We start from the raw sequence: 288,358 nt of genomic DNA, 5'->3' as shown, positions 1-288,358 counted from the left end.
CATTCCCACCCCTTGCAGACAAACCACTTCTGGTTCTACAGACATGGCTTACATTGCAATCCCCTTAGCAAGCGACATCCTTTGGCTCATTTGAACTGAGAATCTTGGAATCCGTCCAGTGCAGTAAGAGTCCATTCAACCCATCATGTATATCCACCCTCCAAAGAGCAACCCACCCCCACACCCTGTTCCCATATTTATCATGGCTATTCTGGACATTATGGGCAATTTAACATGGCCAATCATCTTATCTGCATATCTTTGGAGTGTGGGGGCAAACTCCCAAGTCTGGAATTGAGCCTGGATCCCTGGTGCTGTGACGCAGCAGGGCTAATCAGTGAGCCACCATGCCACTCAGTGGACCACTGATAGAAAAAAACATTTTGTGTTCATTTGGCAGTTGAAGAATTCAGAAGAAACAAATGAGCAAGATGAACGTTTTGCTGTTAATAATTCACTGCTTTCAATGATAGAACCCACACTCTACTCATCAATACGACAGAACACATTCTCTCTATCCACCTCTTAAACAGGGCCAGTTAGCATAAGGAATTTGACAATGTTTTCAACGGAATCCCTAAGTCAGAACATATTGATATACTTTGGAATTTCAACACAAGAGTGTGCATAGACCATGAGGCATAGGCCTTTTGCCTCAGACATCATAACCTGGGAAAGATAATTGAGAATGGATAGAGAGATGAATGTGGAAAGGATGTTTCTTTGTATGGTCAGTCTGGAACTAGGAGAGATATTAGGAACTGCACATGCTGGAGAATCGAGATAATACAGTGTAGAGCTGCATGAACACAGCAGGCCGAGCAGGAAAGCTGATGTTTCGGGCTTAGACCCTTCATCAGAAAAGTTATTTTTCTGACGAAGGGTCCCGATCTGAAACGTCAACTTCCCTGCTCCTCTAATGCTTCCTGGCCTGCTGTGTTCCTCCAGCTCTACACTGTGTTATCTTTAAGAAATTACAAACAGTTGTGAACGTAGTCAATTCCATCACACAAACCAGCCTTCCATCCATTGACTCCATGTATACTTCCTGCTGCCTCGAGAAAGCAACCAACATAATCAAAGACCCCTCCCACCCTGGTTATACTCACTTTGACCCTCATCCGTCATGCAGAAGATGTAAAATTTTGAATACATATACGAACAGATTCGAGCTTCTTTCCCGCTGTTGTCAGACTTTTGCGTGGACCTCTCAAATGTTAATGTTGATATCTCTCTCTGCACCTTCTCTGCAGCTGTCTCATTATATCTTACACTCTGTTCGTCTACCTGATGCACTTTTTAATGGTATGATCAGCCTGTAAAACAGGCAAAACCAAATATGTTGCTGTATTTTAGTACGTGACAACAATAACTGAAATCAAATCAATACAGAGGGAGCATGACAGTAAAATGCTGACTGGTAAAGACTAATATCACTTGATGGAACCTGCCATTGACACCAACTGATCACCCTCAATAGTTCTTATTAATCTGAACACATCTGATTGAGAAGACTGAATGCACTAATGAAATTAAAAGACACTGCTTATTGCTGTACCAAGAGCTGCTGGTTACAGCTTGACCAGAGCATATGGATGCCAGTCATCACAGGGGATACCAAATTTATAGAATGAGACCAAACACGTAAAAGGTCCAAAATGCACACTTTTAAAGTAATTCAAAGAAGAAGCAAAAGTATGATGAAGAAAAGCTCTAATGCCTAGCTGCTAAAGTTCTAGAATGTACTACCTGAGATTACGGTGGAGGCATCAATTGCCACATTCGAAAGGGAATTAGGCTGTTATCCGTAAAAGAAGAATGTCAGAGTTACGCACAGGAAGTAAGAGAATGGTAGTAAGTAAACTGTTCATTGAGAGCTGGACAGACATGGTGGGCCAAAAGGTGCCTTGGTGCTGTAACAATTCTGTGAAGTGCTGCAGTCTGATGATGGCGACACAGCAAGTATTTTTTTTCCTCTGTGATGCTGAGCATGAAGATGCCGTGATTGGTGATAATTGCTGTAATTACCATTGTTCAAGTTCAGGGTTACTTTGAGTTGATGAACAAGTTACTCAGGAAGCTCTCAACACCATAGAGATCCTGCCTTTCTTGAAAAACAGCCCACAAGAGGCCAAAACAAATCGCTTTTCCTGGAATCTGGCAATCCTGCAAAGTCTATGCAAACTTCTTTCTCTCTTTTGGGGATTGGAGTCTGTGTCTCAGGATTTTCATGATGGAAAAAGTTGTGGCGCTCCTTAACTTACTAACTCTTCATTACTTGCTAACTGTTTGAACTTATTTCCTGTTCACTACTTCCACCCCTAGATCATGGCTAGCTTGAGACTCACTAGCTGTCTTGACTGGCCATTTTCCTCCCTTATCCAAGACAACAAGGTGTAGAGCTGGATGAATACAGCAGGCCAAGCAGCATCAGAGGAGCAGGGAAGCTAAAGTTTTGGGCCTAGACCCTTCTTCAGAAATGGGGGAAGTGAAAGGGGTTCTGAAATAAATAGAGAGAGAGGCAGGCGGATAGATAATGCATAAAGGAGAAGATAGGTGGAGAGGAGACAGACAGGTCAAATAAGCGGGTATGGAGCCAGTAAAGGTGAGTGTAGGTGGGGAGTTAGGGAGGGAGACAGGTCAAGGGGTCGGGATGAGGCTAGCAGTAGGTGGGGGTGGGGCTTGAGGTGGAAACCCCCTGCCTCCATTATTCTCCTACTTGCCGCCTCAGTTCTACTGCTCATCGTCACTCTTAACTCATTACCTCCCTCTGTAGAACCCAACCCAGAGTGAGGTCTTAGGAGAGAGGCAGCAAGGCAACAGGAAGCAAGCAAGTGAGCAGGTGAGATGTGAAGGGAATTGTTGAACAAGAGGATCAGGGAGGGAAGTGGAGCTAAGGTAGTGAGCATGCTGATGAAAAGACAAGTGAGGTGAGAGCCAGGTATTGAATACTGATGGATTATATTCTCCAGCAGGAAAATGGAGGGAAGCTCCACCAGGTTTCATGATTACCAGCCACGTTTCATCAGAGAGTACGTCAGTTGTAATTCCATCAAAGTTGCCCAATGCAGTTGCTCCTCTAGGACGTAGTTTCATCTTCACGTTGACCAATGCTGCCTTGGAGGGGAGAGAGCTTGATGCCTTAATTGCTATCCAGACCCAGTTTGAAAAGAGAGCCTCAGGGACACACTGGAAGCACCCCTTAAATGTGCTTAGTCTGCCACCAATCACTCCTTGTTTCTTCCTTGAGACCTGTATTTGGCTGGAGAATAGACAAGAATATGCGCCACGTGTGTACTGCAGACAAGGTGTATGTGCACCATTATTGTGCTTCAGTACCAATTTGTGAGATGCTGTTACACATCACAGCATTGGCTACAAAGTACACTCTACCACAATGAGACAGTTATCAAGGAGCCTGGTCAATGTGGGACTCCGGCAGAGTGAGACAAAGGCCAAGAGAATTGCTGACTAAAGTTTCGGAAATTTGGTTCCAAGTAGAAATTTGACACAACAGTTACTTTAACTTGGGTTTACTGCAAGAAGTAAACCTTCCAAAGCAAGAGGTGAGTGGGATAAAAGGCATGGATCAAGAGGCTGAGACCAGTGGCAGAATGGCCTCATGAACCACAGCATGACATTTGTGCAGGGAAAGAAGCTGATTGGTGAATATATTTAAACTTAAACGTCTTTATTTTATGTTCAGGTCACCGATGTTTACTTCCCTGTTTAAAAAATGCCTGCTTAATTATTGAATTGATATGGGTGCTTTTTGTTTGATTTTATAAACAAGAAATATCATTACAGGAAATTGTAAAGAGCAGGGAATCTTGAGCCATTAACATATAAACTGAATTAAATATGATAGTGATGGTGGGATGAATGATGTATTGCTGCTGCAACAGAAGAAGCTGCTGCACATTAATGTGCTGCAGAGCAAACCCTTCTGTAGTAGGCATTTACAGCTTGAGGAACTTTGGATCTAGATTTAGGAGATAAAATTTGAGCTACAGACATTGCACCATGTCAGGGAAGAGGAAAGTTTCCTAGACACTTTATTCCAGAGGTCAGTCATGCTCCTCAGACCAGATAATTCAAAATTGGTCCGTGATTAGAGACAGGAGAGTGTGACTGCTGGTGAGCCAGCTTTGAGGACCTGGGAGTCATAATTGAGGAATCATATCTCATGCAAATCTGCAACAATTATGAGGGACTTCCAATCCATGCACATGAAAGTGGGGAACGCAGGGAGGATGAGCAAATTGACCTTGATATCTGGATCCAGGGAGCCATTCACATGAGGGGAGAGGAAATAGTTATAGTGGTAGGATACAGTGTAATTCAGGGGATAGAACCTGCAGCATGAACAGTCCCAAAGGCCCTGTTGTCTGCCAGCTGCCAGAGTCAAGGACATCTCTTTGGGGCTGGAGACGGAGGGAAGGATCCAGCAGCTGTCATCCACATTGGTATCAACAACATTGATGGGACCAAAGAAAAGTTCTGCTGCAAGATTTTGAACAGTTGTAAGCTAAATTAAAAAGCAGAGCTTCGAAAGTAGTAATTTCTGGACTACTATCTGGGCCACTGGAAAATTGGCATCGGGTAAATAAAGCCAAGGAGTTCAATGCATGCCTGAAACATTGATGTGGGAGAAATGGGTTTCACTTCATAGGGCACCAGTACTCAGAAAAATGTAGAGGGAACATTACTCTGTATCTAACCCCAAACTCTGCCTATCCTCTCAATATCTGATGAGGGCAGTATAGAGGAAGTTTCACTCTGTATCTAACCCTGTATAGAGCTTCTGTGTGAATTATCTGACTGATTTGTTTAAGGTGTCATTTTTAAAACTCGTGGGTTGTTTTCTTTGGCAACTGGAGAGTGATGCTGAATCCAGCAGATTCACAATCACTTTGGGAGGGTTAGCAACCCTAAAAACAAATGTTATGTATTAAGGATATTCCCATACTGCCACCTGTCAACAGTGACAAGTTGATACTGGAGGTTGTTAATGGTTTAACATGTCTAGTCACCAGCTATCTGTCATTTGAAGCTGAAATCAACATATACATTGCAAAAGCTGCAGCTGTTATGTCCAGACTGAATAAGAGAGTGTGACAAAAGTAGCAATTGAATAAGCTCAAACCTGACTGAGAACACATTCCTCTACCGTGCTCAGACATTGACAGCATACTCTAGGCAGAAGAAAAAGCTGAATAGTTTCCAGATGTACCCTCTATGTCTTGTGGTTATAATAGCATAAATGATGGAGAAGTCATGGAGCCACTGATTAACCATGACCTCTGGAAGTTTACAATTTAGAGGAACATTGGAAGAATTGAATAGTAATAGAATCCTTAGCTGGTTAAGAGGGTTCAGAGAAAACAGAAACCTGCACCTTCTCAGGTGTCTTCCTCTTCCACAAATGTTGCAGTGACTGCCAGGCTACAGTGGGGCTCCTGAGCCTCAGCAAACAATACCTTTATGCACAGTTGATCCCCATGATGCAAATCATTCTCCCATAAAATGAAAGAATGTGGTAACATTTGCTTCCTAGGAAAACTTAACAATTTCTGTGATGTTATAAAGCTATCTGCATCAAAACGACTAGATTTAATATTCTGTGCTGACTTTACTTCATATCCCATTATAGCAACCAGAAGGAATTCAATGCATTTTGATGGTAAGCCAGGCAATGAGATGCCATTTTCCAAAAGCTAATGATGGAGCAACTTAACTTAGACAGAAATATTTCAATTTCAGTGCTTAACTGATCTTCGTCCGAAGTTGCTGTACCCTTGACACATAAATAGCATGGCACAAAATTAGCTCCAGCATTAATTTGATTGTGAATCCTTGGCTATTTTTCCTGGTGAAAGAGGAAAAACAGATCAGAAAGAATTGGCACCAGTATGGAACTGAATCCTCCAAAGACTTGCTGTTTTGGTGAGATCATGTGTACCTTGCCTTTAAAAAAAGTTCACCTTTTCTCTCTGGTGAGCTAGTAAACAGTATTGTTGAACGTGTGCTTCTGTCCATTCCCCATGAAAGTTTTCCATAAATATTTGCTCGTCAAACCAAAGACCAAAGCATCAAAGATGTACTGAAGGATGTACCTGAGTACAAAGTGATTTTTGTAGGTTAACAAAGTTTATAGCTCTTAAGTACGTAGCCAATGTTTAATGTAATCACAAGACATTGACAAAAAAGTCAGTTGGTATAGGCTGTAGCAATGAGTAAAGGCTGGTGCAGCTACAAGGAGCTGTGCACCAAAACAAAAGACCTACCAGCTATGGTGAAGTCCTTCGAGTATCCTGTTAGAGGTGTATCCATGAAGTGATTGACATACCAAAATCTGGCCATGTATATGACAAGACAGAGTAGTGAACAAAGGTTTCACATTGTCAAATGCATAGAAAACATCAGTGTCATCACACTGTTTAAATTGTTCACAAAAAAATCAAATAATTTGTCTTCCAAAAACTGGTGAATGTTCATGATTCCCTAAGAATGACACTGCTAAGTGTACTCTGCCCCTACAAATTCTTTAAGAAAAAAGTATCCACACAGCTGAAAAACCATGATAAAACCTACATCTAGTAAACCCTTGAGCATACAATGGTTCATCAATTCCATGCACTGAATCAATAGTGTTGGAGGTTTTTATTCCTTTATGGCATGTGGGTATGGTTAGCTACACAAGTTTATTGCCCTAGTGAAGATGTTGATGAGATGCCTTCTTGAAATGTTGTACTTTGGTTGGTGGAACAACCACAGTATTATTTAAAAGAGAGTTCAGTGCAATCAATCATCAGGATGTCACAGAATGACTAGTTTGTAGAGACTGCAGAATCAGCCATTCATTGTATACCAACATGTTGTAACCTCACAATAGTCACAATCCATGGAAACAATCAGACAGCAGCAGAACTGAATATGAAAAAAAAATCAAAACTTCATTTGCTTTTGAATTAGTGAAACTAAAAGCTGAGCTCTCTGCTGTAAACAGGAAAATAAAAGGATTTTTGGAGGAAAAAGCTGAATTACTGGTTTAGGATACGCTGAAGCTTGGGAATACCAAGTCTGAGATGAAGAAGTCTCTGGGTGATACATCTCAGCTTGTTGAATAGTTGAAGGAGAATGAAAGGAAGTAGGATAAATTACAAGTTTTGTATCATCAATGCAATGAAAAGAGCACTGGTTTGCAGAACAATTTGGCATACATTATAGGTAGAACAGATCAAACTTAGCAAAGGCAACTAAAGAAACATTGGCATGAGCTTAAATCAACGCTTGAGAAAGTGGCAGATTTGCAAAAATTTTGGAGGTGTACAATGCACCCAACAAGGAACTGAATGGACTCAAGTAGGGCATGGATGAAATTAAACAATCAATCAGAGAAAATGAAAGGAGTCTAGGCCTCACAAAAAATTTTTAAGAAGTGAAGAAACAACTGGAGAGGCTGAACAATTATTAGAGCAGGTTGGAAAGGAAAAACATATACTGGACCAATAGAAGGCTATAACTTCATTAAAATTAGAAGAATCTACTAACTATAAAACCAGAAGCTCCAGAAGCTGGAAGCTCTTCAGGAACAAAACCTGGCGGTGGCTTCTGGAATTCTGGAGCAACAACTGCAGTCCAAACGTTCTTCATGCCTCGTTGCCATCTGCATTGGACGCACCATTGTAGCAGTCACCACTCTTAGGCATCATTTCTTCATCACTGGGCCCACCTTGTTGACACAGCCAACAAGTTCTGTGCTGAGCCCACACTCACCCTGCAATCAGGAGTCCTCAGCTCTGCTGTGGCCACCTCATCTATAATCATGAGTCTCTGCTCGGTGCATAGCAAAATCGCAACCAGGAGTCCCTGGCTCCACTGGTGCTTTGACATTAGGAGCTCCTGCTCTGGGCATACCATGCTGCCACTGCTGCGGCCAACACCAGGAGTCCTTGTTTAGGGCCTGCTGCTAAAAGGAGTCCATGGCTCCGTTGATAGGCCAGGGTGCCACTGCACCAAGAGTCCCGCTGTGGCCGCCTTCGTCCAATATGTCACCTTGCCAACGGCACCATCTTAAGGAGTCCACTGGTACCACCTCCAATCGCTGGAGGAGTTTTGTAGCCACTGCTGCTGGCCCCGAGCTGCGTCTACTGCTGCCTCCGATTGCCAGGAGGTGCTGTGTCCACCACTGCCATCTCTGACCACCAGGAGGCTGACACCACTCCACTCCATGGCACACACTCAACGCTACGCTGATGCTGCCAACTAACCCACCAAAGAAAAGAAAAATGAAAGAAAAGAAAGAAAGAAAAACAAGTGAAAAGGGGGAGAAAAAGCAGATGGGAGTGGTTGAGCCTTGGGCAAGAGCACTTACATGGCCCTGCTACTCTGCCACCATGTTAGAACAAATGTTGCAGCTACTGAATTCTTCTGAAGTATATTCACCATTGTAATGCAGTTTATCATTTGTAAATCAATCCCTTATCTCATACTGTCTTCAGGATATGTGGACAAATTTGCAAGGAATTTTGTTTGAGTTATTTTTTTCAATTTTCAAGAATTAATTTAAAGTTGAGCATTGTATTCTTTTCACTGATGGGACATGTGCATCACTATCCAGGCCAGCATTTATTGCCTATATCCAGTTGCCCATGAAAAGGTGGTGGTGAGCTGCCTCTTGAAACGCTGCAGACCATATCCTACTTATACATAAATACAAATAAAGCATGCTAAGTTAATTTTTACTTAGAGATATTGTTGAGGAAAATTGAAGTTAGGGTGGTTACAATAAAAGAAAATAAAACAACAGAATAATTTTTAAGTTTGTATATAGAGATGAACCAAAAAAATCTACCAGGAATTCTTGCGGCTGTTCCAATCTTTATATAAATGTCTCACTTATTTGTAATGAAAAACACATTTTCTAGAACAGTGAACACCATTCAGTCTATATTTAGAATAACGTGCCATGTGGTATTCCACAAAAAAAAATCTGTGGCTTTCTGAATGAGGTTGAGTGTCTGATATTGTAGTCTGACAAAAAAATTACTTAAGTCTATAAGAGTCCTCAAAACTATGAAGTGTGATCCATTGCCGTATACAATACTGTTTGCCAAGGTTGCTTGAGGATTTGAACATGAAATCACTAATTTTCAGTTGTTAATGCCACCTTTTATTGTCAGTGTTCATCAGAGATTTAGAAGTAATACTAAAACTCCAGTCTTGATTAGCTATAGCATTTTCTAAAAATCAGCTAATTAAGTGGCAAATATATTTTTTATTATATTAATGAGCATTAAAAATGCTTCCAAACCTATAAAATCAAGATTTCTTTTTCTCTTTGTACTTTAAAATATGTCAATGCAGTTAGAAAAATGAAACAAAAACAGGAAATCAAGCTAACTTTAAAAGACATTTTCCAATGAATTGCACAGGATTTTAAAACAAAATTGATTTTGAGGTGTGGCTATTGATCAATAGAATAACATTATTTGCTCATCTATAAATGTCTTTGAGATGGTAGTTGGGTCTGCATTGTTAGGAAGGGTGTCTGAAATAGCGCTATAATTCCAACTCAGGATAGTATGTGACTTCAAGGATAACTTACATCCAATGGTGATCCCATTCATCTGCTACCTTTGTTTTTGTAGGTGGTAGAGGTCGCTGGCTTGGAAAGTGCACTTGAAATAAGTTTGGTAAATTATTGCAGTCGATTTTGTTGATGGTGTACACTAGTACACTGTTGGTTGATAGCAAAGAGAGTACATGTTGAAGGCGGTGGTTGGGATGCCAGTCAAGCAGCAAACGTTGCCATGAATAGTGTCATTCTTCTTAAACGTTATTGAAGCTATACACATCCAGGGAATGCGAAGCCGAGAGCATTCAATCACACTCTTAACTTGTGCCTTGTAGATAGTAAACAGGCATAGGGGAGGCAGAAGGTGATTTACTGAGCTCAGAATATCTAGCCTCTAACCTACTGTAGTAGTCACAGTATTTATGTGGTCGGTCCAGCTCAGTTTGTGATCGTTTGTAATCCCTAAGATGTTGATAATGGGGGATTCAGTGATGGCACTTCCAGTCAACATCAAGAGACAAAGACTAGAATATCTCTTGTTGGATGTGGCTGTGTTGCCTGGCACATCTTTGGTGAGAATGTTACTTGCCACTTATCAGCACAATCTTGGATATTAGCCATGTCTTACTGCATGAGGATATGGATCATTTCAGTAACTGAGGAGTAACAAATAGTGCTGAATGCTGTGCAGTCATCAATGAACCTCCCTACTACTGATCTGCTGAGGAAGGCAAGGTATTGAATAATAGGCCGAAGATTACTAGGTTTAAGGTACTAGGGACTCTTGTGTTATAGTGGTAGTGTCCCTATGTCTGATCCAGAAGGCTCCCATTCAAGTATGTAATAATATCTTTGAACAGGTTGAATAGAAAGTATCTACTCTGAGAAACTCCTGCAGTGGTGTCCTCCAGCAACCACAACCATCTTCCTTTATGCTAGATTCAACTCCAACCAATGGACAGATTTCTTCTCAATTCCCATTGACTCCTGATTTTACACGGGCTCCTTGAAGTCACATTTGATGAAATGTTGCCTTGATGTCAAGCGCGGCCACTAACATCTCACCGCTGAAGTTCAGCTTATTTGTCCCTGTCTCAACCAAGGCTGTAGTAAATTCAGGAGCTGAGTGGCTCTGGCAGAACCCAAACTGAGCATCATTTAGCAGGTTATTCCTTTGTAGATGCCACTTGAGAACACTGCTAATGATCCTTTGAATCACTTTTTGGTTATTGAGAGTGAACTGAAAGTTTGCAATAGGTAAAACCTGATCTGTTCTGCTTTTTGTGGACAGGACATAACTGTGAAATTTTCCATATTGTTGGGTAGATACCAGTGTTGTAACTCTACAGGAATAGCTTGTCTAATGACATGGCTATTTCCAGAGCAAAGTTTCAGTTTTATTGGAGAAATATTATCAGAACCCATAGCCTGACAACAGGCTAAATTTAGCATTAATGCCAGTATTTGAATTTGTGGTCAGGCTATCTAATGAACATATTTCTGTTTGTTTGCAAAAGACCAATTTGTCCAGTCATTTATTAACCTTACTTTTGAAGATATTTCAATGAACTATTTAATTTTTATTTGATGCATTATTGTAATTGCATTCAGGTATCTTTGACCAGGTTCATTCACGGGATGAGAGCATCACTTGCTAGTCAAAAATTTATTACCCATCCCTAATTGTCCAGAGGATAATTAAGAGTCAACCACATTGCTCTGGATCTGGAGTCACATGTAGGCCAGACCAGGCAGTTTCCCTCCCTAAAGGACATTCATGAACGAGGCGCGTCTTTCCAACGATCAGCAATGGTTTCATTATCATCAGTAGATTCTTGATTCCAGATATTTTTTTAATACAGATTTTACCATCTGCCATGGTGGGATTCGAATCCAGCTGTCCGGAACATTATCGAGCCTCTGAGTTTACCATCCAGCAACAATATCACAAGGCCATCGCCTCCCCATTGCAGCAATTTAAAATTGGATGACTAAAATCCGAGATTTACTTTACATAGTAGGTGACGAGAGTTTTTAACAAAGAGGGCACAGACATTCTAGTGGCCATTCGGTTTGCATGCCTGCCTTTCCGTTCGTCTTGTCTGGTGCATTCTTTGCCAGGCGCTACATTGTCCTATTTTACTCTTGCTTAAAAACTTGTTGACATGTTCATTGCATGGTCATCTACAAAAAATGATGTAGCTCAAAAGGTTTGGAGGATACAGGCAAACAGTAAACTTACAGCAACACTGTGTCAGAGATAAGTGCAAGTCCTGGAATTCAAACAGGTATTGGTCCATTCATCTGTACCAAATCTCTGCAAGAGCAACACAACTTCTCCCACTCCCATGCCCTTTCTGAATAGTCCAGCAAATTGTTTTTCTTCTTCGGGCGACACATTGGTTAACACAGCTGCCTCATGGCACCAGGGGCCTGGGTTTAATTACAAACTCAAGTGACTGTCTGTGTGGAATTTGCACATTCTCCCCGTGTCTGCATGTGTTTCCTCCAGGTGCTCCAGTTTCCTCCCACAGTCAAAAGATGTGTAGATTAGATGGATTAGCCATGGGGGAAAGCGAGGTAATAGGATAGGGAGGTGGGTACAGGTGGGATTTTCTTAGGAGGGTCGGCGTGGACTCGATAGGCTGAATGGCCTGCCTGGCACTGTAGGGATTCTGTGATTCAAGCACTTATTAATCCTCTTTGAAAGCCTGATTGAATATGTCTCCACTACCAGCTCAAGCAGTGCATTTCAGATGAAAAATATTCACTGCAAATAAAATGGCTTTTCTACACCTCACCAAAGCCTCTTTGCCATCTTGTATCAATGGCATCTGGTTCTGGACAGTACCCTGAGAATCTCCTGTGAGAATGTCCTGGGACTGAGATGATTGACTTTGAACAACCAATTACTATCATTGACATTTACTGAGAGGCTTCTACTTTGATCTGAGTTGACTCTTAATTAGGTAAGATGAGCAATAAATGCTGGCCTAGCCAGCGGCGCCCTCATCTATGAATAAGTTTTTTAAAAAGTTCAAGATTGATCAGTTAATAGGGCAGTTTTTTTGCATTTAGCATTTTAGGTATTACTGCTTCATGTGACCCAATCAGTGCCATTTTTGAGCTATATCAGCTACTGACCTGCCCTTTCACAGACCCTCCCCCAGGTGACAGTGATCTTTCCCTCTTGCAGCCAACTTTCCCTGTCACCCTGATCTTCTTTCTTACAGTACTCCCAGTCAATGTTCCCTCTCATCATTTCTCCCTCTCACCACCTCTGTGGCTTACAACTGACCTCTGCAATCCTGCACCTTTAAGTGACACTTGCCCTGAAATGGTTCTTTCTGCATGTCACTGTTCATCTGGCAAGCCTTCACTCACGGCTAGGAATCAAGAGGGGAGCACCAAACAGCAATGCAGCGAGAGGAAACATCAATGAGGAGGATATATAGTAAGTAAAAAGTTGGCAAGCATGATTATCAGCTAGATAGTGAGGGCGCCGGCATTTGGAGGACCAGCGAGAGGGAGCTGCAGTAAGTGGATAGGGCATCAAGCCAGTGCTGAGTACAAGGAAATAGCAATTTTTTTAATGTTTACATTTATTTTGTTGCAGAAGTTTTATTTTGTAAGATGTTAATTTAACAGTGCAATACAAAGAGGGTCAGCGTTTATCATATTTATTGTGTTATTTTGGTTAAAAAAAGTACAGAACCTAATGATAGCTTGCACAATGGTTGCAATGGAAAAATCTTGTTCACTTAATTTTGTTTAATTTGAAGTCACACTTTTGATGAACACAACTATAACATTAAGTGATAACTTGGATTGTATGATTATACTTGACAGTTGGAATACAATGTGGGAAGATGTAAACTTGTTTATTGGCAGGAGGAATAGAAAAGCAGCATATTATTTAAATGGGGAGAGATTTCAGAACTCTGCATTACCGATAGATCTGGATGCCTTGGTACATAAATCACAAAAAATGAGCATGCAGGGTCAGCAAGTGATTAAGAAGGCAAATGGAATGTTGTCATTTATTGCATGTTGAATGGAATATGAAAATAGGAAAGTTTTCAACAGTTGTAAAAGATGTTGGTTAGACCACATCTGGAGTACTATGTACAGTTCTGGTCTCTATTGTAAGGAAGGGTGTAACTGCATTTGAAACAATTCAGAGAAGGTTCACTGAGCATGATTTCTAAGATGAAGGGGTTTCTTATATGGAAAAATTAGACAAGTTATTTATTGGAGTTTAAAAAGAGGAATATGTGATCTTATTGAAACATATGATCACCTACAGCATGGCTGTTTACAATAGCAGAGGTTAGATCTATGAGATGACAATGGTAAATATAAGGTGAAAATAATACAGAAGACAACAAAGGAAAGTATGCAAGTGTACAAACAAAATTTTAAAATAGAAATTGGGAAGGCTGAGGACACAGGCTAAAACAAATACAAAACCTGGTAAACTGATAAAGATTGCAGGAGGAAGATTACAAGCAATTGCATTGGATCAATAGTGAACCAATGGATGGTATATAATTCAAAACAAAGGAATAGCATGGAAGTTAAAACTGTCAAAAAGTCTAAGTGGCTTCTAGATTTAATATATGGAGCTATTTAATCTAAAAGTAATACATTACATTTGAAAATTCATTGGTTAAATCATATTTGAATTGGATTTGTATTTCTGAGCACCTAATTATGGGAACAATATTGGACCACTAAATGGGCACTGTTTATGTTCACCAGAAATGAGAGGTTTTAATTATGAAGAAAGATTGAAAAACTGGTTAAAAGAAGCCCAAGAGAGATGGTAAGAAACATGAAAGGTTTTGAGAGGATATCTTTCTATCCTTTATATCAATGATTTGGACATGATGGTGGATATGATTAAGAGATTTGATCGCGGGTCGATCTTAATGGACTAGTCAAATGGAAACAACAGTAGCAAATAGAGATAATGGGAACTGCAGATGCTGAAGAATCCAAGATAACAAAGTGTGAAGCTGGATGAACACAGCAGGCCAAGCAGCATCTCAGGAGCACAAAAGCTGACGTTTCGGGCCTAGACCCTTCATCAGAGAGGAAGTATCGTAGCAAATAGAGTTCAGTCTGGGGAAGTGTGGAATAATTATGTGTGAAAGGCTAACAAGGCAAGGAATTACGCAATAAATGGTAAGAAACTGAGAAGTACATAGGAATGGAGTGCATTTTCTGGATCCCTGAAAGTTGTTAAACAGTTAGATAAAGTGGCTAAGAAGGCAAGACTGGATTAATTTTCTTTTAGCCACGAGAGAGACTGTAAGAGCAAAAAAGTTATACTGGATCTGTATAAAATAGCAGATACGCTACAGCTGGACCACAGTGTACAATTCTCATCACTGCATTATAGGAAACATGAGTGTATTTAACTGGGAATAGAGGAAATTTTGAGGACATTGGAGAATTTTACTTATGAGAAAGGATAGGGTAAGCCTTTTTTTTGCAATAGAAGCGACTGAGGGGAGACTTAAAATACATAAAATTATGAGTGGTTTAGGTAGATTATATTGGAAAACACAATTTCCTTTGGTTGAGGAGTCAACAACTACAGACCTGGATCTGGGGTATAAGATAGTTGGAATTTGAGGTTTGCTGAATTAAAGTGGGTCAGAGGCAAACACCTTCATATCATTTCCAAAGTACTTTGATATTCACATGAAGTGTTTTGGTATACAGGATTGGGGAACAGGAGCTGGAAATGGGAATAGGCTTGGCTGCTTTTCAGCTGGCATGGACACAATAGGTCAAATGGCCTCCTTCCATGCTTGACATTTATATGATTTTATCATTAATGGAAGACAATGCAAACCTACAAAGTAGCAACAGGCCAGTTGGCCCCTCAAAGCAACTCCACCATTCAGTAAAATCATGACTAATCTGATTATAACATCAACTCCACATATCCACCTAAATCTGGTAGCCTTGCACCAGGTTGCTTATTAAAAATTAATTCAAAGACACTGTTTCCGTTGCCTTTTGAGGCAGTATTCTAAAGTTGCACAACTATAAGAAGAAATTTCTTCTCATCTGTCTCAAATGGGCAACAGTGACACCTAGTTCTTGATTCTCCCAGCAGAGGAAACATCCATTCTGCATCTATTTTGTCAAAACCCCTCAAGATTTTGTACATTTCACTCAAGTTGCCTCCTACTCTTCTAAAATCCAGCAAATACAAGCCTAGTTATCCAACATTTCCACATAAGACAAGCTGTTCTTTCTGGTGATAATGGGAACTGCAGATGCTGGAGAATCCAAGATAATAAAATGTGAGGCTGGATGAACACAGCAGGCCCAGCAGCATCTCAGGAGCACAAAAGCTGACGTTTCGGGCCTAGACCCTTCATCAGAGAGGGGGATGGGGTGAGGGTTCTGGAATAAATAGGGAGAGAGGGGGAGGCGGACCGAAGATGGAGAGAAAAGAAGATAGGTGGAGAGGAGAGTATAGGTGGGGAGGTAGGGAGGGGATAGGTCAGTCCAGGGAAGACGGACAGGTCAAGGAGGTGGGATGAAGTTAGTAGATAGGAGATGGAGATGCGGCTTGGGGTGCTTATTAGTCTAATAAGCCTTCTCTGAACTATTGCCAACATGTTTATAGCCGCTTTTAAATGAGGAGACCAATACTCAACACAGTACAAAAACAGAAAATGCTGCAGAAACTCTGCAGGCCCAGCTGCGTCCAGGGACAGAAACAGTGTTAACACTTCAAATCCAGTAACTCTTCCTCAGAACTGACACAATACTCCAGGTGTGGTGCCATATGGATATATTAATTAAGGGTTAATTGGGTGTGAATTTGTTGTATAAATTTAGAGAGCTGGAAATTAGTGGGCTGAGAGTTTTATGGAGTGTGGTTAGCTGAAATAAAGTTCTCAAAACAGTGGCAAGCTCTTATATCCCTGCTTAAGCCCGTATAAAATTTGGATTTTAAACAGTAATTTCTGTTAAATGGTAAATATAAACAAAATTAGATAGAGGTTTCTCTCTGATGAAGGGTCTAGGCCCGAAACGTCAGCTTTTGTGCTCCTGAGATGCTGCTTGGCCTGCTGTGTTCATCCAGCCTCACATTTTATTATCTTAGATAGAGGTTTCTTGCTCAATTCCCACTATACTGTTCACGTTTATATTCCGATTCATTCCACTGCTTGGTGATTCAGTAATGAGAAGCATAGGCAAAATGGAATAAAGGTAGAAGATTAGCATGTTGTAGATGAATGACAGAGCATGTTCAAAGTACCGACTGCCTTATTCCTGTTCCTGTGTTTCTATTATTGAGAGAGAACTGGAGGAATTAAAAGGACTTGTTTCACTCAGTTGCTGGTAGGACATGAGATACTTGATTATAATTGGCCATTGAGGCAGATAGTATGATACATCTAAAATATAATAGACCCAGTGTTTGCAGAAGAATAATATAAGTAATGCAAAGAAATGACATTAGTTATAGTTGAAGAATTAGCAACCAGTGCCACCGCAATGAGCCAGTTGGCTGCCTGTGCTTTAATTTATTTGCCTGTATGGTTTTTAGCTTCCCAATCATTTGATGGGTAAGAACAGCTTGTGCTGTGCTGTTCTCTAGATTTGAACTCTTTCTAAAATTCTAACCCCGTCATCTTCCCATTGCTGTATTTGGACTTTATTTTTAGGAATCCAATACTCAAGTTTCAGTCACATTTTCTGTCTATTGATGCTTCAGTTATTTTTGTCTACAAAAGTGTCTTGAGTTTAATTTCACTCATTAAATCACTTAGCATATTACTACTGCCTCTGCTAGTGATGCACATAACACATGCTTTCGACATAAAGTAAGACATCTGCCAAAACAGAAATATTGTTTAACTGGAAAATAACTCAGTACTAAGCAGGTCTGTTAAGAATATGTCCATCCTTTGTTAGTCAGGAAACCATACCTCAGTAGCAAGGTAAACTTATTTTGCCTCTGGTTTTCCCATCTTGTGGTGAATTGTGAGAAATCTAGAAGGGTCCCAGAGCTATTTACCATGTTTCTACATTGAGTAATGTCCCTCCTTTCATGAGGGTTTAAATTTGATGGTGCATTTTGGCACGTGTGCTCCAAACAGCCCTGAATATTTAAGTCAGTGATTTCTACCCTATAATTTGGCATTGTTTTGGTTTTCTTTGTGAGCAAAGAATGAATGAAGGAATGCTGGAAGTTGCCTCCATAGTGAAGGTCATTCACATAATTTTGAAGCAAACAAAAACAGAAAATGTTGGAGAAACTCAGCAGCATCTATGGAAAAAGAAACAGAGTTAACATTTGAAGTCTAGTTACCCTTCATCAGAATGTCCAGATGCTGTAGATCACAATTGTTTGAATAAATATCCAAATGCCATACTTTTTGAATCGGCCTCTACCACCCTTTCACTGAAATAACAGACCAAGCTCCTCAGACAGCACCATCTGCTGCATAGAAATATGAAGGCAGCAGATGAATGGCAACTGCATTTCCCTTAAAGCCAGGCGTGATCTTAATTTGGAGCTATATTGTTGTTTCTACATTGTCATTATGGATTAAAATCGTGAAACTTACTTCTAAAGGCACTGTAGGTGAACTTTCATTATATGGAGTGCAGCAGTTCATCCATTTATAACAGATATAAGGTTATGCATTCAGCCACACATCGCAACTACCAATAGTAGTCCTTCCATTGTAACTGATGACTATATTAGAATAAATTTGTTTGCACGTAATGCCTCCCAAAATTTACTGCTTATACTGTGTGTCTGGAAAAGAACTGTCTCCCATGCTATTCCTTCATCCAAAGGTTGCTACATTAACCTGATACTTTGCAATACTTGACAGTGATCTATTGGAGACATTGCTTCCCTTTTTCCTCCACCAGGTATTTATCTACCTCTCAGTCAGTGAATTCTTATCTGATTTTAGCTGGAGACTCTTTGATTCAATCACCCATGAAGTTATCCATGTACTACTTTACTAAGTCATTCAAAATGGTGACCACTAGAATTATGACTAGTGCATTGTGCTGTGTTAGTCAGAGGTTAGCTATCTGCCTCAAATAAGCTCATTTTACACAGGAGCTTATCTACCATCATGTACTATCAAATACATTTAGTAGATTCTTATTAGAGCTTTACACTGGCAGTTGTTGAGATTGAATTATAGAAAACTAACACCGTTGCACTAGTTCCTCATTTTTTTTGTTACTAGCTAGCTCCATGACGCTCATGAAAATCTTGAAGCTGCAGAAAGATAACACTGTTAACAATTTCAAAAATAGTACAAACTGCCGATGCTGGAGAATCTGAGGTAACAAGATGTGGAGCTGGATGAACGCAGCAGGCCAAGCAGCATCATAGAGAGTTGATGAAATTTTTTTAAACGGTGTATTTACACTCAGTTCTGATATAACACAATAGTTCCGTCTCTTCTGATTTTGCATTATAAGGAAATCGCAAAATAACTGCAACATTTAAAGTGATGGGGATGGAATCATGTTATAGCCAACACGGACAGAGAAAGTTTGCATTCTACAAATAGCGTTTTATAATTCCTCAATAGCATTAAAATCAATTTGGGTTGAAAAAAACGTACGTTAATCAGAACCGAATGTAAAAGTGTACTTCTGTAAGGGAGATGACAAGATGTGGAGCTGGATGAACACAACAGGCAAGGCAGCATCAGAGGAGCAGGAAAACTGACGTTTCGGGTCTGGACCCTTCTTCAGAAATGGATCGTTTTTCCGAAGAAGGGCCTAGACCCGAAACGTCAGCTTTCCTGCTCCTCTGATGCTGCCTGGCCTGCTGTGTTCATCCAGCTCCACACCTTGTTATCTCCCTTATAGAAGTACACTTTTACATTCGGTTCTGATATAATGTACATTTTTTTTTCAACCCAAATTGATTTTACTGCTATTGAGGAATTATAAAACACTATTTGTAGAATGCAAACTTTCTCTGTCTGTGTTGGCTATAACATGATTCCGTCCCCATCACTTTATATGTTGCGGTTGTTTTGCGATTTTCTTATAACGCAAAATCAGACGAGACGGAACTATCATGATATATCAGAACTGACTGTAAATGAACCGTGCTCCTGAGATGCTGCTTGGCCTGCTGTGTTCATCCAGCCTCACATTTTATTATCTCTGAACTAGGACTCCTGTGTTCCTTTGTGCTTCAGATTACTGAAAGCTTTCCCAATTTAGAAAATGGTCTATGCCTCTATTCTTCCTAAAAATATGCATAACTTCATACTTTCCCACATTGTGTTCCATCTGTCACTTCTGTGCCCACTTTCCTATCCTATCTAAGTCATTCTGCAGCCTTCCTGCTTCCTCAGTATTACCTTTCCCTCCTTTCATTGTGTCTTCTGCCAATCTAGCAACCATGCACTCAGTTCCTTCATCCAGTTTGTTAAAGTATAACATGAATAATTGTGGTCCTAACACTGACCCCAGTAGAACTCCACTAGTCACTGGCTGGCATCCACTCTGCCTTCTGCCAGTCAGCCAATCCTTTATACATGTCAGTCCTTTGCTCCTGACACCATAGGCTCTTAATTAGCAAGCTTTTGGGTGGCACCTTGTCAAAGACCTTCTGGAAATCCAAATAGATCATGTTGACTGGCTGTCCTTTGTCTAACTTGCTTGCTACCTCCTCAAAGCATTTGAACGGATTTGTCAGGCATGACCTCCCCTGGATGAAGCTGTGCTTTGTTGTATTCAGATGTTGTATTGAAATTTTTCAGTTCTCTGAGACCTACCCTGGCTCCAGAAATTCCTGAAAAATCATCATGAATGCCTCCACAATCCCCTCAGATATCCCCTTCCATCTGGTCTGTCTGGTCCAGAATATTTATCTACTTTCAGACCTTGCAGCTTCCCCAGTACCTTCTCCTTTCTAATGGCCACTACAGTCACCCCGGTCCCCAGATTCTGTTGAAGTTCTGGAATGCTGCTCATTTTTTCCACTGCGAAGATTAATGCAAAGTACCTATTCATTTCCTATGCCATTTCTTCGTGGCCCATTACTACATCCACTCCACTAGTGAAGACTAAGTCATCTAATTATTGGAAAGTCCCTTCCTGCAGTTATCCACCGCTATTGGATGTTCCTTAGAACTACAATTTAAGTTCAAATCTCAATAAGCATGACATTATCACTTCTAGGTTTCAGTATATCCACCTCATGGTAGTGGTAACAACCCAACCTTTAAAACAAACTGCTGTCAATGTGGTGTCTAGGAGAGACGAAACGGAGACTGGACAATGGCTTCATTTTCCAGTAGTTCAATTTCCACTCTTGCCTGTCTCTTAATTTTTATATATCTAAAAAACTTTTGCAATATTCTTTTATATCATTAGCTATCTTACCCTCATATTTCATCATCTCCCCTTAATGCTTTTTTACATATACTCGTTGGTTTTTAAAGGCTTCCCAATCCTCTGGTTTCCTACTAATCTTCAACACATTGTACACTTTTTCCTTTGCTTTTATGTTGTCCCTGGTTTCACTTGTCAGCCAGCACTGCAGCAAGCTAGAGCCAGTGATTTTGGCCAGGGAGCATGGTACTGTGTTGAAGTGGCAGGCAACCAGAAGCTCAGGGTCATTTTTGCAGACAAAATGAAGATGTTCTGCAAAGCTGTTGCCCAGTCGGTGTTTTGTCTCTTCGGTCTAGTGGAAGCACATTGAGAGCAGGTTTTATTTTAAGGTTGGGTTGCTACCTCTACCATGAGGTGGATATGCTGAAACCTAGAAGCGTGACAATGTCATGCTTAACTTTGAGATTTGAATTTAAATTGTAGTTCTTAGGAAAATGCAATAGTGGTGGATAAATGTAGGGAGGAACTTTCCAATAATGAAACAATTTAAACTTCCCTAGTGAAGTTATAATAAAACAAAGCTATTCCAACTTGTAAGTACCACTGATAATTTTTTTGGGACTGTGGAATAAAAATGGGTAAAACGGTTTTCGTTGACTTATCAATTAGCACCAGTTTTGGGGGTTCAGGAAAGCTTAGACTTGATTAGGAAGTTTAAGGTGAAGAAACCTTTGGGGTCAGTGACCAGAAGAGGATAGAAATCGCCCTACAGTTGAGCTGGAATCAGATATGGTATTACAATTGAGTAAAGGTAACTACAAAGAGATGAGGGAGGAGCTGGCCAGGGTTGATTGGATGGGGAACCTAGTAGTGAAGATGGTGGAGCAGAAATGGCAGGAGTTTCTGGAGGTAATTTGGAAGGCACAGCCTTCCAAATTCATCCCAATTCATCCCAACGTCAACGAAACATATAAAGAGGAAGTCGATGCAACAGCACATGCTGCCATGACTGTGCGAATCTGATCACTGCTTGTTACACTTGTGGAATCATCAAATGCAGGTTTCTATATGTTATGATGTAAACAAAACTTGGTGTGTCTTTTCAAAAGTTTTTCTAAGAGCTTCCCTCACCCTTTCTATTTCAACTGACACGCTACAATTTCATTTGATCACACCATGGTGCCTCTATACCACCTCTGTAATGGTGACCTCTGGGCTAACTCCACCAGGGCAGTCAGCTCTGGGGGTTAAAAAAACACCAGAACAATTCACTAGGGGAGCAAGACAGGTGGAGGAGGAGATTACAAACAAATATTTGAAAACTCAAGTAACAATGTAAATGTGACAGTGGAAGAAATACAAGTGCAGTGAAGTTAAGTTTAAAATATAAAATGAAAGCTAGCAATTCACCGACTCACTGAGGCTCTTTCAGTAGCACCTTTCAAAGCTGGAATATCTACTACCTGGAAGATCGTGGGCAGCACATGCAAATTATGACTTGGAACTATATCACCATTCTTTCAGTATTGCAGAGTCAAAATCCTGGAACTCCCTTTGTGATGGTCCTCATCTACTTGGCCACTGTTCTCAATTACCTGACTGCAAAGCATCCAAGGGCAATAAGAAGACCCATACCACCCCATATGCTGAAGTTTACCATTGGAACAAATAGGAGCTCAACACTGTTGCAAGAATCACCTCAGTCCAGGCCTGCTTTTGTCCAACATCCAGGCTCTGCTATTTCCCAAAGCAAAACAAATATCCAAGCAAGATATCTGTCTAAATGGGCAAGATAAGCAAAAGAGCCTTGGTGTGTCGGTGAATTGCGAGATTTCAGTTTATATTATAAACTTAATTTCATTGCACTTGTATTTCTCCCATTGTCATATTTACATTGTTACTTGAGTTATTGAATATTTACTTGTAATCTCCTCCTTCATCTCTCCTGCTCCTCTAGTGAATTGTTCCTTGCTTTTTAACCTCCAGAGTTGACCGCCCTGCTGGAGTTAGCCCAGACGTCACCCTTGCAGAGGTAGCATACAGTTATAAAAAAACTTAAAGAAAAACTTGATTATCCATTATGTGACTCTGAGTCACAATCATTCAGCATACACCACCCTTAGAATTCTCTACAAAACTCCCTTTCACTGCTGAGAGACAAGATCACTTCACTCTCAGGCTAGCCTCTTCAGGCCTGTGTGCTCCCTTCTAAAGTCCTGAGTCTCAGCACTACACTATCCTGCCATCCCACCCACCCACGCCCCCCCCCCCCAAAAGACTATCCACCTTGCCTCTCACTTCTCAGCTAGACACTCCCCCATCCCCTATTCTCCAGACTTCAGACTCTCCTTCAGACCCTCTCTCCCTTCTCCTTATCTGACTCATGATCACCCTCCCCCATGGCCTGACCTCAGGACTTTCCTTGTACCCCATCCGTCAGCTTTTCTCACTATCCACCATCGTGGCTTCCAAGCTAGAATGGACCAAAGAACACATTTACCATAACTTCTGTTTTAAGCTGGGACATTTCCTTAGTGGCAGCGTTGCGGAGTAGAGAAAAGTGGAGATGGGAGACACAGAGGAGGAAAGTGAAGGGAACAGCTGAAGGAGAACCACATGGGGTGGACAGGCAGGTGAAGAGAGAGGTAGAGTGCAGAAATTCAGGAAGAATGGAGAGTAAGCTGATAGTGAAGGAGAGCAAGAAAAGAGTTAATGTGGAGCAAGGGGAAAGAAAATGGAGGAGAGAACGGGAATGGAGGGTGAGAGGAGAATAAGGGAAGAGAGAGAGCAAAGGAGAAATGGGGAAGGTGAGGAGAGAATGGGGCAGAGTTAGAAATGATAGAGACAGTGAGGAAAAGAAGAAATAGAGGCATATGGGGAGATGGAGAGAATGGAGTGGAGAGAGATGAGGGCGAATGTTGGTGGGGAGAGAGGAGAGATTAGTATTGAGGTGGGAAGGAAGCAGACAGGGAGGCAAAGAGAGGGGAGTGTGTAAATTCTGTAGATGAGGGGGAGCAGAGGGGAGAATAAAATGATCATATATTAACAGTACTGTATCACCCTGTGATAAATAGTTAAAATCATAACTGATATTAATAACTCAATAATGTAGGGCTCCCAAAGTGGGGTTTGGGACCCCAAGTGGTTTGCCAGCTGAAATCTTATGCTTGCAAACTCATAGACGGCAATGGCCTGCATGTGGCACGGTGCCCCTCACTCGAATAGGTTTTTTATTCTCCCCTCCACCCTGTTCTCATTGGTTATCCTACCCACAGCCCTCACTCTTAAGGAGAAGTCAGACAATTTTAAAGCCTCAAAATGGGATCACAGTGGGAAAAGGTTTAGGAAACACTGCTATAATGATCACTGTAGTGATCTATCAACAATGAATAGTCACATACTTCAGACCACTTAGCTGGTACTCAGAAAAATGTCCAAGACACATTGTGATCTCTAGCTTAAAGAGTTTATTCCTTGATGGTTTCTAGGCTGACGAATTGCTTTGGTACTTTTATTTAAGTTTCATTCCTTGTTAATTGATTTCCAGTGATTTCAGTTGAACACTGCTGACTGCTTTAAAAGTAAACAAATGTTTACAACTGATGTGGTTTGAGAACTGTGATTTTATTTCAGGGTCATTAATTTCAAGATCACTATTATATGTATAATAATGACTGAATGACCACTTTGGATCACAGGTTATTGTGAATTGTGCAATCAATCACTGTTTAACAGAGAATGATCCCAAAATTTTCTGATTGGGAAGTTTGAACTTTGCATGTGTAACCCAATAAAGATTGAAGCAGTATGCCATTTAGTAACAAGGATGATTTTACCTATTTGAGCACTTTACTTTGGGAAGCAAATTCAGAAATTTTGAAATTTTAATGTCACACCAGGACCTTTTCGCTTTGTTTGTATTTTATATAGTATTTCTTAAAATCTAGGCCTTGTGATTGTGACACTATCAATGATTATACATGCAACCACTTTCTATCAATATGAATAAAAAAGTCAATTTGATTTGCAAAGGGTTGTCAATTTTGAAAGACTTATTTTTAAAAAAACATTATTGCATTTAGAATGACTAATTATTCAAACAACTGGGACTTTACAAAGGAATGACCAAAAACATTTCAAAGGAGCTTTCCATTGTAATTTGGTTAACCAAAATAACGTGCTTTTATGGCAACAATTCAACAACACATGAATACTTCTCCCAATTACAGTTCTCCCAATTCTCCAAAGCATTAATTGATCCAAATATATAGAGTTCAATTAAAACTAGCATTTTTTTATTTAATGCTTTTGTCATCTAGTTGTGATTACATGAATGGTTTTTAGGAATTGCTGTTAAGCTCTGGTCATTGTGGAATTATTCCTATGTACTGCTTTTTGTCTTTTTTTTATTTATAGCAGTAATCCACAGATTGTTAGGATCACAAAGAAAGAAAAGCAAACACAAATGTAAATTCCTCTAAATGAATTACATTTCATTTAAACCTAATGTAGCTTTTCGTTCAAGTACACAAACTAACAATAGAAATGCCACCAGTGATTTTATTATTTTTAAATCTAGCCCCTTTAACGATGCAAAGACTGACAGAAATTTCTCCCTAAGAGCATAAATTTTAATTTGACTTTTATTTTTTCTGTGAGTAATACCATTAGCATCTGTGACATCATGTGAATACAATTCACAAAGGACATGTAATTGTTTCATTTTCCTTGCTTTGAGTTTGATTACTCCTGAGAATGTGCACATTCTTTACTCGCAACAGAATCTGATTGCTCAATTCACAGGTGTCTTTAATTTTGCCATTCTTTCCTCTCATTGCTATATAGTGTACATCAGCAGTTTGAGGAAGACCTCTGTTTTTCATCCCTTTTTTCCAGATTGTCACTTCCTTCTGTCTCTTTGGTAACTTGGCTAACATTAGTAAAAATTGATAATTTTGCGAAAGTGAAGATTGTGAGTGCTATACATATGAGCATATGAATTAAGTGCTGGAACAGGGCATTCAGTCCCTTGAATTTGCGCTATCATTTAATAAGTTCTAATTGGAACCTCATATCTACATTCCCACCTTTCACCCCCTTGCTTAACTATCTACCTCCATCTTAACATATTAAAGGAATCCCTTACTCTTCTAAACTCCAGGGGATTCAAGTCCCGCCTGTCAAACCTTTCCTCATAAGATGGCATCTCTATTCCAGGTATTAGTCTGGTAAACCTTCTCTGACCTGTCTTCAAAGAATTTACATTCTCCCCTAAATAAGGCGATGAATGCTATGCAGTGTATTCCAGATGTGGTCTCACTTGTGCCCTGTATAACTGTACCATATTCTCCCTATTTTCGTACTCAGTTCCCTTTGCAATAACTAATAACATTTTATTAGCTTTCCAAATTACTTTCTGTACTTGCATACTAACCTTTTATAGTTCGTTCACAATGATATCTTTGCATTTAAGAGCTCTTGGATTTGTCACCATTAGTTAATGTGCTTCCTTTTTATTCTTCCTGACAAAACGGATAATTTCACATTTTCCCACAATGTGCTCCATCTTTGCCTATGCAGTTAACCTAACTATATCTTTTTGTGTCTGTTCTGAAGAAGAGTCCCTGAACCCAAAATGTTAACTCTGCTTTCCCTCTACAGACCTGCCAGATCTGCTGAGTTTCTCCAGCAATTTGTTTTTGTTCGTTTCGGATCTCCAGCACCTGCAGTTCTTGACTTTGTTTTAGTTTCCTAACTATGTTTGCATTATCAGCAAATTTGGCAATCATACTTTCTGTGCCTTCAACAGTAAACTATTGAGGTCCCAGCATGACTGCCACATCATGCCAATCTGATAAAGATCCATTCATTCTTTGCTTCCTGTTAGCAAGCCAATCTAGTATTGACACCATCATGCTAATCCCTATACCTTGAGCATTTATTTTCTGCAATAGCCTTTTATGCAGCACATTATCAAATGCCTTCTGGAAAGCTATGTGCAGTACATACATTAGTCCCCTTTATGTATTTCATGTGGTACCTCCTCAAAGAACTGTATTAGATTGGTGAAACATGAGTTCCCATTCATAAAACCATGTTGACTCTACCTGATTGTGTTAAACTAATCCAAGTGTCTTACTATTTTTTAATAAAAACTTATGATGTTTTCCTTAAGACAGCTATTGAGCTAATTATAGTTATTTGCTTCCTATCTCCCTCCCTTTTTGAATACCCTGAATCAAGCATATTTTATAAAATTCAATTAGTGCATCAACTAGCTCACTAGGAACTTCTTTTAAAACCTGAAATTGAAAGCAAACACTTGTCAGCCTGCAGTTCCAACAATTTACTCATACAAGTTCTTTGGTGATTGTAATTTTCCTGAGTTCCTGTCTCCCTTCTATTAACTGACTTACCACTGCTTTTTGGTGTTACCTGTGTCCTCTGTAGTGAGAACTGATGTAAAATGCCTGTCCAATTCATCTGCCATTTCCTTATTTTCCGTTATTAATTCTCCAGTCTCGCTTGAGATAGGACCAAGGTCCACTTTGTTAACACTTTTCTACTTGAAATATTTATCAATGTTCTTACTATCTGTTTCTTTATTTCTGGCTAGCTTTTACTTGTCATCTAATTTCCCTACTTTATTAACTTTCCTGTCATTCTTCACTTTTTTTCTAGTCTGTCTAATTTTCTTACCTGTCACCTGTCTTTGCACAGTTATATGCTTTGTACTTAGCTTTCTTTTAGCTAGACCTGCTTTCATGCCCTCATGACTCACCTGGGATTTTTTTTGTAAAAGTCTTGAACTAACTCCTCTTTCCTTTTAAATGAATGTAAAATTAAATCATGTTGTGGTTTCTGCCACTATTAATTAATCCTACTTCATTGCATAATGATAGTCATCATACCAGCTCTCTGGGTGGTATGTGCTGATTTACGAAATTATTCCAAAGAAATTCCATGAACTCCTCCACCTTGGCTTTTTTCGCCCATCTGATTTATCTAGGCTGTATGTAGATTGAAATCTCCCATGTTTATTGCCATGCCTTTCCAACAATCTCTTATTATTTCTTTGTTTATGCATTGTAGTGTGTGATTATTGTTAGGGATCTGTACACCACTCCCACTTGCCTTTATCATGTTTAAATTCCAGCCCAACAGTTTCGAAACCACAGTTTCCTGAACTCTGTTGAGCAATACCATCATTAACTAACAGAGTGCTCCCCCTGCCACCTTTTTCTAGTTTCCTATCATTCTTAAAAGTTCTGCACCCTTTTAGATTAAGATCCCAATCCATGTCATTATGCACTCATGTCTCTGTAATGGATACTAGATTATATTCAATAATTTCTTTTTGTGCTGTCAGTTCATATATATTATTTTGAATAGTATGTGCATTAGGATGCGGAGCCTTGACTTTTACACTTACTGTCTTCGTCACTTGTAATGCTATCTTAGGTTGACTCTAAGATTTGTACCTTCTATCACTTCCTATAATGGTATGTTTATTATTTCCTGTCTAGCACATATCCCAGTACTGATGCGAGTGCCAGTGGAACCAAATTCTCCCACACCAGTCTTTGAGTTGCACATTCATCTTTATATTCTAAGTTTCCCTATGGCTGATTTGCACTTAGCTCAAATAGTAGTGTAGAGATTATGATTCTTCAGATTCTGCTTCAGTTCCTCGTATTGACTATATAGAACATTATCTTGCTTATGTCACTGATACCCATATGGACCAGATGATTGGATTCACCCTTTGCTCTGAAAGTTCCTCTTTAGCCCCAAGCAGATGTCCTGAATCCAGGCATTGGGCAGGCAATGCAGATATCTGAACTTTGCTGCAGAGAATAATGTCAATGTCAATCTCACCCGCTGTACTGTTCCCTACGTTCCTCCTTTCGTCACTCATCTTGAATGGCAACCTGTACCATGGTGCCGTGGTCAATTAACTCATCACCTTTCAGCCCTCACTCTCAAAAGTTCTAGGGAACCTCAAACCTGTTGGACAATTGCACAAGCTGAGATTCCTGTGTTCCTTCTGAGTCCTCTTACTTGCTTCACTCGCAGTCATACTCTTCTGTCAGTGATTACAGATCAAATCAAGCAATCTAACCCTAACAGATATGACTGCTTTCTGGTATAAAGAACCCCAGTAAATTTGCCTTTCCCAATGCATCACAGTTCAGCTTCTGGCTCTCAAACTCTGAGGGAAAGCTGCTTGCACTTCAAACACCTACTGTAGATATATTTGCTTGAGATTAAATTATCATCCAGGAACTCCCAGTTGCAGTAACTGTTACAGATTGCATGTCCTGACATCCTTAATGTATTCTGAAGAATAACTTAGTTATTTTATTCAACTTTATATTTAGCTGTGTTTATATATAATTGTGCTAACTTTATCACCAGCTCTTATATGTTAAACCTTTTGGATCAGATTAGACCTTAGTCATTTACCAAATGCTGATCTAGTAGCTTGCTTTTCTCCTGTAGCACAGTAAGAATCACAAAAACTTAAAATGTTCAAGAAGAGCAAAAGTGAAGGAATGCCTCTCTACTTTCTTCTGTTTAATTCTCTTAATCACTTTGGGAGTTAAATCTATTGTAGGTTACACTCAAATGTTATTTTGCAATAAAATTGGCCAGTTTTCTATTCTCCCAAGACAGAAGGCATGTTTTACTCACTTAATAAGGATCCAGTTTCAGTGGGTGTTTAATTAAGCAGCTCTTTTATTGAAAGTCTTGTTAAAACCCTGCTTTAGGCTGGCAATTACAGAATTTATACTAGATTACAGTTTAATGCCAGCTAAATGGAATTAGATTTGTATAAAATAAACATTTAAATGTTCTGATCCACCAACTGCACACATTTGGTCCTACAAACTGTTTCTGCTGCTATATACTGTATTAATATTGAAAATTGCTTCCATTGAAAGTGGCTCAAGTTAGCATCGTGCTAAGCCTGCCCATATCTAATACTGGTGCATTAAGGGAGAAGCTCAGTAAGCACCTGAGGAAGAAAGATAAAGAAGGTTTTGTTGAAGAATGCGAAGAAGTTCACGTTTCTGAACTTTGTTACGGACATGTTGGCCTGTTTCTATTCTATGTCTACTATGGAGTAGAATGTAATCTATACCCCTTTCTGTGAAAACCACTTCTGACACTGTCTGTTGAGAGTTTCAATGTCTTCCTTGACTTCTTATCAGCTGACAATGCATAAATAACAGCCCTTAAGTGGCGTCATGACCCCAGTGGGGATGATGAGCTGGTAACCAAACCCCACTATTCTATATAAAAACTGAAAGAACTACAGATGCTGTAAATCAGGAATAAAAACAAAGTTGCTGGAAAAGCTCAGCAGGTCTTGATCAGCTCGGAGGAATGGTCACCAGACCTGAAATGTCACCTGAAACCAGATCCCACCAGAACTGCTAAGCTTTTCCAGCAATTTTGTTTTTGTTCCCACTATTCTGCAAGTTGTCACAGATGTCTGAATGGGCAATTGAATCACCGAGATGGTCAAATTGCCTGAATTTAATGCTTTTTAAGAGAAAATAAATTCACATCGGGTTTTGCATGGTAGACTGATAAGTAAAGTCAGGTCATGTGGGATTCAGGTTGAGCTTGCCAATTGGATACATAATTGGCTTACCGGCAGGAGGCAGATAGTAATGGTAGAGGGTTGCTTTTTGGACTGGAGGCCTGTAACCAGCATTGCTCCACAGGGTTCGGTTCTGGATCCTCTTTTGTTTGTCATTTATACAAATGATTTGGATGAGAATATAGAAGGCACGGTTAGTAAGTTTGCAGATGACTCCAAAATTGGTGGCAATGTAAACAGTGAAGAAAGTTTTCTAAGAATACAAAGGATCTTGATAAAATGGTCAATGGGCTGAAAAATGGCACATGGAGTTCAATCTGGATAAATGCGAGATACTGCATTTCGGTAAAACAAACAAGAGTTGGGCTTATGCAATTAATAGTAGGGCCTTAGGTAATGTTGTAGAACAGAGGGACCTGGGGTGCAGGTTCATAATTCTTTGAAGCTTGCGTCACACAGAGATAGATAATTAAAAGGGTGTTTGGCACACTTGCCTTCATCGCTCAGTCCTTTGAGTAGAGGAGTTGAGACATTATGTTGCGGTTGTACAGGACATTGGTGAGGCCTCTTCTGGAGTACTATGACCAGTTCTGCTCACTCAGTTATAGGAAGGATGTTATCAAGCTGCAGAGGGTTCAGAAGAGATTTGCCAAGATGTTAAGATAACAAAGTGTGGAGCTGGATGAACACAGCAAGCCAAGCAGCATCTCAGGAGCACAAAAGCTGATGTTTCGGGCCTAGACCCTTCTTCATCTCTCTGAAGAAGGGTCTAGGCCCGAAACGTCAGCTTTTGTGCTCCTAAGATGCTGCTTGGCCTGCTGTGTTCATCCAGCTCCACACTTTGTTATCTTGGATTCTCCAGCATCTGCAGTTCCCCTTATCACTTTGTCAAGATGTTGCTAGGTACAGAATACTGGATAGGCTAGGACTTATTTCACTGGAGCATAGGTGGTTGAGAGGTGACCTGATAGAAATTTTTAAAATAATTAAAGGTATAAATTGAGTTAATGGTGTCTTTTCCCTGAGATAGGGAATTTCAAGACTAGGGAGCATGTTTTTAAGGTGAGAGGAGAGATAATTTAAAAAAGACATGAGGCAGATTTTTTACGCACAGGATGGTTTGCATGCGGAATGAATTTCCTGATGAAGCGGTGGATGTGGGTACAATTACACCTTTTAAAGACATTTGGATGGATATATGAACAAGAATGGTTTGGAGGGATATAGGCCAGGAGCAGGCAAGTGGTACCAATTTATTTTAAGATTATGTTCAGCATGGACTGGTTGGACCAAAGAGTCTGTTTCCATGCTGTATGACTCTATGTTTCAATAAAAACAACCTTATTTTCTACATTTCTATGTAATATATAGGAATAACAGGCCAGTCAGCCCTACAGGCCTGAACCACCATTTAACATGATCATGGCTGATCATCCACCTGAGTGCCCTGATCCTGTTTTCTGCCCATTTCCTTTGGTCCCTTTAGCCTTGAGACCTATATGTAATTCCTTCTAACTGCTAACACCTTAGAAACAAACTTATCCAAGTACAACAAGACTGGATGGAACTGCTGGACCTAGTTCTCAGGAAAGAGGTGAGCCCAGTGGATGAAGTAGGGGAACATTTAGGATACAGCAATAGTATCATAAGGCTTTGGTTAGTTAGGGAACATTAAAGGAACAATCCAGGATAAAACTAATTAACTGGAGGGTTTGCCAACCTCTGTGGGGTCAGAATAAATTTGATCCAGATAAATTGGAATAAAACCTTAGCAAATAATATAGAGCTGAACAAAGGGGTTGCTTTAAAGAAGCAATTATTTAGAATCAGTCAATGAGTATTCCCCAAAAAAGGAAAAGGTAAGATAAACAAATTCAAAGCTCCTTGCGAGGTGACAAATAATGTAGGATTCAGGTGAAGAAGAAAAAGTGAATAATACAACTGAGAATCAAGCTGAATATAGAAGATTCAGAAGGGGATTTAAAAGCAAATAAGTATCGAAGAGAAAGTATGGAAAGAGATTGAAAACACAATAAAAGAGAATTCAAAAGTCTTTTCGCAGCATATAGTAAAAGGATGGTAAAAGAAGCATTGAGGCTGATTAAGGACCAATAGAGGAACTTTGTTTAGCAACAGGGGTAATGATAATGTGTTAAAAGAATACTTTAAATTTATCTTAACCAACAAAGAGGATATAATGCAGATTATAGTGAAACAAAAGATAATTCACATATTTGAAAGGTTTAATATTGACAAGGACAAAGTAAAAGATAAGCTCTCTACGCTCAAAGTTGATACGGTGCCAGGACCAGGTGAGATACTTCCAGAAATGCTGAGCAATGTAAGAGTGGACATTCCAAAAGCACAACCATGACTTTGCAATCTTCCTTAGACTTGGGGTGCCAAAGAATTGCAGATTTTAAACTCAGTTCAAAATAGGGCCTATAGATAAGGCCAGCAACTACATGCCAATTTGTTTCACCTTAACGGAGCGAAAGCTTCAAGAGGGAAGCTATCTGCAAAGCATAAGTTTTATTGAAAACTGTTTAAAAAATACAGTGGATGCATTTTTAATTGCAGACAATTATCGTGTTTAATGTATCTTAGTTGCTGTGGTAAGGGCCATTACCACTTGTAACAAATAAGTGTGTGTCACAAATCATGGCATGTAACAGGTCATAACTTGATTGTGAATATCCTGTTTTACTAAAGTCAAACTTTAGGAATATCAACATAGTTTGTTGCTATGGACAGTGCTGTCAGCAATTTTTTCATGGTTAAATTGTGTTGACAATCACATTTAGTATGCCAATAACAGCAGCTTGCACCATTCGCACAGGAAGCAAATTTACTCTTTGCCTTGAAAAATTTAAGGAATGGTAATTACTTTTAATGGATTTTCATGAAAGCAGTTCAAAAATGAAAAGCGATTAATTTACTGGTGGGAGGGAAAATTTTACTAATTGTTTTCCATTCTCCTTTACAATGCTTAACATTGTATCTATATCGTTTGGATATTTTCAGCATCACAAGTAATAGATTGGATAAATAGGAATTAAAGTAGCTATTTATTTTAAGCACAAAGAAAACCTTGACAAAGGCTTGACTGAAAGAAAATAGGTAGTGAGTTTTATTATCATATTTAATATGACAATTGTCATCTGTGTTTAGTGTGGCAAAGAACAAATGTTGGAGCATGGTTTGATTTTAAAATTGAAACATTTGTAATCATAATGATTGATATCATTTTCATATATGGTATTATATCTGCAGTCTTTCGTGGTTTACATCATCAGGAGTTTTGTGGCCATTGGTTGGATTTTATGGTTGCAAATCAGCTGGCTGCTTCCCAAAAACACATGTAAAATGTATGGTAACGATACAGCTTGGAAATTCAACAGCATCACACCAGTGTCCAGTATTACTGAAGGCAAGAAGACACCAAAATCAGTCACTTTTTAAAGAGCTAATCAACACACTATTGTTAGTCTCAACGGTTAGGATTTTTTGTTGCTAATTCCACTTTCTAAGTGCTAAAAAGGAAAATGTTTGGGACGACTTTATGCCTCGTATGAGGTATCACGTGTAAGAGGAAAGGTTCGCCAACAGACTATGGCTGAGTATAGCAATAGATTCTGCTGGTGAAGGTGATTGCATTTGGACGCTTTTTGATTTCGTTTCTCCGAGCCTGCCATGTGAAGTAAAGAGAGATTGAGAGGGCAAGGGAACTTTAAATTGGTGGTTGTGACTTCCTATTCCCAACCGATGACCCAGTCTATATGCGTTAATAGGTGTGGAGCCGCCCTTCCCAATTGTAATTAGTCACCTTTCTTCCAGGGTCAATTAATTGGCTGTCCAACACTTGATATGACAAGCTGAGGCAGGAGTGAGCCGGTCACTTACTTTCCAATCCAAGTCCCTTACCCTGCTGAAGACCATTACATCCAGCTCCACACTTGCAGTGATGAAATGAAGATTTGTGAGTTTATGTTGTTCTGTTGGACCGTTCAAATAAATGATGGTGAAATGAAATTGAATTCTGCAAATACTTATAAGATACAGTTGATCCATTTTAATATATTGAACAAAATTATTTAATAAATAAGCCTGTTGAACAGATTACCGAGTCAGCGTGGAAAAGTTTGGTGTTTACATAACTTACCTTTTTCATTTGGATGTACTTGGCTTAGTAATATGGCAGAAATATCTGGAAAGCTCATGTAATTACTGGCAAGTTACTGTTTACTGTTGGAATGATGACCCTGCAGGAAAAATTAAGAAACCAGTTGATCATAATCATTGTGGTTTTGTGAATAATGGGTTTGTTTTCAACTTGCATTATATAATTCAGCTGTTCTCCCTGGACACTCCTCTTCCCTACATCCTTACAGTGTGGAAATCAAGAATCATTAAGACACAAAATCTGGCTTGTCCTGTCCAACTGTAGACCTCCTTAGCCTTTTCAGATTTTTCTTTAACCCACAATCTTCACAATTCAAATCCAAAATTTAGCATAATCTCTTCCTATTGTAGCTTGTATTTCTAGTCTTTGCAGCCCCTGATAATGTTCTGCATTATGGGTTGCAACTTTTCGGCTTGATATCTCTATAAAACCTCTTACTTGACAGAATGTGTTCTAGAACATTATTATTATACTTCCAAAACAGAAATATCTGCATTTGTATAACATTTTTAATCATTACCAGATGGTTCAAAGTGCTTTACATCTAATGAAGTACTGCTGTGGTAATGTAGGAATTGTGCTGGTAATATGCACTCAACATATTCCCACAAAGGAAGGTATTGTGATGATGTTACCTTGAAGGCCAAAATATTGTTGCAGAATTTGCAGCTTTTCTGTGCTGTTATTTTAGATGGACCTCTATTGGAATGGGTACCTGCCAATCTGGAGTCTATTTAATGGCTTAATTCCATTTTGTAAGGAGGACGAAATTCCTGAGGTAGTCGATGCTACTGCACACTCCATTAGTAGGCTCTCATCTTAGCAGACTGACCATTACTTTGCAATTTACTCTCTTTAAGCTATGTCTATATGTATACATTGAATTAAATCTTACTTTGTTTCATTCCCAGGTCAGATGAATAAAAAGAAGTTAACAAAGCAGGTAAGTCATGTATACATATGACAATTCAAGTTTTAATTAATGCAATTGTCCATAAAAAATAAACTCTGAAGGTCCATTTCCTCAATCATCAGCAAATTCTTCAAGTTTAAAAGATTTTTTTTGCTGTGACTGGTATTTATTCTATGTGGGGCTTGGCCAAGTATTTGAATTACTTCTTATTTAATGGGAATTGGGTGCCACTTGTATGGCTAGCATTTGTAGCCAATCCAGTTTGCTCTTGAACTGAGTAGCTTGAGATATAATTTGAAATGGGTAATTCAAGGGCAGACTTGAATTAAAGATGGCAGATTTCCTTCCCTAAAAGATATTCATGAACCAGGAACTGAATATTGTTCAGCTCAAAATTGAAATTGGCAAATTATTGAACCATTTTCTATGCTGCTGTGACTTTAAAAAAGGTGATCTCATTGTACAGTAAATGTGGACATGATTCAATGCTTTCAGTAGTCACAAAACAGATCTTGAGCTGCCTGCAATGGCTCAATAGGTTGTAGATTAAGTTTTTTTTAGTCCAGAAACTTCCAATAGCCTGGTTATTGATCTGAGTTTAGATTGAAAGGGTAGCACCAACTACTATAGCGTTGATGTTCTCAGTACTGTATTTGATTATATTAGCTGGTGCATTGCTGGTCTGGAACCAAGTTAATACATTGTTTTACATCCTGCAGATGACTGAAACAAAAATTATTCGAGTACACTTATGCTTAGCATTAAGTAATTTTCATTGTGTTCACGGGAAAAGTCCCATCAGATTTGAAAATAATGAATGTAATCCTCTATTCAAGACAAAAAAAAAGTTACTATCCAATTAACCTCATACCTGTCACTTGGAAATCTTCAAATCTGTTGTAACAGACCACAATAATAAGGCATTTAGAAAATCTTAAGCAGGTGGAGTCAACATGGTTTTATGAAAAAAACTATATTTGACTAATTTATTCAAATTTGTTGAAGTAACAAAAAACATGGCCAGAAAGGAACTCTTAGAGGCTTGGATGTTCACAAGACATATGATAAGCAAAGATCACTACATAAAATAAAAGCTTAAATTGCAGGGAGTAATATATTAGCATGGGTAGCTAAGAGGGAACAGATTCTGGACAAGTGAGTCATAATGTGCTACCAACATGAAGTAAGTGCCACAAGGATGAGTGTTGTGGCCTATTTACAGTCCATATCAATGACTTAGAGGAAGGGATGAAATGTATGTTAGCTGAATTTCTTTTTAACACAGCAGAATAAGTTATGAAGAGAGCCGAAGGAGTTTATGAAGCAATATAGTCACGTTAAGTAAGTGGGCAAAAAATGGTGATTGGAGAAATTCAGATGACGTTAAATGTGGGAATATGTGAACTGTCCACATTGGCAGGAAGAATAGAAAAGCAGTATACTATTTAAATGGAGAGTGATTGCAGAATGCTGCAATACAGAGAAATCAAGGTGCCTCGGTTCATTCATTGTATAACATTAGTACACAGACAGAGCAAGTGTTTAGGAAGGCAGATATGATATTTCATGAAAAGGGAATGGGGCATAAAGATAGCAACATTTGCTACAGATTTTTTTCATAAATTCATTCACGGAAAGTGGGGATCGCAAGCTAGACTGGCATTTATTGCCTGTTCGTAATTGCCCTGGAAAAGTTCGCTGCCTTCTTGAAACATCTTAGCTTTAGGGTTTGTGAGCATCCACAGTGCCCTCAGGAACGGAACTCTGGGATTGTCACTCAGCAATAGTGACAACAACGTATTTCCAAGTCAGGATGGTGGAAGATATGGATGGAATCCTGCACATGGTATTGTTTGATTGTATCTGCTGTCTCTCGCCCTTGTCCTAAATGGTAGAAGTCATAGGTTTGGAAGATTCTGTTAAAGGAAGCTAGATGAGTTACTGCAGTGCATGTCTTTCCAGGTGTCAATAGGTTTAAGTGAATTGCACAGGAAGCCAACCATTTGAATCTGTTTGCATTTGTAATATTCCCTACCATTGAAATGAAAAGTGTTAATGGATGTGCTTCCTAGGCAGTGAGCTCATATTGATCAAAAAGTAATCAACTTATCATCCACATCGAATGTATTTCCCAATCTTACAATACCTTTTGTTGTTAAGTATGCTAGTTAATTTGTTGATTTATCCCTTGTAGGAGATGGACAAGTATATTCTGGCACCTGTGTCTTAATTGTTAATGTAACATGAAAAAAAACATGGAATATGGTGGGATAGAGTTTCCACGTTTAGAACTCACAATAACACTGGTCAGTTGACAAAACAAGATTCCAATTAATTAATTAACATAATCACGAAAGTAAAGTCTTCCATATAAAAGCGCATGCACAGTTCAACATAATTTTTTTAAATTAAGAAGTATTTCTTAATATATTTAAGAGTGGTAGCTTGGTGTAAGTGTATGAATACAGCTGAAAATGTTTCACAAAAATAGCATTTGGAACAATGTGTCCAATCCTCCACTCACATTAAAATTAAGCAAGAACTATGTTGAACTCATCTACAATCTGGTCTACTCTTATCTCAAAAGGACTGACTATTTTTGATATGAAAACAGACGGTCCAGTTCACCTACTACAATGTCAACACAAATGTTTTTGGCAAAAGCTGTCATTTTCAACTTATTTATGTGGCCAATTTTGAGGATGGCACCAGATTTGATTGAACTGATCTTGAACTAGCATAAAAGGTCTCATCAATGGCTTTGGGAATAACTTGCATTTTAAAATTTTCCGATATTAGCATTGATTCAGCCAACTCCAGCAAATCACACTGATTTCTCTTGGATTGTTTTGCAAAGCTGCTGGGAGATTGAGGCAGATATGGTCATCTCCCAGCTCTTCTGAGGAAGTTAGCAAACATGTGATGCCGTCAACATCAACTGTCGACAGATGCCCAGGAGTTGCCTTACACATGAACCCATCACCACCCATAACTGCTCCACTCCCTTCGTTTTATGAGAAATGCATGGAGTTCAGTGTATTTATTGCCCTTTTGCTATTTTCCAACAATTAAATGTAAAAACATTAGAAGTGTAATCTGCCAGATAATAAATATCTGACCCACTCCTAACAGGATTTTCTATTAACATTTCACGTCGACTGACTTCATTTGTAACAGACTTGGAAACACATCCATTAACACATTTCATTTCAGTGGTAGGAAGTATTACAAATTTAAATAGGTTGGAATGGTCACTGGACTCAAAATGTTAACTCTGTCTTCTCTGCATAGATGCTGCCAGATCTGCTGAGTTAATCCAATTTCTGTTTTTGTGTGCTTCAGATCTCCAGCATCCACAGTTCCTTGTTTTATTTTAGGATTTTCTATTTGTTTCTTTGACCAGTTTTTGTTGTTGTGAGCCCAAGGTCCCATAAAGCACAGGCCCAGTGTTTTCCGTCTCATGTAGCTCCATCTTCCAGATCTCGGTAGTAGAGACTGCCTTGTTGCTGTAGCCCAAAAGCTTCTGTTCCAGAGAAACCACCAGGAAGCTGCTTAAAAACGTAAAAAAGTGACTGAAAATTCAGACAGTAGCAAATGGGAATCAGTGGAGATGCAAGTATAAGACAACAGTACAGACAGGAATTGCTGCCTATTCCACAACGTCAAATTGTAATCCCATTGGGGCAGCACGGTGGCTCAGTGGTTAGCATTGCAGCCTCAGAGCACCAGGGACCCAGGTTCGATTCCTGCCTCGGGCAACTGTCTGTGTGGAGTTTGCACATTTTCCCCGTGTCTGCGTGGGTTTCCTCCGGGTGCTCCGGTTGGCCATGCTGAATTGCCCATAGTGTTCAGGGGTATGTGGGTTATAGAGGGATGGGTCTGGGTGGGACGCTTCAAGGGGCGGTGTGGACTTGTTGGGCCGAAGGGCCTGTTTCCACACTGTAGGGAATCTAATCTAACCAATTATGCTTTTAACATAATGAAAAGTGCACAGGCACTTTGTAAGAACATTATTAAGCTAGATTTGATACCAGTGCACATAAAGCAATATTCTGGCAGATGACTAAAGCTTGGTCATCACAAAATTTCTAGTCTCTGTTCTTTTTTTGTAGGTACTGTTTTATATGGCTAGTTCAGTTCACTTTCTGGTCAAAGGTAACCTCTGGGTTATTGACAGTGGGGAATTATTTAATGGTAAACGGCAATACCTGTCTCCCTTCTCAAAAGTGGATGTTACTTGCCACTTATCAGTCACACCTCAAAGTTATCCACCTCCTGCTGCATATAGACATAGACTACTTCAGTTTTTGAGAGTCACAAATGGAGCAAAATTTTTTCAATCATCAGCAAACATCCACATTTGTGACCTGGTGATGGAAGAAGATTAATGAAGCAGCTAAGGATGGTGAATCCCTGAGGAATTCCTGTGGTGATGTCTTGGAGCTGAGATGATTGACCTTTAACAGCTACAACCATCTTTCCCAAACAGAATGCATTGGGCATCCACCAAGTGATATTCAATATGCAGGAGTATTCATTCATCAGTTGAGAGGCGGTGGGATATGTAGCAATCAGTGGAAGGGCTTCCTTGCCCATGTTTGACCTGATGCCATAAGATTAATCGAAGTCAGGAGTCAATGTTGACGAATCCCAGGGCGAACTCCTGACTTTATACTACTCGTCTGCCTCCTCCGGTGGATCTGCCCAGCTACTGGTGTCTGAGACATTGTCTGAGTCTGACTATGTCAGGTTTTTGCTTGACAAGCCTGTGAGACACTCCCCAGTGTTTGGCACAGCTGCCAAATATTAGTAAGAGGGTATTTTGCTGGAATGTATGGGGTAATTGTGGATGATGATTCCTGGTGGATGATGATTCTTCCAGTTTCTTTCCTTTCCTTAGACTTCACTGTGGTTTGATGCAATTGAGTGGCTTGCTCAGAGGGCGTTTAAAAGTCAAGCACTCCAGTGTGACACTGGAGTTACATACAGGACAGATTTTCCTCTTAGTGAACCAGATAGGTTTCTATACAATGTCACTAGTTACATTAAGCTTGCTTTTAATTCCAGATTTTGTTGAATTCATCTGCCATTGTAAGATTTGTACCCATGTCCCCAGAATATTAACCTGGCATTTCGGATTGTCATTCAGTCATAATATTACAATGTCAGTGCCTCCTCAATTAAATGAGAAAAACTGAAAAAGCTTCTCCTTCTCTAATTGATAAATTCCGTAAGTAGTTGATGACACATTTCAATATAAAATTAAAATTAAATTTAGAGAACTATTAAATTATGCATACAATTCTTGTTAAAAATATCCTCACCAGACATGTCTTTCTTTTTCCAACAGGATATTGATACATTGGTGGCACAAGCAGCTACTGTGAAGCAGAGTACTAATCTTTTCAGAGACCTTGGAGATAACGGTATGTTTAAGTGTTTTTAAAATGCTTATCCTTTAACAATTCACACAGAGTTCTAAGCTCATAGACATACTATAAAACCATGTAAATTGTTTTCACTGATTGCTCTGAATATATGTTTAAAAGGTGATTATAGTTAAAGTGATTGCATTTGTTTCTTGAGCATTTACTCTAGATGTTGACATCTAAGTAGACCTTTGAAGTCTCAATACAATCCCTCGAAAAATAGAGCTCTGCTTATACTCCTAGTGTAAAATAGGAAGTCCCCAGTGTTGGTGACCACCATCTTTGTCGTTCACTGCCTGGACTCTTCTTTATGGGATGTCTTAAATTTTCACACATCTTTGCAGAGTGATCTATATCACTGCTTGCTCCTTTTGGGCTCAGCTTTAAGGCATCAGTAAGGAAAACATGCATTTGTGGACTGAAAAATTTAGGCTGATTTGTAATGTGAGTACAGCATGTCAAGGCTGGAGGTGACAGGTGGCGGGGTCAACTTCTATTACAAATTTACTCAGACATTTTACTTTTGGGCTAATAAAGTGGGCTCATCTTACAGGCCAGGTTGGCTTATATACCATGTACCTGCTGCAGGTCAGGTATTCCAAAGTATACACAATTAATCTCACATTTATATTGACAGATCAAAAGAACGGTCTAGGCCCGAAATGTCAGCTTTTGTGCTCCTGAGATGCTGCTTGGCCTGCTATGTTCATCCAGCTTCACACTTCCATTATCTTGGATTCTCCAGCATCTGCAGTTCCCATTATCTCTCAACCTGAGCACTGTTACCACACACATATATAGTAGAATGTAACTGAAATCAAATAGTTTGTCCTAAGGGACAGATCCTCAGGTTAAGGCTTTCAATTATACTGTAATGTACCAAGTCAGTAATTCTGAATTGATTTTTTATTTCAAAGAGCATTTAACTGGTTAGTATGCTTTTTTAAGGTTTGTAGCACTAGGCTAATATAGTCACATCATTGACTCTAACAGCTTTAATATAAAGGATCCTGTAGGTAAGAGTGATCATGAGATCATAGAAATTCATATTCTGTGAGAAACGAAGTTCTGGAACTTTGATAAGGCAGTTACAAAGGAATCGATGATCAGTGGCTGAAGGAGGCAAAGAAAGTAGATTAACAAGTAAGCAGTGACAAACATTTAAGGAGATGGCCCATAACCCCCTTGATTAATGTATTCCATTGGAAAAGAAAAACTACAAGTAGAATGTACCATCCATGTGATCCACTAAGAAGTATGTAGTAGTGTGGTAGTATAAAGGAAGAATAGGAAAAAAGGAAATGGAGGTGGGATGTTACTATTAATAAGAGATGTGATAAGTACAGTAGTGAAAGTAGATCTCCAACTGAAAGAATAAGTTGTGGAATATGTTTGGTTCGAGCTGAGAAACAGCAAGGAGCAGCAAACATTTAAGTGTTTGTTTATGGGCCACTAAGTAATAGAAATGCAGAGGACAATATAAATCAGCTATTTTGTGGTCCCTGTATCAAGGGTAATGCTGATTTCAATCTACATGTGAATTGGGTAATCTAATGAACACTTGTGCTGTGGGAGACAAATATCTGGAATGTACAAAGTATTTTTCATGGCAATGTGTTGAGGAGTCACCTGTGAGACCTAATCCAGGTGTGGTAATATGCAATAAGAAGGGCTAATAAATAATCTTGTTGCAAAACAGTACTTAAGGAAGTGACCATAACATGAGGAATGGTCTCTCTTTCAGAATGTGGGCATCACTAGCTGGGCCAACATTTAATGTCCATCCCAGTTGCCCGTGAGAAGGTGGTAGTCAGTTGCTTTCTTGAGCTGCTGCAATCCATTTGCAAATTTAATTCAGCAAAGGAAGACTGAGAAACCGATAAAAGGAGAATAAAATGTAAAAACAAGCAAGAAAATTTTTAAAAACTTCTATAGGTATGTAAAAAAGAAATAATTAGTAAAGATGAAAGTCCATTACAAGCAAAGACTTGGGGATCTTTTATTAGTCATTTTAGGGATGTGAGCTTCGCTGACTGATTCACCATTCAGTTTTCCTTTACCGGCTGAGGTCCATTTGGAGTAGGAAGACCAAAACTGCTTTAATGGGATAAAAACTTTGTTCCTTCAGTGTCACTGGATCAATGATATAATTCTAAAACAGGATGGTGAATGGCTTGGTGGTGGTGTTCCCATGTGTCTGCTGCCCTTGTTCTTCTGAATGATGGTGGTCATGAAATAGCTACTGCAGGTTCATAGCCTCTGACCTGTTCTTGCAACCACAGTATTTATATAGCTGGTCCAGTACACTTTGTGGTCAATGGTAACAATCAGGGTCTTAATAGTGAAAGATTCACTGATGGAAGTGCTATTGAATTTCAAGGGACAACGGCCATATTCTGTCTTGTTGGAAATGGCCATTGCCTGGCACTGTAATGGCAAGAATGTTATTAGCCACTTATCAGACCAGACTTGGGTACTCTCCAGGTCTTAGTGCACTTTGACGTGGAATGTTTCGGAGCAGGCCAGAGCTAAGAATCTAGCAGTGAGTACCTCACTTCCAGACTCCCCAAAATCTGTCTCCATCTATCATCTAGAAAAACAAGGGTAGCATTGTGGGTGTACATACACCAAATGGATTGCAGCAGCTCAAGAAAGCAACTCACCACCACCTTCTCATGGGCAACTGGGGATGGATGGTAAATGTTGACCCAGAGAGAATAAAATTAAGAATTTTTTTAAAACATTAAGCACAACCTCCCAAGCCCTTAAACAATATGGGCATTGGTGAGAAAATTTGAAAAAATGCTAATATCAGTGGTAATGGGCCTCTTGGCATTGACAGCAAGAAGTTCAACCCTCATTTCCCAAAACCCAGGTTTGAACAGAGGAAAGAGAATTTCACTGGTGAGTGGTGAGAAGGCAGTTTGCATCAGGGTGGTATCCAAGGCCCAACCATCTTCAGTTGTTTCATTAATAACCTTCCCTCCATTGTAAAGAAGTGGGCATGTTTACTGATGATTGCATAATACCGTTTGTAAGTCCTCAGATACTGAAACAGTTTGTGTTCAAATGCATCAGTATCTGGACTTGGGATGACATGTGGCAAGTAAACTTCACACTACACAAATGTCAGGCAATGACCACCTTCAATTACAGACAATCTAACCAACAATGTTATCATCACTGGATTCCCCATTATCAACATCCTATGGATTACCATTGACCAGAAACTCAACAGGACTTATGATATAAATGCAGTAGCAAAACAAGCAGGTCAGAAGCTAGGTCTACTGTAGCAAGTAATTCACTTTCTGACTCCACAAAGCCTGTCCACCATCTACAAGGCACCAATCAGGAGTGTGATGTAATACTCCCTATTTGTCTGAATGAGTGCAGCTCTAATAACTTTCAAGAAACTTAACACCATCTGGAACAAAGCAGCCTGCTTGATTGGCAACACACTGAAAACTATCCACTGTCTCTGCTACCAATGCTCAGTACCTGTAGTGTGTACTATCTATGTGATGTACTGCAGAAGATTGCCAAAGAGCCTTAGATAGCTCCTTCCAAACCCACAACCATTTCCATCTAGAAGGACAAGAGCAGCAAATATATGGGAACATCACCATTTGCGTTTCCCTTCAAGCCACTCACCGTCATGACGAAAGTATATCACTGTTTCCTCAGTGTCACTGTGTTAAAATCCTGGAACTCCCTGCCTAATAGTACAGTGGGTCTACCTACAGCACAAGGACTGCAGCAGTTCAAGAAGGCAACTCACCATCACCTTCTCAAGGGCACCTAGGGATGGGCAATAAATGCTGGCCAACAAGCAACACCCACTTCTCATGAGTGAATTTAAAAAATTACATATAATTGGCATGTGATTATTATTTCATTTATATGCAGTTTCCTGTTCTTCCAACGCCCAGACAGAAACTAGACTGTGACAATTCCCAACATGAAAGTTGGAGCTCATAGCTGTCTCCTCTAGCTCTTATCTTCAAGCTATCCAGGACTCAAATGCAGCAAAACCTGGATAATGTCCAGGTTTGGGCTGGCAAATGGCATGTGGTAAGAAGCACTCGGGCCAGATAATGACTAAACATCCATATAAATACAGTAGCCACAAGAGCAGGTCAGTCTAGAAATTCTGCAGTGCATAATTCACCTCCTGATTCCACCAGCTACAGAGCACAAGCCTGGAGTGTGATTCAGTATTCCCCACTTGCCTGGATGAGTACAGCTGCAGCAGCACTCAAGAATCTTGACAGTCTCAAGAATAAAGTAGCCTACACGAATGGCATCTCATCCACAAACATCCACACTCTCCACCACCAATACTCTGTAAGAGCTATGCATATCATAAGATATGCCCTGCAGAAATACACTAAGGGTCCTTAGACAGCACTTTTCAAATACACAGCCACTACCATCTTAAAGGACAAGGGCAGCAGATACATAGGAACACCATCATCTACAAGTTCCTCTCCAGGTCAATCACCATCCTGACTTGGAAATATATTGTCGTTCCTTCAGTGACACTGGATAAAAATTCTAGAAATCCCTCCCTTACAGTATTATGGATATCACCTGCACCAAATGGCCTGCAGCAGTTTGAGAATGCAGCTCACCACCACTTTCTCAAGGGAACCTGGGGATGGGCATCAAATGCTTGTCCAGCCACCAATGCCTGCAATCTAGAAATGAATAAAAAAAAGTCTTACACAGCATTTTCAGGCACACTCTACAATCAGTGACTACCCCTACCTCCCAGGTGTTGGTCTTCCAGCTTACGTTAGACAGAGGTTCACTTACACATCCGTCAATGTGGTTTATTGCATCTGCTGCTCCCAATGTGGCCTCCTATACATCGGTGAGGCCAAGCAGAGACTTGGAGACCGGTTTGTAGAGCATCTGCGCTCTGTTCATGACAAACAGCAACGCTTTCCCATCACAAACAAGTTCACCTCCCCCTCCCATTCCCTGGGCAACTTGTCCATCCTGGGCCTCCTCCAGTGTCACAAAAAAAGCCACCTGCAAACTGGAGGATCAGCACCTCATATTCTGCCTCAGGAGCCTACAGCCCAATGGCCTAAATGTGGATTTTACCAGTTTCAAAATCTCCCCACTCCAAGCCTCGTCCCATGAGCAACCCTCCCTCTCTTCCCTGCCTCCCTTACCTGACACAACCTGTCCATCTTCTCTCCCACTTATCTGCTCCTCCCAACTCACTGACCAATCCCCACCACTCCTGACCTGCACTCACCTATCATCATCCCACCTACCTTTTCCAGCCCCGCCCTCCTCTCCGTATTTATTTCTGAGCTCCCTTCCCCCTCCCCATTTTTGAAGAAGGTTCCTGACCCAAAACGTCAACTTTCCTGCTCCTCTGATGCTGCCGGGCCGACTACGTTCCTCCAGCTCCATACTATGTTGTCTCTGACTCCAGAATCTGCAGTTCTTACTATCTTTGAAGATATTTGAAGTTGTTGTCTTAGGTCTGGTTCATTGTTCCTTTCAGGCTAAGGTGTGAATAGGATTTCTAACTGAACCATGGTTCCAGACAGCTGTCCCTGTTAAAAATCGAAGGTTTTGGTCCAGTATTGTAAATGGCAGGGATTTTTGCTGTCTCCTACAAAGGGCAATTGGGGTGCTGTTCTTTAATCTATAATTGTACATCTAATGCAAAGTGATCACACCCCATTGACTCATTGACTATTATCAACAAATAGCCTTTTACCAAACTCAAATCCTACATTCTTCTGCTGCTTGCATCTTATTCAGTTGCAAAGAAAAATCTTTTGCACTGCCATCAGAAAACAATCAAAATTCTGCAAACACACAACAGAAGCAAAACATTAGAACATCTATTACAGTGTTTATCACTTCAAATTCAGTCACCCATCAAATGATCCCTCCCTTCAGTGATCATCTAAACACTAAGCACCTGAAGGCCAATCATAATTTGCATTTCTGTGATCTTTTACCCTAAGTTTAGAAATATAATAGTAGCAAGCCTGCTCACAGACAGGCCTGGTCACTGCCCATCTCCCCTTTCCTTGACCCAATGAACCATGGGTGAATTAATCACCGTTGTCAGTTCATGCTAAATGTATTCATATGCAGACCCTTCCAGGAACCTGCAAAAATTAATTAAGCTGGATCCTTTGGTGGCACAGGTTCAATAGGTACTCTGAATGTTTTGAATAAATTAATTCTAAATTTACTGAGAATGACATATTGACGTATCCCAATCTAAGCAGAAAATGCTTCTAGTTATTTTCCAAAAATCAGTTTCAGTTGCTTAAATTCAAGTTAGTTGCACATGGTGCATTGACACTGACTTAAAATGATTATTTTTGTCATAAATTCTATTTCAGCTTTTTTTATTTGAAGTTTATCAAGCCATCACTCTTAAAGTTGTCAGAATATTGTTTTAAACTTGCTTTTTGAAAATTATGTTCAAAAGTGCTGCCCAATAATACTTTTCCTGGCAAATCTTGTAATAGAAACTCGAGAGTTTCAGAAAAGCAGCCCCTGGTATTTAAACTGAATTTTGTTTTCTGAAATTTCAGATTCTTCCAAAATACATAAATATCTACTTTTTTGGACTCACCGCAGATGAGCCTAAAAGATAAGCCATGAGTTCCTATTTAAATCTGTACCAATTCGCTGCTATTGAAGCTTGTGAGCAGAAAATGTCATTAAGCACAACATGCAAATATTATTGAATATAAAAATATGTATTATCTGCCATCTTGTGAGAGCTTGTGGGTACTGCATATGGGAAGGATACAGCTAATTATATGTTTACTACATTGACTTCTTTGGAACCAATATAATTGATTAGGATATATTAAAATAAACTTATTTCAATCTGAAGGTTTTATGAAATAAAAACCAAATGAATTTGAAGTGGACAAAATAGTTGTTTGTAAATTTCTTTCATTAATAAACACTTATCAAGAATACTACAGGAATTACTCATTTCCTTGTTCAGAGGAGTTTGTGGTTCATTGGTTGTGTGTCTATGTGAATTTGTATAAAGAGCACCTCTATTATGTATGTCATGTGGAGTGATGCAGAATTACACAAACTGGAATAGTTCCAGCTTTGAATGCTGGTTTGCGGTGAGATAGCTGCATTGGCAGAGAGACATTGCATTATGTCTTTAGCATGAGACTGCAGATGGAAGATGCAAATGTATGGATGTCAGGAAGGATGAAAACCAGCTCAATTATGATGCCCCATGGGTTATTAGTTCATGAAAAGTCAATTTAGGCATATAAAAAGTCATTTACACCAAGTACTTTAGTTTTAACCATATTTGAGCAAATTAACAGGGTGCAACATGCTGACTTAAGAATGGAGTAAGAAAGAGAATGGTAAGAAAGATGTAATGTTTACTACTTGCATGTTTGGTTTCCAACTTCAGATATCCTTTACCTACTCTATCATTCAAAATAAATGGTTCAGACTGGAAAATATATTTCCTTAATTCACACTTGCTCAGTTGACTCCCACTAACTGCTTATGTTGACTTTTTTTTGATATTACCAAAACCTGTATTAAATTGCAACTGCAGGTCAGCATACCACTATGATCTTGACTAAGTGTGTTCCAGTTTCTATTTGCTTATACACAAGCATGGTTAAACAAGCATTATTTAATTTTAGTAATTATTTGTAATTGAACTTGTATGATTTATTGTTTATTAAATTAATACAAAATACAATGAATGTATTGTTGAAGACTGAATTAGAAGTATAGTTTAATGTGGACTAACACCTCGCAGTTAACTAGTTTAACTTAAAATAAATAATTCTGTGCCATGTCTTGTTAATTGGCTAAAGTGATTTCTGTGAAAACAGGATCTCGTCTGTCTGTGAAAACAATTAGCAAACGGTTAAAAAGAATAATTAGATTATTTCAAGATTATATGCAAAGAAAATTGCATTCACCTTGTGGAGAGGACAGGTTTCCTGAAAAAGCAATGGTACACCTTGGCACAGCGCCTAGGAGAACCATTGATTCAATCTAGCAGCTTGGCAGCTTTGCATGCTGCCAATTCTCAGGAGAATTATATGCAGACTATTCTGTGGAATTCAGGGCTGCCCAATTTGGCAAAGATATGAAATACTTGCATCATTGTAAGTAATATATTTTTTAATGATGGATGTTACATTTTGCAAATTAATTTCAAATATTCTGCGTTCAACTTAACTTTAGTAAATTGGTGTAACTCGGCATATCCTACATGCGCAAATATTTATAACTCATGCTAACATAATGATACATTGAATCAATATTTAACTATTGTCATATATTTGATGGTTTAGGTAATCATAATGCAGGAAATTGATTTTAACAATAGTTTCTTTGCAAATTACCTTTGAATGAAATCTAGTCATTTTTTATCTTTTCATCATATATGCAAGTACTAACCCTGTTATTTAGTACAATATTTTCTAAGCTTTGTCCAATATAATAATTATTTTTGGTAACTGTTCAGCTATTCATGAATGCAGTTCATCTTGTCCTAGTCTGGACTTTTATACACCATGTACCTTCAGGGATTTAAGCAATTTGTACAGAATTACAAAAGTCTTTCATTGGGGTGGGGAGATGGTGGGGGTGGGGACATGTGGCCATCATGGTTGCATTCACTGTTCAAAAGAGCATCATTACGTTTCCTGCTTAATCACCACACTCTTGCAAACTTTTTATTCAAATAACCATCCAATGTCCTTTGAAGGCCTTAACTGGACCTACCTTCACCACATTTCCAGGCAATGCTCTCTATACCCTAAATTCTCGCTGAGTGAAAAAGTTTGTCTCCTATCACTATTGCTTCTTTTGCAAACCACTTTAAACCTATGTTCTTTCGTTCTTGTTCCTTTTACAAGTAGGAACAATTTCTCCCTATGTACTCTAGTTAGCCCACTCATCATTTTGAAGGCATTTTATCGAATTTCCTCTTCAACACCCTCTTTCTAGGATGAACAATCTGAATTTCTTCAATCTATCTTCGTAACCGAAGTTTCATATCCTTGGAAACATTCTTATAAATCACTTCTGCACAAACCCTGATGCACTCGCATCCTTCTATGGTATGGCATCCAGAACTGTACACAATATTCCAGCTGAGGTCTAATGAGTTCAACATCACCTCTTTCTCCTGTATTCTGTGCCTCTGTCAATAAGACACAGCATGCTTTATGCTTTACTCTCCATTTTCTCTATCTGTCCTTTTACTTTTAATCATCTATGCACAAGTACATTCAGGTCCCTCATGTCCTGCACATCTTTTAGAATTACACCCTGTGTTTTATACTACCATTCAATGTTCTTACCATCAAAATGCACCACTTCAGATTTCTCTGCAAACTTCACTCAGTGTTGGTGTTGTTTTGGGATTCCAAACTGTCCAACCTCACAGTTCACAGTGCTTCCAAGTTTCAAGACATCTGTAAATTTGGAAATTGTACCCTGCACTCCAACGTCTGGATCATTACTATGTATCAGAAAAAGCAAGGATTCCAATATTGACCCCTGCAGAACCTGATTACAAATTTTCATTCAGCCTGAAAAATGTCCATTGACCATTGTTTAGCGTTTAGAGCCATAAAGCAAAGAAATAGACCCTTCGGTCCACTTGTCCATGCCAGCCAGATATCTCAAACTGATCTAGTCCCATTTTCCAGCATTTGGCTCATTTCCCTCTAAACCTTTCTTAATCATGTACACATCCAGATACCTTTTAAATGCTGTCATTGTACCAGGCTCCACCACGTTGTCTGGCAGTTCATTCCATACACACACTACCCTCTGTGTGGGAAAGTTGCCCCTCAGGTCCTTATTAAATCTTTTCCCTCTCACCTTAAACATATATCCTCTAGTTTTGGATTCCCTTACCCTGGAGAATAGACCTTGGTTATTCATCCTATCTATGCCCCACATGATTTTATAAACCTGTATAAAGTTACCCCTCAGCCTCAGACATTCCGGCGGTGGGGGGAAGTCTCGGCCTCTTTAGCCTCTCCCTAGAGCTTGAAACCTTTAATCCCAGCAACATCCTTGTAAATCTTTTCTAAATCCTTTCAAGTTTAAGAACATTTTTCCTATAGCAAGGAAACTGCAGGTTTCCAAAAGTACCCCAACCAAATGTCCTGTACAGCTGCAACACCAAGTCCTATACTCAACACACTGAACAATAAAGGCAAGCGTGCCAAATGTCATCTTCACGAACCTGTCTACCTGCAACTTCCCTTTCAAGGAGCTATGCGTCCGCACCCCTAGGTCTCTGTTTGGCAACAGTCCCCAGGCCCTACCATTAACTACACAAGTCCTGCCTTGATTTGCCTTACCAAAATGCAACACCTCATGTCTTGTGTAAATTGAACTCCAGCTGCCACTCCTCAGCCTATTGGCCCATCTGATCAAAGATTCGTACCGTGAGGTAACCTCCTTCACTGTCCACAGCACCACCAATTTTGATATCATCTGCAAACCATACCTCCTGCATTCACATCCAAATAATTTATATAATCCTGAAAAGTAGTCGATCCAGCACGGATCCTTGCAGCGCACCAGCGGTCAAACATCTCTAATCGAAAAATAAACCCTCCACCACAACCCTCCGTCTCCCACTTTTGAGCCAATTTTGTATCACTTGGCTAGCTCCCCCTTGATTCTATGTGATCTAACCTTGCTAACCAGTCCACCATGCAGAAACTTATCAAATACTTTGCTAAAGTCCATATAGACAACATCCACCACTCTGCCTTCATTAGCCTTCTTTCTCACTTCTTCAAAAAACTCAATCAAGAGACATGATTTCCCAAAGCTGTGTTAACTCTTCCTAATCAATCCTTGCCTTTCCAAATGCATGTAAATCCTGCCCCTCAGAGTCCCTGCCAACAACATACCTGCCACTGAAGGCATTGCCTCTCATTCTTCTTAACTCCAATGAGTACAGGACCAGCCTATAAGCCTCTGCACATATCAGTCCCTCCATACCTGATATGAGCTCAGAGAACTTCTCTGAACTGCCTCCAATGCTGGCATATCTTCCCTTCGATCAGGGCCTAAAACAGTATTCCAGCTTTGATCTGACTAGTGCCTTGCTTAGATTTAGCAAGACCTCAATATTTTTAAATGCTATTTCCTTTGAAATAAAGGTCAACATTTCATTTGGCTTCCCTATTAGTGGATGAATTTGTATGCTAGATTTATGCACCAGGTCTCCCAAATCTCTTTGTGCTGCAGCTTTCTACAATATTTGCTCGCTGTTTCCTATCACCTCAGGAAATTTTGTATATATGTCGCAACTGACCATTTTAATTTATGACCAGTCACTTTCCTCACAAGTGTGTAATGTTATGGGTTATTCCAGAGCTTAAAATATAAGACATTGAAAACAGGATATCAAACAATCCAACCATCATCTAAACCCTTGCAGCTCATGTAATTGAAATAATCTTAGCCCAATGTGGGACCATTGGTCTTTTCAAGTTTGCTGATCTCACAATGACCTTCCTGCTCAGAGCTCACCTCCAAGTTAAAATCCGGGCCAAAATATTAAAGCTTGGTTCATAGACCTTATTACATTAGCCAAATGTGACTGTTTTCCTGCAAGTTTAAACTGGAAAGCTGTGAAAGAGAAATGAACAGTCAAAATCTATGAATTAATAAACTAGACTGAATACCAACCATTTGGTGCATCAGTGTATTTTTAGGGAGAAAACTGGCTAGTTCATTGGTCACCACCCATCCTTTGATAAGAGGATTGTGTATCACAATGGGGGGCATGGCTAAGCTGAAGGGTCAGGCTCAGGGAAATGTTGAGAGATCAAGACTTTAATGAAAGAATTTGGAGGGAACATGCAGAAGCTCAAATAATGGTGTTGATAGGAAGTTCAAGGAAGAAAATCAAATAAAGATTTTGGGGTTGGGAGGAGTGACCCATTGATTACCAGAATGAGGCAGTGACTCATTCTGTGAAACGTGACCTGTGTTACCTTTCATCTTCATCCAAATTGCTAACGTGCAATGGCAATGAAAAATGACTACCACACCTTGGTTTCCTTTCATGGGAATGTGGTTATCCCTGGCTAAGCCAGCATTCATTGCGATCCCTGCTTGCCCTTGAGAAGGTGGTGGTGAACTGTCTTCTTCTATCACGGCAGTCCATTTACTGCAGGTAGACCCACAATACTGTTAAGGAGGGTGTTCCAGGATTTTGACCCAGTGACACCGAAGGTACAATGACCTACTTCTAGTCAGGAAGGTGAGTGGTTTGGAGAACTCACAGGTAGTGCTATTCCCATGTATCTGCTACCCTTGTTCTTCTAAATGGAAATGATCATGAGTTTGGAACTTGCTGTCTAAGAAGCACAATTGAATTGTTCTCGTGTATCTTAAAGATGGTATATACTGCTGCTACTGTGCATTGGTTGTGGATATGGTACCAATCAAGCAGGCTGCTTCGTAGCAAATGATGTCAGCCTTCTCGAGTGTTGTTGGCACTGCAATCATTCAAGCATATGGAGAGTATTCCATCACATTCCTGACTTGGGCCTTGAAGATGGCAGACTGGTTATGAGGAGTCATAAGGCGAGTTACTTGCATGATTCCTAGCCTTTGATCTCCTTTTGTAGACAGTAATCCCCGGGATGTTAATAGTATTGAAAGTTTTCTGTACCTTTGTTGCACAGTAACAATCTGTCCTCTGTGGCTGGATCCATTAGTCATGGTTCCAATTAACCTGTGTGAGGAATATCAGAAAACAGAACAAGTCGTTAGTAAGCCAGACTAATATCACACACAAATGAAAGTTCAGCATAATTCTCAATACAATGGGACATGGAAGACTCCCACAAGAAAGACTGTACATTGCCTCTACTTAGACCCTTGACGTGGAAAAATTGAGGAGAAACATGGTTGGCAGCAATTGACCTGTTTTACAACAAGATTAAATGTGGTGCCAGTGGAGCAAACCTCAACCATGACAAGTACCTCCAGTGCTGGTGAGCACGCAGTAGTGCAATTGCAGTGCCATAGAATTGTGATGTATGCACAATGAGGTGAGCAGTGTAAAATTGCACGTGAGAAGTGGCTAGAGCTCACGCAGAGTAATTTTCCTTGAAATTGGCACTTGCCTGAATTTTGGTAAAATTCAACACAAATTCTAATATAAATTATACTTTTACATGTGCATATTAGTAGCCGTCTTATACAACAGACCTCAGTCACTTCATCTCTTGAGAATGCTGATTAATATTTAAGTTTTTCCAATCTTTTAGCATTACCTATTTCATGCACAATCATTGTCTGGTTCATGACTGAAGTTGTTGTTGAGAATAAAGCTTTTTGAACTATTTTCCAGCCTGAAATACCATTCTTTAATTTTGATTAATAGTAGAAAATAACATACAGCCAGAAGTGTTGCATGTTTCTAATAGTCCAAATATTTGTTGTGATTGAACTATCAGTTTTCCACTGATTCAGGAGTCCATACTGTATTACTTGTTTATCAATGCTTGCCTTGCAATTAAATAGTTCATTGTTAGTCTGTTTTCATATTAAAGATTGCTGCCTGAAAAATTCAGTTCACTTCAGTATGTTTAATATCTGCTTTTTGCATAAAGTGTTGCTAACACCTTTAAGTATTTATTATTTAATAGCTGCAATAAAGAAACATTAATAATGGCTTTCTTTTTTTGTTTTCCAATAGGTTTGATATCATACACTGAGTACTTATTCCTTCTTGGTGTTCTGACAAGTAAGTTGAGTTAAAGGGCAGGGAACCTTTTTGTGTCCTGTGGTTATTGATACTTTTTTGTCCTGTTAACTGTTTTCTTTCTTAAATAAGCTTTTTTTAAATAATAACTTCAAATCAATTATCTTTTGATGTTTAAGCTCATTAGTGAATGGAGAATAGATTACTTATCACACTCTGCCACCAATTTGTAGAAGTGGTACTGGTCCTAGCTGGGCAGCTTTGACAAAGTCTGTAGGAACAAAGACAGAAGATTTTGGAAGCACCCACCAGCTCGAAAAGCATCTGTGGAGGGAGGGGAGAAGTTGATGTTTCAAGTGTTTACCCATTGTCAAACTGCACTTGAGGTCCGCAAACAAACAAGTCCGTCCAGCAATGCTGCTTTGTAATTCCAGGTTGTTATTATTTTATCCATGTTTCCCAATGCACAAGGTTTATTTTTTACTTTTGTTCCTTGTTGGGTACAGAGAAATATTTCGCTACATGGTAGAAACAACCAGGGAACATTTTTGATGTATAATGACCTGCAATAGATTTAAAAAGCTAAATTGATTTAGCTGATGGGTTTTGAAGTGAAGCATTAGAATGTTTTAAAATTTTAAGTTTTAAGATAACTTGCCCAAAATTTGTCAAGTTTCTGGTCCAGCAGAGGCAGAACAAGGAGCAACAACCGATCTGCTTTTGAGTTAGCTAAGGTTCAGATGGTAGAATTTTTACCTAAGTTTGTGCATTGACATCATTCCTCAACAAAGGAGTTGAGTATGAAAATTTGTATTCTCTAGTGCAGAAATGAGGAAGTGCTACAATGTCAAAGGTGCTATCTTTCAGATGAGATGTTAAAGTCCCATGATAATATTTTTGAAGAAGACTAGCTGAGATATCTCCAGTGTCAATATTTATCTCTTAACGAGCATCACTGAAACAGTTGTCTGGTTATTATCAGAGATAGTAGGAACTGCAGATGCTGGAGAATCTGAGACAACAAGGTGTGGAGCTGGATGAACACAGCAGGCCAAGCAGCATCATTGCAGCAGGCTGTGTTCATCCAGCTCGACACCTTCTTATCTCAGATTCTCCAATATCTGCAGTTCCTACTATCTCTGAAACAATTTTAACCCCACTGTGAAGCCTTTTCTAAGGATGCCTACCATGAAGAAGTTACCCTCCTCCCTCTGGAAAAATGCTTTCCTGCTGCTATGATGCTGCTTGGCCTGTTGTGTTCATGCAGCTCTACACCTTGTTATCTCTGGTTCTTATCATATTACTTTGTTTTTTATAGTTTGCTGTGCACAAATTGTTATCTTCTTTCCTGCATTACAACAGTGCCAGTGCTTCTAAAGCACTTTGAATTACTTTTGTGCAAAATGCATTGTATAAGTTTTTCAGGAGAAAGGTCAATCATTAAAACATCTTAAGGAGGCTGCATATCTCCATTATGACATAAGTTCTAATTTTAAAAAATAATTCAGATTTTCAATGTGTCAGCAAGCCCAGTAGATCTATAAGGTGAACTTTCTTATAGTGGATCAGGAGGAGCAGCAATGTTACCTCTAGGCCAGCAGTCTCTAACATTTTTAAGCAAAAGATCACTTTTAAATTGACATCAAGGATCTACATCTGAAAAAACAAGTTTATTTTTAGTAAAATGTAAATCCAAAGCTGAATGTATACAAATATTAATTTTGTCCTCTGCTCACCAAGTCTCATTGTGACACCTGCGACTGTACATTATCCAGCAGCACATTGAAGTCAGGGCTGCAGTTTGAGTCTGCTAGTCATATACAATCCATCAAATAGCTACCTATGAGGCAGGTACAATACTTGGATTTGATTATCTTATTATGTTTTAATTTTAATCATGAGAATGGTGCCTCACAGAAGTATGTGGAGCCAAAGTAAGCTTTCATTTTGGTAGTTAGGCTCCTTAGCTCTGACAATAGCATGCTCTATCAAAGTTTATAACATATGTTAGCCCCTTCTAATAGCTTTATCAAGTTGTTTCCCTATTTTTATGAATGACTTACACTATACCTTGTACGTTGTCCTGTTTGACCCCTGGCTTGATGGTTATAGTAGACTAAGGGATTTACTGGACCATGAGGTTACACTTTCTGTTTGGATACAATTCTGCTACTAGATTGATGGTCTGCAGTACCTCATAAATGCCCAGTTTTGAGCAACTACATATTTTCTAAGTCTGTTTCATTTAGCATGGTATTATTGCCGTCCAGTACTATGGGCATTATTCTCAGCTTGAAACTGGGACTTGGTCTCCATTTATTTATTTCTCAGAGTGCTTGTTGCTCAGGGCAACCTTTAAAATGACCTGAGACAGAATCACCACCAACCTTGTTTGAACTATTTAGATTTTTGCAAACATTTGCGGCTGTTTTATGTTCCACATATAAAATCAATCTTGACATTTTCCACTACAGATTAATGTGTGACTACCTTTGCCAGATTAGCATAAATTCACATCAAAATCTTCAATCAGATACAGATTTCCAAATAAAACTTTTGCAAAGTTATAGCAGGATAAAAATTAACATTTTTCAAAGTGGTGCCATGGAAACTTTTGCATACACCTGAAAGTAGTAGGCAAGGCCCGAGCTTGATATCACATTTGAAAGTAGCTTGGCATTCATACATCGCAATAAATCCTCAGTAGTGCACTGGAATATTGGCTTAAATGTTCATATCTCTGGAGTGAGACTTGAGCCATAAACTCTGACTCAGGCAAGACTGCTACTAACTCCCCCAAAGCTAATACCAGCATTGTATTAGAATTATCTTTAAACCTCCCAATGTTACACTGCTGAGATTTGCTGACTATGTCTCAGTGCGGATTCATTTTCTATTCAAGATATTGGTGCTATTTGTAACTCCTAATCCTAACTCTCACATCTGAGGAGGAAATTTCAATGAAATTGCTAAAAGCCCACAAAGTACATTAATAACATCCACTGAAGGAGCAGGACCTGACAGTGAATACCACCTCACTCCCGTTTAGGCATACTATTGAAACCTGTAGTAGCATGGAAAGTACCTCACACTATGAGCAACCTGACAGAGGGAGGTACTACATTAATTCTCCTCTAACCCTCTTGTCACTGTGTACGAGGAGTGATTTGTTGTGATTGAGACACTTTTGTCTTCAAGATGATATAATGGAAGGAAACTCTTCAAAACTATTGCCTAGGGTCACTACACACCTGCAAACACAGAAGGGAAGGGTTGAACAACTCTGAGCAGAGCTGGATCCATGTCCTCTTCCTACTCTGAGTAAGCAGCATCTCACAAAAGTGAGGTCAAAGGAAAAGCTTGTTGGTTCCTGAAAACTGCCTGCAAGATTAAATTTAAAAATATTATTTCAGAAGAAGTATTTTTTAAAGAAAGGTATACATTTAAGAAAAATATTTGAAAAGGGAGGCTTAAACAGCATTGTGAAAATTTGCTAAAAACTTTCAAAAAAGTTACTAAAATGTTAAACATTTAGTAAAATTCCTTTTAGCCTTTAGCAACTGGAGGCCCACATTACCTAAGGTACTGCCTGTTACTCATATTCATTGGACAATCACAGAAGTAATTGTAGGCCAATAATAAACCTTGTCTGCTCTGTCAGTTACAAGGATGCAACTCTGATGATGCTCACCCACGTAGAAAAAGTAATTGTTTAGGATGGATTCTTGATGTTAGACAGTGTATCTCTCACCCCTTATAACTGTGCCGTACCCTTTCCCAGTTTTGCACCTTTGATTATTTTGGATACACAGTGATCTAAGCACCAAACAGAGGAATCCAACCCATAGACTTCTGCTTAGAAAATAATGTTAATGAGAGGACTTTCTTATGCTTACAGAGCCACACACTGGATTCCGTATTGCCTTTACTATGCTGGATACTGATGGAAACCAACAAGTGGAGAAAAAAGAATTTCTAGTGGTAATTTATTTATATGTTGTTAAAATTACGTTGGTGTTAAGAATATGCTTCATGATTGCACACTTCTCCTATCTGGCTTCAGTATTACACCAAGATATGGAGGAAGACAGTATTTAGTCAGTACAGGTCAAAAATGCACATAATGTATTAGACTCAGAAGCAGGGTCACGTCGTCAATGCTGATATTGATACTTCCAATGAACCTGCTCCAGTTTAAAATACTTCATCCTATCTACGCTGTCATATTTCTCTATTTCCTTCTTCCTTGTGTATGTATCAGTCTTAACTGTGAACGTATCTCTCCATGAGACACGTCTCCAGGTTTACGCGAATCAGCCATTCCATGTGATTGCAAGTTCCACATTGTCACCACATTCTTCGAAATCCAATTCCGGAATTTGATTGCATAATTTAGACTGCAACTTCACTACAGCACTATCAAATGTGTCTCCTTTTGGCTGAGATGTTGATCTGAGACTCCATCTGCTTTCTCAAGTGGATATTAAAAAAATCCATTGGTACTTTTTGACCACAGGCAGGTTCCAGAGGAGTGAACTTTAGCTAATGTTGTTCCCTTGTTTAAGAAAGGAAGCAGGAATAATCCAGGAAATTATAGGCAGGTGAGTCTGACTTCTGTGGTGGGAAAGTTCTTGGAAAAGATTCTGAGGGACAGGATATTTGTACATTTGGGAGAAAATGGACTAGTTAGCGACAGGCAGCATGGTTTCGTGCAGGGAAGGTCATGTCTCACCAATCTGATCAAATTTTTTGAAGAGGTGACAGAAATAATTGATGAGCGAAGAGATGTGGATCTAGTTTACATGATCTTCAGTAAAGCATTCGATAACATCCCATATGGCAGATTGGTTCAAAAACCAAAATCACATGGGCTGGCTAGATGGATACAAAACTGGCTTGGTCACAGAAGACAAAGGGTAGCAGTGGAAGTGTGTTTTTCAGAATCGAGACTGGTAACTAGTGGTGTTCCACAGGGATCAGTCTGAGGTCCTCTGTTGTTTGTAGTATATATAAATGATCTGGAGGAAAATGTGGGTGGTCTGATTAGGAAGTTTTCAGATGACACAAAGATTGGTGGAGTTGCTGATAATGCCAACTATTGTGAAAGGATACAACAGAATATAGATTGGCGACTTGGGCACAGAAATGGCAGGTGGCGTTTAATCCAGACAAATGAGAGGTTATACATTTTGGACGATCAAATTTGGGTGTGGATTATACTCTAAGTGGCAGAGCCCTTCGAACATTAACATAGAGACGAATCTGGGCATGCAGGTCCACAGTTCCCTCGAAGTGGCAACACAGGTGGCCAAAGTGATTATAAGGCATATGGCATGCTTGCCATCATTGGCCAGGGCATGGAGTACCAGAGTTGGCAAAACATATTGCAGCCAAATAAAACCCTTGTTAGGCCGCATTGGTAGTATTATGTGCAGTTTTTGTTGCCAGAAGGATGTGGAAGCTTTGAAGTGCAGAGAAGGCTCATCAGGACGTTGCCTGGTCTCGAACATATTGGCTATGATGAAACATTAAAAAGACTAGGATTGTTTTCACTGGAAAGACAGTGGAAAGATAGAGGTCTACAAAATTGAGAGGCATAGACAGGGTGGATAGTCAGAGGCTTTTTCCCAGGGTTCATGTTTCAAATACAAGGGGACACAGGTTCAAGGTGAGTGGGCAAAAGTTTAAGGGAGATGTGCGAGGAAAGTTTTCCACGCAGTGTGGTACGAGCCTGGAATACACTGCCAGAGGATTTTGTGGTTGAAGCAGGCACATTGGCAACATTTAAAAGACATCTGGATAGTTACATAAATAGGGAGGGAATAGAGGGACATAAACAGAATAAATGCAGTAGATTTTTTTTAGTCTAGTCAGGGCATGATAATTGGCATAGGCTTGGAAGGCTGAAGGGCCTGTTCCTGTGCTGTGCTGCTTTTTTGTTATTTTGTTTATTTGAAACAAAACTGTGGAAATGCTCTGGTGTGGAGCTGTGTTCATCCAGCAGGCCAGGCAGCCTCAGAGGGGCAGGAAAGCTGACGTTTCGGGTCTGGACCCTTCTTCAGAAATGGGGGAGTGGTAGGGGGCTCTGAAATAGAGAGAGGGGGAGGCGATGATAAAAGGTGGATAGAGGAGCAGTTAGGTGAAGAGAAAATGGACAGGTCAAGGAGGCAGGGACGAGACGGGCGGGTCTTGGGATGAGATTGGGACTGGGGAGGTTTTGAAGCTTGGACTTTATATTGGGTTGCTAAGGGAATGGTGACAGTGATAGGATGCAATTAGAGATAGTTGGGCGGGATCTCATAACGAATAGACAGGAGTCTGGAACTCTGGAAAGGGCTTTTATACAGGTCAGAACAGCGCTGCCCTCTGTGTCTAGCACCAATAAGGGCAGAGAAATTTCCAAAGTTGTGGACCCTGGGTATAGCGTGAATAGTTATGTAAAGTAACTCAACAGAAATGGGATTAATTGGCCTGGAAGGTCATGGGGTCACAGGACAGTGACTCAAAAGGAATATGCAGGATAGGGAGGACATCTGGACATCATAGGAAGAGGCTGCAAGTCACTCTCATTAAAAGTTGGTATTTTGCCATGTAGGATCAAAAGTCACCTGTGCTGGTGCAATAGCTACACAGAATGCCTGACACCACATGCACAGTGATTGGAGTAAGTTTTCTTCCTCCCAGTGAGCTAAAACATTTTGAATCTGGGGCCCTACAAGGGCCAGTTTCAGTAAACATGTTTCCACTGTTACAGTAATGCCATTCATCTGATGTTGATTTACACTTCTTCAGCAGATCACTGCCTGTCCATGAGTACACGATAAGGATTATGGCCTGAAAAGCAAGACAGTTATATTCTGTGCAAGTTGCTTCGTTGTCATGAAATCCATGCTTGCAATAACTAATTCTCAGTGCCAGGGATGGAATTGGAAGGAATGACCACTTACGACGTTATTACAAAGTAATTTTTTAGATTAGATTAGATTCCCTACAGTGTGGGAACAGGCCCTTCAGCCCAACAAGTCCACACCGCCCCTTGGAGCATCCCACCCAGACTCATCCCCGTATAACCCACACACCCCTGAACACTATGGACAATGTAGCATGGTCAATCCACCCAGCCTGCACATCTTTGGACTGTCCAACTTGTCTGCGCTAACCAGACAGCACAATCTGACCTAGTCCCATTTGCCAGCATTTGGCCCATATCCCTCTAATCACTTCCTGTTCACATAGCCATCCAGATACCTTTTAACTGTTGTCTTTGTACCAGCCTCCACCACCTCCTTTGGAACCTCAATCCATACACGCTGTCTGAAAATGTTAGCTCTCAGGTCCTTTTTAAATCTTTCCCCTCTCACCTTAAACCTGTGCCCTCTAGTTTTGGACTTTCCCAGCCTGGGAAAAAGACCTCTGCTTTTAACCCTATCCCATGCCCCTCGTGATTTATAAATCTAAGGTTACCCCCTCAGCCTCCAACGCTCCAGGGAAAATAGCCCCAGCGCTAACTGAATTAGATTTGAAATGACAAGACATAACTTTCTGTGGTGAGTTTACTTTGTATCTGCCCCAGAAATATGGCATTTGACACCTTTTAACCCAATTCACTGGTGAGGCAGGCTGTAAATGTTATTTCCACAAAGCTGAGAACAATGCAATTTGGACACCAGCATTATGATATCCATTTTTAACTGCCCATCTCCTTGACTGAAGATTTCTGGGTATTTGTGCATCAGAATTGATATGTCACTATTCTCATTGTTATCTTGACAGCAAATTTTGAGCCATAATGGTGAAAAAGCTGCAAGGATCTTCAACCTGTTTGCTCTCCAAATAATAAAACATCTGCCACACCTTTAGATAAAAAGTTTTCTCATTTAATGCTCAGCTCACTTAGCACGGTTAAAACATTCTGAGCCCCACATAATGTGTAGCACGTAATATAAATATAATTACTTTTGTTTGAACATGTGGCTTGTGGATATATACATTTTCCAATTGGACCTTTTTACATTTTATAGGCAGCTTGATCCATGCATAATACTGATTCAGGCTGAAAATTTCTTGGCAACTACGTTACTCATTTATCATGCCATGTACTCTTATCCCAATCCTGCTCATTTTCCCACACCATTGGCCCAAGACTTGAAAAATGTACAGTATCTAGTCCAAGTATGATTTTTAGTCCAACGTTTTCCACATGCCAAAAAAAATTTGCTACAGCTGCATATTTGAATCAGACCTGTGATCAACACTTGCTTATGAAAGAAAATGGTTGAGTTTTTTAATGAGGAATATTTCCACATGGGCGACTGTATCACCCTAAAATCAATGTCAACAAGGATATTTAAAGGAATTTAGTTCCCTAGCCTCCTGTCTCTATCCACCAATTTCCATCTATCTACAAAAGCTGAAAGGAAAACAGAAAATCTGAACTATTCAGTCTTCCAGGTGTATTCAGACCACTTGTTCCTGTACCCAATCTTAATGTACCAACCTTGAACAAAGAAACAAAATCTCTTGTTGTCTTCCCAAACTTCTTTTAAATCCTCATCCAACAGAAGTTATATTAACTGCTTAAGTGGATATATTTAGTCAATATTTACAAAATTTAGTATAGCTCTTGTATATGTAGTAACTGTGGAAAGGTTAAAGGAAAATATAACATATGCATTAATTTCTTGACCTAGCATCATCAAGCCTTGGTCTCAACCAAAGGACATCACACACATGGAACAACTATGAAGATGTGGATCTAGTTTCAAGAGTCAAACCTTAGGGCTTTTAAGAGAATTAGTTTTAAGTAGTCCCTACTGAGAGGTATTTGCATGGTCTGTTAGTTCAATCCACTGACAGTTTAACTGACATTTATCTCAAATCCAGAAATCTTTAGTATGTAAACTTAATTGACATCAAGTTCAGACATTACTAAAGAGTCTGGCACTTTTTTGCATTCACTCAGTTACTTCTAAGTCAGAAAACTTCAAAGTTCATTTGGACACCTTCCCATTTTTACATAAAAACCTACATTTACTTCTTTAATAGCAAAAGATTCATTATTATTGTTTGCATTTTATAACTAAAGGTGTGCTACAACTAACAGCAAAATGTGAATAATCTGTTTTGTTTTTACAGTTTCTTATGACGGCGATTTCTATTCAAATAATTGTACGCTATTTGATTTTCCTGAGGGATCTTTGTTGATGTGCAGGTGAAAGGCTAGGTGGATCACCAGTGACAGCTTACGCTTTCAAGCCAGCAGCAATTTGCTTTGACATTCAGACACTTGCTGCACAATTAAAACGTTCAGAATTGCATTGGCTTCAGAAATGAAGTCTGTGGAACTAGTTAGATATTGAATAGGCATTACTCCTAAGCTGTAAAAACCAGAAGGCAGCAAAATTCACAGTAGATTAAGTTACTGGAATTTTTTGTTCCATTTGCTTTTTTGTTCCATTTGTAAGTTTCTTTCTTTATTTCATTTCCTTAAGAGGTAAGATAGTGAAAGGTTAAAAATGGATTACAGAACCATGACAACCTCCATTTGAAATTCTTCAATTACAGATCATGTCTGCTGCACATGTAATTCAATGGCTTTAGAGTGATACAATCCCATGAAGATGATGTATTGCGATCTGGCGGGGTTAGTCTTCTGACTAGTTGAATGGAAGTAGTAGTAGGGAGGGGAGAGAAGCAAAACATTAGAAAAAGGAGCTTCATATATATGCTCAAGTGTTTCATCAAGCACTCTCACAACGGGATGATTTCATAGCCCATCTTCGCTGAACAGTCATAAATCTGTCCCTCACTGGATCAAAGCCAGCAGGAATTTTAAAGCTGCAGTATCTTTCTTTGTAGATCTTTATAAGCCAATTAAAAACCTATCAAAAAACAAATACATGAGCCTCTAATAACTTCAACTGAGGCATATCAAAACAGGTATTATTGCTGTTATTCTGTAAGAAAACAAGGAATCTTGAAAAAGTTGTGTACTAAGGCATTTTTGTTAAGTTTACTGAAATATTTACTTGTCGATGTTTTGCAAATACTGGTTCTTTTTCTTAGTCCCCACAATACTACAATTTTTGTTGTAGTACATAGTTATTTGCTAAGAATTTCTTTGTACACTTTTGGACATTATTAGTTCCAGAATAATTTGACACACTGTGTCTGACTGCTGTTTCATTCTCCAAGAGAAAAAAACTTTCATTATTTAAACACACTGACTGCCTCGTACAGACATGCTCGTGTTATCATGCTTTCATCTAAGACAGACAAATGGAGTGATGCATGATATAAATCGTTATTAAATACCAAAATATTTGGCAGGAAGGCAAAAGATTTTCATCCAACAGAATTTAGCCAGCAGTCTTTGCTTACTTTCTATGGGACTATCATGGTACATAATTGTGTATTGAAGCTACTGTGCAAAATACAGCCTGGGAAAACTTGTTAGGTGACTCCATTGCAGTGTGGATTATTTTTGCAAACTCATCCTCAGTATGGGGGTCACTGGCAAAGCCACACTTTGTTGTTCAATCACCATCATCATGAGAAGGTGGCGCAGCAACTGATTTTCTGCAACTTACTTGTCAAATAGAGCCCTTCAAGAGGCAGTTAAGAGTTAAGGACTGGAGTAAGGTTTGGGCCAGACTGGGTAAGCACAGCAGGTTTGTTCCCCAGATGGGCATTAGTGAACTGGTCGGATAATAAAAAAAATCCAGCAACTTTGTGATGATTTTTCTGATCCCACAGTTTCATTTCCAGGCTTCTTCAACTTAGTTCAAATGATGAGACTGCTACAGTGAAATTTAATGTCATATTCTTTGCATTATTAGACAAAGCTTTCAGTTTATTAGTCCACTATCATAAGTGCTTTATATCTGGCTTTCTTTATTGGTTACCATGCTGAAAATTAAATTACATTAAGGGTGGATATTAGAAAATTGAGAGAAACAAATTAGACATTTGTTAATATCCTCAACTTTGTCTAGCAATACACTGCCAAGTGTACTAACTTATCTCCCTAAATTTAAAATTCTGAGTGAAGTAACAACTCGCATAATGTTATTTTAACCCCACTCAGATCAAAACCTAAGAATTACGCTCATGATAACCAAGTAAATGATGGTCAAAATGAATTCAGCTGGGAAGATCCTGTCAGCTCAATCTCTTTAAACTGTTTTTAAAAGTGACATGCCAAATGGAAATTTGAAAAGTGATGTTTTTGTTTTATTTGTTCATGTGATGTGTGTAACTGACGGAGGCAGCATTTGTTGCCTATCTATAATTGCCCAGAAGAAGGTAGTGATGAGCTGCTTTCTTGAACAGCTGTTCTCCTTGGAGTGTAGGGACTCTCTCAGTACTGCTTTGAGGGGTGCTCCAAGATTCTGACTCAAAAACATTAAAAGAACGATGACATAGTTCCAAGCCACAATAGTGTGTGACTTGAAGGGGAACTTGCAGGTGGTTGTGGTGTTCCCAAGCACCTGCTGCCCTTTACCTTATAAATGTTAGAAGTCATGGAGTTGGGAAAGTACTGTCAAAGGACCTTTGGATATTTATATAGTGCATGTTGGAGATGGTAAAAACTGCCGCCATATTGAGTCAGTGGTGAAGAGAGTGGAAGTTGAAGGTAGTAGTTGAAATGCCAATCAGTAGGCTGTTTAGATCTAGAAGATGTCAATCTTCCTGAGTACTGCTGAAGCAGCTCTAATCCAGCTAAGTGGGGTATATTCCATCACACTCCTAACTTAACCTTGTTGGTGGAGAACAGGCTTTGGGGAAATAGGAGTTGAGTTACCATAGAACTCGCAACCTCTGACCTTCTCTTGGAGCCACAGTTTTTATATGGCTGGTTCAGTTCACCTTCTGGTCAATAGTAACCCCAGGATGTTGATAGTAGGGAGTACTGTAGTAGAGATGGCAATGCCATCTAAAGAACCTTTGAAAATATTCCACATGGAAGACTGCTACTGGAGTTTAAAGTAGTGGGGATTCAAGTAGAATCTAGAAACTATCAAAATATGTCAAACAATAGAAAGTGGAATGTAATTTCAGGGATTGGTGTCCAAGGCAATGAAAGGATGCCCTGGAGGACAAGATCAGTTGGCATTGGCAGCGAGCTGCAGGATGAAGAAGTGTGTGTGAGTTTATCTTGTGATTAACATTTCTGATTGGTACTTGAGTATGAACTCCTAAAATCTCTCAGAAACTGGAACTAAGTAGTCTTGGAACATTGTTTTTCCTGAGACTTCAACCTGAACCATGAAAAATAATGCCACAAAAGCCATGAATTGTGCAGACTGAGTTTCATGGTCAATACTCCTGAACCTATATAATTTATCTCTCACAATTCAGGAAACAATATTTGAAGTACATGCAGATGACAACAGAGAAGCAGGCTATTTGGCCCAACTAGTCTGTTTTGGCCTTTTATCTCCATAAAAGCTGCCTCCCACTTATCTTCTTCTAAGCCTATCCGATGATCCTGCTATTTCTTTCTCCCTCGCATGCTTACCCAACATCTTCAGAGATGCATCTCCTTTAGTCACTTTCAACCGTTTGGTATGTTTGCAAGTTCCAAGTTTTCACCACTCCTAAAAGTAGAAAATTCAAGAGAAATTTCTTTATTGGATTTACTGATAACTCATATACTTGTCACCTTTTGTTTAGGTTTTCCCCACACATGAAAACATCATCTCCATGAAACTCAATCTTAAAGACTTCCATTAACCTTATCTTTTATGAATAAAAGAGAGTAAATATGTTAAGCCTTTGCTTAGAGTTCTGGTATAGAAGAAAACCTGAATGGAACAGTGACTGTTACTAACTTCATATGATGTCAAAGATGGTTGATCTCTGTCTAAAATATAGTCAAGTCTGTGTTTGGAAATTAGCTTAAATTACAGCTTCTCCTGATATTAGTGATAAACAGCGTCCACAAGGAAAGTTAATTTAAAAAGTTAGATAGACATGGTTCCTGGCCAACTATGAATGATTCATAGAACCATAGAATTCCTAAGATGTGGAAGCAGGCCATTTGTCCCATCGAGTCCACACATAACCTCTGAAGAGCATCACACCCAGACCCACTTCCTTCCCCCCATCTTATTCCCGTAACCCTACATTTCCCGTGGCTAACCTGGACACCATGGGGCAAATTGTCATGGCCAATGCAATTAACGTGCACATCTTTGGAATGTGAGAGGAAACCGAAGCACCCAGAGGAAACACATGCAGACATGGGGAAAATGTGCAAACTCCGTGTAGATAGTTGCCCAACGCTAGAACTGATTGTGTCCCTGGTGCTGTAATTTTTTTCCTATCTGTCTTAAATGGGCAACCCCTTATTTTAGAATTGTGATCCCTAATTCTAGATTCTCCCACAAGAAGAAACATCCTTTCAATACCCACCTTTGTGCCCACACTCTCCCTTCCTTCTGTCAGTCAGTCAATCCTTTATCCAAGCCAGTATCTTGCCTCTAACACCATGAACTCCTTTCTTATTTAGCAGCCTTCAGTGTGGCATTTTGTCAGAAGCCTTCTGGAAATCTAAATATATCGTACACGCTGGCTCTTGTTTGTCTAACTTTCTCATTACCTCCTCAAGGAATTTTAACAAATTTGTCAAGCATGATCTCCCCGTAATGAAGCCATGCTGACTCAACCCCTGTTTTACCATGCTGTTCCAAGTACTCTGTAATGTCATCCTTAATAACGGACCCCAAAATTTTACCAAGGAAGACCAACTGGCCTATCATTTCCTTCTTCGGCCTCCCTCCCTTCTTAAACAGGGGTGTTACTTTGGCCATTTTCCAGTCCTCTGGGACTGTCGCTGAATCCTGTGATTCCCAAAAGAACGCCACCATGTCTCCATAATCTCCTCAGCTATCTCCTTCAGAACTCTGGTGTGTATAGTCCATCTGGTCTGGGTGATTTAGCTGTTGTCAAGCCTTTCAGTAATGGCCACTACTTCTTCTCAGTGATGGCCAATACACTCACCTCTGCCCCCAGATCCCTTGAAGTTCTGATATGCTACTTATGTCTTCCACCATAATGAATAATGCAAAGTACCAATTCAGTTTCTCCGTCATTTCTTTATTCCTTATTACTATGCCTCCAGCCTCATTTTCTAGTGGTCCAATGTCCACACTGCATCTGTCATCTTTTATATCTCTGAAAAAGCTCTTGCAATCTTCTTTTATCTTACTAACTGGCTTATTCTCATATTTCACCTTCTCCCCCTTATGGTTTTTTAAATTGTCCTCTACTGGTTTTTAAAGACTTGCCAACGCACTGGTGTCCCAGTGGTGTCCCTAACTTCCCTTGTCAGCCATGGTTGCATCTTCTTGTCCTTAGTAAGTTTCTTCTTCTTTGGGATGAATTTCTGTTGTGCCTCTCAAATTAACCCCAGAAACTCTTCCATCGCTGCTCCACTGGCTCTCCTCGTAGGCTTCTCTTTCATGTCTTTGTAGTTACCTTTACTCAATTGTAATACCATTACATCTGATCCCAACTTCTCCCTCTCAAACTGCGTACTGAATTCTATCATAATATAATCACTGCCCCCTCTGGATTCCTTCACATTAAGCTCCCTGATCAAATCTGCCTCGTTACACATCACTTATTCCAGAATTTTCTGTTTCCTAGTGGGCTGTGCCACAAGATACTTCTAATATCCATCTCATAGATATTTCATGAATTCCTTTCCCTTTCTTGGAATCCGCTACCAATCTGATTTTTCCTAATCTACCTGCATATTGAAGCCCCCGTAATTATCGGATTAGTGCCTTTCTTGCATACGTTTTCTATCTCCTGACTTATTTTAATAGATTTCATAGAATCTCTACAGTGTGGAAACAGGCCATTCGGCCCAACAAGTCCGCTCTGCCCATCCGAACAGCATTCCGCCCAGACCTGTCACATAACCTGACTACTGTTAGGAGGCCTGTACATAACTCACATCAGGGTCTTTTTTCCCTTTGTAGTTCCTCAACTCTATGCAGACAGGTTTTGCACCTTCTGACTCTATATCACTTCTTACCATCGATTTATTTTCATTTCTTACTAACAAGGCAACCCCCACTCCACCCATCTGCCGTCCTGTCACTAGGACATGTATCTTGGATATTTAATTCCTAGACCTGATCTGTTTGCAGTCAGGTCTCTGTGATACCTGCAACATTGTACCCACCAATTTAAATTTGCATTCCAAGCTCTCGCACCTTGATTTGTATGCTGTGTGTATTTATGTATAACATTTAGTTCAAGGCAACAGTTGATATAGATAGAATTCTTGTTAATTGAGAACTGCCTCGTGTGACATAAGTGTAAGTATACTTTTGTCTCTGTGATTTTTAACTCAACCAAATGTTTTATGGTAATTGCTTAAAATTTTAGTAGTCCTCAAACTACAAATGCCACGTGGTCTTGGTGGGATACATTCTGGACTAATGACGAGTAAGGGTGAAAACCATAATGGCTGTTTTGTTGGATGTCTGTTTGGATCCATAGTGGAGGAATGAAAATGTTACACTACTGTTAAGAAAAAGAGGATAATGTATATAATGATGGTGAGGTAACTTCCATAAATACCAGAAGCACTCCTAATGTTTCCAGTAAAAGACATTTGTACAGGAGGCAAGTGGATGGGGAAGGATAAATAATTGAAGGATTCCTGAGGCACTGACTAATTTTGGGAACAGAACAAAATGACTACTTTGTAAGATAGAGGTGTACATCCAAATCAGTTTCCTAATTGGGTTACTTCATATTAAATCCTATTGGCTGGTTTGATTGATTAACAATGTTTCCCATTTTTTGTTAATGCTACTCATATGAGGAGCTGTACAAGTTTCATTGAAAGGTATGTAAAACATTTGGAACTGGATTTCATCAAATGTTCCTGTTCAGTGTAATGGGCAGTACACAAGTTATTAGAAACAATGTAAAGAGTCAGTAACGTTAGACTACTGAGGCACAAGAGACATCAGTGATGACAGACTTGTATCTGATCAGATGCATGCAATAACAAGTGTTCCTTGAAGTTTTTTATGGTCAGTATGAAACATCAGCTGATTGATTTTGTGAACAGATGTTAGTCTTGATTGACTAAGCAAATGTACATGAACCATTTCCAGAATGTAAAACTCTTTTTAATGATACCTCACCCTCAAGGTAGCTAGTGAAATGATCTACATCCTATCACTCAGCAGCATCAAACACAATTTGAAATTGTTGCTAATGGAGAAACTGTAGACAAAGGCTACTTTGGTACAATGGTACACTCACTTGAAAGTGACCCTGAGACACAGTTGCTGGAGAGTGGCACTAACACACAGCCATTCACACGTTGATGAAAATTCACTTATGACCTTGTAACCATAATTTTCATTCAAAGAAGCTGAAAGTTTTTTTTTACATTTTTGCTTCTTTTCAACTTGTAGAAATTCAGATCAATGAATTCAGAAAACAGTATTAGTTTAAACCAACATTGAAATGCCACCAAACAGGATCTACGAACAGTGGTGATGAGTTGTCTATTCTCCATATAATTTCTGCTGAAATGTTGCTGTGTTAAGTACACTCACACTAAATGCAACGTTCATCTTTAATGAATCACTGTGCTTTGAGATATTTGATGAGCTGACACAACTTTAAAGGTCAGCGTAGCAATTACTATCAAATGCCAGCATGTACAGGGCTAACCATTTTAAATGCAGAATGTAGAGACACAGCTAACCTCATTGCAGTATCCAGGTTTTACACAGAAATATAAACAATTGTAAAAATAAGCATTCTAGTGTACAAATACTTAACCAATATCAATCAGGTTTGTTGACTAAAATTAAAATATTAAATGCAAGATACCCAGGCTTAGCTCTAATGATACAAATCTAAAGTCCGATGCAACTAATTGTATTTCCCACTGTGTGCTAGGGCCTTTCAATATGAAATCAAAATAATTTTCAGTGCAGGTATTTCAGCATAAGAAATTTGTCTTGATTATGTCATTTACAACATAATAGTGAGTGAAAACTGAAAGAACTGTGGATGCTGGAAATCAGAAACAAAAACAGAAATTGCTGGAAGAGGTCTGGCAGCATCTGTGGAGAGAAATCAGAGTTTCCTGCTTCTACGTAGGATATGTGGAACAGTCCCTCTTCCGCAGTTACACTGGCCCCATCCCTCACCTATTCCTCCGCTACATTGATGATTGTATCTGCACTGCCTCGTGCCCCCACAAGGAGCTCGAACAGTTCATCAACTTTACTGACACCTTTCACCCCAATGTCAAGTTCACCTGGACCATCTCTGATACCTCTCTCTCCTTCCTGGACCTCTCTGGTGACCACCTTGAAATTTATATCTATTTCAAGCTCACCGACTCCCACAGCTACCTAGACTACACCTCCTGTCACCCACCTTCCTGCAAGAATGCAATCCTCTACTTCCAATTCCTCCACCTCCACTGCATCTGCTCTCAAGATGAGGTGTTCCACTCCCAAACATCTCAGATGTCTTCATATTTCAAGGACTGCAACATCCCCGCCCTTCAGTGGTCGAAAATGTCCTCGACCGCATCTATTACGTTTTCTGCACTTCTGCCCACACAGCCCCTTCCTGCAATAAAAGCAAAGACAGAATGCCCTTGTCCTCACATGTCACCCACTAACCTCCAAATTCAACACATCATTCTCTGTCACTTCCACCACCTGCAATCTGACCCCACTATGAAGGATATATTTCTGTCCCCATCCTTATCTGCCTTCTGTAAGGACCGCTGTCTCCGCAACTCCCTTACTCCCCAATCCCCACCACCTCTGCACCTTTCCCTGCAACTGCAGGAAGTGCTACAACTGCCCCTACATCTCCCCCCGCACCTCCATCCTCGGCCCCGAAAAAACCTTCCCCATCAGACAGATGTTCACCTGCACATCCGCTAATGTGGTCTATTGCATCCGCTGTTCCTGATGTGGCCTCCTCTACATCGGTGAGACCAAGTGCAGGCTCAGAGACTGTTTTGTACAGCACCTGCACTCTGTTCGTGACAAACGACAAAACCTTCCAGTCGCGAACCACTTCAGCTCTGCCTCCCACTCCCTGGCAACATGTCCATCCTGGGCCTCCTCCAGTGTCACAAAAACACCACCCGGAGGAGCAGCACCTCATATCCGACCTTGGGATCTGACAACCGAATGGTCTCAATATGTACGTTACCAGTTTCAAAATCTCCCCACCCCCGGCCTCATCCCATGACCAATCCTCCCTCTCATCTCCGCCTCCTTGACATGTCCATCTTCTTTCCCACCTGTCTGCTGCTTCCACCTCACTGACCAATCCACACCACTAACTACCTGCACACACCTATCACCATCCCACCTACTTTCCCCAGCCTGCAGCCCCGCTGTATTTATTGCAGAGGCCCTTTCCCCTCCCTCATTTCTGAAGAAAGGCCCTGACTCGAAATGGCAACTTTCCTGCTCCTCTGATGCCTGGCCTGCTGTGTTCCTCCAGTTCCACAGTGTGTTATCTCTGACTCCAGCATCTGCAGTTCTTCCCATACACAGAGTTAATATTGTGTCCAGTTCTCAAGAAGGGTCACTGAACTCAAAACAACAATTTCTGTTTTTGTTACAAAATAATAGTGTCTTTCTAATTTCACCATTTTTGTTAATTGATTTCCTCCAACTCTTACCGTGTATTAAACCAAGTGACCAAATAACCCAGTGCCCTGAGCTAATACTTCTTGAATTTACAATGTCCTCCACCCACTTGTGAAATTACCGAGAAACTGCTTGCCTCTATTCACTTTTTGCACAGCTGAATTTGGTGTGTGGTGGAAAAGAGGTATTTATCATTTATTGGATCCATTTGCCGGGCAGCATATGACCAATTGCTAGAAGGTTACTGCAGGGTGACCCCGAGGGATTGATGGGGTGATAAAAGAGAAGACACTGCACCACATGGAGGTAGATAGGATAAACTGGGGAGAGGTTTACAATATTCTTGAGCTTCTAGGGAATACACAACTGTTGTCACTGGTAGAAGCCACTTACTTGTTAGGCTGGCAGCTCCCACCTCCTTTTCCTTGCTGTTTTTCCAAAGCCCTGAGAAACCTCTGATAAAACCTGTGCATCAGCAGTGAATTTTAAATCATGCTCCCAATTGCCCATTAGGAGCTTGATTTGAAAAATGTTAATGATTTTCCCCACCTCCCCACTGCAGGACAATACTGAACACAAAATCCACTCTCGCTTTTTAAAAAAAGGACAAAGGGTGCACCTCGATAGATTAGACGTGACTTATTGTAGATGTGACAAATTAACTTCATTCCCTTCCCTGCGACTTTCTATCCATAATGTCAGTGTTAATGTCAAGGCCTAAGTATTTACTTTAGGTGTATCATTCATCAACGTATACAAAATTTCTTCTTTATGTGTAATAGCTTTTACTTAAATTTCCATAAAATTCTTTTATTTCGTTTCAAATGTTCAGCGTTTCCTTTAAGGATTCAGTGGCAGTTAGAAGTAGAAGGGGAATCTCTATTGACAGTTTGCCAGACTCCATTCTTTTGGAATAATATTCAAGTGCAAATATTTTGTGAACTTCAAAGAGACCTGAATAAAAATTGTATATGGTTTTATTATCCATATTACCCTTTGCTAATCTGATTGTAATATTCTTAATCAAGCAGTGTACATCTTCAAAAACAGAACTGTCTCCTCAGAAAAATTTGAACAGAATACTACAATAATGTAAAAGCAATGCACTTTGATGATACCTTCAGCAGTACTGTTGACACAGATTCCATTCTATTTCCCTCATATGAATATGTAAATGGTAGCCCTCTATGAGCCTTAACGTACGTCTGATTACTAAATTGGCAGTAACTTTTAATCTGCTTGTGAATATAGCCTGCGTGTGCAGTTTAAATTGTTGAACAATTTTGGAAAAAAGTGACATTTTAAAATATTGAGGACTGTAATCTGATTTCAGCTGCAGAGTATCATTCGCCAAAAGAAAGAGGTCAAGCTTGGAGCACATTCTACGCCGGTAAGTCATCTCCTTCCTTCAACTTATTTTCTCCAAAATCCAAACTCAGAATAACTATTTTTTTTAATCTAATACAATGGTTGAGCCTTCCACAAAGATAATTTATTTGAGAAAATGCAGTGTAAACATTTCTGGCTTTTGTTTGCATAACATTTGGATATCATCATTCTTCACAATTCCTGTTTCTTTGATAGATAAAGGATCTAGTCTGTTGCTTGGTCATTTCACTTGCAATTAGCTCAAGTTATGATACAGCAGGGAGATTCTGTATAGATGATAGTAAGGAAAGGAGATAAGTCCCTTTTGAAAATGCATTTTTCCAGTGCCATTACGAAAAGGCTAATACGTTGTAGGGAAGGTTTGGAAATGTTAATTGGTTTATGACTGTTTTAAATCTCCTGGTTAACACACTTTCATTTGCCTTGACGATATTTAATTGGACTCTTTCAAAGTTTTGTTTTAGACAAATAAAGAGAATTTGATAGAAATCAAATGAAATATTAAAAATGAGATCACCCCTCATGATGAACAAGTTATTTATGTTAACTAGTAGATTAGTTATTGTTGTGACTACTCAGAAATTGGCACCTTCATGGAGTGGCATTTTAATTCAAAATTGATAGTATTTGAATGACAAATCACACTGAAAATAATGATTCATTTCTGGACTTTGTGTTCTGCTGAATCAACCCAAACCTTAATGATTAAACAAAAACTTGGTTCACACTTTGCTGAATGAAGGGTGAGAAATGCTTACATAATAAGAAATGCCAGGGTTATTGTAGCTGACTGATCTAAAATAAATATGCATCGATAAAGCTGTGATTATTGTAAATTTTTAAACCATCTCTTTTAGCAAAAAGGAAAATGAAGTGTAAAACCTTTAAGTTAACTTCAGTCATTACAAATTTGATTCATAGCAGAAGTGATGTAGATATTTGTAAAAAAAAACTATAATTTTTATACCTTGTACTCATAGCTGTATTGTATATGTGATTTCAAGACTCACATTCTTTCAGGAGAGCCATAAGGCATTGCCTAAGTAGCTCTTGCTTGCAAGAGAAAATCTTGAAAAGTTGAGACTCCAAAAGCAGCTAGAAAATATTTGAACATTTAGTTTCAAATTTCTGGGGACAAAAATTTGACAAAGGCACTTTGGGATGAATGAACGCTAATCTCACTCAAACATACAAATTCTTACAGCGAGTTACAGGGTGGATGCAGAAGGATTTTTCCCCTGGTTGTGATCTCAAAATAAGTGGAATGACAATTTAGAACTGAGACAAAGAGGAGTTTCTTCACTCAGTGGGTGGCGAATCTCTGGAATTCTGTGCCCCAGGGAACTGTCAAGGCTCAGTCCTCGGATATGTTCATGACTGAGATCGATAGATTTCTATGTATTAATGCAGGATAATGGCATTGAAGAAATCAAACAGGATCTTGTTGAATGGCAGAGTGTGCCTTGAAGGGCTGAATGACCTACTCATGTTTCTATTTCTTATTTTCATACAGTTAAAAGTACATATTTTAAGAATGTTCTGCCAGTTGAGGACATTTCCTGAGATTGATGACCTGTAAGGATTCTAATAAAATGTTAAAATTTTGGTTTTATGTAATTTATTAGCTTGTTTCTATGCAGTGCTAATTTATTTAATTATGAGCCAGATACGTGGAAGACACACCAAAGGAATGCACAGAAGTGATTAGTTAATGATGTATGCAACATTGCAGTGTTTGATTTATCAATTGCTTTGGAATATTTGTTTTGTAATGAGTTTGCTTTTATTATTGTGGCAAACGAGATGCCGTGATGGTCAGTAACAAAAGGAAAGGTAAGATGTGGGACTGTATGGATGAGGAATTGGGCTTTTATTCAGCAGTATGACCATCAATGAGTTGGTCGCAAAGAGTCCAGTATGTGCTGATTGCTCCTTCCTTTCCAACTCAATTATTTGTCCTCCTCTGCAACCCACCCCCAAAAGAAAGAATATTGGTCACTATGTAGCTGATGAGATGGGCTATGTCTTTATAGTGGCGAGTTTGTGCAACATACAGCAGACCATGAATTTTGACACACACTCTGCCAAATACTCCTGAGTGCTCCAGAGTTGTTTAAGCCCTTTGCTGGTCTACTCAATCATGTTTAATGTAGCAGAGCCATTTTTATTTGTGTATGCTTTTCACATCACATTAGCGTCATAAACCCTGTGCTCAGGGAATAGCCCTTGTTTTTCGGTCTTCGCCCTCTGGTTTGACATCATGGCTCAGATATGGATTTACGGAGGACTGCTGCAGAATGAGGGCATTGTGACTGCTGTCAGGATACCATTCGGCAACTTTTGTGATATGCCACACATGAATACACATTAGCTACACATTTGAGAAGCAGAATCCCTTCCCTTTGCAACACATTTCGGAGCTATCAAGAGGCACCCACATAACCGTAAGTGTGCAATCAATGGAACCTTCCATATGAGGAAACCTATAATTCTTGAAAAGACATGCTTGCTTCACTTGCTTCTCTGTGATAAGATAGAATAACAAATAGTTGGCTTTCTTACAATATAAGTTCTCAGTACCTTCCTCATGCAGCAGTGGCTAACAAACTGAAAGATGTTGCAATTATAACCCGTTCCAACCTGCAAGAGCGAGACATTTGAACGTCCATACCCACAGTCATTGGCAATGTTGTCCTCAACCTGCTGTACAGGATGCAATTGGCCATTTTCATTGAAGGCTGCCTTAATGAAGCAGAACACTGTGACTAGTGGGCAGCTCCAAAGATCATTGTTTGTTCTGAACCATTTATGACTTAGGCAAAGCAAAAGATATAATGTAACCACATTTGCTGATCACACAAAATTAGGTGGAAACGTACATTGTGAGGAAAACACAGAGAAGCTGTAAAAAGAATTAGACAGATTAAATGGATTGATAGCAATATAGCAGAACGAATATATTGTGGGGAAATGTACAGTTATTCACTTTAGTTGCAAGAATGGAAAGAACAGAATAGATTTTTCAAAGGCATTCTTTTTGAAAATCTTGATGTTTAGAAAAAGGAAGATATTCATACAAGTAACTCAAAGTTAGTAAGCAGATACACAAGGAATTAGGAAGGAAAATGATGTTTATTATAAGTGGATTAGAGTATTGGAATAAAGGTGTTCTGCTACAGTTATACACCAAACTACACCTACAGTGCACCATGCAATTTTGGACTCCATATTTAAGAAAGGATATACTTCTCTTAGTTGCAAAGGTTCACTAGATTGGTTTGTTCATGGGATGTGAGGGTTGTCCGATGATGATAGACTGACTAAATTGGATCTGTGTTCTCCACGTTTTAGAAGAATCAGAGATGATCTCATTGAAACACAAAAGATTGTATAGGGGCTTGACAGAGTAGATATTGACAGGTTACTTCAACTGCCTGCGAAATCTAAAACATGGAGGCACAATCTCAGGATAAGGAGTTAATCATTTATGATTCCAATGAGGGAAATTTCTAAACTCAAAAGATTGAGAATTTTTGAGGATCTCCATCCCAAAGGAATGTAGATGCTCTATTGTTTACAATATTTAAGAATAAAATGAACAGATTTTGATCTGTCAACAAATGAAGAGATATGGAGATCAGGCAGGAGATTGGTGTTGAAATCCAAGATTAGCCGTGATCTCATTGAATGATCAAGTAGGATCAACAAGATGCATTGTCTCATTCTGCTCCTATCTCATGTGATCTGACATACTATTCCTCACCAGGGTAGGAAAACTGTTCGCTGAATCTTCTGGGCATAATGACTTCCTGTCTGTTTCACCTCTGCTCATTTCTGTCATACCATAGGCCAAGAGGGAATGCAAGTAAATGAAACAAAGGGTGGGAGCAAGGGGATTGTGAGAATAAAAAGCAAGAACATAAGAACCAGGAGCACAAGTAGGCCATCTGGCCCTTCAAGCCCGCTCCGTCATTCAATAAGGTAATGATTGATCTGTTCGTGGCCTCAGCTCCACTTACCCACCCTCTACCTTGAACTCCTTTACTGTTCAAAAATTTATCTGTCTTAGCTTTAAAAACATTCAATGAAAAAGCCTCAACTACTTCACTGGACAGGGAATTCCACAGATTCACAACTCTTTGTGTGAGGAAGTTCCTCCTCAGTTCAGTCCTAAATCTGCCTCCCCTAATTTTGAGGTTGTGCCTTCTTGTTTTAGTTTCACCTGTCAGTGGAAACATCCTCCTTGCTTTTATCTTATCTATTTCCTTCTATAAGATCCCCCTCATTTTCCTAAATTCCAATGAATATAAAGTCTACACAGTCTGTCCTCATAAGCTAATCCCCTCAACTCCGGAATCATCCTAATGAATCCCCTCTGGACCCCCTCCAGTGCCAGTACAATCTTTCTCAAGTAAGGAGACCAAAACTGCACGTAGTACTCCAGGTGGGGCCTGTACACCCTATACAGCTGTAATATAACCTCCTTGCTTTTAAACTCGATCCATCTAGCAATGAAGGACAAAATTCACTTTGCCTTCTTAATTACCTGTTGTATCTGCAACCCAGTTTTCTGCAATTCAGATCCCTCTGCACAGCAGTATGTTGTAATTATTTAACATTCAAATAATAGTTTTTTTTACTGTTATTCCTACCAAAATAGACAACTTCAAATGTATCAAAATTGTACTCCATGTGACAGACTTTTGCCCACTCACTTAAGCTATTTATATTCTTCTGCAAACTTTCACAATCCTTTGCACACTTTGTTCCACCACTCATCTTAGAGTCATCTGCAAACTTTGACACACTGCACGTGATTCCCAACTCCAAATCATCTATGTAAATTGTAAACAATTATGTTCCCAACACCTGAGGCACATCACTAGTCACTGATCACGAACCAGAAAAACACCCATTTATCCATACTCTTCCAGGACTAAGTTCCTCAGCACATACCACCCCTGCAGAGTTTAAAAGAAACTAAACAATTCTGTTACCACCCAATACCTCTTGAATCACAACAAAACCCATTAAAAATCAATCAGCAAATAACCTGCTGCTGAAAGTCATAGCTGTACCATCGCCCTTTATCATAACATGACTGGCATCAATTCAATGTTGTACACTGATTGGCACCACAGGAAACGTACCCTGCAGATTTCTGGCAGCCACACCCCATGCATCACCAATGTCCTCACCAAGTTGGTGTTAGATGTAGCACCAAATGTTTACACACCATTGGCACATTTTAGAGGCAACACAAGGCCAAGACAATGAGTGTTGCTGATGCAAATTTGGGGCCAATGTATTTTCTCAACTTCCCACATTCACATTATAGTAAATAAAAGCATTTAGTTTTCCCAGGGATTTCCAGTAGTTAAAAATGTTCCTTTTTGTAATAATATGAATAGAATATTAAAATTATAGTAAATCATGCAGTATTTCCCCTTAATCTTTTTGCATTTTCTTTCTGCCTGCAAACTCTGATATCAGATGCTTTGCTGAACTAATAATTAAATCAAGGCATCTCTCATTCCTATTCATAATTGAAATTTATTATTGATTATAATTAGGGTGTGCTCATCCCTTAAATTAAGAATGAGGTATCCAGCCTTCTAAACTATTTCCAAAGACTATGATAACAGACTGTCAAATGCTGTCACTCAACAGAATGGAGTCAGTCTTAGTAATTATATGAATCTGTCAGATTTTTTTTAATAGTTTTGCATGTACTGAACTGCTTTTAAGGTGATTTCACAGAAACATTCTAATTTATCTGGATATGTTTGTTCAGAATGGAAATTTTGCAAAAAAAGTTAGCTTGCAAATTTAATGATTTGCAATTCTTTTGTACATTTGTGGACTTGCAGAAAAATATGTTTTGGTTTTATTTTTAAACATTACTTCAGTATTTCAAGAATTCCTTTGTCATCATGCTACTCCAGCTGAAAATTTATCTTTTAGTTTATATAGAAACAATTGAAAGCCTTCTACACTGAAATCTCATTCATCTGAAACCAGCCATAGTGAACTTCAAATTTAAAGTTATCTTTGGCATCTGACAAGCTCTAATTTATAATGATATTGAAGCATCTTGGGATAACAAGCCGGTTCATTTTCTGGGCTGGTGATTCTCTTTGTTAACACAAATATTTGAAATGCACTGAATGCAGTTTTAGAGGTCAAGATAGGCTTTGGCATTATGGGTCATCCTACTAGCGACCACTGAGCTGTGGTAAAGAAAAGCAGCCAGGAATGCTAGCTACGTAAAATGCAATGTTTCACATGTCACATGTGCAAGAAAGCATAGAACAAAGAAAGGTCTAATGGGACTTGTTACTGTTGATGCTGAAAGCTAAATAACCATTAGTAATAAGTTTTATGAAAAGACTGCCGTCTTTTATCTTGAGTTTTCAGTGGGATAAAGCAAATGGGCCTATTTTGCTGTCATGAGAGTACTTGTGGAATTCATTGACTTTAAACTAAAATATGTCTAGTCTATTGATTATGTTCAAAGCATATTGCTAAGTTAGGGGTGAAAAGCTAGGCTGTAAAAGAAGTCAATTTAGCTGAATTTCAAAAGGGTTTTCAATAGATATGAAATTCCCTCTAAAAATGTAATTATAATTCTGATCTCGCTCATATTCAAGCACATGAATAACTCCAATCCTTGAATCATCTCGGCACCACTTTGCAAATAAGAGAAGGTTTCAAATTGGCTGTTCAAAGCTCTAACTCATTCGGAGTTATTATTATTTTGCGGATTGCAACATTTGACTGTATTCTAGCAAATAGGCTTAGGTTGTGTTGTGCACATGGCAGTGAGGCCGTTGGTGCTTGCCATTTTTGCCAGGTAAAATTGCTAGTGGCAACCAAACATGTGCAATTAAATGTAGAAATCTTTGCTGTTACTGATACCCTTCTCCCCCAGTAACTTTGCTGTTGCAGTCTTTGTCAGTTGACAGTACAGAACACACTATATTGGTAGAAATTTAGGGTAATTATACAGTAGTCTCACACCAAAAGCAAATGGAAAACTTAGAGTGCAGTCAAGAGTAAGTCCATTACTAATACTGCTGAGCAATCTCTGTGCCCTTGAAAAATTAATTTTCTCTGCATATGCACAGCCAATGATGCAGAATCTAAAAGTCATAGACTCATAGAGATATAAAGCACGGAATCAGACCCTTCAGTCCAACTCATCTATGCCAGCCAGGTAGCCTATGTAAACCTTGTCCCATTTGCCAGTATTTGGCCCAGATCCCTCTAAACCCTTCCTGTTCATATACTCATCCGGATGCTTTTTAAATGTTGTAATCACACCCGCGTCCACCACTCCCTCTGACAGCTCCTTCCATAAAGGCACCACCCTCTGCATGAAAGTGATGCCCTTACATCCCTTTTTATATCTTTCCCCTCTCACCTTAAACAATTACTTTCTTAGTTATCTCCTTTATACCTGCACCTTAATTATATATGTATGTCCCAAATCCTCGTTTGGTTCCTTAACAATGGTCTTAACTTCATTTACCTCTCCTGCTTTCACATTTTTACTTCCTGCTTTTCAGACGGCATTCCTCCATGCAGATTTTGAACTAATTGGCTGACAAGCCTCCTGCTCTCAAATGCCATAGATCCAAGATAAAGGGCAATGGAACAGTCGTTGAGTTAGTGGAAATTTCCCTTGATAAGTCCACAAAATGCCTCTGAACAACTGTAAGCAAAGTGAACAAATAAAGCAGCTTGCAACAAAATCTAAACCATGCCTATTGAATGCTAGGTCAGTTTATTTCCTATCAAGCATAGGATTGGGTGTAAAAGGCAAAAATACTGACTATTCAGTTGTTTAATGAACGTTATATTTTAGTCTTTAAAGCATCACTAAAGATTCCGTTTAAATACGTAACAAATTACATATGACAGCATCACAAATTTAAGTTGCTTTTGAGCATGATATGACTGGGCTGTCCGAATGATATACATGAAGAACATCTCTGTTGAGAGGTGTCTGTTCTTTTCTCTGCCTCAAGCATCAAATCCTTTTTAGCAATTCACCATGTCATGGTAAATTGATGGATTTGATTACACTGTTGACCTGTGAGAGGAGTTCCAGGATTCTGATGGTACAATGCAAATCCCCCAAGGATCACCTGATTCCTACTGTATACAGACGACATGTTTTGCATCCAGACCTTTGCTGGATTGTTACAATGTCAGTACTAATTCAAATTAATTAGGAAGTTTAGAGAAAGAAACAAACCTTACCATTCTATTTATGCCAATTTGTTATGTGCTCACAAATTACTTGGAAAATCTAATGATGTTAGTTGTTGAATTAATTTAGAAAACAACAGGATATCTTGCTGGTAGGTGGACAGTTTTAAGTGAAATTGAGGCTTAATGTAAAAAGATAGGAATCAATGGAGATGGTGGCGTATTTTTTGCTTTTTATAAATTGCATTGTCTGTGTGCTGATTGCCAGACCATATTGGAGTCAAAGGTCTATATGAATCTCTCACACCACATGATTTTATCCAATGTAGGTAATAATTCCTCTCCCAGGTGTGAATCAATAAAGTGCATTTCCTTTCCCTACAGGTCGTTATATCAAAGGTAATTTTTTTTTAGTAGATGTCCCTCTAGCCTTGATTACTCTCATGCTCTCCTGACCTCCCATCGTCCATTAACTTGAGCTCATACAGAACTCTGACTTAATCTAATTTATCTCTGTGCAGACGTAATTGGTGCTTTATCTAGCAATGCCACAGTTTTAAAATTCTCATCTTTGTTTGAAACTTCATGCTTGAGCTTGAACCTAACTATTCCTTTAACCTCCTGCAATACCCTGAGAAGTAGGGCAGCTGGGTGACTCGGTGGTTAGCACTGCTGCCTCAGCACCAAGTACACAGGTTTGATTCCAACCTTGCGTAACTGTGTGGAGGCTGTACCTTCTCCCCATGTCTGTGTGGATTTCGGCTGGGGACTCCGGTTTCCTGCCACAGTCGTCTTATTTCATTACAGATGCTATATAAATACTATATTTTCTCAATTTTCCATGAGATTAGGGCATAACTGATAAGTTTGTTATTTATTACTCATCCCTAATTGCCTTTTGAAAGCTAGTTGTGAGCCACAGCCATGAACCAACACACTGAGTGAGGAAGGTATTCCCACTTATTGTTAGGAAAGCAGTTCCTGGATTCAAACCTTGCAACAATGAAGGAATGAAACTTTATTTCCAAGTCAGGGTAATGTGTAGTTTGGAGGGGAACTTGCAGGTTGTACTGTCTGTTGCACATGTTTTTACAGGTAATGCAGGTTGTGGCTTATTTTCCTTCCGAAAAGGATATTAATAAACCTAAAGAATATTAATATTAATAACATTAATGGGCATTTGCTGACTATCGACAATGGATTCATGGTCATCATTAGACTCTTAATTGCAGATACTGTATTCAAATTCCACCATCAGCCATGGCAGGATTTGAACCTGGGTCCCCAGAATATTACCTGAGTCTCTGGATTAACAATCCAGTGATCATTCCACTAGGTCATTGCTTCCCCATGGGTATACATGGTTTTCATTTTGTGAATGGTATACAATGCAGCCACAACATTCTTGTGATGGTTGGAGTGAATGTTTAAAGGGTTTAAGGTTGGGGTGCCAAACAATCAAGCTGCTTTGTACTGGATAGTGTCCTTAAGTTTTTTTTTTGGCGCTGCACTCATCTAAGCCAGTGTCTTTCACCACACATCTAACTTGTTCCTCACAGATGATCACATGCTTTGGGATGGTAAGAGGTGATTCACTTGAAATTGGCATAGCCAGCCTTTGACCTGCTCTTGTACCAACAGTGTTAGATGGCAGGTGCGGTTAAGTTTTTAATTCAGTGTCCCTCAGCGAATTGGTGATGCAGTCAGTGGTGATGTTTAAGCGTAAATGGTTGGATTTTCTTTTCTTGGAAATGGCCATTGACTGGCATGTCTGAGGTGCACTGTTGCTTGCCACTTATCAGTCCAACCCTGAATGTTGTCCGGATCTTGCTGCGTGCAGACACAGAATGCTTCATGAGCTAAAGAATTGTGAGTGGAATTGGCCACTAAAATCGTCATGGAACATTCCCTTTTCTGACCTCGTCATGGAAGGATTGTGATTGAAGAAGCAGCTGAGAGTGTGTAAAAGACGTCAGAACTTTTTTTAAATGATACTTTTTTTGTAGACACATTTCTTATGATAACTGCTTTTTCGCTGGAGTCCACCTGCATTTAATTAGAATATCAGGCTCCACTTTCTGCATTGTATATTGTTTTGGAGTAGTTACGGAAAGTTTGCTCAAAGAATGAAACTTCCCAGCTCAGCTGTCCAGTTCCTGGAAAATAACCTTTCCCTGTGGGTATAATGTGGTATCTGGAACCCTGGTTCAGTTGATTTTGCATGAGAAGCCTCTGAAAAAGTTAATTGATATTCTAGTGATATAAAGGTAAATATTTATATTTTCAAATTACAAACTTTAGCATTTTTGTGGAGTAAAATTTGTTTTATGATAAATTGGTAATCATGTTTCTTAATTAAACTTGGTGATTCTGTTTTGGTGCAGTCCAATATAGAGAAAGTATATGAATGGTCACATTGAAATTGGATAAAATAATTAAATTGATTTTGGGACTCATGGAGCAGCAGGACTAGAGAAAGACGGTGCACCCCTTCCATCTTGGTTATAACAGACTTTTTTAAAATTTACTCACAGGACATGGGCTTTGCTGGCTGGGCCGGCATTTATCGCCTCTCTCTAGATGCACTTGAGAAGGCAGTGGTGAGCTGTCGTCTTCAACCACTGCAGTCATGTGCTGTAGAAAGACCCACAGTACTATTAAGGAGGGAATTCCAGGGAATATACACAGATCAAAAAGTATTTCTCAACATATTGTAAAAGCTTCTCCTTGTCATTACAAAGGACCTTATGAAAGAAATAATGGGAACTGCAGATGCTGGAGAATCCAAGACAATAAAATATGAGGCTGGATGAACACAGCAGGCCCAGCAGCATCTCAGGAGCACAAAATCTGACGTTTCGGGCCTGGACCCTTCATCAGAGAGGGGGATGGGGTGAGGGTTCTGGAATAAATAGGGAGAGAGGGGGAGGCAGACCGAAGATGGAGAGAAAAGAAGATAGGTGGGGAGGTAAGGAGGGGATAGGTCAGTCCAGGGAAGACGGACAGGTCAAGGAGGTGGGATGAGGTTAGTAGGTAGGAGATGGAGGTGCGGCTTGGGGTGGGAGGAAGCACCTCCATCTCCTACCTACTAACCTCATCCCACCTCCTTGACCTGTCCGTCTTCCCTGGACTGACCTATCCCCTCCCTACCTCCCCACCTATACTCTCCTCTCCACCTATCTTCTTTTCTCTCCATCTTCGGTCCACCTCCCCCTCTCTCCCTATTTATTCCAGAACCCTCACCCCATCCCCCTCTCTGATGAAGGGTCCAGGCCCAAAACGTCAGCTTTTGTGCTCCTGAGATGCTGCTGGGCCTGCTGTGTTCATCCAGCCTCACATTTTATTGTTATGAAAGAAATATCTTGTTTTTATTATTGTATCGCTTTTCACACCCTCAGAACTCAGTATCTCACAATCCATTAGATACTTTTAAACTGTTGTAACTATGATTATGTTTGCAAATGTAACAGCTATATCTGACATAGTAAGGTCCCAAAAAGGATAAATGACCAAGTCATTGATGGTGTGCATTGACAGGCAAAGGCTAGTTGGGACATATTACTTCTAATATAAAATATTTTAAAGTAATTCAAGTCAGATCAGCATAGAAAGTATGGAGTGCCAGATCAGAGGAAACTCCTTTAACCTGAACTGCTGTCCTGCACTTTCACCTTCATGTAACCTATTGCAGTCTGCACTGTTGTACATCTGGCTAGAATTGCCATCAAAGTATAAACAAGAAGAAAAGAGCTGAGGAAAAAGCAGTACAGATTTCTACATTTTGTCACCAAAATTTAAAGTTATAAAACAATTGCTATTTTGATTTTTGTTGGTTCCCTCTGGTTCTCCTGATGTTTCTGTAAATTATTTTAGCCCCTATTCAGTACATTCAAAGCTTTTGCAAAGTTGTTGCTTTACACAGAATTTGTATGCAATTTGAATATTTGCTTCAATATTCATGATATTTTTGCATGAAATGTCAGTTTCTGAAAGTAGACAATAGCACAGCCCCCAACTTCAACAGGATGTTATTTGCTGATGATTTTTACAATGATACAATGGCAGTTTTCCAACAGCTACTTCATTCCAAGGCTGCCTAAGTGTAATCCCTGGAGCTCAGACTAACCTGTTTCTCACTATTGGATGCATTACAGAGCTATGCACTTTATTATGTGCTTCTTGCAGAATACTATAAACTGTAAGGAAGTTGTATATTTCTTCCAATTTTTGTGAAGTTTGACTTCTCTGCATATTTTATTTAAGATAAATTTGTAAGGAATGAGACATTAATTACATTTTTCAGCAGAGACTAAGGCAGAAGTTCATTAGTACTTGGCATGATTGAGGCAGACTGAGTGAAACAATGCATTAGCACTGTCCTTTTGGTTTTGGAAACAGAATTTAAATCCCTCCCAAACAGAAAGAATGAACACCTCCTATTTCTGACAGCTGGTATGAGTCAAAAGTGAAGTTATTGCTGGCAGTTTCATTCCATTTTGCAATGGAATGAATACAGAGTATAATTTGTCAGGCTCACTTTGGAGGCCCTGTCTGTGCAGAACAGAAATATCATGCCAGCACAGTAGAAAGGCACTTATGAGCAAATTCAACTGAAATTTACAGAAAACTGTGGCAAAGTATGAAGGGAAATTTTATGAAATCTGCTATGCATTTTACCTAAATAATAACAAAAGGCTCTATTAAGCTGAATTCAGTGCTAAAAGCAAAACAAAACTTCCGTTCAACCAGTCCTAAAGCTTAAAATAACTCCTGGTTTCAGGTTGACAATAAAGAACAAAAGGGCTGCTTACCTTTATAAATGAAAAGCATTTGTTCACTGGTGACTAGCAGTCTTGTCAGTTCTCTTCGTGGATATTTGTGAGGAGTTAAGCAAAAGGTATTCTACCAGATTTCTTTAAAACCAACTTCAGCTTATTTTTGCAGAAGAACTAAACTGCACAACGACTCAAATTGAAAGTATTAACCTTCCTCAAAATCATAATTTTTTTGTTTATGAATTGGCCCTTCCGAAAGTCATCCAGTTTGCCACCTTTTGCAGTATTTAGAGTTTTGTGATGGTTTTAATTTTTCATCCAATTCACGAAAACAGCAGACATCTATAATCTGGAAAGAGATAGAAACATAGAAAACATCCTCTTTCAGTTATCCTATCTAGTCCTGATAGAATTTCATAGGTTTCTGCCAAAGCACTTAGAAAACAGGCACAGGATCAGACTGAGTCATCATGGATTTACAAAAGGGAAATCACGCCTGACAAATCTACTGGACCTTTTCAAGGATATAACTAGTAGAGTTGATAAGAGAGAGGCAGTGCATGTGATATACTTAAACTTTCAGAAGATGTTCAATAAGGTCCCAATAAGAGATTAGCATGTGAAATTACAATGCAGGTGATTGGGAGTTGTATACTGACATGGATGGTTGGCAGACTGGAAACAAAGAGTAGGAATCAAAAGTATGAGGGGAAGTCATGAAATCTGCCAAATTTTTTATTCAATCATGGGATGAGGGCATCGCTGGCTTAACCAACATTTATTGCCCACCCCAATTTGCCCAGAGGACAGTTAAGAGTCAACCACATTGCTGTGGGTCTAAAGTCACATGTAGGCCAGACCAAGTAAAGATGGCAGCTTTCCTTCCCTAAAGGACATAAGTGAACCAGATGGGGTTTTTCCAACAACCGGCAATGGATTAATGGTGATCATCATACGCTTAATTCCAGATATTTTTGAATTCAAATTTCACCAGCTGCCATGGCGGGATTCAAACCCAGGTCCCCAGAACATTACGTGGGGCTCTGGATTAACAGTCCAACAATAATACTACTAGGCCATTGTCTCCCTTAGCAAGCAGTGACTCGTGAGCTACCACAAGGATTGGTGCTTGGATCACAGCTATTTGCAATCTATATTAATGACTTGTATGAGGGAACTAAATGTAAAATGCAGTTTGGACATGACACAATGTGCGTTGGAAGGTTGAGCAGCAGAGATGCTTCAGTGTGATTTGGACAAGTTAAGTCAGGAAGAAAATGCATGACACGTGAAGTATAATGTGAATAATCCACTTTGGTAACAAAAACAGGAAGGCAGATTATTATCTGCATGGTGATGGATTGGGAAAGGGGGATGTGCCATCAAACTATGAGTCTTTGTACACCAGTCACTGAAAGTAAGTATGCAGATGCAGCAGGCATTGACAAATGTAAATGGTATGTTGGTATTCATAGCAAGAGGATTCAAGTGCAGAAGCAAGGATGTCTCGCTGCAATTTGACAGTGCCTTAGTGAGACCACACCTGAGTATTGTGTACAGTTTTGGTCTCCTAACTGAGGAAAGATGTTCTGGCTACAGAGGAAGTGCAACAAAGGTTTACTAAATTGATTCCTGGGATGGCAGAGCTGACACATGAAGAGAGACTGAATTGGTTATAACCTATATTCACTACCAGTCAGAAAAATGAGAGAAAAATGCCATTGAAACCTATAAAACTTTAAGATGATGAGACAGGATAAAGCAGGGGGGACGTTCCTGATGATCTTGGAGTACAGAACGAAGAGTCACTTTATAATGGTTAAGCCATTTAGAACTGAGATGAGGAAAAATTTCACCCCTTCACCCAGAGAGTGGTGAGGAATTCTCTGCCACAGAAAGCAGTTGGAGCCAAAACACTGAATGTTTTCAAGGAGACCCCAAGGATATGGGGTGAAAGCAGGAACAGGGTACTGAGTTGGATGATCACCCATGACTGTACTGAATAGCAGGGCAGGCTGGAAGAACCGATTGGTCCACTCTTCCTGTTTTCTAAGTTTCTATGTTTCTAACACCAATTCCTCACCCTAAAATAATCTAGTTCACTATCTGAATTTCTTAGGAGCAGTAGTCTGTTTAGCCATCCTATTTCAAGGACTTCAAAGGACTGCTTGACCTAAATTAAAAACTGAAAGGCATCAAGTCTCCCTCTCAAAGCTATAAGGGTTACCCTTAAACTTAAAGAAAAAAAACAAGTTCATGAAGTGACTAAGAAACCTTGTGACCCAGTTATTTTCCTTGCTGGTAACCAAACAATCTAAAATAATCAAAATTGGTTCTGCACAAAACCCATTCGCTCTAAAGCCAAGACTCCAAAACAGTTTTAAAAGAAATCACCATGGCTACAGAAATAGTTAGAATTTAATTATTAACTCCGGGCGTACCAAAAATCTACCTGTTACAACAAAATGCTGAAAACCAAACTTGCAATAAATAATTTTTTTTAAAAAGCTATAAATCCCAGGGGTTACATCGCAATGTAGGTCCAGCAAGGTGTAGCATTGTTCACTGTCTAATACTGATTGGTGCTTGACCTGCCATTTGGCACCTAAGAGTTTGAATTTAATAACTTATTTAAAACATGCACTGTACAACATACTTTCACCAGCATGAGGAGCAACTTGCACTAAAAATCCACACATGGAGGTGACTAATCAGAGAGTTGTCATCACTGTAAGTTGAATGGAAGAAAATGGTAAGGAACCATTCCTCCAATCACAAGCTGATTCGCTCCTGGCTACTGATTGGTTTCCTGCTGGTGACTCCCTGGCACTTAGCTTTCAGTGTTTGTTGCTGACTAGTAAACCTATGTCCAGGATGTAGGAAAATGAAGTTGACAGAGAACAAAGAGATTTTGTAAGCTAGTGGAGGTCCAAAAGCTTTTCTATATCTTGTTCAAAGACCCAAGCTGCCCAGTTACCATGGAAACAATCACAATTGTTAGCAGGCAATTGATGACATTTGTAACTGGTCACGAGACCACAAACCAATCCGCTACTTGTTGACCAAAGCTCTATTTGTACAACTCTCTGGCTCCAATTCATCTGTAACTAATGCTCTAACCCCCAGCTATTCAAACAGTGTTCTCAAGGATTATCAAGCTACAAACTTTCAAACTGTGCAGCAATCTTAGTAATCCTGATTTTAAAATTGTTCTTTTTTAATTTCAGCCCATAATTTTAAAAAAAGCTGAAAAGGAAGAGGAAAATAGGGTCTTTACAACAATCACAATTGAGTTGAACTGGTCATTGAGCTCGAATGCCTAGCCTCACTTACCGAAGTAAATCTTCTTTAAACCACTACCAGACACACATTCCCTTCCCCTCCCTTGTCTGCCTTGCACAGGGACCGTACACTCTGGACAAAGAGAGATAACAAGGTGTAGAGTTGGATGAACACAGCCAGCCAAGCAGCATCAGAGGAGCAGGAAGACTGACGTTTCAGGCCTAGACCCTCCCTCAGAAGGGTCTTCAGGTTTTTCTGAAGAAGGGTCTAGGCCCAAAATGTCAGCCTTCCTGCTCCTCTGATGCTGCTTGGCCTGCTGTGTTCATCCAGCTCAACACCTTGTAATCTCAGATTCTCCAGCATCTGTAGTTCCTGCTATCTCTGTACACTCTACACAACCTAATCCACTCTTCCTACACCCCCAATACCTCCCCTCACCCCACAGCCCCTTGGCGCCTTCCCCTGCAGCCACCAAAGATCGAACACCTGCCCATTTACCTCCTCCCTCCCCACTATCCAAGGACCCAAACATACCTTCCAGGTGAAATAACACTTCACCTGCACTTCACAAAATCTAGTCTACTGCATTCACTGCTCACAATGTGGTCTCCTTTATATTCGGGAAACAAAACGCAGACTGGCTGACCACTTTGCAGAACATCTATGTTCTGTTTGCAAAATTGACCCTGAGCTACCTGTTGCCTGCCAATTTAACATACCACCCCTTAACAGGGTGGTATCTGGGTTCCTGCAGTGTTCCAGTGAAGCTCATTGCAAGCTGGAAGAACAACACCTCATTTTCCACTTGTGGTTCCTGCAGCCCCCCGGACTCAATAGTGAGTTCAATAATTTTAGGCCCTAAACTGTCCCATGTCCTAGCCCCCTACCCTCACACCAGGCCTTGTTATCGTAAAGCCTGCTATTACACACTACCTATTTTTGTCACTAGTAGCCCCATTAACAACTATTCACCATCCTAGCCAGATCATTATCAACTCCTTTATCTATCCAGCTGTGCTCTCTCTTCGGGCTGTATCCTATCATTTACTCCCTACCCGATCCCCCTCCCTATTTTCTGCATATAAACTGAAGTTTTCCCACTTACCATCTGTTTTGAGGAAGGGTCACCAGACCTGAAATGTTAACTCTGATTTTTTTTCTTCACAGATGCTGTCAGACCTGCTGAGCTTTTCCAGCAACTTCTGTCTTTGTTCTTCTTTAGACAGCTTAAGTCTGAGTGCACAATTGCAGTCAAAGGGAATTCTCCAACGTTACTTTGAAGGCTTAAATTAGGAACTTTGACATTAACTTTATGCCCTGGGAGAATCCCACCCAGGATCACTGCATTTCGTGTAACTAATTGAAACAAACCAAATACTGCCTCCTTTGCAAGCAAGGGCATATCAGAAAAGTAGACAAAGCGAAGGAGAGGAAGTCACATGCTATCATCTGCAGTATCATGTCCTCCTTGCTGCAGAATGTCCCAGGTGCAAATTGCATTTTATTCCTCATTCCAATTCAGTAGGTTCTGAAATGTCTGCAAGGTCCAATGCATAATTTTCAGATTCCCCCACAAATGGATCAGATGCTCTTTGAAAGTTTGGGTAGCCAGGTTAGTGGAAGCTTAGGCACTTCCTGCACTGTTGCGACTTTGCCTCTGCGTTTTCCCAGTGAAGATTCTTGACTTCAATCTATTCTACTGCAACACCAAGATTTTGGGTTCCTTATGGCTGCACTGCCGTAGAAGACATCCACCCTTAGATGCTACCTGGGTCCATGTGTACTGTCATGGAGTTGCGATGTGGAGGTGCTGGTGTTGGACTGGTCCGGACAAAGTCACAAGTTACAACACCAGGTTATAGCTCAACAGGTTTATTTGAAATCACAAGCTTTTAGAGCACTGTTCCTTTGTCAGGTGAAGTCTGGAGTTATGGTGTTAGCCGTTATCTGCGTGCTAAAATGGTTGGGCTCTGAATTCTGTGTGAAGTGAAGATCTCTGTCAGGTTGCTTCCCTGACTATCAGAAAACAAATTAATATTGTCCACATGACTTTCTTCCAGGCGTGTGGTCTGTTGGCTTTCATTGGCAGGTAAATTGAGTTTAAGAGCTGTGAGGTTATGCTGCAGCTCTATAAAACCCTGGTTAGACCACACTTGGAATATTGCTGAAAACTAGTCATTTTGACCAAGATAATTCAGTAGTTTTTGAGCAATCCAGGCCTTTTTAAAATTGATTCATGGGATGTGGGCAATGATTGCTCAACTGGTATTTATTATTTATACCCAGCTACCCTGAATAAAGTAAGTGACCAGCCTCCTTGAATGTCCACAGTCCTTGGGGTATAAAGGTACCCACAATAGTGTCAGAGAGGGAATTACAGGATTTTGATCCAGCAACAGTGATATTGTTCCAAGTCAGGCTGGTGAGCGACTTAGAGAAGAACCAGCATTTGGTGATATTTCCAGGTGTCTGCTGACCTTGTCAGGTGGTAGACCTTATGGGTTTGGGAGGTGCAGTCAGAACAGCCTTGATAAGTTGCTGCAATGTGTCATGTAGATGGTGCGCATTGCTGCCATTGTATGTTGGCGGTGAAGGGAGTAAACATTGACGTTGGTGAATTGGGTCTTAATTAAGTAGGCTGCTTTGTCCTCAATAGTGTCAGATTTCGAGTGTTGTTGGGCATGTACTCATAGAATCCATGCAGTGTGGAAACAGGTCATTTGGCCCAACAAGTCCACGCTAACCCTTCAAAGTGCATCACACACAGACCCATCCCTTACCCTGTATTTCCCATGGCTAACACATCTAACGTACACATCCCTGATGACATTGGGAAATTTAGCATGGCCAATCCACCTAACTTGCACATCTGTGGACTGTGGGAGGAAACCAGAGCATTCAGAGGAAACCCATGCAGACACAGGGAGAATGTGCAGACTCCACACAGACAGTTGCGCAAGGGTGGTATTGAACCCAGGTCTCTGGTGCTGTGAGGCACCACTGAGCCATTGTGCCACATCCACTCAACCAGGCAAGTATAGATTATTCCATCTCATTACTCACTTGTGCCTTGTTGATGTTTAGCAGATATTTGGGAGACAGGAGATGCATTATTTGCTGCAGAATTGGCTCTTGTCACTTCCATTATTTATATAGTTGGTCCAGTTCAGTTTTTAGTTAGTGGAACTCCCAGAATGGTATTACTGGAGGAATCAGTGATGGTAATGCCATTGAGTGTCAAGAGGTGATGGTTAGCTTCTCTCTTCTTTCTCATTGCCTGTCTCTTAATGTGACAAAAATTTTATGTGATATGTATCAACCAAAGCCTGGATGATGTCCACGTCATGTTGCATATAGATACAAATGCTTCAGTGTTTGATGAGTCACAAATGGCTGTGAATACTGAGCAATCATCAACATCCACAATTCTGGCATTATGATGGAGGGAAAGTTGATGAAGCAGCTGATGATGACTGGACCAAGGATGCGCCTGTGAGGTGCTCCTCCAGAGGAATCTCTGAGCTGAAATGATTGACCTGCAACAACAACCATCCTCTTTCGTGCTCTGCATAACTCCAATCAGCAGAGTTTTCCTCTCAATTGCTATTGACTGTAATTTTGCTAGTGAGCCTCGCATTAGTGGTAGGCAAATTATTGGAGAGGATACTGAGGTACAGGATCGACCAACATTTGGAGACTTGGCGACCACGTCGCAGAACATCTACGTTCTATTCACAAAAAAGACTCTGAACGAAGGGTCTAGGCCCGAAACGTCAGCTTTTGTGCTCCTGGGATGCTGCTTAGCCTGCTGTGTTCATCCAGCCTCACATTTTGTTGTCCTTAACTATCCGTTGCCTGCCACTTCAATGCACCATCCTGCTCCCTGGCCAACATCTGTCTCTGGCTTGCTACAGTGTTTCACTGAGCCCCAACGCAAGCAGGAGGAACAACACCTCATTTTCTGCTTGGAGACCCTGCAGCCCTCCGGACTCAATATTGAGTTCAATAATTTTAGGGCCTAAACCCTCCCATGTCCCAGCCCCCCACCCCACACACCGGGCTTTGTTACCATATCGCCTGCTATTACACACCCCCTGTTGTTAATTACTAACAGTCCCCATTAATAACTATTTACCCTCCCAGCCTGATCATTAGCAACTCCTTTATCTGTCCAACTGTCTTTCTCTCTCTTCGGGCTCTACTTTATCGTTTACTCCCTACCCCAGCCACCTCCCTATTTTCTGCATATAAACTGATGTTTTCCCAGCCAACATCAGTTCTGAGGAAGGGTCACCGGACCCGAAACGTTAACTCTGTTTTCTCCTTCACGGCTGCTGCCAGACCTGCTGAGCTTTTCCATCAACTTTGTTTTTGTTCCTGATTTACAGCATCCGCAGTTCTTTTGGTTTTTATTTGGAGACTCAAGGTATGATTAGGGACAGTCAGCATGGATTTGTGCATGGTATGTCATGTCTGACAAATCTTTGAGACTTTCAAAGAAGCAACCGAAAGGATAAATGAGGGTAGGACAGTGGACTTTGTATATATGGACTTTAGTCAGGCCTTTTACATGGTCCCATGCAGCAGACTAGTCATCAAGGTTAGGCTGCATGGCATCCAGGGAGAGCTAGCTAATTGTATCCAAAATTGGCTCAATGGTAGGAAGCAGAGGGTGATTTTTGAAGATTGTTTCTCAGACTGGAGGCCTGTAACTAGTGCTGTGCCACAGGGGTCAGTTCTGGGATCTTTGGATGTGAATGTACAAGGCATGATTAGTACGTTTGCAGATGATACACAATTAGGAGGTATCATTGGATAGTGAGGAAGGTTATCAAAAATTACAGCGGGATCTTGATCAGATGGGGAAGTTGGCTGAGGATTGACAAATGCAATTGAATACAGGTAAGTATCAGGTGTCGCACTTTGGAAAGTCAAACCAAGGTAGGACTTACATAGTAAATGGTAACATCCTGAGGAGTGTTGTGGAACAGAGGGATCCAGGAGTACACTGCTGTGTCTCAGCGCCAGGGGCCCAGGTTGAATTCCACCCTTGGTTCACTGTCTGTGTGGAGTTTGCACATTCTCCCCGTGTCTGTTTTGGTTTCTCCGGGTGCTCCAGTTTTCTCCCACAGTCCAGAGATGTGCAGTTAGGGGGACTGGCCATGCTAAATTGCCCATAGTGTTCAGGGATGTGTAGATTAAGTGGGTTATAGGGGGATGGGTCTGGGTGGGATGCTCTGAGCATCATTGTGGACTTGTTGGGCTGAAGGGCCTGTTTCCGCACTGTAGAGATTCTATGATTCTACATAGTTGGTTGAAAACAGCATCACAGGTAGACAGTATGGTGAAGATGTCATTTAGCATGCTGGCCTTCATTAGTCGAGGCATTGAGTATAGGAGTTGGGTTGTTGTGTTACAGTTGTATAAGCCATTGGTGAGGCTGTACTTGGAGTATTGTGTATAATTTTGGTCACCCTGTTAGAGGAAAGTCATAGTTAAACTGGAAAATGTGGAAAGAATGTTTACCAGGCCTGAATTACAGGGAGATAGGACAAAGAACAAAGAAAATTATAGTTCAGAAGCGAGCCCTTTGGCCTTCCAAGCCTGCATCGACATGCTGCCCGTCACAACTAAAACCTCCTATATTTCCAGGGACCGTATCCCTCTATTCCCATCCTATTCATATATTTGTCAAGATGCCCTTTAAAAGTTACTATAGTATCTGCTTCAACCACCTCCCCTGACAGCAATTTCCAGACACCACCACCCTCTGTGTAAAAATACTTGCCTCAGACATCACCTTTAAACCTTGCCCCTCGCACCTTAAACCCATAGCCCCTGGTAACTGACTCTTCTACCCTGGGAAAAAGCTTCTGACTGTCCAGTCTGTCCATGCCCTCCATAATCTTGTAGACTTCAATCAGCTCACCCCTCGATCTCATCGTTCCAGTGAGAACAACCCAAGTTTCTCTAACCTTTCCTTGTAGCTAATGCTCTCCATACCAGGCCAGATCTGGGTAAATCTTTTCTGTACCCTCTCCAAGGCCACCACGTCCTTCTGATAGTATGGCAGTCAGAATTGAACATAATATTCCAAATGCGGCCTAACTAAGGTTCCATAAAGCTGCAACATTACCTCCCAATTTTTAAACTCGGTGTCCTGGCCGATGAAGGCAAGTATGCCAATATGCCTTGTTGACTACCTTTTCCACCTGTGTTGCCACTTTCAGTGACCTGTGTACCCATACACCCAGATCCCTCTGACTATCAGTACTCTTAAGGGTCTGCCATTTACCGAATATTTTCCATTTGGATTAGACCTTCCAAAATGCTTACATGCTTCCAAGATGCTTCCTCACATTTTAAACTCTATCTGCCATCTCTTTGACCAAGTCACCAACCAATCTATATCCTGCTGTATCCTTTGATGGTCCACATTGCTATCCGCAATTCCACCAACCTTTCTGTCAATCGGCAGACTTACTAATCAGACCAGTTATATTCTCCTCCAGATCATTTATGCATATTACAAACAGCAAAAAGTCCCAACACTGATTCCTAAGGAATGCCACCAATCACAGCCCTCCATTCAGAAACACCTCTTCCACTGCTGCCCTCTGTCTTCTATGACTGAGCCAGTTTTTTTTATCCTTCTTGCAAGTTCACCTCTGACCCTGTGCAACTTTACCTTCTGTGTCTGCCCGATATGAGGGACCTTGTCAAAGGCCTTACTGAAGCCCATGCAGACAACATCCACTGCCCTACCCTCATCAATCAGGACTTTATTCCTTGGAACACAGGAGAATGAAGGGTGACCTTATTGAGGTGTATAAAATCATGAGGACCATGGAATGAATGCATGTCGTCTTTTTACCCAGGGATGGGGAATTGAAAACTAGAGGGCATAGGTTTAAGGTGACCAGGGAAAGATTTAAGAAGGACCTGAGGGGCAACATCGTCATGCAGAGTAGTGCATAGTTGGAATGGACTGCCAGAGCAAGTGGCTGAGGCAGGTACAATAGCAGCATTTAGGTAGGTACATAGATGAGAAGGGTTTAAAGGGATATGGACCAAATGCAGGCAATTGCACCTAGCTGAATGAGCACTAGGGTCAGCATGGACCAGTTTGGGCCGAAGGGTCTGTTTCCATGCTGTATTACTCTATAACTCAATGACACTATTGGTTAAATATGGCCATGATGTCAAAGCCAGTGATTCTCAGCTTCCCCCCTGCAGTAATAGCAAAGTAGAGGAAACATGCTACTTTATATTCAGAATTAAGTGAGACCTTAATGAAATATCCTTTGTTTTAAATCTAAAATTATCGTAAATAACTTTAGGACTAAACTTATTCAGGTACCAGTTCAATTCATAGATAGACATCCTTAAATAAGAAAAATGGACTAATCAGCTTAGGTTTTGAGCCATGTTCTTTTCAGACCACATAGATTGGTCTATACCAAAGTGGTCAAATAGCAGTTAAGCATGTGATGTTTTCTTGTTAGAGGACATGGTACTCACTTTATAAATGATGTGAGGTAAATCATGATAGAACATGAAGTTCGTTCAATATGAAAGTTACGTATGGAAAATTAAACTATAGAGTACATCAAAATTAGAATATATAATTAACTTTCTCAGTGATCCATGTACTGAGGTGTCATTATATTTTATACATCAGTAGTTATTTGTTAAAGTGACTTTTTATTTTAAATACATTTCTGTGCAAGTCTAGCTAATATTAATTTGCAAACCTGATATTCTTCATTTGCATCGCAATAGCAAAATATGTTCAAATTGCAGTGCACCTGTTTATTTGATCTAAGTCCAATTATTTATTTAAGCAAAACAAATTTATTAATTCTTCATGTAAAAAGTGGCTGTAATGCCAGCCAGTTAACATTATTTATTTTGAATATCTTCATCCTGTAATGAGATTTAAAACAAGTGGCCAGATACACCTTGCAAATTTGAAAATTCTGTCCATTTCATAAATGTGATCTACTTCACAATAAATTCAACAGTTTTGATACTAAGCATACATGGTTGTTGTTGATGTAGGAAAGTGCCTTGTAAAATGTTATTGCTGAATATGATGAGGGAATTGCAGTAAGTAAAATACTTTTTTAAGGTAGACAGCACCAATAAAGACTGAGCATTCTAAGGAGTCACAGGTAGAGTGGTCAAGAAGGTGTTTAATATGTTTACCTTTATTGGTCAATACATTGAATATAGGAGATAACGAAGTGTGGAGCTGGATGAACACAGCAGGCCTCGCAGCATCTTGGGAGCACAAAAGCTGACGTTTCGGGCCTAGACCCTTCATCAGAAAAGGCTTTTCTGATGAAGGGTCTAGGCCCGAAACGTCAGCTTTTGTGCTCCCAAGATGCTGCTTGGCCTGCTGTGTGCATCCAGCTCCACACTTTGTTATCTCGGATTCTCCAGCATATGCACTTCCCATTATTATTGAATATAGGAGTTGAGATGTTATTGTTGAGGCTGTACAGGACATTGGTGAGGCCACTTTTGGAAGGCTGCATTCAGTTCTGGTCTCCTAGCTATAGGAAAGATGTTGTTAAATTGAAAAGGTTCAGAAAAGATTTACAAGGATGTTGCCAGCGTTGAAGTGTTTGAACTAGAGGGAGAGGTTGAAATAGGGTGGGGCTGTTTTCTATGGAGCTTCGGAGGCTGAGGGGTAACCTTATGGAAGCTTATAAAATCACGTGGGACATGGATTAGGTGAATAGCCAAAGTCTTGTTCCTTACGTCGGGGGGTCCAAAACTAGAGGGCATAGGTTTAAGGTGAGAAGGGAAAAATTTAAAAAGGACCAGAGGGCTAACTTTTCCACGCAGGGCTGGTGCCAGGGGAAGTGATGGAGACAAGTACAGTTACAACATTTAAAAGGCATCTTGATGGACATTTGAATAGGAAGGGTTTAGAGAGAAACGGGACTAGGTCAGATTGGAATGTCTAGTCAGCATGGACAAGTTGGACCCAAGGGTAAGTTTCTGTGCTGTATGGTTCCATGACTGTGTTGACCACAAAGGTCACCTAAGTAAGTTTACAGAATGCTTTCAGGATAGTTTCTCAGAGCAGCGTGTTCTGCAACCAACCATAGAGCAGGATACACTAAATATGGTATTGTGAATGAGATGGGACTAATTACTGGACTGTAGATGATTTAGACAACAATGACTAATATGATTGAATTTTACGTTTAGTTTACGGGAGAGGGGAGTGGGTCCATTTCTTTAAAAATTAAATAAAGACAATACAAGGGTATGAAAACAGATTTAGCTGAGTGAGTTAGCAAATTCGGTTAAAAGACAAGTCAATGTAGATGAAATGGGAGACAGTTAAAGGGATATTTCAGATTATATAAAACAAATACGTTCCACAGAGCAAGAACAATTCCAAGGGACCATCCAGCTATCCATGGTTAACTAAAATGTTGAAAGTAGTCTCAAACGAAAAGAATGGGTGTACAATTGTGCAAAAGATAGATGGCAGGTCAGCAGATTGAATAAACTTTTTTTTTAAAAAAAAGCAAAGAATGACCAAAAAAGGGGGAAAAAAATAGAGTATAAGAGAGTGCTACCCAGTAATATAAAAACAGATAAATAAGTTTCTATGAATATAGAAAAAAATGTTTAAAAGGTGAGATTAGAGAATTAATAATGAAAAATAATAAAATCCAGATAAATCAAACAGGTATTTTCATCTATCTTCCATCTACAGGATACAAATAAAGCTAGTAAGTGAATCTGGAAGGCTGAGAATACATAGCCAAACAAGAAAGAAGTGAGTTTAGCAAGGCTAAATGGAATATACTTTAATGCAGGGAGCGTGAGGGAAAAGACAGATGATCTGAGGACATGGATAGGGTCTATGATATCATGGCTATGACTGAGACTCATTTGAAAGTAGTGGTGATGGTATCATAGTTAGCATGGCAAGCAATCAACCCAGCTTCATTTCCCCTCTATCACAGATTGAGTATATCTCACTGAAGGGAGGAGCAGGCTCATAGGCTGTGACTAATTCTACAGCTAAATCTTATGGTCTTAGGTACAGATGGGTGGGTTTGGCAGCTCACCTTTCCTGGTTATATGATATTCAAATGAAATAGAGAGGTGGACAGAAGAGGAGAGGGATCATGATACTGAACAAGGAATCAGTGATGACAGTGAGAAGGAATGATATCTTGGAAATATTATCTAATGAGGCTATATATAGAATCTATTTTTAAAAATCACAAAAGAGCAAACGCATGATGTATTAGAAGTTTATTTAGCCAATAAATGGAAAGCCCAACAGGGAGTGGACAGTTCTGAAGCTAATATTCAGGAATGAGTCCAGGCAGGTGGAAAGTATATCAGTAGGGAAGCATTTTGGAGACAGTAACTATAATTTAGTTAGATTGAGGGTAGTCATAGAAACAGATAAGGATGAGTCATGAACAAAAGATCTAAATCAATGAAAGGATTGTTTTACTAAGATCGCACACAGTTTTCCCCAAGTTGACTGGGAGTAGCTACTTGAAGATAAAATTGTGTCAGAGCAGTGAAATGCATTCAAGAAGTAAATAACAAGTGTACAGGGCAAATACATTCCACTAAAGACAAAATGTGGGCCCAAGACCAAAGGTACAAAACTTGGAAAACGGTGAGGAGGATAGTTGCAAATGCAAAATTATAACAGTAGACTGGGAAAAACAGTGGCAAATGGAATTCAACTGGGGAATGGTGAGGTAATACACTTGGGGAGGGCTAACAATGCAAGGAATTGCAGTGAATGGTAGCAACGTAGAAAACATTGAAGATCAGAGGAACCTTTGTGAGCATATCCACAGATCCCTGTACGTAGCAGAGCAGATGGATAAAGTGTTAAAAAGTCTTACAGGATTCTTGAATGTGTTAGCCAAGGCACAGATAAAACAGCAACAAGGTTATGCTGGAACTTCATAAAAATGCTGGTTAGGCTACAACTCGAGTAATATGTGCAGTTGTGGTCACTCAACTATAAGAAGGATGACATTGCACTGTACAGGATGCTGCCTGGGCTGAAGGATATTGGCTATGATGAAAGATTCAATAGGTTTTTTTCTTGGGAGCAGTGATTTTTGAAAGCAAACCTGATAGAGCTGTGTAAGATTATGAGGGATACTTATCGGATGGATTGGGAAGTCTTTTTTTCATTAATAGATGGACAAATAAGGATGCAATGAGAGGTCAGAAACTTTTCACTCATGGGCTATTGGAATCTGAAGCTCATGTCCTGAATTGGTGGTTGAGGTCAGTAAAACTCATAACATTTGCGCAGTATTTAGATATTGGTTTCTGTTGCCATTGACTCAAAGCTATGGCTCTAGAGCTGGAATATAGGATTGATGTAGTCTGCTGTTTGTTGACAGTGGGCTGTACGGCTTCCTTCTGTGCTGTAAACATTTAAGTCTATCACAGAAACTGCAATAAATCAGGAAATGGAAGCAGGAGGATGAACTTGGGAAAACTGAGATAAATGGTACTGTGAGAAATGTTGGAGCTGCAGGCTGACAAGTGCTCAGGTCATGATGAGCTTCATCCTTAAAGTCTTAAAAGCATTGGCTAGTGTGATAGTTGATGTATTAGTTTTGATTTTCCAAAACTACTTTGATTTAGAGATAGTCCTATTATATTGTTAAATTACAAATGTAACTCTTGTTCAAAAAGGGAGGCAGGCAGAGAGCAAGAAACACGGCCAGCTTAACATCTAGTGTAAGGAAAATATTAGAAGCTGTAACTAAAGAAGTTATAACAGGGCACCTGGATAAGTTCAAGGTAATTAGGGAGATCAACATGGTTATGTGAAAGAGAAATCATGTTTAATCAATCTCTTCGAGCTCTCTGAGGAGATAACATGTACTGTAGATAAAGGGGAACTGGTGGAAGTAGTGTACTTAGACTTCCCAAATATATTTGATAAGGTGCTACATTGAAAGTTATTGTGAAAAGTGAAAGCTTATGGTCTACGGTGTAGCATATTGGTGAGGATGCAGTTTTGGCTGGTTAACAAAAAGACAGTAGGTGCAAGTGAGTCTTTTTCATGTTGGAAAGATATAACAAGTGGTGTTCCTCAGGCATCAGTGTTGCGACTCAACTGTTTGTAAATTATATACATATGACTTAGATGAAAGGATGGAAGATATAGTTGCCAACTATTCTAATGACACATTAGGTAGGAAAATATACTGTCAAGAGGACACAAGGAGGTTACAAAAAAGATATGGTAAGTTAATCGAGTGGGCAAAGAAATGAAGTTGTCCATTTTGGCAGAAAGAGTTAAAAAGAAGCTTATTATCTAAATGTTGCAAGACTGTAGAGTTCTAAGATGCAAAGGAAACTGGATATCCTCATGCGTGAATCTCAAAAAGTTTGTATGCAGCCCAGCAAATTTTTAACAAAGCCAACAGAATGTTATCATTTATGGCAAAGACAACTGAATACAAAGTAGGGAGGTTATGTTTCAACTGTACATGACACTGGAGAAATCGCATCTGGAGTACCATGTACCATTAGGAAGGATGTAAGTACTTGGGACGTTGTTCAGAGAAGATTAACTGGACCAATACCTGGAATGACAAGGCACATTATGAAGAAAGATTGAATAGACAAGGCTTATGTCCACTGTAGTTTAGAAGAGTAAGGGGTGACATGACAGAAACATATAAAAGCCTTAGGCAGCTTGACAGAGTCGATGTAAAGATTATGATTCATGTTTTGGAAGAATATACAGTGAGGAGTTACTGATTTAAAATCAGTGTTATTCCATTTAAAACATAGATTAGATTTTTCTAATGTTGTCTATTGTTAAAACAATTTTACCTCTTAAAATGAATAGACTCTGCAAATCTACTGTGATAAAGATATCTCCTTCTCTTAGGAATGATCTGTGCTGCTTCCAGACTGATGCTTGAGTCATTACCTGAACAGTTTTCTTCAAAGTCAAGTCTTCTTTTGTAATATATCTGACAAGGATTTATCAATAATTATAACAATGATTCTGTCTCTTTAAATTCTGATTTCAAAGCTCCATTGTCACATTTATTCCACTAATTTGTTGTGATCATTAAATTATCTGTGGATTCCCCTAGATGCCAAGGTCTTCTGTTAAACATTGCTTTTTCAAGAATTTTATCATTTCTATGAACATACGAACTGGAGTTGTCTATTCAATCCCTCAAGCTTGCTTTGCCATTCATTATCATCCTGTCAGTAATCCGTTTAGTGCCTTTTACCTCACGCTATCTCTGTACCCCTTTTCCTCATTGTATTTAAAAATTTGTCAATTTCTGATCGACAGCAATGTTGAATATCCTATTTATTACTTTATCGATAATCAAGAGTACACTGGCTGGAAATTGACAGTTGCATATGTCCAGCATGTTAGTGCATGGGACAGGAGGTTTCGCTTTCATTTCACACCCTTACCTCCCAGTTACCAAATTAAGGTAACTGGAAGCCATCCCCTCTGCCAACAAGCCAGCCAGGTTGTCTTACTGCAACCACTATTCTCATCTGCCTGGATGTGTAGGCTATCAAATCTGTCCCCTTCAAGATCCAAAGATATTTTGCCTTTCCACATCCAAGTCCTGTGACATCATCAGATCAGGTAGAGCTAAATACACTTTTCAGCACCCAATCAGAACTATTATCGCCTTTGTGTTTGTGTTTACGAGTCCATGGTAAAAGATATAATAGCATAGCACTTGGAAAACAGTGACAAAATCAGATAGAGTCAGCATAGATTTATGAAAAGGAAATCATGCTTGTCAAACCGACTGGAACTCTGAGGATGTAAGTAGTAAAGTTGATGAGAGGGAGCCAGTGGATGTGGTTTATTTAGACTTCCAGAAGACTTTCACCAAAGTTCTAAAGTTCCACCTTAGTATTTACTGAAAGCTTGTTGACCTTGTTTTCCTTCTTTACTGCCTAATGCCTCTGGATGCTTACCTTCAGTGACTGGTGTGCAAGGTCACCCATATCATAGAATCCCTACACCGTGGAAATAAGCCCTTCAGCCCAACAAGTCCACATCGAACCTCAGAGCATCCCACCCAGATCTATCATCCTATTATCCACCTTATCTACACATCCCTGAACACTATGGGCAATTTAGCATGGCTAATTCACCTAACCTGCACATCTTTGGACTGTCGGAAGAAACTGGAGCACCCGGAGGAAACCCATGCAGACAGGGGGAGAATGTGTAAACTCCACACAGACAGTTGCCCAAGGCTGGAATCAAAACCCAGGTCCCTGGCACTGTGAGGCAACAGTGCTAACCACTGAACCACTGTGCCACCTGTAATGTCCCGTTGCACATTCCCCCTGTCAATTTATAGCCACTCATTTAATAATCATTCTTGCTGTTTTCTCTGCCAAAGTAGATAATCTCACATTTATCTACATTATACTGTACCTGCCATGCATTTTTCCACTCAATCAACCTGTCCAAATCACACTGAAGCATTTTTGCGTCCTCTCACTGTTCACCTTCCCAGCCAGCCTTGTGTTATCCACAAATAAAGAGATATTACATTTCACTCCCTCATCTAAATCATTAATATATATTATGAATAGCTGGGGACCCAGCACTGGTCCCTGCAGTACTCCTGTATTTGCTAGCTGCCATTCAAAACAAGAAACCTTTATTCCTGCACTTTAGAACATAGAACATAGAACATAGAACAGTACAGCACAGAACAGGCCCTTCAGCCCACAATGTTGTGCCGACCATTGATCCTCATGGATGCACCCTCAAATTTCTGTGACCATATGCATGTCCAGCAGTCTCTTAAATGACCCCAATGATCTTGCTTCCACAACTGCTGCTGGCAACGCATTCCATGCTCTCACAACTCTCTGCGTAAAGAACCTGCCTCTGACATCCCCTCTATACTTTCCACCAACCAGCTTAAAACTATGACCCCTCGTGCTAGCCATTTCTGCCCTGGGAAATAGTCTCTGGCTATCGACTCTATCTATGCCTCTCATTATCTTGTATACCTCAATTAGGTCCCCTCTCCTCCTCCTTTTCTCCAATGAAAAGAGACCGAGCTCAGTCAACCTCTCTTCATAAGATAAGCCCTCCAGTCCAGGCAGCATCCTGGTAAACCTCCTCTGAACCCTCTCCAAAGCATCCACATCTTTCCTATAATAGGGCGCCCAGAACTGGACGCAGTATTCCAAGTGCGGTCTAACCAAAGTTTTATAGAGCTGCAACAAGATCTCACGACTCTTAAACTCAATCCCCCTGTTAATGAAAGCCAAAACACCATATGCTTTCTTAACAACCCTGTCCACTTGGGTGGCCATTTTAAGGGATCTATGTATCTGCACACCAAGATCTTTGTTTTCCCCTGTCTGCCAACCAGTTTTCAATACAGCTCAATATACTTGCCCCAGTCCCAAGCACTTTAATACTACACACTCTTCTCTTATTTGGAACTTAGTTGAAAGCCTTCTGAAAGTCTAAATCAGCCACATCCACTGGCTCCTCCTCATTACTATTTACATCCTCAGAGTTCCAGTAGATTACTCAAGCATAATTTCCCTTTTGTCAATCTGTGCTGACTCTATCTGATTTTGCCACTGTTTTCCAAGTGGTATGCTGTTAAATCTTTTACCGTGGACTAGCATTTCTCCACTACTGATGTCAAGCCGGCTGGTCCATAATTCCTGTTTTTCTGTCTTCTCTCCCTTTTTAAATAGAAGTGTTATATCAGCTACCATCCAAGTTGTGGGAACTGCTCTAGAGTCTATAATCTTGAAAGATGTCCACCCATGCATCCACTATTTCTAGGACCACTTCTTTAAGTACTCTGGTATGTAGCTTATCAGGCCCTGAGGCCTTCAATCCCATCAACTTCCTCAACACTACTTCCTTACTTATACTGATTTCCTCCAGTTTTTCTCCCTCAATAAACTGTGTATTGCCCAACATTTCTGATCTGTTACTTGTATCCTGTTTTTTAAACACACAACTAATGTATGTATTTAGTTGGTCAGCCACCTCTTTGTACCCTATTATAAATTCTCTTATTTCTGACTGTAAGGGATCTATATTTGAAAAGTTAATATGAAAATTAACCATATCAAATCAAGTAGTTGTCCTATCATGAATATTTGTTGATGAACTCTATGTAAAAGAATAAGGGAATTAATTTATAACTGGAAAGTAAGATCATTTGAAGATTAAATCAGAAAATTAGTCACTTTCTTCAACCAATCAAATTTAAGGGAGATTACCACACTAGAATACGCTCTCCATCATTTTGTGGCACACATACAGGTGGATGTCTATAGATAGATAGATTCATCAATCAGTTGCAAGATATTGAGATAGTTTGGGTGAATATGTTATGCAATCTCAGTTCAGCTTTGGAGGTTGAATTGAGAACTGCTCCACTTGGGAGTCGTTTTCATCTCTTCTACCATTATGCAGTACTTAGTATATTCCCTACATATGCATGAGTAGCGCAGTGAATTTAGCTGTACGTGTGAGTGTTGATGAAGAGTTTCAGCCCGAAACATGCTCCTCGGATGCTGTCTGACCCGCTGTGCTTTTCCAGCCTCACACCTATAGACTCTGGCTTCCAGCATCTGCAGTCCTTGTTGTCTCTTGTGTACAAGTAGGCAGTTTTGAATTTTTCTAAAAGAGGAAGCATTTTCTCCATATCTACCTTGACAAAACCACCCAAGATTTTATATGATTCAATCAATTAACCTTTTATTCTTCTAAACTCCAATATTTCAGGTTGATGACCGTTTATCAGCACTCGCTGAAATTTGTAAAGAATTTATTTTCATAATCTGGCTTTTCATCTCTCTCAGGACATTATATGACAACTGGTCTGAGGAAACAGTGGGACTCATAATGCTTTGTTGAATAGATGCTTGGTTATAGCAATCAAATATTTATTACTTGAAGCCTTTCAGGTTTTGTTCAGCTGTAATCAAATCATATTATGCTGACAGACATGTTCTTTAACTTCGGTAAAAGAAGCAATTTGCAAGTGAGGTATTCTCACGAGATAGAGCACTTCTTGTCTGTACCAAACAAAGCACCATGACCACCAACACTACCCCCCCCTCCCTACAGCACCTTCCTGTGTAATCGCAGAAGGTGCAATACCTGCCCATTCACCACCTCCCTGCTAACCATCCAAGGGCCTAAACAGACTTACTAGATGAAGCAGCATTTCACCTGTACCTCTTCCAATCTTTGTATTGTATTCACTGCACCCAACGTGGCCTACTCTACATTGGAGAAACCAAACGCAGACTGGGTGACCACTTTGCAGAACATCTCTGGTCTGTGCACAAGCAAGACCCTGACCTTCCTGTAGTCAGTCATTTTAACACAGCAGCCTGCTCGCATGCCCATTTGTTTGGCCTTGGTATGCTGCAGTGTTCAAGTGAATCACAGCACAAACTGGAGGAACAATATCGCCTCTTCAGACCAGGCACTTTACAGCCTTCTGGACTTAACACCTTCAAATTGTCAACCAACTCCCATTTCATCCCTGTCTTTGAGCTCTACAGTCAGTTCTACTACAATGCGTGTCTCTTCAATGCGAATTGGCTCTAAAATGTTTGAAGAACTTAGACTGCTATTTTCGAATGTGAACTTTCCTTACCTGTACTGACTATTTTGCGATTCCAACCTCATTAGTTTAAATGGCGCAGCTTTTGCAGGATTTGCTTATTATGCATGATCGCATGAGAATGGAACTACTGCTGCATTATATCAGAATTGACTGTACTTGTTACATTCTCTGCTAATATGTCCACTCTCCCCTTGCCCCCACACCCACCTCCAATCTGGTGGGATTGTCTGTTCTTTCCAATCTGGCAGGTAGATCCACGATTGCTCTCCCATTCTCACAGTCCAATTGCTTAATCTGAACTATCAACATCTTTTCTCCACAAGCACCTTACATCCACCACCCCCAGTTCCCCCCCACCGCCATAAATGCTGACCCTCCACACCACTTCAGCTTTGATGAAGAGTTATCTAGACTCGAAACGTTAGCTTGATCTCTCTCCATAAAGGCTGTCTGATCCATTGTGATCTCCAGCATTTGTTATTTGCACTATAGATTCCAGCATCTATGTAGTAAAGCTCCCAAAGCAAAATGCCTGTTCTTATACTGTACACTGTTTTTCTTATCACCGTGAAATTGGCATTGCTTTGTTTGGTAGTGATTCATCAGATACAGAGCTCTTAGTGCACTTTTATTTACTGAAGAGTCTAAAATACGTGGAAGATAAAATGGTTTTTGCTCATTGCTGACAGATTTATTACTGTAAACACCATTTTCTCGGATGTTTTTGTTGTTTAGACCTCAAAATTCATTCTCAAAGCCTTGCTTGAAGATACTGTTCCTCACTGTCTGCTGCTAGCCTTGGATAATTCCCTCTTACACATCAACAAACAGACTAAAAGAACCAGGTGGTCCATCAAGCCTGTCACCAACAGTCATGACACAACAAAGCATTACAACTCCCATAACACATTTGGAAAATCTCTGGGAGTAGTATGAGCTTTTGTTTGTGTTCAGTTTCTGGTGTTTCCATGCCCTATCTAGTTTTAAAGCAATTTCTACTAAAGTGTACTTTATAAGTTATCCTGCCATTATCTTTAACATCTCAAATCTGCTACAGCATTGAAGCTCTTTTAATATTTAAATGACATGCATTTCTGAAAAAGAGGAACATTTTGTAATCCTACCCGTCGATTTTGGGCTAATTTGAAACACACTGGAGAGCACAATTGTATATAGCTTCATCTGTCCTGATATTTATTATATATGATATACAGTGTAGAATCAGACAGAAGCAATCTACATCAGTGATTATAGTCCACTCAAGTCTCTTTCCATTTTACTTTGTGTAATTCCAGCAGATGATTCACTTCTCTCATCTCTTGTGCTCTTTAAAAGTTGACTTTGATTTTGTCTTTCATCTACAAAGTTATTACATTTTCTCAATTATTTAAGAATATTATTGTATACATAGTTGATGTTGGAAACAATTTATATTTAGGTTTGATTTTGAAACAAGAAATGCAATCTATAGGTGAAGCTAAAATGATTTCTCATAAAATGTGGCTAGCCATTGTTGATTTCAATTTGCTTTAAGAGTTGAGTGAAAGGCATTAGCCTGATAAGCCCTCAAAGGCTTATGCTCTGCTTTTTAATATTAGACTTGCTATTCGTGGATAGAATAAACAATAGTGATAATGGTGTTCTCAGTCAAATTGGACATATTTTCATTATACTTTTTGCGAAACACAGATGTTATTAATAATTGCTTTGGAATGCTTTGTCTTTGAATTGATATTTCGAAAGAATTGCTTAAGTTGACTGCCAGACAAATCCACAGTTTTCTTGAAAACTTGACAGATACAATGACATTCCAAGTTTGGTCCCATTCTCAATACGTTTTCAGGTTACAAAGTAAAAATAGTTTCCCTTATAGACATTGATTATTTTGTTATTGATCATCGTATGAATATAAACATGGGTAAGAATGGCACAGGTTCTGATAGTATTACATTACAAATACCAAAGCAGTATTGATCAGCATTGTTTTATGATCAGCCTAGCAATTTAAGCCTATTATTCATGAATTCACAGTTCAAAGGAAAATTGAAACTGATCCAGTTTGAACAGGTAGTTAGCCAGTTTGAAGTAGCACTTAGCTGTGTTCATATATATGGATTTCTGTGCACGTGTTGAACTCCATTTTGCCCTAACATTGTGCAGTACTTGAACCAGAACTATAATTAACTACCTTGTGTCAGTAACCAATGCAGTTGATTATGAATATGTATTATTTCAGAATAAAATTATTTCAAAGTATTAACAAGTCACCATTGGCATGTCCAAAAGATGCAATGATACAGATACAATGGAGCTATGTTGCCACTTAATAGCTATATCCATATGGTTTGTTTACACAGGGAATTCCCATTCTAATGGCAAGTTAAATGTTTATGTTTACAAATGGCTGAAAATCATGGCATCAGGTAGCCTATGTATGCTCAATATTGTTAATATCTGGAAAAAAAATAATAAGGCCACAAATTTGAGCATTTAACAGGTGAATTCTATGTACTGTTGCCATTTGTGCCAACTAATTAGGTTTTTGTTTGCTTTCAGTTACAAAAAGACATTGAATCACTTAAACATTGTACACATCAATTTGAGTGGATATTGATGTATGTTGGCATCCATGTTCAATAACCAGTCATTTGATTATTCAAATTTCTAGTTGATTACTGATAAACCAAATGGTCAGAATTTAATCCAAGTGATAGGTACTGAACTGACAATTTACTGCTGTACATTGTGTTTGACTGTGCTTTATCAAAGTTGATTGGCAAAAGGCCTGTAATTGTGTAAATTATAACACAGCAATTGCAATATGTACTTTCTAGTGCTGGAAATCTTCTATGTGTTTTCTCTGATGAACCATTTTTTGGGAGCACTGCAGTTCAAATGGTGTAACGATCTATTTCTGTCTTTGTAACAGAAAAGTAGCAAAGGAATAAGCACAACACTGCTAGTGCACTTCTTTGGTAAAGGAGGAGACCGGAAGCTCCAGTACAAGGACTTCTACAGGTAAGAAACTCAGCCATTTTGCTAATTAGTTGCTTTTGAAAGAACACTGTGACCTTCAGTGCAAAGTTTTCAGTGCTTTGCACATTCTGTCCTAAAATGTAAACCTTTAACTATCTGACATTTTTCATAACTGAACAAATAAGACAAACAAGAGGTGGCATGGCAGTGCTTTTAATGCGTTTAGAAATTTTTTGTGGGTAATAGATCTCTGCCTACCACAGAGATAGAAAACTTTAATTGAACTTAGACTCCCACATCTGTCAGTTAGGGGCTGTAGGTCTTGTTTTTATGGTCCAATGCAGATAATTTTTCAACATTGGTAGGTGTTTGAGTACAATGAGGGAGTTGTGCATTGTCTTTATGGTTAAGGTATGTGCTTTTGATCACTCCATTAAAACTGCTTAAAAGTTTGATACTTGGCAGTAAATCTGGTTTTGCACATTTATGTAGAAGATAAAAGGGTCAGTGTGATTTTTAACTTCGTTCAGATATCACTTTTCATCCAAATTGTATTTGTTGGTAAATCAACCAAATCATCTTTCCAGTTCTTCTTAATGGAAAAATGTGATTTTTATCTGATCTTTCTGCAAAACACTTTACCACACACAGGAAATCATTGTTGGCTATTGATCAAAGTGCCTGTATGCTTTGAAAGGAGATGATTGATGAGCTATACAGATATATGTAATTGTCAGAAGGAAAGCACTGATATTTTACAATGGGAATTTTTTGATGCTCATGAGATACTATAGTTTTGATATTAAAAAGTCTCAACATGAAGACTGTGGGAGATATTGCTAGCCACATCAACATGTCCAGGGATGGTGCTCACAAAGACCACAGGCAGTGAATAATTACATACTGACTTTGATTTCGACCCATTTCCTTGAACACTCCTTGACAAGTTCAGTCAGGGAATGAGCTCTCCTAATTTTAATTAACTCTAATGGTAAAAAGAAAACAAATATCAAAACATTACAATATTGCAAGTGGTCCACCAGCACTTGAGATAAGGATAGTCCAATATTGAAAATGTTCACCTTTAACTAAAATCAAGCAAATTAAGAATAAGTAATTTAAAGAAAGCTCATCCAAATCTGAGAAGAATTATGTAAAATGCAGAAAGCAAAAATTGCAGTGAAAGAATGCACATCTGAAAAGACAAACAAACAATGAACAGCAATAAGCTTAAAGGAAAATATACCTTACAATGTTATTTTATTTTGGAATGAATAATTTAGAATTGGGAAGAATTTAAAATGCTGCTGTTCAAAATATTTTTTTAAACTACAGGTAATTTGAATTTTTAGATTCCCTAGTGGCAGCTGCTTCTGCTATTTGTAGGAACTTCTTGCTGTTAATAACAAGAAAAAGAAACAAAGGGGATTGGACATTCCCACAGACAGTAACAAGAGTGAATGTGTTAAGTAACTTACAGATGTAAAATCTTTAGTTATAGTATCTGTTATCACATTTGTCATTGTTATAATCCTATGTGCTGTACTGCCAATTAAACCAAACGGTGGGGCAAGGGATTTAAATTTGTGAAGGTGTGGTAAATGTAGTGTCAAGGCCAAAGAGAAACGTATGAATATGGGAAATGATAAATAGACTGAGACAGGAGGGATAGCGAGGACAAATGTAAGAGTAAACCAACAGGTAAGACTAGAGTTTACAAAAATGACAAAACTGAAGGCTCTGTGTGGAATACATGCAGCATTCAAAAATGGGTAATAAAATGTAGTCCTTACTGCAACAAGATTTGAGTACAGTAATGAAGACAATTGTATAGAAGCTTGGTTTAACCACACGTGAAGAACTGTGTGCATTTTTCGGGGTGCAGTAAAGGATATTACTTCCATAGACAGAGTGCAACAAAGGTTCACCAGGCTTATTCTTGTTCCTGGAAGGATAAGACCGTACTATGCAGAGATTGGGCAAACTAAACCTGTATTCTCTAGAGTTTCAGTGAATGAGAGGGAATCTAACGGAGACCTGAAATATGGGGATAGAAAGGGTAGATGTAGGTAAAATGTTGCCCAGTTGGGGCATTTCAAAACAAGTGCACAATTTAAGGAGATGCTATTTAGGATTGAGATGAAGAGAAATCTTTTTACGCAAAGTTATAAGTGTCTGGAATTCTCAATCATAGAATCTCTACAGTGTGGAAACAGGCCCTTTGGTCCAACAAATCCACACCGACCCTCAGAGCATCCCATCCCCGTATTCTACACATCCCTGATCTCTATGGGCAATTCAGTATGGCTAATCCACCTAGCCTGCACATCTGTGGACTGTGGGAGGAAACCAGAGCACCCAGAGAAAACCCACACAAGACACAGGGAGAATGTGCAAACTCCGCACAGACAGTTGACCAAGGGTGGAATATTCTGTATCCAGAGAGCTGCGGAACATCAGTCTTTAACTATTTTAAGGTAGAGATTGATAGATTTCTGATTACCAACGATGTAAAGAATTATGGGGATAATGTGGGTGAAGGGCATTGAAGTGATTCATCAGCCATGATTGCGTTAAATGACGCAGCAGGCTGAACAGGCTAAATGGCCTACTCCTATTCCTATGAACCAAAACGGATGAACTGAGAGCTCAAATAGAAATAAATAAGTACTATCTGGCAGTCATCAAAGAGAAAAGGCTGTAGCATGAAATGAATTGACATCTGACTATTGAAGGATACAGGACATTTCAGAAGAAGATGATTGGAAAATGTGGAGAGTGGTCTTGTTAGTTAATGTTAGGTCATATCTTCCTATTGTGCGAGGCTATGTTCAGGAAACCAAAGTGTGCAGCATAGAACATAGAACATTACAGCACAGTACAGGCCCTTCGGCCCTCCACGTTGTGCCGACCTGTCATACCGATCTCAAGACCATCTAACCTACACTATTCCATGTAGTCCATATGCTTATCCAATGACGACTTAAATGTACCTAAAGTTGGCGAATCTACTACCGTTGCAGGCAAAGCGTTCCATTCCCTTACTACTCTCTGAGTAAAGAAACTACCTCTGACATCTGTCCTATATCTTTCACCCCTCAATTTAAAGCTACGCCCCCTCGTGCTCGCCGTCACTATCCTAGGAAAAAGGCTCTCTCTATCCACCCTATCTAACCCTCTGATTATTTATATGTTTCAATTAAGTCACCTCTCAACCTTCTTCTCTCTAATGAAAACAGCCTCAAGTCCCTCAGCCTTTCCTCGTAAGATCTTCCCTCCATACCAGGCAATATCCTAGTAAATCTCCTCTGTGCCCTTTCCAAAGCTTCCACATCCTCCTTATAATGCGGTGACCAGAACTGTACGCAATACTCCAAGTGCGGCCGCACCAGAGTTTTGTACAGCTTCACCATAACCTCTTGGTTCTGGAACTCGATCCCTCTATTAATAAAAGCTAAAACACTGTATGCCTTCTTAACAGCCCTGTCAACCTGGGTGGCAACTTTCAAGGATCTGTGTACATGGACACCGAGATCTCTCTGCTCATCTACACTACTAAGAATCTTACCATTAGCCCTGTACTTGGCCTTCCGGTTACTCCTACCAAAGTGCATCACCTCACACTTGTCTGCATTAAACTCCATTTGCCACCTCTCAGCCCAGCTCTACAGCTTATCTATGTCTCTCTGCAACCTACAGCATCCTTCGTTACTATCCACAACTCCACCGACCTTAGTGTCGTCTGCAAATTTACTAACCCATCCTTCTACGCCCTCATTCAGGTCATTTATAAAAATGACAAACAGCAGTGGACCCAACACCGACCCTTGTGGTGCACCACTGGTAACTGGTCTCCAGGATGAACATTTCCCATCAACTACCACCCTCTGTCTTCTTTCAGCAGCAGTTTGGATAGAAGTAAGAAATGATGAAGACAAAGTCAATTGCAGGACAGGTGTACAGACACTAACAGTAATCACAGGATAGAATAGAACATGCTTGAAATAATAATGTGAGCTTGTCATGAAGGTTTGGGGTATAATTGTGGGAGATTATAAGCAACTGGAAAAGTCAGATCAGCAAATGTAGCCTGGTTGAGGATCTTATAGAATATTTTTGGGCTAGTTCCTCAGAAAAGCATGTCTGAATTCTGCCAGAAGCATGTTCTGCCAGAGAGTAGACTGTACTGGAACTGGAATTAGCAAGATTAATGAATGTTCTCATAGTCAAGAAGCTCCTAGGTAGCAGCGACCATAATACCATTGACTTTTCCATTCATTGTGAGGTAGATTAGAATGGGTCAAAGTCAATGTTTTTATTAAATAAGACCAAACATGAGAGTATGAAAGCAGAGTGAATTGGCAAACTGAGTTAAGGGCTTGCACGCTGGCTCAGTGGTTAGCACTGCTGCTTCACAGCGCCAGGAACCCAAGTTCGATTCCAACCTTGGGCAATGTCTGTGTGGAGTTTGCACATTCTCCCCGTGTCTACATGGGTTTCTTCAGGGTGCTCCAGTTTTCTCCCACAGTCCAAAAGATGTGCAGGTTAGGTGGTTTGGCCATGCTAAATTGCCCATAGTGTTCAGGGATGTGTAGATTAAGTGGGCTATAGGGGGATGGGTCTGGGTGGGATGTTGTCAGGGTCGGTGTGGACTTACTGGGCCAAAGGGCCTGTTTCCACACTGTATGGATTCTATGAACTTCTAGTAATCTATGATTCATCAATACAGATGCTGTGGCATACTTTAAAGGGGATATTTCAGAATACAAAGAACAGATAAATTTCTAAGAATAATAAAAATTCCTTGGGATGGACCCACCATCTGTGGTGAGCTAAAGCAAACTCTACGACTTGGTGACATCTATCCCAGAATGGCAAGGGTGGCCGGGGAGAAATTTCTGGGGCCTGTATGAAATCTTCATATCATCTGTAGTCACGAGTAGTCCCAGACGACAGGGGAAAAGCCAATGTTGTTCCTTTGTTTAATTAGGACGACAGGGAAAATTACACGCTGTTAAGTCTTATGTCAGTGGTAGGGAAATTATTGGAGAAGAGGGTCAGGATTTACTTACATTTGAAAAAATACAGACTTATTAGCAATAGGCAGCATGGCTTTGTGCAGAGAAAGATGTGTCTCATAAATTCAATTCAGTTTTTTGAAGAAATAAGCATGATTTTCAGGGTAGGGTAGTGGATGTTGTGAGGTTGTTGACTTGTTGTCTACATGGACTTTAGCAAGGCCTTTGACATGGTCCCTCAGTACAAGTTAATATAGAAGATGAAGTCACATGGGAACTTCAGTGAGCTGCTCAGATCGATAAAGAACTGGCCTAGTCATAAAAGACAGTAGCGATGGAAAGGTCATATATTAAGGAAAGTTTGTTGTGTTGTTTTGCTGCTAGCTGATGTTCGTGTATCCTGACGGTAGTTTCCTTAATATCGGTACACTCAGACAACGAAAGACATCAATTTAACTGGGACAATGTAACCATCGTAACCCAAGTCAAACATAGACACGCACAGAAATTCCTAGAGGAATGGTTCTCAACACATAATGCAATCAACTAACATATAGAATTGGACCCTATATACAAACCCATACAGAACATAAATTCCAAGCGGAGTAGACAACAATGCTTTATTGGAGTCCTCACTGATGACGTTAACTGGCATGGTGTCGAAATGTCTGAACAAAAACAAGCCAGCTCAGCGAGCAAGTCAACAACTTCAGACATGAAGCCATTTGTTCAGTTAAATGGAAAGTGTAACTTGTACATCAACTTGTGCAGATAATGCCTTAACATAAGCTTTCTCTTCAGCTATATAAGGGATGCCTAATGAGAAATCTGATTTGTAGATACATTAAGCAGAAAGTGATGATGGGCCTAATGACTTAACTACCATGGGAATGAATGAGTTACAGGCTAAAATTGTGACATTTTGCCATAAGCCATTTTTACCCTTTGCATACCATATTCCAAACAACTGTTGAATTGAAACAATCATTTCCCTTTAATGATATTGATATGCGTAAAAGAGAACTGCATGGAGCAGCAGTTACACACAAATGGTACCTATATTAGGATATTTTATTGGTGAGCCATTAAGAATTCTTTTGATTTCTGAAGTCTGGGGTGTAATTTGAAAAAAGAGGGGAGAAAAAAGATTGTGTTTATACAACGCCAAGTGCAACCTCGGAATGTTCCAAAGTTCTCTGCAGCCAATTAAATACTTTTGAAGTGCAGTCACTGTTACAATGCAGCCATAAGCAGATGTGTCCAAAGCAAGATCCAAGAAACGGAATTGCAATAAGTGTAACTCATGACTGTCTGGGGCAAGATCTTTTGTTAGTATGCCTTTGTAATTATGCAGCGAAACAACAATTCCCATGTGTAATCAGGGGTGAATAAATATAGTGCCTCTGTCCAAACATGAAATGGAAGCATGAAAGGATACATCCTGTCTGTACCAGCCAATAAGGAGGTATCCCATCTAATCTCACTTTCTCACACTCCATACATTGTCTATAGAATATGGCACTTACACTATTTTTCAAATGCCATGAACTACTTCTGCCGTCCTCTTAGGCAATGAGACGTGGACCCTCACCAAAGCAGGTGTAGTTACTCTTGGGAAATTTGGGATTGGACTGCAGGGTCATGCTTTTCACTGTGTGAAAAAAGTCATTTTGTCTTCACCTTTTATCGGTATCAATTTGCAATAAATGAACTTCCACAAGAAACATACTACTTTGCAAAGTGTCCTGCTTCCACAGTTTATATGTTGCTTATTTAGAGAACGTGCTTTGGATTGTGTTTTCAGTAATAATTTTTTTGGAGGTAACATAATGGAAACTGATGTATCTTTGAGTAAAAGTACAAGTTCACCATATACAGGCAAAATTTTAATACAATGTCAAAAGCTGCATCAGTTACAAAATGGGCAGAAGTTTCACACCGAAATAAAATGAGACCAGGTGAGAAATTAAACCTTTGGTGGTTAAGAGCAAGGGATGGCACTTCCTCTTTAATCATTTTTTACTTACTGTTTACTGAGATAATATTATGCAGTATTAAACAACAATTTTGACAGTGGTGATAAATTGCTTTAGAAATATGAAACACAACACCAATTCTTCCAGCGCCCCCCGCCCCATCCAGCTAAATAGCGACTGAAATGCCACAGCAACTGCTTCATATCCAGTTATTCTGCATCAGTTTTAATCCATCCCAACCCTGCTGAGTGTTTTGATAATTGGTTGCAAAGCTCTTATAAATACAAATCCTTCAGTAATACTTTGCAGAATATGCTTACAAAGTATATGCTCAAATGACTAGTAATGTATTAGTTCTAGATAAAGCCTTGTCACATTACAACAGTGTTAAAGTTCTAATCCTAGGTTATTCACTCAGAATCAATTCTATTTTACTGTATTAAAAAAATTGAACAGCATGTCAACTACTGTTTTATTTTCACTGAGCCATGGCAAATTAAATTTTCTGTTTACATTGCTTCTATCATTGAAAGAGGGATCAAAATTATTATATATTTAATACTTTGTGTCAGGAATTTAATGTGGTTTCATATAGACACAACAATGCAATCTCCAGACATCTTTGCATTTGCTAAAAAATAGTGATCATTGTTGTTCATAGGGAAACCCTGAACTCTCAGACACGCCTTCGATGCTAGCTTCACGTGGCCTTTACAGCTCGGCAGCTCACAGGGCAAGTTTAATCAGTTATCAGCTTAGCTGCTGAGTGCAGTACTGCATGGTTGCATCTTCTTAAGGGTCAAGGGAAAACAGGCAGAAACTCATTCTATTTTTTTAAAAATCAGTACGCCTTTCTGCCAGTTATAACATCTGTGGTGCTCACCATGCCATCTGTGGCTCAAAGAAACCATTGTAGTAGTTGTGTCAGCACAATGGACAAAATACGAGACTTGGTTTCTTCGAAATTACTTCCTATTAATGGACACACTTTCCTAATTCAAAAATTGTTCCTGATTTTTTTATTGATTTTATTTTGAAAGAGGAGCTCTTAAAGAAAATCACAATCTTATGAAACAATTGTAACCGGTTTCAAGCACCTTTATGCCACAGAATATACCAAGTAAAATGACTGAGTTTTCTTTTGGAAAAAGTTTTAGCAGATCTAACAACCACAATCTGTATCTTATTTTCTAACTACACCAAAATAAATAGTGGATCAAAATGCCTTAGAATGTTTTCCAACATTAAATGTATTATGTAATTGCAAGTTGCTGTTATAGACATTAAACAGGATCAGAACAAATACAGTTTTAAACAGGACTGTTGCTGGCATTTATTGATTGTGAGGATGTAAAATTCCTTAATATCCAATTGAAAGGCTTCTACTACCCTCTGCTGGTGGTGTGCATTTGATATACAATGGATGCCTATGGTACATACTTTGTTTGAAATATGTTTTTGTTTTTGTACATTATCATTATGGTGATTTTTTTTCAGTATCTAGTGCTATATTTGTATATTGTTCAGAATACTGGTTTAAGGCCAATGTCCAATTTAATTTATTCAATGACTTCAAGGCTCAGTGGAAATTCAATAGAATTGATACTTAATGTTGTCTTTACTTCTGTAGTATTTCTTGCTCATTGATATTTGCATTTGGCCTGGGAGAATACGTTCATGGGTGTATCTGAGACAGTGTACAGTTGGCAAACCTTATGAAAAACCCAGAGATAACGGGAACTGCAGATGCTGGAGAATCCAAGATAACAAAGCATGGAGCTAGATGAAGACAGCAGGCCAAGCAGCATCTCAGGACCACAAAAGCTGACGTTTCTGGCCTAGACCCTTCTTCAGAGAGAGCTCTCTCTGATGAAGGGTCTAGGCCCGAAACGTCGGCTTTTGTGCTCCTGAGATGCTGCTTGGCCTGCTGTCTTCATCTAGCTCCACGCTTTGTTATCTTATGACAAACCCAAGTTCCTTTGGACATTTTTGGATAAAAAGCACTGTGCAGTTGCATATTTGGGTTGATTTTGAAAATTCTTAACATCAGCTCATATGATTTCGCATAATATAAATCAGTCTTGAAGATGCAATTAATTTCTTGATTTTGGAACCTCCTCAGTGGCTTCACTAGGCATTCACTCAGAATCAAGGATGACTGACTTCTACTCCAGTTAAAGTATCTAATAAGTCTGTTGCACAATTCAGAATTTATTTAAGTAAATATACCAAATTTTCTGAGGAGTGACAATCATGGTTAATTGTCACTGCTCCCTCTTTTTCTAGTTAAGATACAGGTTTGCATTTCTGGCAGGAAATTCTGAACATGGATTCTCAATAAATGGGGACTATATCTTAAATGCAACTGTATCCTCATAGCACAGAATAGTTAGTGGAAGGCAAAATAGGCCCTCCCTTTTCATGGCAGTAATTGCTTTATTCAATAATTGATACATCCAGCAGCACAGATAGCCACTTTGACAGTCTTATGAGAGGCCAATATGTAAGGTAAATATGTCAATAGGGTGCAGGTGTGCAGGCTGCAATGTGGGAATGGTATAAGGTACATTTTGTGTGTTTGATGATGAAGGTCGAGTGGGCAGAGGAAGGTATGTGGTCTGATAGGAAGAGGGGAACATTGTGTCCATCAAGGGTGGTGTGGAATTTTGAATACAGGGAGAGTGGAAGGGCTTGTTGGTTTACAGGGGATGGAAAAGTGTTTTTTTTGGACCAGTGTTGGTGTGAGGAGAGGAAATGAAAATCACGTCTGACAGGGATGAGCAGACGTTAGGCCTGGTGGCAGGGGTCTGGTCTGTTGGGTCTGGGGCATGGTGAGGGGTGTGGGTGTCAAGATCAGGGTCTGGGTGTGTAAGGGATCTGGGAGAAATGTAGTTTGGAAGCGTGGGAAGTTTCTGGGAGGCTGGTTAATACATACCCAGTATTTGGACGAGGTTTTTAATTGTCCAATTTTTCCCAGGTAACTACTGACTTAACTGCAACAGAACCCTCCAATCTTATACAAAGCACTAATAAGACTATATTGGGAATACTGTGAGCAATTTTGGTCCCTTTATCTGAGGAAAGATATACTGGAATTAGAAAAAGTCCAGAGAAGGATCACCAGATTGATCCCAGTCATGGCAAGAGGAGAAGTTGAGTAAGTTGAGCCTGTACTTGTTGGAGTTTAGCAAATTGAGAGGAAACATTTTGAACCATATAAGATTCTTAGGGAACTTGACAGGGTAGATACAGAGAGGTTATTTCCCTTGTGAAAGAGTCTAGACCAGAGAGCATAATCTGAGATAAGTCGGACATAGGGAGGAATATCTTCTCTTAGAGGAGAATGATTTTGTGAAACTTTTTATCACAAAGTGCTGTCAAGGTTTATTACAAATGTTCATGGGTGAGATGGACAGATTTTGAATCACAAAGTGAATCAAGGGTTATGAGGACAAAGCAGGAAGGTGGAGTTGAGAATCATTAGGTCAGCTATGATCTCATTGTTGGAGCAGAGCTGATGAGCCGAATGGCCAACTTTCTGCTGTTCTCTCTTATGGAAAGGTTTAAGGGAATTGCTGAATAGAAACATCAATTTCCTGGGCTACTCCCTTGGAGTCTACTACATCAAGGATTCCACAAGGTCTTGTTGAACAACTTCCATCTACACTGCAGAAGAGACTATTGGGCAATCAGAAAATCAGGGCTGTTCATATTCTTCAAAATTTCTTTCTTCCATGTATAAACAGATTTTAATGTAAATAGGCAGAAAGCTACCTCCCCCCTTTTTCCTCAATGTGTTCATCTCTTTCAAAATAGCTTGCCCACTAAATTATGTAACAATAATATTTGTATCAACTTTCTCATGTTCTATGTTTACTTATCTTTTATTCAGTTCTTGTCAATTTTTTCACTCTTGTCCAAAGTCCCCATTGCCAAGTCCAAAATGCATTGTCATGTGTCTTACAATAAAACAAATACTGGAGTTCCAAGAGAAAATTTGAATTATGGATATTTACTCAGAGTGGAGTATCTCCGTGGTAATTTACTAGCTCCTGTTGGTTCCAAAGTGTACACATGACAGCAATCTTAGCAATTATTCTTATTTTTTTGAGACTGAGAATATTTTGAGCTGTGGAACTTCTGGTGTCGTGCTAAAGATATGCTTTTTAGACCGGAGTATTCGTCATTAGTCAGTCTAAGAGTACTCTTTTATAATCAAAATTTATTCTTGCCTATGGCATCTTGCAGCTTTACCATTCTTAAATCTAAGCTGAAAATCAAGTTACGGTACTGTGTGAGAGATAATGGGAACTGCAGATGCTGGAGATTCCAAGATAATAAAATGTGAGGCTGGATGAACACAGCAGGCCAAGCAGCATCTCAGGAGCACAAAAGCTGACGTTTCGGGCCTAGACCCTTCATCAGAGAGCTCTCTGATGAAGGGTCTAGGCCCGAAACGTCAGCTTTTGTGCTCCTGAGATGCTGCTTGGCCTGCTGTGTTCATCCAGCCTCACATTTTATTATCTACGGTACTGTGTGTTGTTAGGTGATTTACCATGGATTCTTAGACTCATATAGCACGGAAACACATACTTTGATCCAACTCATCCATGCCAAGCAGACATCCCAATCTGACCTTGTCACATTTGCCAGCATCTGGCCCAAAACTGTCTAAACCCTTCCTATTCATAAACCATCCAGGTAGCTTTTAAATATTGTAATTGTACCTGTCTCCACCACTTACTCTGGCAGCTCATTCCATACATGCATCATCCTCTGCCTCGGGTCTTTTTTAAATCTTGCCCCTGTCACCTTTGTCTTATGCCCTCCAGTTTTAAACCCCCCCCCCCACCCTAAGAAAAAGATCTTGGCTATTCACCCTACCCATGCCCCTCATAAATTTCTAACCTCCATAACTTCCATCTTGAGGTCCTCACAGCCTTCCACTATCTCAGCTGAGAAAGAAGATCTTCATGAGCTCTTCTATTTTGAGCTATCCTTCAGGTCTCCTCCTGCCCCCTCCAGCAATGCACATCTTAATTGAAACATATAAAATAATCAGAGGGTTAGATAGGGTGGATAGGGAGAGCCTTTTTCCTAGGATGGTGATGGCGAGCACGAGGGGGCATAGCTTTAAATTGAGGGGCGAAAGATATAGGACAGATGTCAGAAGTAGTTTCTTTACTCAGAGAGTAGTAAGGGAATGGAATGCTTTGCCTGCAACGGTAGTAGATTTGCCAACTTTAGGTACATTTAAGTCGCCGTTGGATAAGCATATGGACATACATGCAATAGTGTAGGTTAGATGGGCTTGAGATCGGTATGACAGGTCGGCACAACATCGAGGGCCGAAGGGCCTGTACTGTGCTGTAATGCTCTATGTTCTAAAGGTCACCTCTCGGCCTCCAACGCTCAATGGAAAATAGTCCCAGCCTATCCAGCCTCTCCCCATAACTCAAAACATCCAGTCCCAACAAAATCCTTGTAAATCTTTTCAGCATCGACTCAAGTTTAACAACAGCTTTCCTATAGAAAGATGACCAGAATTGAATGCAGTACTCAAAAAGTGACCTCACCAATATCCTGTACAGTTGCAGCATGATGTCCCAGCTTCTGTACTCAATGTTCTGACCACTGAAGGGAAGTATGCCAAATGCCATCTTCACCACCCTGTCTACCTGTGACTCCATGTTCAAGAAACTGTGCACCTGCACCCCAATCCAGCAATAAACTCACTGACACTATGAAGTCCAATGTTAGTTGTTTTAAGGGATTACATTGTTGAAGGAAGTTGAATGTAGTTTTTTTATGGAGTTTTAGTTTAAAACATGTCTACAACAGGTTCTTATTATTTTATCTTAAAATATGTCCTCAGTTCTGTTGTGAAGCAGGCCACAAACCCAGCACAAGCAATACCTTCCCACACACAAACTTTCCTCTGTACCTTTCTACTCATTATGAGGTCGTCCAGCCTGACACCCAGGGAATCTCTCACCTCAGAACTCAAATTTCCAACTCAAACACCACTTTTTCTGGGTCAGGTTTACAAATGCAGGGAAACTCTGTGTAGTCCACCTGGGAGCAACAATTCAGGATTTGAAGTCAAGGTAACTCAGTAAGCAAGGGCTGATAGGTGACTAGAATTTGGTCCGTATTAGGAAAAGAACAGCAACGCTTTCAGATCTGCCTCTGTTTGTAAAGGTGAAGATGGGAGGCAATAACAAGGGATAGATGCAGTTTCATTTCATTATGACTGAAACACTGAAGAATGTCATGGAACCATGGTGTCAAAGACAAAATTTCCTGAATATAATTAAAGATGAAAAAAATTATCCAAGTGGTTTTGGGGTTTTTGGGTGGAGACATTGGGCACAGAAGTACAGAAATGTTGTTAAAAGTTTCCAAAACATTGGTTAACCAGCAGTTACATTTAAAATCATAGAAAGTTTATTGTGCTGACTCACTTTCAGAAGGAAATTAGAGTTATGAGAAGAAATGTGCAAATCAGAGCAGACTTAACTGAAGTTTTTTTTATGGTAATGCAAGATCTCCAGGAATGACCCAGGAAGGGACTATGAGTAGATGCAGCTCACTACCTGCTTCTCCAGCATCCATCTAAGGTCTATTCACTGACATTTCGTGGCATGGCTGGATGGGCAATGACTATCTCTGCCATTTTGTCCATGGAAGTCCGCATTGGTGATACCCCAGCCTCATCATGGCTGAACTCAAATTAACTCATGTTACATTTCAGCACTTTGCCACTGTACTTTGCAGTGTACAGTCACCATGAGCGCAAATGCTCCTACAAGGTTGCTTTGTACACACGCATGCGGCCGCACACGTGCACACACCTCATGCATCCACACAGAATGCATCTTACGGCTCCCAGCTTGTTTTCTTAACACTTGCACGTTGTGCACTTGTTTGCACTCAGTTAGCTGGCTTGCCTTACTCTTTAGTGGATTGCCATTTCAATGAGAACTTATAAGGTGACTGAATCTGTGACTTGACTTGCTTTTTAGTGCATTCTGAAAGCCAGGCAGCTTGTCAAGGTTGCCAGCACTGAACAGTCAAAGGGGTAGCCACCTTGCAGTACAACAATGTGTGCTAGCAGCTCGCACACTGCGGCAAGCACACTGAATGTGCTTCAAAGAATGGCCATCTCTGAAACACTTAGTGAAGTGAAGGGAGGCTACATTCAGTTAAGAGATGCTACAATACCTAGTCAAGGTCTAATCATCAGGCCTCAGTCCAGGGGGTTAGTACAGGTAATTGGTACTACCAGGGTCCAAATATCTATGTCTTTGCAGTCCAGGGATTTGGCTGCAGCCAGCCCTGCTGGTTAAGTCCGACCAGTCTGAGGCTTGCAGGTAAGTCAGTCAGGAATCTGTGGAAATACAAGGAGCTGCGCTCATAAGTCAGTCCATGAAGTGTTCCACAGTCAGTCCTTGAAGTTTGGGCAGTAAACATTAAGGGTGCTTATCAGAGGAAGTGCAGTGGTGACTTCAAGCCTGGCGATGGGTTGTATTATATTGAAATATTGACTGGATAGTGACAGTGAAGTAGGGAGTCTCCAGATATAAGGATAGAATCTTGCACAGCATAGGAACTGGTGGGGTGGTGTGGAAGATTTTGCAAGTCACCACCAATCTATCTTCAATGGGGAGGACTGGATAGCTTTAGTGAATATGGTTTAATAGTGAATATATAAGCCAAGGGCTGAGGGGGAGAATTAAGGGTGTTAACCATCAAATAAAATGGAGTGATGGTAATATGGGAAGCTCGAAAGGTGATGAGGTTGACTGGGATAGCAACACAAAACAGACATGAGGGAATGGAGAACCTCTTGACTGTCAGGTGGAGCCTAGAACCACTTCACAGAAGCATGAACTGATTAGAATGTCACTTTCAATGTCAACTGCACAATAAGGAAGAAATGCAGCTGTTAATACATTCACAGTGGGTGAAGTAGCTTTTTTATTCAGTCTGCAGGAACAAGGTATATACATTTGCACTGAGGTTGCTTTGAATGATAATTGAGCATTGGTCATCTCCCATTCTTGAATGAGTAAGCACTCCCTTGTTAAATCACATAAGCAATCTTTCCCTCCAGAGAAGTGTATGTTCATGAATGATCACCCTCTGGGCTGTAAGTGCAGAGCATAATTGTGGACAAGGCCCTGTTACAAGGTATTTACATTATCTTTGGTCTCAGTGATCTTCTCAATGAAGTGAGATTGAGGCCCCTTGCACCCAACCTCTCATCTTGCCATTGATGCTGAGCAACAGTGACATAGAACATAGAACATTACAGCACAGTACAGGCCCTTCGGCCCTCGATGTTGTGCCAACCTGTCATACCGATCTCAAGCCCATCTAACCTACACTATTCCATGTACGTCCATATGCTTGTCCAGTGACGACTTAAATGTACCTAAAGTTGGCAAATCTACTACCATTGCAGGCAAAGCGTTCACACACACTCCCTTGATAGAGTGTTAGCCTGCATGCATTTTGGTAGCCAGTGTTCTTACAGTACAGGCTTTCAGTGGTTGCTGCAAACCTCTCCATGGAGACAGCCAAATGCACTCATGTTGAGCCAGCATACTGCTGAAAACAGTGGACTTAGTTTACCAAATGCCTCTGACAAATCTACCTTTGACTGTTCATGCATTGTACAGCTATTAACAGCCAACACTATACAATTATCTTTTATCTGGGACTCAGCAAGTATCTGGTGTCTGACAGTCCTCTGAACACCAACACACTGAGGTGTTTCTTCTCCAAACACCTGTGGAATTTTGCCAATGTTTGGTTTGCTTTTCGGGTTGTGCCAGTGCTTTTTGTTCCCTGAATTTTATCCAGATTAAAAGCAACCAAGGTGAAAATCTTTGAGCTGATGGAGGGTACAGGAGAAAATGTTGCTGGTGCATCTGCTGAGGAATTTATGGCTTCTTCCTCAGAAGTGGAGGAAGTGCTAAGGGGCAGAACTCGTCAGGATGACAATTATATACCGCCTGAATAAGAAAAGAAGGGTCATTGGTTGTACCATAGGATGGTAGTTTAAGCCTCTTAAGAATAAGCTAACAGTGGTGATAATGGGAGAATTGTCTAGCAAAGAACAACAAAGTTTACTGGGTCACCTTGGCGTGGAGGTTTTGGTGTTCTCATGAGCGTTCTTGATCCTCTGCAGCCATTTCAAGGATCTTCTCCTCATGAGGTTGAACAGCCAAATGTAAGCTGTACTGTGGCTCATCTCCACTCATGTAACATTTTCTCCCACAATTAAATGGAAGGAAGGATTGAGTGAGATAAAAAGTGGATGGAAAAGCTGTTCATGGTTGTGCAGGAGCAGCAAAGATGGTGAGGTGTCTCAAGTGAATGAGTGTTTAGGGCTAATGAGATGGGTAAAAGCCAAAAATTGGAGCTGCCTCATGCAATGGTGAAATCTGTGGACCACTAGCCTTAGTGATCTTACTGTGCAGTGGCAGAGTTAGAGTGAGTATGATGAGGCAGAGAGAAGATTGTGGCACTCACCCTTGCAGAGTACAAAAGATCATTAACCTTTTACCACCTCTGGGCATTTCTTTTAATACCTGAAGTAGCACTGACCTTGGCTGTTATCTGTGTCAAGGTTGATTGGAACTGGAGCTGTGGCCTTCTTTGCCAGTTCACACGAAAGAGAATGGTCTTATCATCCAGTACCTTCTCCAACATCTCCATGTCTCTTGCTGAAAAAATATACCACCTCTTCTTTCTGGGACCTATCCTTTTCTGAAATGATCCAGCAGCAGAGTACGAAGGCCAGTTGCTGGCTTACAGCAATGAACAAGTTCTGCCTCTGCTGCAGCATGACTGCATGAGAAAAATGCTATAATTCATAATTAATGAGATGGAAGACTGCATGAGTAAAGCCACTGTCAGCCATGATGGGCAACTGAAAATAACACAATCAAAAAAATGGAAACATTCAGTCATTGTCACTGCCTCCTGAGAATTAAGAATTATCAATTTAAAGTTTGTCACTTTAAGCAGGCTTTCGGTTTGTCGCTAATACAGAGAGGCAGGCTCAGGTATTGGTAGAGGATTAAATCCCCACAAGTGGCATCAGGTCAGGACCCTGACATGATTCTGACAATTCCAGATTATATTAACATGATATGCAGCAGAATATAGACTTCCTGTGAAACATTCAAGAAAATCATTACAATATGCAAACAAATAAATAGATTTGACGTTAACTCTGTGGTCTGATTTTAATAATAGGAAGGCAGGTTTCCTGAGCTCTCTGCATCTTTATAAGTCAACAAGGCAAGTGCACAGTGAAAAGGGAATTCTAGAACTTGGGGCTTTGGCAGCTGAAGACACAGCCACCAATAATGTTGCATTTAAAATCAAAAGTGTTCAAGAAGCCAGACTTAGCAAAGTGAAAAGATCTTGGAGAGGTGTGAAGCTGAAGAGAGATAGGGAGTAGCAAGGTCATGAAATGATTTGAAGACAAGAATAAAATGTTTAAAATCGAAGTATTGTTTAATGGGAAACCAGTGTCTGTCAGCATGTATGGGTGGCAGTTAAATGGGATTTGGTCCAAGTAAGGACAATGACTTACAGAATTTGAAGGTTTTGAATCATCTTCAGACAGGATGGAATGTAAGAAATGCTAAAATATAAAAAAAATTGATAAATGAAAACAATATTGTAAGATGTGTAGTGTAGTGTAAATGAAAGTGAGGCAAAAGGCATTGCAAGAAGCAAGATAACAGAAACCAGAGAAGATCATTTAAGCAATTTACTAACCTTGTCATTTAGATTTGTATACAGAAGATGCTTGCACCATGCTGCTACCAAATCCTTCTAATCCCTCTGGGCACCACTGACAGCAAAGCTTTTAACCAACATGCTCTTATACTCTGCAATTTATTTCCTGAACCATCCACTTTACTACTTATGTTTACTTCTTCAAAAGCTTCCTCAAAATGTGTCTTTGATTGTGCCTTTGTTAATTTCCTGTGTTACCTTCTTGCTGCTGAGTAGTCACTGGTCTCACAATATTGCCTTTTCCATGCAAAAGGCAATATATAAAAGCCTTGATAAAGGAGAATCTACCTCAAATATGCTTCAGACCAATTTGCATTTATTCTGCTAGATGGCAGCCTATCCTGTCAGATTCATTAGTCACATAAGACCGTAAGACAGACAAGTGGAAGTAATGCCATTCTGCCCACGAGTGCACTCTGCCATTTAATCACGGCTGATGGGCATTTCAACTCCACTTCGCTGCACTCTCCCCGTAGCCCTTGATTCCTTGTGAGATCGAGAATTTATCGATCTCTGCCTTGAAGACATTTAACATCCTGGCCTCCACTGCGCTACGTGGCAATGAATTCCACAGGCCCACCACTCTCTGGCTGAAGAAATGTCTCCTCATTTCCATTTTAAATTTACCCCTTCTAAGTCTAAGGCTGTGCCCATGGGTCCCAGTCACCCCGCCTAACAGAAACAACTTCCCAGCGTCCACCCTTTCTAAGCCATACATTATCTTGTAAGTTTCTATTAGATCTCCCCTTAACCTTCTAAACTCTAACAAATACAATTCCAGGATCCTTAGCCGTTCATCGTACGCTAAACCTCCCATTCTAGGCATCATCCGTGTGAATCTCCGCTGGACATGCTCCAGCGCCAGTATGTCCTTCCTGAGGTGTGGGGCCCAAAATTGGACACAGTATTCTAAATGAGGCCTAACTAGAGCTTTATAAAGTCTCAGAAGCATATCCCTGCTTTTATATTCCAACCCTCTTGAAATAAATGACAACGTTACATTCGCTTTCTTAATCACGGACTCTATCTGCAAGTTAACCTTTAGAGAATCCTGGACCAACACTCCCAGATCCCTTTGTACTTCTGCTTTACAAATTTTCTCACCGTTTAAAAAATAGTCCATGCCTGTATTCTTTTTTTCCAAAGTGCAAAACCTCGCATTTGCTCATGTTGAATTTCATCAGCCATTTCCTGGATCACTCTCCTAAACTGTCCAAACCTTTCTGCAGCCTCCCCACCTCTTCAGTACTACCTGCCTGTCCACCTATGTTCGTATCATCAGCAAACTCCGCCAGAATGCCCCCAGTCCTTTCATCCAGATCATTAATATATAAAGTGAACAGCTGTGGCCCCAACACTGAACCCTGTGGGACACCACTTGTCACTCTTGCCATTCCAAAAAAGAGCCTTTTATCCCAACTCTCTGCCTTCTGTCAGACAGCCAATCCTCAATCCAAGACAGTAGCTCACCTCGAACAGCGTGGGCCCTCACCTTACTCAGCAGCCTCCCATGAGGCACCTTATGAAAGGCCCATGACACCAGGCTATAGTCCAACAGGTTTATTTGAAATCACAAGCTTTCAAAGCATGTCTCCTTCATCAGGTCTTCACCTAATATCGTGTGACTTCTTTGTACACTCCAATCCAACAGTGGCACTTCCACATCATATTCTGTCAGTTGTTGGAAATGTTTTGTTAACTAATGATGAATAAAACAGAATCAGCTTACACCTGAGATAAAAAGCAAAATACAACCTCTGGCCATTCAATGACAACATTACGTGATGGTACATTCAGCCCTGAGTTCATTGAAACAGTTTTATAATGGACTGTATAGTTTAGTACCCACGCCTTACTAATTTTTTTTATTATCTATTTACATGCTTAATCTTTTATTCTCCATCATTGAATGTTTTCCAAGCTTTTGTAATTAAATATAGTTCAGTTGATAGGATTCTTTAATAAGGATATTTAAATGAAGAACTTCCTTTCACAATATGAATTTTACATTTCAACTTTTACAACAGTGTTCATTTTGACACAGATGACACATATTGTGAAAATCTCAGCAAATGCTTCAAAGCTTCATTTCATGAAGAGCTACAGACATAAACACATTAAGTCCACACTCCTGGCATTTCTGAACGTTTGGCCGCAGAATGCATCTGAGCATATCAGAACAGACTTATTTTCACAATGTTTCATTTTACTATCTGAGGCAAAAAATATCTGAAACAGTGCCAGCTTTCCCTACAGTAGGAGAAGTCACCTCAGTATGAACTTTCACATAACAGAGTCATTTCAGCTTTTTCAGAGGACATCTGTAACATCAGATGGTCGGCACTGAACGTCACATTACACCATTTTTGCAAAGAGGAACCATGAGACCATATGGACTATCTAACTACATTTATGTCAGACTCTTTAAAAGTTGGAGCAGTAATAGTAACAGGACCTCAATCAGGTGGGTCTACTTATAGCAAGTTAGTTGCGGTAGTTGACGAAGCCATCGTCTTGAGAGCAACTAAGGAGAGACAATAAATGCTAGCCCAGTCAGTAGCACCACATCTCATCAGTGAATTTAAAAAATCTGCATTTTTTTAAAAAATGCCTTGGTTTCCAGATCAATTTCAAATGTTGAAGCACGATGTCAAAATTTGAAGTACTTTGATTGAGGTAACAAATGCCTTCAAAATGGACTCTTGGGCTGGACTTTGACTTTTTAATAACTTTGATCTCTGATGTGTCCCTTATTTAGATTTATGGAAGACTTGCAAACAGAAGTGCAGGAGATTGAATTTACAGAATTCTCTCGAGGCATGAAAACCATGAGAAGAGAGGAGTTTGCAGCATGGCTGCTCCATTTCACTGAAGAGGAAAACCGTGATATTTACTGGAAGAAAGTGAGGAAATTACCCCCAGGAGAGGTTAGCAAAAACCTAATATTGTTAGTCTCCCAAGCTGGCTAGTTGTCTAAATAGCAGCATTTACATATACCATTTCCATCAATCTGAATTACTATCTAAAGAAAATGCTAATATATGTAATTTTAAGTAACCTACTTTGTAGCAGGAGCTTGTAACATTACTAGTTAAGAGAAATGAACATTTTTACAACAGGAGTTTTGTAAACACAGCAGACATACAGTTTATCAATTATTTTCTTCGTACAATGTCTCAAAATAAAATTTAGGATATTATTCAGATTTCATGGAAGGAAACATTCAGTTTTTTTTTTCAATAATTCATTCATGGAATGTCAACATCACTGGTCAGACCAGAATTTAACCCACATCCCTAATTGCCTCGAGGGCAGTTGAGAGTCATCTACACTGCTGAGAGCCTGGAGTCACATGTTGTCCAGACCAGGTAAGGATGGCAGATTTCCTTACTAGAGGACATTAGTGAACCAGATGAATTTTTCCAACAATCAGCCATGTGAATATAAGACTGAAGGGCAGGGGTAGACCAGTTAGTCTATGAACATCATTTCCATTATTTTACTATTGGCTGTGCCAGCGTCCGAGGCCCATGCATGGCAACAACGTCCAGAATCAGAAGTCAATGCCATGATCAAAATACTGACGTGATCACTACGTGGACAACATCAGAGCAGCTGCACATGCACAGCCTCTCAACCCAGAGGAAACATTGCCGTTGAACCTTCTCCACTATTCCATTTGATCGTGGTTAATCTGATTGTGGTCTCATTTCCTGCCTGCACCCATAACCCTTGACTCTCTTGTCCATCAAAAATTGAACTGAGTCTCAAATAAGTTTAAAGACCCAGCCATTAGTACCTTCCAGGGAAGAGAATGCCACGTTCTTAATGAGGGAAAACATTTCTCCTGATCTCTGATTAAAAAGGAATATGTCCTATTCTTGAGGTCCCCTAGCTTTAGTCTTCCCCACAGAGGAAACATCCACCAGGGCACTCCATTAGTGACATAGACTCACTTGTCTCTACACTGCTTCCTGTTAGCTAACCAATTGTTTATCTATGACAATTTGTTACCTTTACATCATGTATTCTAATGTTGTGCAACAACTTTGACTTGGCACCTTATCAAAAAGCATCTATTGGTACCCTCTACCTATCAAAAAAACTAATAGAAAGGTTAAACATGAATTTTCTTTCAGAAAATATCTCCTTTATATTTTATTTATCCATTGAGGGAATTAGATCAGTATTTATTGCCGATCCCTAATTGCTCTGTAGGCAAATAAGAGTCAATCACATTGCTGTGGGTTTGGAGTCACATGTAGACCAGACCAGGTAAGGATGGCAGATTTCCTTCCGTAAAGGACATTAATGAGTCAGATGGATTTTTATAATTATCAGCTGTGGTTATGGTTGCCATTAGGGTAGCTTTTTATTCCTGACTTCATATCGAATTCAAGTTTTACCATCTGCCACAGTGAGATTTGAATGCATGTTCCTAGAACATTAGCCTGGTGTTATAACTTGGTCACTGGTTGCCTGCTTTCTGCCTCCCTCCATCTTGAAGTCCAATCCTATTTTTCCATTTCCTTATTATTCCATGACTTACTTATGAAAAAACTGCTGCTAGAAGAGTTTCATGATGCTAGACGGTCACTCTGCAGAATTGAGAAGATATTCATTGTGGCATAAGTATTTATTTTGTAATTTTCACAGATAAAGCAAAGTCCAGCAAATAATTTTGTTTTTGCCTCTTGCCACCTTCCCTGATAGAGAATCATACAGCACTGAAACAGACCCTTCTGTTCAACTTATCCATGCCAACCAAGTTTCCCAAACCGAACCAATCCCACTTGCCTACATTTGACTCATATCCCAATAAACCTTTGTTATTCATGTACCTATCCAAATGTCTTTAACTGTTGTAACTGTACCTGCATCTACCATTTCTTCTGGCAGTTCATTCCACCCCCAAACCACCATTAGTGTGAAATAGTTGCCCCTCAGATTCCTTTGAAATCTTTCTCCTCTCCCCTTAAATATATTCCCCCTAACTTTGAGCTTACCCACCCCAAGGAAAAGACCTTTGCTATTCACCTTATTTGTGCCCCTCACGATTTTATAAACCTCTCGAAGATCACCCTTCAACCTCCTATGCTCCAGTGAAAAAGATCCCAGCCTATCCAGCCTGTCGTTTAATGCAAACTCTCCATTCCTGGCAACATCCTGGTAAATCATTTCTGAACCCTCTCCAATTTAATAATATCCTTCCTAGACAGGGCAACCAGAAATATACACAGTACTCCAAAAGTGGCCTCACCAACATCCTGTACAACCTTAACACTCTTGATTTTAGTTCTTGGCAAAAACCATAAACTGGACTACTCTTGACTTGTTTTTCTCCCATTTGTTCAGTTCCTCCTCACTTAGATTCATGGGTGTCCTGATACTTTGGGTCAATTCCATAACTTTTCTGGCCCTGGCCACCACCTCTACATCATAAATATGTAATCTCTCTACATATCCATCATCCATCAGGAGGGTCTGCAGGCTCTTTGCATCTTCGTTAAAAAGAAGCCTGCACAGTCTCCATCCACCACCACCCTCTTGCCTGAGCTCGGTTTCACTTTGAACAATTTCCCCTTTAACTCATCTCACTTTCTCCAAGCCAAAGGTATGACTTTGGATAACTGCATGGCCCCCAGATATGCTTGTCTCTTTGTGGAGTCCATGGAATATTCCTTATTCCAGTTCCACACAAGACCTTCACCCACAGTAAACTGTTCAATACATCAATGATGTCTTCAGTGCTGCTTCCTGCTCTTATCTGGAATTTTAAAAATTAATCAGTTTTACTTCCAATTTTCATTCTGTCTCGCCATCATCTGGTCCTCTCTGACTCTTGCCACCTCCCACTCCTCTCTCTCTCTCTCTCTCTCTCTCTCTCTCTCTCTCCCCACCACCGCCTCCCCCAACCACCTGACTGCTGTGTTTCCATTTCTGGTGTTATTGTGTTCTTATTGAGATATGGATCCAAAAGTGAGACAGCTGAACAGGCATTGTCTATTTGTTAACCTGAGCAAAGTAAGCAATCTCAGGGGATACTAGTTCAGATCCCCGTCTTTCCCTTACTCAGCATTTATAGACTTGCACATCCAGCATGGGCCACTTAGGGAGCATTAAGAGTATTGGCAGATTTTTATTTCGCTGCTTAATGTGGTGGTATTAAGGCCAATTTTAGGACCAAAATCCCCCAATTCTGTGACTAAGCATGAGTAACTCAATGTGGACCAGAATGCAGTCAGTGAATTTCCAGTTCCATAATCTAAGAGCATCAATCTGTCTCTTTCATATTCGTTTTTTTGTTCTTTCTCTCTTTCAATCTCTCTATTACTATTCAATGCTCTCTTTGCTCCTATACATTTCACATAGAACTTATTCCTAAATAGTAACTGCTTTTTATTTATGTTCCAGAGCATTTCCTTTCAAGAATTCAGGGCATTTTGTCAGTTTATGAATCATCTTGAAGATTTTGCTTTCACCATGAATATGTTCACTGCAGCTAATCGTCCTGTTGGAATAGGTATGTATAGGGCAACATTATATATTATTCTGAAATCAGAAAAGCTATTTTGACTAAGAAGGTATTTTTTAAATCCGACAGCATCAAAATGATAGGATGTATTGGAGCTGGATTATTCAAGTCACATAAGATCTAAACTAGTGCTTTCATCATTCATGATAACAAAGTGTGGAGCTGGATGAACACAGCAGGCGAAGCAGCATCTCAGGAGCACAAAAGCTGAAGCTTCGGGCTGAGACCCTTCATCAGAGAGGGGGATGGGGTGAGGGAATTGGAATAAATAGGGAGAGAGGGGGAGGCGGACCGAAGATGGAGAGAAAAGAAGATAGGTGGAGAGGAGCGTATAGCTGGGGAGGTAGGAAGGGGATAGGTCAGTCCAGGGAAGACGGACAGGTCAATGAGGTTGGTACGTAGGAAATGGAGGTGCGGCTTGGGGTGGGAGGAAGAGATGGGTGAGAGGAAGGGATGGGTGAGAGGAAGGACAGGTTAGGGAAGCAGAGACAGGCTGGGCTGGTTTTGGGATGCACTGGGGGGAGGGGATGAGCTGGGCTGGTTGTGTGATGCAGTGGGGGGAGGGAACGAACTGGGCTGGTTTTGGGATGCGGTGGGGGAAGGGGAGATTTTGAAGCTGGTGAAGCCCACATTGATACCATTGGGCTGCAGGGTTCCCAAGCAGAATATAAGTTGCTGTTCCTGCAACCTTCGGGTGGCATCATTGTGGCACTGCAGGAGGCCCATGATGGACATGTCATCTAAAGAATGGGAGGGTGAGTTGAAATGGTTCGCAACTGGGAGGTGCAGTTGTTTATTGTGAACCGAGCGGAGGTGTTCTGCAAAGCAGTCCCCCAAGTCTCCGCTTGATTTCCCCAATGTAGAGGGAGCCACACCGGGTACAATGGATACAGTATACCACATTGGCAGATGTGCAGGTGAACCTCTGCTTAATATGGAAAGTCATCTTGGACATGTCCATCATGGGCCTCCTGCAGTGTCACAATGATGCCACCCGAAGGTTGCAGGAACAGCAACTCATATTCCGCTTGGGAACCCTGCAGCCCAATGGTATCAGTGTGGACTTCACCAGCTTCAAAATCTCCCCTTCCCCCACCGCATCCAAAACCAGCCCAGTTCGTCCCCTCCCCCAACTGCATCACACAACCAGCCCAGCTCATCCCCTCCCCCCACTGTATCCCAAAACCAGCCTAGCCTGTCTCTGCCTCCCTAACCTGTTCTTCCTCTCACCCATCCCTTCTTCCCACCCCAAGCCGCACCTCCATTTCCTACCTACTAACCTCATCCCACCTCCTTGACCTGTCCGTCTTCCCTGGACTGACCTATCCCCTCCCTACCTCCCCACCTATACTCTCCTCTCCACCTATCTTCTTTTCTCTCCATCTTCGGTCCGCCTCCCCCTCTCTCCCTATTTATTCCAGTTCCCTCTCCCCATCCCCCTCTCTGATGAAGGGTCTAGGCCCAAAACGTCAGCTTTTGTGCTCCTGAGATGCTGCTTGGCCTGCTGTGTTCATCCAACCTCACACTTTATAATCTTGGATTCTCCAGCATCTGCAGTTCCCATTATCTCTTTCATCATTCATGCTGATTTTACCCACTGCAGAAGAAGAAGGATAAGGTAAATGAATGTGTGACTGAAAAGTTGATGCAGGAGGAAGGGCTTGAAAACTTGAAGGAATTGTAAACTATGAGGAGGACAGTGTGGAACTCCAAAAGGATACTGACAAGTTGGTGAAATAAGCAGAAATGTGGCAGATGAGGTACAGTGTTGAAAAATGTGAGGTGATGCACTTTGGTCAGAAAAACACTGAAAGACACCACAAAATTGGCTTTAATTCCACCATATAATGGCCATGTAGGTATAGATTTGTGGATACTGTGGAGGACATTGCTGCAGGAGTTCCTCAGGGTAGTTTCCGAGACCCAATTCTAAAGGGGTACAGTATACCACATTGGCAGATGTGCAGGTGAACCTCTGCTTAATATGGAAAGTCATCTTGGGCATGTCCATCATGGGCGTCCTGCAGTGTCACAATGATGCCACCCGAAGGTTGCAGGAACCTGGGTGTATATGTGCACAGATCATTGAAGGGGGCTGGACAGGCAGGGAAAGCAGTAAATAAAGCAAACAGTATTCTCAGCTTTATTCATAGAGGTATAGAATGCAAGAATGAGGAGGTGATGTTGAACATGTATAAGTCATTTGACAGACCTCAACTGGAGTATTTACTGAGCCACATTATAGGAAAAATGTAAATGCATTGGAGAGGGTGCAGAATCGATCTTGCAGAATGGTACCAGGTAGGGGAAACTTCAGTGAAGAAGATATATTGAAGAAATTCAGACTGTTCTCTTGAAGAGAAGCCCAAGAAGAGATTTGCTAGAGGGTTTTCAAAATCATCAGAAGCTAGATAGGGTAAATAGGGAGATCTGTTTCCTCTTCTGTAAAAGAAACAAGAACGAGAGGGCATAGATTTAAAGTAATATGAAAATGGAGTAAAGATGATGTGAAGAAAAACTTTCTCTCACAGTGAGTTGTTATGCTGTGAAATACACTGCCTGGAAATGTGGTGGGGTCCAGTGAAAGTGTAGGTTTGTGGATACTGTAGAGGATATCACTGCAGCTGTTCCTCAGGGTAATTTCCCACACCTAACCACTTAAGTTGTTTTATTAATGACCTTGCATCCATCATAAGGTCAGAAATGTGGATGTACACTGATATTTGCACGATGGTCTGCACATACTGAGGTAGTCTGTGTCAGAATGCAGCAAGACCTGTATACAAAATCTCTGCTTTGGCTAAAAATGAGCAGGTAACATTTATACCACAACAATGCTAGGCAATAATCACCCCAACAAGAAAGAATCTATCCATCGCCTGTAGTCATTCAATGATATTACTGTTGCTGAATCTCCCACTATCAACAACCTGGGTAAATGATTGACCGGAGACTGACCTTAGCCATATAAACACTATGCCTACAGCAAGTCAGAGGCCAGGAATCCTTCACTAAGGACCTCACCTCCTGACTCCCCAAAACATGTTCACCATCTACTAAGCACATGTCAGGAGTGTGATGGAATACTCCCCTCTTGCCCGGATGAGTGCAGCTCCATCAAAACTTAAGCTTAACACCGTCCAAGACAAAGCAAAACATGTGATAAGCATCATTTCCTCATATATTGACTCCCTCCACCAGGGACACTCAGTAGCAGCAGTGTATATTATCTACAAGGTTCCCTGCAATCGTTCATCAAAAATCCATAGACAGCACCTTCCAAATCCATGACCACTTCCATCTAGGAGGACAAGGGCAGAAGATGAGGACACCAACACCTGCAAACTCCCCACCAAGCCAATCACTATCCTGATTTCGAAATATACTGCTCTTCCTTCAGTGTTGCTACAACAAAATCCTGGAACTCTCTCCTTAACAGCATTTTGGGTGCACTTCATCATCATCCTCTTGAGAGCAACTAGGACAATACATTCTGACCAAGCCATGGCTGCTGACATCCAATGAATAAATAAAAACATACTGGGTAAGTTAAGGCATGGGAAAAAACTGCAGTAAGCTGCAACACAAAAGATAGTTGGAGGTACTTGTGCACAAAACACAGAAAGCCAGCACAAAGGAGCAGCAAGTAGTTAGAGAGGCTAATGGAATGTTGGTCCTTATTTCAAGGGGGTTGGAGTATAAGAGTCGGGAAGTCCTACTGCATCTGTACAAGGTGCTGGTGAAACTACATGTGGAATACTATGACTGTTTTCGTCTCCTAATTTCAGGAAATATTTCATTGAAGGCAGTTCAGAGAAAGTTCACTGGGATGATCCTCAGTATGAGAGGATTGTCTATGAGCAACGGCTAAACAGGTTGGGACTCTACCCACTGGAGTTTAGAAGAATGAGAGCTGATCTCATTGAAACATATAGAATTCTTAAGGAGCTTGGCAAGGTAAATGTTTCCCTTCATGGGAGAGTCGAGGACCAGAGGGCATTGTTTCAGAAAAAGGGTAGCCAATATAAGACTGAGATGAGGAGGAATTTCTTCTCTGAGAGTTATGAACCTTTGTAACTTCTTGCCACAGAGAGCTGTGGATTCAGAATCCTGGTGTATATTTAAGGCTGGGATAGATTCTTGAATGGGAGAGTGCAGAGTGGTGGTAGGGGAATCAAGAGTCACTGGGAAAGGGCAGGAAAGCAGATGTGAGAAATGTTGCACCAGCTGTGATCCTACTGAATGGTAGGGCAGGCTCAAGGAGCCAAAAGGCCTACTCGTGTTCCTATTTCTTATAATATTACAGTCTTCTGTGGGTCAGTATGCCAGTGCTCTTCCTACTGCACTGACTTGGACCATTACATTATTCATGGAGTAGCGCTCAACCCCTGCCTACTTTTTCTTTATTCTACCTTTGGCAAAGGTTTCTACCATCTGGGGACCCATTATTCCTAAGCAGTTACTGGCAGGAATAACAACAGATAAAATTTTATACCATTAATGTTGAAGAACATTATGACTGCCCAAAACAGGGTGGAATGTAGGGTTTCTTAGATTATCTGTCATCTCCAAACACAGCATACGGACTGCAGCAGTTCAAGAAGGAAGTTCATTGCCTATTTTTCAAGGGCAACTAGGCAATAAATGCTAGCCCAGCCAGCAACACTCACATCCCACAGTGAATAAGAAATAAATTGGGTCATGACTTTTCTGTAAACACCACATTCATGTTGCAAAGCTGAAGACATCATAGAAAATATTTTCCAAGCAGTTTTGTCCTGTCTGTTCATGTAAATCTGATTTGGAAAAATCCATTAAAGCCAAATCTGGGCTCACTTGACATTGCAGATTTATTTTCAGATGTAGAAAATAGATTCCAGAGCATGATCCCTAAACCAGGAAACGCCTTTCTTTAAATTTTATAATGGAAGCAGTAACCACCTGTATATTTTCCCAACATGTGTTTGAAGTACCTTCTATCATTAGTGGGCACCAGAGCTCTGGGTAATGATAAATGTATGGAAGCTCACTTACAGCGTTATTAAGAGCAATTCATTCACAATTTCCTTCTTAACCAGTAAGCTGTGGCCTCCAACTTCATTCTCATGCCAGATATATTGCAATAATGACCTGTGATGCTTTGAAATAGCATGAATGACTACCTTCCTTGTAACCTCCTCTGATACAACCACCTCTACTTCCACAGTCATGAAACAGGAGTGTGGGTTGCATTTGCTTCTGACTGCAGACTCAGAGCTATACCATGTGTTTCCGTCACTTACTTCTTTCCTGTTGCTTCTTATTACTGTTGCACTTTCGGTTTTGATAAAAATGCCTTTACAGTGTCTCTATTCTGACAAGCTTGATCGTCTCCACTTCCTAATATGAATTACCAAAGGCAAGTTTTCTTTCCCAGCAATGGTGTACTATCCACTTACATCCTAGAATTCATTTAAAACTATGCATATTTATGTTAAAGAGCTGACTACAAAACAAAAATGTTTGCGAGCAGCACACTTCCCTTCAAGTGAACATAATTTCAGTTCCTTACCAGTCAGGTGTAAGCTATCTTGCTCTTGGAGAATGTGCCATTGTACTCATTAGGATCACAAATCGAGGTTTCAGGCACAATCTTCATGCCTTTGAGAAGCAGTCTGTCTGCACGTTATGTAGTTATGTAATGACACCCAGGCATTACAGATGTGTGATAACAAGGTGTAGAGCTGGATGAACACAGCAGGCGAAGCCACATCAGAGGAGTGCTCCTATGATGCTGCTTGGCCCGCTATGTTCATCCAGCTCCACACCTTGTTATCTTGGATTCACCAGCATCTGCAGTTCCTATTATCTCTATTACAGTGTGAGCTGGTTAAGTTTCCTGTGCGTACAGCAGCATGGCGTACAATGGATACTATTTTGCCTATAGAACAGCCTTCTTTGTGAAGCACAGGTGGCACTGGCACATTTGAGCATGCCTCATGTTGCTAGGTGATTCTGCAACTTGAATTTTTGCAATGCATCCTAGGTGGATGCAAGTTCTCTCTGATAATTTCTTTGCCACTTCTATTTATCTTTGAATTTCCAAAGGCTAAGAGGAATTCCCAGAACAACTCATTTTGCACCAGACAACAAAAGCCAAACTAACAAAGTCATACCACATACTAACTCCCTAGTAAAACTTTACTAGAAATGCCAGATAATAAGACACAAACACTCCTGGCCTTCAACAATACTTTGCGTTCCTGGAGTTTTGGTATAGTTCAGAATTTAAACTTGAATGGTCTACAACTTTAACTGGTTGAGCAATGATGAAAAGTCTACATTGTGCCAACTTAATTAAGTACATTAAACTTTGCCTTTTATGTATTTAACATGCTTCAACTAGCTGAGAAATGCTACATAAATCCATTGCAACAATATATTACTTGTTCAAGGAGAAGCGCATTTTGTATCTTGATGCTTTCAATGATATTGGAACAACTTTGTCTAAATGTTATGCATGTTTTCCATGTTGAATTTAGGACAATTCAAGAGAGCTGTGAGAGTCGCAACAGGGCAAGAATTATCAGATAATGTTCTTGATACTGTCTTCAGGATTTTTGATGTGGATGGAGATGGGTGTCTGAGCAAACAAGAGTTCCTTGGAGTGATTATGACAAGGCTGCATCGTGGCTTGAAGGTGATATTAAAGTTCTAAGTAAAGTTGCTGCATTTTCCAAACCAGTGAATATAAGCATAGGTTGACCTTAGGTTAACATCTGAACTGCCAGATAGCAGGAGTGCAGCACTTCCTTGGCCTTCCTAATCTACCTTCCCTTGAATACATTTTCTTGTGGAGATATGTTCCATAGTTTAATGACTCTCTGGTCAACAAAGTTTTTCCTGAAATGGTTGTTGGATTTATGAGAGATTTATCTTTTATTTATGGCTCCTGATTGCACTGGTCTTCCTCATCATACCATCCTCCACTCTCTGCCAAGTTTTCATGTCTCCGATGGTTGAAATATTTTCTCCATGTTTACTCTGCTACATCGTTAAAGTCTTTAAGACCACTATTAGTTCAACCTTCAGTCATTTCTTTTCTAGAGAAAAGAACCTCGGGCTGTTCAACATTTTGTGACCAGTACAATCTCTCAATTCTGGATAAGTACAGAATTGAGGCAAAATTGACGGAAGAGTCAAAAGCAATAGGTGCTTTCAGATCAGTTGGAGTAAAATGCTCCAGAGCACAATTTGGGAGTACTAATATTTCTAATTCATCTCAAAGGATTGGTTTGAAAAATTAAATGCAAATTAATTCAGTTTGTATTTGATACTGTATTAAGAGGAGCACATGGCAGCACAGAATTTACAGAATGCTTTGAAAAAATATGAATATAAGCAGAACAAAAGCATATGAAATTTAATATAGATGAGTGTAAAATAAGCCAATACAAAGCCTAATGTAAACTGCATAGGAAATCTTGATTAACCTTGTAAATTGTTTAGGTTATACTGCACCTTGATTTACATCCAGTTTTGTCACCAAGACATAAAGGAGATAGTCATATATCAGAAACAGCACAAAGAATTGGCATGAGGCTGGTCCTGATTCTCAGATCTGAATATTCGGGCCTTTCAGCAATCTCACAGCAGACAGTGAAATAGTCAGGCAAGAAATGGAAAGATTAAATCATGAAGATTACAATCATGTAAATTATGGAAGTCCATGAAAGGAACGCAAGTTTAAGTTAGCAAAAAGTAAATTTATTATCACAAAGTTCTTCTCACAACATGCAATCAGAATAAAAGGGCTGGATTTAATGCTTAACTTCCTTTGGTTTAAAGGTGTGAGACTTAATAAATCCAGGAGGAGCTTGCCCACCGCTCACCTTCCTGCTGATGCATCAGCTACATTTATCTCACTAGTGGAGCTGGCTTTGACCGGCCCAGCTATCAATGGACCAATTTGAGGGCATCTGGTAGGGAATGCTCGTTTAAGGGCCTCATCCACTATGGTCAGGACCTCAGTGACAGCAGAAGAAGCGTACACTAAACACTCAGTCCAGTATTTCTTGCCTGGACCAACTGGAGGACTACTCACGTACCGGTTTGCAATCCCCTCATGGCCTCCCAAACACAATCCTTTTCACCACAGGGTGGGAAGAAGCAGGCATGCTCCATTTCTAACCTGACCAAATCCTAGATACAGCAATGTATACTCTGTCCCAAAATACTGACATTCTGACATCTGACTGGCTGGCAACTCTCATTAGGAGTCTCCTTGATCCAGAAGGGCAAGAATTCTGTATTCAGCCCATTAATGGCAGTTAAATGGTTCTGGAAAGCCAGTGTTCACCTCAATGAGCTCCTCCATCAAGTTATTAGTCAAGGACAGCATCCTCTTTAATTCAAGGAATGGACTTTCAAATAAAACAATAGAAATGAAAACTTTGAAATCATTTAAGAAACTGTTAAACACTGTGATGAAGATGTTGCAGAATCTTTCTTGACAGACAGTGAATTTGGTGGACTAAACAGCATTCCTGCACATGATCCCACGACTTGGATTGAGTGTGACAAATTGTGATGAGATGTTTATCCATATGTTAGGCCCTTTTCACATCAATTAAATTTCTGACTGAAGTACCCACACAATAACAATTGTACATCAGTTAGGGACAAAGTCCTGATGAATTCAGAAAAACATTGATAAATGAGGCTGAAAATCTACCCTTCAGTTATTAAATGTTACGTGTTAAAAAAACATAAATGGCACGCAATTTGGGCAACACAGTAGCAATAGAGTTCACAATGGAGTACAGAAGGTGGAAAATTTATAATTTAAAGAATATTGAATGTATGACAAAAGGTTGAAGACAAATAATCATTTATCGTTTTATATCTATTGGATAATACCTACATTCCTGGGTTTATAAAAAATCTTGAATAATGACATAATGTGTCCATGGTAATTTTGACTGGAACAGAATGACCCTGTAGATTATGATTTTAAAAAAGTGTCTGTTTGCAGTAACTGAGACTCAATCCTTTGGTTTCAATAGGCACCAATACAACATGGTTTCAAAGGCTATTTTAAATGTGTGAAGAAAGAGACTATTGTTGGAGTACATGAAGCCTGGAAGCAGACTGGAAGAAGCCCCTGTTAAAGCTACTGGGCATAAGGTCTTTTTACATAAAATAATCCAACGCTATACACAAGGGACAGTTTGTTGAGGAAATTTGTCACAGGTGATTTAAAACAATTTTCAAAATATCTAGGATTACTAGAAAGTATCCAAAATTTAATAAAATATATTAAGTGTGTCTTGCTTACGTATGTAAGAAGTGTCCTTACACAAAAATAAAAGATTGTTTTCATGAAAATGTATTTTGCCAACTCTTTTCACATTTGTTTACAAGCATGTACTACACTGTAATGAAGAATAGCACTGTCAATTTTGTCACTCAAGTGTGACATAATTCTGATAATAAATGTCTGTGGTATTTTTGACTCCTTTTGTTCCTCCAAATGAGTTTTTTCAGCATTTTTTTTCTTGAAGGCAATGCACTTTAAATAAAATTAAAGTGGTTGAATCACTAACCTTTTTTTATATATGTCAGGCAATTCATTTTTTTCAGATGCTGTTAAAAATACAAAGCAAGAAATCTGTTTGCTTAGCTCTACCCTTAAGTGCACTACACAGATCTCAGGGGCAACAGGAGAAGGGGCTTCTACCTGGATGCCATTCTTCATTGATTTATTTGGAGAAGACCACATAGGAATGGTCCACAGTTTTACTTGCCCCAGTAAATCAGCATAGATCTATGTAGCACCAAAAGTCATGTTATGCAAACAGATTTAGTCCTAGAAAATATTGCTACTTCAGTGCAAAGCATGAAACATTCAGGGACTTAATTAAATGTGTCTTTATGTTATTGTGTACATGTTTGTTTTAAGAATCTAAGTCAAAATATTAAAAACATAAGAATTGTTTTAAAATTATGTTTAAGTTGTAAAATTCTACATTGTAAAGTTGTCGGTAATTTATCCTAATGCCTGCTGTGTGGATCTCAGAACAAATATTCTTCAACAACTGTGATTATGTTTTCGATGTTGGATAAAACTGCCCTCTGACGTAATTATTTTATTTGAATATGTAAGAACTACGATGATTTCATCAAAATCTACAACATCTGGATTCTTTATTAACTGTGTTGCTTTTGCATTAATAAAGTATGGCTTGTGAAATCTGTGTTTAAATTCATTGTGTCATAAGACGCATGACCAGTGCAAATTTTATTTTAGCCTACCAAGGGAGCAATAATCATTCCTTTAGTCCAGCTGTTGTTAAAACATGTGTTGTGTTGTAATCTTTGTGGTATACAACTAAATGCTATGTAATTACCAGGCTTAAGTCAGCAAACCATCGAAGTATCAGCTGATGCACATTTGTAAATGAGAACATTCAGTTTGTTTGGAACTGTGATAACAAGGTGTAGAGCTGGATGAACACAGCAGGCCAAGCAGCATCATAGGAGCAGGAAGGCTGACATTTCGGGCCTAGACCCTCCATCAGAAATGGGGGAGGGGAAGGGGGTTCTGAAATAAATAGGAAGAGAGGGGGAAGCCGTTGGAAGATGGATAGAAGAGAAGATAAGTGGAGAGTAGACAGACAAGTCAAAGAGGTGGGGCTAGTAAAGGTGAGTGTAGGTGGGGAGGTAGGGAGGGGATAGGTCAGTCCAGGAAGGATGGACAGGTCAGAGGGGTGGGATGAGGTTAGTAGGTAGGAGATGGGGGTGCGGCTTGAGGTGGGAGGAGGGGATAGGTGAGAGGAAGAACAGATTAGGAAGGCGGAGACGAGCTGGGCTGATTTTGGGGTGCGGTAGGGGGAGAGGAGATTTTGAAGCTTGTGAAATCCACATTGATACCATTGGGCTGCAGGATTCCCAAACAAGAACAGCAACTCATATTCTGCTTGGGAACCCTGCAGCCCAATGGTATCAATGTGGACTTCACAAGCTTCAAAATCTCCCCTTCCACCACTGCATCCCAAAACCAGCCCAGCCTGTCTCCGCTTCCCTAACCTGTTCTTCCTCTCACCCATCCCTTCCTCCCACCTCAAGCCGCACGTCCATTTCCTACCTACCACCTCATCCCGCCTCCTTGAACTGTCCGTCTTCCCTGGACTGACCTATCCCCTCTCTACCTCCTCACCTATATTCTCCTCTCTACCTATCTTCTTTTCTCTCCATCTTCGGTCCGCCTCCCCCTCTCTCCCTATTTATTCCAGTTCCCTCTCCCTCGCTGATGAAGGGTCTAGGCCCGAAATGTCAGCTTTTGTGCTCCTAAGATGCTGCTTGGCCTGCTGTGTTCATCCAGCTCCACACTCTGTTATCCAGAATGGACATGTCGTCTGAGGAATGGGAGGGTGAGTTGAAATGGTTCGCGACCGAGAGGTGCAGATGTTTACTGCGAACTGAGGGTAGGTGTTCTGCAAAGCGGTCCCAAGCCTCCCCCTGGTTTCCCTGATTGTAGAGGATGCCACAACGGGTACAGCGGATGCAGTATAGCACATTAGCAGATGTGCAGGTGAACATCTGCTTGATGTGGAAAGTCATCTTAGGGCCTGGGATGGGAGTGAAGGAGGAAGTGTGGGGGCAGGTGTAGCACTTCCTGTGGTTGCAGGGGAAAGTGCTGGGTGTGGTGGGGCTGGAGGGGATGTAGAGCAGACAAGGGAGTCACGGTGAGAGTGGTCCCTCCGGAAAGCAGAATAAGGGTGGGAGGGAAAAATGTCTTTGGTGGTGGGTCGGATTGCAGATGGCTGAAATGTCGGTACTGTGTTGACTTCACAGTAGATTATCCTGATCCTGTAAAGACAACATCTAATTTATGCAGCTACACTGCAACTAGCCTCCACTCATTGTAAACAGTCATGGCCTTTGAGTATCTGAATCTGACTTCAGTCTAACCTCTTTTCACAATCCAATAGAGAACTTAGTCAATATTTCAGTGAATTGAAACCTACAATGGGGAATTCTATACAGTTAGTTGCAGAGAGGTGATTCAAAATCTGAAGAACTAAAGAAGAACTTGCTACAACAATGATTGACCTTGATATTCAAATCAATGAAAGTCAAATAGTTCAGTTGGTCAATTGTTTCTAATTGGAATTGTTAGCATTGCACATCTTCCTGTGGGACAACCTGTCTAGGCCCGAAACGTCAGCTTTCCTGCTCCTCTGATGCTGCTTGGCCTGCTGTGTTCATCCAGCTTTAGATGTTGTTATCTAACATTGAGGTTAAATCCTTCAATAAACGAATATGTACCCTATAACTGATGAACGTTTTATTAAAAGCAAGGCCCTATGATTTAGATTTAAATTTATTTGTCACGTACTAAATATAGAAATACAAGTTTGGCAAAAAGTGTACAAAGTCACCATTCACTGGCACCTACTTAGTTACAAGAAATAGGATTAAAAGATTTAACAGAGCCAAAAAGTAAGCAAGAAAGAAAAGTCCAGGTCTCAGAATCCGTTCTCACCACCAGCCCACTCGCACCACTAGGTGCTGCTTCACCGGCCCAGTCTCACCACCAGGTGCTGCTGCCTCACCGGCCCACAGTCACCACCGGGTGCTGCTGCCTCACCAGCCCACAGTCAACCCCGGCCTCACCGGCCCGCTCTTGCTGCCAACGTCGTTCCATCCTACACACAATCCACTGTCACCAGCTCGCATGTTCAGCTCCTGCCACGTGGTTCCTGGTCACTACCCGAATTTTTCTCTACTCTTTAGGTAGGTTGTTAAAATGACAGGCGGTAGGGTGGGATAGAATTACTACAAAGAGGAGCGAGAAGAAGAAAAATGAAAGGAAAAGAAATAGGGAACTGGCAAGCACATTGAAGCTCTGAATGGAGTAACTTACCCTGCTGCCATCTTTGCCATTGACAGATATAGTACAATTTTATATACAGGGGGTGCCTGACCTCTAGACATCCGACTTAAGAATGCGATCCCATATAGAGGTGTAATTTTAGAGATCCAACGTATGAACATTTTCTGTCCATGCGAACAGCTATTTCATGTTGTCTTGAATTATGTTCTGAACTGCATACAAATTGACATGTGAATTAACTCGAATAGACTCTGTTTGCAACCTGGGATTGTCTGATAGGTACATATTTTTGAATACTGGCACATTAAATTATTATAAATTTAACATGATTTAATCTAGTCAGAAAGAATACAGACGTTTTAATTAGATTTTATTGGTTATCATATTTGATTCACTTTTACTGCTAGAACTTCATCAATTTCTTGTAAAAATGTTCTGTGTTAATGCTTAAAAAAGAAATAAAAATAACAATTTTCAGAATGAATACATTCTGAAAAGCAACTTCATCCTGTTTGGCAAGTGTTCAGTTTTAATATTGCACTTTGTTCTCAAAATTGTGCTGTCATGGTATTTTCAGTATCTGTTGCTTTTGCAAAGCAGTGAATGATACAGTGTAATGATAATTGTAGATAATCAATGTATAAGAGGCAAAAGAATTGCCAACAGCACATCTTAAGCAGAACACAGCAGGTCAGGTGGCAGAGGATGAAGGATGTAAACTCAAAAACGTTGACTTTCCTTCCTCTGATACTGCCTGACCTGCTGTGCTCCCCCAATTCCACAGTGTATTGACTCGACTCCAGCATCTGCAGTTCTTGCTGTCTCCAAGCACATCTTAGGATATGTGCCAACATTCCATGCAATGTTCACGTATTAACCATATTTGCAATAAGTACTTTACAAATACATTTTCTAGCGAGTTTTGAGAAGATTTGTAGCTCAGGTTGAGGTTCTGGATGTGAGTTTGCTTGCTGAGCTGGAAGGTTAGTTTTCAGACGTTTCGTCACCATTCTAGGTAACATCATCAGTGAGCCTCCGACGAAGCGCTGGTGTTATGTCCCGCTTTCTATTTATCTGGTTAGGTTTCCTTGGGTTGGTGATGTCATTTCCTGTTCTTTTTCTCAGGGGATGGTAGATTGGCTCCAAGTCAATGTGTTTGTTGATGGAATTCCGGTTGGAATGCCATGCTTCTAGGAATTCTCGTGCATGTCTCTATTTGGCTTGTCCTAGGATGGATGTGTTGTCCCAATCAAAGTGGTGTCCTTCCTTATCTGTATGTAAGGATACGAGTGATAGTGGGTCATGTCGTTTTGTGGCTAGTTGATGTTCATGTATCCAGGTGGCTAGCTTCCTGCCAGTTTGTCCAATGTAGTGTTTGTCACAGTTCTTGCAAGGTATTTTGTAGATGACGTTCGTTTTGTTTGTTGTCTGTATAGGGTCTCCAACCGGAATTCCATCAACAAACGCATTGACTTGGAGCCAATCTACCATCCCCTGAGAAAAAGAACAGGAAATGACATCACCAACCCAAGGAAACCTAACCAGATAAATAGAAAGCGGGACATAACACCAGCGCTTCGTCGGAGGCTCACTGATGATGTTACCTAGAATGGTGATGAAACGTCTGAAAACTAACCTTCCAGCTCAGCGAGCAAACTCACATCCAAATACATTTTCCTTTAAACAATCCTCTATTGTCCCCTCATCACTTTTTTCCTGAAATATTTATCATTTTAATGTTGACTTTCTGAAATAGTCAGTTTTTACAATGCAAATTTAGATGAGTAATTTGCATTAAAATGGAATTTGAAAGACTTTCTGAAATATATAACTAGAATGAGTGCAAAACTTGCTGCTGTTGTGTAAGGCAGACGTCCAGAGAGATGGTAGAAAGGGGTAATTTTCCCGAACACTTGGTAAGGTTGCAATGTCAGCAACCATAGATAAGAGAAGAAATCACTTGATTTGGAAAACCAAAGACACACATGATGGAAAAAAAACAAATGTGATGAGAACTTGGGGTTAGAGAAAAGCTCTATTATGGTTGAGAGAAGTTAGGAAGAGAAAGGGATGGAGGCTGCCAGATTGTCTCAGTTGGGCATTTCTTTGAGTTCTTCACATCTACCATCAGAAAACATCAGAAAAGATCTTTTAAAGAGCTGGTTCATGATGTAAAGGGAATTTCCAGATTATCTTTGCCTTCCAGATGACTCCATAATATTAGGAAGATTTGGCTGGTGAGAAGGAGCGATGTTCATCTGAAACTAGCAATGCCCAATCAAGTGAGCTTTCTACCATGTGCACTCTAAATTTCAGCCCAGAACCCTGAAATCACAAAGGTGCTGTTATAGGAGACACTCAGTTGGTGTAAAGAATCAAGGTAAGGAAGTTCTTAAGCAAATAATATGTTGAGGGAATGAGAGATGGGAATTGGAGAGGAGTTGACGTCATAATCATTTGCATGAATGTAAATATTGCTAGTAAATTTAAAGGTTTTCAGAATATAGATGCAAACAGAAAACATCAGATCTGGCACAGTCCACGAGTAATGTCCAAATCTTCCATTCTGGCATGCAAGACTAGCAGCAGATATTGAAATGAGCATCATTTCCAATTGGAGATGAGGCCCCTTCTCTCACAATTACAGAGGCGTGTCTAAGGAGCTTGGCAAATCTTGTGAAGGAGGCAGGCATAAAGTTAACATCCCATCCTTAAGGGATCAGAGGCTCTGGTACCATATTTAAAGAGTACGCTGGCAACTATTTGTTCCCTACAAGCCAGGAGCTACTTACGGATAAAGGTAGTGGTTCTTCCACCCTGTCCCAGTCAGCCTACCTCACTTCCCCAAACAGACTTATACCCTTAGTCAGTCTCCTTAATCCAGTATCCCTCCCTTAGTCATCCTCCGTTCCTCATTCAACTTAAACTACCACCACCCACACTGAACAAATTTTGGCAAATACTCTCCAATGAGGGCAAAGTAGCAACTGCTCCAATGTCCAGGAAGATAACTGTATCACCCATTGCATGCCATTTTTCTACAGCCTCAAAACTAAAGGCATGTATCGCTCATTCGCGTCAACTTAATTTTGAAGGGGAGTTTAAAATCTGGTGAACTGATAAATGTAAACAAAAGTTTTTGGGATCTCAACCCACTTTTAAAGTTCAGAAAATTTTCTTACAAATTTTCATCATGCTGTCAGGAGTCTTATTTTTGGCCACCCACTCAATTAAGATCCATTATCCACCTGGTTTTCTGCTCCTGGGAACAGCACAATATCCTAACTCCACCAGTTACCATGACAAAATGTGATAAGACTGTGTACTGTGCACACCAAAAATCCCTTGCTAATATGGTTGCTGGCCATAAAATGTCTGACTGGTCAAATGTTGGTCTATTCTTTGTTCATGTTGAGTGGAAATATTGGTTATTGTTAACACTGTATCAAGAATGACTGGATCACCTGAAATAATGAATTCTGATCCTGAATTTGAAGTGTTTATCTTCTTTATTCTAGTGACTTAGACAACAGACAGGAGGTACACCTATAAAAACGTTTACCTCATGAGGTCAAACCTCCACACTGCTGCACCCAATTCAAACTGTAATGGAGGGAAATAGTTCAATATTCTAATCAATTGTACTTCTGACCCTGCTGGAGGACAAAGGGCATTCTTGTTGCCATTAATACGGTCTTGATTTCTATTCACCATAGGAAATATAACCATGCATTTAAAAGAGATACCTTTTCAATTTAATGAACTCTGATTCCCTTCAGATGTTACTATTGGACAAGTGAGATCCCAGAATTAAATCATGCTATAGTCATTTTATCTAAAGGATCTTTTATAACAAAATTATTGATTAGTGTCTTCCCACTGCACAAAAGACACTACAGGATCTGTTCTGTACTAGGTTCCTCAATAGACTGGTCTTACAAATCATTTTGTAAATGTTCCAGAAAATCAGCTGCCACAGTATTATTGCTTATGTGGGTTATCCAGTCCATACGTAGATTATAGGTACCCATGATTATGGTAGTAGCCTTGATGTATGTAATTCTAATTTCCTGTTTAATATCATCCCCTAGGTCACAACAACTGTTTTGCGGTATGTAGACAACTTCCAATAATATTTTCCACTCTTTGTTGCTCCATAGCAAATGATTTCATACCTAGACTTTCTGCACTATCATCTTTTCTCACTATTGCACTGATTCCAATTTTCATCAACAATACCATCTTCCTTTTTGTTTATCCTTCCTTAGGATTGAATACTCTTGGATGTTCAGTTCTCAGCTTTGGACATCCTACAGCTTTTGTAATTGCAATTACATTGAACCCATTTATGAGTATTCACACTGGTAATTGATCTAGTTTACAACACGTGCAAATGCATCACACTGATGATCTTCGATTAGTATTCGTTGTAATTCTTAACATAGTCTGGATTATTTAATAAATCTTGTCTAACATCTGAATCACAGATTGGGCATGATATTCTGAAGCATGTAAGCATGGGCTGGTTCATCACAGTCAGCATGAAGCCTGTTGCAAATGGTCAACAGGAAATATTTGATACAGTCTGCCACTTGTGGGGAGACATCACCTACACATTTAGCATCACACCAGCATTGAAACTCATATCATAAAAACTCATTTGTGTGGTGGGCAATATGTCATTTTGGCTCGATGGCAGTATTCTGTTATTGGAGAAAACTTACCTGTAGGTTTATTGCATAAAAAAAGGTCATGGAGACTGCAAATCTCTGCTGCATTCTGGTGGCATCACCCTAAATAATCAGACTCTATATCAGAGATAATGGGAACTGCAGATGCTGGAGAATCCGAGATAACAAAGTGTGGAGCTGGATGAACACAGCAAGCCAAGCAGCATCAGAGGAGCACAAAAGTTGATGTTCGGGCCTAGACCCTTCATCAGGAAAAACCTGAAATGTCAGCTTTTGTGTTCCTAAGATGCTGCTTGGCCTGCTGTGTTCATCCAGCTTCACACTTTTTAATCAGACTCTACGCGCCTGGTCTGAGAACTAAGATGGACAGTTCCAGCTGCACCTCCATACCAATAATGTCCTAATCAATCAGTGCCCTCTTTTCATGCTGCATAAATTGGTGTCTCTTTTTTTCCCAAATCTATTTCTTGCAATCTTGTCCTGAAAAATGCAAGAAAAAAATTTTTGACTTTGCGTCACCTTTTAGCATTACTTAAAATCTTACAAGGTTTTCGCAGAATCATTCATTGCATGGACAGTATTCAGATCCACAGGGGAGTAACTGAGGGGTACAATCAGAGACAGCCTGCAATATTAATGCATTTACAGGAGGAAGTCTCACACTTAATGACAAAATTGAATTCAAAGAATCCATTTATTTTGTGGGTCTTAACAGGGAAAGCATGATGGTGAATCCTCAGAAGACTAAAGCCATGACAGAATTTCCAACTCCAAAGAAAGCCCAGGATATTCAAAAATTCTTAGGTATGCTGAATCACATGGCAACATATTTGCATAAGTTCGCATCCATTACAGAAGCCTTGAGACGTTGTCAAGATGTCAGAAGGATGGTACTTCATCAAGGGAACATGCTTCAGAAGGTTAAACAAATGTTGATGCCTACAGATGTCTTCGCATATTATAATGATTATTTCTAATGACATCAGCCAATGCTGCACTCACAGTCAACAGTACTGCTCTTCCAAGATCAGCCAGATAGGTATCACAAACCAATCTATTATATGCCAATATCATCCTCTGACACAGAAACATGATATGATGTGACTGAAAAGGAAGCTCTTCACTTATTTGGGTTTGTGCGAGATTTTCAGAAGATATTATTGTTTGAAAATTATGATTGAAACAGATCACAAACTTTGGTTTCTGAAATGGACAAGAAAGAATTTGCAAGAACGCATCTAAGGATACAAAGGACTTTGTCTTGAGATTTGCTTATGAAACTGTCCATATGTAATGAAAACTACAAGTGATGGCAGATGTGGTCTCCAGATTGATGGTTGACAGCCTTACCAGTTGTGAGTGAGGGCTGAATCTTATGATATTTTGGTCGTGTCAATTTCATTGAAGTTTATGGATGCTTTTCTTTGTGAGGCCTAGCAATATTTCTCAATATATTGTCCCAAACCTCCCTTTCTAACTACCTACCCCACCCCACGATGTTCCACATTGGTACTTACCAGTTCTACCACTTGCCATTAGACATATGCTATCCATTTGGGAACCCAGAACAGACTGATATTGCTGACACTGATGATGTCTTTATAAAATTGTTACAAACCCAGTAAAGTGTTGGCAGTCCAATGCTGCATTGCATGATTTGTCACTTTTACCCCAGGCCTCCTAGATGGTGAAAATTGGCATTTAATTTGTGGACAGGGACCTGGAGGTCAACTGGATTACGCAGAGGACAGACATTCGCCTGCTCCAAGATTGGAGAAGAGGCCATACCACCAGACCCAGCCGTCTGGTTTGAGGTCATCACCAAGGTCAGTATGGTCTTAACATTCTGAAGGAATGCATAACAATGGCCAAAGACGACCAATGGCTTCCTCTGTTGTCCCAGGGTAAGAGCCACCATCCTCTCTCTGCTACCTCACACAAACTCTATATCTGCTATTGCACTCACTCCCATCAGCAAGGCTTACTCCTGTATCCCCTGCAGCTCAATACTGACACTGCAGAGGAAACTTTTTAGTTACGTTGGAATCAGGAGCACATCATTGCCATGTCTGTACAGCTGGCAGGGGATGAAAACACCCAGGTCACTGGCACTTGGAGGATTGCTGGAGGACAAGTAACAGCTCAGAGCCAGGCAGGAGAAGACACCATGGTGTTGGCAATCAGGAACTTTGTGCACATGCACAGGAAGAAACTGAAGCACTGGGCAGGTATGTGGTACCTTCACAGCCTAGAGGCTGCCGGACTACAGTTTTACTATGGGGTCAAAGCTGCTTCAAGTTTGTGATCGTCTGGCTGCCTCCATGGACGGTTGACAACTGCCATGAAGACCAGGTCCAGTACCTGAGGGTCTGCTGGAAAGGTGCACAACGTAACTCCGTTGTGCTTGTCACTGGTCCTCAACAGCAAGGCACGGTAATTTGGAGAGGCCATCTTGATCTCACAAAGGTGCTCTCTCCTTTCAAGGAGATATGGCAGTGCCAGCAGGCACACAGCCAGAAGAGGAACTACATATAAGCCCCTCAGAAGTGTCCTCTGAGGACACTCTAGAGGTACCTTCCACCTCCAAAAACAGAAATCAATGGAGAAACTCAACAGCTCTGACAGCATCGTGAAGAGAAAACAGAGTCCACTTTGCGAGCAGTGACCTTTCTTTTGAACTTGAAGCAACTATTGGTATTTATGGTGATTATGGGATTTGGGGAGGAGTTGGGTCAGGGGAAGGAGTGACAGCATAGTGGAAACAGAGTCCAGAGAGAGAGAGAAAAATGAAACGGGTAGGCAGACAAAGGGACTTCTAACACTAAGACAGGGAAGGAGAGAAGCTAGATAGGTGATAATAGGGACTATGAGTAGTTGTATGGAGGTTATGGGGGTAAGTAAAGGACAACGAAGGAGGTTTGGTGTTCTGAAATTGTTAAACTCAATGTTGAGTCCTGAAGTCTGTAAGGTATGTAAATGGAAGATGAGTTGAGGTGTTGTTCCTCAACACCTTTCTTCTCTCTGGGCCCACAACCACACCTGAATGAGTAGGGCAAGTGCTTTGACCTGAGACGGTGGAAAACCCATTGATGGCCCTTCAGTGGATGACAATACTGCACACAAACCCATTCTCTGCAGGCCACACACACTCATGGTTGTGGCCATTTTCTGTTCCATTGCAGAGTTGCAATTTCTAGGATGATGGAAGGTATTAGTGAGCTCTCCTCAGACAGTAATTTCCAGGTTCCATCTTAACATGTTGGCAAGGCTCCAAACGCCCAAATTTCTTTTCTGGTAGCCTTTTCTGTGAACACCATAGACTTTGCACCTCCTAAGATCTCTACCTGACCAGTCTGTATGAGCCTGCATCTGCTCACCTTACCCCCTCCATTCCCCGGTAACCATGTCAGTGTGGTCATATCCTGACCCCACCCCAAATCCAGGATGATCATTTCTGTGGATCCTCTCCTGAATGATGCTGAAATGGGTGGAATGACTAAATAATGCTCGAATTCTGTCTTCAGCCAAGTGTCAAGTAGTCTTTATTTGTCACTGTCAAGGAGACAACCTCTACTAGACATGCCAAAAGATTTCTGCATTAGTACTGGTATTCTTGGCCTTTTATACATTTTTAGAGCCAGACAGTTTCACCAATCATGAGTACCAGGCAATTTATAGCCCCCAATCATTTCTCATACACATATCTGTTATAGCCAATCACAAAGCAGGCTGTAGACTGAACTGTTTGGGAATTACATCATTCTCTTGATCCTTGATTCTGCTGGGTCTGCAATTGCACCTGCATCCTGTTATTTGCATAATGTTTACATATTGTCCTACTTGTGTTGCAATGCCATCAGTATCACTCAATTTTAACATTTCCTCTTTCAATTTCGTTGCCAGCTTTACTGCATCCTCCGCTTTGCATATACATTAACCACCCTTTCACAATTGTCATCCCTTTGGGTCGCCGTCTGCAGCTCCCAATCCTCAAAGAGTCCTAAAGCATGGAAACAGACCCTTCAGACCGACTCGTCCAGGCTAATCAGACATCCAATCTGACTTAGTCCCACTTGTAAACATTTGGCCGATATCAGTCCAAACCCTTCCTATTCATCTACCCTTCCAAACGCCTTTTAAATGTTATAATTGTACCTGCCTCCACCACTTCCTCTGGCAGCTCATTTCATTCATGCACCACCCTCTCCGTGGAAAAAGTTGACCCTTGGGTCCCTTTAAAATCTCTCCCCTCTCAACTTTCACCTATCCCAGGAAAAAGATCTTGGCTATTCACCCTGTGCATGCCCCTCACCATTTCATAAACTTCTAGGTTTCCAATGCTCCAGGGAAAAAAAGTCCCAACCTATTCAACCTATAGTTCAAATCCCCCAGTCCCAGCAACATCCTTGTAACTCTTTTCTGAACTCTCTCAAGTTTAACAACATCCTTCTTATAGCAGAGAGACCAGAATTGAACGCAATATTTCCAAAAGTGCTCTCACCAATGTCCTGTACAGCTGCAACATGATAGGTCAACTCCTATGCTCAATGTTCTGACCAATGAAGGCAAGCATGCCAAATGTCTAGTTCAATATTCCATCTACCAAGGTCTCCACTTTCAAAGAAACAATGCACCTGCACTCCTTGGTCTTTGTTCAGCAACACTCCCATGAATTAGTTCCCACAGCTGTAGCCCACTTTATTCCTTTACCCTTTGTCTTTATTGGACAGACCTGATGAACTGATTGTGGCCCACCCCTTTGAGTGACCTAAGTGGACAACCCTGAGTATGATGTGCCTATATCTCTGACTGATGTATATACTTGTCCCTGACTGTGTTAACTCTAACCCCAGGAGGATGGAGCCACAGAGCTGACTGTGTCCCACTCATCAGTGGCATGGAAGCCTAGACTGAGAAAACTCTGACTGGACGCCTGACTGTGGCCAGGACTCTAGGCTGAGCTCAGAGGTAGCAACTGGTTTACTGTGCCAGCATCTCTGACTCCATGACGTCACCTTAGACCACCCCTCTAGACTTTGAGACATGACATTTTGTTTGAATTTATTTTCCATGCCGATATGTGGTACCATGATTTGGGATTGATGTTGCAATGTGTCATAAAGCAAGGTGCCTGTCCTCTTGACTAAGGACTGCTGACCAGCAAGACAAGCTGTGTCCCTGTGTTTATGCTAGGAGGCAAGGCAAGGAAGGGAAACTGCGAGCATGCAGGTAGGCGTCAAGTGAGTGATTGCTAAGACAGCAATTGAACAGTCCTGGGATGCAGCCTGGTCCAACATGTGAGCTAGATACACACAAAGTGTCCTTGCAGCAACATGACAATGACAGGAGCACAACAGCCCAAAGTGTAACTTTAAATTTTAACCTCACTGCAAAGCCTCTTCCAGGGATGCCTAATCTGAAGAAGTTACCCTCCTCCCTCCGGACCAACCTCAGGCTCTCTGATGAAGAGTCTAGGCCTGAAACGTCAGCTTTTGTCCTCCTGAGATGCTGCTTGGCCTGCTGTGTTTATCCAGCTTCACACTTTGTCATCTTGAAGTGCTGCCATGAGTGCTGTGAGAGCGTGGCAGTTGTCAGAAGCCAAAATCCATAAATGTGGGTGCATGCAGCTGATGTCCCAGACAGAGCCCAGAGTCTTTATTCCCAGATGTCCAAGATGGCAACCCAGAGTTAAGTGGTGATCTGAAGTCTCCAGTTATCTGATCAAACCTTCATGTTAGGAATTGTTGATGTCCAGTTTCTTCATGGTGGGTGATAAAATAAGAAGCTGCATATTAATGAGGTGATGAATACAGCAGGCCAGGCAGCATCAGGGGAGCAGGAAAGTTGATGTTTCTGGTTGGGAGCCTTCTTCAGGTGAGATTGTTTGTTAATGAGGCTGTTAACAAGCAATAATCCCCCTTAAAGGCATCTCACTGCCCTTTGCATGTTTGTTTCAGATCTCCCAAATTTTCAGCTCTTTGTTTTATGTTATTGTCCTGGGCTTTAGCCTTGCATCTCCATGGGGAATTCAACAATGGTGCCACTGTGACCTTTTTTCCCCCCCTCTTTTCTTCCCTGTTCTGTTTTTGGCCCTAGTCCAAGTTTTTCCATTTTTACTCACATTTCCTTTTTGCGTGGGAATGGCACCTGATATCTCAATGACCCTTTGGCTTTTATACACAATTTGAAAAGCAACAGATTGCTCACATGAAGTATTGATGGCCGGTCAAGAAATTACCGTTCAGCCAGCACTGTTTGTATCATGATTTTGACTCCTAGAGTTACAGATGGCTTCTGTACTGCTTCGAATTTTGTGAGGCTTTTTCATGGTCTTCAAATTCGCATCACTACCTTCACATCATCTAAGCAAAACCACAGATGATCACCATGTTGTGGTTTCATGTTCAGTCATGCAAAATTATCAGACATACACTGGGACTAGTAAATAGACACGGGTTCTATTTATTTAATGATTGATCAGATAATTACATAGGTTTGTTATATACATTCAAATAACTGCTGTTACAGAAAAACGCTCTTTCATATAGTTAGACTGAAAAGCTGCTAGTTTGTCGCTTGTTAATTAGCATGTTCTCTCTTAAATGGTATCACAATAGATTGAAACTGCTTCCACCATACTGTCAAGTAGCACATGTCAGATACTAAATACATACTACATAAAAAAGATTTTCCACATTTTCCGTTGTTTCTTTTGCCAATTACCTTAAATCTGGGCCCTCTGAATCTTGATCCTTCCACCAATAGAAAGCGTTTCTCCTTATCCAAACTCTCGTCATTTTTAACACCTCTATTAACTGTGCTCGCAACGTTCTCTTACAAACATACAGACAAATGAATTAGGAGCAGAGAGATTCGTCATTCAGCTTTCAATCCTTTCAGCCTTCTCCACCAATAAGATCATGATTGATTTGCTTACCTTTTAAAATTCCATATTCCCATCCACCCCCAATAATCTTCCACCCCTTGCCTAACAGAAAGTGACCTACCTTTATCTTAAAAATATTTAGTGACATCTTTGCCATTGTCTGAGGTACTGGATTCCAAAGTCTCACACTGCACTGAGAGTTCTCAAGTCGGTTCTCAAAGAGCAATACCTAATTTTAAAGCAGTGCTCATTAGTTTTTAGCTCATTCATTTCTAATTCTGCTCTGAATCTGTTCCAGCTAGAAAAAAGTAAATGCTGCCCATCACAATGGACTATATCTTCAGTGTAAAGATGGGGCTTCATCTCCTCAAGGACTGTGAAGTGGTCAATTTGATCATCCACAGGATTTGTTTCTTATCTTTGATTGTCCTTGAGAAGGTGGTGGCTGATTACCATCTTGAACTGCAGCAATCTATCTGGTGTTAGTATGCCTGGAGTGGCATGGATGGAAGGTCTGGGGTCATGACCTAGTAACAGTGAAGGTATGATTATATATAGATCCAAGCCAGAGTGGTGTGTGTGGTTTTGAGGGAAGTTTGCAGATGGTAGAGTTTGCATGCATTTGCTCTCCTTGTCCTCCCAGAAGCTTGCAGATTTGGAAGATACTGGCGATGGAGCCTTGATACGTTGCTGCAGTAACAATTTTATAGAAGGTGTTCACTCACTCACAATATGGTCTACTCAACACTGGGACAACTAACAGCAGATAGGAAGGCCACTTCAGAATTCTCCCACTTAGTCTGCAAGCTTATGAATATGTTTTTGCATTTAACTAAAAAAACACTTTGGTTTTATTCATACCTCTTTGTATCGATCTTGTTCATTTATTCTCATTAAACTTTGAGTTCTTGTCCTACTCTGCTTTTATCAAAATTTCTACACTACCTTATTGCCAGGACTTTTCTCTTTAGATTTCTGAATTTCCTTTCAGCTGACCCATTTCTCCTTGTTATACTTTAAAGCCCTATCCACATCTAGTTATACAATTCATCAGGAGATTAATTTGGATCTGGTTTAAGTGAAACCCTTCCAAACTTAACTTGTCCTTTCTCTTTACACAAACTGGCTCTGCCATGGGTTTTATGCTAACCAACTGCCTTCAATAGTTTGTCGCTTTCTCGGTGGCAGCTTTATGTCTCATAAGATAACAGTTTGCTTGTGATAGTCAACTCTATTTCACATTGCTTGGTGTGTTTCAAGAACCTCAATCTAGCAAGGCAGTCTCTGCCACATTTTCTGTGGAAGATAATATTGGTTCTGCTCATGTCTTGCAGCAACATTCCAAATATTCAACCTCTAGAGATCACAGCTGTGAATGACCATCTTTCAGTTATCAGCGTCAATCCACAATTTTCATAATCTTGTTTACAGGTGTCTTTATAGCTTAGCTATAGAGACCCTGAAAGAGGCTGGTGTACTTTTTGAACAAAAGCAAAGTTGGTGGAAAAGCTCAGCAGGTCCAGCAGCATCTGAAGGAGAAAACAGAGTTAACGTTTCGGGTCCGGTTCTGAGAACACTGAGGAAGAGTCACCGGACCTGAAACGTTAACTGTTTCCTCCTTCACAGATGCTGCCAGACCTGCTGAGCTTTTCCACCAACTTTGTTTTTGTTCCTAATTTACAGCGTCTACAGTTTTTTTTTTAAATTTGGAGTATCTTTTGACTTATGGCTGCCGTTTTTCCAAAAGAACATGTTGAAATACTGCAAGTGTTATTGTTAAAAATCAGTGTGCAGGATGCTGATGGGACCTTTGAGTTAGTGACCTTGATCTTCCATGAGGTTCCAGGTGCACATTTGAGCCAGTGAAGGTTTAAACTCTCCAACCTTTTCTCCTGCCCAGCGTATATTGTTCATACCTCAGGCTTGGACATAAAAGCTCTGTATTGATATCAGTGTCAGGTTGCACATTGTTGGTGATTATAGAGCCCTGATATGTCAAGCTATTAACAACTTCCAACATGTTGCCAATGTTCTTAGGTGGCAGAATGGCAGTATCCCAGATGTGACATTTGTCTTCTAATGCTGATGGTCAACTCAAAGTTTTTAAGAGGTATGAAAGGGTCTAATCATGTGCTGCTGACAATGTTCCTTCGTATGAAATGTTAATGTGGCATTACCAGCACTGATGAAATGAGGATTTTGATAAGGGCTTCTGTGTGTTTGTCTTGGACGAAGGCAAAACTGCTTTCTGCAAGTTCTGATCTTTAGATAGGCATTTTCTGTACTTGATCTGAAGGCACACAGCAACAGCAAAGAGAAGGATTTGCCAAATAATAATACAACACTACAACGTGTATCTCGATATCACCAGTCTTCCGGACATTATCCAACATGCTGTTGTAGAAAGAGGAGATCACAATAAGTTGCTTCAGTGAGCAAGTCAATTTTATTCCAGCAGTTTAAGCACACCATTTCTACTGTTATCGTTCAAGGTCTTGCTGAGATACACGAAATCAATAAACAGTGCTCTCTTTTATTCACAGCACTTCTCTTGCACTTGCCAGGCCGAAAAGTTTGTATCAATTACAGATCTTACAAGTCTGAAACTACACTGGGATTCACGGCAGGCAAACCACGATCTGCCATCTGAAAAAGACAAGATGCTCAGCAGGAAGTTGCCTCATTAGTTCTTGCAAGCATTGCCGTCACCCTTGCTTTTGTATGTGATCACAATCTTTGCATCATACACATGCTCAGCTGAATGCTTCCTCCCTCCAACAAGACCAGATTTAGGAGAAGTGTACAGACATTACAGAAGGGGCAGATTCCTATTTCTGATTAATTCAGATAGTCAAGTATTAATATGTAAAGCTTTGTTCATTGTAACTGAGTAACAACAGCTTTGCTAAGCTCCTCCACTGTGTATTTAATATTTAGCTCTGTCACAATAGATAACACCTCTGATATATAGAGCTTCCCTGGTTTATAGTGTTCTCCCTCAAATACAATTCAAAGTTGTGTTCCCTCCAGTCTCTCAAATTACTTATCGCAGTCAGTTGTGATGTCTATTCCTTATCAGTATATTGTAATGACAATTGTCACAATTTGCCCTTCATTTCTTGGACAATTAATCCTTACTTCTGGAATAGTTAGCAGCTTTTTCTTGTTCATTCATGGGATACTTAGGATCACAGGAATGTTGGAATTAGGAGAAGGAGCAGGCTGTTCACCCCCTTCGAGCCCGCTCTGCCATTTAACACAATCATGGCTGATCTTATCCTGGTCTCAACTCCACTTTCCTATCTGCACCCCATGTGTCCTTTATCCCACTTTTCATCAGAAAGCTATCTATTTCTTTCTTGAATCTGTTGATTGATTCTGCCTACACTGCACTCTGCGGCAGTGAGTTCTACAGACTCACAATCCTCAGTGAGAAATAGTTTCTCCCCATCTCAGGTCCGAATCTACATCCTCTCAATCTCTATCTATTTTCTTTTGTTCAAGACTGTCCCACAAGGGAGAGCATCAGTTCTACATCCAAATTTAATCAATCCCACTTAACATTTTATATATCTCAATCAGACTCCCCCTCATTCTTCTGAATTCCAGGCTGTACAAGCCTAAGCTATTCAACTGCTCCTCGTACAACAGCCGTTTCATCTCTGGAATCAACCTTGTGAATTCCTCTGATTGGCTTCCTATGCCACCACATTCTTCTTCAAGTAGGGAGACCAAAACTGGCCACAATACTCCAGGCGTGGTCTCACCAACATCTTACATAAATGTTACAACACTTCTTTCCTTTTATAATCCAGTCCTTTCACAATTAATGTGGGCTTCACTAGTTGATTAGCATTTATTGCATATCCCTAATTACCAGAGGTTAGTTAAGAGTCAACCACAATCCTGTGGATCCAGAATCACATGTAGACAAGACCAGATTTCCTTCCCTTAAGAGTGTTAGTGAACTGGATGGGTTATCCTGACAATGAACAGTAATTGCATGATTGCCATGAGGCTAGCTTTCCAATTCCAGGACATATTTTTTAAATTCAAGTTTCACCATCTGTCATGTTAGAATTTAAATTCAAGTCCCCAGAACATTAGCTTGGAGTTCTGGATTACTAGTTTCTGTGACATTGGTTACTACGCTGTCACCTCACCTACCCATACGGATGCAAAAGCGTTGAGGAAATCCAATATTTCTCATTTATCCATATGTTTGAAAGTTCTTCATAAACGTCTGCTACTTCTCCCTGTGAGTTTCATGTATATTTATACAAGATTTTCCTTTCTGCAATGTTATTTGCTTTGTTTACCCTCTTGAAAGAGATTATTTGACATTTAGAAAGCTGTTTGTATATGCCACACCCAATGTTGTTGTAGACAAATTATATAGTGTACTCTGTTTTTGTTGGCTTTTTAATTTTTTTGTTAAGGTATGACTCAATGTTCTCTTTTAGTCTCATACATGTGTACACACACACAAATAGGTGTGAATGTCACATGTACTCCATTGTAGAAGTACAGTGAAATGCTTTTACAATGTCTGCCTTTTATAGTGGCATCTTAGATACAAGTACCTAGGTACAAATCTTAGATTATAAAAGAGGAATAAAAAGTAGTTGCGTTACAAGTAAATAAGATGAAGTAAAAGTATAAATGCATATCTAACACTATAAAATTTATTCTGAGTATTGGTATTTATGCTCATAAGAACTAACAATTAGGAAAACAAAAAAGCATTTAAATCGGAATATGATGCATAGTGGCAATGACAGTTGTTAATTTGGTGTAAACTATTGTATCATTTATTAAAGCAAGATTTCTTTGCTCCTGTGCTCAAATCCTCTTACAATAAATACAAATCAGCCTTCTGAATTGCTGGCTGTACCTGCATGCTAGTTTTCAATGACTTTTGAATGAGGGCACTTGGATCCTTTTGGACATCATTTTCTAATCTTTTAAAATTTTAAAACTACTGTGAATTGTTTGAATGATTTATTCATGGCCATATATATTTAAGAAGATACAGTAAAAAGTGTTCTGTGGCCACAATTTAGTGCCATTTTTAGGTACAAGAAGAAAGTGCTTGAATAGAGTTCACTTTCCTCAGCTGGAGTCTCAAACATGGCTCCAAGACTTTTACAAGGTTCCCGCTCTGGGCCTACTATAGCCAGGAATCCCTGCTGACACTGCTCCAGCGTCTCTGCAACTTCTGAAAGTTGAAGAAAAAGAAAAAGTAAAGTATGATGAAAAGGAGAGAGAGCAAGCATTCAGCTGACCTGGAATAGAGAACTCAACCCGAACACTACCTGCTCCTCACTTGCCAGGAGGCCCCAGTTTGGGATAGAGCCATATCCAGCTCATCCTGGTGTTGCTGCTGCTTCTCCTCCTTCACCCGCCACTGTCCAGGTTTTAAAGAAAAGAAAACAAAGAAAAGAAGTAAAAGTAAACAGCAAAAATATAAAAGGGAAAAAGCGAAAAAAAAAACAGATGGGAGCGGATGAGCCCAGGGCTCAGCCCTGCCATCCCACTCCCCTCTAGAAAACCTTTGTTCCTCCTACCAAAGTGGATAGCCTCACATTGTTGCGTAATTAAGAGAATTTTGAAAAATAATTACTAATGGATCTCCTTAGCCAACTCTTTCAATGCTCTAGGATGAGTATCATGGGTTCTGGGCACCTAATAACTTGCAGTCCCAATATTTTTTCCAAAACTACTATACTACTAATATTCATTTCTTTTAGCTCCAAACTCTCACTAAAGTCTTGGATTTTAATTATTTCAGAGTGACTACTTGTGGTTGCCTCTGAAGACAGACATAAAATACCTTCTTAGCTCTGTGCCATTTCTCTATTTACTGTTCTTGATTTTTCTGTCACTACTTAAGATGGACTCTCAGTTGTCTATTCTTATTTTTCCCCCCTTTTCATTACTATAGAAGATTTTACGAACTGTAATTTATGTTTCTTGCAACTTTACATTAAAATGCTGTTCATTCTCTCTTTATCAATTCCATTGTCCTCTTTTGCTGAAATCAAAATTCTCCCATCCTCAAGCTTATAACTTTTGTCTCTGAACTTTATACGTCTCCTCCTTTGATCTAATACTGTCGTTAGCTTCCCTTACCAGCCATGGCTCCTTTACTTTTTTTGTTTGTTATTTTGCCTTAAAGGAATATGTTCTAGACATTTTAATAATTGATTTAACAATCTTTAATAACACAACATGGAGCTGGAGGAGCACAGCGTCCCAATCCGAAATGTCAACTTTCCTGCTCCTCTAACGCTGCCTGGCCTGCTGTGTTCCTCCAGCTCCACACTGTATTGTCTCTGACTCCAGCATCGGCAGTTCTTACTATGTCTGATTTAATCTTTAATATGTGTTTTTGCAATTTACCATAGCCAATCTCATTTACATGCCTTCATAATTGCCCTTATTTAGATTTAAGACAATAGTTTAACATTAAAATACATCTTTTTCAAGATTAATGGAAAATTCTACCACATCACAATCACTATTTCCTAAAAATAATATTACAATGAAATTACTAATTAACTCTTTCTCCTTGTATAATATCTGATCTAAACTAGTCTAAGACTTAGTTTTCCAGAACAAAATGTTGAAAAACCAACTGTCTCAAAACAAATTCCAGGAATTCCTCATACATTGGATAAATCTAATGAGTATGCAGTCTATAAGTAGAGTGAAGTCAGAGGCATAGTCATAGAGATCTACAGTGCAGAAAAAGGCCCTTCAGTCCATCATCAACCACTTAACTATTCTAATCCCATTTTCCAGCTCTTGGCCCATTGCCTTGTATGCCTGGCATTGCACATTTAAATATATTCAGGGATTCTGCCTCAACTACCCTTTCAGACAGTGAGTTCCAGATTCCCACCACCTTATGGGTGAAAAATGTTTCCTCGCATCCCCTCTAACCATCTGTCACTTACTTTAAACCTTTGCTCCTTATCATTGATCCCTCCACTAAAGGGAGAAGTCTTTTCCAGTCTACCTACCTAAGCCCCTATAATTTTAATACATTTAGTCATGTTCCCTTAGTCTCTCCTGCACTGAGATAAACTACCCTAGTCTATCCAATCTCTCTTTAAAACTAAAACATTCCGACCCAGACAACACCCCGGTAAATCTCCTCTCCACCCTCTCTAGCGCAATCATCTCCCTCCTATAAAATGTGGATTCCAGAGCTGCACACAATACTCTAGCTGTGGCCTAACCAACATTTTATTCACTTCCTGCATAACCTCCCTGCTCTTAAACTCCATACTTTAGTTAATAGGGGTGTCTTCTTAATCAATTTATCTATCTATCCCACTAACTTAAGTAACCAGTGGACATGCACACCAAGGTTCCTCTGATCCTTGGTGCTGCCCAGGGCCCTACTACTCATCATGTATTCCCTTGTCTATTTTGTCCTGCCCAAGTGCATCATCTCATACTTAGCCAGACTGAGCTCCATTTGCCTTGCATTCGAGTCTCCATTATGACAAATAAGTCACATCCTTTTATGTGTATTAGCACCGTCAATTCATCTATTTTACACTGAGTTTTAATCTGCCTTTTTTTTTTAATTTTAGCCTGGTTGGATTATAGAATTTGTTTCTGCTGCCTCCCATTTCCATTTACTGCTTTTCTACTTCCCATAACCAACTTTATTTTTTATTTCATCCGAATTCCCTCTCAAGTTCCATAACAAACCTCTACAGATGCTCATCAGCCAATGAACAAAGAACTAGGAACAGTGCAGCACAGAAATAGGCCCTTCAGCCCAAAGACTGCGCCAATACACAATGCTTTTCTAAACTAAAAAAACATTCACTGTCTGTATCCCTGTATTCTCTGCCTATTCATGTATCTGCCCAAATGACTTTTAAACGTTGCTATTGTATCCGCCTCCACCATCTCCCCTAGCAGGCATTTACCAACCTCTAAAAAAAAATCTACTTCTCAACTCTTTTAAACATACCCACTTTTAACTTAAACCTATGTCCGCTAGTAATTGACATTTCCACCCTGGGAAAAACACTAACAATCCATTCTTTCCATGTCGCTCAAACTTTTGTAAACTTCAGGTCGTGCCTCACCTTTCGAGGTTCAAGTGAAAACAAACTAAAGTCTGTCCAATTTCTCCTCATAGCCAATTCTCTCCAAACCATGCAACATCCTGGTAAACTATTTTAGTATGGCCTCCAAAGCCTCCACTCTTCTGGAAGTGTGGTGACTAGAACTATATACGATAATCCAAATTGTAACTAAAGTTCTATACAGATGCACCAAGACTTGCTTTATTTTTAACATTGTGTCCCAGCAAACATGCTATTTGCATTACCACTTTCAGGGTATTGCAGCACCTAGATCCTCCCATATGTTGACATTGCTAAGGGCTCAGCCACTTACTGTATACTTCCCTCCTGCATTCAATCTCTCAAAATGGATCACCTGGCATTTGAGATAACAAGGTTTAGAGCTGGACGAATGCAGCAGGCGCAAGCAGCATCGGAGGAGCAGGAAGGCTGACATTTTGGGCCTAGACCCTTCTTCAGGAATTTCTGAAGGAGGGTCTAGGCCCAAAACACCAGCCTTCCTGCTCCTGATGCTGATGCTACTTGGTCTGCTGCATTCGTCCAGCTCTACACCTTGTTATCTCAGATTTTCCAGCATCTGCTGTTCCTACTATCACCTGGCATTTGCCCAGATTAAACTCCATCTGCCATTTCTCCACCCAAGTCTCTACCCTACACATATCCTGCTGTATCCTCTGACAATCTCCTTCCTGTATACAGCTCCCCCAGTAGAAGTGTCATCTGCAAATTTACTTATTAGGTCACCTGTATTCTCCTCCAAATCATTTATAAGCACTACAAACAATTCAGGTCCTAGTACTGATCCCTGCATAGATCTCCAATCCAAAAAACACCCTTCTATTTCTACTCTATCTTCTATGACTGAATTAGTTGTATATCCATCTTACTAGATCAGCACGGATCCCTTGACTTCACTTTTTGTACCAGCCTTCCATCAGGGACTTTGTCAAAGACCTTGCTAAAGTTCATATAGACAACTTAGACAATGACCTTACACGTTTGCTGTGACATCATTGATTTTTTTTTCAAAACAAGTGCACATTAATTAATTGTAGTCAATGCAGGATACTAATACACCACATGACTGACTCAGCTAGAATTCAAATCATTTGAAAGCAGGGTTCTGAGGAAGGGTCACCAGACCTGAAACATCAACTCTGTTTTCTCCTTCACAGATGCTGCCAGACCTGCTGAGCTTTTCCAGCAACTTTGTTTGTGTGGTTCCTCCTATACTTAATTCTGTGATATGGAACAAGAACTTGCAGCTTTTCAAGATTAAGTGAGCAAACGTACATCAGTAAATCTATATCAAATAATTAAGGCTATCAGAGGAAAGTTTTTAAACTTCTTTTTTTGTGAAGAGAAGGAAGGACAAATAACAGTTGTGTTCTTTTTTGGTTAGTCTTACTTTGTAGTGTTTTAGACAAAATAACTTTTGCTAAACATTCTTCGTATTAGAGTTAGGTTCTATAATATTGAGTGATTAGTTTTGTGACTGCATAATTCTTTGACTTTTATTATTCAAAACTATATGTTAACTGAATGTATAAGGATACTTCACAACTTTGCCTTTTGCACACCAACTGTCATTATGCACGTATTTTATACATACTCTGCAGATGGCCCCTAAAAACAAAGTCAGAGTCACTGATATGTAATCTAATCTAATCAGGGACTCTTACCAATTAAATAAATCTGAAACAATGTGCTCAGCACATCAGTCATGGGGATATAACAGTATCCAAGCTTGATTATAAATTGTTCATGCATTTTTCGTTAGCTAATAGACCAATTACAATTTAGGGTGTCTCTGATCCTGCACAGAAGATAGAGTCCTATTGGCAAGCCTAAGGTCTGGTTCTTAGTGGGGTTCAGTGCAAGAAAGATAGAACAACAGACATGTGTTCAGTCACCCAGTGCAACCTGGCAACCCAAATGGACAAACTGAAAAATTACTGCTTTTTGTAATTCTTTTGAAAAACTTATGTGAAACTTGTGAAAACAAACGTATTTCAAATGAGTACCGTAAGTAGTGGGACTAATAAATCTTTAGATTGGCCTTCTCAGTTTAATCTACGATCATAGTCGACATAGTCTTCAAATTCATCAACAGCAACAACTCACTGAATACAAAGTGTGAAGCTGGATGAACACATCAGGCCAAGCAGCATCTCAGCAGTACTGATGAAGTTACCCTCTTGACCAACCTCAGGGAATCTCTCTCCCGTTGCAACTCTCTTGTAAACTCTCCTCTCCACCTATCTTGTCCTCTATCCATCTTCGGTCCACCTCCCCCTCTCTCCCTATTTCAGAACCCTCTCCCCATCCCCCTCTCTGAAGAAGGGTCTAGGCCCGAAACGTCAGCTTTTGTGCTCCTGAGATGCTGCTTGGCCTGCTGTGTTCATCCAGCTTCATACTTTGTTATCTTGGATTCTCCAGCATCTGCAGTTCCCATTATCTCTGACAGCAACAACTCACTAACAAGTAGGATCGTCACCTAGGAAATTCCATATCACTTTAATTAAAATTAATGAGTCTCCACAGTTTTAAACAAGCTAGAGTCCAGGAGCAGGTTAATTCTGAAAAAGATCAATACCAGCAGACATGCTGTTTAGCAGCCTAAAAGTAGTCAATGCAACTGGCAGAAGCCCTCAGGTTCTTTTTAAAAAAAAAATTGCAATGAGAAACACCAGTGAATTAAGCCTGTGGATCTTCAAGATAGACAAAGAGAGCCACATCTTGTAAACATACAGAAAAATCACTGGAAGGAAGCTCTTGCAACCTCAATAGTTTAGTAAGAAATTGAAGAATAAAGACAACAGTGATACTTCATTTGGCTTGAACGTCTGTAAAGAGTTTTACTGTTAAAGACAGGTTCAATCTTTCTTTTTGTTGTCCATAATAAGATCTTTCCCAATTGTCATAGCTTTTTTTTCATTGTTGTTTAATAAGCTTAATTTCCTTTCATTAAAAAGTACCTTGGGCAGAGCACAAACACGTTCAGCTGGTTGACTAACACAGTAGACTCTTATGCAAAAACTAAAGCTTTGATCTATCAACCTAGGTTTCACTCTGGGGTCTGCCTTTGTTCAGTATTAACATCACTTGGGATCTTCACTATGGTTTTTCAAAGTAAACCCAGAGATTGGAAGCTACCAGCTGTTGAAACTCACGTCGGTGACACCTAACATAGACCAGGTGACCACTTCACCGAGCATCTTCACCTGAGCCGTAAGGGCCAGCCTAATTTCCTGGTCACCGTTCATTTCGACTCCCCCTCCAACATGTCTGTCCTCAGCCTCCTCCAGTGATTCTGAACACAGATTTGAGGTCCAGTACAGCCCAAAGGACTCAACGCTATGTTCTCCAATTTCAAATAACGTTCCTACCCATCTCGTGCTCCCTTTCCAGCCCCACCTCTGGCCCTCCCTTGAGCTACCAACTGGATTCATCACTATCAACCAATCAGGTCATACCTACTGCCAGAGTCCACCTCTGGCCACCATTCTGTTATTTCCCCCATCTCTTTATCTGTAGTTCCCCCTACTCTTACCTCCAATCCTATAGAAGGTCTATAGTCCAAACAGTGACTTCTTCTTTCCTCCAGATACTGCCTAGTCTGCTGTGTTCTTCTACCCGACTGTTAACCATTGTCACGTCAATCTCAGCACGTGACTAAGACACCGCCCCTCCCCCCCCCAACCCTGCGGCGACGCACTTTGACGTGATGACGCCTGAACCTGCCTTCGGGGCCGGGGCCGGGGCCGGGGCGGGGGCGGGGGCGTGGTGGGGAGGAAGATGGCGCCGTCTAACGTCCTCAGATGTTGTCAGCGGGTGGTCGGCTGGATTCCTGTCATTTTTATCACGCTCGTTGCTTGTTGGTCTTACTACGCTTATGTGGTAGAATTGTGCATCTGTGAGTTAAACATAACACGCGCTACCTGATGTCGTTCTGTCTCCTTCCACAGTACCGTGTTTGTTGTCAAGGCGGGGCAGAGCTGGAGGTACATGAGCGGGTGGGTTTGTCTGCCCAAGCCGCCGGGAGAGGAACCTCTCCAGGCAGTTAACTTAGGCTGAGCCGGGAGTTTTAGTAGTTCGCTGACTGGCGATTTTTCGTACACGGTTACCAATTTGCAGGCAGCTACATCTGCTTCTTGATCCCCCGCAACCTGCATTCAAAGTCAGCTGCTGTGGCTTTGATGGCTTTAAGCCGGACGGAGAGCTTGGTTAGCAGAGAATTGAACTGACAGTCAGATCGATTTTAATTGTAGTCATCGTCACCTGTAGAATGGCTTCGTCGTTTTCTTTTATCGTTAGTGAGCAAAACATGGAGTTTAAATGCCACTGGTTTTGGGAAATGATAACTTGCAGTTTCTTAAATAAACAAGATAAAGTTGTTGGCTTTGATTGGGTCATTAAACAAAAAAGACTTCTCATTACGTAGGTAGATAAATGGAAGAAAATAACTTGATGTAAAGTCTCTCACTCAGTTAAGTTTTAGTAATTATTTCTGGTTCGGGTAATGATGTAGCTTTCGACGACCAGGAAGTTTCAGAACCACTGCCTGTGTTGATTTCACTCGGGGTGGCAGTGCAGTATTGCAGTCGGTATTAATATCCTTGAATTAGACAGTACTTGCCTTCGGACCCTTTCATCTGAACATTATTTAATTGGCTCGCCTTGTGTGTGTGTGTGTGTGTGTGTGTGTGTGTGTGTGTGTGTGTGTGTGGGGGGGGGGGACAAAGACAAAGAATGAAGTCTCGGTGGTTTTGATGTCTATCGATTTTAATCAGGGCCTTGACAAGCTCCCACATGGCAGACCAGTCAAAACAAAAGTCTGTGGAATCTCAGCATATACCAAGTTGGATCCAAAATGGTTTTGTGCCTAGAACATTGTTCCTTCTGGATTTTGCAAGGCTGAGTGTATGGTCCCTTGCTTTTTATAGTAGACATCAATGACTTAGATTTCCATGGTTAAGAAATTTGCAGCTGATACAAAATCTGAGTGAAGGAAAATGATGTAGATTGCAAGAAAGTATCATTGGGTTGATTAAGTGGGTAGAAAAGTAACAAGCGGGATTTGGCATGGAGGACAAAAGAACCTGGTAATTAATTATAGTATTGAGAAACACCGCATGCATTCACCCACCCCCTCCCCTTACTCCTTATTTCCCAGTTCCCTTCCATCTCCTCGTTTCTGAAGAAGGATCCTGACCCAAAATGTCAACTTTCCTGCTGCTCTGATGCTGCATGTCTTGCTGTATTCCTCCCACTCCACGCTGCATTGTCTCTGCATCCAGCATCTGCAGTTCTTGCTGTCTCTTTGAAATACATGTCCACAGTTTTCTAAAGGATAGGGTAGGTAGTCAAGATGACTAAGACGACATTGGGACAAGTTAATTTCTTAATCAAACATTGAATGCAAGTAGGAAAACACCTGTGATGCTGTGGTAATGTCCCTGCTACTGGACCAGATGGCTTGAGTTCAAGTCCCACCTGTTCCAGACTGAAAAGATTGATTAAAAATAGCTACAATATAAGCAGGGAAACTCTGCCGGAACTTGATTGGACTGCAGATTGAGTAGTGCATACAGTTCCGGTCATTGGACGGATATGATAATGCTAGAGAGGAAACAGGAGATTTGTAAAGACTTTGCCACAAGAATTTTAGCTATGAGGAAACATGGCACAAGCTTGGAACATCATCTTTGAAACAAATCTAAAGGGAAATTTAATTGAGCAACCTGGGTTTTAGTAGGAGTGTGTGATTTTTCCCTATACAGGGAGGTTGATAATTGGGGTGTACAGCTATAAATTGAGAATATTTTTCACCCAGAGGGTGATGGGTATCTAAAACTCACTGCCTGAAAGGATGGTTGATATAAAACCTTTATAGCCTTTTGTCTTAAAAAAATAAAAAAATGTGCATTTGACAATAAACCTATAGGGCTACAGAAAAGAGTTGGCAAGTGGGATTAAGTCTTTAGATAAGACTGTTTTTGGCTGGTGCAGACTTTCTCTGTGCCATCAATTATCTGTGTTCTTAATGATTTGTGTTAAGATGTTATAAGTGTGGTTAAGAGTGAGGACAAAATGTAACTTGACAGTGAAATCTCTGCTCCCAAAGACAATCTTTAATGTCCGGTGAGTCTGAAATGAAGTGGGAAAATGCATATGGAAATGCATCAACCAAGAATGAGTCCTCATGAAAAGGAGAAATTTTTAAAATAGCTGAGTTCCTCGGAGTGCAGGTGCATAGATCCTTGTAAGTGTTGTCACGGGTAGACAAGGTGGTGAAGAAGGCATTTGGCACACTTGCTTTCAGTGGCCAGAACGTTGAGTACAGGAGTTGGAATGTCATATTACAGCTGTATAAGACGTTTGTAAGGTCGCATTTGGAGTACTGTGTGCAATTCTCATCGTTCTGTTACGGGAAGGATATTATTAAACTGGAAAGGGTGCAAAAAAGATTTACAAGGATGTTACCAAGACTGAAAGGTTTGTGAGAAAGGGAGAGGCTGAAAAGGCTGGGGCTGTTTTCCCTACACATAGGAGATTGGAAGTTGAGCTTAGAGATTTATAAAATCATTAAGTGTTTACATAAGGTGAAGAGCTAAAAACTTTTCCCCAGGATAGGGGAGTGCAAAACTAGTGGGCATAAATTTAAGGTGAGAGGGAAAAGATTTGAAAGGAACCTGAAGGGCACCTTTTTCCTATAGAAGATGGTGCGTATATGGAACAAGCTGCCAGAGGAATTGGTAGAAGCAGGTACAGTTACGTTTAGAAGGCATTTGGGCAGTAAGTGGATAGGAAAGGATATGGATCAAGGGATTTGGGCCAAATGCAGCAAATGGGATTGAAACTTTGTCAGCGTGGACAAGTTGTGGTGAAGGACCTGCTTCCATACTATATTCTTTTATGACTCTAATGATTTTTGGTAAGTATTTATATGATAAATATACTAATGTTCAAATGGTCCCACGATTTCTACTTCAATTTATTACACTGAGGCTGAATTTGTAGTGTCACAACCTCTGTAACACTGTATCCCTCTGAGATGTGTTCTCTTCTAATCCCAGCATCTCGTTCATGCCAGATTTTAATCACCCCATCTCCTGTGATTGTGGTTTCAATTACTTAATCCTTAAACTCAGAAATTTCCTTCCTCAGCTGGTCCTCCCTACCTCTTTCCTTTCAAGGTGATGTCTGAGTCCTGCCTTGTAGAGATAACAAGGAGTAGAACTGGATGAACACAGCAGGCCGAGCAGGAAGGCTTACGTTTCATCATCAGAAAGGGGGGAGGAGAAGAGGGTTCTGAAATAAATAGCGGGGGGGAGAGGTGGATCGAAGATGGGGAGAGGAGACAGACAAGTTAAAGAGGCGGGGATGGAGCCAGTAGAGGTGAGTGTAGGTAGAGAGGGGATAGGTCAGTTCAGGGAGGATGGACAGGTCAAGGGGGGGGGCATGAAGTTAGTAGGTAGGAAATGGGGGTGCAGCTTGAGGTGGGAAGGGGGGATAGGTGAGAGGAAGAACACATTAAGGAGGCAGGGCTGAACTGGGCTGGTTTTGGGATGTGGTAGGGGGAGGGGAGACTTTGAAACTTGTGAAATCCACATTGATACCTTTGGGATGCAGGGTTCCCAAGCAGAATATGGGATGCTGTTCGTGCCACCATCAGGTGGCATCATTGTGGCACTGTATGAGGCCCAGGATGGACATGTCATCTGAGGAATGGGCGGGGGAGTTGAAATGGTTCGCGACTGGGAGGTGCAGTTGTTTATTGCAAACCAAGCGTAGGTGTTCTGCAAAGCGGTCCCAAGCCTCCGCTTGGTTTCTCTGATGTAGAGGAGGCCACAACGGGTACAGCGGATTCAGTATACCACATTAGCAGATGTGCAGGTGAACATCTGCTTGAGGTGAAAAGTCTTCTTGGGGCCTGGGATGGGGGTGAGGGAGGTGGTGTGGGGGCAGGTGTAGCACTTCCTGCGATTGCAGGGGAAAGTGCCTGGTGTGATGGGGCTGGAGGGGAGTGTGGAGCAGACAAGGGAGTCACGAGAGAGTGGTCCCTCCGGAAAGCAAACAAGGGTGGGGAGGGAAGAATATCTTTGGTGGGGTCGGATTGCAGATGGCCTAAGTGTCAGAGGATGATGTGTTGGATCCGGAGGTTGGTGGGGTGGTACGAGAGGACAAAGGGTTTTTTTTGTTATTGCAGGGACAGGGTGTGAGGGATGAGTTATGGGAAATACAGGAGACACGGTCAAGGGTGTTCTCGACCACAGCGGGGTGGGAAGTTGTGGTCCTTGAAAAACGAGGACATCTGAGATGTACGGGAGTGGAATGCCTCAACCTAGGAGCAGGTGCGGCAAAACGAAGGATTTGGGAATAGGGGATGGAATTTTTGCAGGAAGGTGGGTGGGAAGAGGTATATTCTAGTTAGCTGTGGGAGTCAGTGGGCTTGAAATGGATATCGGTTTCTAGTTGATGGAGACAAAGGGGTCCAGGAAGGTGAGAGAGGTGGTAGAGATGGTCCAGGTGAACTTAAGGTAGGGGTGGAAGGTGTTGGTGAGTGGATAAACTGTTTAAGCTTCTCGTGGGAGCATGAGGTGGTGCCAGTACAGCCATCAGTGTAACGGAGGAAGAGGTGGGGTTTAGGGCCAGAGTAGGTGCGGAAGAGGGATTGTTCCACGTAACCTACAAAGAGGCAGGCATAGCTTGGGCTAATGCGGGTACCCATGATCACCCCCGTTCGTCTGTAAGAGGCGGGAGGAATTGAAAGAGAAGTTGTTGAGGGCGAGGACGAGTTATGCTAAGCGGATGAGGGTGTCACTGGAGGGGGACTGGTCAGGCCTGCGGGAGAGGGAGAAGCGGAGGGCCTTTAGGCCATCTGCATGGCGAGTACAGGTGTATAGGGACTGAATGTCCATAGTAAAAATGAGGCATTGGGGACCGGGGAGTTGGAAGTTCTGGAGGAGGTGGAGGGGGTGGGTGGTGTCACGGATGTAGGTCGGGAGTTCCTGGACCAAGGGGGAGAAAATGGAGTCGGGATAGGTGGAGATAGGTTCGGTGGGGCAGGAGCAGGCAGAGACAATGGGTCAACCAGGGCAGTCAGGTTTGTGGATTTTGGGAACGAGATAGAAGCGGGCGGTGCGGAGTTGGGGAACAATGAGGTTGGAGGCTGTGGGTGGGAAGTCACCTGAGGCGATGAAGTTGTGGATGGTTTGGAAGATGATGGTTTGGTGGTCGGTGGTGGGGTCATGATCCAGGGGGTGGTAGGAGGAGGTGGTGTTGGAGAGTTGGCACCTGGCCTCGGCGATGTAGAGGTCAGTGTGCCACAATACAACCACGACTTCCTTATCCGTGGGTTTTATAATGAGTTTGGGATTGGAGCGGAGGGCTACACGTTCTGCGGGGAAGAAGTTGGACTGGGTAAGAAGGGTGGAGAGGTTGAGACGATTCATGTGTTGACAGCAGGTAGAGATGAAGAGGTGGGGGGGGGAGGGCGGTAGGAGGCCTTAGCGTGGTGTCCAGGAGGAAGACTTGTGTTAGAGGCGGAAAAAGGGATCTGTCGAGGGAGGGTTAGGTTTACAGTTAAAGAAGTAAGTGTGGAGGCAGCGGAATTACTGCTAAAAGTGCAAACATGACCGGTGTTCGTTGATGTGTGGGTGAAGGTGAAGGGGGACAAAGGTGAGCCCTATACTGAGGACTGACAGTGCGTCCTCAGTAAGGGGGAGGTCTGGGAGGATGGTGAAGACTTGGCAGGGCTCCGTGTTGGTGTCTCCTCTGGAGCTGCTGGCTGTGGAGGCTGTGGGCGCAGTGATGTCTGCGGCAGTGGGTGGTGATGCATCCTCGTCAGTGCTGGATGGAGCTGCATCCACGTCGGTGATGGACCAAGCGGGGTGGGTGGTGGCAGCAGCGGTGTTGGTACTGTCTTTGGTGTTGGTCTCAGAAATGGAGGCGGTGGCTTCAGCAGTGATGGCATTTGCTGTCCCGGAAGTGGTGTACCCAGCGGTGACAGATGTGACATCATCTGTGGGTTCTCCGACAGTGGCCTCATGGCCAATGGCAGCAGGTACATTGTGGGGATTTGGGAGGTAGAGGAAGCCCACTTTGGGTGGTAGGCAGCAGTAAGTTTACTGTACTTATGGTTTTTCTTCAGGTAACTTCTTCAGGGTAGGAATCCTTACAAGAGGCTTCGCAGTGGGGTTAAAACTGTATCAGAGATTATAGTTAAAAAGTTTGCAATCAGTAATCTGCTGATTTATAGGTGGTTTGTATCACCCCCAGATCCCTGGTTCCCACACTGGACTTAATTTAGGAATGTAAAGTGAAGAAGGCAGGGCAGGGCAAAGAATCTCTGCATTTATTAAATGCAAAGGTGAGTATATCACAAGAAAAAAAAAGACAAAAGTAATAAACATGGAAATAAAACAAAGGTGAATAAAAATACAAGAGTTAAAAACATAAATTCAAAACAGTGAAACTGACACTCAGTTATTAACTTTAGTACAGGCTAATTACTATGAGAAGTTAGTAGCAGTTTCAAACACAGACATTTTAATCAGATTTCTTGACCTTGGGTGCCTGAATTGTCACCAACCCACCTTCCCCTCCCTGCTAGCTAGATTGGATACTTTGGGTCTCGAGGAAGTAGGCTCACCACTTTGGGAGGATAAACACAATTTTGAAGTACAGCTGGCTTTTCCCACTTGCTGTAGCCGGTGTTTCACTGAAAACTTCAGAAGATGTTCAATCTAGTTTGAGAACTTGGGTTTTCTTACTTTGAAGGTTATATGTGTCGATTTTCCCCTCCGGATGTGTCTGAGGCTGTCAGTCATGTCGGTTTTCAGAAGTCGTCATTTGTCAGATCTGCTGGTCATGGTCGGTTGCTGTTGGTTCCCCCGTACGGAACAGCCCTGTGTCGATAGGTTTCAAGGAGATAGCCGTGCAGATAGTTCTCAGGGAGCTGTTTGGGTAGCTGTCTGGGATCCATTTGTTGATAGCTGCAGGGATGGCGGTCTCTCTTGCATGCTGTCTCTCTCTTCCCCATCCTCCAGAGGCCAGCAGTTGTACGACTGTGTGCTCTGTAATCACCTCGCAAATCTGTGTTTTCCATTGTTTCTGTTGTCCCCTTTGTGTGAATTGGCTTCCTGACAGTTTGGAGTAGGTATAAATGTGTTTTGATTAAGTGGAATGTCCAGTATTTCTACGAGTGATTATTAATTAATGTTGAATGCCATGGTACCTCTGAAGAGTCTAAGATGTTCTTTCCTACACCTTTATAGTCGAGCTTTTGATCATCTGACTTAATATATCCTTACAGAACTGAGTGTCTAATTTGTTTGATAATATTCCTGTGAGATGCCCTGAAGTGCTTTTCTGTCATGGGCTGTGGGCATTGCAGTCATGGCCAGCATTTGTTGCCCATCCTAATTTTGCTTCCACTGAGTATTTACGAGGACATTTCCGAAGTCAGTTAAGAGTCAGCACATTGGTGAGAGTATGGAATAATGTTGTCTACTAATTGGTGGACAGACTGCACTGGGCATCCTGAATTTAGCATACTTGTTGAGAGAAAGCCTTGATAATTGTTTCACAAGGGAAGAGCAATAGACCCATCCACCCCCCGCATGACTATGTGAATGGAAATGAAGTGATTGTCAGTGCATCTGCTGCATTTGAATGGAAAGGTGCCAAGATATGACAGCACTCTAACTTCCAGCTATGAATTCATTTTGCAGAGAGAGTGGTTCGTCTAAAAGCAGAGCAAATGGGGAAAGTGTATATCGTGGTGGGATCATTTTGGAAGTGGCAGAAATTCCTTGGAATAGCGTTTTCTGTTCCTTCTTTTCTCTGGTTTCCAGAGAAGCCATTCCTTTAGCATCTGTTCTATTCCAGTCCTTCTCATGAAAATTCAAATTCTGTAAATTTACAGTCTGAGGTTGTGTGTGGATATTTACATGATGAGAGAGAGAATATATTGTGGATGTAAAGTCTTACTTGATGGAAGGTACTAGAAATATTCTGAAGCTTGCATAGCATCTGTGGAGGGAGAATAGCTAGTTTCAATTCAATGAACTTTCATCAAGAGAGTTCTGATGAAATGTCCAAGATAACTAAGTGTGAAGCTGGATGAGCACAGCAGACCAAGCAGCATCTTAGCACAAAAGCTGAAGTTTCGGGCCTAGACCTTTCTCAATGAAGGGTCTCGGCCCAAAACGTCAGCTTTTGTGCTCCTAAGATGCTGCTTGGCCTGCTGTGTCCATCCAGCTTCACACTTTGTTACCTTGGATTCTCCAGCATCTGCAGTTCCCATTATCTCTGATGAAATGTCATCTGTCCGAAATGTTAATATGTTTCCCTCTCCATAGATGCTGCCAGACATACGACGTATGTTTAGCATTTTCTCTCTTTGCTATTGAACACTTTATGTATGATCTACAGTAAATATCAATACCACCTCTAATTTAGGAAACAAAGTTGAAAGAATTAACATTTATGTAGCATCCCATATTCTCAAGACCATCTAGAGTGTTTAGTCAGTAAGTTTTTGTAGTACAAACAGTAAATGAGATGTGACTACCCAATCTGTTTTGTTCAAGGGTGAATATTGTCAAAGACATAAAACATTCTCTGTTCCATCAATTTATTTATTATGGATCTACTTTTGTCTTTGGTTTAATCTTGCATCTGAAAAATGCCAGCACTGGCAAATGGGCTACTCGCTTTTCTACTATATTCAGTCTGTCTCCTGGTTTCAGAACATAATATGTAAATTTGGTACCTGGTTAAGATCAAAAGAAATTGGAGCAGAAGTGAACCATTCAGCCCATCGAGACAGTTCTGATTATCCTCACCTCTGCTTTCCTGCCATTTTCCCATTACCTTTGATTCCCTTACTGATTAAAAATCTACCTCGGCCTTTAATATATTTAACACAGCCTCTGTAGTCTTCCATGGTTAAGAATTCCATGGAATCGCTACCCTCAAGAACTCTCTCATAAATCTATTCTGCATGGTATGGTTCACCATTATATCTCCCCTTAAATTCCCTGACTTCTACTATTGGCCTTGCACTCTGTTGAAATGCAAACCAAGAATAAGAGACAGTGTACTTCAGTGTATGCTTAGAACCATAAAAACATAGAAATGATACAACATAGAATGCAGCTATTCAGCCCATCTTTTCCATGCTGACCCAAAGACATGCAGATCGAGTCATACAGCACAGAAAAGACCTTTGGATCCTACCAGCCCATGCTGAACATAATCCCATATGAAACTGGTCCTGCCTGCCTGCTCCTAGCCCATATCCCTCCGAATATTTCCTTTTCATGTACCAGTCCACATATCTTTTAAACATTATAATTGTTCTCGCATCCATCACTTCCTCAGGAAGTTCATTTCACGTGCAAATCACTGTCAGTGTAAAGAAAAAATGCCTTTCATGTTTTTTTTAAAAATCTCTCTCTCTCCTCTCACCTTAAAAATGGGCCCTCTAGTCTTGAAATCTCCTTTCTAGGAAAGAGACCATTAACACTCTCTATACCTCGCATTATTTTATAAACTTCTTTCAGGTCTCCTCTCACCTATGCGCCAGTGAAAAAAGTCCCAGTCCATCCGACCGTTCTTTATAACTCAAATGTTCCATACCTCATAACATCCTGGTAAATCTTTTCTGAACCCTCTCCAGCTTGATAATATCCTTTCTATGATTGGGTGAACAGAACCGGAGACAGATGCCATTTCTGATACCACTTTCCTGCATACAGCTATAACCCCTCTGCCTATAGCACTTAAGGTGTAGATATAGGTGCTTTTTTTTAAAAGAGTTCAGTGTCTCTGCCTGCGTACCCACTCAGGCAGCAAATTCCAAGCACTCACCACCCTCTACATAAAAAGTTGTTTTCCCACATGTCCCCTCAAATCCTTCTGCCACTTAACTTGAATCTGGTTTTTGTACTCTGCCAAGAGAAACAGGTTCTTCCTGTTTACTGTATCCCTACCCCTCTTAATTTTATCTGCAGTACCTCAATCATGTCTCCTCTTTCCCCCACATCCCCCAAAAAACTGCCTTTCTTCCAATGAGAACAATTCCAACCTTTCCAATGTCTCCTCATAGCTACAATTCTTCAGCCCTGGCAACGTTCTAGTAAATCTTCTCTGCACTCTCTCCAAACTTGTAATTTGGTGACCAGAACTGCACACAATACTCCAGTTGTGGCTTCATCAAGACCTTACGCAGTTTCATCATTGTATTCCTACTTTTGTATTCTATACCTCTGCCAATTCCATAGGCTTTCTTTACACAATAATCTACCTCTACTACTACCTTTAGGACCTGTGCACTTGTATGCCAAGATCTTTCACTCCCCTTGCAGCATATTCCCATTTGTTGTGTATTCCCTTTTATGTTTGACCTCCCAAAATATATTACCTCATAATTGTTAGAGTTGAGCTCACCTTTCAACTCATCTCTATAATTTTGGAGCTATATCTGTCTCCTGCATTATGCCTTACATCGTCATTGTTTACAGATAGCAAGAACTGCAGGTGCTGGAGTTAGAGACAACACAGTGTGGAGCTGGATGAGCACAGCAGGTCAGGCAGCATCAGAGGAGTAGGAAAGTTGACGTTTCTGAAGAAGGGTTCCAACCTGAAACATCAACTCTCCTACTCCTCAGTTGCAGCCGTGGTCAATTTTTGTTGTTTGCACATTTTCTAATTGTGGCCCCATGTTTGAATCCCAATTTTTAATGTATCAAACAAACAGCAGGGGTCCCAACACTGAGCCCAGCAGAACACCACTTGAAACAGCTTTCCATTTGCAAGGGCACTCATCGTCCATGACCCTTACTAAGTCAACTTTAGATCTAATTCAGCAGTTTACTCTTTATCTCATGGGCTTTTACTTTTGACCAGTCTGTCTTGTGGGACTTAGTCAAATGCCTTCCTAAAATCTATGTAGGCAACATCCACTGCATACCCTCATTGATGCTCCTTGTAACTTCCTCAAATAATTTGTAAGGCATGACCTTCCCTTATCAAAGTCATACTGACGATCTCTGACTAGTCCATATGAACCAAAAGAACTGCGGATGCTGTAAATCAGGAATAAAAATAAAGTTGCTGGAAAAGCTCAGCAGGTCTGGCAGCATCTATGGAGGAGAAAACAGTGAACATTTCAGGTCCGGTAATCCTTCCTCCTCACCGATCCCGAAATGTTAACTCTGTTTTTTCCTCTACAGATGCTGCCAGACCTGCTGAGCTTTTCCAGCAACTTTGTTTTTGTTCCTGATTTATAGCATCCGCAGTTCTTTTGGTTTTTATTTAGTATATAACTCACTGCCACATCTCTTCCACGCATGCCCACCTTGAAGAAGTTCTGCTCCTCTCTCCGACGGGATTTCCATTCCAATCTCTCTTCTTGCATGGAGGAAGGGTCACCGGACCCAAAATGTTAACTCTATTTTCTCCTTTGATTAGCCTATGCCTTTCTAAGTGACAGGATTGATTCTAACAATTTGCCCACCACCAAAGAAAGAGTAATTGGCCTGTAATTGTTAGGCATTTCCCCTGTACAGTTTTTAAACAACAGAACCACATTTGAATTTTACCACTGTCTGGCACCTCACCTGTGTCTAGTAAAGTTTGGAAAATAATGTTCCAAGCATCTGCTATTCCTAACCGTCTTTAACATCCTGGAGAACAATGCATCCAACCTTGGTGACTTATCCACTTTCAAGGATTCCAACTCCTCTCGCAATTCCTCTCTCTCTCATTGTGACAATTTTGTCCATACTGCTCGTCTTGGGTTATTATATCCTGATAATCACTTTCCTTTATGAATATAGAGATAAAAATCATCTTCCCATATCCTCTGCATGGGAAGGATAGGGAATCCAAAAGGAGGGAATCCTGTATTTTATCAACATGTCTTTTGTTCAATTTTGAGAAAATTCTTAAAATGTTGACAAACTTGCTGTGGTTTCAGTTGTTTTGCAAATTTTCAGCACCTGCGTATTGCTTTTTGCGTAATTAATTACTAAAATGTTAAATTATTCTGTACAAGAGTCACATAGCATCTTGAAACCTAAACCCAGTTTTGGATCTGTCCAGGTCGCTCAGCTCCTGATGTTGTTACAGCCTTAGTTCAAACATGGACAAAAAAGCTGAATTACGGAGGTGATGTAAGGGTGGCAGCCCTTGACATCAGGCTGCATTTGACTGAGCGTCATCAAGGGAGAAAACTCTCTGATGGTTGAAGTCATACCTGGCATTTAGGAAGATGGTTCTAGTTGTTGAAGGTCATTCATCTCAGTATCGTGACATCTCTGCAGGAGTTCCTCGGGATGGTATTCTAGTCTTCATCTGCTTCATCAGTGGCTTTCTCTCAGTTGTAAAATCAGAAGTGGGGATGTTCCGCTGACGACTACACAATGTTTAGCACAATTCACAGCTACCGTGAACAACTCCAGTCCAAATTCAAATGCAGCTAGACCTGGACAATATTCACACTTGGACTGACAAACAGGCAAGTAACATTCATACCCCACAAATGCCAGGGAACAGCCATCTCAAGTAAGAGACAATCTAATCACTGACCGTTGACATTCATTGTTAACATCACTGAATCCCCGCTATCAACATCCTGGGAGGTATTGATCAGAAACTCAATCAGACTCACCATATAAATACAGTGGTTATGAGAGTAGATCAAAGGCTAGGAATGCTGCAGCAAGCAATTCACCCCATGTCTCTCCAAAGTCTGTCCTCCATCTCCATCCCCATTAAGGGACACTTTATCCTGATGGAGAGGGGGAATGGTAGAATTCTAAGTACAGTGTAAACAGAAGGCCTGATGGGGAAGGTTCTGAATGCGGGGAGAGCAAGTCATTGCATAAGGTGATGGCCTAGTGGGATTATTACTGGACTGTTAACCCAGAGACCCAGATAACTTTCTGGGGAGCTGGGTTCAATTGCCACCTCAGCAGTTGGTAGAATTTGTATTCAATAAAATATCAGGAATTATGAACCTCATGGTGACCATGAATCAATGTTGATTGTCAGAAAAATCCATCTGGTTCACTAATATCCTTTAAGGAAGGAAACTGCCATCCTCACCTGGTCTGGCCTACATGTGACTCCAGACCCACAGCAATATGGTTGACTCTGAACTGCCCTCTGGGCACTTAGGGATGGGCACTAAATGCTGCTTAGCCAGGGATGCCTACAAGAAAAGAAAAAGAGTCAGAATGTAGAAAATCTGAAGAACTATACTGCATTTATTTCAATGCAAGGGGCCTTACAGGTAAGCTTGATAAACTCAGGGCATGTTTTAGAACATGGAATTGAGACGCCATAGCTATTACAGAAACTTGGCTGAGAGATTGGCCAGACTGGCAGCTGAATGTTCTGGTTTTCAGAATGTTGTAAGAAGGATAGGAAGGAGGGCTGGTGATGTTTTTGATTAAGGGATACATTACTGCTGTAACTATGGAAGATATTTCTGCAGAATTGTTCAGTGAAAATATATGGGTAGAAATTAAAAATAAGAAGAAAGATCACTTTGATAAGACTATACTTTAGGCCCTTCAGTAGTAAGAGGGAAATTAAGAAAGAAGTAGGTAGGGAGATCTCAGATATATGTAAGCATAATGAGAGATCTGAGTTTTCCAAACATTGACTGGGGCTACAGTAGTGTTTAAAGGTTTGGACGGTGAAGAATTTGTCAAGTGTGTTGAAGAAAATTTTCTCTATCACTGTGTGGGTCCGCCTATGAGAGAAGGAGCAAAACCAGATGTTCTTTTGGGTGATAAGGTTGGACAGGTAACTGAAATAAATGTGGGGGATCACTTGGGTCCAGCAATTGTAATTCTTAGTTTCAAAATGAATTTGGAAAAGGCAATAAGCCTTCCGTAAAAGTTAAGCTTTTTTTAAATTGAAGTAATGCAAATTTCATTGGTATGCGACAAGAGCTTTCAGAAGTTGATTGGAGTAGACTGTTTACAGGTAAAAGGGCATCTGACAAGTAGGAGGCATTCAAAGGGTGATGACGAGGCATTTTGTTCCTGCTAGAGTGAAGGGTAAGGCTGGTAACATTAAGGACCAATGGATGAATAAAGATATTGAGGGTCGAGTCAAAAGTAAGAGAACCATATTTTAGATCTAGACAACTTGGTTCAATTGAATCTCTGAATCAATATAAAGAGTGTAGGGGCATTCTGAAGAGAGAAACCAGGAAGACAAAAAGGAGATATGAGAGCATTGGCAGATAAGGTTAAACATAATACAAAGAGATTATACAAATACATTAGAAGCAAGAGGGAAACTAGAGAGAGGATAAGGCCTCTTTTAAAGATTAAAAAGGTCATCTTTGTCTTAAATCCCAGGAGATGAGAGAGATACTAAATGAATATTTCACATTAGTTCTTAATGTGGAGAAGGAAATAGAGTCTAGAGAATGCAGAAAAATAAACTTTGTTGTAAAATCAGTTCACATTACAGAAGAGAAAGTTCAGGAGGTCTTGGAGAACATGAAGATGGATAAATGTCTTGGATATGATTTGATGTATCCCAGAACGTTGTGGGAAATAAGGAAGGAAATTTTGAGATCCCTTGCAGAAATATTTGCATCATCTATAACTATAGGTGAGGTACCTGATGATGGGAGGGTGGCTAATGTGCCTTTGTTTTAGAAAGGTTGTAAGGAGAAACCGGTGAATGGAGTTCAAACTGGATAAATGCAAAGTACTGCATTTTGGTTTGACAAGAATGGGTAGCTTATACAACTAATGGTAGGGCCTTGGGTAGTGTAGTAGAACAGAGGGACCTAGGGTTGCAGGTACATAATTCTTTGAAGTTTGCATCGCAAGATGGTTAAAAAGGTGTTTGGCATGCTTGCCTTCCTTGTTCAGTCCTTTGAGTATAGGAATAGGGAAGTCATATTGAGGTTGTTCAAGACATTGGTGAAGCCTCATCTGGAATACTATGTCCAGTTCAGGTTGCCCAGTTATAGGCAAGATATTATCAATCTGGAGAGGGTTCAGAAGAAATTTGCCAGATGTTGGCAGGTATGGAAGATTTGAGTTATAAAGATAGGCTGGGACTTTTTCCACTGGAGCATGGGAGGTTGAGAGGCGACCTGATAGAAGTTTATAAAATAATGAGAGGTTTAAATAGAGTTGATGGTAGTTGTCTTTCCCCTAGGATGGGGGATTTCAAGACTAGGGGACACATTTTTAAGGTGAGAAAGAGATTTATAAAAGACACAAGGCAAATTTTTTTACAGGAAGTGGTTCATTTGCGGAATCAACTTCTTGAGGAAGTGGATGCGGGTACAATTAGTGTTTAAAAGACATTTGGATAAGCACATGAATAGGAAGGGTTTGGAGGGATATGGGACAGAAGCAGGCACGTGGGACTAGTTTAGTTTGGGATATGTTCGACATGGACTAGTTTATACCGAAGCGACTGTTTCCATGCTGTGTGACTCTATAACTCAGGAATGTGATGAGATAGTCACCACTTGCCAGGATCAGTGCAGCTCCAACAGCTCTCCGAAGCTTGATACCATCCAGGACAAAGGAACCATATCCACAAACATTTGTTCCCTCCACTACCAATGCTTAATCACAGTAGTGTGTACTATCTACATGATGTGCTGCAGAAATTCACCAAAGTTCCAAGCCCATGACCACTTCCATCTAGAAGGACAAAGGTGGCAGAAACAGGGGAACAACATCTCCTGTAAGTCCCCGTCCAAGCCACTCACCATCCAGACTTGGAAATATATCGTGGTTGTTTGACTGTCACGAGGTCAAAATCCTGGAATTCCCTCCCTAAGGGTATTATGGGTCTACCTACAGCACATGGACTGCAGTAGTTCAAGAAGGCAGCCCACTACAACCTCAATGGCAACTAGGAACAAGCAATAAATGGTGGCCAGCTAGTGATACCCAAGTCCTGCAAGTGAATTTAAAAAAAAAAATTGGAAATGGTTTTTATATTAAATGATGAAGGGTCTAGGCCCGAAACGTCAGCTTTTGTGCTCCTGAGATGCTGCTTGGCCTGCTGTGTTCGTCCAGCCTCACATTTTATTATCTTTATATTAAATAGGACTTGAAGAAAAATCATGTTGTCGTCGTTTGCCAGAATAACTTGCTGACTCTATATCAAAAATTGCATTCAAAGGAGTGAATCACATTTTAGCTTCCCTCTAAACATAACATTCATATTATCATGTGATTTTCAGGGGGAAATGGGAAATACTACAATATTACAAATTTTTTAACGGGCTACATTAAATAAAGGAGACTATGAACTGAAACTGGCAACAAAAGTAGAACATGAATATTGCACAATCTGCTTGCAATTTTGCCATTTTTGTTTTATGCTTTCCCTTAGCAATGCTTCCAGTACATGAACTACAATTGTTCCTACAGTGGGGAAGCAAGCCATTCGGCCCATCAGGTCCACATTGACCCTCTGATGAAAATCCCACCCAGACCCACACCATTACCTTATGCCTCTAACCCTGCATTTCCTGTGGCTAATCCACCTAATTCCTGGACACTAGGCAATTTAGCAGGGGCAATCAACCTAATGTGCACAATTTTGGACTGTGGGAGGAAACTGAAGCACCTGGAGGAAAACCATGCAGACATTGGGAGAATGTGCAAACTCCACTCACAGTCACAAGAGGGTGGAAGCTGAGGCAGGAGTGAGGCTGTGAGGCAGCGGTGCTGACCACTGTGTGCTAAATTTGTAATGAGCACCTTGTGCAAGTAAAGAAGTGGCCAGTTAGTTACACTTTAGGGCTTGGCATGCTTGACTTGAATGCTATCTTTTGTGGTGTTTATTGTTCAAATATATTTGTTAGACAAGTCTGGGCTTTCAGTTAACAAATGCTGTTACTTCAATGTGTAATCCAATACAAGTTTTCAGAAGCTTTCTTAATAGGTGAAAGCTCTTTTGCAAAACCTTGAAATCCCTGTACCTCCTTTTGTTTGTACCCTCCGTTTGATTTGACAGGCATTGTGTTTCTAATCCTGACTGCCAACTCATGATTCTTGATGGAAAGTACGTGTGGTGTTTGAAAAGGACAAGATCGGAACATGATTATGAAGTTTAATTAATACCTTGTTAGCAATGGCCAGTTGAGATTTGTATTAGAGGGTAAGCAAAGTCTGTGAAATTTATACCCAAGTAGGAGTTAACAGCTGAAGGGATGGATGAAACCAAGGAAATGAAACAAGGAGACTCTGGCTGGTTAAGATGATTTTGAGAGTCCAGTATCTTAATTTCTAAATATAAAAACAATTCTTCTATTTTGGCCTTCCATTAACTGAAACATTACCCACGAAGAGAATATCGGAGAAATTCAACAGGTCTGGCAGCCTCTGAAACATTACCTCTCTTTAGCTTTCGCCCATGAAACCTTACCTAATAAGTATTCGTTGCATTTTTGTTTTTTTTTTCAAATTTCCAGCATTTGCGCTATGCTGCCTTTGTGCTGCGGAAGCCACCGGTTTACAATGCAGTAAAGTTCTTAGTATTTCAGCCTCAGTAAAAACTATGCAAACAGAATTGGGCACACGTGCAATAATTTCATGGAAGTGCAGAACTTAAAGCATTTCTGAAGAAGATTCCTGACCCAAAATGTCAACTTTTCTCTCCTCGTCTGCCTGGCTTGCTGTGTTCCTCCACTTCCACACTATTATCTTAAACATTGCTGATAAAGGTAAAAGCTTCAATGGCCTGTCTCCTTTTAACAGTGTTTAAGTACATGTTTTATTGTGGCTGAGTTTCATTGCCTGATGCACTTTTCTCCAGCCCAGTGAATTAAATGATCTTTGATTCCAGTAGCAATGTTTATATTCACAGTGCCCTTTGGTAGCGGAGCTGTGAAATAGTGCGGATATGGTACTTTGGCTATCTGTTAACAGAAGTGTGATGATTCCCATTTAATGATATTTGAGCTTAAGTTAATGTGCACCTTTTATTTTCTGGTTTGCCAAGTTTCAACAGTTTCTTTTTCCTTTACTTTGCAGTTACCATCCGGAGCATTGGAGAAAAGGGTAAGGATTTGCATTTAGCGTACTCTGCTTGGAAGTCTTAAATGTAATACAATAAAAATGTTTTGCATTTGAATGTGGATGCTAAAGTAAACACAGAATGTAGCTGTGATATGACGATTTCATTTTGCCATGTATATTTTTAGTTATCAATGGAGGGCTAACAATTGAGTAAGAAATACTTAACACTGAGCATCATTGCAGAGGTAGGTGGTGATGTGGTGGTAATGTTATTGGACTACTAATCCAGAGTCCCAGGCTAATGTTCCAGAAGACAGATTTAGAATCCCACCATGGCAGATGATGAAATTTAGATTTAATAATAATCTAAAATAATAATTTATTATTATAATAATAATAATAATTTAAAAGCTGATGTGATGGCAATCTTATAACCGCAGTCAGTTGTTGTGAAAGCCCATCTGGTTCACTGCTGTCCTTCAAAAAGAAAAGCTGCTATCGTTTTTTGGCCAACATGTGACTCCAGACCCATAGCAATGTGTTTGACTGTGAAGTACTGTCTCTCTTACCCACTCGGCTATACAGAACCACTAGAGTCTAAAAGGTTTGAATCAGTTCTCCTCCATGTTGAACAGCATTTTGAGAAAGCACAAAGTGTGGCAAAGGCACAGAATATTCTCTGGAAATGTCTACCATCATGCGTGGCTCTGAAACATTACAGATTTGCTAATTCTTGGTGGATGTAGCTGCTAAACTGGGTCTGCAGCAGCTGGTGAGGGAATCAACAAGAGGAAAAATCTCGCCTGACTTCATCCTACTGGTCTACCTGTTGCAGACTTGTCTGTCCACGACAGTATCACTAGGAGTGATCACTGCACAGTCACTGGAGGCAGTCATGGGTTCACATTGAGGAGGACATCTCCACTGCTAAATGAGTCCGATTTTGAACAGGAGTTGCAAGTCATTGCATGCTGTTTTGAGGTGCTGTGGGCTGCCATCTACAGCAGTTGTGTATTCAGCCACATTCGAGAGCCTCATTGGCTGGCATGTTTCCACTCGACCATTACCAGCGAATCAACCTTGACTGAATGAAGAGTGTAGAAGGACATGTTAAGAGCAGTGTCAGGCACTAACCTGTCATGCTACAACTCCAGACTACTTGCATGTTAAACAATGGAAGCAACATGCAGTGGACAGGGTGGCATGATCCCAAAACTAATGAAATAGATCTAAGTTCTCTGCAGTCCTACCATATCCAGTCATGGATTGTGGTGGATGATTAAACTAACAAGTGGAGGAGACTCCATAAGTATCCCTAAACCCAATAATAGGGGTGATTAATCAGTGCAGAAGATGAGGCTAAAGCAGTTACAAATATTTTCTGTAGGGATTGCTGAGTGGATGATCTTTCTTAGTCACTTCCTGAGGTGTCCAGTATCTCAGATGCCTGTCTCAACTAATTTGATTCATTCCACATGATCTCAGTTATCATCTGAATTAACAATACTATAAAGGCTGTTTGCTCTAACAACATTCCGGCAATGGTACTGAATATTTATGTTCCAGGACTAGTCATACCTGTAGCTAAATTGTTTTGATACATCTCCAGCACTGGCATCTACATCACAATGTGCCCACAAACCAAATCCAACTTTGTAATTACTACCCTGTCAATCTAAGTGATGAAAGAGGTCATTAACTGTTAACAAGTGACACGTGCAAAGGAGTAACCTGCTGGTTGATTTTAAGTCTAATCCTGTCAATGCCACTCAGCTCTTTAATTCTTTACAGCCTTGGTCCAAACATAGAGAAAAGAGCTGAACTGCAGAAGTGACATCAAAGCACTGACGATCTCATTCGAGGAGCCCTAGCAAAACTGGAGTCAATAGGAATTGGAGCTACTGTTCACTCGTTAGAGTCACACAGAGCATAAAGGACGATAGTTGTGATGATTGGATGTGAATTGTCTCTCTCCATGGGGATTAGTGCAGGAGTCCCTCAAGGTAGCGACCTAGGCCCAACCATCAGTGGAATCATTAATAATCTTCCTTTCATTTGTAAGGCCAGACGTGTGTAACCATCAGCGAACATCCCCAGTGTTCAGCACCATTCACTACTTGTCAGATAAAGTAGTTGGAATCCATATACAGTGAGACCTGGAAAATATCCAGGCTTGTCTGACAGCTGGCAATAATATTTACAACAGATTTGGAAGGCAGAGCTTCTCTCCATGAAGAGAGAATCTTGCCATTGCTGCTTGAAGTTTAACAACATTACCATTGCTGAATCCACCACTATCAACATCTTGAAGGTTACTGTCGACCAGAAACTGAACTGGACCCGCCGTTTAAGTATTGTAGCTACAAGAGCGGGTCAACAGCTAGGAATACTCTGGCAAGTAACTCCTCTCCCTCCGTGGTACCAGTCTGCTGTCTAAAAGACACAATTTGAGGGTTTGTTGAAATACTCTTATTTGCTCATGTCAATGTAATTTCACCAGTACTCGCAGCTCTACACCATCCAGACTGAAGCACTCCACTTGATTAGTGGGTTTGTACCACTGAAGGGACAGGACATTATTAGAGAAGGTGATAAATGACTGGGACTTTGCATAGTAGGAATAGGAGTATGACCGTATCTGTTTCATGCTTAATTCCGTCTTCCTATGCAGCATAAGGCACTGAGAACATAGAACAGCAGAGCACGGTACAGGCCCTTCGGCCCATGGTGTTAAGCTGACCTACTATCCTACTCTAAGATCAAATTACCCGACATTTTACCATCATCCATGTGCCTATCCAACAGTCATTTGAATGTCCGTAATGTAGCTGACTTATCTACCACTGCCAGCTGCGCATTCCATGCACCCACCATTCTGTAAAGAACCTACCTCGGACATCTCCCCTATACCTTCCTCCAGTCACCTTAAAATCATGCCCCCTCATAATAGTCATTTCCGCCCTGGGTAAAAGTCTCTGGCTATCCACTCTGTCTGTGTCTCTCAACATCTTGTACGCCTCCATGAAGTCACCCCCATCCTCCTTCGCTCCAATGAGAAAAACCATAGCTCCCTCAACCTTTCCTCATAACACCTGCCCTCCAGTCCAGGAAGCATCCTGGTAAATCTCCTCTGCACTCTCTCTAAAGCTTTCACATCCTTCTTATAATGAGGCAACCAGAGCTGAACATACTACTCCAAGTGTGGTCTATCCATGGTTTTATAAAGCTGCAGCATAACCTCACAGCTCTTAAACGCAATTCCCCTGCCAATGAAAGCCAACACACCATATGCCTTCTTAACAACCCTTACAACTTGGGTAACAACTTTGCGGAATCTATGGATGTGGATCCCAGGATCCCTCTGTTCCTTCACTCTGGCAAGAATCCTGCCACTAACCGTGTATTCTGCATTCAAATTCGACCTTCCAAAATGAATCACTTTACACTTTTCCAGGTTGAATGCCATCTGCCACTTTGCCCAGCTCTGCACCCTGTCAGTGTTCCGTTACAACAGCCCTCCACACTATCCACTGCTCCTCCAACCTTCGTGGCATTGGCAGACTTACTAACCTACCCTTCCACTTCCTCATCCAAGTCATTTTATAAAGATCACAGAGCAGAGGTCCCAGAACAGACCCCTGTGGAACACCACTGGTCACCGAGCTCCGGGCTGAATACTTGCTATCTACAATTACCCTCCGTCTTCTTTTGGTCTGCCAGTCTATATCCAGACAGCCAAATTTCCCTGAATCCCATGCCTCCAAACTTGCTGAATGAGCCTAGCATGGGGAACCTTATCAAATGCCTTGCTAAAATCCATATATGCCCATCCACTGCTCGACCTTCATCAATTTGTTTTGTCACATCCTCAAAGAATTCAGTAAAGCTTGTGAGGCATGACCTGCCCCCCTCAAAGTCATCCTGACTATTTCTAATCAAACTGCTTTTCCAAATAATCATAAATACTGTCTGTCAGAATCCTCTCCAATAATTTGCCCACCACAGGAGTAAGACTGATTGGCCTGTAATTCCCAGGATTATTCCTATTCCCTTTCTTGAACAAGGGAATAACACTAAAGTGCAGAACTAGGTACTTTTTGAAAGAATTTAGGGTCTCTGTCTTCACTACAAACTCCGACAGCAAATTCCAGATACCCAGTACCCTCTGCATTTTTAAAAAAAAACTTCTCCTGTCTCCTCTGATCCTTCTGCCACTTAGCCTGAACCCATGACTTCTGGTTTTTGAACTACTGCCAAAGGTTCCTCCTATCTCCTCTATCTCTACTCTTCACAATTTTGTATACCTCATTCATATTCCTCCCTCAACCTTCTCTGTTCCAAGGAAAACAGCCCCAATCTTTCCTTTTAGCTATAATTTCCTTTTACTATTTGACTTCCCTAAATGCATTGAAGTTGAACATCCATCTGTTCCTATCTCCTCCTCTTGAAGTCATTTGATTCAACCACCACTTTCAATATTTGCTTTCTTCATCACTGATATACAATGCAGCCAGGTGTGCCATCCAGAAGATTAATTGCAGTACCTCACCAGGCCTCCTTTAACAGTATATTCAAAACCCACAACCTCTGCCATATCGAAGGATAAGGACAGCAGCTACATGGGTATGTCTACCATCTGCAGATTCCACTTCAAGACTCTCACCATGCTGACTTGGTGCCATAGAGCTGTCACTTCACTTTTGCATGATCAATATTCTGGAGCTTCCTTCCTGACAGCATTATGGGTTTTTGTACATCCCAAGGACCGCATGATTTTAAGAAAGCAGCTCACCACAGTCTCCTAGGCAGTTCGGGATGGGCAATAAATGCTAGCCCAGCCTGTGGTACCCACACTCCATAAACAGATTGGAAGGAAAAAGAAAGAGTGAGCTGCATGGAGGGTGATGATTTCTGAATCTCATCTGTAGAATTTGACAGGCATCTCCAAGGGTACACATTTTTATTGCAGATTTCAATTTCAGACAAGCATTTAAAAAATGCCAATCTAGTAACATTTACTTGAAAATTTTATCAGCTTCATCATGTATCTAACACATACAATGTTACATTGTTCAATCAGCCCTGAATTTGAATGCAGCATGTGAGGCCACTGCCCATGAATATTCTTCTCAGTTAGCACAATGGCCCTTTTTCATCCATTAGCTTATTTGATCTTGACTACACAAATAGACAGTGCAACATCACCTCTCTCGCTTGAATGTGTTGAGTATAGTCAGGATAGGAGAGGATACGCCCTTTCCTTCTATTTATTTAATGTTGGTTGCCACGTCCTGCTATGTATTTAAATGTCCAATCTTATAATGAGTGAGTAAATGGATAGCTGTGGTGGATCTGCATCATTGGTTTTCTTACAAAATGTCCAAGCAAGCCATGTGGTTGAATCAAGTGACACCAAAGAAGAAGGAAGGATCCTCAGCTTTGGATTTACCATTAGCTGGAGACACTGCAAAAGAGCATCCAGCACGGGTGATCCTACACAGTGTTCATCTAAAAGACATGGGGAAATGAGGAAACTTGTGCTGAGATTGGCAACAGTAGACCCATGCAATAGTTAAGTGTGAAACAGATATGGTCATACACCTAGAATCACATGTACAAGACAATGTCTAAGCCATTTATCATCTCTAATGATATAATATCCTTTCAGTAGGATAAACCAATCAGAGATGACAGTGCCACTGTATATAAAGCACAGGTGCCCTTAACATTGACACAGACATTGGTGGCCTCCTGCCTCCTGGCTCCAAAATCATTTGAGGAGGCTCTCACCTAACAAGACAAAACTACCGACTTAATCTGTGTCTCATCCAACTCTTTTTGAATAGTTCACCGCTGATCTGACATAGCCTCTGTGTACGACCTACAAAGTGCACTTCAGCAACTAGCCATGACTGACAATTTCTCCCTAACCATTTTAAGATGACAGTGGTATATATGAATACTAACATCTGGAAGTTTCCCCTCGAGTCAAACATTCATTATTTTAGTTATTCCTTTATCGCACTGAGTCAAGTCCTCAAAAACCCACTCAGAAGTACCATAGGTGTACCTTCGTCACATATGTAAAGCATTTGGAGAAGCTATTTCCTCATTCTGTCAGAAATGATACTTAGAATATAACTTTTTCTCCCACAAAGAGTAATTGAATTAAAGACCATTAAATTATTGTAAGTGACGATGCAAAGGAATCATATTAAACATTATGGGGTGTAAGCAAACAAATGGTGACTCGAGGGAAGAATCTGGATCAAATGGCCTGTTTGTGTTGTAACATTTTGATGCCATTTCTATGTTCTGTTTTTCAACTTTCCTACTGTGCTCTTCATCAAACCACTTGAATATATGAAAGCTAAATACTGGAAAAGGTAAATCATTCTTCACATTTTCCTTATTGTTTTATATTTTTATGGTGTGACTTATGCATGTTGTTACTCCATCCTTCCCACTTCACATTCTCCTGGGAGAGGTTAAAAATCTGGCAGAATTATTTTCTCGACCCAGCAGATGATTAAATCAGTTGCAAGAGATCTTGGTATTTGGAAGGTGCACTGCCCTATACCTTCTGATTTTGTATGCTGTTATGTTAGTCTTACTCACATGTTTACGTCCTCCTTGAATACTTGCAACAAATCAGTACTTGCTGCACATTCCAGAAATTTGTTCCTGCAAATTGTGTGAAAAGAAGTTACTTAATAAAATGAGTTCTGTGTTTCATACCTTTTATACCTGTGTCCCATGATTTTTCACAGATCTGTCCATTGTGAAAAACCTATGCATACGGCTCAGCTTAGTCTTTTCAATATCTTAGTGTTCATCAAGTGGACAGAAGTGCCTCTTTCCATGCTATGTGACTCTATGAATCTCCTATGCCTACTATAACTGCAGCCACCTGAATTTTAAATATAATAGAAGCAAATGACATGCTGGAAATCTGAAATAAAAATAGAAAATGCTGGGAAAAACTCAGCAAGTCTGACATCATCTCTATTTCTATCTGGAGATAGAAATATTAAATCTGATAGTTCTTTTCTTACATCTTCCAGGATCTAAACTTCACCCATTATGTGAGGGCAGAGTCAGTGGACATTGGTATAAATAAGATGTAAATATGGGGTCAACTTAACAAATTGATAGAGGACTCTGCAAATCTAGATGCAATCATTTATTTCATATGTATAGGTGGAGAGCAAGCCTCAACATAGAAATGTAAAGCTCACTGTGGTGGGTTAGGTTACCTTCAAGCATTATACTGATTATAGCACGTTAGGATTCCCACACTTCAGTGTTTGTGTCTCATGTGATCTTTGTTCTCCCAGAGTCTTTTGTAGACATTGTCTGTTCTTTACCCAAGGACTCTGATAGTATGACAACTAAAGTTGCCATAGTCTGAAGACCACACAGCTGCTCTCTGACAGAGAGAGATAACTGGTGGTGAGTTCATCCTGGGGCATACCACACCTCAGACAAGGAGTGTGGTTGAGAAGGAGGAACCTTCCACTTGTTTGGTCTGGAAATTGAACCTGCACTGTCGGCATCACACTGCATCGCAGACCAACCATCCACCCAGCTGAACTAACTAACCAACCACGGCCTCAACAGTCCGTTTTGTGATGCACTTCTCTTTATATCTGTGGTCCCCCCCATGCTTTATTTATTGCTGATTATATGAAAATATTAAACCAGGTTGATAGGACATTATTTTCCAGTAGTAATACTAAATCTTCTAGTAATTCCTCTGTTGAGGTAGCCCTCCAGGATATCTCCAGTGATCCCCTCCAGTAACTTGCCTATAACTGAAATTAAATCTAATAATCCTTCATATTTATTTCCTTCTTTTTATGTGTACATGCCCTGTTAGGTTAATTTTTCCAGATGATGAGAACGCCATCAGATCCCAAGGAGCTGTTAAGTATTTGAGTAAGAAGCTCAAGTATCAACTTTTTTTTTGAACATTATCAAATGCATGTCACAAAGAGGATGCCGTTTGGAAACCAGAATACTGGATGGTGCACATAGTAAATGGCTGATGGGAAGCGCAATTCTGAGATTGTTTGGACTAACGTCATATCATTTTCTTCATGTTGTCTTTTCCATGACCTGATGGAATAAATTCAATTTAAAGCTTAGATGAACAAGTTAATGTCAACTGTAGAGGTACCTGTTTAATTTGTTGAGCAATATTATTACACACCTCAGCTGGGACTTGAGGTCATAGATTCCCTGGAGCGCAGAGGCTGAAAGGTGACCTTGTTGTAGTCTATAAAATCATGGTGGGCATGGATAGAATGAATAGTCAAGGTCTTTTCTCAAGGGTAGGGAAGCCCAAAACTAGAGGGCATTAGTTTAAGGTGAGAGGGGAAAGATTTATAAGGGACTTAAGGGACAAGTTTTTCATTGGTACTTGTACGGAATGAACTGCCAGAGGAAGTGGTGGAAGCTGGTGCAATTTACAACATTTAAAAGGCATCTGGATAAGTATATGAATAGGAAGAGTTTAGAGGAATATGGGGCTTGATTAATTTACGATAGCTGGCTCACATACCCAAGTTTGGACCAAAGGGTCCATTTCTGTGCTGTACATCTCTATGCCTCTACTTAAAAGTGATATACAAACAAGATAAAGGTGATATGGGGAAACATTTCTTTTCACACAGCAAGTTGTTAAGGTGTATGGAATGCACTGGAATATCTGGAAATGTGGTGAAGGTAAGTTTTTAGTTGAGGCATTCAGGAGGACATTGGATGGTTATTGGCTAGAAATGATGTGTAAGGATACTGGAAAAAGGAATGAAAGTGGTACTTGGTAATAGAATCACAATGCAGGCACAATAAGCCAAATAGGTTCCTTCTATGCTGTAACAATTCTGAGATTCTTGAAGTATGGTGGAGTAATGAAAATGGGAGTTAGATTTTAAAAAATCATTTAGTTAGTTATTACCATGAAGAAAAAATGAGAACATTTCTGAATTTAATGTCAGTTACTTTAGTTAATACCAATAAAGCTACTTATTGTAAACCCACATTTGTGAAATACCAGAACATTAAGATTGGGTGAAAAGGTACATACGGGAGAAAGTAGAGGTATTTTTGTTCCATGTGTTTTGACAAAACCTAGTATGCTACCAACTATCGGTTAAGACACATTGGACAATTTAAAAGCAAAATACTATATTGCTGGAAATCTGAAATTTTGTTTTTATAAAATGCTAGAGAGACTCAGCAGGTTTGCAAGCATCTGTGGAGATAGAATGTTACCTTCAGATGAGTCATTTTGGACTAGAAGCATTAACTTTGTTTCTCCTCTAAAGGTGCTGCCGGACCTGCTGAATCTTCCACTTTTTAAAATTAAATAATTAAGCAATGCTTGGGTTAAATGAAGCAGCCTTTAACGAAGCTGTGAATTTTTGTCAGATTTACCTTCCAGTTTTCTTTCTTAACTTCCTCTTCCTGAGGAGATGACTTGTGCTACTTATTGCTTTGGATAATACCATCTCTTCAGTACCTCATCCAATTCATTGTTTGTTTTATGGCAGGTCCAATAGGACATCATTACCAACGCTGGACCAACCTAATTCCCTTGCATTTTCAGCAAGTGATCAAGCACTGAGATTGTGATTGATTTCATTAATTTAGCCCTTTTCTCAACTTGGAGTAGTGAAACAAATCATGCAGTCCCATTGTCACCCTGACAAATTTGACATTTTTAAGACCAATGAGTGAAGAAATCTGAGACCTTCCTACGATTCATAGCTTTATACAAGGGTTTAATAATTTAGTGACAAAACAAGATTATTTTTGATCGTGTTGTGAATATGTTTGATTTGTTTGTGCTAATTATTTTGAAATGCTGAATTTTCAATTTGTATCAAAGAAGTTGGTCTCTGGAACATAATGGCACTTTATTCAAGAAACAAGCTTCCAGCTTGAGGGTTCAAGTACTTTGTAACTTGCATTGAAAAATTCGTGTAGCTTAGAAATCAGGTTAAAAATATACAGCGATGGAATAATCTTCCTGTATCAAAAAATAGGCAAACAAATTTAGTAGATAACAGAAGTTGTTGAATGAGAGATTTTAAAAAAGATAAAATTATATTAAAATTAGAAACCTGCACATAACTCTTAAATATACTGAACCACATATTAATTTCACAATTTAAATACTTCATGGAGAATGGGAGCCACGTAGAGAATAAGGCTCCATTTGTATACTTGACCTCGCAGTGTTGAATATTGTCAAACTTCTGTGTCATGTTACTTATTCTAGGTGTAGTGGAGCTAACCAGTTTTGAAGTTGGATTGATTTGTCTCTGAGATTTTCCCATCATTGTACAAATATTAACCCTTATTCATAGGGTTTCAGACTTTGTGACTTGAAGGGTGTTACACTCACTGATAGTTAACGAATAATTTTGGTGTATAGATGTGTTGTCTTTTGATCTGAAGTCCAGTGCTGTATGGGCACAAGGGATAGGTGTAGCCAATGTAGATCAACACGTTACAGAGAGGGACTCTGAAAGGGGTGGGAGATCGGAAAACAAATGTCTATGTTTTTCTTTAAATTATTATCCACCTGGCTAACTGCTCCTAGTCAATTTGAATGTGTAAACTCAGGATTTTTGTGGGTTTTACCTCTGTCAAGGGGTATTGCCTAACTTTGTCAAGGGTACATGTTCATATCAATCACAATCTACTTGCATTGATTAACACTTAGCTAACTACATACCATTTTCCTCATGCCATTCAGTGAGGGTGTTGAGTTTGCTGAACTAATAGGCAATTAACCTTGCACTCATAACTGTTTATACAGCTGCTGGTTCAAGCTGTTGTTGGAGAAGGTGTACACGAGCTGGAACGAAGGGTGTGTACAATTGTACATTCAGCTGACAAGCAGCTGATTGGTCTGTTGACTAGTGACCAGTTACCAGTGACTTTCTGCCTGACAATGACTGTGATTGTTCACAGCTGCAAGCTGTTTAATTACCTGAAAACCAAGTTAGGAGCCTTCAGATCTTCTCCAACCCAAAAGCGGTCTTTGTACGTACAGCTTAAAAAAAAGACACTTTCAGCCTGAAGAAATGATGTGGAGGTGCCAGTGTTGGACTGTGTGGATTAAGTCAGAAGTCAAATGACACCAGGTTATAGTCCATTATTATCACTTTCAGAGTGGTGCTGCTTCATCAAATGAAGTGTATCAGTCTTTCTGCCTGTAATGCACACCTGATGAAGGAGGAGCGTTCCAAAGGCTTGTGATTTCAAATAAATCTGTTGGTTTATCATCTGGAGTTGTGTGATTTCTGATTTTAGCCTGAAGAAAACCAGTTTATTTTATCTGGGGAAGTTGCGGTATGCTGTAACTTTTGAATTAATGAGTTAGTCCTTTTATAGTTGTGAATCAATCACCCTGTCCCTCTTGGAAGCAAATTCCAGAGAAGGAATATCAAGAAACAGCTTTCTGATCAGCACAAAAATTATCTCATCAAAACTTTGTGAACAAGATCCACTAAACCACCTTCCCAATCTTTCTGCCCATGATGCGCACCTTTTTTCATGTTTGTGTAACGAGGAATTTATAAAAGGATTTAACGTTTTAATTTGAGGTATATGCTAATGGTTCATAATTGTTTACCTATAACTAGTCTTTTTATTTGCAATTTTAAATGTCTCTGTCGTTGTTGCTCACTATTTTTCACTAGGACAGTTGGCCCTATATCGGCAAGGTTGCTGGTCTATACAGACCTTTCCTTCATGTTGGGAAAATCTCAGAAGAATTTTGGGAAAGATACTGACAAGACATGGCAATTGCAATTATGAATCCATCAGATTTGCCCATCTACAGTACTGTTAAATTTGAATTACTTTGGAGTATCTGTTTTGCATGTGTATTGTTGTTGTAATCGTCAAGTCCAATGCATGATCAGTCTTGATTTGGCTAGGCAGGTGTGCCCAATTTATGATGAGGGAGATGGTCATTTTATTGAAATCACTTCCTTTTCTCTCCTTGACTGAATTCCCCAATATGTAGATCATTGCAGGAGCATATTTTTCATTGCAGAATTTCCCTGTTAAGTTTCCAGTTTGTAGAAGATAAGGAATCATCTCCAATTACTTCTGTCTGCTTAGAAAATATGTATTTTACCTCATGATGATTGATGTTATATCCAATGTCTAATTGATACATCAATGTATTCCAGAAAATTCCAAAGCCTATTAATGTTTTTTCAGTTCAGAGTTATTTCTTCATAATACCTGCTGCTGCTTGGAACTGCTTATTTTAAAAGCTCACTTTGAAAAGTGTTCATTTGTTCTCCAGCATGTCACATTACCAAGAATTAATTCATATCGCTAAAACTGTGCAACTTCTATTGCCTGTGTCATCATATAAATGTTATCAGAATTTGATTTTGAAGTAGCATAGTTACAAATATAAACCGATTTAAAACACAAAACTGTCTTTGACCAAAAGTGTTTTCTCCCCCTCCAAGTGGCTTCACTGTATATAACAGGATATTAAAAAGTGACTTTTCTGCACAAAAGCTGACGTTTCGGGCCTAGACCCTTCATCAGAAAGAGGGATGGGGGGAGGGTTCTGGAATAAATAGGGAGAGAGGGGGAGGCGGACCGAAGATGGATAGAGGAGAAGATAGGTGGAGAGGAGAGTTTAGGTGGGGAGGTAGGGACGGGATAGGTCAGTCCAGGGAAGACGGACAGGTCAAGAAGGCGGGATGAGGTTAGTAGGTAGGAAATGGAGGTGCGGCTTGAGGTGAGAGGAAGGGATGGGTGAGAGGAAGAACAGGTTAGGGAAGCGGAGACAGGCTGAGCTGGTTTTGGGACGCAGTGGTGGGAGGGGACGAACTGGGCTGGTTTTGTGATGCGGTGGGGGAAGGGGAGATTTTGAAGCTTGTGAAGTCCACATTGATACCATTGGGCTGCAGGGTTCCCAAGTGGAATATGAGTTGCTGTTCCTGCAACCTTCGGGTGGCATCGTTGTGGCGCTGCAGGAGGCCCATGATGGACATGTCGTCTGAGGAATGGGAGGGGGAGTTAAAATGGTTCGCGACTGGGAGGTGCAATTGTTTATTACAAACCGAGCGGAGGTGTTCTGCAGAGCGGTCCCCAAGCCTCCGCTTGGTTCCCCCAATGTAGAGGAAGCCACACCAGGTACAATGGATGCAGTATACCACATTGGCAGATGTGCAGGTGAACATCTGCTTAAAATGGAAAGTCATCTTGGGGCCTGGGATGGGGGTGAGGAAGGAGGTGTGGGGGCGAGTATAGCACTTCCTGCAGTTGCAGGGAAGGTGATGCGTGTGGTGGGGTTGGTGGGGAGTGGGGAGCGAACAAGAGAGTCACGGAGAGAGTGGTCTCTCCGGAAGGCAGACAACAGCTCGTCCCCTCTTCCTCCCCACTGCATCCCAAAACCAGCCCAGCCTGTCTCCGCCTCCCTAACTTGTTCTTCCTCTCACCCATACCTTCGTCCCACCTCAAGCCGCACCTCAATTTCCTACCTTCTAACCTCATCCCGCTTCCTTGACCTGTCCGTCTTCCCTGGACTGACCTATCCCCTCCCTACCTCCCCACCCATACTCTCCTCTCCACCTATATTCTTTTGTCTCCATCTTCGGTCCGCCTCCCCCTCTCTCCCTATTTATTCCAGAACCCTCTCCCCATCCCCGCTCTGAAGAAGGGTCTAGGCCCGAAACGTCAGCTTTTGTGCTCCTGAAATGCTGCTTGGCCTGCTGTCTTCATCCAGCTCCACACTTTGTTATCTTGGATTCTCCAGCATCTGCAGTTCCCATTATAACATTTTTCTGCACCACTTGGGTCTATTAACCGAACCATAAAAGCAAACCTCCAGCATTTCTTTGTTTTTTTTTAACCTGACTTCAATTAACACACATGATAGCAGTGTGTTTCATTGATCATAATTACGCAGAATATATCATAGATCATAGAATCCCTACAGTGTGGAAACAGGCCCTTCGGCCCAACAAATCCACACCGACCCTAAGAGTATCCCACCCAGACCTATCAGTCTGTAACCTACCTAAACTACCTATCCCTGAACACTATGAGCAATTTTAGCACGGCCAATCCACCTAACCTGCACATCTTTGGACTGTGGGAGGAAACCAGAGCACCTGGAAGCAAACCCATGCAGACTTGAGAATGTGCAAACTCCACACAGACAGTTGCCTGAGGGTAGATTCAAACCCGGGTCCCTGTCACTGAGGCAGCAGTGCTAACCACTGAGCCACTGTGTCGTCATTTTGCTACAAAACCATGTTTGTTAAGTAATAAGCTCACTCGTGTTGGAACATCACTCATAAAGCTGCTACAAAAGCAATCATTCGATGAGTTGTAGTTGTGACTTAAGTTAGGATATCAGCAAACTAGTATTTTGAAGTTCTATAATGGGATATTCACTGCTTCATTTCATGAACTTTATACCATTTAAGGATAGGAGGGTTTTTAAGAGCTAGCAGACTTTCTGGATTAATGTGCTGCAACAACATATATTAACATGGAATGTAAGAAATAGGATCAAGAATAACCCATTTGGCCCCTTCAACTTGCTCCACCAGTCAATAAGATCATATTTGATCTTGCTATAGCCTTAACTCCATTTTCCTGCTTGTCTGCCCCCATAATACTTGACTCCCTTTTAGATCAAAATCATTCTAACTTGGGGTTGAGCTTGCTCTCTGGGAGAAGCAATCCTAAAAATGAATAATCTTCAGGGAAAAGAAGTTCCTCCTCAATTTGTCTTTAATGCAAGACCCCATGTTTTGAACTTGACTTCGAGTTCGAGATTCCCATGAGCTGAAGCATCCTTTCAACATCTACCTATTGAGCCCATTCGGAATTTTGTATATTATATAAAGATTGCTTCTCAGTCTTCTAGACTGTGAGTACAGATCCAACGTCTTTATCCTTTCCTCATAAGACACTGCCTTCATCCTAGGAATTGCCTTTTGAAGACTTTTCTGAACTGCATCCAGTGTGAGTTGTACCCTGTTTAAATAAAACTATATCTGTGCAGGCAGTATTCTAGTTGTAGCTTCACAAATGCTATGTGTAATTTCTAACTTGGAGAACTTGAGACTCCTGTTCTTTGAAGCAGTTACCTTGATGAGCACAGCTCCAACAATACTTAAGCTGGACCAGTTCCAGGATAAAGCAGCTTGCTCGATTGGCACCATATCTGCTGCTTTATATGTTAACTGTCTCCACCACCATTGCAAGTGGTGACTGTGTGTACCACCTAGTGCACTGCACTGCAGTAATTCACCAAGGCTTCTCTAACAATACATTCCAAACATACAATTTCTACCACCTGGAAGGATAAGACAGAGATACATGTGAGCACCACGTCTGCAAGTTCCTCTCCAAGACCCACACTGTCCTCACTTGGAATAATAGTGTTGTCCCTTCACTGTTGCTGGATAAAATACCGGGAACATTTTTCCTAACCCTGGATTACTGTTCCAGTGACATTGCCACTATATCACCCAATAACTTAGAGGTCTGACATTCTACCGGGTCTCCAGTTATTCAGACAGCACCAGTCTCCCCCTTCAAGTCCTTTATCATCATTAACTCCACTCAAAAATCCGATCTGTTTATCCTATCCTGTTGCTACCTAATTTCTAACATCCCATTGCCTTCCAGATTGTCATGTCCTATCTGCGCAAGGTTTCTAAAACAAAAAAAAGGTCACTGTTCGAATCCTCCACTCTAGTTTTCAATGCAACCTTCACTGCTGCTTCTCCACTCTCCAGCCTTGTGGTACTCCCATGACAAGGTTTAATTGTAGGGACTTTGCATATACATACAACCCTGAAGGTGCTTGTGTAGGTGGATTTGGTTGCTAAGAAGGCATATGGGAGACTTGTATTTATTAGCTAAGATGACATAGGAGCTTGGGAATTATACTGGAACTGTATAAAACACCAGTTACACCACAGCCGTAGTATTGTGTACTGTTTTGACCACCATAATATGCAGATATGTGATTGCGTGATCAAGCGTACAGAGGAAAATTATGTGAATATTGGAGAATTTTAGTTGAGTGAAAGGATTGTGTAAGCCAGGATTGTTTGCTTTGAAGCAGCAGAAACAAAAGGTAGATTTAATTGAAGTGTATAAAATTGAGTGGCTTACAGCAGATAGGGAGGTACTGATTCCTTTGAGGAATTGATAACCAAGGTATAGATTTAGGGCAAGAGGGAGCAAGTTTGGAGGCAGTTCAAGAAAAAGGGTGGTGGGAATTTGGTATTCACTTCAAGGAAGTATGGTAGGAGCAGAAACTCTCAATATACTGCTGTTTTAAAACGTACTTTAATATGCATTTGAAATGCTGTTTCCTAAAAGACTGGGGAGCTAGAAGCAGGGTCAGACAAAATGGTTGCTTGTCAGCCTAAATAAACAATCGGTGGAATGGCTGCCTTCTGCACTGTAAATTTTAGATTCCCATCTGTCCAAATACAGCTTGTCATCTCCATTAATGGCTTCTCTTACTGTCTCTTCCACTATCTTGCCCTGCTGTAAAACTGTAACGTCCCCAGTTTTAAATGTAACTGTGCATCCTTCAGTTGTCAAATTCTGTGTATATTTTCTTCCATCCCCTCACTGTTCAGTGGAGGTAGATGATTTGTCATTTCAGGCTTTGTTTAGAAATCCCACTCTAAATTCCTTTGCATTTCAGGCTCTCTGTTGTGAAATAAATGTTGTAAGCCCATTTTTTTAACTAAATTTTTAGTGACAGTGGTAGTCAATTCCTCTGTTTCCTTATTACTGATTTTGTATCTTTTGTCTAGAAAATGCTCTGCTATAGGTGTTTTGTAATTGAATGTACTGGGAGAAATTTCTTTACACAGTGGAATGCTTTGCCATGAGGAATGTTGTATCTTTGAAGGAAAAGTTGAGATTATTTTTAAGAGGGCTGCATAGAGCAGTGAGGTGTCTGACAAAAGAGTTGACACAAATGCACTGCATCAATTGTGTTGTAAGTTGTAAACATCCGTGGGATTCTAGTATCACGTTATAGTTTGGGAAAATGTTCTGTGAACACTGCAGGATTGCAAGTGTTGCTAACTTTTAAAATGTTTTCATTGCTCTCTATTTCAGTTATCTACCTTGTGGTATTTCATCTATCATTTGTCATGTTCGTGTGGTCCTATTGGAAAACAATTTTTACATCCCCAGCCAATCCATCAAAAGAGGTGAGCACTGTGTTGTCAAAGAACATTTGTTTGGGTTTGAGTAATGTTATTTTAAAGTTCTGGAAAATACTGATTTGTTTTAAGTTTGTCAACTGAGAAAATAAACTGCAACTATCAGACTTTTTGTAAGAGTCAGTAAAAATGGCAAGCTGCAATAGGTTCTAATTCCATATATAAAAGTTAGGTCAGAGATCCAACCATTTGCCAATAAATAATTTCTTTCTGGAGATAGTAAGTACTCAGTGTTAATACAAATTAAAAGAGAGCACATTAAATCTCAGATAACAAAGTGTGAAGCTGGATGAACACAGCAGGCCAAGCAGCATCTCAGGAGCACAAAAGTTGATGTTTCAGGCCTAGACCCTTCATCAGAGAGGGGGATGGGGAGAGGGTTCTGAAATGAATAGGGAGAGAGGGGGAGGTGGACCGAAGATGGGGAGAGGAGAGTATAGGTGGGGAGGGGATAGGTCACTCCGGGGAGTATGGACAGGTCAAGGAGGCGGGATGAGGTTAGTAGGTGGGAAATGGAGGTGCGGCTTGAGGTGGGAGGAGGAGATAGGCAAGAGGAAGAACGGGTTAGGGAGGCGGGGACGAGCTGGGCTAGTTTTGCGATGCAGTGCGGGAAGGGGAGATTTTGAAGCTTGCGAAGTCCACATTGATACCATTGAGCTGCAGAGTTCCCAAGCAGAATATGAGTTGCTGTTCCTGCAACCTTCGGGTGGCATCATTGTGGCACTGCAGGTGGCCCAGGATGGACACGTCATCTAAGGAATGGGAGAGGGAGTTTCCCCCCCGCAGTGGTCGAGAATGCCCTTGACCGTGTCTCCCGCGTTTCCCGCAACGCATCCCTCACACTCCACCCCCGCAATAACCGCCCTAAGAGAATCTTCCTCGTCCTCACCACCCCACCAACCTCCAGATGCAATGCATCATCCTCTGACACTTCCGCCATCTACCATCCGACCCCACCACCCAAGACACTCGTCATGCTCCCTTACATCACGAACACACCTGATCTGACCACAAGATTCCTACGATCACTGGGCATCAGAGTAGCATACAACCCCACATCATCCCTGTGCCAACTGCTCACCTGAACTGAAGACCCACTACCCACTATGGATTGGACCAATGTCATATACAAGATTTGCCGCAAAGACTGTGACAATGATTACATTGGCCAAACAGGAAGGAAACTAACCACAAGAGTACATGAACATCAACTGGCAACAAAAAGACATGGCCAATACACACTCACCTCTATCCACATGGATAAGGAGAACACCACAATCCTGGCACAGGCGAAGCAGAGACAAGCACGGGTATTTTTAGAGACCTGGTTCTCCACTAAGAAAGCCATCAATAAACACAGAGATTGACCCCATATACTCTCCATTGCAAAGGAAAACCAGAAGTGAGGTAATCAGTTCAACAGACACCAATGTTTAAATGATAGGTGTGAAGAGACAACAGCGCTTCATCAGAGGCTGCACTGATGATGTTACCCAGCAGAGTAATGAAATATCTGCAGAACAACGAACCATCTTGGCGAGCCAATAAACCAGAATGTCCACAACCTGAGCTACAAATCTACTCTAAAACCTTAGAAGCTTACTACTTGTTATCTACCACAGCACCAGATTTTGTCATCTGTAAATTTAATAATTGTGCATCATGTCTACTAATAGCAAGGGAACCAGCATCAAACCCTGTGGGTTTGCCTCCAGTTAGAAAAACACTCTTTGACCATCATCATCCTCTTTCTGTCACTGAGCCAAATTTGGATCCACTTTGACAAATTGCCCTCAGCCCCTTGGGCATGTAATTTCTTAAACAGTCTGCCATGTTAGACTTCCTGTAAAGTGCATGTAGACTGTCAACTGCACTACCCACATCTACACATCTAATCACCACCTCAAAGTTCAATCAAATTTGTTAGATATGATTTCCCACAGATTAAGCCATGCTGACTATCTATGGTTAATCTATGCCTCTCCATAAGGAGATTAATTCTGTCCTTTTAGAATCTTCTAATAATTTCACTACCCTAGATATTAGACTTGCTGGCCTGTAGTTTCTTGATTTATCCCTACTATCTTTCTTGAATAATGATACTGCATTAGCTGTGCTACAGTCCTCTCATACCTTTCTTATGTCCAGAAGATATTTTAAAATTAATGTCAGTGCCCCCACAAGCTCCTCCCTTACCACACACCGTAATCTGGGACACTTCTCATCTCGGCCTGGCAATTTATCCACTTTTTCAAGCCAGCTAAAGCAACTGATACCACCTCCCTAATTTGTTCAAGTATATCACAGTACACCTCATGATTTCTATATCTGTAATATCCTCTCTGTAGTGAAAACAGAGACAAAGTGCTCATTTGAAACCTATTATGTCTCCTGGCTTCTCTCACTGCCACTTTGAACTGTAATGGGTCCTATTCTTTCCCTGTTTATTCTCTTGCCCATAATATATTTGCAGAGTACCTTTGGATTTTCCTTAATGTCACCTGCCTGTGTTTTTACACATCCCCTCTTTACCCCTAATTTCTTTTCTAAGCAATCCTTTACACATTCAGTGCTGCTCTAAGGCGGTCACAGTTTTGAATTCTCAGTATCTGCCATAATCTTGCTTTCTTAATCCATTCTTGCATGTCTTTTTGATATCCAGTATTTTCTGGACTTGTTGATCCCATGATTAACCTTTTACTCTCACTATGACCCTTTTCTCTTTGCGGATTTTCCTGTAAGTAGCTGCTCCCAGTTTGACCAGATTCTGTCTTAAATCGACCTTCTCCCAATTCAGAACCTTTATTTCTGTATCTATGTTCTTGTCCATAATTACCTTATTAAGATCAGAATAATAGTATTGAATTATTTGGCAAAAGTTTATATGATTAAGCAGTGAACTGTAAGAAAATTGCACTGAAGTGTGTGTTAACAATTATTTTGAATACACCATATTTAATCTTGCCTTATATAATTTAATCTTGCATTTATAATGCTGCATCTCTGTCCTGCATTTCTAGTAATTTTGAGTTGAAAATAAAATTTGACCTAAAATGTAGACATTGCAAAAAATAACCAAAATTTGTTATTTTTATAGTTGCATCTGGAATCTTGTAAAATTGTGAAAATATGAATTTTTTTTTAGTGCTCATTGCAGTAGTGGTAACATTGATGGAAGTGGGGTACCATGGCATGTGTTTGTCAAAGTCAGTGAGGAGATAATCCGAGATTGTTACAATGAACTGACAGAATTGAAGTGGAGGACAGTGTAATAGAAAACCAGGGTAAAAAGGAGAAAAGGGCACTCTTTTAAAGTACAAGTTAAATTTCAGCATTTTCTGAGTAAATAATAGGGTTAGAAGTAAGGGTAACAAGGAAGGAAAGTGAAACATATTTATATCTTAAGTTAGATGATAGTGACAACCCCCTGTTCAGACTTGCCATGATATCCATTAATCCATTTTGTCCCATGATTGATAACCACACTTTTTTTCCCCACAAAACAAAGAGAGTGAGCACTTGATTTAATGCTGTAGCTTTATCGTAGGTCACAGGCTGAATAAATGTGCATTTGTGTGGTGTGATGTAGGGAGGTCCTGAAGATAGAAAAGCAACGATGATAATGGTCTTGATTTTATGTTGTGGTGATGATGATTACAGATTTTCCCATAATTTGAACTGTGAAATGGACAGCAGCTTCTGGCTGTACATGTATGCAGCTAACACAAGTTTGAAAAAGATTCGCAAAGTTGCTGTTAGTAATTTCCTGCTCCTCCATAGTGTGCTGTTGAAGTTTCCATGTCACACTTCTGAGATTACCTTTACTGATGTGAACTTCCAGTTCTATGCTGTTAGTCACACTGAAAATCCTTGAAAAGTTAGCCTTTTTAGATTAAGCATGACTAAGTTTCTAATGGATTCAGAATCATTGTTAAGCAATCTTTCCATGCTGAAATTACATAAATTTTGGATTGTTAAGTTTCACTCATAATTAAAACAAATTTTATGTTTTTGAAAGTTTGATATTTCATCTGTTTTAAAGCATAGGGCAGGCACATAATTTTATTCCAGTATTCAATGTAAAATTCTTAAATTGTTGGAAGATTTGTTATTTCCTGGTTTACTGTCTGTTAGAATTATTCTATGTGATTAGCTGCTTGGCCTACTTGGTGCCACTGCTAGACATCTGAAGCAGGAAATCCATGCCGCAGAGGACTTTGTGGGCAGTTTTCTTTGAGGTCAGTAGCAAGTATCTTTGCTTCACCATTGACTGAAATCTGAACCACTGTGACCAAGGTAATCTACAAAGAAAATTTTAGACAAAGCAGTAATAGTGGTAAGGATGCATGAAAAGGGGATGAAGTGGTAGAGTTAAACACTGTTTGCTGATACGTTTTCATATTATATGGTAGTAGGCCTGTTAATGTTCACAAAGCATCTGTGATGAAATGATATTCCAGTGCTCTTTAGTTGACTTCCCATCTTTCTTTTCTTTTCTAAAATCTTCATTGGCCTGGAACTTCATTCACAAGATGGATTTCAGAAGTTTGAAAAGTTTTCTCCTCTAGATATCAGTGATGTTGCTGGATCCTTGGAGAAGTGCAGCAAAAGCCAAGCTGTGGTACTCTGGATTGCCTAGGTGTACAGGAAAGGAGAAAGAAGAATGAAAGAGCACTACTGATAATAGATTCTTCAGGGCCACAGACATATGGTTCTTCAGCTATCAGTGTCACTCTGGGATGGCTTGTTTCCTGTTTGGAGCTAGGGTCAGGGATGTCATGGAATGGCTGCAGGACATTCTTCTGGGAGAGGGTGAACAACCAAAGGTTGTGGCTGAGAAAAGATATGATCTGGGAAAGAGCAGGAGGAAGTGACATTTTAACTAAAGAGAGAGTTGTAACATTACAGAGGATGTTTTGATGGGTTCAAGGACTGCTAGAGCTAAGGATCGAGGTGGGTGCAATTACAATATATTGCTTGAAGTCAGAAGTCACATGACACCAAGTCACAGTCCAACAGATTTATTTGAAATCATAAGCTTTTGGAGTGTAGTCCCCTCATCAGGTGAATGGGCTACACTCTGGAAGCTTGTGATTTCTAATAAACCTGTTGGACTATAATCTGGTGTCATGTGCCTTCTGATGTTGCCCACCCCAGACCGACAATGGCATCTCCACATCATGGCTAATGTATTGCTTGAAGTAGTGCATTGGTACTAATGTTACAGGTGGGAAGAGGATGTGGTCTTCTAATTAGAGTTTAGGGAAAATTAGCTAACACTATTTCTGCAGCAGTAATCTTTTGATTATTCCCAATGTTACGTGCACGTGAGTACAGAAATACCAAAAACAAGATGGGTAAAAGTCTGGCTGGAAAGATGGTGCAAGAGGGAGTACTTTAGATTCCTGGAACACTGAGACTTGTTCTGGGGGCAATGGCAACTGTACCAGCCAAACAAGCCGCATCAGGACTGAGATAACAAGGTGTAGAGCTGGATGAACACAGCAGGCCAGGCAGCATCAGAGGAGCAGGAAAGCTGACATTTTGGGCCTGGACCCTTCTTCAGAAAACTGACTAAGTTGTTAAGTAATATCTAACTCAACCAGGAGAGAAGTCAAAGTAAGTGAGAGAGTAATGAAGTCTAAACTCAGCGTTATTGTGTGTACGTGAATGCACAGAGTATAGCTAATAGGATTAGGGAGTTCTAGGCACAGATTACTTCGGCAGATCTGGGTATAAAATCCTGGTAATAAGACCACAAAAGTTAGGAAAGGAAAAAGAGCAGAAGGGGATGGCAGAGATAATGGGAACTGCAGATGCTGCAGAATTCCAAGATGATAAAATGTGAGGCTGGATGAACACAGCAGGCCATGCAGCATCTCAGGAGCACAAAAGCTGACGTTTCGGGCCTAGACCCTTCATCAGAGAGGGGGATGGGGAGAGGGAACTGGAATAAAGGGGATGGCATATTGACAAAGCAAAACTTTGCACTATTTCGGAGGATGGTTCGATGCATGCAAGGACTGAATTGATTTGGCTAGAGCTAATGAACAAGAAGGGTGCAACTGATTTAACTTAGTATGGATTTGATTTAACTTAATATAAAGTACTGTCCAAGGCTCAGTTTAAAGAGGTAAGCCGTATCAGGAGAGCTCAAAGTCATGGTTCACTTCTCTTACTCCATATGGCAGACTGGGGACAGTTCTAACCTGCTGGGTCAGCATGTGTGCAGGAAGTATGTCCAACTACAGCTCCTGGAAGCTCGAGTTTCAGAGCTGGAGCAGCAGCTGAGGACACTGTGGCACATCCATGAAGCAGAGAGCGTCATGGATAGCAGGTATAAAGAGGTGGTCACACTGCAAGCTAAGATTCTGCAGGTGTGAACGGAATGGGTGACCACCAGACAGAGCAAGAGAGTTAGGCAGGTAATGCAGTAATCTTCTGTGGCCATTCCCCTGCGAAACACATATGTCATTTTTGATACTGTTGAGGAGGAATGAATGACCTCTTAGGGGAAAACAGCAGAAGCCAAACTGCTGCAGAGGGGAGGAGTAAAAAGTATGCCAGGACAATAGTTATAGGGTACTCTGTTGTAAGTGGAATAGACAGGCATTTCTGTGGCTGCAAACAAGACTCCAGGATGGTATGTTGCCTCCCTGATGCTAAGGTCAAGGATGTCTCAGAGCGGGTACAGGACATTCTGAATGGGAGGGTGAACAGTCAGCAGCTGTGGTACAGATCAGAAAAAAACGACATGGGTAAAAACAAAAGAATGAGGTCCTAACATTAGAATACAGGGAGCTAGGAAGAAAATTAAGAAATCAGACCTCAAAGATAGTGATCTGAGGATTACTACCCGTGCCACGTGCTAGTCAGAAGAGAAATGACAGGATATACCAGAATTTTACGTGGTTGCAAAGGTGGTGTTAGGAGGAAGGTTTCAGATTCCTGGGGCATTGGGACCAGTTCTGGGGGAGGTGGAACTTGCACAAATTGGAAGGGTTACACCTGGGCAGGAGTGGGACTGACTGGTTTACAAAGGAAATGAGTGAGTGTATAAGATCCAAGTAAAAAGCATACAGATTGACCAAGAAAAATAAAAAATCTGAGATTGGGAACAGTTTATAATTCAGCAAAGAAGGACCAAGGGATTGATTTAAGAAGGTGAAAATAGAGTACAAAAGTAAGCTTGCAGAAAACAAAGACTGATGGTCAGAGTTTCAACGGGTACGTTAGGAGAAAGAGATCGGTAAAGACAAATGTAGTCCCCTACAGACAGAAACCAGGGAATATATAATATTCAGGGGACCAAGAAATGCCTGAGAAACTGAATAATATTTTGGTTCTGCTTTCACAGAAGAGAATACAAATCAGATACCAGAAATGTTGGAGGATATAAGATTTAGTGAGAGGAAAGAACTGGGGGAAGATCAGACGAATGAGGGGAATCTCATAAAGACATAAAATCCTAACAGGATTGGACAGGTTAGATGCAGGGAGGATGTTCCTGATGGTGGGTGTGTCCAGAACCAGGGGTCACAGTATGAGGTTTTGGGGTAGGCCGTTAAGGAAGGACATGAGACATTTCTTCATTTGAAGAGTAGTGAGCCTGTGGAATTCATTACCACAGGAAGCAGTTGATACCAAAACATTGAATATATTCAAGGGGCAATTAGATATAGTACTTGGGGCGAATGGGATCAAAGGTTATGGCGAGGAAGCCGGATTAGGCTATTGAGTTGGACGATCAACCACGATCGTGAAGAATGGCAGAGCAAGCTCAAAGGGCCAAATGGCCACCTGCTGTCTTCTATGCTTCTATGTTAATTGTATTGCACAAAGTAGTCTGCGGATCACCAGCCTACTGGAGGGATATAGAGGAATAAATCTGCAAGGAAATAAGAGAAGTGTAACTATCATAATTATAATGGAGGCTTCCATTAGGCTGATATTGATTGGATTCATTTAGTGTAAAAGGCAACAGGAAACAGACATTGCTTGCTTGTGTTCAGGAGACTTTCCTACAACAGTATGTGTCCATTCCAAAAAGGAAAGAGGCTTGGTTCTTGGGAATGAACTGACCAAGTAGATCAAATAACCATATGGAATAGAGATACCTTACGAGAAAAGGATCAGGATGACAGTGAAAAACTATATTTGTCAAATAATCCACTAGCAGAGAGTAGACATCAATGGGGAAAAACAGGTCTGGGCTAGTTAGACTTTAATCAAAGTTTGGTGTGAAAAACAGCTGGACAATGGGCCACCTTCAAAGAGGAGATAGGTCACGGAGTCATATTGCATGGGAACAGGCCCAACTTGTCCATGTCAGCAAGGTTTCCTGAACTGAACCAGTCCCAATTGCCTGCATTTGGACCATGTCCCTCTAAACCTTTCCTATCCATGTACCTGCTGAGATGTCTTTCAGATATTGTAACGGTACTTGCCTCTACCACAATCTCTGGCATCTCATTCCGTACATGTACCACCCTTTATGTGGAAACGTTTGCCTGTCAGGTCCCTTTAACATTTCTCCCCTCTCACCTTATGCCTTCTAGATTTAAACTCCCCCACCCTGGAGAAAAGACCTTCCCTATTCACCTTAGCTATGTGTTTCATGTCAGGTGCAGTCAAGGCATGTCCCCTCTAAAAGGAAAAGCAGGACGAACAAACTCTGAACTCCTTGAATTAAAAATGAGCTAGAAATTAAGCTAAAGAAGAAAAGTAAGCTTAAGGCAGATGTCCGATAGTAAATACAATTAGGAACCAAGCTGAATACAGATTAGAATAGAATCCCTAGAGTGTGGAAACAGGCCCTTCAACCCAACAAGTCCACACTGAACCTCAGACCATCCCACCCAGACCCATTGCCCTATAACCCACCTAATCTACACCTCCCTGAACACTATGGGCAACTTAGCATGCCCAATCAACCTAACCTGCACATCTTTGGACTGTGGGAGGAAACTGGAGCACCCAGAGGAAACCCAGCAGACACTGGGAGAATGTGCAAACTCCACACAGACAGTCGCCCGAGGCTGGAATCGAACCCGGGTCCCTGGCTGTGTGGGGCAGCAGTGCTAACCACTATGCCACGCCTCCAAAAGTTCAGAAGGGGGAGGTTGGTAAAAGCAAATCCAAGAAGTAGAGTGTGGGAGGAGGGAATCATGATAAATGATTGTCAGCTAACATTAAAAAGAAATCTTAGCCTTCTATAGGCACATCAATAGTAAAACGATGGTAAAAGGTGTAGAGACAATTAGGGATCAAAAAGAAGATTAGCATGGAAGCAAGAGGCAAGGCTGATGTGTGAACTGAATAGTTTACATTTGTCTTTACCTGTGATGCAAATGCTGTCCAGGCCATGATGACCAAGGAGAAAACTCAGTCACTAGAATAATTTAGAATTGATAAGGAGGTGGTATCAGAAAAGTTGCTGGTATTTAAAGTTGTTAAGACAGTGAGACTGGATGGAAAGGAAGAAAGTAAAAATTGGAGAGCTCCTGGAAATTGTCTTTCAATTTCCCCTGGATTTGAGGGTGTAGTGCTGGAGTCGTACAAACATTGTCCTTGACCAAAATCGTTTGTAAAGATTAGCACAATTACAGGTCATATTTATTTGAGCCCCCTTCTCCTGCCCCATTTCTGAAGACAGGTCCGGACCTGAAACGTCAGCTTTCCAGCTCCTCTGCTGCTTGGCGTGCTGTGTTCATCCAGCTCTACACCTTGCCATCTCATTCATCAATGTCTTTCAAGGAAGGAAACTGCTATTCTTACCTGGTTGGGCCTCCATGTAGTTTCAGACCCATGGCAATTAGGGAGGTGTAATAAATGTTGTCCTAGCCGTTGAATGAATATATCTGCTTTCCATGAATGAAGAAAAAGTGGGTTGATTCAGAAGAGTCAACAAATTGAGGCAAATTAATGTATAACTAACTTGCTGGAGGATTTTGAAGAGACAGCTGTTGATGATGTGTATATGGACTTCCAAACAATCCATAACAATGCCGTGCTGTTTATAAAAAAAGTTGTGAAATGGAATAAAAAGGACAGTAGCAACACAGAAGCAAAGTTGGCTGATAGATAAATGGAGAGTGATAATTCATGGGTATTTATCAGGCTGGAAGAATGTTTGTAGTGCAATTCCCCTAGGGCCATAATTGGCTTTGCTTTTCCTGATGCGTGTAAATGACAATCTTGAGTGCAGGGGTAAGTTTCAAAGTTGATGATGATACAAACTCGGGAGAAGTGAAAACTGAGAGGCAGTGTGTTTTTTTTTAAACGATTTTTTTCAAAAGGACTTTGACATGTTCATGGCATCCTGAATATGTAAATTCCAAGTATGTGTTCTCATGAGCAACTGTTGCAGTCTGCTAGTGTGTTTTGATTCATTTGAAACTGGATGAGATTCAGACAAAATTTAGAAGTGAAATTCCACATAATTTTTCTATAATTTTTCATGGGATGCAGGAATTACCACCCAGGCCAGAATTTGTTGCCCATCCCTAGTTGTCCTTGAACTGGATGATTTGAGAGCAGCTTAGAGGGCAGATGAGAGTCAATCACGTTGTGTGAATCTGGATCAGACCAGATAGAGATGGCAGATTTCCTTCACTAAAGAATGTCAGTGAACCAGAAATAAAAACAAAATTCTGAAGTAATTGAGCAAGTCTAGCAGTGTTTGTGGAGAGAAATCCATTCAAAATCCATTGTGGAGAGATATCTATTCAATAATATTGCATTTAGTGGACTAGCAGCAGAAAAATAATTTTGAATGCTGCTGTGGAAACTACTGTGAAAATTATAAAAATCCTTCAGGTCTGCTGTTTCAGGAAGGGAAATCTGCTATCCCCATCTTGTCCTGGCTGTGTTTTTCCTGCTGTGTATATTTATTACAAGGACTCCAGCATATCAAAGAGTATTGAAATTAACACTGGGCTAATTAACATTATTAAAGGCAGCCAAGGTTCGATAATTGTAGTATTGCCCTGCCCTGAGAGGGAAAAAAATCAAAAACTCAAAGTATAGGTAGACCTCGACTAAAACAAGACATTTGCTTCTTTTCCACCTTAATTATCTGTAATGGACACAATTTCCCTCTCCCACTAGCACTACTTTGCAATGCCTATCATTGTTTTTTGCTGAAAACATTTGTGGATGTGAGTACTCTAGGAATTGCAACACCTAACTTTTGATTCGTTGCCTGAAATGTGCTTTGAAAGTTCCTCAATTATTATTCATTGATAAATGAAAACAAATTTAATGTAAGTGCAGTTTATGTTAGAACATTCCCAGTGTCCCTCTCTTATAAAAACACATCTTTGAATGCTTTTGGGACAGGAGAAGAAACAATTGATGCCAAACAAGGGAGAAGGAAAGAAAGAGGAAGAGTTAAGGTTGAATAGAGAACCTTGGAAGATAATTGAAAGCAAGAAGTGGTGTTCAGTCAGAAGAGGACTTCAGAAAGACACGCTAGAGGACAAGGTGTATTGGTTGAAAGGCAAACTTCCAATGAAGTAGTAAAAACAAAAGATCCAGTATTTTACTGGCTGAAGATAACAAGATTTGGGACGTCTGAAACAATGTATTTTGCTTGGAAAATTAAATATCCTATCTTTATAGGAAATAGTGACAACAAGCACCTTCAACTTCACACTACCAGATTAGCATGTCATGTGTTCTACAACTGGGCAGGGAACTGGTGAGCATGGTTGTTCAAAGATATAACACTTTTATAGATGGAGATGTGATTGAACTTCAGCATAACTTAAAAAGGGACTTGTAGTGGATCCTGAACGAGAATGTTGTGATGAACTTTAGAATTGAATGTAATATCACTCCACTGTTTTTGCAGTTTAGATTGATTAAAGCTGATAAGGAACAGTATGATCGAGAAGAAAGACCAGAAGCACAGCAAGAAATTCTCAGAAGAGCTGCCAAGGATTTGCCTGTTTATACCAGAACAGCAAATGGAGGTAAATTACAGTTCTAGATTTGAGGGATGAATAAAGCAAGTAGCAAGATGTAGATGAGGTAATGCTCTCTTGGAAAATTTCATCCTAATATCAAGTTGAAACATAGAAAATAGGAGGAGAAAGCCCTTCAAACTTGCTCCACCACTCCATATGATCGTGATGGATTATTCATCTCTGTATCCTGTTCCAGCTTTCTGTCCAGACTCTCTGATCCTTTTAACCCTAAGGACTATATTTGATTCCTTCTTGAAAATATTCAATGTTTTGGCCTCAACTGCTTTCTGTGGCAGTGAATTCCACAGGCTCACCAATCTCTGGGTGAAGAAATTTCTCCACATCTTGGTCCTAATCGGCTATCCCACATCCTTAGACTGTGACCCCTGGTTCCAGACTCCCTGGTCTCTGTTAGTTTAGTATATCTCTTTGCTTCCATGTTGATTTATTGTGTTTGTGCAATGGCTTTTTTTAAAGCAGGCATTATCCGAATGTTTAAGAAAACCTTCCCTGCTGGTAATTTTGAGAAGATAAATCAGTATCTCTCCATATTAAACATGTCCTTGAAGCTCTGTGGCGAAACAAGGGCACATAATTGTTGTCTGCTTCTAAGAGGGACAGAACAGCACAATCATGGTTACCAGACGAGATTTGTGTCACTTTACTGAGAGAACCAAAGCAAGGGAAACCTACTTGACCTCATTTTTACCCACCACTTGGCTGACAGAAATGTCCACTACAGTGGCACTTTTAGTAATTAGAATTAGCTTTATGGTCACGTACTGGAATGAGTGTGGGAGACTGTGTGTGCAGCTGCGTGTGGGACACGGTGCACGTGTACTTTGGGGTTTTCAGGTCTAATGCGACATGAACCCAAGAACGCAGTTGTGGCTGTCCTTCTGGGTACTGAGCTTGGCTGTCAGCCTGTGCTTGGCATCTGTGTTGTTGTGTATCCCTAAGTCTGCCTTGGAGGATGTTTATCCGAAGTTCCGAGACCAAATGTCCTTCAATGAAGCATTCCCCAACGGAGAGGGAACATGCCTGTCTGGTGCTTGTTGCACTGTGTCCACTTATCCGATGTCGTAGCTTCTGCATGGTTTCGCCAATATACCATGCTTCGGGATATCCTGGCCTGTTGAGTGTGAAATAGAGAAGGTTGGTTTTGTCTCCTGAGTAACAGCTGGCGTGGTGTGTTGTGTTCCCATGTATTGGTAGTGTCCATTTCGAATATCCGACATGCCTTACAGATGTTACCATGACTGGGTTGTATAGTGTGTTGTGGTTAATGTTGTCTTGAAGGCTGGGTAGTTTGCTGCAAACAACGTGTTTATGATTTGGCTGTTGTTTGAAGGCACGAAGTGGAGGCATGGGGAAGTTCTTGGCAAGTTGCTCATTGTCGTTAATAATGTGTTTGAAGTCTGCGAAGAACATAGCTTATTTTCCTCGCTCCCGGGATGCACTAGACGATGAAGGGTAACCTTTCTGTCGTATCCTGTGTCTGCCTTCTGAGGAGTTCAGTACGGTTTTTCGCTGTGGCATGTCATTACTGGCAATAAATGAGTTGAGCATTGCATCCTGTTTCTACGAGGATGACCTTGAACATTTTCAGGTGTCTGTCTTGTTCCTCCTCATTCAAACAGATTCTGCGTATGCCTGGGGCATGTCTGTCGGAGATGGCTGTTTTAATATGTTTCGGTGGAAGATAGATAAGTGCAGCATTGAGGTTATCCTTAGACTTGCGGTAGACTGAAATGTTCATCTCTCATGGAGATGCATGTGTCCAAGAATGAAACTGATTCTGAAGGGTAGTCCATGGTAAGTCTGACAGTGGGATGAAACTTGTTGAAATCACTATGTAGTTGTTTCAGAGATTCCTCAGCATGAGTCCAAAGCAAGAAAACATTGTCAGTGTATCTGGTGTATACCATTGGTCAGGCGTTCTGTGCAGCAAAGATGTCTTGTTCGAACCAATGAATAAAAATTTTGGCGTACTGGGGAGCAGATCTGGCCCCCATGGCTGTTCTTTCTATCTGGATGGAGAACCCGTTGTCAAAGATGAAGCACCAGTTGTGGTCAAGAATGAAGCAGATGAGTTGGATGACTTCTTGCAGTTGGTGGTATTGAGTACTGAGGCTACTGTGGCATGCTGTCATCGTGGGGTCCAGAGTGGTAAAACGTCCATTGTGACGAGGTATGTTGCTGGTTCAACTGGTCAGTGGGTGCTGGGTTTCTGTAAGAAATCGATAGTGTCATGACAAGCTGGAGGTTCCTTGTACAAGGGGTTTTAAGGCGCTGTCAATATAGCCAGTGTGTTTCTCACCCGGTCCCATTGCCTGACATGATAGGACATCCAGTGTGTTAGTTCTATGCATCTTTAGAAGGCAGTTGAAGTCCCCTACATGGGAAGTATGCAGGATGAGAGTGCATAAGTTACTCTGAAGGATTGGATCAAAAGTCTTGACCAGTCTGTTCAGTTGACAGATATGTTTTTTGGTTGCATTGGCAGGCAGTTTTCTTCAGTTCAGTTGTTCACTGTTGGTACACTTGCTTGTCGTAGTCCTTTCTATTTTGTATGATGAGGCTCCTCCTTGGTCTGCTGATTTGATGATCATATTGTGATTGTCCTTGAGAGCACAGATGGCGTTGCATTGTGCCTAGGTGACATTTTGCACTACCTTATGAGTGCGGCAGATGAATTTGGCATTCACGCATTGTCTGGGTTGAGAATACCTGTCAACCCCTGGGCAACAGCTCTCCGGAGGGGTCCAGTTCAACTCGTTTGCCCGCTCTTCTATGAATCTCTCTATCAATTGATCTGGTTCGTTGGTTGTTTCATTGGGCTCACTGCTAACATCTTGGAAGCATTCCCAGAGTCTCCTTCGTTTGATAAATTCCTCTGTGTCTGTTGTGAAACCAGTAGGCTCCATTTTGGTGAGGGCTAGACAAATGTTCCCTCCTAGTTGGGGAACACTTCAGCGGTGAAGCGCATTCAGCCTCGGATCTTCGAGTAAACATCCTCCAAAGCAGACTTTGGAATACAAAACAATGCAGAGTTACTGAGCAGAGGCTCATAGTTAAGTTCAGTATCCATAAGGACAGCCTCAACTGGCATCTTGGGCTCATGTCGCACTACGGGTGACCCCACCTCACTGCACACTGTCTCTGTCACTCTCACACTGATGCAAACATATGCATGTGTGCGCGCGCGCACAGTCTCTCCAACTCGCTCTCTCTGTCCTCTCGTTGCATCTACACACTTATGTGAATCAATGGGCTGAGTCTGTATTTGCAGATACATTTTATTTTGTTCAAAAAGTACACAATTTATACAGTCAATGTGACATTTTATAGATTCCTACTTTAAAAATAAAGCACATCTGATTCCAAGTTCTACACCTTGTTATCTCAGATTCTAAACAAGGCCTCTCACCTAACATGCATTGACTGATCTAAAATGTCACTACTTCTTTACACTGATAAAGTCTTTGTTTCTCTCAGGACCATGAGTTGAAAGGAATTCGGGGATTTACATATACATAGTAATCAATTAAAACCTTATAACTGATTAAAGATTTGACATTAGTTTCAGGATTTTGATACAGTATCAGTGAAGGAATGATGGTATATTTCCAAGTCAGGGTAGTATGTGACTTAGAAGGAACTAGCAGGTGATAGTGCTCCAATGCGTCTGATGTCCTGGGTATGTGAGCTTGGAGGTAGGGAAGACACAGTTGATTCTCCCAAACCCAAAATTTGTATATTGCTCATTCGTAGCACACTTTATCTGTTCATTTTTTTTTTTAAACCTATTCAAACAGCCTTTTACTTTTTTGCAGCCATCAGGTATTGTGATCGCTGTCAAGTAGTTAAACCTGACCGATGTCATCACTGCTCTGCCTGTGACATGTAAGCTCATTTTTCTACATTTGTAAGTTCAGTCATTTTTTATTTTGAGAGCAGCACTATGTGGAAATTATCAATCTCCTTTCTACTCTGTCCTTAAAGCTAACCTTGCTGCACTATTTTAGGATGTAAATTATAAAATGCATAAAGTACTGCAGTTGGCTATATGCCTCTAATGCACTACTGGATAAGTTCACAAACGCAGACAAAAACAGTGCGTAACGGGAGGACTAGCATGGTAGAGATACAGCCACATTAGCACCTCTGTTTAACAAGTGGGCTGAGAAATTGTTCAGTAAGTGTTCACTAGACTGAATCAGCCTCACTTCGTTTTCATACACCTGCACTGACAATACTGTGACTGGGACTTACACTCTGTTCAGTTCATGCTCATTGTTAATTAAGCACGGAATGTAATCTTAATGAAGAGTGTACTTTGGCCTTGAATATGAAAGGAATCTCATAAAGTAGACACCGAGGAAAGAATTCTAAATTTTATACTTGCAATATTATGGATGAGAGACTAATTTTTGACTACTGCTCAGTAGGCTTAACTTGCAGGAGGTCCTACAGCATCACAAATTTAGTTAGCTATTAAAATCTGCACAGTGCAAGGTGAACAGGAGACACTCAGCACGTCTCAGCTACAACATCACGTAGAATTAATGGTTTAAAGTTAAACTTGGTGCTGTCTCCCATAATTTGAGGAGCGGTGGAAAGATTGCACAAACAGATTGTATCTGTAAGTTCTTTTCATGCAAATAGAAAGCATTTAGTGGAGTTCCAACAATACAAGTACCATCAGAATGGGAACTTGCGTTACACAAATAGTTAATTAACAGAATAATGTTCAACATTGTAATTTCAGACTAAACATTATTTTTTCACTTCATTTAAGCAGTCTGCTTAATGTAAAGGAAAGAGACTGTGTATTTAATAAATAGTGTTGTATGAGTGAGGTTAACTTTGCAAGGAAGAGGCATCGAGTAAGATTAGTTTTTCTGTGGGATATATTAATGACTGAGAAAAATACCAAATGGCTATGTTAAAAGTATGAGTCCTTTTAAAAGGTTTGGTTGAGCAGTACATAAATATTGAACTTTTACATTCTAGTCATAAACACTTGATCGGTTGTAATACATTCAATCATTAAGATTTTGTAAAATATGCAGCAGTTTCTATTTGACAAGTTCTTTTGGGAACGTATTTTAAAATTTAAAAGGCATGTTTCACTGCATTAGGTTTCTGTATTTTTGGATTTAACAAATTGTTTTTAAACCCTTCTCACCCCACTTTTTGACAATGTTTATCTCTAAACAATAAGTAAAGAAATATCTTGTAAAATTGTTTCTTCTGTTCTTGAGTTTCAAGTTGTATATGCATTACCCTCAGTTGTCATGCCACAAATCGAGCTTTATGAACCAGGTTATGTCTTTACCTGCTCTGTAAAGAGATAAATATGGTTAGACATAGTGATACATCGAAGGAACCACACTGGTATATGTCTGGGTTGAAAGTCACCAAATGATAGCCTTGATTTATGGAATACAAAAGAATATTTATTTTGGCTCTGAATAAACACCAAATTTACTAAACAATACAAAAGAACATGAAATAGTTATAAACACCATATTTACTGTAATTAGATTGTTGCTGCAATACAGAAGGCATTCTGTTGCATTAACTCCCCATGTAAAAACGATCTTTAAGACATCACTTTTAATCACTTCAGCACATCATGGGGTTATAGATCACAGAATATCTTAATACCCTTATGCCTTTAGACTAACTGGGAGAAAATCAGCGACAGATGCATGCAAAATAGTGTAGGCTAGATGGGCTTCAGATCGGTATGACAGGTCGGCACAACATCAAGGGCCGAAGGGCCTGTACTGTGCTGTAATGTTCTATGTTCTATGTTCTAAATCATTTGAAAATCTGATCAAAAGACATCCAGTCACATCTGAACTGTCTGGGCAAGTGAGCCATTCAGTCATTAAAGTTAACATTTACGGTTGCTGGTATGCATTTACACAAAGTGTCGTGCTCATCAAGTTATTGATCAAGATTTCAAACTGATGAGCTCGTTGTTTATTTCATTACTGATTGTAGGACTTGGTGTGCAAAAAGGTTGACTATGGAAGTACAATGGTAGGTTGTGAGTTTGTGAAGGACATTATATAAATGCATGTTCTTGTTCCCTATTTGTTTTGCATTGTAGTAATCAAAAATGCTTGAAATGTAGAAAAAGAGGACGAGAGGTTGTTTGGATGGTATATTTGGCACTCTGTAGAATTACCACATATTGTAAATGCCACTAAAATAGACTTGTAATTTACTTCAACTGTTGCAACATACTGCACATAATTTGAATCATATAGTTGGAGACGTTCTCCGAATTCAGAAACAACACTTAAGGTTTTATTTGATTTTGCACCAATCTCAATTGTTCAAAGAAGAAAATGCTAAAAGCCCACAAAGTATTTGGACTGAGTGCAACTGAGAATTGGCTAAAATAATATGACCACTGGGAATCACTAAAAATTAAACTAAAAGCTAGAAATCCCATTTTTGGTTCCATCTCAAAGGAACAGATTCACATATTGCACTATCTATTCACAAATTTTGTTTTCAGAATAAATCAAGGTTAGTTTCCTGATTTAGTTTGGTTGATGGCTCATTTGGAAAAAAACTTAATTAGTTTTGTGGTAACCTTTGTCTTTTTCTTTTAAACAGGTGTGTATTAAAAATGGATCACCATTGTCCATGGTATGTTTGTACCTTGCATTGTAGTTACATCATACATTATAATTATTCTTTAAAGTAACCAATGAAGAAGCAGTGAAATGTTTCCCTTCACTAAGGAGGGATTGATTGACATTGCAAAAAAGGGAAGAGAACCTGAGTTTTTTTTCTTGAATGAAAATATAACGGCTAATGGGAGACGATGAAGTTAAATATACCTTTCAAAATGTATAGTTTATAAATGAATGTAAATATATAGTTTATATCAACTAACTTTTAAACATTTTGTGTAAACATTAACTCTATCTGTCTCGCTACAACTGCTGTGGGACCTGCTGAGTTTCACCTAGTACATTATTTCTGGTAGAAAGATTACGATATGCTGAAGTATTAAAAGTTCTGCTTGACTTAAATAATTTATTGCATCTAATTTTGAACACTGCACTGTAGAAGTGATGCCTTTAGAGATGTAATTCCAGGGACCAGTGTCTTCAGTTAGAGAAATAATTATAACATATGATATCTTGATGACAAGTAGAATACACCTTGTTCTTGCAAAAATAATCATACACTGACGCTTTCAATACAAGAGTAGTCATCCATGAGCTTATATTGTCGTTGTGGAAGTCTAAGTTTAACTCTTCTATTTCTACAGCTGTGTTATATTATTGCTTGTAAAACTGTGAAAGTGGTATGTTTGAGTACTGCACATTACAGTGAGGTACTGGCAGACAACTTGGATTTCTATTGAGTCTCCCCTTTTTTACTTCCAGTGAGAAGGTAAGGATGCAGAAATAGTTCTGAAGAAGGGTCACAGGATCCAAAACTTTAACTCTACTATCTCTTCACAGATGCTGCCAGACCTGCTGAGTTTTTCCAGAAATTTTTGCTTTTGTTGCAGAAACCTGGTGTCTCACCTTAAGAAAGGAGCAGAAATTGGAGCGATTTCCCTAAGTTTTACTCATACACTTACAAGGTGAACACCTAGAATAGATTTACACATGATCCACACCATATCTATATCAGCTCCACAAGATGAATTCAGCTAGTCCCAGTACTTGCCCTTTTTCTGTAGCTAATAAGTTGTTTTTTTCTGTTTTATTGCTAATCCAATTGCATTTTAAAAACACTTCTATTATTTTTGTTTCCAATGTGTTCTCAGATATTGCATCACAGTTCATAATCACTCACTAAATTTAAAAAAAATTCCTTGATGCCTGTTGGTTCTTTTCCCAGTAATCTTAAGATCACCTGGCTCTCAGCTGTTGTGCTTCTCTAACTGAAGACACTCATCCCTGGAATTACATGTAAACCTGTTCCACGCTATCTCTAAAGGCATCACTTCTTTTCTAAAGTGCGGTGTTCAAAATTAGATGCAATAAATTATTTAAGTCAAGCAGAATTTTTAATACTTCAGCATAATATCGTAATGTTTGTAACAGAAACAATGTACTAGGTGAAACTCAACAGGTCCCACAGCAGTTGTAGCCAGAGAGATAGAGTTAACGTTTTATCCACAGAGATTCTTCGTCAGAATTGAAAGCAGCTGAAAACGAGTGGTATTTTGCTGATGAACCGGTTGTAGGTGGTGGGGGGTGTCGGTTGATTGGGGAGCTGGTGTTAGGTTAGGAAGGACGAATAGAATACATAGAGGTGGTGCAAAGAGAGAAAAGGAGAGGCAAACAAAAATTGTGTTGATGAGCCAAGAGGGAGATAAATGCTGAGTAGGATGTTAGTGAGAAGTATGAACAGTTGAAAATGGGTCGGCTCTACTAGGTGCAACCCATACAAACAGGATCTGGGGTGTGGAGAAGGGTAATGAACATGGATGTGGGTGCTGACATTCTGAAATTGTTAAACTTGATGTTACATTTTGAAAACTGGAAGGTACTCGGACAGAAGATGGTGATGTTCCTCCAGCTTGCATTGAGCTTCCCAGGAGCACTGCAGCCAGCCTGAGACAGAAACATTGGCATGGGTTCACAGTAGTGTGTTCCCTTATTTTGTACTCAATGCCTCTATGTATAAAGCCCAAACCCCAATTTTATACTAATTTCTGAACCTACCCCACTACGTTCAACAATTTGTGCATATACTTTCCCCAGGTTCCCCCTCCTACCAAAAGGTACTACTTCACACCTCTGTATTAAATTTAATTTACCATTCCAGCAATCTGTCTTTGTTCTCTTGAAGTTTATCCCTATCCTCTTCACAGAACACTTCTCAGGTTTTGTGTGATTTGCAAAGTTTGAAATTGTGCCTTGCAAACCCAAATCTATATTAATAATATGCATCAAGAAAAATAATGATGCTAGTCTTGAATCCTGTACAACCCGCTGTAATCATTTCTCCAGTCAGTGACGCTTTAACAAGTGTCTGTTGGAAGTTCTTATATACCTCGTCAGGTCTTTGCTTTAAAAACAGCTCCATGTTCATTACGCATGATTTACCATTGAGTTTGTGCTGGGTTTCCTTAATCATTGCACACTAAGTTAATTATGTACAATTATTGACTTTTCAAAGCTTTTCTACTGTCAAGGTTTAACTAGCCTATAGCAACTGGTTTACTTTTGTTCAGTTATCCGAGTCAAATTGTAACATTTAAAATCCTCAAATACACCCCAGCATTCAATAAGGACTAACCACTACTGCTCCTCACTTACTCATTGGATGCATCTTAACTTTAAAAGCCAGGCTTTCTAATATCTCTGTACCAATGTTTACTTCATCCAGTGGCTCAATTACCTGCTCATTCACTATGAATATGACAGCAATTTCCAAACTTGTGACCTCTGCATTTTAGAAAAACATGGGCAGCACCAGTATGAAAGCCCCACAGTTGCAGGTTTCACTCCATTCAACACCTGAACTTGATTTCAAGCGATTGTTATTCTTTTGCTAGGTCAAAATACTGGAAGCTCTTTCCTGACAACAATGTGGTCTTACCTACACTGAATAGGCTGCACTGATTCAAAAAGGCAATTCATCAACACTTTATGAAAGGCAAATAAGGACGGATCATAAATGCTGGCCTAGCTGGTCATGTACGTGTTCCACGAACAAATAAATAAACAAAACAAAAGTACCTTCTCTTTGGTAAAGACAGATACAAAGTCTCACTCACTACTTCAGCCAAGCTCACTTCGTCCCTGCATAGATCTCCTTTTCAGATGCATAAATTCATTTTTTTAAAAAAGTTGCCACACACAAAGAAGCCATTTGTGTCTTGGTGGCTGGATAAACTTTATCCCACTTTCCGACACACTTGCAGGTTGTGCTTCAGGTGCAAATCTAAGTTTCTTGCCACTCAACCACCAAACCAGCAACAATTTTCAGGCACCCACCACACTCTGGATGAAACTTTTTCTCCTGATCCCTGTAATCCACCTACCAGTCAACTTAAATCTGGGTCCCCAGTCTTCTCTATCCACTCTACCTAAGCCCCTCATTATTCTGTCAATCTCTGTACACTCTCTAGCGCAGTTATGTTCTTCCTGTAATGTTCAGACCTGACGTGAATATAAAACTCCAACTGTGGCTTAATAAGTGTCTTGTACAGTTCCATCATTACATTCCCGCTTTTGTACTGAATACTTCATTCAGTGAAGGGAAGCATTCCATATGGCCCCTTTACCACCTTAAATTGTGTCCTGCCACCTTCAGGGATCTTCGGACATGCAATTGAAGGTCTCTCACCACCTCTGCCTACCTCAATGCTCCCATTTATTATTGATTTGTCATTAGGGTGGATTTTGTTTCCCCCCACCCCCCCCCCCCTCCAAAATGCATGACTCCTCGCTTCTCCAGATTGAATTTGCCACCACTTGCTTGCCCACTCATACAAACCATTAATATCATCTGCAGTTGGCAACTATCCTCTTCATTACCTGGCCAACTTTTGTGTCATCGATAAATTTCCCAATCACACTTACCACAGTTAAGTCTGAATCATTGATATATATCACAAAAAGCAAGGGCCCCAACACTAAGCCCCCTAGAACACCACTGGCAACCATTTTCTAATGCAGAAACATTGGCCTTTATTTAAAGTTTTCATGAAAATTTGTAGCTTGGGTTGTGAATGAGCTTGTAGACATACACACCGAGCCACCAGTCGGTTTTGTTGCAAACGTTTCATAGCCCTGCTTGGTAACATCGTCAGTGTGCCTCCAATGAACATGGAGGCGCAGGCAGACAGCAGTGAGGAATGTGTTTGGCATGTTTGCCTTCATTGATCAGAACATTGAGTAAAAGAATTGGGATGCCACATTACAGCTGTACAGGACATTGATGGGACTTTGGATCTAACTTGTCACGTTACCATGGGTGGTGTTTTCTGACAAGGCTGGCATTTGGGACCATGTCAAATGCCCTGCTAAAATCCATGTAGATGACAGTCATTGCATTATCTTCATTTTCACAAGTGCCCAATATTTATTCTTCTTTGTTTTGTTTTACATGGTGTTTACTGTTAGGATACCTGGAGATGCCTGTAGTGACTTTGCTCCTTTACCATTCCCCATCTCCACCCAAATTGACTCTACAATCTGCTCTGCTGAATGAAAGCTATTTTTAGCAATTGCACCAATGCCAGACTTGATAAACAGTGTTACCCTTCCACCTTCAACTAGCTTCCTATTTTCCTTGTTGTGATGCAGCCGTATCTCAATTATTTACTTCAATATGTGTTACCAATTTGTTCACTTTTGAGTACTACACATTTTCAGATACCAAGCCTTTAGTCTTTTTTTTAAACATCTAGACATGACTATTGGTTTAATATCCCTGTCCCATTCTACCATCCTATGATTTTGTGCATGGGAAATTGTGTCTCACTAACTTGATTGAGTGTTTTTTTTTGAAGAGATAACAAGACTGATCAAGGGGGAGCCGTAGGCATTGTCGATTATAGACTTCAGCAAAGCATTCAACACGCTTCCGCATGGTAGACTGGTTAGTGAGGTTAGATCACATGGGATCCAGGAGAGTTAGCCAATTCAATACAAAATTGTCTTGAAGATCAGAGACCTTGAAGGTGGTAGAGCTTTGCACTTTGACCTGTGATAAGCAGTGTGCCGCAAGAATCAGTGCTGATCCACTGCTTTTTGTCATTTTGTATTGATGATTTTGTTGTGAATATTGGAGATGTGGTTAGTAAGTTTGCAGAAAACACTAAAATAGGTGATGTAGCGGGCAATGAAGAAGATTATCTAGGATTACAATGGGATGTTGAACTAATGGGCCAAGGAGTGGAGGATTTTATTTTAAATAAATGTGAAGCGTTACATTTCGATAAGGCAAGCAAGGGCAGGATTTATGCGATTAATGGTAATGCCCAAGGGAATGTTGCTAAACAAAGACCTAGGGGTGCAGGTGCATACTTCTTTGAATGTGGAGTCACAGGCAGATGGTAGTGAAGACTGTGTTTGACATGCTTGCTGTCATTGATCAGAACACAGGAGTTAGGATGTCACGTTGCAGCTGTACAGGACATTGGTGGGACACCTTTTTAGAATACTGCATACAATTCCATTCACCCTGCTGTAGGAAAGATGTTAAACTTGAGAGGGTGCAGAAAAGATTTAAAAGGATGTTGCTGGCATTAAAGGGTTTGAGTTTTCAGGAGAGGCCGAATAGGCTGGGGCTTCTTTTCCTGGACATCAGAGGCTGAGGGGGTGACCTTATAAAATGAAGAGGTGCATGGATTGGTTGAATAGCCAAGGTCTTTTTCCTATGGTAGGGGAGTCCAATCCTAAAAGTATTGGCTTAAGATGAGAAGGGAAAGATTTTAAAATCTTTCTGACGGGTGATGTTTTCTCATGAAGGGTGGAACGTGTATTGACTGAGCTACCAGAGGAACTGGTGGAGACTGGTACAATTACAACATTTAAACTGCATCTGGATGGATTTAGAGGGATGTGGGCTAAATCTTGGAAAATGGGATTGCCATTAATTTGGGATACCTGGTCAGCATGGACAAGTTGGACCGAGGTTCTGTTTCTGTGCTGTATGACTCTGATCTTCATTACTGTTTGACTCCTGCCTTGACTGTATCTTTTGATTTTCTATATCTACCAAAGCCTGATCTCCCACCACCATTCTTTAGATTATAAGTCTTCTCCTCTTCCTGAGCTACAGGGATATGGGCCAAATGCTGGCAAGTGGGACTAGTGAGATTGGGATGTCTGGCTGGTGAGAGACAGTTGAACTGAAGTGTCTGTTTCCATGCAATATGACCCTGTATGGTTTGCTAGAGCACTGGTTACAGACACTCCCATGATACAGCTCATTGTATTGATGCCAGTGTTCCATGAATTGGTAACCACTTCTCACAAACTAGTCTTTAGGTTGATATAGTAATTTTGCTCATCTAATGAGTCCTTTGCCAGTTGACACTTGGCTCAGATTATTGTCTTTTCAGGTTTTGCTCTTTAGTTTGGTGTCTAGTTCTTCAAACGATCTAAGCAGAATCTCTTTCCTTGCCCTGCTTATGGTATTGACACATACCTACATGGACCACAAAACTGAATTCTCTCCATCCAAATTATTGTCCAGACCTAACGACATACCCTAAATGCTTGAGCCAGGTAGGCAACGTAGCCTTCAAACTTGTGGTCTCGCCTATCCACTTCAGTATACCATCCTTAGTATCATTACATTCCTTTTGCTCCCATACCAATTTAAAAACTTCCTGTATTACAGTGCCATGAACTGTTAGCAAATTTACTTTGCAGGACTCAAAGAAGGCGGAAAGGACCGCTGTTTTGTTGGACAACTGTAAAGGCTTTGGCTTCTACACTCCTGTCTTCTAGGTCCCATTATCTACCTCACTGAGTCATGACATCTTTTTCCCTAACCAAATGAGATGACCTTATCCAAAGGGGTGTGATTTCCTCCTGGAACAAAATATCCAAGTAACTTGCCCCTCTCTAGTGCATTAGTGTTTACAGCTCAAACTCTGAGCTACAGCTGCTTGAGATGTGGCACCATGAGCCCTATGTATGGCAGCCATGACGTATCACCTGTCCTGCCATCATGATATATTTTTAATTAACAATTTAAATTAATTTTTCAACTATTTCATTTTATATATTTTAACTTTCCTACCAGTTGCTGTACTAATTTAATCCTTAAAAATAAAATATACACATAACCATTTACCCAATACTCACTAAACAACTACTTTCTTCCCCACTAGCAGAGTAAACTTGAATTTCAAACTGCCAGCCTTCTGTATGTGGATGTTCCCTTCCCTTACTTTTCTAACTGATGCTGACCATTCCTAGGTTGTTTTGCTTCAAAAATGTGGTGTAAAATGGGAAAACAAAGTAAAATAAAGACACCTTTTTCAAAAAAATGTATTCATAAAATTGCCAAACCTATGCATTTTATTAATACGTAACCCTCTGCCAGGAACATGAGAGATGAATAGGCCATTTGGCTCCTTGAGCCTTTTCCACCGTTCTAGATCATGACTGATCATTGGCCTCATGGGCATATTCGCATACTATTTCCATATTTCTTGACTGCATCAATAAATTGTACTCTATCGATCTCTGAATTGACCTGCTTAGTGACTGAATCTCCATTTTCTCCTTGTGTTGAGAATTCTAAAGGTACATCACGCTTTTCACGTCAGACCTAAATGGCTTGCCTTTCATACTGTTTCATACTTTCATTTCTGTCTCCTAGTTCTGGAATCCCATAGCTTGAGGAACATCTTTTCTGCACCAGTTCTATCTGTCTGGTTAAGAATTTTGGAAGTCTGTATAAGATTGTCTCCCATTCCTATAAACTCTAGAGAATACTGTCACAGTTTCATCAATCTCTTCTCATAAGATAGTCCCACTATTTCACGAATCAGACTGGTGAGTGTCTGCCGCATTTCTTCTATGAAAGTATTTCCTTCCTTTTCCAAAGGGACCAGAACTACATAGGCCAAGTGTAGTCTCATCAGTGTTCAATACAAATAAAGTGAGACTTTGCTCCTGTATTCAAATCCTATTGCAATAAAGGTTAACGTGCTGTTCACTTCCTGAATTGCTTGGTGCAACTGCTTGGTGGTTTTCAGTGACTTCTCAATGAGGATTCCTAGGCCCCTTTGGACAATTTCCAATGTCACACTATTTAAGGAACACTCTGCATCTTTGTTTCTTCTGTCTAAGTAGATAACCTTACATATATCCACATTACATTCCATCAGCCATGCTCATGCCTACTCACTCAGTCTCTCTATATCTTTAAGCATCGTTTTGCAATATCACCATTTACTTTTCTAACAAGTTTTGTATTATCTGTAAATTTGGGAATGTTATAATTGGCCCCCACATCCAAATTGTTGATATAGATTGTAAACAATTGAGGCGCACACAATGAATTTTTCAGTACCCCACTAATCTCGGCCTGCCAACGCGAGCATGACCTATTTTGTTCAGAGATTAAAGTATGAATTACTGTAAACTATTTAGACCTATGGATTATTGTAATCGTTTGTAGTAAGTTGATGAATCTGTGCACTCTATTACCTAATAATAAGCAAATGTTTCCTTTTAGGGTGAATAATTGTGTGGGATTTTCGAACTACAAATATTTTATGCTTTTTTTGGCATATTCTTTGTTATATTGTTTATTCATTGCGGCAACTGTGCTTCAGTACTTCATCAAGTTTTGGACAGTAAGTTCATCTTTATTTTGTCATTGCATGCTCTGTAGAAGATAAATGTGTGAAAAGTTTTTTTAATAAATAAGTTAATAATTATTTTAATAAATATCCAAAAAAAACTTCAAAACCTTCATGATGATGAGCTGTGTAGTTGGAACCCCAGTTATCCACAGGAGCAGAAAATGCCCTTCCCTCAATTAAGGTCAGTAGGTAATCAAAAGTCCTAAATTGTTATTGATTGTCATGCCTCTCCTTACATTCTCTGTAGCAATATTTACCTTATTAACCTGCTTCAGCTCCCTCCAGAAGTATATACTTTGTTTAATTTGCTGATGTGTTCAACTTATCTGTCTCCTTGCTAATCATCTAAAGGAGCAGCTTATTATAGATACTGGAATCTACTGAAAACAAAAAAATGCTGGAGATCACAGACCTGAAGACTCATCTGGACTGAAAATTTTTGCTTGCTTTGTCTCCATGGATACTGCCTGACCCGCTGAGATCTCCACATTTTGTTTTCAGTAAAGACCAAGATAGTTTGCTAAATTTGCTTCCAATGCCAACTGTTGATTTCTGGACAACTGAAATGTTTATTAAATGCAGTTTATTGTCAAACAATTCAATTTTTGTTATTTTTTTTCACGGAATCTGGGTGTGGTTGGCTAGGCCAGTATTTATTGCCCCAAAAGCAGTTAAGAGTCAACCACATTGTTGTAGGTCTAGCGTCACTCGCAAACCAGACTAGGTAAGGACAGCAGTTTCCTTCTGTAAAGGAAATTAGTGAACCAGATGGGTTTTTCTTGACACTTGGCAATGGTTTCACAAGCATCATTATACTCAACTCTAAATTTTTATTGCATTCAAACTTCACCAACTGCCATGGTGGAATTTGAGCCCATGTCCCCAGAACAATTACCTGGGTCTCTGAATTAATAGTGTAGTATAGGTCAACACTTATAGGTCCAACAGTCAAATTTAAAATTTAAACAGCGTGACTGTTTAACATGCAACTTGTCAGTGTTTAAACAGGCTATTAAAAAGTCAGCAAATCTGCTGAAATAACTGCTGTAGAGACTGTTAACAAATTTGTTAGACTGGAGGTGAACATGTGGACCCAATACTAAGTAGGATTTGGGAGGTATAGATATTTCATAATAAGCCTGTTCAGATGTATTTTGATACATGATCTGAAACACAGGGGGACTTGAACTTGGGTCTTTTGTCTCAAAGGCTGGGCACTACCACTGCGTCACAAGACTCTGTTACATCATTGATAAGGTCCAGCTGCTTCATTTGGAGGTGGAGAAGTTAAAACAAATTGAACCCTTCTCAGAACAAGTGTAATTGAATGGAGCTGCAAATTTACATATTTTTCCTGCAGCTAGTAGAAACATGGTTAATTAAAGATTCGTTTCAGTTTACAAAATTGATTGAACCAGTTTGGTATTTAAAATTTTAATAATTTTTTCAAATTGCTAATTTGCATACTTACAGTATATGTGTTAGCATAAATTTTAAAAATATAGCTCGTATTGTTTTCTTTAATCATAGGACAGTTCAACCAGATAAACACATAACCTTTTAACTAATTTCTTAGCTATTTGGCAAATATGTCCACTATAACTCATTTAATTATACAGAAATTCACTGTCAATACAACATGTGTATTTAACGTATATTTTACATAAAAGTAAATTCCTCTCCTGAAATTTACTGCAAGCCCTGAATTTACTATATTTAATATAATACATAATACTATAATTATAACTAAACAATTGATTAAGTAATACTTTGTATTGGTTTAGTCATGGATCAATCTGAACTATACCAATGAATTTTACTGATCACCAAGATGGTGTTGACAGTAAAAGCACTTTGTCCATAATCCAAGTTGTAGGCATTCCAAGTTCTTGGGTAGAATAGATTTCAATCTCTTTTCTGTGCTTTAATTTGGATCAGGATAAATTATTAATGAGCACCATACTGCAGTAGTGTGATATTTTTTGATGTATTAATCATACTTAAGATTGGAAATCGTCACTGAATCGTGGGAGGTTTTGTCCCCAGTAGGATTTAAAATAAGACTATTAGTGTCATTTTATTTGGAATCAGCAGAGAGATCTTCGTCCCAAAACACTTGACTGGGTAGAGACCCGGTCTTAAAGATAAACAGGTGCTAACTTACACCTCCATTTAACCCTTTTGAATCCAGCATTTCAAGCCAGGGAACATAGTGGAATTGCACATGAGTGTAGATTAGTTGATTAGGTGCGCGTTTATCAGGTATTGCTATAAAATTTGCTCTATAAATTGTTTTCACTAAAATTGGTCCTCTAAGTATAGTGAGTGAACAAGATTCTAGTACCTAATTGCCACACTTCAAATGTCCTTTAAATTTTGAAATCTGTGAACTGTTAGGAGAATCTCATTTATGCCACAGTCTTGGAAGATTGCTACTAAGGCACTACTGTTTACTGAAATATTTGAGATGCTGATTTATGTGATTAGTATAACGGTACTAGTGAGTACTGGCTATTCAGGTTTTTCCAAAGCACAAAATAGCCTGCAAAATCCTGGAATGTTTAAGGCCATTTTTCCGTTTGTTACTTCTCCTGTTCAAATATATGAATGAAACAGCATTGAGCTGCATGTAGTATTTATCATAAAATCCCGACAGTGCAGAAGCAGGCCGTTGAGCCCATACTGACCCTTTAAAGAGCAACCCACCTGCCATATCCCTGTATTTTGCATGGCTTGTCCTTCTAACCTACAATTCCCTGAACACAATGGGCAATTTGGCATGACCAATAGACCTAACCTGCACATCTTTGTACTTTGGGAGGAAACTGGAGCACCCAGAGGAAACCCATGTAGACACGGGGAGAAAGTGCAAACTTCACACAGTCACCCGAGGGTGGTATCGAACCTGAGTCCCTGACACTGAAGCAGCAGTGCCACCCATTGAGCTACTGTGCTACATAGAACATAACAGCGCAGTACAGGCCCTTCAGCCCTCCGATGTTGCGCCGACCTGTGAAACCAATCTGAAGCCCATCTAACCTACACTATTCCATTTTCATCCATATGTTTATTCAATGTCCATTTAAATGCCCTTAGAAGTTGGTGAATCTTCGACTGTTGCAGGCAGGGCATTCCACACCCTTACTACTTGTAATGAAAAGAACCTACTTCTGACATCCGTCCTATACCTATTGCCTCTCAATTTAAAGCTATGTCGCCTCGTGCTAACCATCACCAGCCGAGGAAAAAGGGTCTCACTGTCAACCCTGTCTAATCCGCTGATCATCTTGTATGTCTCTATTAAGGCCGCCTGTTAACCTTCTCTGTAACGAAAACAGCCTCAAGTCCCTCGGTCTTTCCTCATAAGACCTTCCCTCCAGGCAACATCCTGGTAAATCTCCTCTGCATCCTTTCCAATGCTTCCACATCCTTCCTTCCAACAATGTGGCGACCCAGAACTGTACCCAATACTCCAAGTGTGGCTGCATCAGAGTTTTATACAGCTGCAACACGACCTCATGGCTCCGAAACTCAACCCCTCTCCCAATAAAACCTAATACACCATATACCTTCTTAACAGCCCTATCAACCTGGGTGGCAACTTTCAGAGATCTATGCACCCTGCCTCTTAACTTCTCCCTGTATTAAATCTGCAATCAGCTTTGCAAAATACCTGTATTTCTAGGATCAGACTTGAATGTGACATGTCGTCTTCACTGTATCCATTATTGAAATGGATGCACAATGGCGACCCCAGTTAATCTCGCTTGGTAGAGATCACGTGACTACAGCTTGTCTCTACTAGTATAGTATGGCATTTCTATCCCAAATATCCTGTTTTCATACGCAAACACAAAAAATAATTGTACACATCCTCATTTGCATTATGAATTACCCAAGTTACCCACTGTGCACAAAACTGTTCTTGTTGTGATCGTCTCTTAATTGTGCACATGCATGCTAAGGTTGGCTGTTCATCTGGGTGATGTAAGTTCTCTGGGGAGTGTCATTCCCATGTCATTTGTTGTCGCTGGAGTATTTGTTGCTGTTCCACTTCTGTTGCTGAGGTTCTGAGGACACCAGGACTGTTGGTTGATCAATGAAAGTCTGTGTGGATGGTGAATTCACATTTTCCAGATTGGCTGCTGACAGCTAAGAAACTGCTTCTCCATTTGTGCTATGATGACTGTGATTGATTGTGACAGTATGTTTGGACATTCACTTTCACTGCGTGTGATTAAGGTGACCTGCATAGTTACTGTGCAGGTTTAAAAATTGGCAAATGTGCAGACTCTTGTTGAGAGTATTGAAAATTTGTACCTTTGCCTGCTTTCCAGTGTTCAGACTTGACAAAATAAAATTTGGCCTTCCAACATTTTCCTTGATTTTGTTGCTTTGCCTGTTTTACATCCATCTTCTGTAGCATTTTTGGTTTTGGAATGTCAGTTAATGTGTGACATTAGTCTTTGTACTGGACTACTTTCCATACCTTCTGTAGGGGTATTTCTCCACTCAAGGATTGCCTTGTATACAATCTGTGCTGGATTGCTTGATGTTGAAAATTATTTTTTATTATTTTATTCTACTGCCTCAGCTTTTCAATTTGACTGGGTTACTGTGAAGATGTATGGTGTTGAATTTCTCAGTTCTGTAATCCAGCTGAATTCTTGTCTTGTGAGAAGAGGGCCATTCTTGTTCATCACCAATGTCATGAATTCCGTAACAACTGAAGTGCTCTTTCAGGCATTACATCATCCCAGTGGTTGTTGTTAAAATCAGTTGTTTTACCTCCCAGTAGTCAAAATGATAGTCTACAGTGACAAGATAATCATTTCTCTTCCAAACTGTCGCTATCCTGACTTGGAAATATGTTGTTTTATTGTCATTAGGTCAAAATCCTGGAATTCCTTTCTGAATAACATTATGGATCTCCCAACAGCCCCTGGACTGCGGTGATTCAAAAAGACACTTCACCACCACCTTCTCAAGGGCAGCTAGGGATGGGCAATAAGTGTTGGCCCAACTAGCAACACCTACCTTTCAAAATTTTTTTTAAAACTTCCTATCAGGGTAAAAGAACCGAAGACTCCTGGAATGTCATGTGTCATCAGTAGCTCTCTAGCTTGTTTAGCCTTGTATCTATTACAATCCGCAACACTGACTCACAGAGTCCTATATTTAATTGCTTATGTTTGGCCAGTAAAGTGATTCTGCTGCCTTCCTCAAATTTAACTAAATGCCATGGTGGCTTGTATGGATGCACTGTGGCATCTCTACTGTCAACTCCTCAAATAATGACTCTTACTTCCTTTTGTACAACATGCAACATAAGGATATCAGGTCATTTCTGTATTCCCAATGAGTCTGTAACTAAAGGAGTGTCCTAGGCTTTCAGGCCATCCTTTCATCACTACTTCTTGCAGCGCTTGGAGAGTTGCATCTTGTTGGGTGGAATGTTAATTTGAATAAGGCGGTTGTTATATTTGATGTCTCTGCTGAGTTAATGGCTTCTAGAATATTTCAAGCTGCTGCTCCTTGTTCAATCTGGAGGATTGTACACAAAACAACCTCTGTTTTCTTTGTAGGGAGTATTTCTCTTGACAGCATTCCTGTAATGTACATCTGGTTCCCTTGCTTGTTTCTCTGGAACCAGAGCAACTTTGTTCGCAGATAAAATACTTTGTGGCTTTGTATCACTTTATCTCTTCCAAGAAGGTATTGATTTGAAAATGGATGCAAGCAAAGACAGTGGGCAGGTATTCTTTCCCAATCATAAGACCATTAGACATAGGAGTGGAAGTAAGGCCATTCGGCTCATCGAATCCACTCCACTCCGCCATTTAATCATGGCTGATGGGCATTTCAACTCCCCTTACCCATACTGTCCCCGTAGCCCTTAATTCCTTGCGAGATCAAGAAATTATCAATCAGATCATAGTGTTCTGTTTGTGTTAATGCCATTAATGCAAATGCAACCAGTTTTCCATGCTGCATTACAATGATCCAAGTCCTATCTCATACTGTATCACACTGCAAACTGACTTCATTTCTGTCAAGAAATTTCAGCACATGGTTTGCCACCCCTAGATGCTTGATTTTAGTGAATGCTGTTTCAGTCTTCATGTCCCATTACCAGATTATATGCTTGGCAGTGAGTTGGTGTATTAATCCACAGTATAAGTTTTGCGTCCCAATACTCTGTACTGCAAGACCTCTTATGTCTGATGCAATCTTGTCTTGATTTAAGTAGTTTTTTTAATTATACAAATTCAAAGGATGCTCTGAGCAGTATCAATGCAGTCACATATTGATTATTGGTCTGTTTTTTTCCACCTTGGGCTCTAATATTAAATACTGCTGTTTATAAGTTACATTAATTTGGGTTAAGAAGCTTTCAAAATTTCTTGTTTCCAAGAAGTTGAAGCTGGTATCGGCAAAACTGGATGTTTTGATTTAGCTGGCATTTTTGTTAGGTTTATCTATGCATTTCTTATTTAAATTCATGGCAAAAGCTTCTTCATATTGCAATATCTGAGACATGTATATTTTGACTTAAATAGGTTACCAATACTGATTTCTAAATATTTTCTAATAAACCAATTCAGAGGTTTTATTGCACATCCCTGGACCAAGTGAGACTTGAACCCAAGACTTCTAGCTCAGACCACTCCCATTGCACCTACTTGAGCCCTAATGCTGCATCTATCAAGTTAATTCTGTTCCCAATACAAAGGTTTCTTCCTTTGTTTTCTTGTGTTTCTTTCTGTCAAGTGCTTTAAATGAGATTATCCCTACATATTTAGTAACACTAACTATAAAGTGGAAATTTCAATTTAAAACATGGATGAATTACTGATGGCTATTAAGTACTAGCTAATTCTTTGATCATTTTGAGTATGAATTTCTTTCCACTATTGTGTGACATCTGTATCAACCTTTCCATTGCCACTTTCATCATTGTTCTCCTGATCTGTCATTCTAGCAGAGTTACTGCAATAATATTCTTGTGCAGTTTTTAATGTGCAAATATATTACAGATACCCTTGCATTTGATCCACATCCCACAAGAGATTTTTTTTTTAAATGACACGACAAATTTTGTATTTAAAGTTAACTAAATAGCAGGGCATAATCATTAAAAGCAGGAATGAACTAATGGAAAGATTGATTTTTATAATATGTTCCAAATCTAAAATTGATTTTATTTAAGCAAGCAAATAATCACCCTTACCTTTCCTATTTAGAGGGAGTCTTATCAGTCCTTATAAGGAATCTAAACCTTTTGCAAAGAAAATATTAACTTAAGCTATTTTATCTAATAATGATTTAGTTGGAGTTCTTAGTACCTATTTATTGTTGGAGAGAGGTAAACTGAACTGGAGGAATTGCTGACCTAAGTATTGTGAATTGATTGAATGAAGTGTAGTCAGTAACCAAGAACGCCAGTTCATTAATTTATCTGTTGAACTGAGGATATGCCAGTTCCATATCTAGCAAGTTTGAGCATTAATTCCTTCTTCCTAATGTTCCCACTATATTAATTTTTCCATTTAAGCTAAACATTTTGACATAAAATACAGAATTATCAATATATTTACAGGTATGTACAATTCTCAATGTATCATTAAGGGTAAGACTGTAGAATGTGTTCAGAAGGAGCTGGTGCACTCCTGTTACCACTTATAGCCAGTCCCCTCAAAGGTCAGTGGTTTCCTATTTTTTTGCAAAAATTGCCATTTCACATTGTTGAATTTGGTAATGAACGTTATATTTTTCAATCTGATATATGGGACACATGCCAATGAGATATTTGAGGAATACTCTTTTATACCTGTTTTAGTTTGACGAGGATTGTTGATGGTGAGCAGTTCCTTAACCTTAATGAGTCTGTAGTGTTTGGATAGAAGTATTTCATTGAAATTCCTTTACAGCCTTTTGCACTAGACTTACAATCACTAAATAAAATCATAAAGGCCTTAATATAAAATATTCAAATATGTTAGGATAGCTGCATAGGGAAGATATGTAGAGCCTACTTTTAGTTTGGCCACTTTATTGAAAGTCTTTTCGCCTACATCTAGAATCCCAATCCTGAGTACTTGTAAGGTGTATGAAGTAAGATTCAGGCAAATTTTCAGCAAACCAGACACAACCTCGTCTTGTTCTAATCAGAAGCCTCCAATTAACCACAGTCATTCACTGGAGCACCTTCTAATATTTTAGTATGCAAAACAAATATTGTCAGCAAGGGAAGACTGTAGGCTTACAGAAGTGGACATAGCTTTCATTATTGATTTACATAAATAAAAACTGAAAGAACTGCTAATGTGGAAATCAGAAACAAAAATAGCATTTGCCGAAAAATCTCAGTGGGAGTGGCAGCATCTGTGGATAGAACTCAGCGTTAACATTTCGCATCCAGTGACCCTTGCTCAGAACTCTGATTTCTCTCCACAGATGCTGCCAGACCTGAGCTTTTCCAGCAAATTGTTTTCTTGTTGTTTATTACTGATACACATTTTTAGTTTACCTAAGTAACACTCATCAGTAGTTCTCCATTTCTCACTTGCAAATGCTACATGTCATTATGTTTTGTTTAGCTAAGATATTTTAAAATGGGTGGAACCCAGATTCCCTGATGACTCAGTAAGCAAATACATTGTATGATGTAGCGCTAAATCTTAAGGATTAGATGCCAGGTTATGGCAGTGTTATTCTTATCTTGAGTGTGACAGTAGGGCACTAATGACCTGTGTATCCCCGGGGAAACCAGTGCTTTTGATTGAAGATACCTGCTAAAAGTCTGTATGTGTGAAGATCAAGAAAATGTAGTTGAAATTTAACTCTAATTTCCCATGTCACTGAATAATCATCCTCCTTAGCATTAGGTCAGACCAGTGATGAATAACCAATTGTTCTAGATATGAGAGATGCTTGTATCCTTGGAATCACATGCTATTATGTTCAGCAGAAGGGAGGGAAAGATAATAGCCATTTTCACTGAGATTTCGCTTTACAGCTCCAATAGACGCCTTAGCTTAGTTCTGAAGACAAACTGAAGAAGTCATTTGGGGAAATGGCAAATACTATATTCTGCTTATGATGGCTGTTCATCTGGTGCATCAAGAGTTTTCAGTCCTTTTTTTTATATCATGTCACTGTATAACTAATGTTTCCTTCATTACTCCCAAAAAGGATGTAAAATTTATTCTGCAATCCTCATTATCACCATTACATGACTTCAGCTTATTTGCCGTGTGTTCCTATAGAATTGTGCATCAGCTATTAGTCCTCAGTCACGTAGCAGCGAAAATTGTGAGTGTCACCTGTTTGATTTATAACCAGCAATACATAGATGTGGTAAGCCTTGCATATCAATATATTTTCACAGTGCCAAATGTTGATTATTTTTATAGATCAAGATTTGTAATCTTGCTAAGTGCTAAATTTTTAAAATCAGTCGCTAAGGTGACTCTTCTTGAAAATTGACCTCATTTCAGTTAGTTAACATAGTGATATTGCTTTTCTACTGGTACCTACTGTTTTATATAGATCACCATTACATATAACTGGCACTTTTCACTGGTCACAAAATGAAAAAAAGTCACCTATTGGCAATGGTGTGAATCTATAATTCAAAATTAAATAATATCTAGAACATAGCTGAATTTACGTAGATTATTTATAAAGGAATCAGATGAATTTATGCTGCTATTACCAACAGTTGTGCCCGGTTTTATATGCTATTTTGTAGCATATCTCCAGAAACCTGTTTTACTGCTGTATCCAAAAAATCCAATTCACAGTCAAGTGGTAAAGAAAAAATAGCAAAAGCAATGTACAGGTGAGACAAATCTTGGAAATGTAGTAAGCTGTGTGGAGAATATTAGCAGTCTTTCCTAGGACATAGAAAGATGAAATAGACAGGCACAACAGATTAAATCAAAGGCCAAGAATTGTAAAGCGGTGCATTTTGGAAATTAAAATCATGAGTGAAGGAACAGTTTTAGGCAGGTACAGGAACAGCAACCAGAGGATTTATTTCCACAAGTCTTTGAAGGTAACTCAACAAGCAGCTGCCTTAAAGAAGTATAGAAAATGACCCATTAGACTTTGCCAGAGTGGCGTGTTCTGTTCTAAGCACTATACGTTAGGAACCATGTCAAGTCCTTAGAAAGGATGCAGAGTTTTATTACGGTTGCATCAGTAGTGGGGTGTTGTGTTAATCTGGAGATAATGGCAAGCCTGGGATTGTGCTTCTAACACTGAGAAACTAAAGAGAGATTTAACACAGGTTTCAGAATTTTGTGTGCTGTACCATGGAGTGCTATACCTTGCATTTGCAGGACATTTGATAATTGAAGTACATCCTTTTCAAATACTTTGTAAAATAATAGGCCAGGATGCAGAATGTTTCTTTTACTCATTAACTTGTGATCTGAAATACGTTATTTGGATAGATAGTTTAACATTAACTTCTAAAAGAAATTGGATGACATCTAAGAAAGGAAATAAACATTCGGCTATGAGGAAAGAACAGGAAAACGAGACTATTTGGTAGATGTTTGAGACCTGGCACAGTCTGGTGAGCTAAATGGCCTTCTGAACTGCGTAGTGCTGAAGTATTCATCTATCTAATTTATTGAATCAGCAAGTTGCAAGATTATTTACAAGGTCACTGTCCTACAAGAATAAATTAAGATAGTTTTGCCATGAAAGCTTTACAGTACAATGGTATATTTATTGTTGATTATAAATGAGAGATTAAGATCTTCAGGCATCCAGAAAATAACATTAAAATACTTTGTAAAAAATTTCAGTTTCAACTTGTGTTTCACCAGATTGTTTCACTAAAATCTGTTAATTGAGCCAGTTGTTTGTAGCATATTCTCTATAGGTTAAGGACGGGATAGAATCCTTACAGTATTGCCAACTTCAAGCACTTACATATTATCAGTTTGAAAAGTTATTTCTTATTAGTATTCACATTCATTTAGTTGCTATATAAATGAAATACAAGCTTAAATACATCTCACAATCAAGTAAAGATAAGGTACTGTTGCACAGTATGAAAACACTTGCTCAAAGTTATAGTTTCTAAGCATCGAATTCTCAACCTTTATGATACTAGAGAGATTCTGAGTGCTAACTGCTATTTCAGTGGGAAGGATGATAAGCTCCAAAGCCGCATTACTGTGATTTCTTGTGTTGGTTCCGAAGTTGCAGTTAACAGAAAAATATTGACAAAAACTTGGAACAGTGTTAATTGTTGTCTGTGTCAAATAATGTACTGATTAGAAAGGAAACAAAAGCAACAGTAATGTCTAGAAAAATAAAAGTTTGTAGATCACGATGCAAGAGTGTCCCTAGTAAATGTACCAGTTTTTTAATGTTTTCCCAATCTCAGTCATGGTAATGTTGGAAGAGCTGTATGATTGGTCTCTGTGCTCCTGGACTAGCAAATTTAGTAAGATGTTGTGCTGAACCACTCTGGCAGCATCTGAAATTCTCAGTTGAGTGTACAACTGGTTGGCAGCACGTAAGATTCTGTCATATTTCAGTGCAATGCTAAGCAAGAGCAGAGGTATTGTCTTTCAGTTGAACTGTTAACCTGCTGTCATAATTGGTATTAAGTTCCTATAGTCACTAAAGGTATCAGTACTATACAGAGAAGACCACAGAAAAATGTTCTTTGTACTAACCAACAACAGCATTTAAAACGGATTAAACTGGACATTAATCCAACTGATAATTTGTGGACACCTGAGGCAGCTATGTTTACTGTTCAAAAAAAAATAGGTGCGGTGCTATTAAGTATTATCATATGATGGTAGGAATGCAATATTACCCGAAGCTGAAGCCTGCAACTCCCTCAGTGATACTGTCACATGACATTGATATACACCTTTAGTTTACAGTCCTTATTGTTGGATAATGAAACTTCCTTCATCTGTAGGCACAAAGATGTCCTACATCCAGAAACAGGTGACATGATAGGTTGTTCAGTTTTCAAATGGCTTTTTTATACACAAATAATAGACAAATTCATGATTCGTCCTTCCCTTCCCATCCCATCCCATCCCATCCATGCCTCTTTGCATGGCAGATGAATCAATTAATTGATCTGGTTTTCATCAAAGTGTCTTTATTTGCATATAGCTTTGTCGCAGGAAATCATCAGTGAAGTGCCCAAAGGTAAAATGCAATTGCATTCCTTATTTAGTGAACTTCTGGTATTGAAAGTGATGGAATTAAAGTTGTACGTTGCATGTGACTCAAAGTGAATTACTGCCTGATTTTGAGTGTTTTTTAAATGAAACCTGAAGTTTTTTGTTTGCAAAATCTATTCAGTTTCGATATGTGATTAGATAACCTTTACTAAAAACATTTACCTGGAGTCCCCTGTTTGGGCACAATCAAATTTTTGACCAGAATATGTTTCCGATGTATTTTCCATTTTTATAATGTCAATATGTGTTCAAGAATCTTGCTATTCTCAGTAGAGTAAACCTAATCTTAAACTGGACCTAAATTAGTAAACTCAGTCACATCAGTATATATTTTCATTTAAGTCTAATTTATTTAGCCATCGTTGATGTATATTATGCAGATGTTTAAGAACCTGCAATCAAAGAAGTGTTTAAATTTTTGATCTGACTGGATCTGTTTTACGGCATGAGTTTAAGGAATCAGAAAATACAGAACCTGTCTTAGCAGTATGATTCAAATATAAATTTGTAACCAAAGGACCAGAAAAATGACATTACTTCCTGCCACGCCTAATATTTCACCGTACCTTGATCAAGAAGATATTCTTGTTTTGAAAGTGTGGGGTGTATCAGTTTTGCGAGGTGATTCACACTGTTTGATGGATGCATTTAAAATTGAGGAGACCCAGACACACTGTAGTTATGCTCAAAATTCCTTTAAACCCTATTCCATCAATGTTGCTTGATCAAAACCCTCAAATTCCCTACCTAATGGTATCGTAGATGCACCTACACTAAATGAAGTATGGTAGTTTAAGAAGGCAGCTCATCATCACATTCTCAAGGTCAGTTAGGGATGAGTAATAAATGCTGGCCCAACTACCCATGACAACATCCCATGAATTTTTATTTTAAATTGTTTGCAGTGCTCTTACAGGTGGATCAACACAACTATAAGGGAGTGGTCCTGATCTCTCAAGCAGCAACACTGACAGTTGGATTCCTGTGCCCTAATTCCCTTTATTCAGTGCTGCTGACCCTTTCTTCCAAGTTCAGCTTTCACAGAAATGTGCAGTGAGCATCACCGTACTCTTGGAATGGAGTAGCTATGGAAAAGCAGACATATCCCTTTTATTGACACAAGGTTCTATGTGGTAAATTTACAAGTCCAGTCTGAATGTTGGTGAATGGGAGAATGGATGAATGAGATGTTGGATATGTGAGCTGTGAGAGGTAGTGATCAGTGGGCGAGTGAGGTAAAGTTGCAAGTGGAGAATGTGGTCAGGTGATGGGTTAGTAAGGTAGTCTGGGGCATCGAGTCAGGTCAGGAATGGGTAGAATGGTGGATAATTAAGACATGGAGACAATGATGGAGATCAGTTGTTTAGTTACCCATATGCATGGCGGAGTTTTAATTTATCTGATTTTTCTTTGCTAACCACCAGGTAAGTACCAGATGTCTGCAACTTTAGTTAGAGCTAAGAATATTCAAGAGTTTTACCAACAAACAGGGTAATTGCCTGTCAGATGTTTTAAGTCCGGAAAGTTTTGCCCCAACGTTTTTTAACCTAAACATGCCTTCAGAGTTTTTGTTGATTTTCTGAATATGAGTGATGGCAAACAATTCATTGTTGAAAATTCAGCCTTTTTCCTGGTAAGTTATGAAAATTCAACTCCCAGGTGAAATTTAAACCTCTCTTTTAGGACTGGAATCAAAAGGCATTGAAATATTGCAAAGTTCTTACTCCTGTCTAGAAATGAGTTTGTGACAGTATTCTTGAAAATATACATCCATCACTGTGATGTATTTTAACAATAAACATATTACTAACTGATGGAAATGTTTTAAAGGATTTCCAGATATTTTGAGCATTCAGAAGTCATCTTTTTTCAATGAAGTGTAATCTTATTTGCTCAAATAACATGCTGCAGGACCAGAAGCCCAACTCTGAGATGAATTTTAGTTGTGCAGTCTGTTTGATTAAAAATGTGTGTTAAATTCCCAGGATGTAAAGGACCTAATCAGACAGCTGTATTGATGTTATGTTTCAATTAGCAAACTCTGTACAGATGCCTTTGTGCAAATTGACAGAGTAAGTTTCCCAAGGAGTCTTCAAAATGGATTCTAGGCTCCAGTTAGAACTGTCATCAGGTTAGACAGGAGCAAGGAAATCTCCTGATTACTACCTGCTGCCCCAGTTAGGTGATGAAGTAGTTCTTCATTTTAAACACTACTTGGATAAAGTACTGAGGATGGCACTGAATGTGCTGTGGGGGACATTGATGACCCTTGCCAATAATGACTTGACAGGGCCATTTTGAACCAAGCTGGTAAAGTCCTATGGTTTGTAACTGCTGGACTGATTCTGCAATTGATGGTGAAGGAGCTTACAAAGGGAAAAACGTACTTAACTTCATCCTCACCAGTCTGTCTGTCACAGATACCGCTGTCCATAACAGCTTTGGCAGAAGTGACCACAGCACAATCCTTGTGGAGATGAAATCCTGAATTCACATTGAGAATACCCTCCATTGTGTTGTGTGACACTACCATTGTGTTAAATGGGACAGGTTTAGAAAAGATCTGGCGACTTGTAACTGAATGTACATACTGTGAGCCATCAGAAGCATTAAAATTGTATTCAGTGACCAGTCTCCCATTATTGTCAAGTCAGGAGATCAATTCTGGTTCAACAAAGAGTGAAGGAGGACATGCCAAGAGAGGCACCAGGTGTGTCTAAAAATGAGGAGTTAGCCTGGTGAAGCTGAACCCCACAGACAGTGGATTATCCTTAAATTCTGCAAACATGTTACATCTAATCATGAATGATGGTGGAAAACTCAGCAACCAACAGGAGGAGGAGGTTCCACAAATATCCTATCCTCAACAATGAGGAGCACAGCATTGCACAGTGCAAAACTGAGTATTTTCAGCCAGCTATGCCAAGTAGATGATCCATTTCAACCTCTTCCCGAGATCCCCAGCATCATAGATGGTACTATGCGATCAATTCTGTTCACTGAAACAACTGAAGATACTTTAAAGTGCAAAGATTATGGGCATGACAGTTAACAATTAACCTGAAGCCTCAGACCTAACCATGTCCTAGCCAAGTTGTTCCAACTCAGCAACACTGGTATCTTCCCAATAACCTGAAAAAACTCCCAGGTATGTCCAGCCAAAAAATGCAGGATGAATCCAACCCAGCCAATAAACCACCTATCAATCTGCTCTTGATCATCAGCAAAGTGATGGAAGGGTCCATCGACAGCACTATCAAGCAGCACTTGCTAAGGGATAACTTGCTCACCGACGCTTTGTTTCTGCTTCTGCAAGAGCTACTTAGCCACTGATCTCATAGCAGCCTTGTTCCAAACATGAACAGAAGAACTGAACTGAACTGAGGTGAGGTGAGATAAGACCCTTGATATCAAGGCGGCATTTGACATTTATGGCATCAAGGAGTTCTACAAAAGCTGGAGTCAATGGGAATCAGGAAAAAATTTTGTACAGTTGGTGTGTTTGGCCTGACCATCTTCAACTGCTTCCGAATATTTTTTGTTCCACCACAAAGTCAGCATGGTGAGGCTTATCAAAGGCAGTGTTCAGTGCCATTCACGATAAAGATTCTAAGGCACGTCCATGAACATCATCCAGGCTTGGGCTGATAAGGGGCCCGCAACTTTTGCACCAGGCATTGACCATCTGCAACAATGATCCCATGTCATTCTTTGGCATTACTATTGTTGGATCCCTCACCATTAACATCCTAGGGCTTACATTGGTCAGAAACTAAACAAATCCATATAAATTCTGAGGTTACAAGAGCAGATTAGGAGCTAGGAATTCTGTGGCAAGTAAATCACCCTCTGACTCCCCATTGCTTGTCCACCATCCACAAGTCACAAGCCAGAGACATGGTTGAATACTCTGGATTTCCCTGAATGGGTGCAGAGCCAGCAACATTGAAGAAGTTCAACACCATCCAAGACAAAGCTGCTTAATTGGCACACTATCCCCCCCCCCCCCTTAACAGTTACTCCCTTCACCACCAATGCATAATAGCAGCAATGTGTATCTTTGAAAAGATGCTCTGCAGGATCTTGCCAAATCTCCTCAGACAGCATCTTCCAAACCAGCAATTTCTAACTTGTAGAAAGATGAGGGCATTAGATGCATAGAATAACATCCACCTGCAAGTTTCTGTTCTAACAACACAGTCCATACTTTGAAAGAGGAATGAAATTGTGATATCCTTGTCACTGAGGCAAAAATCCTGAAACTCCCTCCGTGACAGCAAGTAAGTGTGCCTGACCCCAAAGATTGCAGCAGCTTTAAAAGGCAGCTCACCATCACCTTCACCAGGGCATTTTGAGATGATCAATAAATGCTGACTCAGCCAGCAAAGCCCACATTCCACGGACGATTCCAAAATAAATTTGAAAAATAAGAGGAATGTGCCAAAATCTTATCTGTAAAAATTTGTTTTTTTTTTATGAATGCATGTAGTGAAATCACTTGCCAATTATAACACTTATATACACAATTTGTATTGTATAACTAAACTGCTCTCACTGAATTTTCCAATAGGAATCATGCTGCTTTTTATCAAGTGATGTTTCTAATTCCTTTCATATGTTCTGCTTAGCATTGTTCATAGACAATTTGCTTTAAGTCTCGTCTTCCTCCAGCTCATTGTTTGGAACAGTAGTGACACTGCATATTTGGTTAAAATGAAACTGTTTGTGAGAGCATTCGGCATTCCTACGTAAGTTTTATTTTGTGTTCTGTGATTTGTTTTATTCTTTCATCGGATGTGGGCGCCGCTGGCTCAGCCAGCAATTACTGCCTATCTCTGGTTTTCCATGAGAAACTGGCGGTTGGCTACCACCTTGAATTTCTGCAGGGGACATGGGGTAGATGTACCACATTGCTGTTAAGAGAATCCGAAGACCTTTATCCAGCAACAGTGAAGGAATGGCCGTATAGCTCCAAGTTAGGATCGTGAAAGACTTGGAGGGTGGCTTACAATTAGTTGTGCTCCCGTGCGTTTGCTTCCTTTGTCTTTCAGTTGATAGTGGTTGCAGGTTTGAAAGTATTAACCTGAAGAAAGAGGTAGATTAAAACAAGAGTTTAGAGAGAGAATGCTGTTGTTACTTTAGTTTCAAAAATTTAACATGTTGGGGCCAATCAGCAAATCCTAGACTCTATTTCATCAGCCGGAAAAATCAGTGCGAATTGTGCACACTTGAGAAACACTAATTCCAATTTCGAGAGAGACAAGGAACAGTCAATTTCTTTCCTTATTCTAATTGGACATTTTTAAAAGATGAGCTTTGAATGCAACTAATTTTGAGAACTTTTTATTAATTCTTGCAATGTGGGCATTGCTGTCAGTGGCAGCATTTACTGCCCATCCCCAGTTGCCTATGAGAACGTGATATAAACTGTCATCTTGAACCACTGTAGTCCATGTCGGTAATTGACCTACAATGCTATTAGGGACAGAGTTCTAGCACTTTGACCTGGTGATGCTGAAGAAATATTTGTTATATTTCCAAATCAGAGGATGAGTGGTTTGAATGGGAACTCGCTGTTAATGGTGTGCCTGTGTATCTGCTGCCCTTGTCCTTCCAGATGGAAGAAGCTGATGGTTTGGAAAGTGCTAGCAAAGGAACAGGAGTGAAGTTCTGCACAGCATCTTGTAGGTAGTACACAATGCTTCTAGTGAGCATTGGTGTTGGAGGGAATGGATGTTTGTGGACTTCGTGCCAGTCAAATGTCGTCTTCGTCCTGGATGAAGTCAAGCTTCTTGAGTGTTATTGGAACTGCACTCATCCAGGCAAGTTGGGAGTATTCCATCACACTCCTGATTTATGCCTTGTGGATGGTGGACAGGTTTTGGGAATTGGGGGTTGAGTTACTCACTACAGGATTCTCAGCCCTGACTTGCTATTGGAGCAACAGTATTTATATGGCTCGTCGAGTTCAGCTCCTAGTCAATGATGAACCCCAGGGTGTTGATAGTAGGGTTTCAGTGATGATAACACCATTGAATGAGAAGGGGAGATGTTGATGTTGGTTGGCTCGCCGAGCCGGTTTGTTGTTTTGCAGACGTTTCGTTACCATGCTTGGTAACATCATCAGTGCAGCCTCCGGTGAAGCGTTAGTGTGTTTTCCCGCCTGGCTTTTAAACTCTGGGGTCTGTTGAGATGGATTGCCTCACTTGCGGTTTTCCTTCTTAGTGGAATGTGTATAGGGCCGAGTTCAATGTGTTTACTAATAGCATGCTTCCAGGAATTCTCGTGCTTGTCTCTGCCTAGCCTGTCCCAGGATCTTGGTGTTGTCCCATTCGAAGTCCAATCCACATGGACAAGGAGAACCCTGACTTCGACTGGGACAACATCAAGATCCTGGGACAGGCTAGACAGAGACAAGCACGAGAATTCCTGGAAGTGTGGCACTCCATGAAGCATGTTATTAATAAACACATTGAACTCGACCCCATATACATTCCACTACGAAGGAAAATCAGAAGTGAGGCAATCCATCTCAACAGACCCCAGAGTTTAGAAACCAGGTGGGAAAACACACTGATGCTTCATCGGTGGCTGCCCTGAGGATGTTACCAAGCATGGTAACGAAACATCTGCAAAACAACAAACCAGCTCGGTGAGGCAACCAACCTCAACTCTAACTACAGATCTGCTCCAAAACCTTAGAAGGGATGATGGTTAAACACTGTTTACTGACTGACTTAAAATTTAGCCAGGAAAATCTAAAAGAATTAAAATCTGCTGCACCATCCCAGAAGGCATGGAGAAACAAATGAACGTGGGTGGAAGTTTAAAGATTGTGGGTGAATAACAATTGAAGGGGTACACGAGTTGAGTTGGTAGTTTGCAGCAAGAGGTAAAGGAATGAAGATACTGTTGAAGTAAGTACTGGTAATGTGAGTGAGTAGGAGCTGTACAGTGGTGGAAAAGAGGGATACCTTCTTCAAGTGAGATCCTAGACCCGTATTACGCTCTTGCTCAATGTAGGAGCTCAGGGACACTGCTGATGTCCCTGACTTCTACACATACAGGAAGTGTGTCCAGCTGCAGCTCTTGTTAGACCGCGTGACAGCTCTGGAGCTGCGAATTGACTCACTTTAGAGATTCCGCGATGCTGAGGAAATCGTGGATAGCACATTTAGCAAATTGGTCGCACCACAGATTAGGATTGCTGAGGGAGAAACGGAATGGGTGACCAAAAGACAGAGAAAAAGCACATGGGCACTGCAGGTGTCCCCTGAGGTCATCTCCCTCCAAAACAGGTATACCACTTTGGATACTGTTGGGGGAGATGGCTCACCGGGGGAAGGCAAGTTCATGGCACCATGGCTGGCTCAGCTGTAGAGAAGGGCGGGAAAAAGAGTGAAAGGGCTATCGTCATAGGGGATTCGATTGTAAGGGGAGGTTGAAAACAAAACTCCCAAGTGGTATGTTGCCTCCCAGGTGCACGGTTCAGAATCAACTGCAGGACATTCTGAAGATGGAGGGTGAACAGCCAGCTGTTGTGGTGCATATATGCACCAGTGATATAGATAATAAACTGGATGAGGACCTACAAGCAGAATTTATGGAGTTAGGAGACAAGTTAAAATGTGGGACCTCAGAGGTAGCAATCTCGGGATTGTGCCATGTGCTAATCAGTGTAGAAATGGAAGAATAGGCAGGATAAATGAATGGCTTGAGAGATGGTGCAGGAGGGAGGGGTTCAGATTTTTGGGACATTGGTACCGGCTCTGGGGGAGGTAGGACTATTACAAATCGGATGATCTACACCTGGGCAGGACTGGAACCAATGTCCGAGGGGCTGTTTTTGCTAATCCTGTTGGGGAGGGCTTAAGCTAATGTGGCAGGGGGTGTGGGAACCAAATGAGGTTATTGGACAGTAAAGAGGTAGTAACTAAAGCCTGTAAGGAATTAAATAATGAAGTCAGTTTGACTAAGGGGAAGAATAGGCAGAGAGCAGACGATGAACGCAAAGGGGCTGGTGGTCTGAGGTTATTTGTTTTCATGCAAGAAGTGTAGTAGATAAGGCAGATGAACCTAGGGCTTGGATTAGTAGCTGGGAATCTGATGTTATTGCTGTTACTGAGACTTGGTTGCGGGAAGGGCAAGATTGGCAACTAAATATCCCAGGATATAGATGCTTCAGGCGGGATTGAGAGGAAGGTAAAAGGGGCGGAGAAATTGCATTACTGGTCAAAGAGGATATCACAGTTGTGCTGAAGGAGGGCACCACAGAGGAGTCTAGCAATGAGGCAATATGGGCAGAGCTCAAAAATAGGAAGGATGTGGTAACAATGTTGGGGCTGTACTACAGGCCTTCCAACAGTGAGCGTGAGATAGAGGTACAAATATGTCGACAGATTGTAGACAGATTGTGGAAAGATTGTAGGAGCAACAGGGTGGTGGTGATGGGAGATTTTAATTTTCCCAACATTGACTGGGATTCACTTAGTGTTAGGGGTTTAGATGGAGCAGAATTTGTAAGGAGCATCCAGGAGGGTTTTCTAGAGCAGTATGTAAGTAGTCCAACTCGGAAAGGGGCCATACTGGACCTGGTGTTGGGGAATGAGCCCGGCCAGGTGGTTGACGTTTCAGTGGGGGATTACTTTGAGAATAGTGATCACAATTCCATAAGTTTTACAATACTCATGGACAAAGACGAATGTGGCCCTAAAGGAAGAGTGCTAAATTGGGGGAAGGCCAACTCTAGCAAAATTCGGCAGGAGCTGGGAAATGTGGATTGGGAGCAGCTGTTTGAGGATAAATCCATATTTGATATGTGGGAGGCTTTTAAAGAGAGGTTGATTAGAGTGCAGAACAGACATGTCCTGTGAAAATGAAGAATAGAAAGGACAGGATTAGGGAACCATGGATGACAGGTGAAATTGTGAGACTAGCCAAGAGGAAAAAGGAAGCATGCATAAGATCTAGGTGACTGGAAACAGACAAAGTTTTAGAAGAATATTACCAATCTGAAACGAGGAATTAAGAGGTCTAAAAGAGATCATGAAATGTCTTTAGCAAACAGGGTTAAGGAAAATCCCAAAGCCTTTTATTCGTACATGAGGAGCAAGAGGGTAAAGAGAGAAAGGGTTGGCAAACTCAAGGACAAAGGAGGGAAGTTATGAGAGGAGTCAGAGAAAATGAGTGAGATTCATAATGAGTACTTTGTGTTGGTATTCACCGAGGAGAGGAACATGATGGATGTTGATGTTAGGGATAGACGTTTGATTATCCTGGGTCAAGTCAGCATAAAGAGGGAGGAAGTGTTGGGTATTCTAAAAGGCATTAGGGTGGACAAGTCCCCCAGGTCTGGATGGGATCTATCCCAGGTTACTGAGGGAAATAAGAGAGGAAATAGCTGGGGCCTTAGCAGATATCTTTGCAGCATCCTCGAGCACAGGTGAAATCCTGGAGGACTGGAGAATTGCTAATGTTGTCCCCTTGTTTAAGAAGGGTAGCAAGGATAATCCAGGTGGTTATAGACCAGTGAGCCTGACACCAGTGGTGGGGAAGCTGCTGGAGAAGATACTGAGGGATAGGATCTATTTACGTTTGGAAGAAAATGGGCTTATTAGTGAGAGGCAGCATGGTTTAGTGCAGGGAAGGCCATGTCTTAACAACTTGATAGAATTCTTTGAGGAAGTGACAAAGTTGATAGATGAGGGAAGGGCTATGGATATCATATGCATGGACTTCAGTAAGGTGTTTGATAAGGTTCCCCATGGTAGGCTGATGGAGAAAGTGAAGTTGCATGGGGTCCAGGATGTAATAGTTAGATGGATAGAGAACTGGCTGGACAACAGGAGGCAGAGGGTTGTAGTGGGAGGGAGTTTCTCAAAATGAAGAACTGTGTTAGGACCACTGTTGTTTGTGATTTACATAAATGATTTTGAGAAAGGTAAAGATAGTCTGATTAGCAAGTTTGCAGATGATGCTAAGATTGGTGGAGTAGCAGATAGTGAAGAGGACTATTGGAGAATGCAGCAGAATATAGATTGGAGAGTTGGGCGGAAAAATGGCAGATGGAGTTCAGTTCAGGCAAATGCAAGGTGATGCATTTTGGAAGATCTAATTCCAGAGTGAACTATACGGTAGATGGAAAAGCCCTGGGAAAATTGATGCACAAAGAGATCTGGGTGTTCAGGTCAGTTGTACCCTGAAGGTGGCAACGCAGGTGGATGGAGTGATCAAGAAGGCATATGGCATGCTTTCATTCATCAGACAGGGTATTGAGTACAGTTGTATAGGACTTTTGTGCGACTACATTTGGAATACTGCGTACAGTTCTGGTTGCCACATTACCAAAAGGATGTAGATGCTTTGAAGAGGGTGCAGAGGACGTTCACCAGGATGTTGCCTGGTATGGAGGGTGCGAGCTATGAAGAGAGGTTGAGTAGATTAGGATTATTTACATTGGAGGTTGATGGGGGACCTGATTGAGGTCTACAAAATCATGAGAGCTATAGACAGGGTGGATAGTAAGAAGCTTTTTCCCCCACAGTGGGGGACTCAGTGACCCCTAGTAATTATTTCAAGGTGAGAGGGGAAAGGTTTAAGGGAGATATGTGCTGAAAGTTCCTTACACAGAGGATGGAGGGTGCCTGGAATGCATTGCAAGTGGAGGTGGTAGAGGCAGGCACATTAGCCTCATTTAAGATGTATCTAGACAGATACATGAATGGGCAGGGAGCAGAGGGATACAAATCCTTGGAAAATAGGTGACAGGTTTAGATAAGAGCATCTGGATCGGCACAAGCCTGTTCCTGTGCTGTAATTTTCTTTGTTCCTTGATCCTTTTGCTTTGGTAATGCAGATCAAGTTGTTGTCTGCAACCGTTGTCAGCTCATTTCCCTCACGGACAAATCAACTCCAACCTGAAATTAAAAGGCAAGCAGATGAGAATAAAGTAAAGCAACAACAGTCCATGGAAGTAATATAATGGAGAAGGAGAGACAGGAAAAAAAAAATGAAACAAAGGTATCAGAGACTGATTACTTTTACATAGACTTGTTGGGGCATGTAATGCTTCAGGCTCTTCCGGAAGTCCTGATTTACTAACTATGTGGTAATTGCCTAGAAAGGTGAAACTTCTGGTGTCCATAACCCTCTGAAAAGTCCTAAATCTGAGTGAGAGAACCTTCAGATGGCTGGATCTTATTTACCATACATTTAGCCAGGAAGATCTAGAGGAATTAAAACCTGCTGTAACACCTGGCATTACTATAAAAATGAACCCCAATCACTCTGTGACTTTGCCCCTCCCTACACTGATAACCAACACCAATAATCCAAATTCCCTCCCTTTCCCCTAGAGTTAGCCTCGTGGCCTTGGCAAAGTCAGCCCACTTACATGTAATCCCTAAATCACATTAAGTTTTGTCATGCTGAGGAATTAGGAGATGTCAGTTAGCTCAGTAATGAGCCTAATTAACAACCTTTAATGAGCAAGCTCGGACCAGTTCCTACCATCAACTTAAGTCATTTCTAACCAAGACACAGACATGTGGCCCCCTCTCAATCAAGTTGGTCCAGCCACAACAAACTGCATTAAATCCATTTCCATAATGTTTTTCCTTTACTGCTGCTTCACCAGTTGGATAAACTTCTATTTTCTCCTTGTATGCCTGACCTCTATAACCTATAACTTTTAACATAGCCCATAGTTATATCACACAGTTATCAGTAACTCAGCAGTATGGAAAATAAAGCCATTGTTTTATTCCCTCCCACATCCCACTGTTACTGGATGTACCAAGTGTTCATTTTTTGTGCAGCATGTTTCTACTATATTTCAAGTTACAAAATCTTAAAGTTTGTGTTTAAATTCTAAATGTTATGCTGGCTTATTTAGTAGAATGCATTTATGATGTAGTTTGGACTGGAACCTTCTAAATTTCTTCTTGAGGATGCGCCAAGTGCATAGCAGCAATCTCACCATTGTAGATAGAGAAATGAACTGAAAGATCTTCTGAGCAAAGCTGTTCCTGCACCTATAGCGAGGCCAGATGAAGACTGGTGTAGATGGATAGATGAGTTGCATACCTTTAGGCTGCAGTTGGTGCATCACCTGAGAGAAGTGAACAGGCTAGATAATCGGATACGTGTGTAATGAGTGAGCATTTTTTGTTTTTCAATTGTATTTTGAACATGATGTAATTATATAAGAAATGATGTGATTCAACAAATGTCAGCTTTATTCCAGGAAAAAGCTGTAAACGGCTCAAGTCACTGGTATTGTATTTAATAATTGGTTTTTATGAATACAACTTGATACATTACTGAACGGCTGAAAATATTGAAAAACCGTTTCTGGTCATTTTTAAGTGGAAGAGTTCAGTTATGGATTATTTATCTGTAAATAGTAGTTGAGATCTGAAATAGATATGATGATATAATATCTGACTGCCAGGTGCCAGGCTTACATCCAAACTTATAGCTGATTTTTGTTTTGCTTCTTGTAGGGTGACCTGCCTGATACTCATGCAAAATTCCATGTCTTGTTTCTTTTCTTTGTGGCGGCCATGTTCTTCATCAGTCTACTATCACTCTTCAGTTACCACTGCTGGCTAGTCAGCAAAAATAGGTCAACGATAGGTAAGATGGTCTTTAACTGCGTACAAATTTATTCTGACAATTGGAATAGAATTGAAGCACTGATTTTTGCAGCTGCAATGCAGCCAATGATAATGAAGTAAAACATTATCTGTTTTGTTAATGGAAAGAGACTAGTTATATCTGTCTTGGTATATTTGTATTACTACTTTGAAGAAAACATTGATATACTACTAACTGAGTACTTTTTCACTCCAGAGGCTTTCCGTGCACCAGTGTTCCGAAATGGCCCTGACAAGAATGGATTTAGCTTGGGATTTACCAAAAATTTAAAACAGGTGTATGGAGACCAAGGGAAGTACTGGCTTCTTCCGATATTTACAAGGTATGTTTTGTTGAGCAACATTGTGCTCAGTCTGGAGCCTTTTGAAGGTCTGGGTGGCGTATGTCCTTCCCTTGGGACATTCGTGAAGCAGAATAGCCATAATAACCAATCTCGTAGTTCTATGACCATCACTGATAACAGCATTTTATTATGATTTGAATTTAAATTCCTTCCAATTTCCAGGGTGGAACTTACCTCCTGCCCGTGTATCACTGGTCCAGTAATATTTCCATTGGGCTGCTATCCCCAAAGTCATTCCACTGTTATGCACATGGTTGAAATAATGTATTGAGGGCTAATTGCTTAAAAGTTAAGCATTTGTTAGCAGTCACCTTTTTACATGAAAGCATAACTTAATACATACATTAAATGTCCTCATGCTATCTTAACAAATATAAGAAATGAATATAAAAAAATTGTGGATGCTGCAGATCTGAAATGAAAACAGAAATTGTTGGAGAAACTCAGATGGTTTCTTCTCTTGCACAACACTGATAGGGTCCTGACTTTCCATACCGCTGGCATCTGCATTTAAAGGAACATTAGTCATGTTTTTCTGCCACTTTTTCAATCAGGATGTTACCATCAGACACACATTCCCCTTCCCTCGTCCGCATGTTGCAGGGACTGTTCCCTCTGGGACAACTTTGTCCACTCCTCCAAAAATCCCAACACCTCCCTATACTCCCACAGCACCTTCCTATAACATGTTTAAAAAGTGCAACACTTGCCAATTTACTTCTTCCTTCCTTACTGTACGGTGCTGCCGACCACACTTTCCAAGTGAAATAGTGGTTTATCTGCACTTCACTCAATCTGTTCAACTGTGTTCACTGCTCATAATGTGGTCTTGACACTGGGGGGGAAGAAATGTCGACTGGGTGACATTTCTTTAGACAGCACCTACACTCTGACCCTAAATAAAGCACTGAACTTCCAGTTGCCTGCCACTGCAACACACCAGCATGCTTACTGTACAGAATTTTGTCTCAAACCTCCAGCAAAGCTCAGTGCAAGCTGGAAGCAAATTTCATCTTTCGCTTGGGGATCCTACAGCCCTATGAGTCAATAGCACCACCAACACTACCTTACATGTTCTTGCCACACCCCTATATCTTAAGGCCCTGTCATGTCATGCACTGTTTTCAGCACTGTCAACTCATTTTCATTTTGTTTTGATCCCCATTATTAGCTTTTCTCCCTCCCTAGCTTACTGTCAACCATCCCTGCATCTGCCTAACTTTCGCTCCCACCCTCTCCGTTGACTCTACCTGTCCGACTCCCAACGTCATCAGTGTAAGTGTCACATTTTCCTAGTTAGTATCTGTTCTGAAGAAGGGTCTCTGGACCTGAACCATTAACTTATCTTCACAAATACTGCCAAGCTTCCTGAATTTTTCCAGCAGTTCTTCTAAGAAACTAGTATGCTTTGTATCAATTAGAATGACCATAGTTGTTGGTGATACGTATGGTATTTTAACGTTTTATCTTTCAGCCTCGGTGATGGGTGTTCTTATCCAACTCGTCTGGTCAGTCAAGATCCAGAGCAGCCCAACTCAGTCAACCACACTGAATCTGCCAAAAAGTACATTTATTATCTTTGTTTCTACATATCTTTTAATTGAATGCTTCCTTTGATTAATTCTATTTGCTGCTTATTGAATTGCTTTTCCATTAGTAAACTGTTCACATAAAATCAGAATTAACTGATGAAGCGAAAAGCCACAAGATTCCAGCGTTTAGAACAGACCAGTATTTGAAATGGAATATTGACAAGTCCATCTTATCCCGTACAACTTAAGTTGAGGATTGCATCAATGCTTTACGTTATTTGGATCATCTTCTTCCTCGTTGTTATGGTTATAATAATTAAAGTAACTATTGGAAACCAATCATGGGTCTTTACTACCAACATATTTGATTTTGATTTGATTTATTATTGTCACATGTACCTAGGTACAGTGAAAAGTTGTGTTTTGTGTGCAATATAAGCAGATCATACCATCCATAATGCATAGGTGTAAAGTACATATAAACTACACATTGTGGTGCAGTGGTAGAGTCTGTACCTCTGAGCTAGGAGGCATGTCTGAATTGGTTGATTAAAAGATATTTCTATACTACCCCTATTTCTTTGGGCACCACAATAAATAATTCCATGACTAACAGAAACAAAAGCTTGGATGCCTTTGGTTTTAGTGTTACTTGTTTCAGATTTAATATTACTCGTTTTAGTGCTCCTGTATAGTAAATCAAGAGTCCCATTTTCTCCCCCTCTATACTTCCACTTGTAAAGACTCAGTATATATGTATTTCCAAATCTCTTATTCTCCATTCTGCACACTTAGGACATGGGAGAATTTTCCCTGTACCAGACACATCTGCATATTGTTAACAGACTTGAAACCCATTACATGAGGTCTCTATATCATTTCCACTATTTGATACTTTCACACACGTGTTAATTAAAATTGTGTAATTTCCGGTCATCACCCTTTTTTTGTGTTCTTTTGTTTTAATTTGAACCTAATTAGGTTTGGGTAACTGACTTGTCCTGTTAAAGTCATCTATAATAACTTTTCACTCGTAGGTGTTCATAAACCTTTTTCTTTGCCATTCCATGGTTAATTATGTGCTCCCAAAGTGACAGCAAATCCCTCATTAATCCTCAATGTAGCGTAGGCAAGCTATGCACTAATTCAAGACAATAACAGTAGGGGGAGATGTAGCCAGAACTAATGAGTTGTGTACTTCCTGAATATATTCAAGCCAGAAATATTAATTCCCACTTCTTTTTTTCTCCGCTAAAAGCGCACACACTCTCGGGGCTTCTCTCAGTCTTTACTGCTCCAAGGATAACAGCCTCTTCCTATCCAATCTTCCCTTATGGCCTCCAGCCCAGGCAGCATTCTGGTAAATCTCCTGTACACCCCATCTCATGCAGACACATGCTTCCTATAATTTAGCAAACAGAACTGCACGTAGTACTCCAGTTATGAAGTGACTAGCATTTCCTACTGTTCTTGTATAACCACCTGTATTCTGTGTCTTGGCTAATAAAAGAAAGTATCCCATATGTTTATTGATCATCTTGTCTACCAACTATCTTCAAGATCTGTAAACTTCAAAATAGAGGAATAGTACAGCTAGTACGTTCATTTTTATTTTTTAACTGTTATTTCCCCTTTGGCAAATCTGTGCCCTTCTGGTAAGGTAAAGACAGCTTGGGGAGATGTGTTTTTACAGATCTGCTTGTGAAAAGGTGAAACAAGAGTGCAGTCCTGTGATTTTCCTCCCTTTCCCATCTAGTACTCAACCTAAAGCTCCCCAGACTTAAGGATTGGGTATAACTGATTATCTAATCTACAGGAGAGTTCCCCCTCAATCAGTTTGACTTCTTGGCAGGGGACCTGTTAAAGAGAACAGATGCACACTATGAAATTAGAACACCACAGCATTCAGGAAAATCCTGTTTTCTGTCTCCGCTTCAATTAACTTTCAAACTGTTGCGTATAAGCAGTTGACATGCAGAAATCCAAATACTATTAGCAGCATTAGTCACTGTCAGATAAACACTCTGCTTCCAGTATCACTCTTCATGGCCAAGCTCTATTGTTTTGTCCTAGGCTTCTGGATCCTGTTTTATCCAGAAATCTAGAGCACATTATAAAATGACTAGCTTCTTCTAATACTGGATAGTCAGTGGATGACCAGCACCCATCCCATTTTCACATGCTGCTGTATTCTGGTGAGGGTTCACCAATAGACTGAAAAAAACTTTGTGACATTAAAACAGCTTCTGTGTCTTCATGAATGCATGAGTTTTTGGGTTGTCTAATGTGGTTTTTCACATTGTCATAAAATCAGTTGTATGTGAATTATATAGCAATGCTATATGACAGTTATTGTTGGAATGCTGAGTTTACATTAGGTATTTACTTTGAAAGCTATGACACTTTTCAGTTGAATTTGTTATACTATTCAACCTAAGAAGTCAGTGCTGACAGTGGTAGATTTCAGTCTTGATCAACTTGTGACATCATCAGATACTGTGGTCAGGTCTTCTATCAAATCATGTGCAGGTTAAAGCCTGTTCTGAACATCCATTTAGTGGGGCACTGGCATCAGTATTGGAACAGGAGGGATCTGTACCATTGGGATGGTCTCTGCCTGAATCAAACTGGGACCAATTTTCTAGCGAAAAGGGTAAATAGGAAGGTCAACAGGACTTTAAATTAGAAAGTGGGGGAAAGGAAGGGTATAATGCCAAATGGGAACCAAAGCAGCAGGTTAACATCTGTGGGGGCGGATTCAACTGTATGGAAAAATATATTTTAAAAAATGAAAAGGAGGCAGGTTATTAAACTCTCCAAAACACAAAATAGGATAAACTGTTTGGAAGGGGATAGGAATCTAACTTCAAGCACATTGGATAAAGGGATGACAACAAGAAGAGGGACGGTAAGTACAAGACTGAAGGTGTTGTATCTGAATGCATGCAGGATACAAAATAAGGTAAATGAACAAATGGCACGTATTGAAATTGGCAAGTATGATGTGGTAGGCATCACAGGGACATGGCTGCAAGGGAATCAGCACTGGGAGCTAGATATCCAAGGATATAATCCTACCAAAAAGACAGGCGCGTTGGTAGAGAGAGTTCCCTTATTAGTAAGAAGTGAAATTAAATCAATAGCAAGAAATGACATAGCGTCAGGTGATGTACAGCCTGTGTGAGTAGAATTGAGGGACCGCAAGGTGGTAAAACATATTGGGAATTATGTGTACAGGCCTCCAAACAGTAGTCAGGATGTGGGGCACAAGAAAATAAAAGGAGATAGAAAAGATGTGTAAGAAAGGCAAGGTTACAGTGATCATGGGGAATTTCAATATGCAGGTGAACTGGGAAAGTCAGGTTGGTAGTGGATCACAAGAAGAGAAATTTGTGAAATGTCTGTGAGATGGCATTTTGGAGCAGCTTGTGGTGGAGCCCACTAGGAAACAGGCAATTCTGGATTTAGTGATGTGCAATGAGGCAGACTTGATAAGGGATTTTAAGATGAAGGAACCCTTAGGAGGCAGCGATCATAATGTGATAGAATTTACTCTGCAATTTGAGAGGGAGAAGCTGGAATCAGATGTAATGGTATTACAGTTAAATAAAGGCAACTCTGGAGGCACGAAGGAGGAGTTGGCCAGAATTGACTGGGAGAGGAGCATAGCAGGAAAGTCAGAACAGCAATGGCAGGAGTTTCTGGGATTATTTGGGAGACACAGCAAAAATACATCCCTAGGAAAAAGAAACATGGTACAGGGACATTAGGCAACCATGGCTGACTAGGGAAAGTCAGGGTCCACATAAACGCAAAAGATAAAGTGCATAATGTGGTGAAGGGCAGTGGGAAGCCTAAAAAGACCAATACAGGACAACCACAAAGAAATAAGGGAATAAATTGCTGCAGACACTGTTAGCTGCACTGAAAACAAGAAATGCTGGAGATCACAGTGGATCAGAAAGCATCCATGGAGAGAGAGGAAGCTAACATTTTGAGTCTAGATGACTCTTCTTCAAAGCAGTTTTCACTAAAAAAAAGAAATAAGGAGGGAGAAGATTAAATATGAGGGTAAGCTAGCCAGCAATATAAAAGAAGATTACAAGAGTTTCTTCAGATATATAAAGGGCGAAACTGGGGTAAAAGTGGATATTGGGCTAGTGGAAAATAATGCTGGAGAAAGAGTAACGGGGAGCAAAGAAATGGCAGAGGAACTGAACTCCGCATCAATCTTGGTAAGATTTTGGAGCCCATTGTGAAGGATGAGATTTCTGAATATTTGGAAATGCACAGTTTAAAAAGAAGACAAAGCCAGCATGGTTTTATCAAGTGGAGGTCATGCCTGACAAATCTGTTAGAATTCTTTGAGGAGGTAACAAGCAGGTTAGACAAAGGATGGCTAATGAATGTTATCTACTTGGACTTCCAGAGGGCCTTTGACAAGGTGCTGCACAGGGCTGCTGAGTAAGATAAGAGCCCATGGTGTTAGAAGCAAGGTACTAGCATGGATGGAAGATTCATGACTGGCAGAAAGCAAAGAGTGAGAATATAAGGGTCCTCCTCAGGATGGCAGGTGGTGAATAGTGGTGCTCTGCTAGGGTCAGTATTGGGACCACAACGAAGGAACGTGGGACATTCAGGCTAAGTTTGCAGATGCTACAAAGATAGGATAGAAGGACAGGTAGTGTTGAGGCAGGGAGGGTGCGGAAGGATTTGGACAGGTTAGGAGAGTGGGCAAAGAACTGGCAAATGGAATGCAATGTGAGGTCATGCGCTTTGGAAGGAAGAATAGAGGCATAGACTATTTTCTAAATGGGGAGAAAATCCAGAAATCTGATGTGCAAAGGCACTTGGGAGTCCTCGTCCGGGATTCTCTGAAGGTTAGCTTGTAGGTTGAGTCGGTAGTTAGGAGGGCAATATTGGCATTTATTTCAACAGGACTAGAATAGAAAAGCAGGGATATACTTCTGAGGCTTTATAATGCTCTGGTCAGACCACATTTAGAATATTGTGAATGATTTTGGGCCCCATATCTCAAAGGATGTACTAGCCCTGAATCAAGAGAATGATCCCAAGAATGAAAGACTTAACATATGAGGAACGTTTGTGGACTCTGGATCTTTACTTGATAGAGTTTAGAACAATGAAAGGGGATCTGATTGAAACTTTCAGAATGTTGAAATGCCTGGATAGGGAGGATGTTGGGAAGATGTTTTCATTAGCAGGAGAGACTAGGACCTAAGGGCACAACCTTAGAATAAAGGGAAGACTCTTTAGCATGGAGATGGGAGAAACTTGTTCAGCCACAGAGTGGTGAATCTATCAAATTCATTGCCACAGAAGATTTTGGAGGCCAGGTCATTGAGTATATTTAAGACAGAGATAGATAGGTTCTTGATTGTTAAGGGGATCGAAGTTTACGGGGAAAAGATGGAAGAATGGGTTTGAGAAACTTATCAGCCATGATTGAATGTTGGAGCAGACTTGATTGGTTGAATGGCCTAATTTCTTATGTCTTATGAATTGGCTACCATATTTCTTATTTCACATCAATGCCTGTGCTTCAAAGGTATTCATTGGCTACGGAGTGCTTTGAAAAGTCCAGTAATTTTGCATAAGTATGATTCTTTTTCCAATTTCTTGAAGCGTTTTAATATGCTGACCCTTCTGTATTGATAAAACTTGTCGTTCTAATTGATACATTTTACCCCCCACAGCAATGCTGATGGACAGACACTTCCTCCACGACCTTTGAGCGAATCTCAAAACCGATTGTTAGGAGGCACTGATCAGCACTGGATAGATGAGGAATCAGATGAAGAAAGTTCCCAAGGTAGTAATATTTTCCACAGTGCTATGCTTGTTCACAGTATAGACTGATGAAGAATAAATAAATTCTTCAATTAAGACATTTCCACTTGACCAGAAAGAATTGTCATGAAACGAACCACCTAAGTGTTTGCATTCCCCATTGTTTTATGTATGTGTAAAGTTTGGAATTCATTTTGGTTTAAATCCCTGCACAGGCTGTGCAAACTGCACCACCATCCCCACCCCACCCTCCTGGAAATAACCTAACCTCTTCACAGCTCTAATCTCCTCCAACTCTCCAAGAATACTGCACTTAGCTACTTCCAAATTATGGCTGAAGGAGTTCCAGAATACTCTTATAATAAAAGCTGACTTCTGATGAGGAACCTGTGGAGAAGGAATGGATGGTTATTCATCAAAGAGTGCTACTGCTTTGATATTGTAAGGAAATATTGTGTGTAAGATGTGACATTCCTGTGGCAGAACATTTGGAAATATGGAAAACACAACCATCAATAAATGAATAGCAGCTTTGATAACCTTACCAGTTTTTGAATAACTATTCAGTCAAGTGTTAGTGGATCGCAGCGATTATCAAAGACGAAAGGAGGGCATATACCATATCCCCATAACTGTAACACCATTACATCTGATTCCCAGAGCTATTTCTTTAAGGACCATTACAACTGAAGTAGCTATGGAAAAACTAACTTCTTCATATGGACTACCAATTGAGATACAATCTGATTTAAGGTTCTAACTTTGTCTAAAGTGTTTCAGAACATCATCAGTTTGAGTATAAAACAGTTGAAGTCAACTGTGTATCATCTGCATGTATCCTCTGTGTATCATTGGTATACTGTTATGAATGCTCAGCATTGTTATGAACCATTAGATTTCTTAATAACTGAACCCAGAGATTCTCTAAATGAATCTACTGGCTTTTTTTCATTTTATTTATGGTTATATGCTTAGGGGTTCATTAAATTTGATTTAGGGAAATATCTGAAGACAAAAAAATGAATTATCAATGTTGGATTACATTTTCATCTTTTCTAGAAAGACTCTCAGGAGCATGTAAGTGTAGAGACTCTTGCTGCATTTCTTTTATTTTTCTCATTTTTTTTGGTGGAACTGCTGGGTTAGTTGAACTTTGAACATCTGTGTGTTTTAAAGTAAATCAAATGCAGATGTTTGCTGTTGGTGACTGGCCTTGAAGATAATGCAATTGAAGTACTAATCTAAGCCACACTGAATGATACAGCATCGAGTGTTGCTGTGTCCAGGGCTGACAACTAGTTGGATGTTGACTTGGTCAATTAAGGAAGGACCAATGTTAACCAGCTGACTATAGAGAATTTTTTTTTAAAAAGGAATGTAATAGAAGCACATTTGGAAAACCAAAATCTAATCCAGCAACGTCACCTGGCTTCAGGAAAAGGAAATCATGTCTCACTAATTTATTAGAGTTTTTTGAGGAAGTGTCAGTCAGAGCGGGTAGAGGGAAAACAGTACATGTTATGTTTGGACTTTCAGAGGTCATTTGATAAGGTACCTGACAGAGGGTTAAGCCATAAGAGTTCATAGTGTTGGAGGCATGGGTAGAGATTTAGATAATGGACAGGAAACAGCAAGTGGGACAAGGGTTTCTTTCTCAGGTTCAGGTTTCATTTGTAACCAGTGAGGTTCCACAAATTGCAGTGCTGCAACAGCAATTGTTTACAATATATGTTAACAACTTCATGGAAGGAAGCAAATACATCGTAGTCAAATTTGCAAATGACGCAAATGTATATGGAAAGGTAAGTAGCGAGAATGATGCCAACAGTTTAGAGATGAAACTGAAATAGCTGAAGAAACCCTGCCAGACCTACTGAGTTTCTTCAGCTTTTTCTGTTTTGTTTCAGATGTCCAGCATCCGCAGTTCTTTGTTTTTAGTTTAGAGGGATATTGGTAGATTATGAGAGTGGGCATGAAGATGGCAAATGGAGTAATAGAGTGGGAACATGTGAAGTTCTCCCTTCCAAAAGAACAGTACTTTTTAAATGGAGAAATCTGCAGAAGCCTGCACCACAAAAGGACTTGGACTACTTATACATGAAACACAGAAAGCTAGCACCCAGGTGAGGCAGTGATCAGGAAAGTTAATAGAATGTTGTTTCTTATATGGAATGCTTATTTCAAGAGTGTTGGAGTGTAAAACTAGGGAATTCTTACTGTACAGGGTGCCAGTTGCCTTTTTAAGGGAAGATATCATTTTGTTGGAGTAAGTTCAGAGAAGTTTCACTTGGATGATCCTTGATATGGAGGGATTAAAACATTTAGGATTCTTAGAAGAATTGATAGGATAAATGTTGAGAGGATGTTCCTCCTAGTGAGAGAATATAGGGCCAGAGTGTACAGTCTCACGAATAAAGGGGCACCAAGTTAAGACTGAAATGAGATGGAATTTCTTCTGAGGGTTGACAGTCTTTTGGATCTTTATGCCACAGAGAACTGAGATGTAGGAATCTTTGTGAATATTTAGGGCTGAGATTCGTGATCAGTAGAATAATCAAAGATTATGATGAAAAGGCAAAAAAGTGAATATGTGGAATGTCTGATCAGTCATGATCTGTTGAATGACAGAGCAGACTCAATGGGCCACGACCTACTCAGTTCCTATTTCTTATCATTTTAATACTGGTTCTGATGGCTTTTGGCAGGTGTTGAGTGATTTTTATTAGGTTTGGGACTAGCTGCTTTGATTTTATGCTGTCTGATTTTCTATCCTGTTAAAGAATTATTGAATGTTCTTTGAAAAGAAACCTTGAAAAGAAATAAGTAAATGACCCTGGAAGTCTATTGAAATTGTTTGTATTCACCGAAGACTTTGAAATTAGATATACAACACATGCCTGGAAGCAACTTCTTTTTCCAAGTATTACATAAAGGTTTGTCGTCCATTGTTTGAAACTGTTTAATTGAACCGTCCAACCTCAATTCTTGTATTTTCTTTCTAATTTATCCCTTTACTGTATCTGGCTGCCTGTGAGGGGATGATGCCCAAAGAAGATTGGTTTAAATCATTGATATTAATTAGATTACCTCATTGTTTACCTTTGTCATTCTAAAGTTACCATATTAATAAATTATTTTTTGTTTACTGGATGCTAGGCATGATGTGGACAAAGGAGAATCAGGACTGGTGAAACGACATATAGAAGCAGAGATTCAGTATGCGCTGGATAATTAACTGGAATGAACCCAGCTAAAGCTGCTGGAGTTCACTGGTGGTGTCAGTTGCTGTATTGGATGGATCTACCAGTTCTGATCCAGAATGCAGTATAGACTACAGGAAATTAAATGCAGTCACAAAAACAGTTTTGTACCCAGTTCTATGGTTAAGAGACTGTACCTGTAGGGTTGACAATTTCTCATACCTTTCTATGAATGATATCCTGAGGGATACTGGCAATTCCATTAACATCAAAGGCTAAAGAGTAGTCCACTTTTGTTTGCCAAAAAGGTTATAACACTGTTGAGTAATGCCGTAGGGGTTAACACACTAGGAACGTTCCAAAGACTTATGAATCAAGTCATAACTGTTATATATAACTGTTAGTTTTATAGATGGTATCACTATATTTAGTAACTCATGGGAAGTGCTTATGAGATAAGTAGACCTGTTTAAGCAATGGCTGGTTTAATAATAAATTCAACATAAAATGAATTCACTAAAGCAGGAATGACTTATCTAAGATATGTCGTTGAACAAGAAAAGGTGTTACCAAATACAGTGGAAGTACAGGCTCTCAAAGAATTTCTTGTTCCTAAAATTAAACAAGAAATCATAAGGAATGTCTGCCTTTCACCAGAAGTTTGTACATGATTTCAGCACAATAGCTATTCCTGTGATGAATTTAAGGAAATGAACAAAATTGGAAAGTTCGGCAGAATGCCAATCAGCCTTTAGAATTGTCTTCAGCTTCTCAATAAAGACACTAATGCTGGTCACCCCAGAATTTTCCAGACCTTTTTAAAAGGGGTCATTGATATTAGTGACTTGGGATAGGTGCAGCCTTGTTACAGGATGATGAGTTGTGAACAGAGAAGCCAGTGGGGTACTTCTGTAAGGAGCAAAGCAAATATCAGAAGAAGTACTTTATCATCGTAAACGAGACTTTAGGATTATTACTGACACTTCAGTACCTTCAAGTCTCTGTCTGACACTGTAACATAGAAACATTAATAAACCATAAATCAATTGCTGCGCATTGAAAAGTTTAAAACTCTGTGAGCCTGCAGAGACCGTTGTTTCAAGCATGTAGTGATTATACACATTGCTTAAAAAAGTTATTGCAAAAGCATTGACTAAAGTATGAAATGATGAAATAAGTTAAAGATGTCTGAAATGTGGAAAGATTGTGTAAGGGAGGGACGAAGAATGAATGGATGCAAGACTCTTGTTAGCTGTCCATGTCTCCAGTCCCAGTGTCCTGAGGCCTGTGATTTTTTCCTCTTCTTCCTGATTATCCCTGATTATCCCTATCCATTGTCTGAGGTCACTGATCCAAAATTCTTTCCACCTAATTGTGACATTTCCTAAATTTCCTTCACTACCACTATCCCATGTCCTGAAGCTTTCAATCATTCTCTGAACCCTTGTAGTGCCAACTGATCTTTGTTCTACCCTCTTCCCAGAGAACTCCATCCCACAATGGCAGCTGCTTGATAACTCAGTTGGAGGCTCATTACCTAGGGTTCTTGAGGCCCCTTTGTTTGTGGATGGGACAATTTCACCGAAAACTGGAAACTGTCAATTTAACTTGTGTTTAGTTTACAAGATTCCAAATAAGAACAATGGTCTGAAGCTCAAAATGTTCATGTCATTGCTATTTTCTTTCCCCAACATTTTCAGTTCCAAATCAGAATGCTGCCGTTTCGATAGACGAGGAATCTACTAAGCACTCAACATAAGGAAGGTAAAATAGTAAAAGCGTTACTAGTCTTAACTGTAATAAGACTGAATACACCACAGTTTGTGTTGCATTCAGCATTGTTATGTGACACTGTTTGTTAAGTACAAAAATTTATTTTATTGTGTAGAGTGTATCTTCCTACAGAGGTTATTTTTGTTTCAGTTTCTATAGCTGAGTGAATACATCAAAAAGGCAAATTATTGGACATTCTTTTTTGAGAAATAGTTTCTAGTTCCCTTCTGCCATAGTACTGAAATTACTCACCTTAATGAGCACCATAAAGATTCAAACACAAAACTATATGTACCTTCTGAAAAGAGAAAGCAATATCTAATTCTGTATGAAATATCTTAACTGCTGAAATATTCTGTTCTAAGTGGTAGATACATTCCTGGAAACCATTACATGAATCAAAGCTATTAATATGAGGACATGCATCCCCAGCCCAATATTTTTGACCCCAGTAAAGTTAAGGAAAACAAAATGTTGATGAATCTTCTACATTTCCACTGGAAAATAATCAAAATGAACTGGTTTTGTTTTTTCTGGGTTGCTCTCTAACAAGCTACAATTGCTCCCTGTCTATCTCCTGGTATTGGTTGCTTGTCCTACTACTGAAAAGCTACACAGCCTTAGACGTCTTCAACCTGTAACCATTCTCCAAGTGCTAGAAGTACAGGAGGCCATTGAGTGCTCCAACAAATCTCTGAAGATTCAAAACACATTGGTCACCTGGATTGGAGCAGCTAAGCTCCTGGTTAGCCTTATATAGCGGGATTTTCCAGCTCAGAGGTGAATGAACAAGAGGTTGAACAGCCATGGACTGCTGTTGCACTGATATTGTTACTACTATGGAATATGCAGAATTCCTGAAGGAAGTAGTTGAATTCAATCACAAGGTGTAGCTCAATCTTACTGCAAGTAAGCAGTCACTGGGTAAACCAAGAGTACATTCTAATGGGGGACGGTGTGGGAAGGAGACCAAAATCAATGCCAAAAGTTCTAGAGAGTGGGGAAGATGCCCCATCATTGTTTTACAAGCTGATTCTATGAAAAATTTTCAAAATCTGCACCCAATTCCCAACTGCTTAATAATGAGCGTAGGCTATATGACATATGCAACAAGTAAATAGCTAGTATTTTAACAATTAAATAACAAAACTACATTGATCGAAAGTACTTAGAATGAACAGTGTGGATGCAAATAAATTTCCTTCAAGTGATTTGTTAATGAACCATTTTTTCTCATCTAGATATTTCTGGTACACAGTGTTGAGACTGGAATGCTGCTCACTTCTGCAGAAGAGGAAACTGTTAGAAGCATGATTCTAATGATGTGAACAACTACTTGTGCACCAGAGTTTTTGTACTTACAGAAAGTCATTAGCAGTAATGTTGTGAAAGGCAATAATTTAAAATTAGCATTGCTTGTTGCCTTAAATAACTTATTCAAAGGACCCGGAGACACTGTGGTAATGATACAAATGTAATCGGGGTCCCAGATTACAAAGGCACTAGTCTTCTCTGTGTCAGAATGTACAGATCACCTGTACAGATCATCTGTATCCTACAACACAATAGCCTTACAGTGTGTAATCTGTAGTTGCGATTTGAAATATCCAGTCAGTTATATTTTTCTTGTTTAATTGGATGTCAAATCTACAATCAGATGCCTTGATTTTAAACATCTACTTGACTGCCAGGTTATAGTGTTATAGGATGTAAAAGGCACTGAATGGAAATATTATAATTGTATTAACATTATAACAAGCAATATATATCAGATGTACTACATAAGTGAGGGATGCAAGGGATTGAACTGTATGATAGTTAAATTGTACTTACAAGGATTTTAATATAACGGTTGAAGACTGCAAGCTGTAACATAAAACTGCGGGTCTGTATTTTAATCAAGCAAAAGCCAATAGTCTCGAGGGGAAGTGTGCTGTCACTTCTCTAAATTTATGCAAGATTTTCTGCACTAATATTTGGTGTCCTTGTATGTATATTGTTAATCAGAGCTGCTGTGCACCAAAGCGCAGTTACTGTTTATGAAACACTTTATTTATTGCAGGCTCCGAATGAACTGTGGTTTACAAGTGACATAATCTTTTAGTTTTTCCTTTTTTTTAAACTTGTCAATATTTCTATCTATCCTGTTCACTGGTTGTCTTTTTTTTATGTGCCCAAAGGATTTATTTTGTATTGCATAGTAGTAGTCAATAGCAGTAACTATCATAGAACTACAGTAGCCATTAGTCAAATGAGACATTAAACAAAAATGATTTAAGAAAGGGATATTTGGTATATATAAGTATACTATATATTTGGTGATTCAACTTGTGTCTCGAACAATTGATGTAAGCAATGTAATGTACTGTATGAATCCAATGTTATATTTTTATTGAAAAAGTTGCAAATGACACGCATCCAAACACAAACTAATGTATTAGAAATTAACGCATCCTGTCAGATTGAAGAAAAGGGAGATTCTGATTCAGAATGAAGATGCTGAATCCTTCAGTTGATTTGTAAAGTCCTTCACACTGAGTTATCATTTGTGTTGTGTGAATTGGCAAGTTGATAAAAGTGTATGAATTTATCATGTCCATCCTCAGTATACCTATTGTGCTCTATGTTGCCCAATTTGTTTTCCATTACTAAGGTAAGTTCAATGTATTTTGTGAACATAGTAATAAGTGCTCAATTTCAGCATCGGGTTTTTCACTTTCAGCTTCAATTATCAGGGCTCTTGATGTATTCTTCAGGCAAAAGAAAACTTAGCCTGTTACTGAAGTGACATTGGTGCTGTGGTAATTCTTACCATTGTACAGATCTGTGACATAAGCATTAAGTAGAAAAATGATATACCAATCATGAACATTGTGACAGTATTAAACAAACAGATTTATCCCAGAAAAAAGTCTCTATAGGAATGCTAATTTAATGTACTCAAATCGGTAGTGATTTTGTATTGATGTTTACCAACAGATTATCCAAATGAAATTGATATTGTTTGATGGATTATGTTCAGACTTAAACTATAAGTGGTGCATTTTTTCCAATCATTCATTTTTCCCCCTATCTTTCATGCATTTGGACGACTAAACCTTGTCTATGAAATTTATTCTGAAGACAGCCATGTTCCTGTGACATTTTTATTAAAAATTCAACCGAATGTAAACAAATTAGTGCCAGTGATCAAGGATGAATGATATTTTAACTTAGCATGTCATACAAACATTTTAGTTGTATGTTTTATTTCTCCTAATAGCCAAATTAAACATATTGCATGCAGTATATGCATGTATTGCTCTGTTTTGTCATTTCTCGACTATTCCTAAGTTAAACTGGCTACTATTTCTAACTTTGTTCAGTCAAATTTGTCAATAAATGCAGAGGATGAATAAAAGTCAATGATTTTTAAAAATGGCATAGACCTGGGTATTTACTGTGAACTATATGCAATAACATCACTATTTGTCTGCATTTGATTTTATTTGTACAATTATAATCATAGTAGCTATATAATTTGAGGTGACAGTGAATAAAAGAATCAGAGCCATACAACACAGAAACAGACCCTTTACTTCAACTCATTCACGCCAACCAGATATCTCAATCTGACCTAGTACTATTTGCCAGCATTTGGCCCATATCCCTCTAAACCCTTCTTATTCATGTACCCATTCAGGTGCCTCACCAATGTTCTGCACAGCTGCAACACAATGTCCCAACTCCTATACTGAATGCATTGACCAATGAAAGTGAGCGTGCCTAATGCCACTGTCACTACCCTATCTACCTGCAACTCCACTTTCAAGAACAATGCACCTGCACCCCAGGTCTCTTTATTCAGCGACACTCCGGAGATCCCTACCGTTAATTGTATAAGTCCTGCCCTGGTTTGCCTCAGCAAAATACAACACCTCACGTTTATCAAAATTAAATTCTATCTGCCACTCTGGCTCACTGGCCCATCTGATCAAGGACCTGTTGTGTTGAGATAACCTTCAGTATCCACTACATCACCACTTTTGGTGTCACCTGCAAACTTACTAGCCATACCTTCTGTATTCACCTCCAAATCATTTATGTGAATGACAAAAAGCAGTGGACAAGCACCAGCCCTTGCTGCACACCTCTGGTTACACATCTGCCACCACTGTCTGCCTCCAACATTCAAGCCAATTTTGTATCCAATTAGCTAGCACCTCCTGGGTGAAATGTGATCTAACTTAGCAAACCATGGAACCTTCTCGAATGCCTTGCTGAAGTCCATTTAATCAACATTGACTCCTCTGCCTTTATCAATCTTCTTTGTTACCTCTTCAAAAAAAAATCAGCTAAATTAATGAGACACTATTTCCAACTCGCAAAGCCATGCTGACGATCCCTAATTAGTCCTTGCCTTTGTAAATATATGCAAATTCTACCCGTCAGAATCCCCTCCAACAACTTGCCTATCACTGACATAAGGCTCACTGGTCCCTAGTCCCCTTGCCTGCCTTCTAGCTTTCTGGCCCCTTGGTTTTTGCTGATACAAATATCTTGGCAAGGGGCTCAGCAATGTCTTCCCTACCTTCCTGCAAAATTCTAGGAACACCTGATCGGATCACAGGGATTAATCTGCCTTTACACATTTTAAGACCCTCCAACACCACCTCTTTTGTAATAAGAACTCCTGTTGAGACATCACTATTTACTTCCCCAAGTTACCTGGCTTCCATGTCTTTCTCCACAGTAAATATGGTGTAAAATATTTACCCATCTCCTGTGGTTCCAAACATAGATGGCTATGTTGATCTTTAAGATGGCCTATTCTCTCCCTAGTTACTCTTTTGCCTTTAATGTATTTATAGAATCACTTTGGATTCTCCTTAACTCTGTTTTCCAAAAATAATACTAGTCCCATTTTTGCTTTCCTGATATCCATTTTATCTATGCTCCTTCAGTCCTGGTACACCAACCAGCCTTGCCCTTCACACACCGGAACATACTGTTTCTGAACTCTTGTTATCTCATTGTTAAAGGCTTCCCACCTTCCAACTGTCCCTTTACTTGTGAATATTCTGCCCCAATAACTTTTGAAAGTTCCTGTCCAATACCATCAAAATTGGCCTTACTCCAATTTAGAAAGTTGCATTTTTAATCAGTTCTATTTTTTTTTTGGTAATTCTCTTAGATTTAAAATAGTTATGATCACTTGCCCCAAAGTGTTCCCCCACTGACAGCTTAGCCACTGGCTCTGCCTTATTTCCCAATGTATGTTGCTCCTTCTCTGATAGCTTTATCCAAATTTTCTTGAAAACACTTAAATTCCTCCCCATCCAGGCACTTATCACTGACAGTCCCAGCCTCTCTTTGGAAAGTTAAAATCACCTACCATTACAAACACTGTGGTTAAATCCCCAAAATCTAACAGTCTGAATCAGAGCAATGTTGTGAAAGGTCCATGCAGAGGCAGCCCAACTCCTTGTCAGAAGCCTCCATGTTCAGTGTTCAGGGAATGCTGTTCAAAATGTTATTTGTGTGTGCTGTGCCTGCTGAATGATCGGCCAAAGGGCCTTTTGCCAAGCTATGAAACTCTGGATTTTAATTGTAATTGAAGTCAAACTTGAGAAAGTCAAATCTAACCAACTAAACACAAGACTAATACAGTTATAAGTATGCTTAAAATAGATTCATGAATTTATATATTAAAACAAGTACAAAAAAATGATACTTAGGCAGTGGGCTCGGTCAATTCACAATGGAATTCTGACTGTCAAATTCCAGCTGACTGAGGTCCTGTCTCTTCCTACGTGTAGTCTGAAATTTTCCTTCTGACTTCTTTTTGCACACATGAAACGACTCAAAGTCTTATTGTCACTTAACAGCTACTATCTCTGGCTATGATCAGAAGCATCCAGAGCTCCAATTGACTTAATAGTGCATTAACAATTCTTGGTTAGTCTTGGATTCAGTTGAAAACATCTGCCCAATTCCCACTTGGCTTCATCAAAGATAACGGTCCTCTTCCTGGTTCTTGGTCAGTTAATGATTACTTCCTACTACTATTCCCTGATTCTATCGTTGTAATATAAGTTCTTTTTGATAGGTTGATGCAAATAATCTATTAGCTTTTCCAACCTTAGTGATAATGTTGCACCTTTATGTATACCTCAAAGTATGTAGTCTAAATCCCAAGGGCTGTTATGGTGCAGTGGCAATATCCATTTGTCTGAGCCAGGAGGTTTGCATTCAAGTCTTACTTGCTGTACAGGTTGATTAGAGAATATTTATGCAATGAAACTCTCAGTGCTTTAATCTAGTTTGAAATTTTCCAATGAGCCATCTGAATGTTCTGAAAAACCTTGAGCCATAGTTATACCACACAGAAACAGACCTTTGGGCCCAACTCGTCCACGCATCCCAGTTGTCCTAAACAGATGTTGAAGTTTATTCAAGTTTATCAACATCTTTTAACTAAAAAAACCGTATGTTGTTCTATGAATTGACCATGGCCCTGCTGCTTAAGACAAGTTGATACTTAGCAATCAGTGGTATTTGCCTAGGAAATTAAAGGGTGCACACCAGAATCTATAACATCCAAAATAAGCCATTAAAGCAAAAGGAGGTTTCCACTTCAATTATATGGATAATGACCAGAGAAAAGTTGAGGATTTTTTTTAAAAGTCTGTTCTAACTAAAACACACCCTGTTATTAGTCTGAAGCCCCCTGTTCTCCACCACACATACACACGTGACACTCCTCATCCTCCTCTCACCACAACCAATTCCCTGACCACTGGGCACAACACATCACCTAGTGCTTTCCCAATCAGTCTGACACTACACCGAATGAACCCCCCCCCCCCCCCCCCCCACTTCCTTGCCACCAGCCTGTCACTATGACAGACCACACCTACTCCAGATGAACGCACCTCACTCCAGTTGCCAGATTCAATTTCCCCATGCCCTCTACCACTGTACCCAACGTACCCTGAGCCATCAGCAATGCTAAACAGTCTGATATGTACCTGGTATCCTGTGCACCCAGCACCTGAACCCCTCAACCAGTTCCACCCTGACTCCACTTTCATCTATGTAGTTGCTCTTTCAAAGTAGCTGTCAAGATGGATGGCTCTGTTGCATATTTAAAACACAAAATACTGCACATTGAAATGAAAGGGAGTTTGATTTGACTTCCTGTCCAACTGCCCTGAGCTGGAAGGGGTTGAGATATTCCAATGAGCAAAGAGTTATTAGATCAACACAGACTGCATTTATACTTGAAGCCAATGGTTCTGAGGAAGTCTTATCAGACTTCAAATGTTAACTCTATTTCTCTCTCTGTAAATGTTGGCAAGCCTCTGAGTTTCTCCAGCACTCGTATTTCCAATTTCCAGCACCTCAATACTGTACTGTTTAATTCACTGTCATTCTCTTTCAGGTGTGTCCACTTTGAAGTTCCATTCTTCTCTCCAGGGTTTCTGTTTTAATCTTTTCAGCAAATTCTATCTCTGTCCTGGAATTTGATGGTGTTTGCCAAAATTCATTCTTACAGCCACATCGCCACCTTCTGAGTGTGTCCAACTTCGCGTTACCCCACACAGATTCCAACTGAAGTTCTGTCTTTCATATTTCAAACTCAAAACCAATTTATAGGTATCTCCAACACATACCATTTTCATCAGGCAGCTTCTCCTGCCACATCCTGAGATCCACACTCAGTATCATGCTGTTCTCAACCTCTCACCATCAGCACCACCTCATGCTGTACCAAATCTGTCCTGATTCCTGGTTCCCAGTTTCATTTCTTGCCTGTCTTAATGCTTTAACAAGAAACTACTCTTTCTTTCAAGTGTTAAGGAATACAAGTTCCAAATACAGTCAGGTACTGCCATCCCTCTGGATTCTTCGTCACCTCCCCTCTAAGTCAATCCGACTTGTCTCCTGGACTTTTTCCCAATAATGCTGAACAATCTGTACTCATCAAAGCATTTTATACTTAGTGCCCTCCCCCCCCCCCCCCCCCCCCCCCACCCCACTGAATTTTGGCTTCACCTCCATGCCTACTTCTTTGAACAGGAGTCCTCTTCCAAACTTGCAAACACTTTCACCCATCTCCAAGACTACCTAACCTCTGGCTATTTATTTACACTTGATCTTGTCACGTCAACAGTTCTTGATGAAATCAGCTGTCTAAGTGTCTTCCCCTCTTCATCTATTCTAACCTTTCTTCTGATGTTGCTGCAAACTGTTCTGTCAGGTCTAACCCTGACTTTATTCAAGCCGCCAGTAAGGATGGTGCTGTAGTCATCTGGTGTGCTGATCCCTACTTGGCAAAGGCTGAGTGCTAGCTCTCAGACACTTGCTTATATTCTCCCATAGATCATGACCTCACTGAACATCAAGGTGTTATTTCCAGGACTGTCACCGACATCTCCTCTGGAAATCTCCTCTTCCCCCATTTATACAGCATTACTAAACTTCAGAAAATTCTTATTGGACTTGAAACTAATTATTTCTCTCTTGTGCTCTCCACAGGTGCTGACAGACCTGCTGAATTTATGACTTCATTTTTATAATGAAGCAATTGTTCGATTTCTGGTATGCTCAGGATCAGAATTGTCAGCTAGAAATGTAGAGTTCAGCCCTAACAAAAATAAAAGCAGTTCCACTCTGACTTTGATTTCGACTCCTCAGTATCTGAGCTATTCTCAATAAGGGGTAGGCTATTTACACTGATTTAAGGAGGATTTTTTTCACTTAAAGGATGATGCATCTGTGGAATGTTCTACTCACGGCTGTAGATGCTCAATCACTGTGCATGTTCAAGACAGAAATCAATAGATTTCTGGAGACTAATGATATTAAATTATATGGAGATGTTGCAAGAAAAAGATGCTGAAGCAGGTGATCAGTTGTGAACTAGCTGAATGGTAGAGTAGGCTTAACAGGTTGAATGGGGAGGTGAGAGTGACAACCCTTGGTATCAAGGCTGCTTTTGAGTGAAATTAGCATTAAAGAACCCTAGCAAAATCAGTCATGGGAATCTGGACAGAAAACTTTCTGATGGTTAGAGTCGTAACTGGCACAAAAGATGGTTGTATTTATCAGAGGTCACTCATCTCTGCAGAAGTTCCTTGGTCTAGCGGTATTGACTCAACTATCTTCAGGTATTTTATCAATGATTTTCCTGCCATTCAGAAATGGGTATGTTCACTGGCTGTGCATGAGTCAACACCACTTGTGAGTACTCAGACACTGAATCAGGACAAATCCAAATATGTCAAGACCTGGACAATACCCAGGTTTGGCCTGACAAATGGCAAGTAACATTTGTGCTGGAAAAAATGCCAGAGAAGCTAACCATCGCCACTTGACATACAATGGCATAGCCATCATCGAATCTCTAGGGTACCATTGACTAGAAACTGAAATGGATTAGCATTACAAATACTATGGCTACAACGGCAGGTCAGAGACTACCAAATACTGCAATAAGTAACAAATCTCCTGACTCCCCAAACCCTTCCACCATCTACAAAGCACAAGTTAGTAGTATTATGGAATACTACCCACTTACCTTGATAGCTGCAGCTCCAACAATATTGAGGAAGCTTGACATGATCCAGGACAAAGTGGCCCACTTGATGACACCACATCAGCAAACATTCACACCCCCCTACTTCTCCACCTGGGCTTATGTGCTACAGAAATTCACTAAGGCTTCTTAGACAATAGATTCCAAACCCATTAACAGTGTCCCATGACCCGTTCTTCCCTCATTTCAATACACTCTGACATAGAAGGGCATCAAGTTTACTGGGACAAAGTTACAGTACTAGGACAAGTGAGACAAGGACAAGCACAAGATTTCCTGAGGGCCTAGTTTTCAACCACCAATGCAATTAACAAACATGTTGAAATAGATCCCATCTACACACCTCTATGCTGTGAAACCAGAAACAAGAAAGCCCACCATGACAGACCAATTCATATAAATTCAGAGCGGGACAGACAACAACATTCAACAGAGACGACACAGCGCTGATGATATCACCTAGAAGGGAGATGAAACATTTGCACAAAAACAAGCCAGTTTGGTGAACCAACCAACAACTCCAACTGCAACCCGAGTTACAGATCTTCATTAAACATTGTACCATCCGGAAGGATGTGAAGGACCATAACTTGCAAGTTCCCCTCCAAGCCACACATCATCCTGACTTGCAAGAATATCACTTTCTTTAGTGTCACCGGGTTAAAATCCTGGAAATCCTTTTGCAATAGTATTGTGTGCCTAGCTACAACAAATGGACTGTGGCACAGAGGCATACAGCATAGAAACAGGCCCTTCAGCCCAAACATTCTATACCAACTAGGTTTCCTAAACTGAACTGGTCCCATTTTCCTGTGTGTGGCCCATATCCTTCTGAAGCTTTACTATCCATTTAACTATCCAAATGTCTTTAAATGTTGTAATTGTACCTGCCTCTACTACTTCCTCTGGCAGTGAAATTCCATATACACACCACCCTCTGTGTGAAAAATTTGCCCCTCCAGTCCCTTTTAAATATTTTTCCTCTCACCTTAAATGTATGTCCTCTAGTTTTGGACTCCCCTACCCTGGGAAAAAGACCTTGGATATTCCCCTTATCTGTGCCCTTCATGACTTATAAATCTGTGTCAGGTCACACCTCAGCCTTCTATGCTCCAGGGAAAGAAGTCCTAGCCTCTCCTTATAACACAAACCTTCTAGTCTCTGTGACATTGTTGCAAATCTTTTTTTCACCCTTTCCAATTTAATAACATCCTTCCTATAAGCAGACCATCCAGAATTATTCAAACGTGGCCTTACCAATGTTTGGCACAGCTGTAACATGACATCCCAACTACTGTACTCAATGCCCTGACCATTGAAGGCAAGCATGCCAAACACCACCTTCACTATCCTGTTTGCCTGTGATCTGTTTTCAAGGAACTTTGTACCCGTACTGCTAGGTCTTTCTGTTCAACAAATGCCACAGGGCCCTACTTTTATGGACCAGATCAGATCCTCCAAATATATCAAGGATATAGCCTAGCCTAACCCTTAACTCTTAGAATTTTGTTGGAAAGCACTGTGTTATAATTTGATTGTCCACCATTAAGCTTTAATAAAATGCACATTATTCTTACAACAGAGTGACAATACAACAAAAAGAAGAATTAGCATAAATACTTAAGATTATGTATTATTTAACCACTGATCATCAACTATTTCAATTTAGGCAGCATCCCCTAAACATACCCTTTGGCAAAAAGAAATGAAATTCAGCAAAACAGTTATGATTCTCACATGCTGTCCCTCTCCAGTCTAGAAGAAAGAAATACCAAAATAAACAGTCTGCCCTTTTTGAACCTTAACAGGAAGCCTTGCTATCTAAGACTTCACTCTAGCAGCACAGAACTCTGGCTTTAAGAGCTAGCAGTCGGCAGAAACCTTCTCAGTAACCGAAAAATGAAACTGAAAGCTTTCCTGGGTCTTTGTGATCCCTGACCCTGCCCATTCATGATTCTTTTGTCTTATTTTATTAAAAGAAGGCCAGGGCAAACTCAAAACTGTTTATCAACTGCCTATCTGAAGGAGAACTTTTTCATTATTGTGACAACATCTCTCTGCAAAAACAGAACACATCTCTAACAGGCACAGTACCGTCAGATCACCCCGTTAAAAACAACTGTACCATCAATGTACAAGGATGGTTTTATTTTTGAAGACTTTAGTCTCATGCTATTAGTAACTTTTCATTTTATTTATATATTCAATACAAAGCGTGTAAATATACAATAATACAGTCTATTTCAATCCATTTCTTCTGTCACCTAATACCTACGTTTTCCTTCATCAAAGACATGACAATGCATTGGCATTATTCTCTTGTCCTGCCACATGCATGATTCTCAAATTGAATAACTGCAACAATAAACTCCATCTGACTTGTCTGGCATTTGTATCCTTAAGTTTTTTCCAAACAAAAAATTAAAGCATAATGATCAGAGTACACAATCATCTCAGATACATTGCTGGCAACATAACTATTGAAAGGTGCCAACTGCAACACCAAGCACAAAGTCTCTTTCTCAGTAGTAGAATATTTCTTGACGAACCTTCAACTCTCTGGAAAAGTACCTAATAAGTCTTTCTATACTGTCATCCTCTTCTTGCAAAAGTACAGCATGGACACCCACATCACTTGCATCAATAGTCACCTTGAACAGCTTTGTATAATTGAATGTTGCTAACACTGAGGCAGTGGTCGACATAATTTTCAGACTGTCAAATACCTTCTGATAGTCATTGGTTCACTGAAATTTTCTGCACTTCTTTAACAGGTCACATGGTGGAGCAGCCTTACTGCTAAAATTCAGCATGAATTTCCAGTAAAGCCCACTCAGACCCAGGAATCGCAGATACTTGCCTCTTTGTCAGCAATGTGTGGCCTTCTGTCTACAACCAATGACATAGCCGAGGAATGTGATTTGGACTTTTGCAAACTAACAGTTAGCCAGATTTATCATCAAGGCCATCTCCTGAAGTCAATCAAACGATTCCGCGAGATGCTCCAAATGTTCCTTCCATGTGTGATTAAAAATCATCAGATTTTTGGGGCAGCTGCAGCCAACGCACAGTGTAGAAAGATCACTACCTAAGGTCTTTCTGCCAAAGTACAATGGGTGTCCATTCAGTTATTGGACCCTTCTAGTGCCACAACTGTATGTAAATGTAGTCTTGCAATTGGGTAATCCTGAAATGGCCTTATTGATTAGTCTTTGACATGGCTAGTGCATTCTTCATACCATATAGCATTATGTTAAACTGCTGAAGTCCATTTGGTGTGATGAAAGCCAAAATTTTCTTCGTTCTTTTGGACAAAGTTACCTGCTAATATCTTTTGAGTAAATCAAACTTAGAGATTACTTCGGATCTAGGGGCAGCTACCTCATTGGATAAAAATTGGCTTGACGGTAGGAGACAGTGGATAGTGGTAGAATTTTGTTTAATAGACTAGAGGCCTGCGACTGTTTGTCATATATATGAATGATTTCGATGAGAATATAGGAAGCATGGTTAATAAGTTTGCAAATACATCAAATTGGTGGCATAGTAGACAGTGAAGAAGGTTACCTAAGACTACATTAGGATCTTGATGAGCTGGGTCAAAGGGCCAAGGATTGGCAAATGGTTTTTAAGGCGGGTACATGTGAGGTTTTGCACTTTAATAAGATACAGTTAATGGTATTGTGAATTTAAGAGATATGTTCTGTCCTGTGTCTCTTGCAAAGAGGTGTTGGCAAAGTGGTAAAATAATGTCTCCTTCAGACAGGTAGTTGGTAAACAGTTTTGAAATTGCCCTGGGTTATTCAAAATTAGACAAAAGAATCGTGAGTGGGCAGGGTCAGGGCTCTCAAAGACCCAGGAAAGCTTTCAGTTTTGCTTTTCAGTTAGTGAGAAGGTTTCTGCTGGCTGCTGGATCTAAAAGCTTGAGTTCTCTGCTGATAGGGTGGAGTCTTAGATGAAGAACCTTCCACTTAAAATACAAAAAGGGCAGATTGTTTCTTTTCTGTGTTTTTTTCTGCTGGACTCAGCATGTGAGAATCATAATTGTTTTGCTGAATTTCACTTTTTGTCAAAGGGTGTGTTTAGGGGATGCTGCCTATATTAAAATAGTTGATGATTAATGGTTAAATAATATATTATCTTCTTAAGTATTTCAATGGAGTAAAGTTACGCACACCCTTCTTTTTGTTGCATTTTCAGTGTGTTGTCAGAATAAAGTGTGTTTTAAATAAAGCTCAGTGATGGATCAATGAATCATATCTGGAACACAGCACCTTACACTTGCCTTTTTAAAATTACAAAAGTTAACATTTAGGCTATCTCCATAATATATTTTGGGAATTCTGGTCTGACCCATAACCAATTGGAGGCACAGCATCAAAATCTCTAATTCTAGGTTAGGTTTAGGATTATTGGACTCAAATACAGTGAGTGCTGAGTGTTGCTGTTCTCTTTGCAGGTGTTACATTAGGTTGGTTTATGTAGGGAGTGAATTGTGTATTAATGGCTCTTTGAGTGACTGAGTATCCTGGGTTTGGAAAAAGTCACTTGGGGTGATTTACAAAAGGTGAATAATGCAAAGTATTTGGAATCGGCAGATAATCTGAAGGTGGTGTTTGTCTGTGTCTGTAAGGAAAGAGGGATTAGTTGCAGCAATAACTCCGTATCTGCAATTTCCAGAAACACAAACAGAATCACTGGAAATGGCTAAAGTTCAATTTCAAATGAAGCAGCTTGAATTAGAGGCAAAAGCAATAAAAAAAAAAATTTGAATATGAAAAGGAAATGAAACAGTTTGAGTCGCAATTAAAAGCAGACGAAAGGGATAAAGAGACCTTTTGAACATCAGAAGGTGGAATTAAAAATGGAAAGTTGACTTAAATGAAAGAGGTACAGGTAAAAGGTGGGAGAAGTGATCAGGACAGTGATGAAGAGCAAAGCCATCATAGCCAAAGACCTGGTGGGGATCTGTTTAAATATGTACAAGTGTTGCCGAAGTTTGATGAGAAGGATGTAGAAGCCTTTTTCATTTCATTTAAGGAAATGGCATAACAAATGAAATGGCCACTGACCATGTGGTATTGTTGATTCAAACAAAGTTGGTAGGTGGAGCTAGTGAGGTGTTTTAATCACTATCAGAGAAGATATCTGAGGAGTATGATGATGTGAAAAAAGCCATCTTAAATGTATATGACTTAATGCCAGAGAAATACAGACAATGTTTCTGGAATCTAAGGAGGAAACCTACTTGGACATACGTAGAATTTGAAAGGATAAAACAAAGTAACTTTGATAGGTGGATAAGGACATTAAAAATAAACATGCTGTTAGAAAGACTGGTATTTTGGGGTTTTCAAAAATTTACTTCCTGAAGTACTGAGAACTTGTGGAAGACCAGCAAGTTAAAATTTCAAGACTGACAGCAGTAATGGTGAATGCTGTATTGAATATACTCAGTAACCTATCTTCCACAGCCTCCCTTCAGTCATAGCAAAGTAAGTAAGTTGACTACCCTCTGAGCATAGAAATGTTTCTTGATCTCACTCCTAAGTGGCCTATCCCATATCCTGAGACTGAGTCTCCTAGTTCTAGACTCCATCAAACGACGAAAACATCACTTCTAGTCTGTCTAACTCTGTTAGGATTTTATAGATATCAATCATAACCTCCACGTTCTTCTAAATTCCAGTGAAAACAGGCCTAATTGAACCAATCTCTCCTCATACAACAGCCCTGACATCCCTGGCAATAACCTAGTGAACCGTTGTGGCACTCCCTGAAAGGCAAATATATTTGGGAGACCAAAACAGCACGCAAAAATATTCCAGTGCAGTCTCACCAAGGCCCTGTGGTATGATATCGCTACCTTTGAACTCTCATTCTCCTGCAATGAAGGCGAATATACCACCTACAATGTTAATTGTTTGTTGTGCTTGCCTATTTGCTCTCACTGATT

The 288,358-nt window shown here is 40.2% G+C and overlaps 2 protein-coding genes and 2 long non-coding RNA genes across 5 annotated transcripts in view; 2 read left to right on the top strand and 2 right to left on the bottom strand.

Moving 5' to 3' along the window:
- micu2 (mitochondrial calcium uptake 2) overlaps positions 1-146,353 on the top strand; it is a 386,723-nt gene extending 240,370 nt beyond the window's left edge. The window contains exons 3-13 of the mRNA XM_059646669.1: positions 5,980-5,996; positions 35,643-35,674; positions 40,995-41,070; positions 54,812-54,859; positions 58,716-58,798; positions 74,819-74,875; positions 111,726-111,814; positions 132,346-132,514; positions 136,002-136,110; positions 142,644-142,801; positions 145,167-146,353. Coding sequence (XP_059502652.1) covers positions 5,980-5,996; positions 35,643-35,674; positions 40,995-41,070; positions 54,812-54,859; positions 58,716-58,798; positions 74,819-74,875; positions 111,726-111,814; positions 132,346-132,514; positions 136,002-136,110; positions 142,644-142,801; positions 145,167-145,271 — 943 coding nt within the window. The 3' untranslated portion in view covers positions 145,272-146,353. The remainder of the gene's footprint in view (positions 1-5,979; positions 5,997-35,642; positions 35,675-40,994; positions 41,071-54,811; positions 54,860-58,715; positions 58,799-74,818; positions 74,876-111,725; positions 111,815-132,345; positions 132,515-136,001; positions 136,111-142,643; positions 142,802-145,166) is intronic.
- Positions 34,399-53,844, bottom strand: LOC125453295 (uncharacterized). The gene is made up of 3 exons (XR_007247743.1): positions 53,780-53,844; positions 34,711-34,810; positions 34,399-34,543 (listed from the first exon to the last, which is right to left on the bottom strand). It is a non-coding gene; the product is annotated as an uncharacterized LOC125453295 (long non-coding RNA).
- Positions 146,354-163,244: 16,891 nt separating the features above from the next.
- LOC125453294 (uncharacterized) lies at positions 163,245-172,355 on the bottom strand. The gene is made up of 3 exons (XR_007247740.1): positions 172,241-172,355; positions 165,892-165,983; positions 163,245-165,794 (listed from the first exon to the last, which is right to left on the bottom strand). It is a non-coding gene; the product is annotated as an uncharacterized LOC125453294 (long non-coding RNA).
- Positions 172,356-172,466: 111 nt separating this feature from the next.
- On the top strand, positions 172,467-276,232 carry LOC125453322 (palmitoyltransferase ZDHHC20-B-like). Of its 2 annotated transcripts, XM_048532729.2 has the most exons (14): positions 172,467-172,603; positions 190,737-190,763; positions 207,870-207,964; positions 219,831-219,951; positions 223,782-223,851; positions 226,585-226,617; positions 235,147-235,267; positions 247,436-247,471; positions 260,010-260,142; positions 260,359-260,485; positions 261,981-262,070; positions 267,756-267,871; positions 272,750-272,813; positions 274,064-276,232. In XM_048532729.2, exons 1-13 carry the CDS (start codon positions 172,486-172,488, stop codon positions 272,806-272,808), a joined length of 1,146 nt encoding a protein of 381 aa, XP_048388686.1. In that variant the 5' UTR covers positions 172,467-172,485; the 3' UTR covers positions 272,809-272,813; positions 274,064-276,232. The 2 variants fall into 2 exon arrangements, with proteins under 2 accessions (XP_048388686.1, XP_048388688.1); XM_048532731.2 differs by lacking the exon at positions 247,436-247,471.
- Positions 276,233-288,358: the final 12,126 nt, after the last annotated feature.

Source organism: Stegostoma tigrinum, chromosome 6 (assembly GCF_030684315.1).
Source record: "Stegostoma tigrinum isolate sSteTig4 chromosome 6, sSteTig4.hap1, whole genome shotgun sequence".
NCBI classification, from domain to species: domain Eukaryota; kingdom Metazoa; phylum Chordata; class Chondrichthyes; order Orectolobiformes; family Stegostomatidae; genus Stegostoma; species Stegostoma tigrinum.
The sequence above is the reverse complement of the archived record's forward strand: the minus strand, read 5'-3'. Positions and strand labels throughout refer to the sequence as shown.

Coding starts and splice junctions, on each gene's coding strand:
- LOC125453322 (XM_048532729.2), top strand. CDS start 172,486: ATGGCGCCGTCTAACGTCCTCAGATGTTGTCAGCGGGTGGTCGGCTGG. Junction 207,965..219,830: donor CAGCCAATCCATCAAAAGAG/GTGAGCACTGTG, acceptor CTGTTTTTGCAG/TTTAGATTGATTAAAGCTGA. Junction 267,872..272,749: donor AGATGAAGAAAGTTCCCAAG/GTAGTAATATTT, acceptor CAACATTTTCAG/TTCCAAATCAGAATGCTGCC.